The sequence below is a fragment of the Dendrobates tinctorius genome, unplaced genomic scaffold (assembly GCF_039654945.1).
Source record: "Dendrobates tinctorius isolate UK_male_01 unplaced genomic scaffold, ASM3965494v1 ptg000093l, whole genome shotgun sequence".
Taxonomy (NCBI): domain Eukaryota; kingdom Metazoa; phylum Chordata; class Amphibia; order Anura; family Dendrobatidae; genus Dendrobates; species Dendrobates tinctorius.
The window spans coordinates 8,605,175-8,893,532 of record NW_027361761.1 but is presented as its reverse complement, the minus strand read 5'-3'; the positions used below and the strand labels follow the sequence as shown (position 1 = coordinate 8,893,532).

The 288,358-nt window shown below is 43.6% G+C and overlaps 2 protein-coding genes across 5 annotated transcripts; one reads left to right on the top strand and one right to left on the bottom strand.

Annotated features, from left to right (window-relative positions):
* The first annotated feature begins 69,448 nt into the window (after positions 1 to 69,448).
* Positions 69,449 to 207,782, top strand: TFAP2B (transcription factor AP-2 beta). Of its 4 annotated transcripts, none has more exons than XM_073586416.1 (8): positions 69,449 to 69,703; positions 76,150 to 76,608; positions 186,321 to 186,378; positions 186,670 to 186,786; positions 194,183 to 194,402; positions 194,763 to 194,881; positions 199,431 to 199,572; positions 205,185 to 207,782. In XM_073586416.1, exons 1-8 carry the CDS (start codon positions 69,623 to 69,625, stop codon positions 205,483 to 205,485), a joined length of 1,497 nt encoding a protein of 498 aa, XP_073442517.1. In that variant the 5' UTR covers positions 69,449 to 69,622; the 3' UTR covers positions 205,486 to 207,782. The 4 variants fall into 4 exon arrangements, with proteins under 4 accessions (XP_073442517.1, XP_073442519.1, XP_073442518.1 ...); XM_073586417.1 differs by lacking the exon at positions 69,449 to 69,703 and adding an exon at positions 74,645 to 75,006; XM_073586418.1 differs by lacking the exon at positions 186,670 to 186,786 and having other exon boundaries at positions 69,458 to 69,703.
* On the bottom strand, positions 165,995 to 171,241 carry LOC141098540 (uncharacterized). The gene is made up of 2 exons (XM_073586414.1): positions 168,982 to 171,241; positions 165,995 to 166,693 (listed from the first exon to the last, which is right to left on the bottom strand). Exons 1-2 carry the CDS (start codon positions 170,725 to 170,727, stop codon positions 166,619 to 166,621), a joined length of 1,821 nt encoding a protein of 606 aa, XP_073442515.1. The 5' UTR covers positions 170,728 to 171,241; the 3' UTR covers positions 165,995 to 166,618.
* Positions 207,783 to 288,358: the final 80,576 nt, after the last annotated feature.

Here is a 288,358-nt window from a genome sequence, read left to right as displayed (position 1 = left end):
GCTCTTATCGTCAGTGGGGTCCTCTCTCTCCTGTGGAGTGTAAGTTCTTATGGTCAGCGGGGTCTTCTCTCTCACCTGTAGAGTGTAAGCTCTTATGGTCAGCGGGGTCCTCTCTCTCTCCTATAGAGTGTAAGCTCTTATGGTTAACGGGGTCATCTCTCTTTTTTGTAGAGTGTAAACTCTTATGGTCAGCTGGGTACTCTCTCTCTCCTTTAGAGTGTAAGCCCTTATGGTCAGCAGGGTCCTCTCTCTTGTAGAGTGTAAGCTCTTATAATCAGTGGGGTCTTCTCTCTCTCGCAGAGTGTAAGCTCTTATGGTCAGCAGGCTCCTTTCTCTCTCCTGTAGAGTGTAAGCTCTTATAGTCACCGCGGTCTTCTCTCTCTCCTGTAGTGTGTTAGCTCTTATGGTCAGTGCGGTCTTCTCTCTCTCCTGTAGAGTGTAAGTTCTTATGGTCAGCATAGTCCTCTGTCTCTCCTGTAGAGTGTAAGCTCTTATGGTCAGCGTAGTCCTCTGTCTCTCCTGTAGAGTGTAAGCTCTTATGGTCAGCGGTGTCTTTTCTCTTCCCTGTAGAGTGTAGGTTTTTATGGTCAGAGGTTTAATGTCTCTCGCTCTCCTGTAGAGTGTTAGCTCTTATTGTCAGTAGGGTACTCTATCTCTCTCTCCTCTTCATACATGTATTTTTCGGACAATTACAAATTTCTAGCATTGAGAGTTGTCCAAATTTATTCACCGTAAATTTAAATAATTGAGGAAATTTGGCAAGTCGGTGAATTTGAATATTACTATATAAGATCCACTCATCTCTATACACAATCAATTCCATCCAAAATTGCGACCCAAATATCAAATAGCCCTGCGGTATGCCTAAACAGCAATTAACAACCACTTATGGCGTATCCGGAGAAAATGATTTGCAATTTGTGTGGTCCATTTTTTTCTGTCACCCTTGTGGAAACAAAATATTTTCGGCTAGAGCAAAATTTTCATGGAAAAACTGAAAATCTCCATTTTCCTGTCCCAATTTTATAAACTTTTGTGACACACCTATTAGTCTAAAAAGGTCACTGAACTCATAGGTGGATTCATTGAAAAGTGCAATTTCAAAATTGGGCTCAATTATGGGGAAATTTATGCCAATGTTATAAACTTTCGTTAAGCACCTATGGGTCAAAAAAGTTAGTACAATCGTAAATTAATGCCTTGAGGGGTGTAGTTAAAGTAATAGCATCACATGTGGGTTGGGGCTTGCTGTTTCGGCAGCTCAAGGGTTCTACAAACAAAACAGGGCATCAATTCCAGCTAAATTTGTACTCAAAAGTGAAATAGTTCTTCTTCCCTTCTGACCAGACCATGTGCCCAAACTATGATCATTTATCGGACTTTCAGTGGAAATTGCTTACCAAAATTTTTAATTGCATTTTCCCTCATTTAAGTTTTTGAAAATTAAATATTTGAAGCTAATGCAAACTTTTAGCTGAAATAATGTACAGTAATTTTTCATTTTTTCATGACCCTTTGCATTTTATTCCTGTGAAGAACTTGAAAAGTTAACAATCTTTCTGAATGCGTTTTTGCATATTTCCAGGGGTGCAGTTTTTAAAATGGTATCAATTTTGGGGATTTTCTGACATATTGGCCCTCATAGTCACTTTAAAAATTAGAAAAATAATAAATTTTGTAAGTTCTGTTGAAAAAATGAAGATTGTTGCCAAACTTTGAATCCTGTTAACATCCTAACCAATTAAAAAGGCATTTATATAATGCTCAGGTAAACTAGACTTATTTGAAATGTTATTAGCTATTCTGTGATTTATGACTATCAGTTTATAAAAGCATAAAAATGAACAATTTGGAAATTGCACATTTGTCTAAATTTTTGTCAGCTTTCCGAAATGTCGTAAATAAACACAAATGTCATCGACTTATACTTACCACTATCATAAAGTGTAATGTGTCACAAAAAATGGTCTTAGAATCATTTGGATTGGAATAAGCATTGCAAAGTTATTAATACATAAAGTGAAACTTGTCAGACTTGAAAAATGGGGCTCTGTTAGGAAGGTGAAAACAGGCTTCAGCGCTAAACAATTAACAAAATTCATTCCCTTTCCCAAAAAAATGGCAAAATAAGAAACGCTAGATAGGTAAATGAGCAGGCATATCATCTCTTACTGACACTGATTTCAGATTTATTTAAAAAAAGAAAAATATTTTTAGAATTATGTAAATAAAATACTGCGGTGCCTTGCTTTTGCTTTCTAGTGCACTAAGCATGTAGAAAAAAATGTGTAATTGCAATTCAAATGCAGCAGGACAAATGTCAGCTCCACAATATCACGGACCACCACACTAAGTTTGGTGCTGCTGTTGGCACCTCTCGTACCTCTCTTTCACAATATGACTTGAATCTGTGTATTATATAGTTAAATACAATTGTGGTACACATGGTATATGTGGGAACTTGGTTACATAATAAAGTAGTTCAAAAAATCATGGAATGTAAACCACATAAAATTTGGTATATAGGACATATGAGGACAACTGCAATTCATACAGAGAACAACCAACACACAAGCAGTCAAAAAGTCCCATAAAAATAGAATTTTATTCAAAATTGCATGATAAAAACATGGACACTAAAGTACATGGAAACAGGGGGGGGGGAGTGTGTGCAAATGGCATATATAAGCCGGATACAACGCCCACACAGACCCAGATTTGCCCACCTTATAGAATATCATAGACCGTTGTAAAAAATCTAATATATAAAGCTCAAGTGTGTATGTATGTGTGTATGTCCGGGATAGGCATCCGCACCGTCGCAGCTACAGCCACAAAATTTGGCACAGTCACACGTTTGCACCCCGAGAGTGTCCTAAGCTATGTAGTGAGGTGAAATTTTACCCCCGCGCGTTCCAATTCACCAAACAACTTTGCCCCTATCTACATAATGGGGAAAAAGTGTGTGTGTGTGTGTGAAGCCCCGCCCCTCATTATGATGTCATAATGGTTGCCATGCCGACACTGATGTCATCATAGGTTGCAAGCCCTGCCGCTCATTATGATGTCATAATGGTTGACTATGGGATGGGTATATGGGCACTGGACTATGGGATGGAGGATAGGTATGACGGGTATATGGGCACGGGACTATGGGATGGCGGATGTGTGATGGGTATATGGGCACGGGACTATGGGATGGAGGATGTGTGATGGGTATATGGGCACGGGACTATGGGATGGAGGATGTGTGATGGGTATATGGGCACTCGACTATGGGATGGAGGATATGTATGATGGGTATATGGGCACGGGACTATGGGATCGTGGATATGTATGATGGGTGTGACGTCTGCCTGCGGTCTGGACTGCAGCCAGACAGCACCCCGAGAAACACTGATACCCTTTACCCCTATACAGGGATCTGGATTTATAGCAGAGCCCAGTAGGCACTGTCTGAATAGGAGCAATGACCAGAGCAGGACGGTCGCCAGAAAGGTGTTCCAATACAGGACACAGAGGCAATGATATCCGAGACTAAACCAGTCAGGCAGCAACGGTACAAAAACAGTAGACAGTAGCAGAGTCAGATTCCAGGCCGAAGCCAGAGTCATAAACCAGGAGAGTCGCAGAGGTACAGAATCGTTAGGCAGAAGCAGAGTCAGAATCCAGGCCGAAGTCAGAGTCATAAACCAGGAGAGTCGCAGAGGTACAGAATCGTTAGGCAGAAGCAGAGTCAGAATCCAGGCCGAAGTCAGAGTCATAAACCAGGAGAGTCGCAGAGGTACAGAATCGTTAGGCAGAAGCAGAGTCAGAATCCAGGCCAAAGTCAGAGTCATAAACCAGGAGAGTCGCAGAGGTACAGAATCGTTAGGCAGAAGCAGAGTCAGAAGTCCAGGCAAAAGTCAGAGTCAGTCAACAGCAATTCACACAGTAACACGCAGGGGAACCAAGAATATATCCGGCGGCTTGCAAGCCCAGTCCAAAGGTATTTGAGGGATCAGGTCATCCCTCACAGGCTCCCGGGCTGATGATGTCATCAGGACCGCCCCCAGGACCAGACCTGATGACGATGCACCAACCCCTTCATGACTGACAGAGGAGCGGAGTCTGAGTCCACTAGACGCCTGCGCAGAAGCCCTTTCACTGTTGCCGCCATTACTCGGGCGCGAGCCACGGCGCCTCACAGTGGCTGAGGGCGGAACAGCAGGCCCTGAATTCGACGATGACATGTCAGTCCGGCGCCTCCTGGTAGCCGAGGCCTGGACAGCAGGCCCCGAGCCCGAGAGCGGCGTGACAGTCCATCGCCTCCTAGTGGCTGAGGGCGGAACAGCAGGCCCCGAGTCTGACGGTGACGTGACAGTACCCCCCTCTCCAGGAGGGGCCTCCGGACCCTCAAAACCCGGTTTGTCAGGGTGAAGAAGATGAAATCTCCTAATTAATGCCTTGGCATGGACGTTCCCCGCAGGAACCCAGGACCTTTCTTCTGGGCCGTAGCCCTTCCAGTGTACCAGATACTGTACTGAGCCCCTCACAAGGCAGGAGTCAAGGATACCCTGGACTTCATACTCCAGAGCTCCCCCGACCGAAACAGGAGGAGGAGGGGACTGAACAGGGTGAATGGGAGAACGATAAGGTTTGAGGAGAGACCTGTGGAATACGTTAGGCAATTTGAATGACTGTGGAAGTTTTAAGCGGAAGGCTACTGGGTTAACCACCTCGATAATTTCGTATGGGCCGATGAACCTGGGACCTAGTTTGGCGGACGGTACCTTAAGCTTGATATTTTTTGTAGAGAGCCAAACCTTGTCGCCAACTCCCAGGTGCGGCCCCTTAGATCGTCGTCTATTTGCAGCCGAAGCCTGTCTAACCTGAGCCCCTTTCAAATTTGAATTAACCTCAGACCAAATCGTTTTTAGCCTATGTATATTTTGCTCCACCCCAGGGAGCTCCGACATCCTGGCCGAAAACGACCCAAAGCGCGGATGTAGTCCAAGGTTACAAAAGAAAGGGGTAGTTTTAATGGAGTCTTGATATCGATTATTGAGGGCGAACTCAGCCAATGGCAGATGTTCCACCCAATCGGTCTGATGTCCTGACACATAACAGCGGAGGTATTGTTCCAGAGCTTGGTTAGTACGCTCAGTTTGACCATTAGTTTCGGGATGGTATGCCGAAGAAAAGGACAACTCCACACCAATGCGTCTACAGAATGCCCTCCAGAACTTCGAGACAAACTGGGTACCCCTGTCGGACACAATATTTGCCGGAACGCCGTGCAGAAGTACAATGTGCAGGATAAACAACTTACTTAAAGTCTCAGAGTTAGGCAACCCAGACAGGGGAATAAAATGTCCCTGCTTGCTGAACCTGTCTACCACCACCCAGATACAAGTTTTCCCATCTTATGGCGGCAGGTCTGTAATGAAATCCATGGAGATGTGGGTCCATGGACTCTCAGGGGTGGGCAAGGACTGAAGCCAGCCGGCAGGGCGATTATGGAGGGACTTGGCGCGGGCACAGACTTCACACGCTGAAACATAGTCCTTACAGTCCTTGACCACCGTCGGCCACCAAAAGTTCCTAGTTACCAACCTGGTGGTATTATTGAGACCCGGATGGCCTGCCAGGACAGAGTCGTGTGATTCTTTTAGAACCTGCAGACGAAGGTTAGCCGGAACGAACAATTTTTTGGGGGGCGTAGTGTCAGGAACTTGCTCTGAAGACCTACGGATCTCCTCCAGAAGGTCCAAAGACACTGCCGGCACGACGATTCCATTAGCCAATATTGGGACTGGTTCACAGTCCTCGGTCTGTGTGGGGCAGAAACTGCGAGAGAGGGCATCTGCCCTCACATTTTTAGTCCCAGGGCGGAAGGTGATTATAAAATCAAACCTGGAGAAAAACAAGGCCCACCTAGCCTGCCTGGGATTTAGTCTTTTGGCTGACTCTAGGTAGGTTAGGTTTTTGTGGTCTGTAATAACAGTGACCTTGTGTTTGGCACCTTCGAGGAAGTGGCGCCATTCCTCGAAGGCCCATTTGATCGCCAGTAATTCCCGATTACCGACGTCATAGTTTCCCTCCGTGGCAGAGAATTTGCGGGAGAAAAATGCACATGGGCGAAGCTGAGTGAGGGATGCAGTGCCTTGCGAGAGCACTGCTCCCACTCCGACTTCGGAGGCATCTACTTCAACAATAAAGGGGTGGTCCAAGTTTGGTTGAATCAACATCGGGTTGGCCACGAAGCACTCCTTTAGTGTAGAAAAAGCTCGGGTTGCCTCAGGATTCCAATTAGTCACGTCCGCCCCTTTTCGGGTAAGGTCCGTGAGTGGCTTGGCAATCTCAGAGAAACCCCTGATAAACTTGCGGTAATAATTCGCAAATCCCAAAAACCGCTGCAGCGCTTTCAGCGATTTGGGTTGCACCCAATCCTTAATGGGTTGAATCTTGGCAGGGTCCATGCGAAACCCCTTGCCTGAGACCATGTATCCTAAGAACTGTACCTCTTCAGCAAAAAAAACACATTTTTCTAATTTCGCATACAAGGAGTTTTTTCGCAGTCTCTGCAATACCGAACGGACGTGTTGAGCATGTGTCACAGGGTCAGCCGAATAAATCAAAATGTCATCCAGATACACGACGACATACACCCCACAAATGTCCCTGAAAATGTCATTGACAAAATGTTGAAATACGGCAGGTGCGTTACTGAGTCCGAACGGCATTACAAGGTACTCAAAGTGACCAAGAGGTGTATTAAAGGCCGTTTTCCATTCGTCACCGCTTCTTATGCGGACCAGATTATATGCCCCCCGGAGGTCAAGTATAGTAAACCAGCGGGCTCCCAGTAGCTGATTAAACAGATCAGGAATGAGTGGGAGCGAGTACTGATTTTTTACAGTAATTGCGTTCAGCTCACGATAATCGATGCATGGTCTGAGTCCACCATCTTTTTTTTCTACAAAGAAAAACCCAGCTCCTACAGGTGAGGTGGAAGGTCTAATAAAGCCTTTACGTAGGCTGTCTGCTATGTAGTCATTCATGGCTACACGCTCCGGACCCGAGAGGTTGAATATTCTCCCTTTAGGGAGACGGGCACCAGGGACCAAGTCTATAGGACAGTCGTACTCTCTGTGAGGAGGTAGTTTCTCAGACTCCACTATGGAGAAGACATCTTCATAATCTCCGAATGCATATGGAATGGAGGGGTTTTTAATTTTAACTTGGTTCACTGACAGTGACATACAGTGATTCTGACACCGTGGACTCCAGCGCACGATATCACCTATGCGCCAGTCAATAACTGGATTATGCTGGTGCAACCATGGCATGCCTAACACAACTGGATCTGATAAATTGTGTATAACAAAAAATGACATTTGTTCGTTATGTAATGTCCCCACTGACATAGAAATTTCGTCAGTAATGAATTCCACGCCTCCCTGGTCTATAGATGTACCATTAATTGTAATAGTCTGAATAGGCACTTTAAGCTTTAGCAGAGGTACACCCAGACTCTTAGCAAATAAAAAATCCATAAGGTTGCCAGCAGCACCACAATCCACATAAGCCTTCACACACAGACGTTTCTTAGCAAAAGAAAGGGAAACTGGTAACAACAGTTTGGCCGCTTTTGCGGGCAATACCTGACCCCCAGCGCTGTCCAGGGGGCGATGCTCCAGGAATGTGGATTTCCAACAGCCAGCATTTTCTTTGAAGCTTCCAGGCTGCAGCATGCTTGAGCCTGAGAGTGACCTTCCAGGCTGTGCAATGTAACAGGTGTTTGGGCCAGGAATCAGCTCAGTCAGGAGGAAGAAAAAAAAAAGGTAAGGAAAACTGCTTTTATATGTGTTAAGTATAGACACAAGAGCAGTTTTATTTTTTTGGGCCGGATATAATGTGACGTCTGCCTGCGGTCTGGACTGCAGCCAGACAGCGCCCCGAGAAACACTGATACCCTTTACCCCTATACAGGGATCTGGATTTATAGCAGAGCCCAGGAGGCACTGTCTGAATAGGAGCAATGACCAGAGCAGGACGGTCGCCAGAAAGGTGTTCCAATACAGGACACAGAGGCAATGATATCCGAGACTAAACCAGTCAGGCAGCAACGGTACAAAAACAGTAGACAGTAGCAGAGTCAGATTCCAGGCCGAAGCCAGAGTCATAAACCAGGAGAGTCGCAGAGGTACAGAATCGTTAGGCAGAAGCAGAGTCAGATTCCAGGCCGAAGCCAGAGTCATAAACCAGGAGAGTCGCAGAGGTACAGAATCGTTAGGCAGAAGCAGAGTCAGAATCCAGGCCAAAGTCAGAGTCATAAACCAGGAGAGTCGCAGAGGTACAGAATCGTTAGGCAGAAGCAGAGTCAGAAGTCTAGGCAAAAGTCAGAGTCAGTCAACAGCAATTCACGCAGGGGAACCAAGAATATATCCGGCGGCTTGCAAGCCCAGTCCAAAGGTATTTGAGGGATCAGGTCATCCCTCACAGGCTCCCGGGCTGATGATGTCATCAGGACCGCCCCCAGGACCAGACCTGATGACGATGCACCAACCCCTTCATGACTGACAGAGGAGCGGAGTCTGAGTCCACTAGACGCCTGCGCAGAAGCCCTTTCACTGTTGCCGCCATTACTCGGGCGCGAGCCACGGTGCCTCACAGTGGCTGAGGGCGGAACAGCAGGCCCTGAATTCGACGATGACATGTCAGTCCGGCGCCTCCTGGTAGCCGAGGCCTGGACAGCAGGCCCCGAGCCCGAGAGCGGCGTGACAGTCCGTCGCCTCCTAGTGGCTGAGGGCGGAACAGCAGGCCCCGAGTCTGACGGTGACGTGACAATGGGTATATGGGCACAGGACTATGGGATGGAGGATAATTATAATTTGCTATAACTAACCACAATTAGTTACTATGCCCGGGCAGCTCCGGGCTCTTCAGCTAGTATATGAATAAAAAGTCAAGGGGCATATATAGCAGAAACCGGTAATTGTAAAGTTACATTGACATTTGTCATAAAGGCAAATGTAGAGCAAATGTTCATATCAACAACCGATTCAAAAGAACCTTCAATATGTAGCATAGAGCAATCATGAAGCAAGTGCTGATGTTGAATCAAACAAAAGGTCTAGTCGCATACAGCATTACCTGGGCACTGTGGGAGCGGAGTACTGCCTACCCCGACGCGCGTTTCGGAGCGCTAAGCTGCGCTGCTTAAGATCCGTGGCATTGACACCCTTAGTATAAATATTAGGGGTGGCAAATTGTCTAGCCATCTGGCCCAAGATGGATCTGGTTGTTGGGTACAATTCACCCAAATGCGTTAAATGAAAATATTTCATATGCTCCATTTCTGTAGTCCCTGCTTGCTGAGCATCTGCGTGATCACTAAGGTCTATTGTTTTATTTCCTTTATTAATTTTATTCAATTTCCTTCTAGCATCATTATCAGGTTTTGTCTATGTCCGCATTATCATGCGGTCTATGATATTGTATAAGGTGGGCAAATTGGGGTCTATGTGGGTGTGGTATCCGGCTAATATATGCCATTTGCACACGCTCTTTTTTTTTTTCTCTCCCCCCTGTTTCCATGTACTTTAGTGTCCATGTTTTTATCATGCAATTTTGAATAAAATTCTATTTTTATGGTATCATATAGTTAGCAGACTACTTCACTTATCGTCTTTATGGCTGCAGTTGTGGAAAACATTACTGTCTAGAGTATTTATCCAATGTTTTAGGGCTTTCTCTTCTTATCACTATTGCTTAGCTGCGAGCTCTGACATCTTCTCACTATGCTATAATCACCCTCAAATAGCTGTATCATTCCCTGCCTCAGCTTTCATACAGGCTACAATGGTCCCTTTTTATTGGGTGCGCTGTACATCATGTGATAACTGCAAGGCATGGAAACTCCACGCGGTCGCACCTGAGGTCATGTGAGCCGTCTGGATGACTCAGTCTTATGCAATATGTATAAAGGTAATGGGAATTGTTTTCCCAATTTACTGAAATCAAATCGAAAATTGTTAGGTTTGGCTTGGTTCCGCAAATTTCGTAAAGTGTAACTACTAGCATTCGATGTGCATACTACTTGGTCTAAATTATGTGTATCCCTGGCCATCACACATTTCAGTATAGTCTGCCATTCTATTCCCAAATGATGGGTGTTAGGAGTTGTGGCCCCTTTTGTATCAGCTTCCACTTTTCTGGGTAGGCTTTCCATTCTTCCATCTATCTATAACCATTTGGTATTTCATTTATTTTTTTTCCTTTATTTTGTCTACCTTTAGTATACCTTACCTTACATCAGTGGTCCCCAACCTTTCTAACCTTGAGAGCCACATCCAGCTCTGAGAGAGGGTTACGAGCCACATCCAGCTCTGAGAGAGGGTCGCGAGCCATGTTCAGCTTTGAGAGAGGGTCGCGAGCCACATCCAGCTCTGAGAGAGGGTCACGAGCCACCTCCAGCTCTGAGAGAGGGTCACAAGCCATGTTCAGCTTTGAGAGATGGTCACGAGCCACATCCAGCTCTGAGAGAGGGTTCCAAGCCACATCCAGCTCTGAGAGAGGGTTCAAAGCCACATCCAGCTCGAGAGAGGGTTGCGAGCCATGTTCGGCTTTGAGAGATGGTCACGAGCCACATCGAGCTCTGAGAGAGGGTCGCGAGTAGTGTTGAGCGACACCGTCCGATACTTAAAAGTATCGTATCGGATGGTATCGGCCGATATAAAAAAAATATCGGGTATCGCCGATTCCGATACCGGAAGTCCCATTCAAGTCTATGGGACTTCCGGTATCGGAATAAGAAAAACCCTATTTTTGCCTTGTACAGCCTCTCTGGGGTCTGTACGGGCCTTTCGGGGGGCTGTGCTGGCCTGCCGGGGGGTCTGTGCAGGCTCCGGTGGTCTGTGCAGGCCTGCCGGTGGTCTGTGCAGGCTCCGGTGGTCTGTGCAGGCCTGCCGGGGGGCTGTGCCGGCCTGCCGGTGGTCTGTGCAGGCTCCGGTGGTCTGTGCAGGCCTGCCGGGGGGCTGTGCCGGCCTGCCGGGGGGGCTGTGCAGGCTCCGGGGGTCTGTGCCAGCCTGCCGGGGGGGCTGTGCCGGCCTGCCGGTGGTCTGTGCAGGCTCCGGGGGTCTGTGCCGGCCTGCCGGGGAGCTGTGCCGGCCTACCGGGGAGCTGTGCAGGCTTCGGTGGTCTGTGCCGGCCTGCCGGGGGGGCTGTGCCGGCCTGCCGGTGGGCTGTGCAGGCTCCGGGGGTCTGTGCAGGCATTGTCCGATGGGACTACAAGTCCCATCGGGCGATGCCTGCTACCATGACAGTGATTGACACATTAGCCAATGATGGGACAGTAGTAGTCCCACCATCCGGCTAATGTTTTGAATGTAAAAAAAAAAAAAAAATTTACATGCTACATACATGCTACATACATGCTACATATATACTACATGTAACATACATACTACATGCAACATGCATACTACATGCATGCTACATACATGCTACATACTACATACATGCTACATACATGCTACATACATAATACATATATACTACATGCATGCAACATACATACAACATATATACTACATGCATGCAACATGCATACTACATATATACTATATATACTACATGTAACATACATACTACATATATACTACATGCTACATACATGCTACATACTACATACATGCTACATACTACATACATAATACATATATACTACATGCATGCAACATACATACAACATATATACTACATGCATACTACATATATACTATATATACTACATGTAACATACATACTACATATATACTACATGCTACATACATGCAACATACATACTACATACATGCTACATACATACTACATACATAATACATATATACTACATGCATGCAACATACATACAACATATGTACTACATGCATGCAACATGCATACTACATATATACTATATATACTACATGTAACATACATACTACATATATACTACATGCTACATACATGCAACATACATACTACATACATGCTACATACATACACACTACATGCTACATACATGCAACATACATACTACATACATACTACATACATGCTAAATACATACTACATATATACCACATGCATGCAACATGCATACTACATATATACTACATGCATGCAACATGCATGCAACATACATATATACTACATACAATACATACATATAGACATACAGTACATATAACATAGAGTACATACTCACCGTCACTTGTAACTTTGATCCCCGAAGCCATTGTCACCTTGAGAAATAAATATCAAAATAAAAAAACAACAATATACTTACCCCGATCCGCAGAAGTCCACGAGGGTCCCACGTCCATCTTGCGTGGAGAACAGCAGCATCAGCTGATGCTACCGTTCTCTACCAGCTCCAGTAATACAATGACGGAAGGTAGGTATCCTTCCACACTGTATTCCTCCACCACTTTAAAAAAAAAATGTCCCTAGTCTCACTTTATGCCATTGCTGCGTAGCATGTAGTGTGTATGTTGCATGTATGTAGCATGTAGTATATATGTAGTATGTATGTAGCATGTAGTATATATAGTATATATGTAGTATGCATGTTGCATGCATGTAGTATATATTTTGTATGTATGTTGCATGCATGTAGTATATATGTATTATGTATGTAGTATGTATGTAGCATGTATGTAGTATGTATGTTGCATGTATGTAGCATGTAGTATATATGTAGTATGTATGTTACATGTAGTATATATAGTATATATGTAGTATGCATGTAGTATATATGTTGTATGTATGTTGCATGCATGTAGTATATATGTATTATGTATGTAGTATGTAGCATGTATGTAGTATGTAGCATGTATGTAGCATGTAGTATATATGTAGTATGTATGTTACATATAGTATATATGTAGTATGCATGTTGCATGCATGTAGTATATATGTTGTATGTATGTTGCATGCATGTAGTATATATGTATTATGTATGTAGTATGTATGTAGCATGTATGTAGTATGTAGCATGTATGTAGCATGCATGTTGCATGTAGTATGTATGTTACATGTAGTATATATGTAGTATGCATGTAGCATGTATGTAGCATGTAATTTTTTATTTTTTTTTTTACATTCAACACATTAGCCGGATGATGGGACTACTACTGTCCCATCATTGGCTAATGTGTCAATCACTGTCATGGTAGCAGGCATCGCCCGATGGGACTTGTAGTCCCATCGGACGATGCCTGCACAGACCCCCGGAGCCTGCACAGACCACCGGCAGGCCGGCACAGCCCCCCGGAGCCTGCACAGACCACCGGCAGGCCGGCACAGCCCCCCGGCAGGCCGGCACAGACCACCGGAGCCTGCACAGACCACCGGCAGGCCGGCACAGCCCCCCGGCAGGCCGGCACAGCCCCCCGGAGCCTGCACAGACCACCGGCAGGCCGGCACAGACCCCCCGGCAGGCCGGCACAGACCCCCGGAGCCTGCACAGACCACCGGCAGGCCGGCACAGACCCCCGGACAGTCGGCACAGCCTCCCCGAAGGCCCGAACTGACGGCGCATCATGATGCGCACAGGCAGCGCATCATGATGACGTCATTTTGGCAGCCAATCAGAGCCACCTCATTGCATTTTGGACTTCCTATTCCGGTATCCGATACGAAAAAAGTATCGGTACTCGGTATCGGAATTCCGATACGGCAAATATCGGCCGATACCCGATACTTGCGGTATCGGAAAGCTCAACACTAGTCGCGAGCCACATCCAGCTCTGAGAGAGGGTCGCGAGCCATGTTCAGCTTTGATAGATGGTCACGAGCCACATCCAGCTCTGAGAGAGGATCCCGAGCCACATCCAGCTCTGAGAGAGGATCCCGAGCCACATCCAGCTCTGAGAGAGGGTCCCGAGCCACATCCAGCTCTGAGAGAGGGTCGCGAGCCACATCCAGCTCTGAGAGAGGGTCACGAGCCATGTTCAGCTTTGAGAGGTGGTCACGAGCCACATCCAGCTCCCACACTCCCTCACATTATTGGCAACCAAAGCTCCTATTATGGGTATAATAACAGCCAAAGCTTTCCCACAGAAGCAGTATACCAAGATCCAAGGGTTCCCACAATCCCCCCTTCAGTATTCTCCCATCAAGCACTCCCACCACAATGTCGTATCCAGCTTCTAACACCTCCTCTGACCGGTAGTATCATCCTGTCTCCAGCACACCATCGTTAAATGATCTCTAAACCCCTAAGACCAGTAATTGTGCCTCCACATCTGCACTTCTGTGTAGGGCTACTCACAAAGTTCACCATTTTGAGATGTGCTCTTCATAGTTCTTTGCTAGACTTGGCGCTAATGCACCAAGCTAGCAGACAGCCGCGAGCCACAATTCATGAGATCGCGAGCAACGTGTGGCTCCCGAGCTACAGGTTGGGGACCCCTGCCTTGCATTATGTGATGTTTCCTGATGATTTAGCATAGCTCTGCATACCACTAGCTATGTGATAGACTGCACTGGTCGGATTACTGTTCTGCAGACAAATCCATAAATTACCAGTACTTTAGTGCGGCTGACACCCATGTCCAGTGCACTATTGCCCTCTTGTGGTGCGGTTCAGGTCATGCAATATCAGAACTAGTCCTTTTTGTATTTTATAAAGTAGTCAACCACGTATATCCTATGCACCACATGTATATTTTTCCTCATTTTACCAACATGGTTTTGATGACTCCATTGTTTACACCTGAAAGAAAATAATAAATTGCAGTTCTTAGCTTTCATTAATTATAAAATATTTTTATTTTTCCTTTTTTCCCTCTTTTTACTTGTTATTTTTAGGCTTTAACGTGGATTCTTGATTCCGGTCTGTAGTGTTGTATACATCATTCTCACATGTAAGGGCGTGGAATGGATATATAAAATTGTAGTTCTTAGTTTTGATTAATTGCAAAATCTTTATACTTTTCCTTTTTTCCTTCTTTTCACTTTTTATTTTTAGGCTTTAATATGGATTCTTGATTCTGGTGTGCAGTGTTGTACACATCATTCTCACATGTGAGGGATATATATTTCCCATAGGTATAGAGACTGGTGCGGTGGATGGGGGCTATTAGCAGGAGAGGAGTTTTAGAGGTTCTTTGGGTTGCGTTGCCATTATTTGTCTGAAGTGTTGAGAGCTGTTTGATATATTAATAATGAACAATTTTAAGTGTAAGATTGTAAAAAGTTGCACTTTTTTTGCATAAAAATGGCATGCAACAAAAATAACAACATTTCGAAAGCAAAAAACTTATTTTTGAAAAATCTTTGCTAAATTCTCACGTTTATTATGTTGCTTTTTTATTGATTTGTGCCTCTACTGTGAAGGGGTTTTATATTCACTGTAGTGAAAAAAGTATTAGGACACACGTCTTCATCGCTGAACTCCAGCTTCTCTATCAGTCCTATTGCCCCTGGTATGTAACATCCAACCCCTCACCATGTAGCCTTTACTAACAGGTGACAGAAGGGCTCATGGATAGCAGCCGGTACAGAGAGACATGGTCTGTAGTGCGCAGATTGCTTGACATTGGAGTTGGCGATGCGCGGCTGGGTTACCTCTTCCAACCACCAACCCCCCAGGAAACTCCCCACCCACTTGAGCCCCAAATAACACCAGGACACCAAAATGGAATATAATGGCCACGGCAGCCTTTTATTTAAGTAACGTACAACATTTTGTAAATATATCGCAACCTTGGGGAGGCTCCTTGAAGCTCCAAATCTGGTGACCAAAACGTAAAGAATACTTTTTGTGGACCAACACATACCATAAATTACTCCCAGCCGTTACCCCACTGGCTCGGGAGCACCAAAACCCCATCGGGGTTACACTGTCCACTTAATCCCTGGGGATCCGACCAACCACTGCCGGAAGTCCCCCCAAATCACCTGACCCAAACCACGGATAAAAACATTGAGGAATCCATATAACCACAGATCCCCCAAAACCAATTTAGCACCAACTTCAAGGACCCCCTCCCCCCACACGCCAACCAGCCGCCATGACCCGTGACATTGAAATAACATACCTCTTGTAACCCATCCTGCATAAAAATTAGGGCGGGCGGGCAGGACAATCCCTCATGGCTCCAGAGCGGGAACTGAAGGTAACCGCCCCTAAAGCCCCTTAATATATCCCCTACTACCCCCCTCCTCCACCCTTTGGGATCATTAACCCCTTCCCTCCAACCCACCGTCATGAAGGGCCTCCACTTAGCCGCTGTGGGGTGGGGGGTTGCGCGGCTCGCTCCGGCCCATGTCTTTATGAACAGGGGCATGGAGGGGATGTCAGAGTCTCAGCACAAGGGTGTGATGATGTCTCACTCCACCTTTGCCGAGACATTGACTGTGCTCCAAGATCCGTGGCTAGATGAGTATATAGTCAGTGTCTGTAGGGAAATGTGTAGGCGTTATACTGTGTAGTAAGGACTTGTATTGAACGGTAAAGTTGTCTGTGGGGCTATAGGAACAACATATTGTCTGTGCGGAGCATCATATTCTCTGTGGAGCTATGAGGACATCATACTGTTTGTGGGGACTGTGGGGCATCATACTGTGTACAGGAGCTGAGGAGGAATCATACCATGTAGGACTTTGAGGGCCATCCTACTGTGTGTGGGGCAGTGGGAACCATTGCGAGGAGACTGCAGGCACGTAGGATGCAGTAACGGACGGTACACAGACCAAGGGTGAAAGGGGTTTATCATACAGTAGAAACTCCACGCAGGGAGAAAACGGAGGGATAATATTCCCTAACACAGCAGAAGGCTAATGGGGATAACATAAGGAACAGGGACAAGTAAAGCTGACAACACAATAAAATATAACTTATCACTCAGGCGCCAGTCACAGTTTAGCTTCTTTCTGTGGCTGGTGCTGACCAGATTGGGTCGCAGTGGGGTCTGTCACAATCCTGAGGTAAATGATGTAGTATCTTTTGACGTTGGCGGTGTTCTCCCGTGGTCCTGACGATGGCGGTGAATCCTCAGGATCCTGATGCGGGTCTTGTGTCCGGCAGATGAGGTGATGAAGAGGGACACGTCCTTATCCTCAGCGGTGAGTGTCCCAACACTACGGAGATTTGCAGCACTGCCCAAACACAGTTTACAATAGGCAGCCCGGTTCGCTGTGCCGAATCGACACACACCCTAAGTCCCGTTCACAGACCTTGTTTCTCACAGTCAGTACTGTCAGCGGGGGCGGCTGTGGCAGCGTTACCGGCTGTGTCAGCGGTTTCAACGGGGGCAGTGATGTCGGCTGGGACAGCGGTGTCTGAGCGGTACTCAGTCGATGGTCTCCTGTCAAAGCGCTCTGCCGTCCCAGGCTCTGCTCTGCCCAGACGCCTCTCAGCTGATTTTACCTCACAGGAGTCCCGTGCGCCTGAAGTTCCCGCCCAATCTGTCTGGTCACTCGCGTGATGCAGCGCTGTCCGCTTAGCCACGCCCCCATTCTCACAGAGTACAGTCTGGAGTCTCAAGCTTTCTATCCCGCAATATAGGTGACAGCCCCGACTGCTCCGGACCATTCACGCAGGAGACATGCCTGGTTAGTTCCTTCCCCGTACACCTTCATACTGTATGTAGCGATCTGTGGAGCCATTATATTTTCTGTGGGGAACGCTGGGGTCATCATACTGTGTGTGAGAAGCTGTGTGGGTGTCATACTGTTTGCTGGGCCATCACACTGTATTTGAAGGGGATGTGGGGGCATCGTTTTTTATGAGCATTATAAATTGCGAGGCGTTGTGTTGGCCTCATACTGTGGGGACATTATGCTGAGTGTAGGGAGCTATTGGATCATCATACATACATTTTTTGTGTTTTGCTACCTCACAACCAGGGATTTCCCTGCCTGTTTTTTTAAGGTTTGCACCAGTTCATGTAAAGAATATGCCTACAACTGTGAATATTTGGTTTTCATTTTATAGAAAACTTCAGTGTGCATAAGTATGCACACCCAATAAAGTCTCCTTTGGCTGAAATTACAGCTGCAAGTCACTTTGGATAAGTCTCTATGAGCTTTCTATAGCTTGCCATTGGGATTTTTGTCCATTCCTCAAGGCAAATCTGCTCCAGTTCCCTCAAGTTAGATGGTTTCCTCTGGTGAACAGCAGTCTTCCAGTCTGACCACAGATGCTCAATTCGATTAAGGTCTGGGCTTGACTACGCCACTCCAAAACATTTACACATTTCCCCTTAAACCACTCAAATGTTGTTTTGTTGTCTTGTTGGAAGGTGAACTTCTATCCCAGTCTCAAATCACTGACAGACTGAAGTAGGTTTTGCTCAAGAATATCCATGTATTTTGCAACAGCCATCTTCCCCTTGGCTCAGACGATTTTTGCCTGACCTTGCTGCCGAAAAACATCCCCATAGCATGATGCTGTCTCCACCATATTTCACTGTGGGGATGGTGTTCTTGGGGTGATGAGCTATGTTGGTTTGGACCCAGATATAACATTTACCTTGATGGCTAAAAAGTTAAATTTTTGTCTCATCTGACCACAGCACCTTCCTCCTTACATTTGGGGAGGCTCCTACATGTCTTCTTGCAAACTCAAAACAAGCCTTACAATTTTTCTGTTTAAGTAAAGGCTTTTTTTCTGTCCACTCTAAAGGTTACCGCTATGGAGTGTACGGCTTATTGTGGTCATATGGAGTGATGCTCCAGGCTCTGCTTGGGAACTCTGCAGCTTCTCAGGGTTACCCTTGGTCTCTGTGCTGCCTCTCTGATTAATGCCCTCCTTGCCCGGGATGACAGTTTTGGTGGGCGCCCTCTCTTGGCAGGTTTGTTGTGGTACCATATTCTTTCCATTTGATGATAATGGATTTAATGGTGCTCCGGGATATCATTAGAGACTGAGATATTTGTTTATAAACCAACCCTGTCTTCTCAACAACTTTGTCCCTGACTTGTGTGGAGCTCTCCTTGGTCTTTCTAGTGTGAAAGGGAAAATAGTGGAGAGCGGACAGTCATTATATATACTGTGGTTCATAAGGGCAGACAGTATGGCAGCTCAATAAAGTGGACAGTGGGGTGGTTATAGAGTTATAGACGAGACAGTGTGTAGGTCATATAGCAAAGGAGACCTATTTAGGTCATAGTATGGACATACATTTTTATGCAGAGGGCATGTGCTGCAGAAGAGAATAGGGAAGTTTGCAGAGACGTGGTCTCACTTATAAGGCATCTGGACGCCATTGTTTATTTGTGATACTATGTCTCATCAGTAACGTGGTTCCTGTATGGTTCGCAATCTGATAGCGACTGATAATAACCATTGTAAAGGACATACTGGGAGTTGTAAGTTCATGTGATACAATTATATATGGAGCTGATTTGCCATTAAAATTGAAGGCTGAATTGAGCGTGGTTCTTGTAATTCAAATACCTATGAGGGTTCTTTTGATGCATTCATGTACTGATGATGGTTCTAGTGATGCATTCATGTACTGATGATGGTTCTGGTGATGCATTCATGTACTGATGATGGTTCTGGTGACAGACATGTACTGATGATGGTTCTGGTGATGCATTCATGTACTGATGATGGTTCTGGTGACAGACATGTACTGATGATGGTTCTGGTGATGCATTCATGTACTGATGGTGGTTCTGGTGATGCATTCATGTACTGATGGTGGTTCTGGTGATGCATTCAAGTACTGATGGTGGTTCTGGTGATGCATTCATGTACTGATAATGGTTCTGGTGATGCATTCATGTACTGATGATGGTTCTGGTGACAGACATGTACTGATGATGGTTCTGGTGATGCATTCATGTACTGATGATGGTTCTGGTGACAGACATGTACTGATGATGGTTCTGGTGATGCATTCATGTACTGATGATGGTTCTGGTGACAGACATGTACTGATGATGGTTCTGGTGATGCATTCATGTACTGATGGTGGTTCTGGTGATGCATTCATGTACTGATGGTGGTTCTGGTGATGCATTCATGCACTGATGGTGGTTCTGGTGATGCATTCATGTACTGATGGTGGTTCTGGTGATGCATTCATGTACTGATAATGGTTCTGGTGATGCATTCATGTACTGATGATGGTTCTGGTGACAGACATGTACTGATAATGGTTCTGGTGATGCATTCATGTACTGATGATGGTTCTGGTGATGTATTCATGTACTGATGATGGTTCTGGTGACAGACATGTACTGATGGTGGTTCTGGTGATGCATTCATGTACTGATGATGGTTCTGGTGATGTATTCATGTACTGATGATGGTTCTGGTGACAGACATGTACTGATGGTGGTTCTGGTGATGCATTCATGTACTGATGATGGTTCTGGTGATGTATTCATGTACTGATGGTTTTGGTGACAGACATGTACTGATGGTGGTTCTGGTGATGCATTCATGTACTGATGATGGTTCTGGTGGTGCATTCATGTACTGATGATGGTTCTGGTGACAGACATGTACTGATGATGGTTCTGGTGATGCATTCATGTACTGATGATGTTCTGGTGACAGACATGTACTGATGATGGTTCTGGTGATGCATTCATGTACTGATGATGTTCTGGTGACAGACATGTACTGATGATGGTTCTGGTGATGCATTCATGTACTGATGATGGTTCTGGTGACAGACATGTACTGATGTCTTCACTAAATACATCTCTAGGTCCTCCATCAGTATATGAATACTTCTCCAGAATCACCATCAATTTTGTGCAGCTGTATTTGTCACATGATGGGCTCAAAAACCATCACAGGTATCCATTTATCTATTATGGGGTCTATTTAGTTTCTTTAGTCTATCAAACAAATGCTGGATATTTTAATTGAAAGCAAATGGCCCCCATTATAATTAAGCTATATTAGTTTCCATGACTAGCCTTAGTTATTACATATAAAATATAGGACATCAAGGATGAATATCACTATTTGTCCCTTGAATTTTGTAAATGGTCTACAAACAATAAATGAGCCTATATCTAACATTGCAATTACTCCCCTATTAAGTCTCATCCCTAAATTGCACCAAATTTTTCACTTTTTCTGGTATTTTTTGGTGAAAATGGTATTGATTCTAGTATAAATGGACATCGTAGCTTGTTACCTGACCAATCAGGAAGGTGAAGTGGTTTAGTCTGTAAAAGAAGTGTGTTAATGATTTAAAAAAATGAGTCCCTCTTGATTTTCCCCTTTTGTAACAACATCTTCAGTGAGGTGCATAAAATCCTAGCTATCTGACTTACACCTGAGCAGGTTTCATCTTCCTGCATCATCAGGGGCTAAGGTTTGGTTATGTCACATTTTTTCTTCCTCCATAACAAAATTGTAGACTGATATTTCTTGCAAATCTCAGCATATTTGCCTCTTGGAATGTCATGATTACTGCTGCCACCACCAAGACTTCTTCTCCATCTCAATTCTCCTTCTGCTTTGTTATCTATATTAGATTTCAGTCTAGAGAATGAAATTGACAATTTTGTTCTTTTTTTAATATCTAGTAACAATTTTTTTTATTTTTTTACCTACCGTACTTTGGTGCAGCCATATAAAAGACTTTCTCTAACTTCCTATTTTTTTTTCTATGAATTGTACAATCGGATGTGTGTCCTTTATGGCAGCTAAAAATAATAGAAGTCAATTGACAACTTAAGAGCTGTGCTAAATCAGGAGAGCTATGACAGTGTGGAGTTACTGTTGGTAATAAACAATTGTTTGCCCCCTTTCTGAATTCTTATTCTTTTCCATGCTTCTCACACTTGATGAGCAAACAGAGGCAACTATTATGCAAATAGCACAAGTAATCACAAAATGCAATTTTTTAAATGAAGGTCTTTATTATTAAGGGAGAAAGAAATCCAAACCTTCAGGTCCCTGTGTGGAAAATTCATTGCCCCGTAAACCTAATAATTGGTTGGGTCACCCTTAGCAGCAACAACGGCAATCAAGCGTTTGCGATAACTGAGTCTTTTACAACGCTCTGGAGGAATTTTAGCCCACTCATCCTTGCAGAATTGTTGTAATTCAGCCACAATGGAGGGTTTCCAAGCATGAACCGCCATTTTAAGATCATGCCACAACATCTCAATCGAATTAAGGACAGACCATGTATTCCGTCCTCAGCTAAATGCACAGGGTTCATATAGCTTATACGGGTAGCTAAACCGCTATACCGGGGGTCCAATAAGAAGACTGTAGGCTGAATCTGTGTTTATTGAACGCAATGGTATATAGATGCACGGTGAAACTACAAATAAGACATACAATATAATGAATCAGTATGGGTACATAAAAATACATATATACATTATACAGATTACCTGAGCTAATAGCTAACCAGGGGAGAGCTAACTAAGCGGGGTGATCTAGGACAGGAATTAGATGAAGGAAGAGTGATTATGTACCGACAATGCTGACACAAGGGGAGGTAGAGAAATGAGATGTCCACATGAAGCAGGCTTGGCAGAAAATGGCAAACTGGACAGAGAAAGGGGGCTGTAGTAGACCATGATGCCTTGTAACTTACCCAGGATACATTGGGAATTGGAGGGAATGAATCAGGAAGTACAATGCATAACATCATGCAGTTATATCTTTCGGCCACTAGATGGAGCTGGAAACAATAAACATTAACTAAGGAAAAAATTGAACATCCTGCAGCAATATGGTATGTTATCAAAACAGGTAATTAAGAGTCATTACTTATGTCGGAGACAGAACACCATGCAGCCCATTTTTCTTCAAGTGCCTCCTTATTGTGCATCTTGAAACAGCCACATCGCTAGTTTTCAGAGTCCAGTATTTCAGCTGATGTTATTTGTGGGTTTTTCTTGGCATCCCGAACAATTTTCCTGGCATTTGTCACAGGTCACAGGTGAGGATGTTACTTTAGTAAGGCTGAGTTCACACGTGGCGTTTTTTTTGCGTTTCCGTGGCGGTTTTAACCGCGCGATTTTGCCGCGAAAACGCGAAAAATAAGCATCCCATGCATTCCTATGGGATTCCGCAATGCTGTGCTAATGCTGCGGTTTTTACCGCGGCGGAATCGCTTCGCGGTAAAAACCGCAGCATGCTCATTAATTTGCGGAATCGCGGCGATCCCGCACCCATAGGAATGCATTGTTCAGCTTATTTCCCGCATGTGGCTGTGCACACCATGCAGAAAGTAAGCAGAACAATTGCGGATGGTACCCACGGTCCGGAGGAGAGGAGACTGTCCTCCGGGCTTTGGGTACCATATCCCTGTAAAAAATAGAATTTAAAATAAAAAATATTCTCGTTCCCAGTAGTCCTTTGCGAAAATGCTCGCGATGACGTCCGTTCTCGCGGGATCGCGAAGTCTCGCGGTCATTCGCGCGACGTCATCGCGAATTACCGCGAGACGTCGCGATCCCGCGAGAACTGACATCATCGCGGGCATTTTCGCAAAGGATTACTGGGAATGGATGCGCGGGACGTCGGAGGGTGAGAATAACACCGTTTTTTTTTTTTTTTTTTACATTCTATATTTTACTACTGATGCCGCATAGGCAGCCTCAGTAGTAAAAAGTTGGTCACACTGGTCAAACACTATGTTTGACCAGTGTGACCAACCTGTCAATCAGTTCTCCAAGCGATGCTACAGATCGCTTGGAAAACGCTAGCATTTTGCAAGCTAATTACGCTTGCAAAATGCTAGTTTTTCCGCGGGAAAATCGCGGGAATTTAAAATGCGATTTTCCCGCGGACTGGAATTCCGGAATTCTCGCGGTAATTTCCGCGAGAGTTCCGGTACGTGTGCACTGAGCCTAACTATTCAAACCCATTTGTCTCAACTTCTGTGCATGTTATCAGGCCCAAATCACCAGGGTATGTAAACTTTTGATCAGGGTCTTTTGAATGTTTTGAGTTGGCATTATGATTTAAAAAGAGAAAACACAGTAGTTTGACAATAAATGGCTTCACCCAACCACTAACCATGAGTGGAGAAAAAGGTTTGGTGGTATCATTCATATTCTCTGAAAGAAGGCCAAGAAAGCAAAAATTCTGCCGGGGTATGTAAACTTTTGAACACAACTATATATATATATATATATATATATATATATATATATATATAGTGGGGAAAATAAGTATTTGATACACTGCTGATTTTGCAAGTTTTCCCACCTACAAAGAATGGAGAGTGCTGTAATTTTTATCCTAGGTACACTTCAACTGCATGAGTTGGAATCTTAAAAATAATCCAAATAATTAATTTGCATTGATTGCATGAAATAAGTATTTGTTATATTAGAAAAAAAGAACTTATTATTTGGTACAGAAACCTTTGTTTGCAATTACAGAGGTCGGACGTTTCCTGTAGTTCTTGACCAAGTTTGCCCACACTGCAGCAGGGATTTTGACCCCCTCCTTCATACAGATCTTCTCCAGATCTTTCAGGTTTCGGGGCTGTCTCAGGGAAACATATTAAGTTTCAGCTCCCTCCAAAGAACGGGCAGCCATCAGTCAGGATCAGGAGTCCATCAGTCAGTATCAAGAGGCCAATCGACAGAAACGTGCGGCCGTCAGTCACGAATGGGTGGTCATCAGTCAGGATCTCGCCCAGATACTAATATTCAGCTGCCGAAGCGAAAGACCTAGGTCTGAAGAATTAAGGGGCCGCGCTGGAAATATCAATTCTTTACAGAAGCTTCATGGATTTGTGAATAAAAGTATAAAAACTTATGAAATGTTAATAATTCTACGTCAGTAACCAGAGAAACATCCGACCAAAAGATTGGAAAACACCAAAGTGGTAAACTGAAAAAAAAAACTTGTGTCAATCTCAAAACTTTTGACCACAGCTGGTATTGGTTGAGTGGAGATGAAGTATTTTACTAGCTGTTTAATGGGGCCTCTGGTTATCATTGAAGAGACACTGCAGTTTATGGAGACTCATTTTCAGACAATGATCCATGGGGAAAAATTATGCAAACTACTGTAGTTCTGCTGCAGAAAAAAAAGGTGCTTCATTCTAGCCAAATCAGAGATTTCTTCAAATGGATGATAGACCCATCCACAGACAGCTGTAACCATCACTCAGAGCTATCGCCACCACAAATCAAAACAGTTGCCGCTCGGATCCAGGCCACCGCTGCGATCACGAGGCTGTGAAAGGGGTGTAAAGAGGGAGTATAATGAGAGGGGTGTAATGAAGGGGGCATAATGAGAGGGTGTAATGAGAGGGATGCCGCTGCCGGACCCCTGCCAGGACCCACCGCTTGACTACACGCACCGGATCCCACCGTTGCCTGCCCACCCACCTCCGTGCAGTCACAGCCAGCAGGAAAGACCGCGGCTTGAGGCCTGTGCTGGAGATTGGGTGCGGCCACCCTCTGGTGGCGCCTTACACCATCTCCAGCACAGGCCGCAAAACACCGTTTTTCCTGCCGGCTGTGAGAGGGGTGTAATGAGGGGGGAGTAATGAGAGGGATGCCACCACTGGACCCCCGCCAGGACCCACCGCCTGACTACATGCGCCAGATCCCGCCGCTGCCTGCCCACCCACCTCCGTGTAGTCACAGCCGGCAGGAAAGACCGCGGCTTGAGGCCTGTGCTGGAGATTGGGTGCGGCCACCCTCTGGTGGCGCCGCACACCACCTTCAGCACAGGCCGCAAAACATTGTCTTTCCTGCCAGATGTGACTGCATGGAAGTGGGTGGGCCACCACCCCCAGTGCCACAAATCTGCCCCCATCGTGATGTTACTGCCCTCCCGATGCGATAGCATCGGGCACACATCTAGTTATTAATAATTTCCACTTATTCTCCGTCTCTGATATGTGATTATGATTTATTGGCTGCTCCAATGTGGAACTGGATAGCCAGCAGAGGACAGGATGTCAGCTCGGAAATGATCAGCTCTGTGCAGAGAACATATACGAGTGCTTTTTACTAAATTAGAATATCATCTACAAGTTAATTTATTTCAGTTCTTCACCACAAAAAATGAAACTGATATATTCTATAGAGTCATTACACACAGAGTGATCTATTTCACATGTTTATTTCTGGTAATGTTGATGATTATGGCTTACAGCCAATGAAAACCCAAAAGTCATTATCTCAGTAAATTAGAATACTTTATAACATCAGCTTTAAAAATAAATTTAAAATTCAAAATGGTGGCCTACTGAAATGTATGATCAGTAAATGCACTCAGTACTTGGTCGGGGCTCCTTTGGCATCAATTCCTGCATCAGTGCAGCGTGGCATGGAGGCGATCAGCCTGTGGCACTGCTGAGGGGTTATGGAAGCCCAGGTTGCTTTGATAGCAGCCTTCAGCTCATCTGCATTGTTGGGTCTGGTGTCTCTCATCTTCCTCTTGACAATACCTCATAGATTTTCTATGGGGCTAAGGTCAGGTGAGTTTGCTGCCGATCAAGCACAGTGATACTGTTGTTTGTAAACCAGGTATTGGTACTTTTGGCAGTGTGGACAGGGGCCAAGTCCTGCTGGAGAATGACATTTCCATCTCCAAAAAGCTTGTCGGCAGAGGGAAGCATGAAGTGCTCTAAAACTTCCTGGTAGACGGCTGCGCTGACTTTGGTCTTGATAAAACACAGTGGACCTACACCAGCAGATGACATGGCTCCCCAAACCATCACTGATTGTGGAGACTTCACACTAGACCTCAAGCAGCTTGGATTGTGGCCTCTCCACTCTTCCTCCAGACTCTGGGACCTTGATTTCCAAATGAAATGCAAAATTTACTTTAATCTGAAAACAACACCTTGGACCACTGACAACAGTCCAGTTCTTTTTCTCCTTGGCCCAGGTAAGACGCTTCTGGTGTTGTCTGTTGGTCATGAGTGGCTGACACAAGGAATGTGACACTTGTATCCGATGTCCTGGATACGTCTGTGTGTGGTGGCTCTTGAAGCAATGACTCCAGCAGCAGTCCACTCCTTGTGAATCTCCCCCAAATTTGTGAATGGCCTTTTCTTAACAATCCTTTCAAGGCTGCAGTCATCCCGGTTGCTTGTGCACCTTTTTCTACCACACTTTTTCCTTCCACTCAACTCTCCATTAATATGCTTGGATATGGATCACCCCCAGGGCAAGTGGGGGGTAGTTCTCTCACTTACTCGGTAATGGACCGGTCTCTTAAAAGGGATGTGTCGTGGTGGAAATAACCTGGTCTGTGGCCCTGGATGTCCATGTAAAATAGGTGGATTGAATAAAGTTTATGTATGGATAAGTTTGTGACGCCTCCTGTGGTATCTGGTCAGAAGGGGACCAGCACTGCAGTGCAGATCCTCTGGGACCGATGGTGTGGTGCAGCAAAGATGTAATAGCTCTCCATAGGCAGAGCTGTAGTCCCAGGCCAGCCGTAGTAGATGTTGAGGTAGATGGTGTAGTGTTAGGCACAGAGATGTAGCAGTGCTGAGTAGGTTGGCGCATGAAGAAGGGAATGACACAACTGAATGCCGTTCCAATGCTTTACTCACGTTTCTGGCATAGACAGGTGCCCACTTCAGTACCATGTCCTCCAGGTCAGGGGCTCAGCCAACTCCCAGGCAGATGGAATACACCCTGTCTTAGGTGGGAATAAAGTGGTCACAACTTCTATTCCTCCGGTTTCTGCTGTAGGACCATTAGCATTCACACTGCCTCTGATACCGGCGCCCAGCCTTTGGCGCATTAAACTTAGGCAAGGGCTCTGCTCTAGCCCTAGTCCCTAGTTCTCTCCTCCACACGTTTCGTACTTTTCTATCTTTCTTCTGAAGAACTGATCCTTCTTTCTTTCTGTTTCCTACGCCAGCAGCTCCAGCTCACAGAAGGCTGCTGCATATATGTCCTTTCACTCCATCCCTCTCTGGGGATCTTCTGCCTTCCTCCCCCTCTCTGGGGATCTGCCCTAACTTCCTGTCAGTTTTCCCCTCTAGTGTTTCTAAGCTCCACCCACCTCCCAGCACCCTTCATGAACCAAAGCAGCTGCCATAAAGGGTGCTCTGCTGTTCTAAGGTGTCTGTGCTGGCTACAGGTGCTGGAGTCTGGTCAGGTGTCACCATCTTACCTGATGAGTGGGATACTACACCTCAGGGGGAGGTGCAGTACCTCTGTGACGACTGAACCCTCAGGGGCGCCACATATAAAGCACTCTGTGAACAGCGAGCTTCTTTAGCAATGACCTTTTGAGTCTTATGAGTTTCACTTTTTGTATTGAAGAACTTAAATAAATTAACTTTTTGATGATATTCTAATTTAGTGAGGAGCACTTGTTTATCAATGATGTGCTGCAGAAAACCGAAGCTCTTGGGTGCAAAATTTGTACAAGGGCTTCCCTGAACTATGGTGAGACATAGGTACTTCAGAAGTATACCTCTCTCAATGTGACACTTGCACTGGCAATATATAAGGCTGGGACCATACCATCAGTTGCATCCAGCCAGTAGGTATAAGCCCAGCAAGACATATTGTGCTTGTTGTGTCCTATCCAGCCTCCATACCCGAGTCCGAAAACACTGATCCAGCACAGAAACTAGGATGCACTATTAATCATGCAGACATCCAGGCAAATCAGTCCAAGTACGGACCAGTGCTCGGACTGGACGCAGGTCTCCCCATCCCAACGTCACAGCTTCATATATTTCTATGAGGCTGTGCTGCTCTGGACGTGGGAGCTGTAAACAGTCTGTGCATTGTCGTCCATGCCCTTAGGGCCTCTTCAGACATCAGTTTTTTCTCAGATAGGCATACTACCCATTATAGTCAGTGAGACTGCCACACGTCTGTGTATTTTTGCCAACTGAGTGGTCCACAGCAAAACACAAAGGCATGTCCAATTGTTATCTGAGTTACGAATCAAACTTGCCAATTCAAATCCATGGGTCCATGTAAAAATCAGGCAGCACTAAACACCTTTCCTTGGAAACTGTACTGAATATGCAGAACTGGCATTATCAGTACCAATTCTGTTTTTCTAAGATTGGTGGCCCAGTGAGTAACCATCTTCACCACACCTGATGCTGTGTAGTATTTTGCAAAAGTTCCCTTTGGGGATAATTGTCCTTGGCAACTAAACAGTCCCCCACCCCCTAACCTATGCTTGTTGTGTTTGAGGTCATTGCCAAAGGTGTGATGGGGCCTGTTTGCGATTTGTGGTTTGCCTTTGTTTTATATCCTTCTTACTTCCAGGGGGCTCACAGCATCTATCAGGTTGCTCGCCCTCCTTTTTCTCCTTTGTGCCTTCCTACATCCATTTTCGCTGTTTTTTTTCCATTCTTCATGGTCCCTTTCCTTCCTATTGCCAAGCCCTTGTTCCTTCCTCTAGTTCCTGACAGACGGGAGCATTAATCTGTTTTTTTTGTTGGCAACGTATTACTCACGATACTCTCCAACGATGTGACAACAGAGCTTCTTTATTCACAAACAATCAGGGACAATATATGATAAGCTTAATAGATCAGGAATAAATCATTTGTGTGTCTCTACCTGTGCAGCATCTTCAGCAGGCTGCTTCTCTCGTACACAGACACAGGAAAACAGGAAATAAAGTCACATGCTCTCCTTGTGTGAGCTTCTGGGAGTTTTTTTTGTTCTAACTTTATGAATAGCATACAAATCTAGCAACTAAACACTCATAGACAGAAATGGAGTTGTTGCACCAAACATATTCCAACACCCCCATTCAACAACTACTTATCCTGTTAGTCCCATTGCAGTTCTGAAGTCCACAAACTTGGTTCTTGATTATGGCTTTGTCATGCCATCAGCTATCATCTTGTCAGACTCGCAGTAAACAAAATCAAGTACACCACGTTCCACTAAGTCACATGGTGATGTTTTACATCAATATGCTTAGTCCTTGCACTAAACATCTCACTGCTGGCAACTTTAATGCATCCTTGGTAGTCCTCATGGATAACTGTTGGTTGAGCTAATGGCTTGCCAAAATCTTCCAAAAGTTGTTTCAACCAAATTACTTCTTGGCTTCTATAAGCAGCAGACATATATTCTGCTTATGTAGACGATAATGCGACTGACACTTGTTTTATGCTGCACCAAGAAATTGAATTTTCTCCTAATTTGTACAAGTAATCACTTGTTGATTTCCAATCACTTGAATCTCCAGCCCAATCTGAATCCATATAACCTCTGAGAGTGAGATCTCCTGATGCGGATATCTTAAGATTTAGCTTTTGAGATTCTTTAAGATATTGAAGAATTCTCTTAATTGCATTCCAGTCTCTTTGGCGTGGCTTGCTTACATGTCGGCAGAGAATTCCAACTGTGGCTGTGATATCCCACTGCTTGTCTATAACTCTCATTGCTGGGTAGCAGATCTTCTTCTCCTTCCAACTTTAAGTAGGACAAATCCATTGGTGTTGACGCACCTTTGGCTTCTGACATTCCAAACTGGTTTAGGAAGTGTTTTTCCCATACAAGAAAGGAGTCTAGCTGGGATACCTTTGTTTGGCCTTTCTGATCTCCCAACTGGAGGTTGACTTGGTTCTTCTGTGTCATCCTTGGTGGCTGTAGAGCTTATCAACACTTCAGTGTTTTCCTTTTTGGTGTCTGGGTATGGTGACTGAGATTCTTGTTCTTCCTTCTTAGGTTGCATAACTGGTGTAATTTCATGGAATTTGAGTGATACAGAGCTTTCATCAATCACTACATCTCTGCCGATTGTTACTGTGTTGGTCTCTGAGTGCATGATTCTGTATCCTTTTTGAGTTTCGCTGTGGCCCACCAGGAGTCATTGCTTTGCATGTGATTCCCACTTGGAACATTTTTCTTTGGGAACATAATAAACATTTTGCTTCCAAATATCCTTGGGTGCTTCAAGTTAGGCTTATCGCAGTTCCATAGCTCATATGGAGTTTTATTTGTGGCTTTCCCTGGCACTCTGTTTAGAAGATAGCAAGCTGTAATGATGGCTTCTACCCAATATGTTGTAGGTTGATTCGCATCAAACAACATACTTCTTCCACTTTCACAGAGAGTATGGTTCTTTCTCTCTGCAATGCCATTTTGTTCTGGGTTGTATGGAATGGTAGTATGGAACACGATTTCATCCAACACTACAGCAAGATATTCTTCAAGTTTCTGTGGAACTTCATCCTTACTGTGAAGCAGGTAGGCGACTGAATATCTAGAGTAAAAAATGACAAAAATCTTGGCACTCAATATTGAGTGCCAAGATTTTTGTCATTTTTGATTGATGGGTTGGATACCCGACTTGAGCACCAACAACCAAACTATTCCTGAGTGCCGTGCTCTCTTTATAGGATTGAATATCTAGAGTAGTCATCAATAAATGTGAGAAAATATCTCATCTTGCTAGGAGTTTGAACACTCATTGGACCGCATACATCTGTATGTATCAGATCCAGTGGCTGTGCAGATCTTGTGGTGCTTATTTTAGGAAAGGATGTTTGGACATTTTCCCTATAAAACAGCTAGTGCACTTCATCATTAGACTACACTGGTTGATTTCAATACCATTTGCAAGCTGAGCTAGCTTCCTTACTGCTTCTGGGTCTCTATGCCCAAGACGTCTGTGCCATACAAGGATACAGTTCTTATGTAGATCTTGTCTAGCACTGTGCACTCTTTCTTTTCATTTTAGCTGATAATGTTCATCTTGGATTTTTCCTTCTGCAAGAGTGCGACCCTTCTTAATAATAATAATAATTTTTATTTCTATAGCGCCGACATATTCCGCAGCACTTTACATTTCAGAGGGGACTTGTACAGACGATAGACATTACAGCATAACAATAATCACATAGATCATAACAGATACCAAGAGGAAAGAGGGCCCTGCTCGCAAGCTTACAGTCTATGAGGAAAGAGGTAGACACGAAAGGTGGGTGGTAACAGTTGCCCTGATTGTATGGACCAGCCATAATGTTAAGTGTGTAACAGTACAGACACAGAGGGCTAATGGATGCATAAAGCATGTGGGAACATGATGCGGGGAACCTGGTTATGGTAAAAGTTTTGGCTGTGCCACACAGGGATAGATTAGGTTAATGTGTTGAGGCGATAGGCCAGTCTGAATAAATGCGTTTTCAGGGCACGCTTAAAATTGTGGAGATTGGGGACTAATCGTATTGACCTGGGAAGTGCATTCCAAAGAATTGGCACAGCATGTGTAAAGTCTTGGAGACGGGAGTGGGAGGTTCTGATTTTTGAGGATGCTAACCTCAGGTCATCAGCAGAACGGAGGGCGCGGGTAGGGTGATATACTGAAACAAGGGAGGAGATGTAGGGTGGTGCTGAGCCATAGAGGGCTTTGTGGGTGAGGGTAATAAGTTTATACTGAATTCTGGAGTGGATGGGTAGCCAGTGTAATGACTGGCACAAGGTAGAGTCATCGGTGTAACGATTGGTGAGGAATATGATCCTGGCTGCAGCATTCAAGACAGATTGGAGAAGGGAAAGTTTTGTAAGAGGGAGACCGATTAGAAGAGAGTTACAATAGTCGAGACGAGAATGAATAAGAGAAACAGTAAGAGTTTTTGCAGACTCAAAAGTAAGAAAAGGTCGAATTCTAGAGATGTTTTTGAGGTGCAGATGACAAGAGCGAGCCAGTGATCGAATGTGGGGGGCGAAGGAAATCTCAGAGTCAAGTATGACCCCAAGACAGTGGGCATGTTGCTGGGGAGTAATAGTGGAACCACACACAGAAATGGCAATGTCGGGTATAGGTACATTTGTAAAGGGAGGAAACACAAGGAGTTCAGTCTTTGACAGGTTCAGTTTCAGATATAGTGAGGACATAATGTTAGACACAGCGTTTAGACAATCACCGATGTTTTCTAGAAAGGCTGGTGTGATGTCAGGAGAAGAAGCGTATAATTGGGTGTCATCAGCATAGAGATGGTACCGGAAGCCAAATCTACTGATTGTTTGACCAATAGGGGCAGTGTACAAGGAGAAGAGGAGGGGGCCTAGATCCGATCCTTGAGGAACCCCAACAGTAAGGGGAAGGTGAGAGGATGAGGAGCCAGCAAAAGATACAGTAAAGGAGTGGTCAGAGACAGGGGAGGAGAACCAGGAGAGAACGGTGTCCTTGAGGCCAATGGAACGGAGCATAGTGAGGAGGAGCTGATGATCCACAGTGTTGAATGCTGCAGAGAGATCCAAGAGAATTAGCATGGAGTAATGACCATTTGATTTAGCTGTTAGTAGATCATTAGAGACTTTAGTGAGGGCAGTTTCAGTAGAGAGTAAGGAGCGGAAACCGGATTGGAGAGGGTCGAGAAGAGAGTTATCGAAGAGATAACGGATAAGACGGGAGTGGACCAGGCGCTCCAGGAGTTTAGAGATGAAGGGAAGATTAGAGACAGGTCTATAGTTAGCGGCACAGTTTTGGTCGAGGGATGGTTTTTTAAGTAGTGGATGTATGATGGCATGCTTAAATGAGGAGGGAAAGATACCAGAAGAGAGAGGTTAAATATTTTAGTTAGGTGAGGGGTGACAGCAGGGGAAAGGGACTGGAGGAGATGTGACGGAAATGGGTCACTGGTGCAAGTGGTTGGGTGAGAAGATGCAAGGAGCCTGCTTACTTCTTCTTCTGTGACTGGTTCAAAATCAGAGAGTGAGCTAGATGCAGTGGGGGAGGGAGGACAGTGAATGGTATGCGGTGATTAGGAGATAATTTTCTGTCGAATCTAGTCAATTTTTTCTTTGAAGTAATTGGCCAGATCGTCAGCTCGGAGCTCCGTGTTTGGGGCCTGTACTCTTGGATTGAGTAGAGAATGAAAAGTGTCAAAGAGACATTTCGGGTTATTGGACAGTGAGGACATGAGGGTGTTGAAATAGGTTTGTTTGGAGAGGTGAAGGGAAGTGTTGTATGTTCGAAGCATAAACTTATAATGGATGAAATCTTCGCGTAGATTGGATTTTCTCCACAGACGTTCGGCGCACCTGGAGCACCGCTGTAGGAAACATGTTTGCAGGGTGTGCCAGGGTTGTCACCGTCTGTGTTGTGGTGTTCTATTTATAGGGGGTGCAAATTCATCCAGGGCACTTTGAAGTGTTTCGTTGTAATGCTTCAGTGCAGAATCAGGACATGAGAGGGAGGAGATAGGGGCCAATGAAGACTACAAGTTCTTCAAAAGTTTCTGGGTGTTAATGGCTTGTATGTTTCTATAAATATGGACAGTGGGGGTGACTTGAGCAGCCTGGCAGTTCTTGATAGAGAATGAAAGAAGATTGTGGTCAGAGAGCGGGAGAGGGGAGTTTGCAAAATCATCCACTGTACAAAGCCGAGAGAAGACCAAGTCGAGGGAGTTTCCGTCTTCATGTGTTGGAGAATTAGTAAGCTGCGAATTCCAAATGAGGAGGTTAGAGATAAAAGGTGAGTAGCAGATAGGGAGAGGGGAAGAGCAATGGGGATGTTGAAATCTCCCATGATAAGGGTAGGGATGTCACAGGAGAGAAAATGTGGAAGCCAAGTGGCAAAATGATCCAGGAACTGATGCGAGGGGCCAGGAGGACGATACACCACGGCCACTCGCATGAAGAAGGGGGTGTAGAGTCTGACGGCATGGACCTCAAAATAAGGGAAGACTAGTGAGGGTAGTTGAGGGATAACCTGAAAGGTACATTTTGGTGATAGGAGCAGACCAACGCCTCCACCTGCTCTATTGTCTGATCTTGGGGTATGAGAGAAGTGTAGTCCACTGTATGAAAGAGCAGCAGCAGCGGTAGTGTCTGACTGCTGGATCCAGGTTTCAGTAAGAGCCAGGAGGTTAAGAGAATTAGAAAGGAAAAAGTCATGAGTGAAGGAGAGTTTGTTACACACTGAGCGAGAATTCCAAAGTGCACAATTAAGAGAGACAGATAGCATGCAGGGAATATTAATAAGATTAGAGGGGTTTCTGAGTGTAGCAGTTGGGGGGTTTGACTTTCTATAACATGGGGGACCAGGGTTGGGAGCAATGTCTCCGGCGACTAGGAGGAGGATAGAAAGAGTGAGCAGATGGTTAAGTGATTTGTGAAAGCGTCTCTTATGTTGAATGTTGGGACTGACAGGATCTGTGCAATTTAACAATGTGAAAAGAGCGTGAGTGCTATACATAGAAGAGGAAAGGAGCGATGGGCCGATATGGATGGAGTGTAGAGAGTTAATGCCAGGGCGGTGGATGTGTGTGAATGCAGCGGACAGGACATAAATTCCACAAATGCATATGGTATATATTTGTTGTACTCCTATTGTACAGGGAGTAGATATATGTAAAGGTCTTACCTGTCTCCTGCCCTGTCTAACTGCCAGTACTTTGATACATGTACTTAGATTACATGTGCATAAATGCCCCCTGCATAAATGCTTCCCCCAGCTATGTCTGAATATATAGGAGGCTAAGACTTAGAACTTTTTTTATTTTTTTTTGGCCTCTCTCTTCTCGTTAATCAATCAAACTAAATTGAGACAGCAGGATCCAATAAAATGTTGTGGTCAGATAAACAGATGTCAAGCACTACATGGATCATAAAGCACTTTGAAAAGTTTCTTGACCTCACAACATAAGGGGACAAGCAGAGTAAGTTGAAATAACTTTATACCAGATATAAGCTTGCATAGTTGAAAACACATATATAGTATTCAGGATTAACTGCTTGCTGACATTGAATGGAGTGGAGAAACACAGGTTGATTCAGAGCAGAGATTGAAAGAGCTGGTTACCAGATATAAGCTTGCACAGTTAAAAACACATATATAGCAGTCAGGATTAACTGCTTGCTGACATTGAATGGAGTGGAGAAACACAGGTTGATTCAGAGCAGAGATTTGAGATGATGCAGCTGTTATCTCGAAAAATAACTACATTACCCTTTTGTGTGGGCTTCTTTACGGACAGAAGATTGCTTTCAAGGCTTTGAACATAGAGGACATCCTTTATTGGGATCTTTCTGCTTTGTGATGAGGAAACTGGACAGTGGAGGTAGCAGTCTCCTACTCCTTCTGAAGTCATATAGTGACCATTAGTTAAAATGACCTTTTCTGACTTGCTTTCATTAAGGTCAGTGAAGAAATCCTTGTTATTTGTCATATGACTGCTTGCGCCAGAATCTATACACCATATATGCTTTGCAGATGGGCCTGTACTAGTACTACATGCAGCTTCAGCACATGCAGAATCTTCTTTTACAACTGTTTTAACCTTTGATGGCTGTTCTGCTTTTTAAGCTGACTCATTCTTGCTTTCCAAATTCTGCAGTCAGCTTTAACCCCTTTCCTACATTAGACGTACTAATCCGTCCATGTGAACTGGGACCTAAGTCCCAAGGACGGAATCACCCCGCGGGGGTGATTATCACAGCTGACACCCGGCACTATGTGTCAGGGGTGGTCACGGATCGCCCCCGGCACATTAACCCCCGGCACACTGCGATCAAACATGATCACAGTGTACCGGAGGATCAGGGAAGCATCAGCAGGGAGGGGGCTCCCTCCATGCTTCCCTAAGACTCCCGCAGCAGCGTGATGTGCAGCGCTGCTGCGGGAGCCTCCTTGCCTGCAGGTCCCCGGATCCAATATGGCGACCGGGACCTTCGGGGGCCTGCAGGGAGCCGGCTTCCTCACTGCCTGCAGAGTACAGGCATGAGGAAGCCTTGCGCAGCGCCTGTGTCAGATCGCTGATCTGTCACAGAGCTGTGCGATATGTCTATCAGCAATCTGACACATGACAGTGATGTGCCCCCTGGGACAGTGTAATAAAGTTTAAAAAAAAGAAAAGTGTAAAAGTAAAAATAATTTATAAAAAAATCGCTAAATAAATTTAAAAAATATTTATTTCCTAATAAATTTATTTTTTGATAATAATAAAAAAAACCAATAAAAGTACACATATTTGGTATCGCCGCGTCCGTAACGACCAACCCTATAAAACTGTCCCACTAGTTAACCCCTTTATTGAATCTCTTAAAAAATAAAAATAAAAAACTAAGCAAAAAATAATGCTTTGTGATTATACCGCCGAACAAAAAGTGCAATAACGCGTGATCAAAAAGACGGATATAAATATCCATGGTACCGCTGAAAATGTCATCTTGTTCCACAAAAAACGAGCCACAACACAGCATCATCAGCGAAAAAATAAAAAAGTTATAGTTCGCAGAATAAAGCGAGGCAAAAATAATTATTTTTTATATAAAATTGTTTTCATTGCATAAAAGCGCCAAAACATAAAAAAAAGTCATAAATGAGGTATCGCTGTAACCGTACTGACCCGAAGAATAAAACCGCTTTATCAATTTTACCTCACACGGAATGGTGTAAACGCACCCCCAAAAGAAATTCATGAATTACTGGTTTTTGTTTATTTTGCATCCCAAAAATCGAAATAAAAAGCGATCAAAAAATGTCACGTGCCCGAAAATGGTACCAATAAAAGCGTCAACTCGTCCTCCAAAAAATAAGACCTCACATGACTCAGTGGGTCAAAATATGGAAAAACTATAGCTCTCAAAATGTGGTGATGCAAAAACTATTTTTCCAATAAAAAGCATTTTTTAGCGTATGACAGATGCCAAACATAAAAACCGCCATAAATAGTAAATCAAACCCCCCGTTATCACCCCCTTATTTAGGGAAAAATAATAAAATTAGAAAAAAATGTATTTATTTCCATTTTCCAATTAGAGTTAGGGCTGAGATTAGGGTTAGGGGTGTGTTTGGGTTTAGGGTTGGAGTTAGAATTGGGGCTTTCCAAACGCGACATGGCATACGATCTCAATTCCAGCCAAAAAAGTCTAATGGCGCTGCTTCCCTTCCGAGCTCTGCCATGCACCCAAATAGTGGTTTACCTCCACATGTGGGGTATCAGCATACTCATGACAAATTGTACAATAACTTTTGGGGTCCTGTTACCCTTGGGAAGATAAAAATTGGGGGTGAAAAGATCATTTTTTGGAAAAAATATGATTTTTTAATTGTACGGCTGTACGTTATAAACTTCTGTGAAGCCCTTGGGGGTTCAAAGTGCTCACCACATATCTAGTTAAGTTCATTGGGGGTCTAGTTTCCAAAATGGGGTCACTTGTGGGGGTTTTCCACTGTTTAGGCACATCAGGAGCTCTCCAAACGTGACATGGCATCCGATCTGAATTCCAACCAATTTTGCAGTGAAATTTTGGTTCCCAAATTGTGCTGATGTAAAGAAAACATGTGGGAAATGTTACTTATTAAGTTTTTTGAGTACCATATCTCTGATTTATGAGCATAAAAATTCAAAGTTGGAAAATTGCGAAATTTTCAAAATTTTCGCCAAATTTCCATTTTTTTCACAAATAATCGCAAGTTATATGAATTAAATTTTACCACTAACATGAAGTACAATATGTCACGAGAAAACAATGTCAGAATCACCGGGATCCATGGAAGTGTTCCAGAGTTATTACCTCATAAAGGGACAGTGGTCAGAATTGTAAAAATTGGCCTGGGCATTAACATGCAAACCACCCTTGGGGGTAAAGGGGTTAAGGTTGCCAGGTTTTTTACAGACAAAACATTCACAAGTTTCTCTTAGTTTGCTCTTAGATTTAGGGAAATCATGTGTTTTTAATGCTGTTTCGGCTCTGGATTCATTGCTGCTGCTTACATGCTGCGTTTTTCTCTTGAATTCATCCACAAGTTTGCCTTTAACATACGCTAGTGTCAGCTCATCATCTGGCCGTGCATCTAGTGCAATCACAAGTGTGTCATAACTCTCTGGAAGACCACTTAATAGAAGTGCAGCAACATGGAAATCTTTAGTTTCTTCTCAAACACTCCTGAGACGCTCCACAATCTCTAGGGTGTTTCTTATACAGTCCTGCATATTCTGTCCATCACTTAGCTTAGACTGATACAGCTTTCTCATGAGATAAAGCTTATTGCTGAGATTTCATCTTTCATGCACTTTCTGTAACTCATCCCACATCTCCTTTGCAGTTGCACACTTGCAAATATACATAATCTGTTTATCATCTACACTGAGGGAGATCGTGCTTTGTGCTTTCTGATCCTTCTCTAGCCAATCATCTGGTAATGGATGAGGCACTTGTTCCTCAGTATATTTCCACATACCTTCTCTTATGAGCAGCAATCTTCACCTTAAATTTCCAGGACTGGTAGTTCTGGTTAGTGAGGCTTGGCACTGAGAATTTGACAGGAATGATGCTAGTGGACATCTTCTCTGTTGTTCTGTGCTGCTTTTGCTTTGGGCTTCTGTTGCTGTGTTACTCTGGGGTTCTGTGTCACTCTGGACCCATAACCTGTTGGCAGCGGATTATTCAGGACACTCTCCAAGCATGTAACAACAGAGCTTCTTTATTCAGGAATAAACAGGAACAATATATGATAAGCTTATTAGATCAGGAATAAATCATTTGTGTGTCTTTATCTGTGTGGCATCTACAGCAGGCTGCTTCTCTCATACACAGACACAGGAAAAACAGTATATAAAGGCACATGCTATCCCTGTGTGAGCCTCTGGGAGTTTTTTTTTGTTTTAACTTTATGAACAGCACACAAATCTATCAACTAAACACTCATAGACAGCAATGGAGTTGTTGCACCAAACATATTCCAACAGTTTTCCACATCTGCACTTGTGGCGCCCCTGAGGCTCAGTCGCCACAGAGGTACTACACCTTCTCCTAAGGTGTGGTGCCCCACCATCCAGGTAAGTTGGAGGCTCCTGACCACGCTCTAACACTCGTACCCCACACAATAGTGTAGTTCAGCAAAACCACATTGCGGCTCCTTGCTTAGAGAGAAGCAGAGCACCTTTGGTGGTTCCCTACTTGGAGCACTAAATGTGCTGGGAGGTGGGTGGAGTTGAGAAGACATATAAAAGAGCGGGAAGGTTTTAGAATTAGGAGTTAGTCAGTGGGTCAATCAGACGGAGAGTCTGAGAGAGGAAGCCACTCGGAGAGGAGTGGGGATCCCTGGAAGAGGGATGGAGGAAGGAGTGCTGCAGCTGCTTCAGTGATCTGAGCCAGCTGGCGCGGGAAAGGAAAGAAGGAGAAAGACATTGAACTGAAGCCTGAGCTTCCATGGGAGGGAAAGACAAGTACGGAACGTAGGAGTGAAAGGGAACACAGAGGACGTGGGTTAGAGGAAGAACCCTGCCTAGAAGTTCTAAGCGCAAGGCCGGGGCCGGGTCCCTGAGGTGGTATGGACACTAATGGTTCTGCAGCAGACACCGGTGGAGTAGTGGGCTGTAAATGCACTACTCCCATCTAAGGCTTTGGGGCACAACAGCAAGTAGAGTAGAGAGTCCCCGAAGCAGGCTACAGCTGTCTGCCGTACAAGTAGTGTTCTTGGGAACATCTGTCAGGAGGAACTCCAGTGTAACTCAGTACTAGGAGATGTTCACACTTAAAGGCGCTATAGAGGAGACGTTCAGGGAAGGCACATAAGTTGGCGGAGTGTTGGAAGGGAGCATCCATCTTGCCTGGAGGTTGACTGAGTCCCTGACCTGGAGGACACGGCACAGAAGTGGGCACTACAGACTGTGAGTAAATCTTTGGAACTACATGCCCTGGTGTCCTCCATTCCTTCCGACGTCCGTCTGCCTGGCACTGCTACATCCCCTGCGCCAAACACTACACCATCTAAGTGTCTCTTCACCTATCCTGCCCTGGGACAACAGCCCTGCCTGTGGAGGGCTATAACATCATTGCTGCACCACACCATCTGTCCCGGAGGATCTGCCTGCAGCGTCGGCTTAACACCTCCCTTGCCAAACACCACAGGTGGCGTCACAAACTATTCCATTAACTACATTCCACCATTTCCGTTCCCCGCCATTTGCTTGGGCGCCCGGGGCCACGGACCGGGTCACCGCTGCTGTGACACATCCCGCTGACACCAGCCCGGTACCGAGTACCCCACGGCCCTGGGAGTGCGACCCACACTCACTGCTGTGTAGGAGCTCCCGTCAGCTCTCGTGATTTCTTCCACCGTGGCCGCGCCATTGGGATTCAATTTGGGCTGGTAAAAAAGGGGAGTACTGGTCATGCAGGAAGTGGAGTCATTTAGACCGCCATGTCACCACACTGCGCTCTACAAGTAAAGCGGCGTGTACATGTTTGTATTGAGTGCAGTTGGACAGCGATGCTGAGCGTCACAGCTTTATATAAAATAAACTGTACTTAAAATTGTGACATGTGTAAGATTTGTGGCGCTGGAGTTATAATTTGGGTCTTTATCCCCAAATCAAAATGCCTAGCAACACCATTGCATAGCCATTTTGGATGCTGATATATGGCATGGTAGATGGACGATTATAATGAGAAGCGGAAATTAGTGCGGCGACAGCGAGATGTAGAAGTATTCTTGATAGTCAGATAATAAAGCTCACTGACTACTAAATAACAAACTCCTAATGTTTTGACTGTAAAATGTTATTGATAATAGAGACTATACTCATAGAGGACAAATTTGGCCAATTCATGAAAGCTCACCAGCCATGACAAAGTAACCTTTCTTTGATAGAAATCTAAACCTAAACTTTATGAAACTTGTGTCACCAAGGCTAAAAACTGACAAATATCAATTTTAAAATTGTGGCACTTAGGGCACAAATCAAATTAAAATTGGATATCGTGAGTGCATCTGTTGCACCGCCTTGTGGGATGCAGGGCCTAGTACCTCGGAGGGTGGTTCAGTCACGGTGACTCTGATGGCTCTAACAATCCCTAGATTAGGTGGCAATTAATAAAGGGGGAAGTTGACGGATATATGAGTCTGAGAGTTATGTTGATGCCGGCAAGGTATGAGGCCGCCGACGAAAGAAGCATACACCAGGGGTCCCGTGCAAACTTGAAAGATGAGCTGTACTGAATACTTGTAAAAATTAATATGTTTTTCAATTTAACAGTCATGGGTAGCAGATACAATTTTCCTTACACTTTGTCAGTCAAAGCCTTTTCTCGGTCCCAGCCTTGGGAGGATGGCAGTAACTTTTCATTTGATTAACTGTGCTGCGTGAAGGGGGAGGATTAGCTGACCTTAATCGGATCGGAGTATCAGGAAAATCTGCTGCCAAACTAAGGCAGAAGAGGGCAGCATAATAAATAATTTACCTCCTCCCAAAGCAACACGGGAAACCGGTGTCTCAAATGCAATTATGTAAAGGATAGAGAGCACACTTACCATATGACAAATAGCATACATTAGTAATGGTTTTTCTGGTCACTGCATATACTCCCTGGTTTAAACAGAGCCGTCCCCGGCGTTAGCCACCATATATATTTTATAAAATAATACAAGTCAACGTCTAGTTTGAACCAAAGTGCTTTTATCGTCACCATTCCCAAACAGCAGGGTGTGACACCAGCGTCTACACCTCCACGGTATGGGGTGTAGAGCAACATGTAAGTTGCAGTGGGGCACTAAGTGAGGGCAGACCCCAATGTCTATAGCAAATCTATGGGGTCCATACAATACTGCCCCCCATAGGTCACATCGCAACTCCAAGATAGAGTTCCGTCAAAAGGTTAATTGGCAGACCTGTAAATATATCGGTGGAAATCCGAATGACTGCAAAATATGCACCGAGGTATATGTTTAGGTACCAGAAATAGAGTACAATTCTACCTGCCCCCTGTACAAACTTGGGACACTAAATAATTTTGAAAGTATTGTAACATCCAATAAACATGCATTTTAGTGCAACAATAAACTTCATAACTCAAATCTTGGTTTCACTGTAAACGGAAGACTTAACATTTCTTCATAACTTGAAAAAAATAACACAAATACTAGAGTCTCTCCAGAGGTAGAATATCTTGTTCTTGTAGGAAATCTTCCTGTTCATAGACATAAGTAACAGGCTGAAAGTAATGCGTAAAATGTGTAAGTGTTTTTGGTCCCCGGGAGCAGTGTCGGGGTACACAGTCCATCCACGTGGCTGCACCGCTTTTTTTTTTTTTTTAAACGTAAGGTAGTCCCGGTGTTTCAAAAAGAAGGGTCATAAAATGTGTTAGAACCAACAAAAAATAACTAAAAATTCTCTAACAAACTGGGGAAAAGTCACAGAAATGTCTCTGTGCTTAACAGGGGAAGAATGTAATCTTTTCTAGAAGAAAACAGTGGGGAAAAAAACCTGCAGTTCATTCTACCAGTTTTAGTCCAGATATGTAGCTGGTAACTGACCTTTGTTGTTCCTTTGAGAGCGTCAAACCAGAGTGAATTCCTCCATAGGGTCAGGATATATCTCTGCAGGTTCTGTTCTGAGTTTAGTTCTTGCAAGGGGCAACTCTTCATTAGGAGTCGTCTGTCTTTGTCCAAAGGTAGGCATCACAGAACCAAAACACCAAGATAACGGATCATTGATATCGAATTCTGGAAAAGATGAACTGTGGGATCTTTGGACTCCAGAAAAGGTTCGCACTCAAATAACTCGTCCACAGTTGTTGAATCAGGATGGAGGTATTCTGACTTACAGAGTTTTAATTGATTCCTATGAACAACCTTGGGTTGTTGAGTATCTCGCTGAATACAATAAATGTCATTCCCCGGGTATGGGATACCTTGGATGGTGTAAGGCTCTCTCTCCCATTGTGTATCAAGCTTTCCTGTACGATGATTGTTTCTCAACCAGATCTTATCACCTACATGCAAAGGTGTAGCTTTTGCTTGTTTATCAAAATCATGTTGTCTTTTGCGAGCTGCTTCCATATGGGTATCCACAATTTCTAGGGCTTCCACTAGGCGTCTTTGATGATCGCTCACCCACTCAGTAGCAGGCAGAGGATTAATTTCATCGGAGACAGTCACTCCAAAAGCAAGGTCAGTGCGTAGTTTACCTTGGCGTCCAAACATCAGATAATAAGGGGTGTAACCCGTAGAACATTGCGGGGTATTATTATACACATAGATGAGTTCTGGGAGTAGCTTTGGCCAGTCAGCCATTCTGTGAACTGGAATAGTTTTTAGCAAGTTCAGGATGGTTTGATTCATCTTCTCGCAAAGCCCATTGCACTGCAGGTGGTATGCCATAGTTCTGAGCTTCTGATAGTTGTAGTACTTGCATAATTATTGGAAGAGTTGGGTTTCAAAGGTGGGACCTCGATCGGTCAAAATCTTCTCTGGGCATCCATAAGGTAGCCAGAAGGCTTTCCAAAGGATAGCAGCGGTAGTCTGGGCAGTTAAATCTTTCACAGGGACGGCCACTACAAATTTGGGGAAGTTATTGATGATGGTTAAGACATAGATATGGCCTGTCTTGCTAGGCTCTGCCTTCAGATGATCAATGGCTACCATTTCCAATGGATGTCGACTCACAATCGGATGCAGTGGTACTTTCTGATCAGCTTTCACAGCTTTCTTAGTCACACACGTGTGACATTCCTGGCATCATTTTTCAATGTCTCCCCTCATGCCAATCTAATAGAATCGTCTACGGACTGTGGCTTCTGTCTTTTGCACTCCAAAGTGACCAGACTGATCATGATAGGCGGTGAGAACCATGTCTACATCTCTCCTTGGGATCACAATTTGATGGAGACGACTACTTGTGATGGGATCCATGCTACTCCGATACAGCAACCCTTTCTTCACAAAGAACCGCTTTCGCTATCTCCACAGATGAATCAATTCAGGGTCAGCACCGCCTCTGCGAATTCTCCCAGGAGGTTTCCCAATGATTAGGAATTCCGAAATTTCTGCAATAACTCTACTTTCAGTCTGTACTTGTATCCATCTAGTTTCCTCTAGCAGAGGGTCTGAACTAGCTCCCTGGCATTGGGAGGTGGAAGTCTCCTGCCAAAGGGCACTGGCCACATTTTGTTAAGCAAATTTGGCATAAAAGTTCAGCATTTCCACTTCCTCCCAGTGATCTTCATCTGGCAGGGGATCTGAAGAGGTTGGTAATACTTTATCAGAAGTGCTGTTGCAAAGATGCTCATTTTCACTTTCGTCTGCCATTTTGATTGTCACTTTCAGAGTAGTGAGCTCTGTTAACACAGTCTTAGTAAACAGTTAGTGTACATATAGGCACAGAAGGTTCATCCTGTTCGTGACACCATTTTTAATTGTCGCACCGCCTTGTGGGATGCCGGGCCTAGTACCTCGGAGGGTGGTTCAGTCACGGTGACTCCGATGGCTCTAACGCTCTAAAGCGGGGCACTCCAAAAAAGGTGCTATTTGTATTACCCGCTTACCCGCTTGTCCCAGATGAGGAGCATCAATTTCCTACCTCCTCTCACCACCAAATCCGCACGTAACCAACCTTTTCAGTCTCCCTCACACCTCCAACTGCCACTTATTTTCCAATCAGATAAACAAGTTGCAATACCAAACTAAGGCAGAAGAGGGCAGCATAATAAATAATTTAGCTCCTCCCAAGGCAACACGGGAAACCGGTGTCTCAAACGCAATTGTGGCGCCCCCAGGAGTATGGTCGCCACAATGGCATTGCCTTCCTCCAGGGAGGGTGATGTCAGGCTTGGAAGCAATGAAGGGTCTCTCTAGCAGTTAACAATAACATGCAACATAGTTCCCACTCCGGGCCAGCAGAGGGAGCTCTGAACCAGAATTGGGGGAGGAGTCCTCTCTGAGGGCCAGGAAGGTAAATTAGTTAGTTCTGTGAGGAGGGCGAAGTGTGTAGACGTGGAGAGAGAAGCTGGGGGACTGAGCAGAGTTGAGAGCTCGTTCCCAGCTGGAGCACATGATCTGGAGCCTGGTCTCCAAGGTTGTATGGATACTGACGGTCCTGCAACAGAAACCAGAGGATTAGGAAGCTGTAAATGCTCTATTCCCTTCTAAGACTCGGAGGCAGAACAGCGACGTGTGAGCCAAAGGAGATAGAAGGCTACAGCTGTCTGCCATACGAGGTGGATCCAAAAGGGAAGAAGGAGGAACGTCAGTGTAACATAGTACTGCATGTACCTCAAGTCAGCACTAGGAAGGAGACTACACAATCTATCTGCATAGAGAGATTCCTGAGTTGCTTCCAGGCTAATCAGCTCCTGTGCCATCTGTAATCTGGACCCTGGACTGCACTTACAAAGTAAAGGTAAAGAAACTACATTCCGCTGTGTCCTTGCCTTCTTTCTGCAACTTCTCCAGCACTACTACATCTCTGTGCCAGACACTGCACCCTCTTCCCCAACACCGATCCACACTGCCCTGGGACTACAGCCCTGCCTGTGGAGGGCTACACCATCATTACTGCACCACACCGTTTGTCCCAGTGGATCTGTCTGCAGCGTCGGCTTAACATCTTCAATTCCGAATACCACAGGTGGCGTCACGAATCCCTCATAAACTTTATTCCACCACTCAATCCCCTTTTACATGGGTGCCCAGGGCCACGGACCGGGTCACCGCTGCTGTGACATTCCCCTCTGAAGGACCGGCCCGGTACCGAGTACCCCACAGCCCTGGGAAGGCGACCCACAATTTTGTAAAGCATACATTAGTAATGGTTTTTCTGGTCACTACACATCCAATGTTGGGCTGAGCTCCCCTCCCCCAACCAGTCCTAGGCTGGTTTTAGTTAGTGCTGGATCCTACCTACTTTTACATTTGCAGCTTTTAGCCCAGCAGAGGGAAGTCTGATTAAAAAGAGGGCAGGGTCCCATCAGGTACGCTTTGCCCACAAATAGGCCAGGTTGTTCCCTTGATACCTCAATTTATAATAATAATCTACAAGTATATGGCAGTAATTCTGATTAAAATTGACATATTAATGTTTCAGATATCCTGGTGCTTACAGGTAGATATATAAATAGATAGATAGATAATAGATATAGATAGATAGATATGTGTCGCCCCTGAGGGTTCAGTCGCCACAGAGGTACTGCACCTCCTCCTGAGGTGTGGTACCCCACCATCCAGGTAAGGTGGAGACACCTGACCACACTCCAACACCTGAATCCCACACAACATAGTAGTGTAGCAAAGCACCCTTTGGTGGCTCCCTGATTTGAACACGAAGCATGCTGGGAGGCGGGTGGAGTTTAGTTTGCACTAAAAGAGCGGGAAGAGGATAGGATTTAGTCAGTTAGTCACAGGAGTCTGACAAGGTCAGCCTGGGAAAGGAGATTCCCTGAGTGGGATGGAGGAAGGAAGTGCTGCAGCCGACCTCAGTGATCTGGGTCCGCTGGCACAAGAAAGGAACATTGATAGAAAGCCTGACTCTCCATAAGAAAGAAGGAATTAGTACGGAACGTGAGGAGAAGACGAGAACCAAGGACCAGGGTTAGAGGAGAACCCTTCCCAAGTTCTAAGCACAAGGCCGGGGTCCGGTCCCCGAGGTTGTATGGATACTAATGGTCCTGCAGCAGACACCGGAGGAATAGAAGTAGTGACCACTTTATTCCCACACAAGACTTGGGGGCACAACAGCAACGTGTGTGAGCCGGGACTAGGTAGAAGGAGTCCCCGAAGCAGGTTACAGCTGTCTGCCGTACAAGTAGAGTTCATAGGAACATCTGACAGGAGGAACTCCAGTGTAACTCAGTACTATGAGTACTTCACTCAAAGGCGCTAAGAGGGAGACGTTCAGAAAAGGCACATATGTTGGCGGAGTGTGGGAAAGGAGTATTTCATCTTGCCTGGAAGTTGGCTGAGCTCCTGACCCGGAGGACACGGCACGGATGCGGGCACCTGTACCACAACAGACTGTGAGTAAAGCTTTGGAACTACATGCCCTGGTGTCCTCCACTTATTCCTGCGCCAGCCTGCCCGACACCACTACATCCCTCCTGCGCCCAACACTACACTATCCAAGTGTCACTTCACCTACACTGCCCTGGGACTACAGCCCTGCCTGTGGAGGGCTATTACATCATTGCTGCACTACACCATCTATCCCAGAGGATTTGTCTGCAGCGTCGGCTTAACATTTGCCGAACACCACAGGTGGCGTCACGAATCACTTATAAACTTTCACCACCATAAGCACACTGAAACAACCCCTTTTGCAATGGAGCCCCAGGGCCACGGAGCGGGTCACTGCTGCCGTGACAACTCCCGTTGAGAAGATCAAACGACCCGGTACCGAGTACCCCACAGCCCTGGCGAGTGAGGGCGCTCCAGATAGATAGATAGATAGATAGATAGATAGATAGATAGATAGATAGATGGAAAATAGATAGTGATAAGCGAATAGTGAAATATTCCGATTTTGGAAAATCAGCAAAACTAATTTCTAATATCCGTGTATTCGTACCGAATAACAAATCCAATGCAAGTCAATGGGAAAGCCGAATATTTTTCTGCTGGACCCAACAAACAGGTCTGGGGGCATGAGGAAAAAAAACTGAAATGGATGGGAAAGAGCTAAAACTAAATGGGAACAGCATGGAGAAGATGTCTGCATGCCTTTCTGATAGATATATGGCATCTGGGAATAATGTTGTCAGATTATTGTGCCAGTTTTACAGATTTTTGAAAAGACCTACCAACCAACCCAGTTTTTTCTTAAAGCGAAAAATGCTGAGAAATAAGTTTTCTTCATAATTACATGTGTATAACGCAAAAAAAAAAATAAATAATATGATACCCCCCCTTTAACATATGTTCACATGGAACTTTTTGGCTTTATTTTTTCCTTTAACATTTGTGAGGGCTCTCACTCCTACATTTGGGAGGTCCCTCCCTCATGCCAAATAGTTTGTAAGATAGTGGAATGCACATTCCCCATCACTTTACAATGCCAGCTAAAATATGCATATTTGAATTTTGGGCTTTGCCCGCCGCCACCACTATGTCCACCGCTATGTCATTATGTGGCCCTTGCTTCACATTTTCAGATGGACAGCAGGTGCTGTGAAACCTGAGTTTTGTGAGCTCCATAGTTCATTTTGGCCACCGGAACCCAATGGAGCCACTGTCATGGCGGGTGAAGCGTCAGTAAGGTGAATATAATACAGGAGTTGGGGGAGCTGTATCATCAATGTCAGTAAATTGGATTCTACCAGACACCAAAAGCATTAGAATTACATTCTGAATACAGTGTAACAAGCGAGAGCCTGTATTGTGGTCAGCCCGTCAGGCCTGAAACCCATGTCAGGAACAATTTGTGAACAGACATATATGCTGACAAGGGGCAACTGAACGCTGCGCTGGGACGACGAACTGGACGTGGGTGCTGACTGTTGCATCTGTGCAACTGCAGGTTGTGGGCAGGAGGCCTCAGCGCCTGCTTCATGGACAGCAGATTCGGAATGACGTAACATAGGGGAAGGGCCAGTGGTTTCACCGTCTGACACAGATTTTGTACCCAGGCGTTCCACCCACCTACTGGGGTACTGTGCATATGAGGAGTATATGGCGTATGCTAACAGAGGTATTATGTCGAATTTCCCTTTATAAAGGGGATGTGTGGGTAAGATTTTCGAACCAGCAGCATATATATAGAGAGAGAGCATGTTACATCACTCATATTATTATTCTGTGTAACGTTCAAACCTGAAGAATTGTGTGGAGCATATTAATGCATTCATGTTCCATAATTTCCAAGTGCAGACCCAAGAAACAACATCAGGCTACCACACGCTTAAAGAGACTGTGAGAAGGGCAACAGAATAAAAAAAGATTATAAAAAAGAATAAATAGAGATTGAGATTGAGTAGAAACTTGAACATTGCACAATCTCCAAATGTTTTAAAAATTTAACCCAATAGGTCTGTATCATACACAAAGAGGCCGTGATGGGGACCTCACAATACATTTAGCAGTTATTACAAGAGGTAGAGATAGAGAGTACAAGTTTCATCCTTGCACAATGTGCAAAGGTTTGAAAAAATTAGCCAAGGGGTGTGTGCCATGTGTGGCCGACTACAATGTGTCAAACGTTCAGTGTCCTCACCAGAAAGAACACTAACCATCTTCTTCTCCTCACGAAGCATAGCCTCCTCCTACTCCTCTTCAGATCATCCATGCTGGATAGGCATGAAGCTGGGATAAGGAGTTCCCTCTGTAGCCCAAAGCAAAAACTCCTGTTCCTCCTCCTCCTTCTGTTTCTCGTCATCACTCAATGTGGCCTGAGAATACTGTGTGAGGCTGGGCTGTGTGGTATTAGCTACTGTACAATATTCCTCCATAGCCACCTCCTCGGCATTCAAAGCTTCTTCTTTGAGATTCTTCAGCAAATGTGTTAATAGACAGAGCAGGGGGATGGTTACACTCATAATAGCGTAATCAGCGCTCACCATCTTGGTGGAGTATTCAAGGTTTTGAAGAACCTCACATAGGTCAGCGATCCACACCCACTCTGCAGTTGTTAAATGTGGGAGATGAGTGTTACTCTGACCGGCACTGAGAAGCTGGAATTCAGAGACTGCCCTCTGCTGCTCACTAAGCTTTGCCAACAGGCAAAGTCGAAATCCAGCATGTGGGCAGGTCACAAATCAGTCGATGATGTGGCAAATTAAAGCGCTGCTGCAGCGATCCTAGACGGGCAAAAACCTGAGATGTCTTTAGGAAATGTTCGCTGACGTGGCGTACCTTTTCAAGTAGGTCAGGCAAGTCAGGGCATGTTTTTAAATACCACTGTACAACCAAGTTCAGCCATGCATGGAGCGTGTACCAGCTTGCCGAGCTTTAAAGCCGTCACCAAGTTACGCCCATTATCGCACACAACCAAACCTAGTTAGATGTTCAGTGAGGAGAGCCACTGATTTGTCTGGTCTTTTATTCCTTTCAACAGCTCGGCTGCGTTGTGAGCTTCATCACCTTAATAGATAAGCTTCAGCAGAGCGTGCTGCCGCTTCGACAGGGCAGCGCTGCAGATTTCCCAGCTGGGGAGTGCTGAGGAGGCTAGTTCCACTGAGGATGAGGAGAAGGAGAGACAGGAAGTGGAATACGAGGAAACAAACTCTGATGGAAGTTGGGCCCTCTATTCTTGGTGTGGGTAAGATGTGTGATGTCCCAGCCTCTGACTCTGTCTCAGATTCCACTAGGGAAATGTATTGTCCCTGTACACAAGATCTTGTCCATGTGTCTGGTTAGGTGGACCTTCCCTGTGACTTAATTGGCCAGAGCACGGCTGATATTGTGCAACACGTACTTATGTAACGCAGGGATGGCACACCAGGAAAAATATTGCCGGCTGGGAATCGAGTACCGTAAGGCTGCCAAGACCAAAAGGTTGCATAAAGACTCAGTTCCCACAAGTCGAAACTGCAACATTTCCAGGGTTAGCAATCTTGCAATGTGTGTGTTTAGCGTTTGGGCCTGTGGGTGGGTGGCTGAATATTTCTGCTTTCTGGTAAATGTCTGGGTCTGGGGCAGGGACAACTTAACGCTGCACTGGGACAATGAACTGGATGTGGTTGATGACTTATTTTGTTTGTGCAACCACTGGTTGTGGGCAGGAGGCATCAGTGCCTGGTTTATGGTCAGCAGATTGGTAAGGCCTTAACACGGTCTGTATGTAACAAACTTCCTTTCCTGCACAATTACTTTCTGAACAACTCTCTGAATCTGTTGCTCCTCATTGAAACCTGGATTTGGGATTCTGATACTGTCTCCCCTGCTGCCATTTCCCATGGTGGCTTACAATTCTTCCATTCCCCAAGACCCACAAACAGACTGGGTGGTGGAGTCGACATACTCCTGTCCCCACAATGCACTTTCCAGGTCATCCCCCCAGTTCCATCACTCTCACTCCCTTCTTTTGAAGTACACACCATCAGGCTCTTCCCCTCTCCCTCAGAGGAGCGGTCATATACCAGCCCCCAGGCTCTCCCACCCACTTCCTTAACCACTTCTCAGCCTGGCTGCCGCACTTCATGTCCTCAGAACAACCAACCCTTATCTTGGGAGACTTCAACATCCCTATTAACAGCCCCACTTCTACATCTGCATCCCAGCTTCTATCACTAACCACTTCTCTGGGCCTCTCACAGCTTTCAACCTCTGAAACACACAAAGACGGTAACACCCTTGACCTGGTCTTTGTCCAACTCTGTTCAGTCTCCTACCTAAATAACTCACCGCTTCCCCTCTCCGACCACAACATTCTAACATTCACGCTCACAATTCCTAGCCCACCCCAGCATACTCCTACCTACCACACATTCAGAAATCTACAAGCCATTAACCCTCAGACACTTTCAGACTCCCTACACTCATCCCTGTCCCTTATCTCCTCTTTATTCTGTCCTGATCTGGCTGTTAATCATTACAATGACACTCTTATAAGCACCCTTGACCAAGTAGCGCCCCTCACCGTCAGAACCTCCAAACACACAGTAAAACAGCCCTGGCTCACATCGCAAACTCAACTTCTCCACCGATGCTCTAGGAGTGCTGAACACCTATGGAGAAAAACCTGCACACCAGAAGACTTCATCCACTTGATATTTATGTTAAGAACCTATAGCTCTGCCCTTCACCTCGCCAAACAGACCTACTTCACCACCCTGTTCTCCTCACTAGCCAACAACCCCAAGAAACTTTTTGACACTCCCTCCTCAGGCCAAAAGCACAAGCCCCTATCACAGACATTTGTGCTGATGACCTGGCCTCCCACTTTATAGAGAAAATAGATAATATCCATCAGGAAATCCGCACCCAACCACCAAGTGCTGTGACTCCCATCCCTCCCTGCATTTCCCCTAGCTCATTCTCCACATTCGATCCCATCACAGAAGAATTCTCCAGGCTCCTCTCTTCTTCTCGTCTGACTACATGCACTACCGACCCCATTCCCCAACATCTCCTCCAGTCTCTCTCTCCTGTCATCACAACTCACTTAACTACAATCTTTAATCTCTCCTTCTCCTCGGGCATTTTTCCATCCTCCTTCAAACACTCTATCATTACTCCATTACTAAAGAAACCCATCCTGAACAACTACACACCAGTCTCCAATCTCCCCTTCATCTCTAAACTTTTGGAGCACCTAGTCTACTCCCACCTTACCCACTACGTCTCCACTCACTCCCTCCTAGACCCTTCACAGTTAGGCTTCCGCCCCCTACATTCAACTGAAACTGCTCTCATCAAAGTTACCAATGACCTTCTGACAGCAAAATGTAACGGTGACCACTTTCTGCTCATTCTTCTCGACCTTTCAGCATCTTTTAACACTGTTGACCACCGTCTCCTACTTTCTAGGCTCCAGTCACTAGGCATTAAGGACACTGCTCTCTCCTGGTTCTCTTCCTATCTCTCTGACCGCTCCTTTATTGTTTTGTTCACTGGCTCCACGTCATCTCCTCTTCCTCTCGCTGTCGGGGTACCTCAGGGCTCAGTCCTTGGCCCTCTTCTCTTCTCTCTCTACACAGCCCCAATTGGACAGACCATCAGCAGATTTGGCTTTCAGTACCATCTTTATGATGATGACACACAACTATACATGTCATCCCCCGACCTTACCCCCGCTGTACTACAGAACACCAGTAACTGTCTGTCTGCAGTCTCCAACATCATGTCCGCTCTCTATCTGAAACTCAACCTCTCAAAAACTGAACTCCTTCTGCTCCCGCCGTCTACTAACCTCCATAAATGTGACATTTCCCTCTCCGTGGGTGGCACCATAATAGCACCCCGGCAGCAGGTGCGCTGTCTGGGTGTTATGTTAGACACCAATCTTTCCTTCACATCCCATATACAATCTCTTGCCCGCTCTTGCAGCTTACACCTAAAGAACATCTCTAAAATCCGCCCTTTTCTCACCATGGAAACAACAAAACCCTCACTGTCACCTTGATCCACTCCCACCTGGACTACTGCAACGCTCTTTTAATTGGCCTCCCCATTACTTGTCTTTCCCCTCTCCAGTCAATACTTAATGCAGCAGCCAGGGTCATCCATCTGGCTAATCGGTACTCGGACGCAGTCCTTACATTGGCTGCCCATTCATTATAGAATCTAATTCAAAGTACTTGTTTTCACCCACAAAGCTCTCCACAGTGCAGCACCCCCCTACATCACCTCCCTGATTTCTGTCTATCGGCCTAACCGACCGCTGTGCTCTGCAAACGACTTTCGACTAACCTCGGCACTAATCCGTACCTCCGACTCCAAGACTTCTCCCACGCTGCGCCAATACTCTGGAATGTTCTACCCCAAGAAATTAGGACTATCCACAACTTGCATAGTTTTGGGCTTTCCCTCAAAATGCATTTGTTAAGAGAGGCCTATCACGTTCACTAATCTAAGTCATTTTATGTGTAAGTGTGTAGCCCATTCACTATCTCCATCTATCCCTCACTCCCTCAAGATGGCTGGACCTTCATTGTAAATACACCATTGTAAATACACACCTGTACTCTGTACCTCCCCCACCTCATTGTAGATTGCAAGCTTTCACAAGCAGAGTCGTCTTATTTTGCTTTAATTATTGCATTGTTAACGTTGTTACTTATGACTTGTGTTTTGAAACTGTTAAACTGTAAAGCGCTGCGGAATATGTTGGCTCTATATAAATAAAGATCATTATTATTATTATTATTATTATTAACACAGGGGAAGTGGCAGTGGTTTCAGCCTCAGACAGATTGTGTATGCAAGTGTTCTGCCACCTGGTTTGGCTGCCATGTGCTTTTCCATGCTGGTGATACTCAGGTTGGCAGTGTTCTTACCTCTTCTTAGCTTGGTTTGGCAGATGCTGCAAATTACAGTTGTATTATCTGAAGGACTTTCAGATAAAAACTGTCATACAAGGGAACAATGCACCCTTGGCCTGTTATCTAGTGAGTGGGGGGGGACTCTGTGGAACAGTTGACCGAGTTCTACGTCTGGTCAAACCACTACCTCTTCTTGCCTATTTTCTGGCTAGAGATCCATACCTCTCTGCACTGCTGTGCTTGCTAGGCGTGCCACCATGCCAGGTAGGATCAGTGGCCTCATCATCAACCATGTCGCCTTACAATTCTGATCCTCCTACTGAGTTGCGATTTGAGGCTGGCCTAATGGCAAAAGTGCATCATGATTATATTCCACCTCTTCAGACATGAATTGACCTTCCCCAACGTGGCTTTCTTCTGGCTGTGGGTGCTCAAATGTTTGAACATCACTGCACTCCACCTCCTCATGACCTCCTTTAATGGTGCACATTGAGAGGCCTGAATAATTACAAGGGAACGTAAACAGTTCCTCGGAGTGGCCAGAGTTGGGGTCATATGTCTCCTGGGACTATTGATGGTGGGAGAAAGGAGAAAGGAGGACCAGGTTGAGGATTCAGAGATCCAGCCTCTTGGCTACAGAGACTGGACCTCATGGTGCTGCTTGTTAACACACTGGAGCCTTTGTCTGCCAGAAAACCGACAACATCCTCGCACTTATATGGGTTTGTTAGTGATGTATCGAGCTCGCCAAATTTAGAATTTTGAAAATTTAGAATGAGAAACAGTCATCTTCTGTTCTGTCACACGGCATTTGAGGGCACCACATCCCTTAATGTTACCCTTTCTCATCTTGAATGTGTTATGGCTTTATTTTTCGCAAGTACCCTCACAAAGGTCTTATGTACAAATTCACTGTATCTAGAAATGTGTGGCTATTTTTTTGGAGATTGCAGCTTGATTATACATGGCAACAGCAGACTGACGTAAATTACATGTAAATAGTCATGTTTGTGTATCTTTGCAGACTTTGCGCCACTCGCACAACTGCTAGATAAAGAAACACTATTTTTTAAACCAATAGAAAATTGTGGGGTCTTTAAAAGCACATCTTGCTGAAACACTCCAAATGTGGAGTAATGAAGGTTATTGCCCCCGCTAAATTTCGATGTAAGACTATATTTACCCGGAATGCGACAGTTGCACAACCGCTAGATAAAGATCCGCTATTTTTTAAGCCAATGTATTTTTGGGGGGATTGTTTTACATCGCCTTTGTGAGACCCGCCAACAGCCGACTCAGGGAAATTAATGCGAAATAGTGACGTTTCCGTAGCTCCAGAGGTTTTGCGCCAGTCGCACAACTCCTAGAGAAATATTAGGTATTTAAGCAATAGACGAGGCATATTATTTAGCAATTTTAAATTTTAAAATGGATGTTACTATATGCTGCCACTGAGGAATATTATTTTGTGGTAAAAAAAAATTATAGGCTGCTACACAGGAATATTATGTAGCTCCCAAAAATTGTCTTGTTGTGCTGTTACTACCTAATGTTATTTCCCTCTACAAATAGCTGATTTTTATATTTTGGTAGAGGCTGAAACCCTCCCTATTTCACCCTAATCCCACAGTCTGTTCCTAATATTAACTACTATACAACACAGTGGAAAATAGAAGATCGGCAGCATGCACTTGCAATGATGAGAACACCCAGGTGCCTGCCTTTTACTCTCCCTCCTATTAAATCTCTCCCTACTAAATCCCCACCTAACAAACAACTAAGGGCTCATGCACACATACAGTATTTGGTGAGTTTTTTTTCCCAGTATTTGTAAGCCAAAACCAGGAGTGGGTGAAAAATCAGAAGTGGTGCAAATGTTTCTATGATGCTTTTCCTCTGACCGTTCCACTCCTGATTTTGGCTTACAAATACTGGGGTAAAAAACTCACCAAATACTCAATGTGCTCATGAGCCCTAATCTTCACAATCTTCAGCTCCTAATAGAGCTTTTTGGAATTATTAACGCTCACTATTTAGCTCCTATCACTCTCCCTACGCTCAAACTACGCTATTCTTAAGCAGTTTCCAGCTGCAATATGCGCAAGTTGGCACCGACAGCCTTTAAATTTCCCCTATGATGCTGGAAGGCCAGCCAATCACAGTAATGCCCCACCAAAGATGGCGCCAGCATTACTGTGATTGGCAAGCCAGCCCAACATGTTCATTGGCTGCAAATAAAGCGCCAAACATGCTGGACGGGTCACTCGAATAAACCAAGGCGAATACCTAATTACTCACCCAGTAACAAATAGCTTGAATACCGTACTATTTGTGCTAGTAACAAATAGTGCCCAATGTATTCACTCATCACTAATAATAGATAGACGACAGATATATGATAGATAGATAATAAATAGATAGACAGATAGATAGATAATAGATAGATAGATACACAGATAATAGATAGATAATAAATAGATAAATGCATAGATAGACAGATAATAGATAGATAGATAGATAGATAGATAGATAGATAGATAGATAGATAGATAGATTTAATAGATAGATATATAATAGAAACATAGATAGATATACAGATAATAGATAGAAAACTAGATAGATAGATAATAGATAGATAAATAGATAGTAGATAGATAGATAGATAGATAGATAGATAGATAGATAGATAGATAGATAGATAGAAAAAAATCAGACAGCACTCTAGTTCAAGGAAAAATTGTGGACTTTAATCCAGCACCAAGTGGTGCAACGTTTCGACCTCACAGCACGGTCTTTGTCAAGCACCAGGTAGACTCATCCCCCTATTAATGGTGGAGTGACCAGAGAGGCAGCAGAGCTGCGACGACCCGGGACTGACAGCGGCGGCGCCATCCTCACCTGAGCCCTCCAGTATATAGTGTATGGGGCAGAGATCACAGGGGCAGCTACACCAGTCACTGAGAAAGGAAAGAATGAAAGAAAAAGCAAAACCTACACTGTGATAGTGCAAATATTGTTGTTTTACTCCAGAGACATAGATAGATAATAGATAGATAGGTAGATAGATAGATAGATAGATAGATAGATAGATAATAGATAGATGGATAGATAATAGATAGATGGATAGATAGATAGATAGATAGATAGATACATAGATACATAGATAGATAGATATGAGACTATCTTAACCCCTTTACACCGAGTGAAGGTGGTTTGCACGTTCATGACCAGACCAATTTTTACAATTCTGACCATTGTCCCTTTATGAGGCCATAACTCTGGAACGCTTCCATGGATCCCGGGGATTCTGACATTGTTTTCTTGTGACATATTGTACTTCATGTTAGTGGTAAAATTTCATTGATGTATCTTGCGTTTCTTTGTGAAAAAAAAACAGAAATTTGGCGAAAATTTTAAAAATTTCGCAATTTCCCAACTTTGAATTTTTATGCCTTTAAATCACAGAGATACGGCACACAAAAAACGTAATAAGTAACATTTCCCACATGTTTACTTTACATCAGCACAATTGTGGAACCATTTTTTTTTTGTTAGGAAGTTATAAGGGTTAAAAGTTGACCAGCGATTTCTCATTTTTACAACACCATTTTATTTTTAGGGACCACATCACATTTGAAGTCACTTTGAGGGGTCTATATGATAGAAAATACCCAAAATTGACACCATTCTAAAAACTGCACCCCTTAAGGTGCTCAAAACCACATTAAAGAAGCTTATTAACCCATCAGGTGCTTCACAGGAATTTTTTGAATGTTTTAAAAAAAATGAACATTTAACTTTTTTTCACAAAAAAAATACTTCAGGTCCAATTTTTTTTATTTTACCAAGGGTAACAGGAGAAATTGGACTGCAAAAGTTATTGTGCAATTTGTCCTAAGTATGTTGATACCCCATATGTGGGGGTAAACCAGTGTTTGGGCACATGGCAGAGTTCAGAAGGGAAGGAGCGCTGTTTGACTTTTTCAACGCAGAATTGGCTGGAATTGACACCATGTTGCATTTGGAGAGCCCCTGATGTGCCTGAACAGTGGAAACCCCCCAATTCTAACTCCAACCCTAACCCCAACACACCCCTAACCCTAATCCCAAACCTAACCCTAGCACACCCCTAACCCTAATCCCAACCCTAACTGTAATCCAAACCCTAACCGTAACTCTAGCCCCAACCCTAACACTAACTGTAGCCAACTCACTTTAGCCCAACTCTAACCCTAGTTGGAAGATGGAAATAAATACATTATTTTTATTTTATTATTTTTCCCTAACTAAGGGGGTGATAAAGGGGGGTTTGATTTACTTTTTTTTTTATTTTGATCACGTGATAGGATCTATCACAGTGATCAAAATGAACCAATAGGAAAAACTCTCCTATTGTTGCCGGGTGCCAGCCGGCAGATCTCAGCAGGTGCGCTGTGCATGCGCCCGCCATTTTCAGAAGAAGAAGAAGCTGGCGGCCCAGGGGACTTCAAGGGTGCCTGCAGGGACAACCTAGGTACTGGGGGAGGTGATCGGGGAATCGGGGGACCCTTTTTCTCTCTCCTCTGATGTGCGATCACATCAGAGAAGAGAGAAATTAAATGGAAAATCTGACTTTTTTTTGCAGTCGCTGTTATACCGTTAATAACGGCAATCAACAACACTGGGGTCGGTAAAAAACGAACCCAATTCATGTTTTCTGGGGTCTCGGTTACCGCCGGCAGCCGAGACCCCAGAGAAATTCTGACGCTGGGAGGCACTTTAACCTTAAACCTCACCGCCATTAAAAAGTGGCGCTGTGGTTAAAATACCCTTAACTGCCGCCGTTAAAAGGTGTATTGGCGGTCGTTAAGGGATTAAATGTAACTCTCATCATTCTCTCCTGCTTGCTCCGGTCACCGGCAGAGCAGGGGAGAATGATGAGAACCGTGTTAAACACCCAGCGCCGGGGAACAGCGCTTACTGCAACGCTGCTTCCCTGGCACCCATCCATGTGGTATTGCACACACAGACACGGACATCTCCGGTATCAGAAATATCAGGACGTGTGAAAGAGGCCTTATAGTTGGTTTTTATAGCAGGTGGCGGGTTTTTATGTTTGGCTGCTGTCACACGCTAAAAGACGCTTTTTATTGTAAAAATAGTTTTTGCATCACCGCATTTTAAGAGCTATAATTTTTCTAGATTTTGGCCCACAGAGTCATGTAAGGGCTTGTTTTTTGCAGGACAAGTTGACGATTTTTATTGGTACTATTTTCAGGCACGTGACAATTTTTGTTCACTTTCTCTTCCAACTTTGGGAGGCAGAATGAGCAAAAAACAGCATTTCAGGAATTTCTTTTTTTGGGGGGGGCGTTTATGTGACACCCCAGAGTCCGGTTGTCACAGTGAAATTGCCTCCCTCTAAGAGGTGAAGTCATGCTTGGAGGCAGAAAGGGACCCCCATGCCAGGTAACAGAGATTAAAAATCACAATTCCTGCTGCACGTCAGAAAAGGGAGCTGCCTTATAAATCCTGGCCAGCAGAGGGGGTTGGTGAGTCAGCTAGAGGGGAGCTGAGGGGGTTGTCATGAAAACTAAACTGTCATGATCCAGGCTGGAGCTGACAGTTTAAATGGACAAAGTTGAACTTTTTTTCCTTTGGCTAGGTGCCAAAGTGATGTGATTGCCCCCGGTGGCCATTAGAATTATTACACATTGTGTTTCATTCTAAGTTGCCCGGTGGTGGTGAGTGGTATCGCACCTTAGTTTTAGGGTTAATGTGCACGCAATTACAAATCAGGTGTTAGGCTCTATAAAAGGGAGCCAGGTGTGTTCAATCACTGTTGGTGATATTGTGTGTTAGTCATTCACAAGGAAGCCTGGGTGAAAGAAGGAGCTGAACATGAGTCCTGCGCAGCCCAGCCAGAGGGAACGAGTGGCAGCTAGGTGGTCTGCAAGAAGGGCTGGCATGGCGTGGTGGAGTCACAGTTTATGGTGTCGGCAGGAAGTGCTTGCATAGCTTGGAGAGAGTTGCACTCAGCATGCGGGACTTGGTTGCTTAGAGCTGGACTCAAGCATGCTTGACTTTTTGGGCAGGAGCGGAACTCATCTTTGGGACTCTGTTACTGGACAGCTGCAACTGGTGGTGGACTCTGCTCCAAGGCTGCACTATGGTGAAGGATCCAGTTATGGTGATGGATCCGGGTGGAGGAGAAGATGCACACAGGTGGTGGGCTCTGTTGCTAGGAGCGTACGCAACAGAGCAAAGCTAAGTGGTGTTTCCCCTGTTTTGTCATCTTTCCTCATGTGTGTTTTAGTGCAGTGGTGGGATTAGTTTCCGCACCGACCAATTCCCTAGTGAGGGTTTAGGTCAGGACGAGCTAGGGTTTTTAGGTTCCTGTTGCGCGCCCGGTGCGGAACCGGCATAGGGAACGTTAGGAGTGCCGGGTCACTGGCTCAGTGGAGCTCAGGAGGTCTCCACTTCCCTATTCCCTATCACAGGGCCCACCATTGTTAATGTTTCCCAGGTTCCCCCTTTATTATTTAAATTCGCCTTACTGGAGGCGGGGTTTCCAGACTTGTATATACGTGTAATGTCTAAATTCGCCAGTTGGAGGTGGTGTATCCAGCTGCACGTGTTTATTATTTAAATTCGCCCCACTGGAGGCGGTGTATCCAGGGTCACGAGTGTCTTATGGGTTCGCCTTGCGGTACTCGCTGTGTCCAGACACACGTCACCGTGACAAAAACAGCTGTGAGCTGTGAGGAGAAATTACGACAGTTAAATGTGAGGACGTGAGGTAAAGAGATCTTTCTGGAAGATCCTGTCAGATGAAGACAGGGAGCTGATCTGAGAGGAGCTCGATAGGCAGAGCTGATCTGTGAAGAGGGAAAGGACAAGAGCAGAGACTGAGAGACTCTAGGGAAGATAAAATACTGCAGATAGCAGACCCCTGAGTGAAGCGCTAATAAAGAGAAAAGGGACATCAGAGTCCTAGGCGGACAGGAACTGTACGCCCTGATAGCCGAATCTGAAAGTACAGGGGATTGTAAATTCCTGTGCACATTAATCACCTGAGTGCACGGCAGCAGATAAGGAGCCCGGGGCCGACGGTGAAGAGAACGGTACCCGTGGAATAGGCTCATGCTGACAGCCATACAGGTTAGTGAAACCATAATGAATAGAGGGTCGCAGCGTAATTATATACAGCGGAGACCCACACACATAGCGCAGAAAGGAAGGTCCTAAATCCCCACCGGGCAAGGTGGATCCCCTGAATGCCTCCAGGCGAGCCAGACTCATTACATCACCTGTATGTGGTACTCCGGACTGCAACCTATTACCAGTAAAAGGTAAAGAAACTGCACCTCTCTGTGTCTTTCTCTCATTTATCTGCACCCCAATGTTTACAGCCACTTTTACTATTTATTTAACATCTTTGCCTTGGGACTGCAGCCCTACCTGTGGAGGGCTACAACATCTTAGCTGCGCCCAACATCCATCCCAGAGAGGCAACACTGCAGCGCTGGTCACCCCTGACTAGAATACCACAGGTGGCGTCACGTATTTCACCATCTGGGCAGCACGGTGGCTCAGTGGTTAGCGCTGCAGCGCTGGGGTCCTGGGTTCGAATCCCACCAAGGACAACATCTGCAAGGAGTTTGTATGTTCTCCCCGTGTTTGCGTGGGTTTCCTCCGGGTACTCCGGTTTCCTCCCACACTCCAAAGACATACTGATAGGGAATTTAGATTGTGAGCCCCATCGGGGACAGTGATGATGATGTGTGCAAACTGTAAAGCGCTGCGGAATATGTTAGCGCTATATAAAAATAAAGATTATTATTATTTATTTATTATCTATAAACATTATCTTTATTTTTCCCACATAAATACCACACAACTTTCCCATATTTTATTACTGGATGCATCTGGGCCACGGACTGGGTCACCGCTGCCGTGCCACCATCCCCCATTGAAGTCAACGGTCCCAGTACCGAGTACCCCCAGGCCCCGCGGGGCACTCCATTTACACCGTTCCGAGTGTGGTAAAATTGATAAAGCAGTTTTATTCTTCGGGTCAGTACGATTACAGCGATACCTCATTTATATCATTTTTTTATGTTTTAACACTTTTATCTATTCTATTATTTCTAAACACTGTTTTTCGTGATTCCTTTGTATCCCCGTTCATACTGCACCCACACACACAAATGATACACCATTTGAAAGGTAAACTTGCTCCGTTCAGCAAGAAAACAGCCAAACAAACCACACATTCACGATTTGATCACAAAATGCGGTTTAAACATTAATTTTCATAAACCTGCAGTAAGGAAAAATGACCTGCAGGTGGCACAACAGTACCCCAAAGCACACTATCCACACATTTGTATACATGCACTGCTTTTTCACTGATTACTTCGCCCCACACACACACGATACACCATTTGAAAGGTAAACTTGCTCCCTTCAGCAAGAAAACAGCCAAACAAACCACACATCCACAATTTTATCACTAAATACAGTTTAAACATTCAATTTCATAAACCTGCAGAAAGACGCAATGACCTGCAGGTGGCACCTCAACCGGAAGACATTTTTTGGCCTCTACTTATCAAACCAATTTATTGTATTACCAATCTAAATGTATAAATACCTGTCTGTGTTCATCAGCTCATGAAATACATTTACATTTGACCAGCTTGCTTTTTCGGAAAATGCCTGCGCCCCCGATGACCAATGTGCGAAAATTTTGCATGGGCCAAGCTAGTGTAATGAAAACTATTTTACAGAAAAAAATAGTTGTTTTTGCATCACTTTATTCTGCGAGCTATAACTTTTTTATTATTCCGCTGACGATGCTGTGTGGCGGCTCGTTTTTTGTGGGACAAGATGACGTTTTCAGCGGTACCATGGTTATTTATATGCGTCTTTTTGATCGCGTGTTATTCCACTTTTTTTTCGGCGGTATGATGATACAGCATTGTTTTTTGCCTTGGTTTTTTTTTTATGGTGTTCACTAAAGGATTTAACTAGTGGGACAGTTTTATAGGTCGGGTCGTTATGGACGCGGCGATATCAAATATTTGTACTTTTATTGTTTAGATATTTTTTCATTCAAGTGTGAAGTCTCCACCATCAGTGATGGTTTTGGGAGCAATATCATCTGCTGGTGTAGGTCCACTGTGTTATATCAAGACCAAACTCAGCGCAGTCGTCTACCAGGACATTTTAGAGCTCTTCATGCTTCCCTCTGCTGACAAGCTTTTTGGAGATGGAAATGTCATTCTCCAGCAGGACTTGGCCCCTGTCCACACTGCCAAAAGCACCGATACCTGGTGTACACACAACAGTATCACTGTGCTTGACTGGGAGCAAACTCTCCTGACCTTAACCCCATAGAGAATCTATGGAGTATTATCAAGAGGAAGATGAGAAACACCAGACCCAACAATGCAGACGAGCTGAAGGCTGCGATCAAAGCAACCTGGGCTTCCATAACCCCTCAGCAGTGCCACAGGCTGATCTCATCCATGCCACGCCGCATTGATGCAGGAATTGATGCCAATGGAGCCCCGACCAAGTATTGAGTGCATTTACTGATCATACATTTCAGGAGGCCAACATTTCAGATTTTACAATCATTTTTCAAGCTGGTGTTATAAAGTATTCTAATTTACTGAGATAATGACTTTTGGGTTGTCATTGGCTGTAAGCCATAATCATCAACATTAACAGAAATAAACACGTGAAATAGATCCCTCTGGGTGTAATGACTCTATAGAGTATAGGTGTCAGGACCCTGTCAGCGTCGGCAAACTGCCACGCCGAGCAGGGTGACACCTCCACTATGGGAGAGTGCGGGGTGCAATACAGTAGTGACGGTTCAAGCAGACAGGACATGCGGCACTGAAAATAGAAAGGAGTCCCAGGACCTAGATCATGTGACTGCAGGGGGCGGGGCTTAGCATCCTACTGCTGCAGATGATATAATGTACCTACTGCAGGGAAACTATAGAAGAGGAGAGGAAAACGCAGGTCAGACAAGCGAGGGTTCGTACACGTAGAGGGCTGTGCAGTACCAGAGGGACGAGCAAAGAATAGTCAAGCCACAGGCAGAGGGTGATACACAGAGAGATAGCTCAGTACAAGAGGGACAGGCAGAACTCGTAACAGGGACAGAACCGGATCAAAACCAAACAAGCAAGCAAGTTATCAGGCACAAGGCACACGTACGCACGAGGTCAACTAACTCAGCCGAGGGCAGGAATATAACTGACACCGGACCTAGGTCAAGTGAGCATTAAATAGCCGCCCTCTGCCAGAGAGAGGCAGCAACAATTAACCCCTGTCTGACCAGGACAGGCCAAAGACAAAGCCCATCCTGGATCATGACAATAGGAGAGTCACTTTTTGTATTGAAGAACTGAAATAATTTAACTTTTTGCCGATATTCTAATTTTGTGAGACGCTCCTGCAGGTAGTCTCATATCAATCTATCTATCTTAAAATACAAAATATTTGAAGTTTTAAAGTAATCGTATAAAGCAGAAATATAAATTGATCGATAAATAGTCATGAGAATAAGCAAAGAAGCAGAAAAAGATCTGGCAACTATTTACAAAACATAAGAAATAATTTATATGATATGAAATTCTAAACTCTTAACATTTTTTACTGCAATTTTCTATAATGTTGCAGCCTTTACCACTGGGGGGCGCTGTGGCTGAGCTCATCTGCTCCGCAGAGCACCGACACTACATGATCACAACCTCATAAGGACAAATAACGATGATCGGAAGTGTGGGGTATTATTATTATTATTAGACATAAAGTCATAAATCTCCATGACTTGGACCGACGTGTTAGTAGACATTGTCAGATCTGAGAGATTGGCTATAGGGGCTCGCTGGCCTCACATGGGCTTCATATGGAAGGAATGAGGGGAAGCTGATGGGATTCTGGGAGTTGGGAATAATACATAAAATGTTTCTTTTTTTCCTTTTAGGACTTGGTGAAGGCCAGGGATCCACAATAAATTGATCACAGGCAGAAAACTGATCCTTAGTAAAGAGGACTTTGCCTTGTACAGCCACTGTCCATGTGGAGCACCTTTATGGCTCCCTCCCTTGTACCTTTCATGGGGAACCTCTTTATTGAATTGTCCGATCTGTAAGACCCTCCAGGAGGCAGATGTAGCCTGCACTCCCTGCCTGCACTGCCTAGTAGTGCTCTAGAGAAGAAGCTGCCATCCGGTGCTGCACCAGCCCTATATTTGCGACAGGCGCTAATAGGCACAAAGCGGATTCATCACAATTATGGCCAATCCGACCATTCATCGGTCTCCAGAGATCATACCTGTCATCGACACAGACCGACAGCCCCTCACTATAGGAGGCATTATCTCAGGGACCCCTGTGGAATGGGACCCTAAAACAACAACAACAACAATAAGCATCTCCATATGATGAGGGCAGAAGACAAACGAAGAAAGAGGATTGACCTCTCCTGGACTGCAATGTAGTGTTCTCAGTGACGCCGACAGAGGGCGCTCCAGGCCAAGTTACCTGCTGGTTTGTGTTACATGCACAGAAGAAACAGATGGAAGGAAGAGTCCTGAGCTACAGAGACAGGGGGACATGGACCCTCACTGCAGCTCACCGCATAAATATCTGCTATCATCTATTATCTATCTATCTGTCTATCTCTCTATTATCTATCTATTATCTATCTATCTGTTATCTATCTCTATTATCTATCTCTTTTTCCATCTCTCCAGCCCTCATTGCTCTTCCCCAGCACATACTCCCCACTGTGGTAGTGGGATCATTCAGTGCTCTCACAGGACCCCACATGTATAAACCACATTTTGCTTCGCCCCCTGATGAAAAGCTGGGATTTCTTATTTCTGGTTTATTTTCTCTGCACATATCTCACACATCTTCTGCAGGATGTCCCCTGGACTTTATCTGTTCTTCACCAGTGTGCTGCTTTTCTTTCTGAAATATCTATTTATCAGTTTATATCTGTCTATACCACTCTCCCTAATTCTACATCCATCCGCTGCTGTATCTGAACATGTCTCACTTTCTCCTATCTCACTTCTAATACATCCCATCATCTATACCCAGCATTCTTTCTTTCTTTTTTTCCCTCTCTTTCATTCCTTCTTATTTTTTCAAAATTTCTTTATTTTGTAATCTCTTCTAGCTATGTATGTTTATTTCTTTTTTGACGTTTTCTTTCTCTTTCTATTTATGTTGCCTTTTTTCAAAACTATTTTTCCACCATTTTATTTCCAATTCTATCTATTTACCTATATATATATATGTGTGTCTCTCAGTTTGTTTCTTATATATTTATTTATCAATACATCTATCTATCATTATCTATCTATCTATTATCTATTATGTATGTATCTATCTATCTATTATCTATCTGTCTATTAGGTATGGTTGGATATAATTTTTTGCACTCTAACATGCACCTTATATATGTATATATATGTACAGTGCTGCAGAATATGTGGGTGCTATAGAAATAAAATTTATTATATGTATTATTATTATATGTAAACACTATGATGGTTCTGATATTTACTGCAAAGTAATTTTCATACACTTTGATTATGATTTATATTTAATATATGCTAATTTTTGTATATTGGTAAATTGAAGAGACATGTATAAAAAGTGCACTATTCTATGGTAACACCGTGCTTGACAAAGACCGTGCTGTGAGGTCGAAACGTTGCACCACTTGGCCCTGGATTAAAGTCCACAATTTTCCCGTTATCTGGAGCGCTGCCTGTTTTTCTATTTACTTATCTATCTATCTATCTATCTATCTATCTATGTATCTATGTATCTATCTATCTATCTATTATCTATCTATTATCTATCTATCTATCTATTATCTATCTATCTATTATATATCTATCTATTATCTATCTATCATCTATCTATTATCTATCTATTATCTATCTATTATCTATCTATCTATTATCTATCTATCTATCTATTATATATCTATCTATTATCTATCCAGCTACCATCTATCTATTATCTATCTATCTATTATCTATCTATTATCTATCTATCTATTATCTATCTATCTGTTATCTATCTATTATCTATCTATCTATTATCTATCTGTTATCTATCTATCATCTATCTATTATCTATCTATTATCTATCTATCGATTATATATCTATCTATCTATTATCTGTCTATTATCTATTTATTATCTCTGTTATCTATCTGCCTATCTTTTCTGTCTCTTTTCCTCATATATTTTCTTTTTCTTCCCTTTTCTTATGTAAAGCTGCATTACTATTCGCTCTGTGTTATTTTTCCCTTCTCTGTTATTAGTTCTTGTGTTATTATTTCTTGCCCCCTCTGCTCTAGGACATCACAGTTTCTTGTTCACTCACTTGGAGGAATATAGAGAAGAGATGCTGTGATCCCCCGATAGTAATAGCGCTGTGCTGGGTGTTATACTGGGGTGGTGTCACACAGTGATGATGAGCGGGGAGGGTCTGGGACAGGTGGACTCATCATCCTCCTATTAATGGTGGAGTGACCAGAGAGGCAGCAGAGCTGCGACCACCCGGGACTGACAGCGGCGGCGCCATCCTCACCTGAGCCCTCCAGTATATAGTGTATGGGGCAGAGATCACAGGGGCAGCTACCGCAAATACTGAGCAAGGAACAGAAAAAGCATCATCTGTACTGTGACAGTGCAAATATTGTTATTTTACTCCAGAAACATAGATAGATAGATAGATAGATAGATAGATAGATAGATAGATAGATAATAGATGACAGATAGATAGAAAGATAAATAGATAATAGATGACAGATAGATAGATAGATAGATAGATAGATAGATAGATAATAGATGACAGATAAATAGATAGATAGATAGATAATAGATGACAGATAGATAGATAGATAATAGATGACAGATAGATAAAAAGATAAATGATAATAGATGGCAGATAGATAGATAGATAGATAGATAGATAGATAGATAGATAATAGATGACAGATAGATGGAAAGATAAATAGATAGATAGATAGATAATAGATGACAGATAGATAGATAGATAATAGATGACAGATAGATAGAAAGATAAATAGATAATAGATAGATAGATAGATAGATAGATAGATAGATAGATAGATAATAGAGAGATAGCAGATAGATAATAGATAGCTAGACAGACAGACAGATCGATAGATAGATTGATAGAAAGATAGATAGATAGATAGATAACAGATAAATAGATAGATAAATAATAGATAGATAGATAGATAGATAGATAGATAGATAGATAGATAGATAGAATGAATGTAAGCCAAAAGGGCAGGGTCCTCTCCCCTCTGTATCAGTCTGTCATTGTTAGTTTGTTTACTGTAAGTGATATCTGTAATTTGTATGTAACCTCTTCTCATGTACAGCACCATGGAACCAATGATGCTATATAAGTAAATAATAATAAATAGATAGATAGATAATAGATAGATAATAGATAGATAGATAGAAAATAGATAGATAATAGATAGATAACAGATACATATATAGATAGATAATAGATAGATAGATAGATAATAGATAGATAGATAGATAGATAGATAGATAGATAGATTGATAATGAGGGAAGGACAGATAGGAGTTAGCTGTGGATGGATGGATGTGACTGGTGCAGATCAGGATGGCCTCTTGGACTCTGGCTGTTAGTTTGGGATGTTGTATGATGTGTCTATAGGAGATATATATATATATATATAGTCGCCCCCTACATTTCTCCACTTTCCCTCCACACACAGAGCTGGTGTAGACCCCTACCCCAGCCCCTGATGCCCCCGTCCCAGGCTCAGACCCCTGTGTCTGGCTCCCCTCTCCCCCCCATACGCACAGTGAGGTCCATGCCTGTGATGGATGAGGGCAGGGGCAGGGGCAGAGGGTGCTGCTAGCTCAGCCTTTTGTTCCCAGCCCCACATACAGAGGGGCTGCTGCTGCTCCGTGGAGTGGGTCCCCCCCACTCTCAGCTGTGTGTGGATCATTACAGACAGGCAGTGAGGAGACTGCAGACATCTGCTCCTCACATGAATGCGCTCACCACACGCTGAACCCTCCGCCACAATGCTCTGGAAACTGGTGGAAAATGTCAAGTACGAAGATATCTACGAGGTAAAGGCGACATTGTCTCCCTGCTCCTTCCCCATCCTGCCCTGCGTGTGGTGTCCGTATACTCCACGCGGGACAGATCCCCGCACTGACCGTCCATCCACCCCGCAGCCTGTCCCCTGACCACAGCTCCTGCACTTTATATCCCCTCCTATAGACACTTTCCCTGCATTCTACACACTTCTTATGCTTTGTGCGGATCTTACACGAGTTTTCCAAAAAGTTTCCAAATTTCGCCTAAAACGAAGGAAAACTTCCCTGTGACCCTGAGTGTTTCCAGTTCTAATCCTTGTGCTCCACATCACCCCTGTGTCACTGTCGCCACTGTCCAGACATTGGATTCCTAGTCCCCAGCTCCTCTCTGCAGCTCGCCTTCTCTTCAGGATCGAATTTAGAACGTTTCTGTTTATTTTCCATGCAATGAACACGTCTATACATTGTCCAAATATATATATATACATTACCAGATCCGCGCAATATCTGCTCCACACATCACAGACTCTCTCTCTATTTTCTATAGTTTTCCATTATTTTTTTGTTATGCAGCAGTTATACATCTCTATACAAAGTCTGTATATTATACACTGTGTCCCTTATGTAACATATATATATATATACACACACACATTTACAAATATATCTATACATATATATTTTTATTTATTTATTATATATATTTATAAATATATATTACACACAGTCTATCCACTATACTCTTTCTAAACCTTGTGTAAACCTTATCCATTGTACTCACATTTTATAAATTTTATTATACATAATCTATATCTTTATAAATACTATCTATCTATATTATATATATTTTGTATAGATGCATATTATATATATATATATTGAAAAGCAGTCTAATCACTATTTTTAAGCTATCATCATTGTGTTTTACACTTTGTGCGCTGTGCATTATTGTATACACTTTTCCTACAAGGTCTGTACATTACAACTTACATAGAATTGATACTTTCTATACATTGTTCCATGTACTTTAGCCGATTGCTCTTTATGGTGGACATTTTATTTTATTTTCTTGTCTTCTTTGCATTTTTTTGTACATTTTCCCATGTGCATCTTGTGTTGCCCGATATATTCTATGATTGAGTGATATTATTCTACATCTGATTGTTACATTTCGGGGTTTTTTTGTTTTTGTTTTTGCTTTTTTCAAACTGATTTCCCCTTCTTGATATTTCAGCATTTTCTTATGCTAACAAACTTTAAAATAAATTATATCTTTCGTTCTATATAGAATATATATATTAAACATTATGTATATTTATATATACATTTGCAGTTTATATATACATATATATATATATATATATATATATATATACTGCTCAAAAAATAAATGGAACACAAACAGCCTGTTGCAAATGGATTAGTGCTCCCTTTATTTATTTTTTTGAGCAGGGGCCACTACTTTCTGGGGACTGCTGACTTTGGAGGGGGTCTCTCCCTTGAGGTGTTTCTCCCGATAACCATGGCTGAGTGTGACTGTGGGACGGGGGTGCCGGGTGATTTGGGTGCTGGTCCCCCCTGGCTGAGTGAGCGGTCGCTGCTGCAGCCGCCGTCAGTCCTGGCTCCAGGTGATGGTGGCAGTGGATGGGGATCCTCAGTAGTGACAGCAGGAGGTGGAGGAGACTTTCTGCCTCGCAGGTTGATGCCGGAGTTTGGGGCATAGATCTCATACCGTGCGGCCAGATAGGGATGGAGGCTGTAAATTGGGGGTTGGAGGGGGTGGCTGACCCCCATTCCCTGCAGGCAGCCGGCTCCCTCTCTATAGCGCCGGTCACGCTAATTATCAGCGGAACGCGGCCCATAATCCGGCATATGCTGAATTAGTTACGCGCAATGCAAAGCGGTGCTGCTCTCTCTGTGTGCCCTGTCTGTCTGTCTCTCTGTGCCCCTATCTCTGTGTCTCTCTGTGCCCCCTGTCTGTGTGTCTCTCTGTGCCCCCTGTCTGTCTCTCTGTGCCCCCTGTCTGTGTGTCTCTCTGTGCCCCCTGTCTGTGTGTCTCTCTGTGCCCCCTGTCTGTGTGTCTCTCTGTGCCCCCTGTCTGTCTCTCTGCGCCCCCTGTCTGTGTGTCTCTCTGTGCCCCCTATCTGTGTGTCTCTCTGTGTGCCCTGTCTGCTTCTCTGTGCCCCCTGTCTGTCTGTCTCTCTGTGCCCCTATCTCTGTGTCTCTCTGTGCCCCCTGTCTGTGTGTCTCTCTGTGCCCCCTGTCTGTCTCTCTGTGCCCCCTGTCTGTGTGTCTCTCTGTGCCCCCTGTCTGTGTGTCTCTCTGTGCCCCCTGTCTGTCTCTCTGTGCCCCCTATCTGTGTGTCTCTCTGTGTGCCCTGTCTGCTTCTCTGTGCCCCCTGTCTGTCTGTCTCTCTGTGCCCCTATCTCTGTGTCTCTCTGTGCCCCCTGTCTGTGTGTCTCTCTGTGCCCCCTGTCTGTCTCTCTGTGCCCCCTGTCTGTGTGTCTCTCTGTGCCCCCTGTCTGTCTCTCTGTGCCCCCTGTCTGTGTGTCTCTCTGTGCCCCCTGTCTGTGAGTCTCTCTGTGCCCCCTCTCACTGTGTCTCTGTGCCCCCTGTCTGTCTCTCTGTGCCTCCTGTCTGTGTGTCTCTCTGTACCCCCTGTCTGTGTGTCTCTCTGTACCCCCTGTCTGTGTGTCTCTCTGTGGCCCCTGTCTGTGTGTCTCTCTGTGGCCCCTGTCTGTCTCTCTGTGCCTCCTGTCTGTCTCTCTGTGCCTCCTGTCTGTCTCTCTCTGTGCCTCCTGTCTGCCTCTCTGTGCCCCCTGTCTTTCTCTCTATGCCCCCTGTCTGTCTCTCTGTGCCCTCTATCTGTACCCCCTTTATTTCGGCGTGTCCCCTCTTTGTGCCATACTTTAGCTCCATCCCCTTCTGTGCCCCCTCTCCACCTAGCTGAACCCCAATTTTTCTCGACCTTCTCCTTCCCTTTGTGCCCAGTCTCAGTTTCTCCCCTTCCTTCCTTTTTGCATGTTCCCCTCTTTCTGTCCCCTCGCCCTTCCCTCCTTACTTCAGGCTTCTCTGTCTGCCTTTCTTTCCCATCTCCTATTGTCTTTGCCCCATTTTCTCCACTCTGTACCTCTTCTTTCTGTCCTGTGTTACCTGTGCACCCCTACTTTTCCCTCTATTTCAGGGTCCTCTCTACTTTAGCTTGTGCTCCCTATTTCTCTTCCATCTCCTGTTGGCTTTGCCCTATTTTTGGTCTGTGTCCCCTCTATCTGTCATGTCCCCCTCTATTCCAGGGTGCTCTCTCCTCTGTGAGCCCCTTCTGCCACCTTTCTCCATTTTCTCTCTGCGCCTTCGCTTTTCCATCACTGCCAGTCTTTGCATATATTTCAGCCTCTTCCTCTCCTTCTTGCAAAAGTTAATTAATTCTATCATTTCTATACATCACAATCATTTATTAAAATTGTCCTCTACCCCTGTGATACCCCCACACTGTCTACTGCCCTGGAAAATCCGAGCAGTGCTGTGCGACAATTGGGAACCTGGCGCACATAGGCAGCTGGCTTCTGAAAGTAATATTGGAGCGGAAAATCGGTTTAAAATTTATATCTATACTGCAAAAAATAAAAAAATACCCAACTAAAAAAGCGCATCATAAACAGCCTGGGCTATTCCCAAACTTAAAGGAACTAGAAATGGGTTAAAATGCAGAAATAGGTTCCAAAAAACAAGCAGATAATAATGACAGGCAGACTGGTTTTGCTAGTTCGCAAGACAACAAAAAAGACAGTAAAAAAATGAAAAATAATTGCCCGTGGCCATCCATGAAACTAGAAATTCACTTTCAGTAAGAAAAGGAGAGAAAAAAAATTATAAAGAAATAATAAAAAAATAAAATAAATTCTTTTTTTTTATTAATTCACTTTCAGTAAGAAAAGAAGAGAGAGAAAAAAGAAAATCATTAAAAAATAAAAAAAATAAAAAAATGTTTTATTAATTCACTTTCAGTAAGAAAAGGAGAGAGAGAAAAAAAGAAAATCGTTAAAAAAAATAAAATAGAATTTATTTTTTATTAATTCACTTTCAGTAAGAAAAGGAGAGAGAAAAAAAGAAAATCATAAAAAATAAAAAAAAATTTTATTAATTCACTTTCAGTAAGAAAAGGAGAGAGAAAAAAAATCATAAAAAAATTAAAATAAAAAAAATATTTTTGTTTTTTATTTATTCACTTTCAGTAAGAAAAGGAGAGAGAGAAAAAATAAAATCATAAAAAAATAGAATTTGTTTTTCATTAATTCACTATCAGTAAGAAAAGGAGAGAGAAAAAAAAGAAAATCATAAAAAAATTAAAATACATAAAATATTTTTGTTTTTTTATTAGTTCACTTTCAGTAAGAAAAGGAGAGAGAAAAAAAAGAAAATCATAAAAAAAATTAAAATACATAAAATATTTTTGTTTTTTTATTAGTTCACTTTCAGTAAGAAAAGGAGAGAAAGAAAAAGAAAATCATAAAAAAATTAAAATAAATAGAATTTTTTTTATTAATTCACTTTCAGTAAGAAAAGGAGAGAGAGCAAAAAAAAAAGGGAAAATTATAAAAAAATAAATAAATAAATAAAATAATTTTTTTTTTTATTCCCCATGCACAAAAATCTGCCCAGCACCCTCGTATCTGCCGTGTAAAAGCCCTTTGTTTATTTGCTTAAAGGAGAACTGTTAATCACTGAGGGCTATTAGCAAGGTATAATTAAGTGAAAGAGAAGGAAATCTTTTTTTTTCTTTAGCCTCTAGCCCTACAACCTAGCACCTAACTCATTCCATATTCCAGTAGGGGCTGTGCAAGGAAAAAAAAATCTCCATCTCCTATAATTGACAGTTGTTCATCCTTCCACTGGTAAACTTTTAGCCAAGACTTCCTGTGGCCAGCCCCCTTGTCTGATTCCATTTCTAGTCATTCTCCACTGAATGGAGGTGGTTTCCACTAGTAGGGGAGGCAGGGAGCTGGATGGATGGAGGAGCCTCATGCTGCTGCCTGGGTGCATTATTAATAGTCATGAATATCAATGATGATGAGGCGGTGTAGAGCATTGGTGGGAAGGGGCGTCCTGGCAGTCTCAGCCTAGCCTTGGGTGGAAGAGGAGCTTGGAGGAGGACACACACAGAGGACAATCCATACCCCCTATTTTTTGGCCATTATTTGATGGATAGACTCGGATATAAGTCAAGCAGTGTTCTTGTAGGGGTTTCCATCCCATAGTAAAGCATTTTACTTGATTTAACCCTTGAAGGCTCCAAGCATTGTGTCCAGATGTTAGTCCACACCTATTCAGCTATGGTGAGTTCATTGCTTCCATTCTTTCTTTTTTTTTTCCCCTCTCATCTCCCTTTAGTCATTTAGGGCAATCATTGTAGCTACAGCTGCTGGGCTTTCTCTGGATTCTTATTATTAGGAGTGGACCATAAAAAAAACAAACATTCTCCAGTTATTGCTGTTGGCGATTTGGACTGATTTTTTTTTTCATGAAATACCTTCTTTTTCCTAAACTTCTGCATTGTTCTGGTTTTGTAAGCAAGTTCATATTTCTTTAGGATATTTTTTTTTAAATTCTATTTTGTTTATTTATTTATTTTTTTACTTTATTCTATTTTGTTTTATTTTTAATGATTTTGTTGCTTTCCTGTTGGAGATTTTTTTTTTTTTGAACCTTTCCTCTTATAATATACTGCTCCTAAAAATAAAGGGAACACTAAACAATACAATGTATTTTTTTGAGCACTATATAATCCGAATTCCTTTTTTTTTTATTTTAAGATCATTTTTTATTGTTTTATTTAATTTTCCTTATTTATGATTTCTTTATTTTTACATTTGCATTTCTTATCCTATTAGGATGAATTTTGTTTTTTGTTTTTGTTACTGTTGTAGAAAAATAGGATCAGTGCTAACTATTTCATTGCTTTTCTGGTGGTATACTAAACTAAGAGTTAAATCTAATATTTTGGTCACTTTTTTAGATTGTTTTTCTTGCTTACTTGGCCGGATAAGGATTTGTTGTTGGTTAATATAATTTCCAACAGTTTTTTTTCCTGTTTCTATCTGATGGCCTTTCATTTGTGAGTTTCTTTATCATTTAATTCTACGATTCTAGAAGCTGGAATCCCAGGAAGTATTCATACACCGATTATGTTTCTTTAATTGTCAATATTTACATTAATAATAAGTGCATTTCTATTGCCGCATTATTATGTCTCAGATGTCCCTCTGTGATTGCACAGGCCACATGCAGTCTGGATGTAAATGGACGGTGCAGGTTGGATATAACTTAGTTTATCATTATTTATTTTCTTTTTTCTTAGCTTTACCATTTATAGACCATGCAGCATTTTTTTGTTTTATTGTTCATTTTCTCAAACGGTTTCTCATCCTCAGCAATTCTTTGCTAAGCGTTACCTGACTATTCCTGCACTTCCCTTCCAGGACCGCCATGACGGTGTGCCCAGCCACAGCTCCCGCCTGTCCCAGCTGGGCTCCGTCTCCCAGGGACCCTACTCCAGCGCCCCTCCGCTGTCACACACGCCTTCTTCGGACTTCCAGCCACCTTACTTTCCGCCCCCTTACCAGCCGCTGCCCTACCACCAGAGCCAGGACCCTTACTCACACGTCAACGACCCTTACTCCTTAAATCCTCTGCATCAGCCTCAGCAGCACCCGTGGGGGCAGCGCCAGAGGCAGGAGGTCAGCGCGGACACTGGATCTCTCTTACCGCAGCCCAGAGCCTCCCTGCCTCAGCTGTCAGGACTGGACCCCAGGAGGGACTACCACTCAGTCCGGCGGCCCGACGTCCTGCTCCACTCGGCCCACCATGGCCTGGACTCCGGCATGGCGGACAGCCTGTCCCTGCATGGCATCGGGCACCCTGGCATGGACGACTTACAGGTGTGTATGGATCGTGTCATATCTCTGTTAGATAGATTAGGGGAAGTGATGGAAAGAAAGAAAAGAGAAAGAAAGAAAGGAAGGAAAGAAAGAAAGGAAGGAAGGAAGGAAATAAGAAAGAAAGGAGGAAAGAAAGAAAGGAAGGAAGGAAGGAAGGAAGGAAGGAAGGAAGGAAGGAAAAAAGAAAGGAAGAAAAGGAGAAAGAAAGGAAGGAAGGAAGGAACGAAGGAAGAAAGAAAGAAAGGCAGGAAGAAAGAAAGGAAAAGAAAGGAAGGAAGGAAGAAAGGAAAAGAAAGGAAAGAAGGAAGGAAGGAAGGAAGGAAGGAAGGAAGGAAGGAAGGAAGAAAGAAAAAGAAAGGAAAAATTCATTTTTCCATCTTAGTGTTGAAATTTCAATGTTGAAGAATTTAAGATACAGAGATGGAAAGAAAAAGAAAGAAAGAAAAAGGGAATGGATACATTTTTCCTATCTTAATGTTGCAATTTCAGTGTTGAACAGTGTAGATACAGAGAATAGAAGAAAGAAAACAAGAAAGGCAAAAAGCACTTCAATCTTAGCTTTGTAATTTGATATTGCAGATAATGTTGAATAGTGTGAGCAGATAGATAAAAGGGAAAAAATAAATGAATAGATATAAGATAGATCGATAGATAATAGATAGATGATAGATAGATAGATAGATAGATAATATGTCATGTTGTGGATTGGAAATAGTGATAGTATTGAATAGCATGAGAGATATCCAATAATGCTCATTATATATATGAATCCATTCTAAAGAAACCATCTGATACTCTCATAAACCTCTCTCTCTACTGTATGTATCATGACTTTATTGGATACTCTATAGAATGGATCCGCACTACACCCTGACAATCTTCATCCACAATCATTCCACTTTCAAAGTTGTGTGTTTGCCTGGCACAGTCTGGATCTCACTCCTGGGCAGCTTCCTTCCATAAGTAAATCTGATCCATGTTCCACCCGTTTTCTTGAACTTTATGACATTCTGCTCTTCTCTATTTACTTCAATTTCTTATTATCTAACATTATAATTACTAAACCCCAGGGGGACAGATCTGTGAGATGTCAGCCCTCTCTTATCACAGAACACAGAGGTAGAGAGGAAAGCTCCACGTGACACATTGTGACTTCCCCAAACTATAAACTCACCATTACTACAAGGCATCAAATGGAGCATATACAGACTGGTGGGACCAGTGTCAGAGAGGGGGGCCAGGAGACCACCAGTAACATTGACTTTGAGCGGCCTCTTCTCACCTGCATACAATTATTACACTCCCCTCATACACAAATGTTCCTATATCTCTAAAGAATGAGCTATGTAGTTAGGAGAATGAATGATGAGATGCTGCATTTTCCTGTACAGAGTAAGTCAAGTGAATTATGCCAAGTACTGCCCATACAGGGGGCTTGGGGGCCATGATCTGCACAGGGGCCCACCGGGGGATTCCCTTGCTCCCCTGTGGGCCAGTCCGATTCTTGTGGCTACAATGTGTCACTCACAGTATACAGTATATACAGGCTGGTGACTACAATGTATCACTCACAGTATACAGTATATACAGGCTGGTGACTACAATGTATCACTCACAGTATACAGTATATACAGGCTGGTGACTGCAATGTATCACTCACAGTATACAGTATATACAGGCTGGTGACTGCAATGTATCACTCACAGTATACAGTATATACAGGCTGGTGGCTACAATGTATCACTCACAGTATACAGTATATACAGGCTGGTGACTGCAATGTATCACTCACAGTATACAGTATATACAGGCTGGTGACTACAATGTATCACTCACAGTATACAGAATATATAGGCTGGTGACTACAATGTATCACTCACAGTATACAGTATATACAGTCTGGTGACTACAATGTATCACTCACAGTATACAGTATATACAGGCTGGTGACTGCAATGTATCACTCACAGTATACAGTATATATAGGCTGGTGACTACAATGTATCACTCACAGTATACAGTATATACAGGCTGGTGACTACAATGTATCACTCACAGTATACAGTATATACAGGCTGGTGACTGCAATGTATCACTCACAGTATACAGTATATACAGGCTGGTGACTGCAATGTATCACTCACAGTATACAGTATATACAGGCTGGTGGCTACAATGTATCACTCACAGTATACAGTATATACAGGCTGGTGACTGCAATGTATCACTCACAGTATACAGTATATATAGGCTGGTGACTACAATGTATCACTCACAGTATACAGTATATACAGTCTGGTGACTACAATGTATCACTCACAGTATACAGTATATACAGGCTGGTGACTACAATGTATCACTCACAGTATACAGTATATACAGGCTGGTGACTACAATGTATCACACACAGTATACAGTATATACAGGCTGGTGACTACAATGTATCACTCACAGTATACAGTATATACAGGCTGGTGACTACAATGTATCACTCACAGTATACAGTATATACAGGCTGGTGGCTAAAATGTATCACTCACAGTATACAGTATATACAGGCTGGTGGCTACAATGTATCACTCACAGTATACAGTATATAGAGGCTGGTGGCTGCAATGTATCACTCACAGTATACAGTATATATAGGCTGGTGGCTACAATGTATCACTCACAGTATACAGTATATACAGGCTGGTGACTGCAATGTATCACTCACAGTATACAGTATATACAGGCTGGTGACTGCAATGTATCACTCACAGTATACAGTATATACAGGCTGGTGACTGCAATGTATCACTCACAGTATACAGTATATACAGGCTGGTGACTACAATGTATCACACACAGTATACAGTATATACAGGCTGGTGGCTACAATGTATCACTCACAGTATACAGTATATACAGGCTGGTGACTACAATGTATCACTCACAGTATACAGTATATACAGGCTGGTGGCTAAAATGTATCACTCACAGTATACAGTATATACAGGCTGGTGGCTACAATGTATCACTCACAGTATACAGTATATAGAGGCTGGTGGCTGCAATGTATCACTCACAGTATACAGTATATATAGGCTGGTGGCTACAATGTATCACTCACAGTATACAGTATATACAGGCTGGTGACTGCAATGTATCACTCACAGTATACAGTATATACAGGCTGGTGACTGCAATGTATCACTCACAGTATACAGTATATACAGGCTGGTGGCTACAATGTATCACTCACAGTATACAGTATATACAGGCTGGTGACTGCAATGTATCACTCACAGTATACAGTATATACAGGCTGGTGACTACAATGTATCACTCACAGTATACAGTATATACAGTCTGGTGACTACAATGTATCACTCACAGTATACAGTATATACAGGCTGGTGACTACAATGTATCACTCACAGTATACAGTATATACAGGCTGGTGACTACAATGTATCACTCACAGTATACAGTATATACAGGCTGGTGACTACAATGTATCACTCACAGTATACAGTATATACAGGCTGGTGACTACAATGTATCACTCACAGTATACAGTATATACAGGCTGGTGACTACAATGTGTCACTCACAGTATACAGTATATACAGGCTGGTGGCTACAATGTATCACTCACAGTATACAGTATATACAGGCTGGTGACTACAATGTATCACTCACAGTATACAGTATATACAGTCTGGTGACTACAATGTATCACTCACAGTGTACAGTATATACAGGCTGGTGACTACAATGTATCACTCACAGTGTACAGTATATACAGGCTGGTGGCTACAATGTATCACTCACAGTATACAGTATATACAGTCTGGTGACTACAATGTATCACTCACAGTGTACAGTATATACAGGCTGGTGACTACAATGTATCACTCACAGTATACAGTATATACAGGCTGGTGGCTACAATGTATCACTCACAGTATACAGTATATACAGTCTGGTGACTACAATGTATCACTCACAGTGTACAGTATATACAGGCTGGTGGCTACAATGTATCACTCACAGTATACAGTATATACAGTCTGGTGACTACAATGTATCACTCACAGTGTACAGTATATACAGGCTGGTGACTACAATGTATCACTCACAGTGTACAGTATATACAGGCTGGTGGCTACAATGTATCACTCACAGTATACAGTATATACAGTCTGGTGACTACAATGTATCACTCACAGTATACAGTATATACAGGCTGGTGACTACAATGTATCACTCACAGTGTACAGTATATACAGGCTGGTAACTGCAATGTATCACTCACAGTATACAGTATATACAGGCTGGAGACTACAATGTATCACTCACAGTATACAGTATATACAGGCTGGTGACTACAATGTATCACTCACAGTGTACAGTATATACAGGCTGGTAACTGCAATGTATCACTCACAGTATACAGTATATACAGGCTGGAGACTACAATGTGTCACTCACAGTATACAGTATATACAGGCTGGTGACTACAATGTATCAGTCACAGTATTCAGTATATACAGGCTGGTGACTACAATGTATCACTCACAGTATACAGTATATACAGGCTGGTGGCTACAATGTATCACTCACAGTATTCAGTATATACAGGCTGGTGACTACAATGTATCACTCACAGTATACAGTATATACAGGCTGGTGACTACAATGTATCACTCACAGTGTACAGTATATACAGGCTGGTAACTGCAATGTATCACTCACAGTATACAGTATATACAGTCTGGTGACTACAATGTATCACTCACAGTATACAGTATATACAGGCTGGTGACTACAATGTATCACTCACAGTATACAGTATATACAGGCTGGTCACTACAATGTATCACTCACAGTATACAGTATATACAGGCTGAAGACTACAATGTATCACTCACAGTATACAGTATATACAGGCTGGTGGCTACAATGTATCACTCACAGTATACAGTATATACAGGCTGGTGGCTACAATGTATCACTCACAGTATACAGTATAAACAGGCTGGTGACTACAATGTATCACTCACAGTATACAGTATATACAGGCTGGTGGCTACAATGTATCACTCACAGTATTCAGTATATACAGGCTGGTGACTACAATGTATCACTCACAGTATACAGTATATACAGGCTGGTGACTACAATGTATCACTCACAGTATACAGTATATACAGGCTGGTGGCTGCAATGTATCACTCACAGTATACAGTATATACAGGCTGGTGACTACAATGTATCACTCACAGTATACAGTATATACAGGCTGGTCACTACAATGTATCACTCACAGTATACAGTATATACAGGCTGGTGGCTACAATGTATCACTCACAGTATTCAGTATATACAGGCTGGTGACTACAATGTATCACTCACAGTATACAGTATATACAGGCTGGTGACTACAATGTATCACTCACAGTATACAGTATATACAGTCTGGTGACTACAATGTATCACTCACAGTATACAGTATATAGAGGCTGGTGACTACAATGTATCACTCACAGTATACAGTATATACAGGCTGGTCACTACAATGTATCACTCACAGTATACAGTATATACAGGCTGGTCACTACAATGTATCACTCACAGTATACAGTATATACAGGCTGGTGGCTACAATGTATCACTCACAGTATTCAGTATATACAGGCTGGTGACTACAATGTATCACTCACAGTATACAGTATATACAGGCTGGTGACTACAATGTATCACTCACAGTATACAGTATATACAGTCTGGTGACTACAATGTATCACTCACAGTATACAGTATATAAAGGCTGGTGACTACAATGTATCACTCACAGTATACAGTATATACAGGCTGGTCACTACAATGTATCACTCACAGTATACAGTATATACAGGCTGAAGACTACAATGTATCACTCACAGTATACAGTATATACAGGCTGGTGGCTACAATGTATCACTCACAGTATACAGTATATACAGGCTGGTGACTACAATGTATCACTCACAGTGTACAGTATATACAGGCTGGTAACTGCAATGTATCACTCACAGTATACAGTATATACAGGCTGGTGACTACAATGTATCACTCACAGTGTACAGTATATACAGGCTGGTGACTACAATGTATCACTCACAGTATACAGTATATACAGGCTGGTGGCTGCAATGTATCACTCACAGTATACAGTATATACAGGCTGGTGGCTGCAATGTATCACTCACAGTATACAGTATATACAGGCAGGTCACTACAATGTATCACTCACAGTATACAGTATATACAGGCTGAAGACTACAATGTATCACTCACAGTATACAGTATATACAGGCTGGTGGCTACAATGTATCACTCACAGTATACAGTATATACAGGCTGGTGGCTACAATGTATCACTCACAGTATACAGTATATACAGGCTGGTGGTTACAATGTATCACTCACAGTATACAGTATATACAGGCTGGTGACTACAATGTATCACTCACAGTATACAGTATATACAGGCAGGTCACTACAATGTATCACTCACAGTATACAGTATATACAGGCTGAAGACTACAATGTATCACTCACAGTATACAGTATATACAGGCTGGTGGCTACAATGTATCACTCACAGTATACAGTATATACAGGCTGGTGGCTACAATGTATCACTCACAGTATACAGTATATACAGGCTGGTGGTTACAATGTATCACTCACAGTATACAGTATATACAGGCTGGTCACTACAATGTATCACTCACAGTATACAGTATATACAGGCTGAAGACTACAATGTATCACTCACAGTATACAGTATATACAGGCTGGTGACTACAATGTATCACTCACAGTATACAGTATATACAGGCTGGTGACTACAATGTATCACTCACAGTATACAGTATATACAGGCTGGTGACTACAATGTATCACTCACAGTATACAGTATATACAGGCTGGTGACTACAATGTATCACTCACAGTATACAGTATATACAGGCTGGTGACTACAATGTATCACTCACAGTATACAGTATATACAGGCTGGTGACTACAATGTATCACTCACAGTATACAGTATATACAGGCTGGTGACTACAATGTATCACTCACAGTATACAGTATATACAGGCTGGTGACTACAATGTATCACTCACAGTATACAGCATATACAGGCTGGTGCCTACAATGAATCACTCACAGTATACAGTATATACAGGCTGGTGGCTGCAATGTATCACTCACAGTATACAGTATATACAGGCTGGTGACTACAATGTATCACTCACAGTATACAGTATATACAGGCTGGTGGCTACAATGTATCACTCACAGTATACAGTATATACAGGCTGGTGGTTACAATGTATCACTCACAGTATACAGTATATACAGGCTGGTGACTACAATGTAATCGTTCACAGTATACAGTATATACAGGCTGGTGACTACAATGTATCAGTCACAGTATACAGTATATACAGGCTGGTGCCTACAATGAATCACTCACAGTATACAGTATATACAGGCTGGTGGCTGCAATGTATCACTCACAGTATACAGTATATACAGGCTGGTGACTACAATGTATCACTCACAGTATACAGTATATACAGGCTGGTGGCTACAATGTATCACTCACAGTATACAGTATATACAGGCTGGTGACTACAATGTATCACTCACAGTATACAGTATATACAGGCTGGTGGTTACAATGTATCACTCACAGTATACAGTATATACAGGCTGCTGACTACAATGTATCACTCACAGTATACAGTATATACAGGCTGGTGACTACAATGTATCACTCACAGTATACAGTATATACAGGCTGGTGGTTACAATGTATCACTCACAGTATACAGTATATACAGGCTGGTGGTTACAATGTATCACTCACAGTATACAGTATATACAGGCTGGTGGTTACAATGTATCACTCACAGTATATAGTATATACAGGCTGGTGGCTACAATGTATCACTCACAGTATACAGTATATACAGGCTGGTGACTAAAATGTATCACTCACAGTATACAGTATATACAGGCTGGTGGTTACAATGTATCACTCACAGTATACAGTATATACAGGCTGGTGACTACAATGTATCACTCACAGTATACAGTATATACAGGCTGGTGACTACAATGTATCACTCACAGTATACAGTATATACAGGCTGGTGGCTACAATGTATCACTCACAGTATACAGTATATACAGGCTGGTGACTACAATGTATCACTCACAGTATACAGTATATACAGGCTGGTGGTTACAATGTATCACTCACAGTATATAGTATATACAGGCTGGTGGCTACAATGTATCACTCACAGTATACAGTATATACAGGCTGGTGACTACAATGTATCACTCACAGTATACAGTATATACAGGCTGGTGGTTACAATGTATCACTCACAGTATACAGTATATACAGGCTGGTGACTACAATGTATCACTCACAGTATACAGTATATACAGTCTGGTGACTACAATGTATCACTCACAGTGTACAGTATATACAGGCTGGTAACTACAATGTATCACTCACAGTATACAGTATATACAGGCTGGTGACTACAATGTATCACTCACAGTATACAGTATATACAGGCTGGTGACTACAATGTATCACTCACAGTGTACAGTATATACAGGCTGGTAACTACAATGTATCACTCACAGTATACAGTATATACAGGCTGGTGACTACAATGTATCACTCACAGTATACAGTATATACAGGCTGGTGGCTACAATGTATCACTCACAGTATACAGTATATACAGGCTGGTGACTACAATGTATCACTCACAGTATACAGTATATACAGGCTGGTGGTTACAATGTATCACTCACAGTATACAGTATATACAGGCTGGTGACTACAATGTATCACTCACAGTATACAGTATATACAGGCTGGTGACTACAATGTATCACTCACAGTATACAGTATATACAGGCTGGTGGTTACAATGTATCACTCACAGTATACAGTATATACAGGCTGGTGACTACAATGTATCACTCACAGTATACAGTATATACAGGCTGGTGACTACAATGTATCACTCACAGTATACAGTATATACAGGCTGGCGACTGCAATATATCACTCACAGTATACAGTATATACAGGCTGGTGGCTACAATGTATCATTCACAGTATACAGTATATACAGGCTGGTGGCTACAATGTATCATTCACAGTATACAGTATATACAGGCTGGTGACTACAATGTATCACTCACAGTATACAGTATATAAAGGCTGGTGGCTGCAATGTATCACTCACAGTATACAGTATATACAGGCTGGTGGTTACAATGTATCACTCACAGTATACAGTATATACAGGCTGGTGGTTACAATGTATCACTCACAGTATACAGTATATACAGGCTGGTGACTACAATGTATCACTCACAGTATACAGTATATACAGGCTGGTGACTACAATGTATCGCTCACAGTATACAGTATATACAGGCTGGTGGTTACAATGTATCACTCACAGTATACAGTATATACAGGCTGGTGACTGCAATGTATCAGTCACAGTATACAGTATATACAGGCTGGTGACTACAATGTATCACTCACAGTATACAGTATATACAGGCTGGTGACTACAATGTATCACTCACAGTGTACAGTATATACAGGCTGGTGACTACAATGTATCACTCACAGTATACAGTATATACAGGCTGGCGACTGCAATATATCACTCACAGTATACAGTATATACAGGCTGGTGGCTACAATGTATCACTCACAGTATACAGTATATACAGGCTGGTGGCTACAATGTATCATTCACAGTATACAGTATATACAGGCTGGTGACTACAATGTATCACTCACAGTATACAGTATATAAAGGCTGGTGGCTACAATGTATCACTCACAGTATACAGTATATACAGGCTGGTGGTTACAATGTATCACTCACAATATACAGTATATACAGGCTGGTGGCTACAATGTATCACTCACAGTATACAGTATATACAGGCTGGTGGTTACAATGTATCACTCACAATATACAGTATATACAGGCTGGTGGCTACAATGTATCACTCACAGTATACAGTATATACAGGCTGGTGGCTACAATGTATCACTCACAGTATACAGTATATACAGGCTGGTGGTTACAATGTATCACTCACAATATACAGTATATACAGGCTGGTGGCTACAATGTATCACTCACAGAATACAGTATATACAGGCTGGTGGCTACAATGTATCACTCACATTATACAGTATATACAGGCTGGTGGTTACAATGTATCACTCACAATATACAGTATATACAGGCTGGTGGCTACAATGTATCAGTCACAGTGTACAGTATATACAGGCTGGTGGTTACAATGTATCACTCACAATATACAGTATATACAGGCTGGTGGCTACAATGTATCAGTCACAGTGTACAGTATATACAGGCTGGTGACTACAATGTATCACTCACAGTATACAGTATATACAGGCTGGTGGTTACAATGTATCACTCACAATATACAGTATATACAGGCTGGTGGCTACAATGTATCACTCACAGTATACAGTATATACAGGCTGGTGGCTACAATGTATCACTCACAGTATACAGTATATACAGGCTGGTGGTTACAATGTATCACTCACAGTATACAGTATATACAGGCTGGTGGCTACAATGTATCACTCACAGTATACAGTATATACAGGCTGGTGGTTACAATGTATCACTCACAATATACAGTATATACAGGCTGGTGGCTACAATGTATCAGTCACAGTGTACAGTATATACAGGCTGGTGACTACAATGTATCACTCACAGTATACAGTATATACAGGCTGGTGGTTACAATGTATCACTCACAATATACAGTATATACAGGCTGGTGGCTACAATGTATCAGTCACAGTGTACAGTATATACAGGCTGGTGACTACAATGTATCACTCACAGTATACAGTATATACAGGCTGGTGACTACAATGTATCAGTCACAGTATACAGTATATACAGGCTGGTGGTTACAATGTATCACTCACAATATACAGTATATACAGGCTGGTGGCTACAATGTATCACTCACAGTATACAGTATATACAGGCTGGTGGTTACAATGTATCACTCACAGTATACAGTATATACAGGCTGGTGGCTACAATGTATCACTCACAGTATACAGTATATACAGGCTGGTGACTACAATGTATCACTCACAGTATACAGTATATACAGGCTGGTGACTACAATGTATCAGTCACAGTATACAGTATATACAGGCTGGTGACTACAATGTATCACTCACAGTATACAGTATATACAGGCTGGTGACTACAATGTATCACTCACAGTATACAGTATATACAGGCTGGTGACTACAATGTATCACTCACAGTATACAGTATATACAGGCTGGTGACTACAATGTATCACTCACAGTATACAGTATATACAGGCTGGTGACTACAATGTATCAGTCACAGTATACAGTATATACAGGCTGGTGACTACAATGTATCACTCACAGTATACAGTATATACAGGCTGGTGACTACAATGTATCACTCACAGTATACAGTATATACAGGCTGGTGACTACAATGTATCACTCACAGTATACAGTATATACAGGCTGGTGACTACAATGTATCACTCACAGTATACAGTATATACAGGCTGGTGGCTACAATGTATCACTCACAGTATACAGTATATACAGGCTGGTGACTACAATGTATCAGTCACAGTATACAGTATATACAGGCTGGTGACTACAATGTATCACTCACAGTATACAGTATATACAGGCTGGTGACTACAATGTATCACTCACAGTATACAGTATATACAGACTGGTGACTACAATGTATCTCTCACAGTATACAGTATATACAGGCTGGTGACTACAATGTATCACTCACAGTATACAGCATATACAGGCTGGTGACTACAATGTATCAGTCACAGTATACAGTATATACAGGCTGGTGACTACAATGTATCACTCACAGTATACAGTATATACAGGCTGGTGACTACAATGTATCAGTCACAGTATACAGTATATACAGGCTGGTGGTTACAATGTATCACTCACAGTATACAGTATATACAGGCTGGTGGCTACAATGTATCACTCACAGTATACAGTATATACAGGCTGGTGACTACAATGTATCACTCACAGTATACAGTATATACAGGCTGGTGACTACAATTTATCAGTCACAGTATACAGTATATACAGGCTGGTGACTACAATGTATCACTCACAGTATACAGTATATACAGGCTGGTGACTACAATGTATCACTCACAGTATACAGTATATACAGGCTGGTGACTACAATGTATCACTCACAGTATACAGTATATACAGGCTGGTGACTACAATGTATCAGTCACAGTATACAGTATATACAGGCTGGTGACTACAATGTATCACTCACAGTATACAGTATATACAGGCTGGTGACTACAATGTATCACTCACAGTATACAGTATATACAGGCTGGTGACTACAATGTATCACTCACAGTATACAGTATATACAGGCTGGTGACTACAATGTATCACTCACAGTATACAGTATATACAGGCTGGTGGCTACAATGTATCACTCACAGTATACAGTATATACAGGCTGGTGACTACAATGTATCAGTCACAGTATACAGTATATACAGGCTGGTGACTACAATGTATCACTCACAGTATACAGTATATACAGGCTGGTGACTACAATGTATCTCTCACAGTATACAGTATATACAGGCTGGTGACTACAATGTATCACTCACAGTATACAGTATATACAGGCTGGTGACTACAATGTATCTCTCACAGTATACAGTATATACAGGCTGGTGACTACAATGTATCACTCACAGTATACAGTATATACAGGCTGGTGACTACAATGTATCTCTCACAGTATACAGTATATACAGGCTGGTGACTACAATGTATCACTCACAGTATACAGTATATACAGGCTGGTGACTGCAATGTATCACTCACAGTATACAGTATATACAGGCTGGTGGTTACAATGTATCACTCACAGTATACAGTATATACAGGCTGGTGGCTACAATGTATCACTCACAGTATACAGTATATACAGGCTGGTGACTACAATGTATCACTCACAGTATACAGTATATACAGGCTGGTGACTACAATGTATCAGTCACAGTATACAGTATATACAGGCTGGTGACTACAATGTATCACTCACAGTATACAGTATATACAGGCTGGTGACTACAATGTATCACTCACAGTATACAGTATATACAGGCTGGTGACTACAATGTATCACTCACAGTATACAGTATATACAGGCTGGTGACTACAATGTATCACTCACAGTATACAGTATATACAGGCTGGTGACTACAATGTATCAGTCACAGTATACAGTATATACAGGCTGGTGACTACAATGTATCACTCACAGTATACAGTATATACAGGCTGGTGACTACAATGTATCACTCACAGTATACAGTATATACAGACTGGTGACTACAATGTATCTCTCACAGTATACAGTATATACAGGCTGGTGACTACAATGTATCACTCACAGTATACAGTATATACAGGCTGGTGACTACAATGTATCAGTCACAGTATACAGTATATACAGGCTGGTGACTACAATGTATCACTCACAGTATACAGTATATACAGGCTGGTGACTACAATGTATCAGTCACAGTATACAGTATATACAGGCTGGTGGCTACAATGTATCACTCACAGTATACAGTATATACAGGCTGGTGACTACAATGTATCACTCACAGTATACAGTATATACAGGCTGGTGACTACAATGTATCAGTCACAGTATACAGTATATACAGGCTGGTGACTACAATGTATCACTCACAGTATACAGTATATACAGGCTGGTGACTACAATGTATCACTCACAGTATACAGTATATACAGGCTGGTGACTACAATGTATCACTCACAGTATACAGTATATACAGGCTGGTGACTACAATGTATCAGTCACAGTATACAGTATATACAGGCTGGTGACTACAATGTATCACTCACAGTATACAGTATATACAGGCTGGTGACTACAATGTATCACTCACAGTATACAGTATATACAGGCTGGTGACTACAATGTATCACTCACAGTATACAGTATATACAGGCTGGTGACTACAATGTATCACTCACAGTATACAGTATATACAGGCTGGTGGCTACAATGTATCACTCACAGTATACAGTATATACAGGCTGGTGACTACAATGTATCAGTCACAGTATACAGTATATACAGTCTGGTGACTACAATGTATCTCTCACAGTATACAGTATATACAGGCTGGTGACTACAATGTATCACTCACAGTATACAGTATATACAGGCTGGTGACTACAATGTATCTCTCACAGTATACAGTATATACAGGCTGGTGACTACAATGTATCACTCACAGTATACAGTATATACAGGCTGGTGACTACAATGTATCTCTCACAGTATACAGTATATACAGGCTGGTGACTACAATGTATCACTCACAGTATACAGTATATACAGGCTGGTGACTGCAATGTATCACTCACAGTATACAGTATATACAGGCTGGTGACTACAATGTATCACTCACAGTATACAGTATATACAGGCTGGTGGCTGCAATGTATCACTGAGGTTAGTATCCTCAATAGTCAGAACCTCCCACTCCCGTCTCCAAGACTTTACACGTGCCGCGCCAATTCTTTGGAATGCACTTCCCAGGTCAATACGATTAGTCCCTAGTCCCCATTCCCCACAATTTTAAGCGTGTCCTGAAAACGCATTTATTCAGACTGGCCTATCGCCTCAACACATTAACCTAACCTATCCCTGTGTGGCAGAGCCAAAAATTTTACCATAACCAGGTTCCCAGCATCATGTTCCCACATGCTTTATGCATCCATTAGCCCTCTGTGTCTGTACTGTTACACACTTAACATTATGGCTGGTCCATACAATCAGGGCAACTGTTACCACCCACCTTTCGTGTCTCCCTCTTTCCTCATAGACTGTAAGCTTGCGAGCAGGGCCCTCATTCCTCTTGTTATTTGTTATAATCTACTGTATGTGATTATTGTTATGCTGTAATGTCTATTGTCTGTACAAATCCCCTTGAAATGTAAAGTGCTGCGGAATATGTCGGCGCTATAAAAATAAAATTTATTATTATTATTATTATTATTATTATTATTATCACTCACAGTATACAGTATATACAGGCTGGTGACTACAATGTATCACTCACAGTATACAGTATATACAGGCTGGTAACTGCAATGTATCACTCACAGTATACAGTATATACAGGCTGGTGACTACAATGTATCACTCACAGTATACAGTATATACAGGCTGGTGGCTGCAATGTATCACTCACAGTATACAGTATATACAGGCTGGTGACTACAATGTATCACTCACAGTATACAGTATATATAGGCTGGTGGCTGCAATGTATCACTCACAGTATACAGTATATACAGGCTGGTGACTACAATGTATCACTCACAGTATACAGTATATACAGGCTGGTGGCTACAATGTATCACTCACAGTATACAGTATATACAGGCTGGTGACTACAATGTATCACTCACAGTATACAGTATATACAGGCTGGTGGCTGCAATGTATCACTCACAGTATACAGTATATACAGGCTGGTGACTACAATGTATCACTCACAGTATACAGTATATACAGGCTGGTGACTACAATGTATCACTCACAGTATACAGTATATACAGGCTGGTGGCTACAATGTATCACTCACAGTATACAGTATATACAGGCTGGTGACTACAATGTATCACTCACAGTATACAGTATATACAGGCTGGTGGCTGCAATGTATCACTCACAGTATACAGTATATACAGGCTGGTGGCTGCAATGTATCACTCACAGTATTCAGTATATACAGGCTGGTCGCTACAATGTATCACTCACAGTATACAGTATATACAGGCTGGTGACTACAATGTATCACTCACAGTATACAGTATATACAGGCTGGTGGCTGCAATGTATCACTCACAGTATTCAGTATATACAGGCTGGTGGCTGCAATGTATCACTCACAGTATACAGTATATACAGGCTGGTGGTTACAATGTATCAGTCACAGTATACAGTATATACAGGCTGGTGACTACAATGTATCACTCACAGTATACAGTATATACAGGCTGGTGACTACAATGTATCACTCACAGTATACAGTATATACAGGCTGGTGGCTGCAATGTATCACTCACAGTATACAGTATATACAGGCTGGTGGTTACAATGTATCAGTCACAGTATACAGTATATACAGGCTGGTGGCTACAATGTATCACTCACAGTATACAGTATATACAGGCTGGTGGCTGCAATGTATCACTCACAGTATTCAGTATATACAGGCTGGTGACTACAATGTATCACTCACAGTATACAGTATATACAGGCTGGTGGCTGCAATGTATCACTCACAGTATTCAGTATATACAGGCTGGTGGCTGCAATGTATCACTCACAGTATACAGTATATACAGGCTGGTCGCTACAATGTATCACTCACAGTATACAGTATATACAGGCTGGTGACTACAATGTATCACTCACAGTATACAGTATATACAGGCTGGTGGCTGCAATGTATCACTCACAGTATTCAGTATATACAGGCTGGTGGCTGCAATGTATCACTCACAGTATACAGTATATACAGGCTGGTGGTTACAATGTATCAGTCACAGTATACAGTATATACAGGCTGGTGACTACAATGTATCACTCACAGTATACAGTATATACAGGCTGGTGACTACAATGTATCACTCACAGTATACAGTATATACAGGCTGGTGGCTGCAATGTATCACTCACAGTATACAGTATATACAGGCTGGTGGTTACAATGTATCAGTCACAGTATACAGTATATACAGGCTGGTGGCTGCAATGTATCACTCACAGTATTCAGTATATACAGGCTGGTGACTACAATGTATCACTCACAGTATACAGTATATACAGGCTGGTGGCTGCAATGTATCACTCACAGTATTCAGTATATACAGGCTGGTGACTACAATGTATCACTCACAGTATACAGTATATACAGGCTGGTGGCTGCAATGTATCACTCACAGTATTCAGTATATACAGGCTGGTGGCTGCAATGTATCACTCACAGTATACAGTATATACAGGCTGGTGGTTACAATGTATCAGTCACAGTATACAGTATATACAGGCTGGTGACTACAATGTATCACTCACAGTATACAGTATATACAGGCTGGTGACTACAATGTATCACTCACAGTATACAGTATATACAGGCTGGTGGCTGCAATGTATCACTCACAGTATACAGTATATACAGGCTGGTGGCTACAATGTATCACTCACAGTATACAGTATATACAGGCTGGTGGCTGCAATGTATCACTCACAGTATTCAGTATATACAGGCTGGTGACTACAATGTATCACTCACAGTATACAGTATATACAGGCTGGTGACTACAATGTATCAGTCACAGTATACAGTATATACAGGCTGGTGACTGCAATATATCACTCACAGTATACAGTATATACAGGCTGGTGGCTACAATGTATCACTCACAGTATAAAGTATATACAGGCTGGTGGCTGCAATGTATCACTCACAGTATACAGTATATACAGGCTGGTGGTTACAATGTATCAGTCACAGTATACAGTATATACAGGCTGGTGGCTGCAATGTATCACTCACAGTATACAGTATATACAGGCTGGTGGTTACAATGTATCACTCACAGTATTCAGTATATACAGGCTGGTGACTACAATGTATCACTCACAGTATACAGTATATACAGGCTGGTGACTACAATGTATCAGTCACAGTATACAGTATATACAGGCTGGTGACTGCAATATATCACTCACAGTATACAGTATATACAGGCTGGTGGCTACAATGTATCACTCACAGTATAAAGTATATACAGGCTGGTGGCTGCAATGTATCACTCACAGTATACAGTATATACAGGCTGGTGGCTACAATGTATCACTCACAGTATAAAGTATATACAGGCTGGTGGCTGCAATGTATCACTCACAGTATACAGTATATACAGGCTGATGACTACAATGTATCACTCACAGTATACAGTATATACAGGCTGGTGACTACAATGTATCAGTCACAGTATACAGTATATACAGGCTGGTGGCTGCAATGTATCACTCACAGTATACAGTATACACAGGCTGGTGGTTACAATGTATCACTCACAGTATTCAGTATATACAGGCTGGTGACTACAATGTATCACTCACAGTATACAGTATATACAGGCTGGTGACTACAATGTATCAGTCACAGTATACAGTATATACAGGCTGGTGACTGCAATATATCACTCACAGTATACAGTATATACAGGCTGGTGGCTACAATGTATCACTCACAGTATAAAGTATATACAGGCTGGTGGCTGCAATGTATCACTCACAGTATACAGTATATACAGGCTGATGACTACAATGTATCACTCACAGTATACAGTATATACAGGCTGGTGACTGCAATGTATCACTCACAGTATACAGTATATACAGGCTGATGACTACAATGTATCACTCACAGTATACAGTATATACAGGCTGGTGACTACAATGTATCAGTCACAGTATACAGTATATACAGGCTGGTGGCTGCAATGTATCACTCACAGTATACAGTATATACAGGCTGGTGGCTGCAATGTATCACTCACAGTATACAGTATATACAGGCTGGTGACTACAATGTATCACTCACAGTATTCAGTATATACAGGCTGGTGGTTACAATGTATCACTCACAGTATACAGTATATACAGGCTGGTCACTACAATGTATCACTCACAGTATACAGTATATACAGGCTGGTGGCTACAATGTATCACTCACAGCATACAGTATATACAGGCTGGTGACTACAATGTATCACTCACAGTATACAGTATATACAGGCTGGTGACTACAATGTATCAGTCACAGTATACAGTATATACAGGCTGATGACTACAATGTATCACTCACAGTATACAGTATATACAGGCTGGTGACTACAATGTATCACTCACAGTATACAGTATATACAGGCTGGTGGCTGCAATGTATCACTCACAGTATACAGTATATACAGGCTGGTGGCTGCAATGTATCACTCACAGTATACAGTATATACAGGCTGGTGACTACAATGTATCACTCACAGTATACAGTATATACAGGCTGGTCACTACAATGTATCAGTCACAGTATACAGTATATACAGGCTGGTGGCTACAATGTATCGTTCACAGTATACAGTATATACAGGCTGGTGACTACAATGTATCACTCACAGTATACAGTATATACAGGCTGGTGGCTACAATGTATCGTTCACAGTATACAGTATATACAGGCTGGTGACTACAATGTATCACTCACAGTATACAGTATATACAGGCTGGTGACTACAATGAATCACTCACAGTATACAGTATATACAGGCTGGTGGCTGCAATGTATCACTCACAGTATATAGTATATAAAGGCTGGTGACTACAATGTATCACTCACAGTATACAGTATATACAGGCTGGTGGCTACAATGTATCACTCACAGTATACAGTATATACAGGCTGGTGACTACAATGTATTACTCACAGTATTCAGTATATACAGGCTGGTGACTACAATGTATCACTCACAGTATACAGTATATACAGGCTGGTGACTACAATGTATCAGTCACAGTATACAGTATATACAGGCTGAAGACTACAATGTATCACTCACAGTATACAGTATATACAGGCTGGTGACTACAATGTATCACTCACAGTATACAGTATATACAGGCTGGTGGCTGCAATGTATCACTCACAGTATACAGTATATACAGGCTGGTGGCTGCAATGTATCACTCACAGTATACAGTATATACAGGCTGGTGACTACAATGTATCACTCACAGTATACAGTATATACAGGCTGGTCACTACAATGTATCAGTCACAGTATACAGTATATACAGGCTGGTGGCTACAATGTATCGTTCACAGTATACAGTATATACAGGCTGGTGACTACAATGTATCACTCACAGTATACAGTATATACAGGCTGGTGGCTGCAATGTATCACTCACAGTATATAGTATATACAGGCTGGTGACTACAATGTATCACTCACAGTATACAGTATATACAGGCTGGTGGCTGCAATGTATCACTCACAGTATACAGTATATACAGGCTGGTGACTACAATGAATCACTCACAGTATACAGTATATACAGGCTGGTGGCTGCAATGTATCACTCACAGTATACAGTATATACAGGCTGGTGACTACAATGTATCACTCACAGTATACAGTATATACAGGCTGGTGGCTACAATGTATCGTTCACAGTATACAGTATATACAGGCTGGTGACTACAATGTATCACTCACAGTATACAGTATATACAGGCTGGTGGCTACAATGTATCACTCACAGTATACAGTATATACAGGCTGGTGACTGCAATGTATCACTCACAGTATACAGTATATACAGGCTGGTGGCTACAATGTATCGTTCACAGTATACAGTATATACAGGCTGGTGACTACAATGTATCACTCACAGTATACAGTATATACAGGCTGGTGGCTACAATGTATCACTCACAGTATACAGTATATACAGGCTGGTGACTGCAATGTATCACTCACAGTATACAGTATATACAGGCTGGTGGCTACAATGTATCGTTCACAGTATACAGTATATACAGGCTGGTGGCTACAATGTATCACTCACAGTATACAGTATATACAGGCTGGTGGCTGCAATGTATCACTCACAGTATACAGTATATACAGGCTGGTGACTACAATGTATCACTCACAGTATACAGTATATACAGGCTGGTGGCTACAATGTATCACTCACAGTATACAGTATATACAGGCTGGTGACTACAATGTATCACTCACAGTATACAGTATATACAGGCTGGTGGCTACAATGTATCACTCACAGTATACAGTATATACAGGCTGGTGGCTACAATGTATCACTCACAGTATACAGTATATACAGGCTGGTGACTACAATGTATCACTCACAGTATACAGTATATACAGGCTGGTGGCTACAATGTATCACTCACAGTATACAGTATATACAGGCTGGTGGTTACAATGTATCACTCACAGTGTACAGTATATACAGGCTGGTGGCTACAATGTATCACTCACAGTATACAGTATATACAGGCTAGTGACTACAATGTATCACTCACAGTATACAGTATATACAGGCTGGTGACTACAATGTATCACTCACAGTATACAGTATATACAGGCTGGTAACTACAATGTATCACTCACAGTATACAGTATATACAGGCTGGTGGCTACAATGTATCACTCACAGTATACAGTATATACAGGCTGGTGACTACAATGTATCACTCACAGTATACAGTATATACAGGCTGGTGGCTACAATGTATCACTCACAGTATACAGTATATACAGGCTGGTGGCTGCAATGTATCACTCACAGTATACAGTATATACAGGCTGGTGACTACAATGTATCACTCACAGTATACAGTATATACAGGCTGGTGGTTACAATGTATCACTCACAGTATACAGTATATACAGGCTGGTAACTACAATGTATCACTCACAGTATACAGTATATACAGGCTGGTGGCTACAATGTATCACTCACAGTATACAGTATATACAGGCTGGTGACTACAATGTATCACTCACAGTATACAGTATATACAGGCTGGTGGCTACAATGTATCACTCACAGTATACAGTATATACAGGCTGGTGGCTACAATGTATCACTCACAGTATACAGTATATACAGGCTGGTGACTACAATGTATCACTCACAGTATACAGTATATACAGGCTGGTGACTACAATGTATCACTCACAGTATACAGTATATACAGGCTGGTGACTACAATGTATCACTCACAGTATACAGTATATACAGGCTGGTGGCTACAATGTATCACTCACAGTATACAGTATATACAGGCTGGTGGCTACAATGTATCACTCACAGTATACAGTATATACAGGCTGGTGACTACAATGTATCACTCACAGTATACAGTATATACAGGCTGGTGGCTACAATGTATCACTCACAGTATACAGTATATACAGGCTGGTGACTACAATGTATCACTCACAGTATACAGTATATACAGGCTGGTGGTTACAATGTATCACTCACAGTGTACAGTATATACAGGCTGGTGGTTACAATGTATCACTCACAGTATACAGTATATACAGGCTGGTGACTACAATGTATCACTCACAGTATACAGTATATACAGGCTGGTGACTACAATGTATCACTCACAGTATACAGTATATACAGGCTGGTGGCTACAATGTATCACTCACAGTATACAGTATATACAGGCTGGTGGCTACAATGTATCACTCACAGTATACAGTATATACAGGCTGGTGACTACAATGTATCACTCACAGTATACAGTATATACAGGCTGGTGACTACAATGTATCACTCACAGTATACAGTATATACAGGCTGGTGGCTACAATGTATCACTCACAGTATACAGTATATACAGGCTGGTGGTTACAATGTATCACTCACAGTGTACAGTATATACAGGCTGGTGGTTACAATGTATCACTCACAGTATACAGTATATACAGGCTGGTGGCTACAATGTATCACTCACAGTATACAGTATATACAGGCTGGTGGTTACAATGTATCACTCACAGTGTACAGTATATACAGGCTGGTGGTTACAATGTATCACTCACAGTATACAGTATATACAGGCTGGTGACTACAATGTATCACTCACAGTATACAGTATATACAGGCTGGTGGCTACAATGTATCACTCACAGTATACAGTATATACAGGCTGGTGACTACAATGTATCACTCACAGTATACAGTATATACAGGCTGGTGGCTACAATGTATCACTCACAGTATACAGTATATACAGGCTGGTAACTGCAATGTATCACTCACAGTATACAGTATATACAGGCTGGTGGTTACAATGTATCACTCACAGTATACAGTATATACAGGCTGGTGGCTACAATGTATCACTCACAGTATACAGTATATACAGGCTGGTGACTACAATGTATCACTCACAGTATACAGTATATACAGGCTGGTGGCTACAATGTATCACTCACAGTATACAGTATATACAGGCTGGTGGCTACAATGTATCACTCACAGTATACAGTATATACAGGCTGGTAACTGCAATGTATCACTCACAGTATACAGTATAAACAGGCTGGTGGTTACAATGTATCACTCACAGTATACAGTATATACAGGCTGGTGGTTACAATGTATCACTCACAGTATACAGTATATACAGGCTGGTGGTTACAATGTATCACTCACAGTATACAGTATATACAGGCTGGTGGTTACAATGTATCACTCACAGTATACAGTATATACAGGCTGGTGGCTACAATGTATCACTCACAGTATACAGTATATACAGGCTGGTGACTACAATGTATCACTCACAGTATACAGTATATACAGGCTGGTGGCTACAATGTATCACTCACAGTATACAGTATATACAGGCTGGTGGCTACAATGTATCACTCACAGTATACAGTATATACAGGCTGGTGACTACAATGTATCACTCACAGTATACAGTATATACAGGCTGGTGGCTACAATGTATCACTCACAGTATACAGTATATACAGGCTGGTAACTGCAATGTATCACTCACAGTATACAGTATATACAGGCTGGTGGCTACAATGTATCACTCACAGTATACAGTATATACAGGCTGGTGACTACAATGTATCACTCACAGTATACAGTATATACAGGCTGGTGACTACAATGTATCACTCACAGTATACAGTATATACAGGCTGGTGGCTACAATGTATCACTCACAGTATACAGTATATACAGGCTGGTGACTACAATGTATCACTCACAGTATACAGTATATACAGGCTGGTGACTACAATGTATCACTCACAGTATACAGTATATACAGGCTGGTGGCTACAATGTATCACTCACAGTATACAGTATATACAGGCTGGTGGCTACAATGTATCACTCACAGTATACAGTATATACAGGCTGGTGGCTACAATGTATCACTCACAGTATACAGTATATACAGGCTGGTGGCTACAATGTATCACTCACAGTATACAGTATATACAGTCTGGTGACTACAATGTATCGCTCACAGTATACAGTATATACAGCCTGGTGACTATAATGTATCACTCACAGTATACAGTATATACAGGCTGGTGACTACAATGTATCACTCACAGTATACAGTATATACAGTCTGGTGACTACAATGTATCGCTCACAGTATACAGTATATACAGGCTGGTGACTATAATGTATCACTCACAGTATACAGTATATACAGGCTGGTGACTACAATGTATCACTCACAGTATACAGTATATACAGTCTGGTGACTACAATGTATCACTCACAGTATACAGTATATAAAGGCTGGTGGCTACAATGTATCACTCACAGTATACAGTATATACAGTCTGGTGACTACAATGTATCGCTCACAGTATACAGTATATACAGGCTGGTGACTATAATGTATCACTCACAGTATACAGTATATACAGGCTGGTGACTACAATGTATCACTCACAGTATACAGTATATACAGGCTGGTGACTATAATGTATCACTCACAGTATACAATATACAGTCTGGTGACTACAATGTATCACTCACAGTATACAGTATATACAGGCTGGTGGCTACAATGTATCACTCACAGTATACAGTATATACAGGCTGGTGACTATAATGTATCACTCACAGTATACAGTATATACAGTCTGGTGACTACAATGTATCACTCACAGTATACAGTATATACAGGCTGGTGGCTACAATGTATCACTCACAGTATACAGTATATACAGGCTGGTGGCTGCAATGTATAACTCACAGTATACAGTATATACAGGCTGGTGACTACAATGTATCACTCACAGTATACAGTATATACAGGCTGGTGACTACAATGTATCACTCACAGTATACAGTATATACAGGCTGGTGACTACAATGTATCACTCACAGTATACAGTATATACAGGCTGGTGGCTACAATGTATCACTCACAGTATACAGTATATACAGGCTGGTGACTACAATGTATCACTCACAGTATACAGTATATACAGGCTGGTGACTACAATGTATCACTCACAGTATACAGTATATACAGGCAGGTGGCTACAATGTATCACTCACAGTATACAGTATATACAAGCTGGTGACTATAATGTATCACTCACAGTATACAGTATATACAGTCTGGTGACTACAATGTATCACTCACAGTATACAGTATATACAGGCTGGTGGCTACAATGTATCACTCACAGTATACAGTATATACAGGCTGGTGACTACAATGTATCACTCACAGTATACAGTATATACAAGCTGGTGACTACAATGTATCACTCACAGTATACAGTATATACAGGCTGGTGACTATAATGTATCACTCACAGTATACAGTATATACAGGCTGGTGACTACAATGTATCACTCACAGTATACAGTATATACAGTCTGGTGACTACAATGTATCACTCACAGTATACAGTATATACAGGCTGGTGACTACAATGTATCACTCACAGTATACAGTATATACAGGCTGGTGGCTACAATGTATCACTCACAGTATACAGTATATACAGGCTGGTGGCTACAATGTATCACTCACAGTATACAGTATATACAGGCTGGTGACTACAATGTATCACTAACAGTATACAGTATATACAGTCTGGTGACTACAATGTATCACTCACAGTATACAGTATATACAGGCTGGTGACTATAATGTATCACTCACAGTATACAGTATATACAGGCTGGTGACTACAATGTATCACTCACAGTATACAGTATATACAGTCTGGTGACTACAATGTATCACTCACAGTATACAGTATATACAGGCTGGTGACTACAATGTATCACTCACAGTATACAGTATATACAGGCTGGTGACTACAATGTATAACTCACAGTATTCAGTATATACAGGCTGGTGACTACAATGTATCACTAACAGTATACAGTATATACAGGCTGGTGACTATAATGTATCACTCACAGTATACAGTATATACAGGCTGGTGACTACAATGTATCACTCACAGTATACAGTATATACAGTCTGGTGACTACAATGTATCACTCACAGTATACAGTATATACAGGCTGGTGACTATAATGTATCACTCACAGTATACAGTATATACAGGCTGGTGACTACAATGTATCACTCACAGTATACAGTATATACAGTCTGGTGACTACAATGTATCACTCACAGTATACAGTATATACAGGCTGGTGACTACAATGTATCACTCACAGTATACAGTATATACAGGCTGGTGACTACAATGTATCACTCACAGTATACAGTATATACAGGCTGGTGGCTACAATGTATCACTCACAGTATACAGTATATACAGGCTGGTGGCTACAATGTATCACTCACAGTATACAGTATATACAGGCTGGTGGCTGCAATGTATAACTCACAGTATTCAGTATATACAGGCTGGTGACTATAATGTATCACTCACAGTATACAGTATATACAGGCTGGTGACTACAATGTATCACTCACAGTATACAGTATATACAGTCTGGTGACTACAATGTATCACTCACAGTATACAGTATATACAGGCTGGTGACTGCAATGTATCACTCACAGTATACAGTATATACAGGCTGGTGGCTACAATGTATCGTTCACAGTATACAGTATATACAGGCTGGTGACTACAATGTATCACTCACAGTATACAGTATATACAGGCTGGTGACTACAATGTATCACTCACAGTATTCAGTATATACAGGCTGGTGACTGCAATGTATCACTCACAGTATACAGTATATACAGGCTGGTGACTACAATGTATCACTCACAGTATACAGTATATACAGGCTGGTGGCTGCAATGTATCGTTCACAGTATACAGTATATACAGGCTGGTGACTACAATGTATCACTCACAGTATACAGTATATACAGGCTGTTGACTACAATGTATCAGTCACAGTATACAGTATATACAGGCTGGTGACTACAATGAATCACTCACAGTATACAGTATATACAGGCTGGTGGCTGCAATGTATCGTTCACAGTATACAGTATATACAGGCTGGTGACTACAATGTATCACTCACAGCATACAGTATATACAGGCTGGTGACTACAATGTATCACTCACAGTATACAGTATATACAGGCTGGTGGCTACAATGTATCGTTCACAGTATACAGTATATACAGGCTGGTGACTACAATGTATCACTCACAGTATACAGTATATACAGGCTGGTGACTACAATGAATCACTCACAGTATACAGTATATACAGGCTGGTGGCTGCAATGTATCACTCACAGTATACAGTATATACAGGCTGGTGACTACAATGTATCACTCACAGTATACAGTATATACAGGCTGGTGGCTACAATGTATCACTCACAGTATACAGTATATACAGGCTGGTGGCTACAATGTATCACTCACAGTATACAGTATATACAGGCTGGTGACTACAATGTATCAGTCACAGTATACAGTATATACAGGCTGGTGGCTACAATGTATCACTCACAGTATACAGTATATACAGGCTGGTGACTACAATGTATCACTCACAGTATACAGTATATACAGGCTGGTGGCTGCAATGTATCACTCACAGTATACAGTATATACAGGCTGGTGACTACAATGTATCACTCACAGTATACAGTATATACAGGCTGGTGGCTACAATGTATCACTCACAGTATACAGTATATACAGGCTGGTGGCTACAATGTATCACTCACAGTATACAGTATATACAGGCTGGTGGCTACAATGTATCACTCACAGTATACAGTATATACAGGCTGTTGACTACAATGTATCAGTCACAGTATACAGTATATACAGGCTGGTGACTACAATGTATCACTCACAGCATACAGTATATACAGGCTGGTGACTACAATGTATCACTCACAGTATACAGTATATACAGGCTGGTGGCTACAATGTATCAGTCACAGTATACAGTATATACAGGCTGGTGACTACAATGTATCACTCACAGTATACAGTATATACAGGCTGGTGACTACAATGTATCACTCACAGTATACAGTATATACAGGCTGGTGACTACAATGTATCACTCACAGTATACAGTATATACAGGCTGGTGACTACAATGTATCAGTCACAGTATACAGTATATACAGGCTGGTGACTACAATGTATCAGTCACAGTATACAGTATATACAGGCTGGTGACTACAATGAATCACTCACAGTATACAGTATATACAGGCTGGTGACTACAATGTATCACTCACAGTATACAGTATATACAGGCTGGTGACTACAATGTATCACTCACAGTATACAGTATATACAGGCTGGTGACTACAATGTATCAGTCACAGTATACAGTATATACAGGCTGGTGACTACAATGAATCACTCACAGTATACAGTATATACAGGCTGGTGGCTGCAATGTATCACTCTCAGTATACAGTATATACAGGCTGGTGGCTACAATGTATCACTCACAGTATACAGTATATACAGGCTGGTGACTACAATGTATCACTCACAGTATACAGTATATACAGGCTGGTGACTACAATGTATCACTCACAGTATACAGTATATACAGGCTGGTGACTGCAATGTATCACTCACAGTATACAGTATATACAGGCTGGTGGCTACAATGTATCACTCACAGTATACAGTATATACAGGCTGGTGGCTACAATGTATCACTCACAGTATACAGTATATACAGGCTGGTGACTACAATGTATCAGTCACAGTATACAGTATATACAGGCTGGTGACTACAATGTATCAGTCACAGTATACAGTATATACAGGCTGGTGACTACAATGTATCACTCACAGCATACAGTATATACAGGCTGGTGACTACAATGTATCACTCACAGTATACAGTATATACAGGCTGGTGGCTACAATGTATCGTTCACAGTATACAGTATATACAGGCTGGTGACTACAATGTATCAGTCACAGTATACAGTATATACAGGCTGGTGACTACAATGAATCACTCACAGTATACAGTATATACAGGCTGGTGACTACAATGTATCAGTCACAGTATACAGTATATACAGGCTGGTGGCTACAATGTATCACTCACAGTATACAGTATATACAGGCTGGTGACTACAATGTATCACTCACAGTATACAGTATATACAGGCTGGTGGCTACAATGTATCACTCACAGTATACAGTATATACAGGCTGGTGGCTACAATGTATCACTCACTGTATACAGTATATACAGGCTGGTGGTTACAATGTATCACTCACAGTATACAGTATATACAGGCTGGTGACTACAATGTATCACTCACAGTATACAGTATATACAGGCTGGTGACTACAATGTATCACTCACAGTATACAGTATATACAGGCTGGTGACTACAATGTATCACTCACAGTATACAGTATATACAGGCTGGTGGCTGCAATGTATCACTCACAGTATACAGTATATACAGGCTGGTGGTTACAATGTATCACTCACAGTATACAGTATATACAGGCTGGTGGCTACAATGTATCACTCACAGTATACAGTATATACAGGCTGGTGGTTACAATGTATCACTCACAGTATACAGTATATACAGGCTGGTGACTACAATGTATCACTCACAGTATACAGTATATACAGGCTGGTGGCTGCAATGTATCACTCACAGTATACAGTATATACAGGCTGGTGGCTACAATGTATCACTCACAGTATACAGTATATACAGGCTGGTGACTACAATGTATCACTCACAGTATACAGTATATACAGGCTGGTGACTACAATGTATCACTCACAGTATACAGTATATACAGGCTGGTGGCTGCAATGTATCACTCACAGTATACAGTATATACAGGCTGGTGACTGCAATATATCACTCACAGTATACAGTATATACAGGCTGGTGGCTACAATGTATCACTCACAGTATACAGTATATACAGGCTGGTGACTACAATGTATCACTCACAGTAAACAGTATATACAGGCTGGTGACTACAATGTATCACTCACAGTATACAGTATATACAGGCTGGTGGTTACAATGTATCACTCACAATATACAGTATATACAGGCTGGTGGCTACAATGTATCACTCACAGTATACAGTATATACAGGCTGGTGACTACAATGTATCACTCACAGTATACAGTATATACAGGCTGGTGGCTACAATGTATCACTCACAGTATACAGTATATACAGGCTGGTGACTACAATGTATCACTCACAGTATACAGTATATACAGGCTGGTGGTTACAATGTATCACTCACAGTATACAGTATATACAGGCTGGTGGTTACAATGTATCACTCACAGTATACAGTATATACAGGCTGGTGACTACAATGTATCACTCACAGTATACAGTATATACAGGCTGGTGACTACAATGTATCACTCACATTATAAAGTATATACAGGCTGGTGGTTACAATGTATCACTCACATTATAAAGTATATACAGGCTGGTGACTACAATGTATCACTCACAGTATACAGTGTATACAGGCTGGTGACTACAATGTATCACTCACATTATAAAGTATATACAGGCTGGTGGTTACAATGTATCACTCACATTATAAAGTATATACAGGCTGGTGACTACAATGTATCACTCACAGTATACAGTATATACAGGCTGGTGACTACAATGTATCACTCACAGTATACAGTATATACAGGCTGGTGACTACAATGTATCACTCACATTATAAAGTATATACAGGCTGGTGACTACAATGTATCACTCACATTATAAAGTATATACAGGCTGGTGGTTACAATGTATCACTCACAATATACAGTATATACAGGCTGGTGACTACAATGTATCACTCACAATATACAGTATATACAGGCTGGTGACTACAATGTATCACTCACAGTATACAGTATATACAGGCTGGTGACTACAATGTATCACTCACATTATAAAGTATATACAGGCTGGTGACTACAATGTATCACTCACATTATAAAGTATATACAGGCTGGTGGTTACAATGTATCACTCACAATATACAGTATATACAGGCTGGTGACTACAATGTATCACTCACAGTATACAGTATATACAGGCTGGTGGCTACAATGTATCACTCACATTATAAAGTATATACAGGCTGGTGGTTACAATGTATCACTCACAATATACAGTATATACAGGCTGGTGACTACAATGTATCACTCACAGTATACAGTATATACAGGCTGGTGGCTACAATGTATCACTCACAGTATACAGTATATACAGGCTGGTGACTACAATGTATCACTCACAGTATACAGTATATACAGGCTGGTGGCTACAATGTATCACTCACATTATAAAGTATATACAGGCTGGTGACTACAATGTATCACTCACAGTATACAGTATATACAGGCTGGTGGCTACAATGTATCACTCACAGTATACAGTATATACAGGCTGGTGACTACAATGTATCACTCACAGTATACAGTATATACAGGCTGGTGGTTACAATGTATCACTCACAGTATACAGTATATACAGGCTGGTGGTTACAATGTATCACTCACAGTATACAGTATATACAGGCTGGTGACTACAATGTATCACTCACAGTATACAGTATATACAGGCTGGTGACTACAATGTATAACTCATAGTATACAGTATATACAGGCTGGTGGCTACAATGTATCACTCACATTATAAAGTATATACAGGCTGGTGACTACAATGTATCACTCACAGTATACAGTATATACAGGCTGGTGACTACAATGTATCACTCACAGTATACAGTATATACAGGCTGGTGGTTACAATGTATCACTCACAATATACAGTATATACAGGCTGGTGGCTACAATGTATCACTCACAGTATACAGTATATACAGGCTGGTGACTACAATGTATCACTCACAGTATACAGTATATACAGGCTGGTGGCTACAATGTATCACTCACAGTATACAGTATATACAGGCTGGTGACTACAATGTATCACTCACAGTATACAGTATATACAGGCTGGTGGTTACAATGTATCACTCACAGTATACAGTATATACAGGCTGGTGACTACAATGTATCACTCACAGTATACAGTATATACAGGCTGGTGACTACAATGTATAACTCATAGTATACAGTATATACAGGCTGGTGGCTACAATGTATCACTCACATTATAAAGTATATACAGGCTGGTGACTACAATGTAACACTCACAGTATACAGTATATACAGGCTGGGGACTACAATGTATCACTCACAGTATACAGTATATACAGGCTGGTGACTACAATGTATCACTCACAGTATATAGTATATACAGGCTGGTGACTACAATGTATCACTCACAGTATACAGTATATACAGGCTGGTGACTACAATGTATCACTCACAGTATACAGTATATACAGGCTGGGGACTACAATGTATCACTCACAGTATACAGTATATACAGGCTGGTGGCTACAATGTATCACTCACAGTATACAGTATATACAGGCTGGTGACTACAATGTATCACTCACATTATAAAGTATATACAGGCTGGGGACTACAATGTATCACTCACAGTATACAGTATATACAGGCTGGTGACTACAATGTATCACTCACAGTATACAGTATATACAGGCTGGTGACTACAATGTATCACTCACAGTATACAGTATATACAGGCTGGTGGCTACAATGTATCACTCACAGTATACAGTATATACAGGCTGGTGACTACAGTGTATCACTCACAGTGTACAGTATATACAGGCTGGTCACTACAATGTATCACTCACAGTATACAGTATATACAGGCTGGTCACTACAATTTATCACTCACAGTATACAGTATATACAGGCTGGTGACTACAATGTATCACTCACAGTATACAGTATATACAGGCTGGTGGCTACAATGTATCACTCACAGTATACAGTATATACAGGCTGGTGACTACAATGTATCACTCACAGTATACAGTATATACAGGCTGGTGGCTACAATGTATCACTCACAGTATACAGTATATACAGGCTGGTGACTACAATGTATCACTCACAGTATACAGTATATACCGGCTGGTGGCTGCAATGTATCACTCACAGTATACAGTATATACAGGCTGGTGACTACAATGTATCACTCACAGTATACAGTATATACAGGCTGGTGGCTGCAATGTATCACTCACAGTATACAGTATATACAGGCTGGTGACTACAATGTATCACTCACAGTATACAGTATATACAGGCTGGTGGCTACAATGTATCACTCACAGTATACAGTATATACATGCTGGTGGCTACAATGTATCACTCACAGTATACAGTATATACAGGCTGGTGACTACAATGTATCACTCACAGTATACAGTATATACAGGCTGGTAACTGCAATGTATCACTCACAGTATACAGTATATACAGGCTGGTGACTACAATGTATCACTCACAGTATACAGTATATACAGGCTGGTGGCTGCAATGTATCACTCACAGTATACAGTATATACAGGCTGGTGACTACAATGTATCACTCACAGTATACAGTATATATAGGCTGGTGGCTGCAATGTATCACTCACAGTATACAGTATATACAGGCTGGTGACTACAATGTATCACTCACAGTATACAGTATATACAGGCTGGTGGCTACAATGTATCACTCACAGTATACAGTATATACAGGCTGGTGACTACAATGTATCACTCACAGTATACAGTATATACAGGCTGGTGGCTGCAATGTATCACTCACAGTATACAGTATATACAGGCTGGTGACTACAATGTATCACTCACAGTATACAGTATATACAGGCTGGTGACTACAATGTATCACTCACAGTATACAGTATATACAGGCTGGTGGCTACAATGTATCACTCACAGTATACAGTATATACAGGCTGGTGACTACAATGTATCACTCACAGTATACAGTATATACAGGCTGGTGGCTGCAATGTATCACTCACAGTATACAGTATATACAGGCTGGTGGCTGCAATGTATCACTCACAGTATTCAGTATATACAGGCTGGTGACTACAATGTATCACTCACAGTATACAGTATATACAGGCTGGTGGCTGCAATGTATCACTCACAGTATTCAGTATATACAGGCTGGTGGCTGCAATGTATCACTCACAGTATACAGTATATACAGGCTGGTGGTTACAATGTATCAGTCACAGTATACAGTATATACAGGCTGGTGACTACAATGTATCACTCACAGTATACAGTATATACAGGCTGGTGGCTGCAATGTATCACTCACAGTATACAGTATATACAGGCTGGTGGTTACAATGTATCAGTCACAGTATACAGTATATACAGGCTGGTGGCTACAATGTATCACTCACAGTATACAGTATATACAGGCTGGTGGCTGCAATGTATCACTCACAGTATTCAGTATATACAGGCTGGTGACTACAATGTATCACTCACAGTATACAGTATATACAGGCTGGTGGTTACAATGTATCAGTCACAGTATACAGTATATACAGGCTGGTGGCTGCAATGTATCACTCACAGTATACAGTATATACAGGCTGGTGGTTACAATGTATCACTCACAGTATTCAGTATATACAGGCTGGTGACTACAATGTATCACTCACAGTATACAGTATATACAGGCTGGTGACTACAATGTATCAGTCACAGTATACAGTATATACAGGCTGGTGACTGCAATATATCACTCACAGTATACAGTATATACAGGCTGGTGGCTACAATGTATCACTCACAGTATAAAGTATATACAGGCTGGTGACTACAATGTATCACTCACAGTATACAGTATATACAGGCTGGTGACTACAATGAATCACTCACAGTATACAGTATATACAGGCTGGTGGCTGCAATGTATCACTCACAGTATATAGTATATAAAGGCTGGTGACTACAATGTATCACTCACAGTATACAGTATATACAGGCTGGTGGCTACAATGTATCACTCACAGTATACAGTATATACAGGCTGGTGACTACAATGTATTACTCACAGTATTCAGTATATACAGGCTGGTGACTACAATGTATCACTCACAGTATACAGTATATACAGGCTGGTGACTACAATGTATCAGTCACAGTATACAGTATATACAGGCTGAAGACTACAATGTATCACTCACAGTATACAGTATATACAGGCTGGTGACTACAATGTATCACTCACAGTATACAGTATATACAGGCTGGTGGCTGCAATGTATCACTCACAGTATACAGTATATACAGGCTGGTGGCTGCAATGTATCACTCACAGTATACAGTATATACAGGCTGGTGACTACAATGTATCACTCACAGTATACAGTATATACAGGCTGGTCACTACAATGTATCAGTCACAGTATACAGTATATACAGGCTGGTGGCTACAATGTATCGTTCACAGTATACAGTATATACAGGCTGGTGACTACAATGTATCACTCACAGTATACAGTATATACAGGCTGGTGACTACAATGAATCACTCACAGTATACAGTATATACAGGCTGGTGGCTGCAATGTATCACTCACAGTATATAGTATATACAGGCTGGTGACTACAATGTATCACTCACAGTATACAGTATATACAGGCTGGTGGCTGCAATGTATCACTCACAGTATACAGTATATACAGGCTGGTGACTACAATGTATCACTCACAGTATACAGTATATACAGGCTGGTGGCTACAATGTATCGTTCACAGTATACAGTATATACAGGCTGGTGACTACAATGTATCACTCACAGTATACAGTATATACAGGCTGGTGGCTACAATGTATCACTCACAGTATACAGTATATACAGGCTGGTGACTGCAATGTATCACTCACAGTATACAGTATATACAGGCTGGTGGCTACAATGTATCGTTCACAGTATACAGTATATACAGGCTGGTGACTACAATGTATCACTCACAGTATACAGTATATACAGGCTGGTGGCTACAATGTATCACTCACAGTATACAGTATATACAGGCTGGTGACTGCAATGTATCACTCACAGTATACAGTATATACAGGCTGGTGGCTACAATGTATCGTTCACAGTATACAGTATATACAGGCTGGTGGCTACAATGTATCACTCACAGTATACAGTATATACAGGCTGGTGACTACAATGTATCACTCACAGTATACAGTATATACAGGCTGGTGGCTACAATGTATCACTCACAGTATACAGTATATACAGGCTGGTGACTACAATGTATCACTCACAGTATACAGTATATACAGGCTGGTGGCTACAATGTATCACTCACAGTATACAGTATATACAGGCTGGTGGCTACAATGTATCACTCACAGTATACAGTATATACAGGCTGGTGACTACAATGTATCACTCACAGTATACAGTATATACAGGCTGGTGGCTACAATGTATCACTCACAGTATACAGTATATACAGGCTGGTGGTTACAATGTATCACTCACAGTATACAGTATATACAGGCTGGTGGCTACAATGTATCACTCACAGTATACAGTATATACAGGCTGGTGACTACAATGTATCACTCACAGTATACAGTATATACAGGCTGGTGGCTACAATGTATCACTCACAGTATACAGTATATACAGGCTGGTGGCTACAATGTATCACTCACAGTATACAGTATATACAGGCTGGTGACTACAATGTATCACTCACAGTATACAGTATATACAGGCTGGTGGCTACAATGTATCACTCACAGTATACAGTATATACAGGCTGGTGGTTACAATGTATCACTCACAGTGTACAGTATATACAGGCTGGTGGCTACAATGTATCACTCACAGTATACAGTATATACAGGCTGGTGACTACAATGTATCACTCACAGTATACAGTATATACAGGCTGGTGGCTACAATGTATCACTCACAGTATACAGTATATACAGGCTGGTGGCTGCAATGTATCACTCACAGTATACAGTATATACAGGCTGGTGACTACAATGTATCACTCACAGTATACAGTATATACAGGCTGGTGGTTACAATGTATCACTCACAGTATACAGTATATACAGGCTGGTAACTACAATGTATCACTCACAGTATACAGTATATACAGGCTGGTGGCTACAATGTATCACTCACAGTATACAGTATATACAGGCTGGTGACTACAATGTATCACTCACAGTATACAGTATATACAGGCTGGTGGCTACAATGTATCACTCACAGTATACAGTATATACAGGCTGGTGGCTACAATGTATCACTCACAGTATACAGTATATACAGGCTGGTGACTACAATGTATCACTCACAGTATACAGTATATACAGGCTGGTGACTACAATGTATCACTCACAGTATACAGTATATACAGGCTGGTGACTACAATGTATCACTCACAGTATACAGTATATACAGGCTGGTGGCTACAATGTATCACTCACAGTATACAGTATATACAGGCTGGTGGCTACAATGTATCACTCACAGTATACAGTATATACAGGCTGGTGACTACAATGTATCACTCACAGTATACAGTATATACAGGCTGGTGGCTACAATGTATCACTCACAGTATACAGTATATACAGGCTGGTGACTACAATGTATCACTCACAGTATACAGTATATACAGGCTGGTGGTTACAATGTATCACTCACAGTGTACAGTATATACAGGCTGGTGGTTACAATGTATCACTCACAGTATACAGTATATACAGGCTGGTGACTACAATGTATCACTCACAGTATACAGTATATACAGGCTGGTGACTACAATGTATCACTCACAGTATACAGTATATACAGGCTGGTGGCTACAATGTATCACTCACAGTATACAGTATATACAGGCTGGTGGCTACAATGTATCACTCACAGTATACAGTATATACAGGCTGGTGACTACAATGTATCACTCACAGTATACAGTATATACAGGCTGGTGACTACAATGTATCACTCACAGTATACAGTATATACAGGCTGGTGGCTACAATGTATCACTCACAGTATACAGTATATACAGGCTGGTGGTTACAATGTATCACTCACAGTGTACAGTATATACAGGCTGGTGGTTACAATGTATCACTCACAGTATACAGTATATACAGGCTGGTGGCTACAATGTATCACTCACAGTATACAGTATATACAGGCTGGTGGTTACAATGTATCACTCACAGTGTACAGTATATACAGGCTGGTGGTTACAATGTATCACTCACAGTATACAGTATATACAGGCTGGTGACTACAATGTATCACTCACAGTATACAGTATATACAGGCTGGTGGCTACAATGTATCACTCACAGTATACAGTATATACAGGCTGGTGACTACAATGTATCACTCACAGTATACAGTATATACAGGCTGGTGGCTACAATGTATCACTCACAGTATACAGTATATACAGGCTGGTAACTGCAATGTATCACTCACAGTATACAGTATATACAGGCTGGTGGTTACAATGTATCACTCACAGTATACAGTATATACAGGCTGGTGGCTACAATGTATCACTCACAGTATACAGTATATACAGGCTGGTGACTACAATGTATCACTCACAGTATACAGTATATACAGGCTGGTGGCTACAATGTATCACTCACAGTATACAGTATATACAGGCTGGTGGCTACAATGTATCACTCACAGTATACAGTATATACAGGCTGGTAACTGCAATGTATCACTCACAGTATACAGTATAAACAGGCTGGTGGTTACAATGTATCACTCACAGTATACAGTATATACAGGCTGGTGGTTACAATGTATCACTCACAGTATACAGTATATACAGGCTGGTGGTTACAATGTATCACTCACAGTATACAGTATATACAGGCTGGTGACTACAATGTATCACTCACAGTATACAGTATATACAGTCTGGTGACTACAATGTATCACTCACAGTATACAGTATATACAGGCTGGTGGCTACAATGTATCACTCACAGTATACAGTATATACAGTCTGGTGACTACAATGTATCACTCACAGTATACAGTATATACAGGCTGGTGACTATAATGTATCACTCACAGTATACAATATACAGTCTGGTGACTACAATGTATCACTCACAGTATACAGTATATACAGGCTGGTGGCTACAATGTATCACTCACAGTATACAGTATATACAGGCTGGTGACTACAATGTATCACTCACAGTATACAGTATATACAGGCTGGTGGCTACAATGTATCACTCACAGTATACAGTATATACAGGCTGGTGGCTACAATGTATCACTCACAGTATACAGTATATACAGGCTGGTGACTACAATGTATCACTCACAGTATACAGTATATACAGGCTGGTGGCTACAATGTATCACTCACAGTATACAGTATATACAGGCTGGTAACTGCAATGTATCACTCACAGTATACAGTATATACAGGCTGGTGGCTACAATGTATCACTCACAGTATACAGTATATACAGGCTGGTGACTACAATGTATCACTCACAGTATACAGTATATACAGGCTGGTGACTACAATGTATCACTCACAGTATACAGTATATACAGGCTGGTGGCTACAATGTATCACTCACAGTATACAGTATATACAGGTTGGTGACTACAATGTATCACTCACAGTATACAGTATATACAGGCTGGTGACTACAATGTATCACTCACAGTATACAGTATATACAGGCTGGTGGCTACAATGTATCACTCACAGTATACAGTATATACAGGCTGGTGGCTACAATGTATCACTCACAGTATACAGTATATACAGGCTGGTGGCTACAATGTATCACTCACAGTATACAGTATATACAGGCTGGTGGCTACAATGTATCACTCACAGTATACAGTATATACAGTCTGGTGACTACAATGTATCGCTCACAGTATACAGTATATACAGCCTGGTGACTATAATGTATCACTCACAGTATACAGTATATACAGGCTGGTGACTACAATGTATCACTCACAGTATACAGTATATACAGTCTGGTGACTACAATGTATCGCTCACAGTATACAGTATATACAGGCTGGTGACTATAATGTATCACTCACAGTATACAGTATATACAGGCTGGTGACTACAATGTATCACTCACAGTATACAGTATATACAGTCTGGTGACTACAATGTATCACTCACAGTATACAGTATATAAAGGCTGGTGGCTACAATGTATCACTCACAGTATACAGTATATACAGTCTGGTGACTACAATGTATCGCTCACAGTATACAGTATATACAGGCTGGTGACTATAATGTATCACTCACAGTATACAGTATATACAGGCTGGTGACTACAATGTATCACTCACAGTATACAGTATATACAGGCTGGTGACTATAATGTATCACTCACAGTATACAATATACAGTCTGGTGACTACAATGTATCACTCACAGTATACAGTATATACAGGCTGGTGGCTACAATGTATCACTCACAGTATACAGTATATACAGGCTGGTGACTATAATGTATCACTCACAGTATACAGTATATACAGTCTGGTGACTACAATGTATCACTCACAGTATACAGTATATACAGGCTGGTGGCTACAATGTATCACTCACAGTATACAGTATATACAGGCTGGTGGCTGCAATGTATAACTCACAGTATACAGTATATACAGGCTGGTGACTACAATGTATCACTCACAGTATACAGTATATACAGGCTGGTGACTACAATGTATCACTCACAGTATACAGTATATACAGGCTGGTGACTACAATGTATCACTCACAGTATACAGTATATACAGGCTGGTGACTACAATGTATCACTCACAGTATACAGTATATACAGGCTGGTGACTACAATGTATCACTCACAGTATACAGTATATACAGGCAGGTGGCTACAATGTATCACTCACAGTATACAGTATATACAAGCTGGTGACTATAATGTATCACTCACAGTATACAGTATATACAGTCTGGTGACTACAATGTATCACTCACAGTATACAGTATATACAGGCTGGTGGCTACAATGTATCACTCACAGTATACAGTATATACAGGCTGGTGACTACAATGTATCACTCACAGTATACAGTATATACAAGCTGGTGACTACAATGTATCACTCACAGTATACAGTATATACAGGCTGGTGACTATAATGTATCACTCACAGTATACAGTATATACAGGCTGGTGACTACAATGTATCACTCACAGTATACAGTATATACAGTCTGGTGACTACAATGTATCACTCACAGTATACAGTATATACAGGCTGGTGACTACAATGTATCACTCACAGTATACAGTATATACAGGCTGGTGGCTACAATGTATCACTCACAGTATACAGTATATACAGGCTGGTGGCTACAATGTATCACTCACAGTATACAGTATATACAGGCTGGTGACTACAATGTATCACTAACAGTATACAGTATATACAGTCTGGTGACTACAATGTATCACTCACAGTATACAGTATATACAGGCTGGTGACTATAATGTATCACTCACAGTATACAGTATATACAGGCTGGTGACTACAATGTATCACTCACAGTATACAGTATATACAGTCTGGTGACTACAATGTATCACTCACAGTATACAGTATATACAGGCTGGTGACTACAATGTATCACTCACAGTATACAGTATATACAGGCTGGTGACTACAATGTATAACTCACAGTATTCAGTATATACAGGCTGGTGACTACAATGTATCACTAACAGTATACAGTATATACAGGCTGGTGACTATAATGTATCACTCACAGTATACAGTATATACAGGCTGGTGACTACAATGTATCACTCACAGTATACAGTATATACAGTCTGGTGACTACAATGTATCACTCACAGTATACAGTATATACAGGCTGGTGACTATAATGTATCACTCACAGTATACAGTATATACAGGCTGGTGACTACAATGTATCACTCACAGTATACAGTATATACAGTCTGGTGACTACAATGTATCACTCACAGTATACAGTATATACAGGCTGGTGACTACAATGTATCACTCACAGTATACAGTATATACAGGCTGGTGACTACAATGTATCACTCACAGTATACAGTATATACAGGCTGGTGGCTACAATGTATCACTCACAGTATACAGTATATACAGGCTGGTGGCTACAATGTATCACTCACAGTATACAGTATATACAGGCTGGTGGCTGCAATGTATAACTCACAGTATTCAGTATATACAGGCTGGTGACTATAATGTATCACTCACAGTATACAGTATATACAGGCTGGTGACTACAATGTATCACTCACAGTATACAGTATATACAGTCTGGTGACTACAATGTATCACTCACAGTATACAGTATATACAGGCTGGTGACTGCAATGTATCACTCACAGTATACAGTATATACAGGCTGGTGGCTACAATGTATCGTTCACAGTATACAGTATATACAGGCTGGTGACTACAATGTATCACTCACAGTATACAGTATATACAGGCTGGTGACTACAATGTATCACTCACAGTATTCAGTATATACAGGCTGGTGACTGCAATGTATCACTCACAGTATACAGTATATACAGGCTGGTGACTACAATGTATCACTCACAGTATACAGTATATACAGGCTGGTGGCTGCAATGTATCGTTCACAGTATACAGTATATACAGGCTGGTGACTACAATGTATCACTCACAGTATACAGTATATACAGGCTGTTGACTACAATGTATCAGTCACAGTATACAGTATATACAGGCTGGTGACTACAATGAATCACTCACAGTATACAGTATATACAGGCTGGTGGCTGCAATGTATCGTTCACAGTATACAGTATATACAGGCTGGTGACTACAATGTATCACTCACAGCATACAGTATATACAGGCTGGTGACTACAATGTATCACTCACAGTATACAGTATATACAGGCTGGTGGCTACAATGTATCGTTCACAGTATACAGTATATACAGGCTGGTGACTACAATGTATCACTCACAGTATACAGTATATACAGGCTGGTGACTACAATGAATCACTCACAGTATACAGTATATACAGGCTGGTGGCTGCAATGTATCACTCACAGTATACAGTATATACAGGCTGGTGACTACAATGTATCACTCACAGTATACAGTATATACAGGCTGGTGGCTACAATGTATCACTCACAGTATACAGTATATACAGGCTGGTGGCTACAATGTATCACTCACAGTATACAGTATATACAGGCTGGTGACTACAATGTATCAGTCACAGTATACAGTATATACAGGCTGGTGGCTACAATGTATCACTCACAGTATACAGTATATACAGGCTGGTGACTACAATGTATCACTCACAGTATACAGTATATACAGGCTGGTGGCTGCAATGTATCACTCACAGTATACAGTATATACAGGCTGGTGACTACAATGTATCACTCACAGTATACAGTATATACAGGCTGGTGGCTACAATGTATCACTCACAGTATACAGTATATACAGGCTGGTGGCTACAATGTATCACTCACAGTATACAGTATATACAGGCTGGTGGCTACAATGTATCACTCACAGTATACAGTATATACAGGCTGTTGACTACAATGTATCAGTCACAGTATACAGTATATACAGGCTGGTGACTACAATGTATCACTCACAGCATACAGTATATACAGGCTGGTGACTACAATGTATCACTCACAGTATACAGTATATACAGGCTGGTGGCTACAATGTATCAGTCACAGTATACAGTATATACAGGCTGGTGACTACAATGTATCACTCACAGTATACAGTATATACAGGCTGGTGACTACAATGTATCACTCACAGTATACAGTATATACAGGCTGGTGACTACAATGTATCACTCACAGTATACAGTATATACAGGCTGGTGACTACAATGTATCAGTCACAGTATACAGTATATACAGGCTGGTGACTACAATGTATCAGTCACAGTATACAGTATATACAGGCTGGTGACTACAATGAATCACTCACAGTATACAGTATATACAGGCTGGTGACTACAATGTATCACTCACAGTATACAGTATATACAGGCTGGTGACTACAATGTATCACTCACAGTATACAGTATATACAGGCTGGTGACTACAATGTATCAGTCACAGTATACAGTATATACAGGCTGGTGACTACAATGAATCACTCACAGTATACAGTATATACAGGCTGGTGGCTGCAATGTATCACTCTCAGTATACAGTATATACAGGCTGGTGGCTACAATGTATCACTCACAGTATACAGTATATACAGGCTGGTGGCTACAATGTATCACTCACAGTATACAGTATATACAGGCTGGTGACTACAATGTATCAGTCACAGTATACAGTATATACAGGCTGGTGACTACAATGTATCAGTCACAGTATACAGTATATACAGGCTGGTGACTACAATGTATCACTCACAGCATACAGTATATACAGGCTGGTGACTACAATGTATCACTCACAGTATACAGTATATACAGGCTGGTGGCTACAATGTATCGTTCACAGTATACAGTATATACAGGCTGGTGACTACAATGTATCAGTCACAGTATACAGTATATACAGGCTGGTGACTACAATGAATCACTCACAGTATACAGTATATACAGGCTGGTGACTACAATGTATCAGTCACAGTATACAGTATATACAGGCTGGTGGCTACAATGTATCACTCACAGTATACAGTATATACAGGCTGGTGACTACAATGTATCACTCACAGTATACAGTATATACAGGCTGGTGGCTACAATGTATCACTCACAGTATACAGTATATACAGGCTGGTGGCTACAATGTATCACTCACTGTATACAGTATATACAGGCTGGTGGTTACAATGTATCACTCACAGTATACAGTATATACAGGCTGGTGACTACAATGTATCACTCACAGTATACAGTATATACAGGCTGGTGACTACAATGTATCACTCACAGTGTACAGTATATACAGGCTGGTGACTACAATGTATCACTCACAGTATACAGTATATACAGGCTGGTGGCTGCAATGTATCACTCACAGTATACAGTATATACAGGCTGGTGGTTACAATGTATCACTCACAGTATACAGTATATACAGGCTGGTGGCTACAATGTATCACTCACAGTATACAGTATATACAGGCTGGTGGTTACAATGTATCACTCACAGTATACAGTATATACAGGCTGGTGACTACAATGTATCACTCACAGTATACAGTATATACAGGCTGGTGGCTGCAATGTATCACTCACAGTATACAGTATATACAGGCTGGTGGCTACAATGTATCACTCACAGTATACAGTATATACAGGCTGGTGACTACAATGTATCACTCACAGTATACAGTATATACAGGCTGGTGACTACAATGTATCACTCACAGTATACAGTATATACAGGCTGGTGGCTGCAATGTATCACTCACAGTATACAGTATATACAGGCTGGTGACTGCAATATATCACTCACAGTATACAGTATATACAGGCTGGTGGCTACAATGTATCACTCACAGTATACAGTATATACAGGCTGGTGACTACAATGTATCACTCACAGTAAACAGTATATACAGGCTGGTGACTACAATGTATCACTCACAGTATACAGTATATACAGGCTGGTGGTTACAATGTATCACTCACAATATACAGTATATACAGGCTGGTGGCTACAATGTATCACTCACAGTATACAGTATATACAGGCTGGTGACTACAATGTATCACTCACAGTATACAGTATATACAGGCTGGTGGCTACAATGTATCACTCACAGTATACAGTATATACAGGCTGGTGACTACAATGTATCACTCACAGTATACAGTATATACAGGCTGGTGGTTACAATGTATCACTCACAGTATACAGTATATACAGGCTGGTGGTTACAATGTATCACTCACAGTATACAGTATATACAGGCTGGTGACTACAATGTATCACTCACAGTATACAGTATATACAGGCTGGTGACTACAATGTATCACTCACATTATAAAGTATATACAGGCTGGTGGTTACAATGTATCACTCACATTATAAAGTATATACAGGCTGGTGACTACAATGTATCACTCACAGTATACAGTGTATACAGGCTGGTGACTACAATGTATCACTCACATTATAAAGTATATACAGGCTGGTGGTTACAATGTATCATTCACAATATACAGTATATACAGGCTGGTGACTACAATGTATCACTCACAGTATACAGTATATACAGGCTGGTGACTACAATGTATCACTCACATTATAAAGTATATACAGGCTGGTGACTACAATGTATCACTCACATTATAAAGTATATACAGGCTGGTGGTTACAATGTATCACTCACAATATACAGTATATACAGGCTGGTGACTACAATGTATCACTCACAATATACAGTATATACAGGCTGGTGACTACAATGTATCACTCACAGTATACAGTATATACAGGCTGGTGACTACAATGTATCACTCACATTATAAAGTATATACAGGCTGGTGACTACAATGTATCACTCACATTATAAAGTATATACAGGCTGGTGGTTACAATGTATCACTCACAATATACAGTATATACAGGCTGGTGACTACAATGTATCACTCACAGTATACAGTATATACAGGCTGGTGGCTACAATGTATCACTCACATTATAAAGTATATACAGGCTGGTGGTTACAATGTATCACTCACAATATACAGTATATACAGGCTGGTGACTACAATGTATCACTCACAGTATACAGTATATACAGGCTGGTGACTACAGTGTATCACTCACAGTATACAGTATATACAGGCTGGTGGCTACAATGTATCACTCACATTATAAAGTATATACAGGCTGGTGACTACAATGTATCACTCACAGTATACAGTATATACAGGCTGGTGGCTACAATGTATCACTCACAGTATACAGTATATACAGGCTGGTGACTACAATGTATCACTCACAGTATACAGTATATACAGGCTGGTGGTTACAATGTATCACTCACAGTATACAGTATATACAGGCTGGTGGTTACAATGTATCACTCACAGTATACAGTATATACAGGCTGGTGACTACAATGTATCACTCACAGTATACAGTATATACAGGCTGGTGACTACAATGTATAACTCATAGTAAACAGTATATACAGGCTGGTGGCTACAATGTATCACTCACATTATAAAGTATATACAGGCTGGTGACTACAATGTATCACTCACAGTATACAGTATATACAGGCTGGTGACTACAATGTATCACTCACAGTATACAGTATATACAGGCTGGTGGTTACAATGTATCACTCACAATATACAGTATATACAGGCTGGTGGCTACAATGTATCACTCACAGTATACAGTATAAACAGGCTGGTGACTACAATGTATCACTCACAGTATACAGTATATACAGGCTGGTGGCTACAATGTATCACTCACAGTATACAGTATATACAGGCTGGTGACTACAATGTATCACTCACAGTATACAGTATATACAGGCTGGTGGTTACAATGTATCACTCACAGTATACAGTATATACAGGCTGGTGACTACAATGTATCACTCACAGTATACAGTATATACAGGCTGGTGACTACAATGTATAACTCATAGTATACAGTATATACAGGCTGGTGGCTACAATGTATCACTCACATTATAAAGTATATACAGGCTGGTGACTACAATGTAACACTCACAGTATACAGTATATACAGGCTGGGGACTACAATGTATCACTCACAGTATACAGTATATACAGGCTGGTGACTACAATGTATCACTCACAGTATATAGTATATACAGGCTGGTGACTACAATGTATCACTCACAGTATACAGTATATACAGGCTGGTGACTACAATGTATCACTCACAGTATACAGTATATACAGGCTGGGGACTACAATGTATCACTCACAGTATACAGTATATACAGGCTGGTGGCTACAATGTATCACTCACAGTATACAGTATATACAGGCTGGTGACTACAATGTATCACTCACATTATAAAGTATATACAGGCTGGGGACTACAATGTATCACTCACAGTATACAGTATATACAGGCTGGTGACTACAATGTATCACTCACAGTATACAGTATATACAGGCTGGTGACTACAATGTATCACTCACAGTATACAGTATATACAGGCTGGTGGCTACAATGTATCACTCACAGTATACAGTATATACAGGCTGGTGACTACAGTGTATCACTCACAGTGTACAGTATATACAGGCTGGTCACTACAATGTATCACTCACAGTATACAGTATATACAGGCTGGTCACTACAATTTATCACTCACAGTATACAGTATATACAGGCTGGTGACTACAATGTATCACTCACAGTATACAGTATATACAGGCTGGTGGCTACAATGTATCACTCACAGTATACAGTATATACAGGCTGGTGACTACAATGTATCACTCACAGTATACAGTATATACAGGCTGGTGGCTACAATGTATCACTCACAGTATACAGTATATACAGGCTGGTGACTACAATGTATCACTCACAGTATACAGTATATACCGGCTGGTGGCTGCAATGTATCACTCACAGTATACAGTATATACAGGCTGGTGACTACAATGTATCACTCACAGTATACAGTATATACAGGCTGGTGGCTGCAATGTATCACTCACAGTATACAGTATATACAGGCTGGTGACTACAATGTATCACTCACAGTATACAGTATATACAGGCTGGTGGCTACAATGTATCACTCACAGTATACAGTATATACATGCTGGTGGCTACAATGTATCACTCACAGTATACAGTATATACAGGCTGGTGACTACAATGTATCACTCACAGTATACAGTATATACAGGCTGGTGGCTACAATGTATCACTCACAGTATACAGTATATACATGCTGGTGGTTACAATGTATCACTCACAGTATACAGTATATACAGGCTGGTGACTACAATGTATCACTCACAGTATACAGTATATACAGGCTGGTGGCTACAATGTATCACTCACAGTATACAGTATATACAGGCTGGTGACTACAATGTATCACTCACAGTATACAGTATATACAGGCTGGTGACTACAATGTATCAGTCACAGTATACAGTATATACAGGCTGGTGACTACAATGTATCACTCACAGTATACAGTATATACAGGCTGGTGGCTGCAATGTATCACTCACAGTATACAGTATATACAGGCTGGTGACTACAATGTATCACTCACAGTATACAGTATATACAGGCTGGTGGCTACAATGTATCACTCACAGTATACAGTATATACAGGCTGGTGGCTACAATGTATCACTCACAGTATACAGTATATACAGGCTGGTGGCTACAATGTATCACTCACAGTATACAGTATATACAGGCTGGTGGCTATAATGTATCACTCACAGTATACAGTATATACAGGCTGGTCGCTACAATGTATCACTCACAGTATACAGTATATACAGGCTGGTGGCTGCAATGTATCACTCACAGTATACAGTATATACAGGCTGGTGACTTCAATGTATCACTCACAGTATACAGTATATACAGGCTGGTGACTACAATGTATCACTCACAGTATACAGTATATACAGGCTGGTCGCTACAATGTATCACTCACAGTATACAGTATATACAGGCTGGTGGCTGCAATGTATCACTCACAGTATACAGTATATACAGGCTGGTGACTACAATGTATCACTCACAGTATACAGTATATACAGGCTGGTCGCTACAATGTATCACTCACAGTATACAGTATATACAGGCTGGTGACTTCAATGTATCACTCACAGTATACAGTATATACAGGCTGGTGACTACAATGTATCACTCACAGTATACAGTATATACAGGCTGGTCGCTACAATGTATCACTCACAGTATACAGTATATACAGGCTGGTGGCTACAATGTATCACTCACAGTATACAGTATATAGAGGCTGGTGACTTCAATGTATCACTCACAGTATACAGTATATACAGGCTGGTGACTACAATGTATCACTCACAGTATACAGTATATACAGGCTGGTCGCTACAATGTATCACTCACAGTATACAGTATATACAGGCTGGTGGCTGCAATGTATCACTCACAGTATACAGTATATACAGGCTGGTGGCTGCAATGTATCACTCACAGTATACAGTATATAGAGGCTGGTGACTTCAATGTATCACTCACAGTATACAGTATATACAGGCTGGTGACTACAATGTATCACTCACAGTATACAGTATATACAGGCTGGTGACTACAATGTATCACTCACAGTATACAGTATATACAGGCTGGTGGCTGCAATGTATCACTCACAGTATACAGTATATACAGGCTGGTGACTACAATGTATCACTCACAGTATACAGTATATACAGGCTGGTGGCTACAATGTATCACTCACAGTATACAGTATATACAGGCTGGTGACTACAATGTATCACTCACAGTATACAGTATATACAGGCTGGTGGCTGCAATGTGTCACTCACAGTATACAGTATATACAGGCTGGTGACTACAATGTATCACTCACAGTATACAGTATATACTGGCTGGTGACTACAATGTATCACTCACAGTATACAGTATATACAGGCTGGTGGCTACAATGTATCACTCACAGTATACAGCATATACAGGCTGGTGACTACAATGTATCACTCACAGTATACAGTATATACAGGCTGGTGACTACAATATATCACTCACAGTATACAGTATATACAGGCTGGTGGCTACAATGTATCACTCACAGTATATAGTATATACAGGCTGGTGGCTGCAATGTGTCACTCACAGTATACAGTATATACAGGCTGGCGGCTACAATGTATCACTCACAGTATACAGTATATACAGGCTGGTGACTACAATGTATCACTCACAGTATACAGTATATACAGGCTGGTGGCTACAATGTATCACTCACAGTATACAGTATATACAGGCTGGTGACTACAATGTATCACTCACAGTATACAGTATATACCGGCTGGTGGCTACAATGTATCACTCACAGTATACAGTATATACAGGCTGGTGACTACAATGTATCACTCACAGTATACAGTATATACAGGCTGGTGACTACAATATATCACTCAAAGTGTACAGTATATACAGGCTGGTGGCTACAATGTATCACTCACAGTATATAGTATATACAGGCTGGTGGCTGCAATGTGTCACTCACAGTATACAGTATATACAGGCTGGCGGCTACAATGTATCAGTCACAGTATACAGTATATACAGGCTGGTGGCTGCAATGTGTCACTCACAGTATACAGTATATACAGGCTGGTGACTACAATGTATCACTCACAGTATACAGTATATACAGGCTGGTGACTACAATGTATCACTCACAGTATACAGTATATACAGGCTGGTGACTACAATATATCACTCACAGTATACAGTATATACAGGCTGGTGGCTACAATGTATCACTCACAGTATATAGTATATACAGGCTGGTGGCTGCAATGTGTCACTCACAGTATACAGTATATACAGGCTGGCGGCTACAATGTATCACTCACAGTATACAGTATATACAGGCTGGTGACTACAATGTATCACTCACAGTATACAGTATATACAGGCTGGTGGCTACAATGTATCACTCACAGTATACAGTATATACAGGCTGGTGACTACAATGTATCACTCACAGTATACAGTATATACAGGCTGGTGGCTACAATGTATCACTCACAGTATACAGTATATACAGGCTGGCGGCTACAATGTATCACTCACAGTATACAGTATATACAGGCTGGTGACTACAATGTATCACTCACAGTATACAGTATATACAGGTTGGTGACTACAATGTATCACTCACTGTATACAGTATATACAGGCTGGTGGCTACAATGTATCACTCACAGTATACAGTATATACAGGCTGGTGACTACAATGTATCACTCACAGTATACAGTATACACAGGTTGGTGACTACAATGTATCACTCACTGTATACAGTATATACAGGCTGGTGGCTACAATGCATCACTCACAGTATACAGTGTGAGGAATGGCAGGACCGCTGCCACCCTGTGCGACCAGTAGGTCACGATCCCACCACCGATACGGGGTTGTCAGCGGACGGAGGGACGTGACGCACTGCCGGCACACGGCTATCACAGGCACAGTGGGGGCTTATCTTAGTTATCCCACCACTTGCACCATGTGGCAGAAACACAGCAAGCTAATCTTGCTCTAACAATTTATTGCAGGGGGGTATTTTGGTTGCCCCACCACTGCTAATAACCTTCCAAGAACTGCGGGGATTTATGTATATACCACTTTTTCAGTTCCACTTTGGAACTCGCAGCTCTCCAGCACGCCCCTTACACTCAGGTCAGTCAGGGAACTGCACCTAGGATAATTAGTCGCCGGACGGGCTGCTTGTTGTGCACGGGCAATTACACTACTGCAGCAAGGGAATTATCAATGCTGTGGCCTCAACCACACATTCAGCAATATAAGACCCTTCTGTACTGCCAGCTAGCCTCGACAGCCGTGCACACCACGCTGCCACCAGCCTCGCTTTTGTTAATCAAAGAGTTAATTAAGAGGGTCCGCGGAAAACCTCTGAAATTAGTAGCGATTATCTAAAAACGGCGCATAGTTCATTTCTTAGAGCATGGAGACAGAGCTAATAGATTTTATCATTTATTCCCAAAAGAATGCAGGCATTGATTACATAGATAAAAGTTGCTATAAAGTTGAGACATTACATATGTACAAATACAAATATAAAACAAAGTGGATGAAAGAACAGAAAGTAACACTCACATGTGTGTAGTTGGTATTAGGCAGACCATGTGGCTGGGGGAGGGGCGCTTAACCAAACGTCTGCACTCATCGGCATGTCTCTCTGGCAGGAGGACTCCAGCTGAACTAATTAACATTCCTTTCTGTGGAGATGGGCCAAATGCTATAGGGGAAGTGTCCTATTACCAGTGCGGACACAGGCTGTTAAGGAGGGGGAAGGAGGGAAGCTGTAGGATCTGACAGGCTGAATTTCTCATCAGAGTGAAGTGGGAGATTTCTAGAAGGTTCTAGAAACATCATACTTTATAGACATTTTACACCTCCCCTTTTAGAGGGCACTACGGAGGCATTACCTCTCGGTAATCGGCCATGCGCACCTCAGCGGGTTCGCCCCAGCGGGACAACCCATCGGCATTTCCATGTTTGCTGCCCTTTTTGTGTTGTACTGTAAAGTCATACTGTTGAAGGGCAAGGCTCCAGCGGAGCAACCTTCCATTGGTTCTGGACACTGTGTGCATCCAGCTCAGAGGGTTGTGATCGGTAACCACCGTGAAGGTGCGCCCGTACAGGTAGGGCTGCAAACGTTGCAGTGCCCACACCATGGCCAGACACTCCTTCTCGATGGTTGAGTATGCCACTTCCCTCGGCAAAAGTTTCCGGCTCAGGTACAACACGGGGTGCTCCTGGTTCCCTGAGTCGACCTGGGTGAGCACCGCACCGAGGCCAAACTCGCTGGTGTCAGTCTGTACCAGAAATGGGCGACTGCTGTCGACTGCTCTCAACACTGGAGAGGTGCACAGGGCTGCTTTCAAAGCTTGGAAGGCCGCCTCACAGTCATCTGTCCAGTTTACTGTTTGGGGTAGCCTCTGCTTGATGAGGTCAGTCAAGTGTTTTGCAACGGCCCTATTGTCTTGAACAAACCGCCTATAGTACCCTGCAGTGCCCAAGAAGGACTTCACCTGTTTCTTGGTCCTGGGGGAGGTCCAGGGCACGATTGCGTCCACCTTTTCTGGCTCCGGACTCATGGAAACCCCGCCTACCCAGTGCCCCAGGTAGTGGACCTCGCTCATGCCCATCTGGCACTTTCCCGGCTTGATAGTCAGGCCTGCCTGGTGAAGACGCTTGAGCACCTCTGGAGATTCTGAAGGTGTTCCTCCCAGGTGGAACTGAAGATGGCGATGTCGTCTAAGTACGCCACTGCGAACTCCTCCAGTCCCCGAAGCAGGTGGTTGACTATCCGCTGGAAAGTGGCAGGGGCATTTTTCATGCCATAGGGCATGACTGTGGACTCGTACAGTCCAAAGGGGGTGATAAAGGCGGATTTCTCCTGCGCCTCAGACCTCATGGGGATCTGCCAGTATGCCCGACTCAAATCCATGATGGATATGTACCTTGCTTTCACCAACCGCTCAAGCAGATCCTCGATGCGCGGCATCGGGTGGGCATCAGAGGTTGTGATGGCGTTGAGCCCCCTGTAGTCCATGCAGAACCGGGTGGTTCGATCCTTTTTAGGCACGAGGACTACAGGTGAAGCCCACGCGCTTTTTGACCATCGAATCACCCCCAGCCTTAATATCTCATCGATCTCTTGGCGCATGACCTGTTGCACCTCCTCAGAGATCCGATAAGGTGTTCGCCGTAGTGGGGCGTGATTCCCGGTGTCCACCTCATGAACCGCTAACTCTGTCTTCCCAGGGTGGCTACCAACTGCGACCGCTGGGATACGGTTAACAAACCACTTATCTCCATGTCCTCAATAGACCCATTGGCCTTGGCTTGGGCCAGCATGTCCAGGAGGGGATCTTCCTCCCCATCCTCGGGCAGGTTGCAGACCAGTAGGACGCAAGCTTCATGTTCGTGGTGCGCCTTCAGCATATTGACGTGAAAGGTCTTGCGCCTACCCCGAGCATGGTAAATCGTGACCACGTAGGTGACCGAGTTGAGCTGTTGGTGGACGACGTATGGACCTTCCCAGGCTGCCTGAAGCTTATCCGTTGGTACGGGGACCAGCACACACACCTTTTGACCCACCTGGTAGGTCCGCTCCCGGGTGTTCTGGTCGTCAGCCTGAGCCTGCATCATGTTGTCATGCACCAACTGCGTCAAGGTCTGCATCTTGTCATGGAAGCGCATGACATAATCCACGATGGACACTTCTGTGGGGTTTGGCTCATCTTCCCAGGATTCTCTTAACCCAAGGGGTCCCCGGACTCGCCTGCCATACAGGAGCTCGAAGGGGGAGAATCCGGTCGAGGCCTGCGGAACTTCTCTGTAAGTGAACAGCAGGTGTGGGAGGTGCCGCTCCCAGTCGCGCCCTTGGGTCTCAACCAGTATGCGGAGCATCTGTTTGAGGGTACCGTTGAAGCGTTCACACAAACCATTAGTCTGTGGGTGATACGTGCTCGATACCAGGTGCTTCACCTGAATTCTCTTACAGAGAGCCTCCATTAGGCGAGACATGAATTGGGTCCCTTGATCGGTAAGCATCTCCCTGGGAAATCCTACACTTGAAAAGATGGTCACCAGTGCGTCAGCCACCTTATATGCCCTGGTTGAAGACAGAGCTACTGCCTCTAGGTACCGGGTAGCGTAGTCTACCACGGTGAGAATATATCGCTTTCCAGAGCTGCTGGGGACGGCCAGCGGGCCTACAATGTTCACCGCGATTCTCTGGAAAGGCTCCTCTATCACCGGCAAAGGAATAAGGGGAGCAGGTGTTACAGGAGCGGCAGTAGGTCGTGACATCTGTCCCCATCTTGGGCCAATAGAAGTGTTGAGACAGCCGTGCCTTTGTTTTGCTGATCCCCAAGTGTCCAGCGAGTGGAATCTCATGAGCAATCCGCAACAACTCAGTTCTGAACTGTAGGGGAACGACTAGCTGTCTTTCCCTCAACCACTCCTTTTGGGAATCTCTGGGTACTGTCTCCCGGTACAACCTTCCTCGTCCCCAGAACACCCTCTCCTTATCAGACTCGGTGGGCGTCTCGGCGAGGTGTCTCAATTTCTCCATGCTTGCATCTGAGTGCAGAGCAGCCTAGAACTCCTTGCTGGAGGCTGCCAGAAGTGACGTCAGGGACCCTTCCTTACTGTGACCCTCTGGAACCGGCTCTGGGTTCACCTCTGGTTCAGTCTCTCCTGTAGCAGAAGAGGGTCCAGAAGATAGGGCGCTACCTGCGATTTGGGCACTCTGACTGCGTGTGACAGCTGCTATGTATGCTGTCTCCCTGGGGATTTCTACAGACCCACCAATCGGTGCTGCTATGGGCCCTACCTCCCCATCCACCCCCAACACTCCAGGAGCAGTGCTACTTATGGGCCAGTTACGTTCCTCGGTGGCACTGCTCAGTTGCATGGCATTACCTTCCTCATGGTCCCCATGCACCTCCCCATTTCCTTGAGCACCGTTGCTTGCTCCTGCCAGGGGTTCCTCAGCCGTCTCACTCCGCAGAGTGACGGGGCTGAGCACTTCGGTACCTGTGGACACATCTACCGTTTCAAAGAAAGGGTTAACAGGTTCAGTCGGCACAGATACATCATCATTGTGATATACAATGTCTGTGAAGTATGAGGTTTTGTCTGTAAAAGATGTTTCTAGAAATCATCTAGTAATGATGCAACTAACAACCCTTCTTTCCCCAGGTATGATGCCGATGGTGATGTGAATGTACCCAAGCAATCTGATAACCATTCTGTTCCTAGGAATGATGATGATGATGATGTATCTGTGCCGACTGAACCTGTTAACCCTTTCTTTGAAACGGTAGATGTGTCCACAGGTACCGAAGTGCTCAGCCCCGTCACTCTGCGGAGTGAAACGGCTGAGGAACCCCTGACAGGAGCAAGCAACGGTACTCAAGGAAATGGGGAGGTGCATGGGGACCATGAGGAAGGTAATGCCATGCAGTTGACCAGTGCCACCGAGGAAGGTAACTGACCCATAAGTAGCACTGCTCCTGAATTGTTGGGGGTGGATGGGGAGGTAGAGCCCAGGGCAGCGCCGATTGGTGGGTCTGTAGAAATCCCCAGGGAGACAGCATACATAGCAGCTGTCACACGCAGTCAGAGTGCCCAGATTGCAGGTAGCGCACTGTCTTCTGGACCCTCGTCTGCTACAGGAGAGACTGAACCAGAGGTGAACCCAGAGCCGGTTCCAGAGGGTCACAGTAAGGAAGGGTCCCTGACGTCACTTCTGGCAGCCTCCAGCAAGGAGTTCCAGGCTGCTCTGCACTCAGATGCGAGTCTGGAGAAATTGAGAGGTCTCGCCAAGGCGCCTACCTCCGAGTCTGATAAGGAGAGGGTGTTCTGGGAACGAGGAAGGTTGTACCGGGAGACAGTACCCGGAGATCCTCAAAAGGAGTGGTTGAGGGAAAGACAGCTAGTCATTCCCCTACAGTTCAGAATTGAGTTGTTGCGGATTGCCCATGAGATTCCACTCGCTGGACACTTGGGGATCAGCAAAACAAAGGCACGGCTGTCTCAACACTTCTATTGGCCCAAGATGGGGACAGATGTGACGACCTACTGCCGCTCCTGTAACACCTGTCAAAAAGTGGGTAAGGCGGGGCCTGCTCTTAAGGCTCCCCTTATTCCTTTGCTGGTAATAGAGGAGCCTTTCCAGAGAATCGCGGTGGACATCGTAGGCCCGCTGGCCATCCCCAGCAGCTCTGGAAAGCAATACATCCTCACCATGGTAGACTACGCTACCCGGTACCCAGAGGCAGTAGCTCTGTCTTCAACCAGGGCAGATAAGGTGGCTGACGCACTGGTGACCATCTTTTCAAGGGTAGGATTTCCCAGGGAGATGCTTACCGATCAAGGGACCAAATTCATGTCTTGCCTAATGGAGGCTCTCTGTGAGAAAATGCAGGTGATGCACCTGGCATTGAGTGCGTATCACCCACAGACTAATGGTTTGTGTGAGCGCTTCAACGGTACCCTCAAACAGATGCTCCGCATGCTGGTTGAGACCCAAGGGCGCGACTGGAAGCGGTACCTCCCACACCTGCTGTTTGCTTACAGAGAAGTTCCGCAGGCATCGACCGGGTTCTCCCCCTTCGAGCTCCTGTATGGCAGGTGAGTCTGGGGACCCCTTGGGTTGATAAGAGAATCCTGGGAAGGTGAGCCAAACCCCACAGAAGTGTTCATCGTGGATTATGTCATGCGCTTCCGTGACAAGATGCAGACCTTGACGCAGTTGGTGCATGACAACATGACGCAGGCTCAGGCTGACCAGAAACACTGGTATGACCAGAACGCCCGGGAGCAGACCTACCAGGTGGGTCAAAAGGTGTGGGCACTGGTCCCCGTACCAACGGATAAGCTTCAGGCAGCCTGGGAAGGCCAATACGTCATCCACCAACAGCTCAACCCGGTCACCTACGTGGTCACGCGTGACCATGCTTGGGGTAGGCGCAAGGCCTTTCACGTCAATATGCTGAAGGCGCACCACGAACGTGAAGCGTCCTACCGGCCTGCAACCTGCCCGAGGATGGGGAGGAAGATCCCCTCCTGGACATTCTGGCCCAAGCCAAGGCCGATGGGTCCATGGAGATAAGTGGTTTGCTAACCGTATCCCAGCGGTCGCAGTTGGTGGAAGCCCTGGAACCCTTCCGGGCCGTGTTCACCAACCGACCTGGAAGGAAGGAGTTAGTGGTTCATGAGGTGGACACCGGGAATCACGCCCCATTACGGCGAACACCTTATCGGATTTCTGAGGCGGTGCAACAAGTCATGCGCCAAGAGATCGATGAGATGTTTAGGCTGGGGGTGATTCGACGGTCAAAATGCGCGTGGGCTTCACCTGTAGTCCTCGTGCCTAAAAAGGATCGAACCACTTGGTTCTGCGTGGACTACAGGGTGCTCAACGCCATCACAACCTCTGATGCCCACCCGATGCCGCCATTGAGGATCTGCTTGAGCGGTTGGCAAAAGCAAGGTACATATCCATCATGGATTTGAGTCGGGGATACTGGCAGATTCCCCTGAGCCCTGAGGCGCAGGAGAAATCCGCCTTTATCACCCCCTTTGGACTGTACGAGTCCACAGTCATGCCCTTCGGCATGAAAAATGCCCCTGCCACTTTCCAGCGGATGGTCAACCACCTGCTTCGGGGACTGGAGGAGTACGCGGTGGCGTACTTAGACGACATTGCCATCTTCAGTTCCACCTGGGAGGAAAACCTTCAGCATCTACAGGAGGTGCTCAAGCGTCTTCACCAGGCAGGCCTGACTATCAAGCCGGGAAGTGCCAGATGGGCATGCGCGAGGTCCACTACCTGGGGCACCGGGTAGGCGGGGGTTTCATGAGTCCGGAGCCAGGAAAGGAGGACGCAATCGTGTCCTGGCCCACCCCCAGCACCAAGAAACAGGTGAAGTCCTTCTTGGGCACTGCAGGGTGCTATAGGCGGTTCGTGCAGGAATGTAGCGCCCTTGCAAAACCCTTGACTGACCTCACCAAGCAGGGCTACCCCAAACAGTCAACTGGACAGATGACTGTTGTGAGTTCATTTTCCCCTTCACCATTGAGGTTTGATGAACTCCCTCTTCTGGTGAAGGAAGGTAGTGAGGCTGATTACCAAGCACCTGGGCAGGATGATGATGACTGGGTGACGGGAATTACTGACTGGATATAAGGCAGCCGACGCCCTTCTGCCTTGCTGGTGATCTCTCTGAGGGATTCTAGGAGACCAGTCTGATTCCTGCTCCTCAAAAGCTGTTTTCTGCTCTACTTTTTGCATTTGTGTTTTGGTTTTGTTTTGCTTTGTTTTCCTTGATTTCTGCCATTCCCTGATGGGGTGAGCTAAATTCCTTTTTGCTCTGTCTTCAGAAAATACCTGAGTACTGATATAGTCTTTTTGAAGCCTAGCGTCTTCCGGGCTTTTTTCCCTATCAGCTGTTGGCTCTTGTTTTGATAGGGTTTTGGCGGATTACAGACAGCAGCTTTTCTATCCTGTCCTATCTAGTTAGCTTGGGCCCCATCATTTGCTCAGCCTATCTTTCTATCTGTGTGAGTGTTTTTTCATCTTGCTTCACCGTCATTATATGTTGGGGGCTGCCTATTGCTTTGGGGTCTGCTCTGGGGCAGTTTAGATTTCCCTTTCTGTCTTTAGGCTATGTAGTTCTCCGGCTATGATCGAGGGGTCTAGGGCACCGTAGGAACCCCCCACGGCTACTGCTAGTTGTTGTTGATAGGTTCAGGAGTCTGAAATCCGATAGCTGCCAAATTCTCTGGTTTTCTGGACTTAGCTAGTATTTCTGTTTTTGCCTCCTATGGTGACTCATTCATAACAGAATCACCAGCCATACCGCAGATCCTAGGGTACTCAATAGCAGGAAAGAATTGTAAAAAAAAAAAAAAAAAAAAAGTGTGCATATTTTTTCCTCTATATCGCTGAGGCCGTAGGGGGAATTTTTTTTTCTCTCAATGGAGTTAAAGCAATTGTCTGATCGTGTGGAGCAGCTCGCTGCGGAAGTGCGGGGAATTTCCACCTACCTTGCTCATTCACATGCATGCTGCTGAACCAAAGATCCCTACTCCTGATGTGTTTTTTGGGGATCGGTCTAAATTTTTGAATTTCAAAAATAATTGTAAATTATTTTTTGCCTTGAAGCCTAACTAGTCAGGGAGCTCCACGCAGCAGGTTAAAATTGTCATCTCTTTGCTGCGTGGTGATCCCCAGGATTGGTCGTTTTCTTTGAAACCAGATGATCCTATTCTGACTAATGTGAACGCATTTTTTCAAGCCTTGGGGTTGTTGTATGATGAACCTAATGCTATTGATCAGGCTGAAAAGACCCTGTTGGCATTGAGCCAGGGTCGAGATTCTGCAGAATTGTACTGTCAAAAATTCCGAAAGTGGGCGGTCCTTACTACCTGGAATGATAATGCCTTGGCAGCTCTCTTTCGGAAGGGTTTGTCAGAAGCCGTAAAAGATGCTATGGTGGGATTTCCTGTTCCCTCTGGTCTTGACGATTCTATGTCATTAGCCATTCAGGTTGATCAGCGTTTACGTGAACGCAGGACTGCACGAGAGGTGTTGCCACCTGTTGAACAAATGTCTGAACCTATGCAATGTGATAGAGTTTTGTCCAGGGAGCAACGTCAGGAGTTCAGAAGACGCAATAAGCTGTGCTTTTTTGCGGAGATGCCTCGCATATTATTTCTGTCTGTCCTAAACGAGAGAAACGTTTTGCACACACGTTTTCTGTGGGTGGTGTTCAACCTAAGTTTCTTCTGGCAATTACTCTGATCTGCTCCCTGTCCACATTTTCCGCCAAGGCTTTTGTGGATTCGGGAGCAGCCCTGAACCTAATGGACTTGGATTTTGCTAAACGTTGTGGATTTCCTATGACACCTCTGCGGACGCCTATCCCTTTGAGAGGGATTGATGCTACTCCTTTGGCAAAAAATAAACCTCAGTTTTTGACCCAGGTGGTAATGCGGGTTGCCCCAGACCATCAAGAAAATTGCAGATTTTTGGTGTTGCATAATTTGCATGATACCATTGTTCTGGGGTTTCCCTGGTTGCAAATTCATAATCCAGTTTTGGATTGGAAATCTGTGTCTGTGGTGAGTTGGGGTTGTCGGTGTGCCCTTAGTGAGGCTCCGGTTTTTTCCACCTCTCCTCAGTCGCATGATGTTCCTGACTATTTGGCGGATTTTTATGATGTATTTAGTGAGAATGAGTCTGCGTCTTTGCCTCCTCATGGGAGTTATGACTGTGCAATTGAACTGAGCCCGGGGTGTAAATTTCCCAAGGGTCGGCTCTTCAATTTATCTGTACCCGAGCATGAGGCTATGCGATCCTATATTAAGGAGGCGTTGGAGAAGGGTCATATTAGACCATCCTCTTCACTCTTAGATGCTGGGGGTTTTTTTTCGTGGCCAAAAAGGATGGTTCATTAAGGCCTTGTATTGATTATCGTGCCCTCAACAAAATTACTATTAAATATCAGTATCCGTTACCCCTAATTTCGGATCTATTCTCCAGAGTTAAAGGTGCTTGCTGGTTTACCAAGCTTGACCTCAGGGGGGCGTATAATCTTATCCGCATTAAACATGGGGATGAATGGAAGACGGCATTTAATACTCCGGAGGGACATTTTGAGTACCTGGTGATGCCTTTTGGGCTCACTAATGCCCCTTCTGTCTTCCAGTGCTTCATGAACGATATTTTCCGAGACTTTGTGGATAAATTTTTGATTATCTATCTGGATGATATTTTGATCTTCTCCAAGGATTGGGATTCTCATGTGGAACATGTTCGGACTGTGTTCCAGATCTTGAGGTAGATTTCCCTGTATGTCAAAGGATCGAAATGCCTTTTTGGGGTACAGAGGATTTCTTTTTTGGGATTTATTTTGTCTCCGTCAACTATTGAAATGGACCGGGCCAAGGTACAGGCCATTTATGATTGGGTTCAGCCCACTTCTTTGAAGGCCCTCCAGAAGTTTTTGGGTTTTGCTAATTTTTATCGGAAACTTATAGCAAAATGTTCTAGTATTGCCAAGCCATTGACTGATCTGACTAAGAAGGGTGCTGATGTGTTGAATTGGTCTCCGGAGGCTGTTTCTTCCTTTCAGGAGCTGAAGCGAAGATTCACTTCTGCCCCAGTTTTGCGGCAACCTGATGTCTCACTCCCATTCCAGGTAGAGGTGGACGCTTCTGAGATTGGTGCAGGAGCTGTTTTGTCCCAAAAGGATCCTGTAACATCTAAAATGAATCCCTGTGCTTTCTTTTCCCAAAAGTTCTCTCCATCTGAACGTAACTATGATGTGGGGAATCGGGAACTGTTAGCCATGAAATGGGCATTTGAGGAGTGGAGACATTGGTTGGAGGGAGCTAAATATCAAGTCGTGGTCCTCACTGACCACAAGAATTTGATTTACCTGGAGTCGGCCAAACGCTTGAACCCTAGACAGGCTAGGTGGGCCTTGTTTTTTACACGTTTTGATTTTGTGGTCTCTTTTCTTCCTGGCACTAAGAATGTCAAGGCTGACGCTCTCTCTAGGAGCTTCTTTGCTGATTCTCCTGTGGTGACCAAGCCTGCTACCATCTTAGGCGAAGGGGTAGTTCTTTCTGCCATCTCTCCCGATTTGAGACGTGCTCTGGAAGAGTTCCAGGAGGACAAACCTAAGCGTTGTCCCAGTGGAAAGTTGTATGTTCCTGACCAGTGGAAGAAGAGAGTGATGTCTGAAGTTCATTGCTCTGCATTGGCTGGTCATCCAGGTATTTTTGGTACTAGAGATCTGGTGAGTCGGTCTTTTTGGTGGCCCGCCTTGTCTCGTGATGTCAGGAATTTTGTGCAGTCCTGTGGGACTTGCTCCCGGTCTAAACCTTGTTCTCGCTCTAGTGGGTTGTTGATGCCTTTGCCGATTCCCAGGAAACCATGGACCCATATTTCAATGGATTTCATCTCTGATATGCCTGTCTCTCAGAGAATGACTGTTATTTGGGTGATTTGTGATAGGTTCTCTAAGATGGTTCATCTTGTACCACTCACTAAGTTGCCATCTTCCTCTGAGTTGGTGCCCCTGTTATTGCAACAGGTGGTTCGCTTGCACGGGATTCCTGAGAACATTGTATCTGACAGAGGAGTTCAGTTTGTGTCTAGATTTTGGAGGACTTTCTGTTCCAAGCTGGGAATTCAGTTGTCCTTCTCCTCTGCTTTTCACCCTCAGACCAATGGGCAGACGGAGAGAACAAACCAGACCTTGGAGTCGTATTTGAGATGTTTTATTTCCGCTGATCAGGATGATTGGGTTTCATTTTTGCCCTTGGCCGAATTTGCTTTAAATAATAGAGCTAGTTCTGCCACTTTGATGTCACCTTTTTTTTGTAACTTTGGGTTTCATCCTCGATTTTCTTCAGGGCAGGTGGAGCCTTCTGCCTGCCCAGGTGTTGACACTGTGGTGGAGAGAATGCACCAGATCTGGGACCAAGTGGTGGATAAGTTATCTCTCTCCCAAGAAAAGGCCCAGCAGTTTTCCAACCGACATAGGACCATTGGTCCCCAGTTTAAGGTTGGTGATATGGTTTGGTTATCATCAAAAAATATTGCTATGAAGGTGGCTTCTCCTAAGTTTAAGCCTAGATTTATTGGACCTTACAAGATTTTGGAGATTATTAATCCGGACTCTTTTCATTTGGCTCTTCCTGTTACATTTAAAATCCATAATGTGTTTCATAAGTCCTTGTTGAAGAGGTTTGTTGAACCAGTAGTTCCTGGGGTGGCACCTCCGGACCCTGTACTGGTTGAAGGTAACATGGAACATGAGGTAGAGAAGATACTGGATTCCCGCCTGGCTAGACTGAGACTCCAGTATTTGGGGCACCAGGTAGGCGGGGGTTTCATGAGTCCGGAGCCAGGAAAAGTGGACGCAATCGTGTCCTGGCCCACCCCCAGCACCAAGAAACAGGTGAAGTCCTTCTTGGGCACTGCAGGGTACTATAGGCGGTTCGTGCAGGACTGTAGTGCCCTTGCAAAATCCTAGACTGACCTCACCATGCAGGGCTACCCCAAACAGTCAACTGGACAGATGACTGTTGTGAGTTCATTTTCCCCTTCACCATTGAGGTCTGATGAACTCCCTCTTCTGGTGAAGGAAGGTAGTGAGTGTGATATACAATGTCTGCAAAATATGTTTTCTGTTGGACTGTGCTAGAAATCCTCCATCCTAGGCCATTGTAAACTGTCAGTAGTAGGAATTCCTTCCCCCCCAAGTGTTATCAACCCTGCCACTTCCTCTGGCAGAGCAGGAATGTTGATAAGCTAGGACACTTCCTGTCACACCATTTGGCTCCTCTTCTCCCAGCTGAAGGAGAAAAAAAGTGCGGGAAAAAACTCTTTGTTTGAAATCAGGAGTTAGAAGTAAACCTTTAAGAGCTTGCCCTGCGAAAACCGTACCAAGTAGAGATATGAAAATCATATTTTTGTAACCTGAGCGGTCCCAGCTTCGATACCGCGTATCTTTCGAAGTTCTAACCTGTCCAGAACCTGAGATATGATTTGCGCCCAAATGGACGGTCATATCGCATAGATGTTTGATGTTTTCTTGATGGGCTCATTACGCTGGGAAACATGATACCACTGATGAGCCCATACCAGCTTCTCCCATGAAGTTATAGCTAATGTAAGTTTTGTAGCCAAATTATAACTGGGATGAAAGAGGTGGGATTAACCCAGAATGCATCTCTCCGTGATGTCACATAGAAAAGTCTATAAGGCATTCCCTGGGCAAAACCAGCTCAGAAGAGCTCCAATCCTCGTGCTGACAAGAACTCCAGATGAGTGGAGATGTGTGGCTCCGCCTTCTTTCTCAGCCGCATGGGTTTGCCTAGAGAGTCATGATCAACCGTGAGTGTACCTCTGTTTTTAATCCCTTTATTTTATATCTGTACTGTACATAATTAATGTCTCAACTTTATAGCAACGTTTATCTGTAATCACTGTCCTCTTTCGGAAAATAAATGATTTAATATTTAGCCTGTCTCCATGCTCTAAGAATCGAACTATACGCCTTTGATAGATAATCGCTACTAATTCAAGGGGTTTGCCACGGAGCCTCTTAATTTAACACTGTGAATTAAGTAACCGTGACTGATGGCAGCACGTTGTGTATGGCTATTGCGGCTTGCTGGCAGTCTAGAAGGGTCTTATATTGCTGAATGAGGGGCTGCGGCCACAGCATTGATAATTCCCTTACTGCAGAAGCCTAATTGCCGGTTCACAACAGGCAGCCCGTCCGGCGACTAATTATCCTAGGTGCAGTTCACTGACTGACCTGAGGGTAAGGGGGGCGCCGGAGAGCTGCGAGTTCCAAAGTGGAACTGAGAACGTGGGATATACATAAATCCCCGCAGTACTTGGAAGATTGATAGCAGTGGTGGGGCATCCAAATTAACCTCCCCCTGCGGCAAATTGTAGAGCGAGATTAGCTTGCTGGATATTTTTGGTCACATGGTGCCAGTGGTGGGATAACTAAGATAAGCCCCCACTGCGCCTGTGATAGCCGTGTGCCGGCATTGTGTCACGTCCCTCCGTCCGCTGATACACCGGTGTCAGTGGTGGGATTGTGACATAGTGGTGACACAGGGTCTGCAGTCCATCGCATTTTGGTGGCAGCGGGACCCCCGTCAGTCCTCCGTATTTGGACGAACGGCGGTGGGCTGTTCGTCACATATTGGTGGCAGCGCGGTGGGATAATCCTAGAGCATTAGTGATTTGGATTGAGCAATCATTCCTCTCACTAAAAACCTGCACGGTTCCTGCGCGAATCCTGCATCATAGGTTTTGGAGAACAGACTCAGTGGTTATTAGTCCTGAGACATTTTTGTGTACGTGCAAGTATTCCCTCCCGTTTCTTCGTTTTTCTTTCCTATCTTTTATTTGGCAACCATGGCTACGCGGGGAGAATCTTATTATAAGCAGCTTAATAAGGACACCCTGAGGTCTCTGTGCACGTCAAGGCAGATTGATGTCACCGACAAGACCAAAGCCCAGTTGGTCACGGCTCTAGTGCAATGGGAAGAGAGCCAGGGCGCAGAAGGCAGCACCAGTGCCGATGGTGCAGCCGCAGGGGACCAGCTGGCGCAGTCTGGAAGCCAGGAAGTCCTGGACCCCTATCTTCAATTGGCCCTGCAGCAACTCCCTGCCGAAGACCATGTGGGACGTCTGCAGATGATCCAGCTATACCGGCAGGAGGCCCAAGCCGAGCGCCAAGCTCAGAGAGCCCATGAGCTGGAGATGCTCCAGCGGGGGTGGAATGCCCCCACAGCCCGAAGCAGGGAGCCCAGCAGCGTCCAGACTCCTAAACCCCGGCCAGAGCATTTTCCCGTGATGGAAAAGGACGGGGACTTGGACACGTTTCTGCGAGCCTTTGAGAAAGCCTGCAGACAGTACCGACTGCCCGAAGACCAATGGGCCAGGTACTTGACCCCAGGGCTAAAAGGCAAAGCTCTGGAGGAGTTTGCTTCTCTTCCGCAAGCGCATGATGATGACTATTGCGCCATAAAGGAGGCGCTGATCGCCAAATATCGGCTGACACCTGAGGTATACCGAAAGAAGTTCCGACACCTCCAACGTGGCCCACATGATAGCTACAGTGATGTGGTGCAAGGACTCAGGACCCACTTTGACCAGTGGATCCATGGACTGTCCGTTGAATCCTTTGAGCAGCTACGGGACCTGATGATCAAAGACCAGTTCCTGCATCTCTGCACAGCTGAGGTCCGACAGTTCATCCTGGACCGCGAACCAACGAATGCGGACAAAGCAGCGCAGATCGCCAACAACTACGAGGCCAACCGGAAGCCCGAGACGCGGAGGCCAGTCGCCACCAGCTGGAAAGGGGGTAAGCCTGCAACCAACCCCAGTGCCCTAGCTAGCCGTCCCTCCGGAGGCCCTGTCCCTGTTGCCAACAACAGGCCGGCTACTGACAGTCGCCTGTGTCACCTCTGCAAGCGGCCTGGTCACTTCTCGTACACCTGTCCGGAAAAGCCGAAGAACCCCCCAGCCAAGGCCTCTGGGCCCAACGCCTCTGTTCTTTTGGTGGGAGGTGTGGTTGGGAGGGCTAACGACAACGTTCAACCTGTTCAGGTGGGGGCCTGTCTTGCTACAGGCCTCAAGGACACCGGGGCTGAACGAACCCTCATCCGTCCTGGACTGGCGGCCCCTGAAGAGTTTGTTGAGGGGAAAACCCTGACTGTCACCGGGATTGGAGGCAACCGTTGTCCCTTGCCAGTGGCCCGGGTATTTCTTGATTGGGGTGCTGGGAGCGGGTTGAGGGAGGTGGGAGTGTCTGAAAATTTTCCCACTGATGTTTTATTGGGGACTGACTTGGGGAGGATGATTGCATACTATGTCCCTGACACCCTTCCCTAAACTGATAATAAGGGTAACGTTAACCCTGATGATGTTGATGATGGGAAACTGAATGTGTTACCTACTAACAACCATTCTTTTCCCAGGTATGATGCTGATGTGAATGTACCAAAGCAAACTGATAACCATTCTTTTCCTAGGAAGGATGATGATGATGTTGATGTATCTGTGCCGACTGAACCCGTTAACGCTTTCTTTGAAGCGGTAGATGTGTCCACAGGTACCGAAGTGCTCAGCCCGGTCACTCTGCGGAGTGAGACGGCTGAGGAACCCCTGGCAGGAGCAAGCAATGGTGCTCAAGGAAATGGGGAGGTGCATGGGGACCATGAGGAAGGTAATGCCATGCAGCTGACCAGTGCCACCGAGGAAGGTAACTGGCCCATAAGTAGCACTGCTCCTGAAGTGTTGGGGGTGGATGGGGAGGTAGAGCCCAGGGCAGCACCGGCTGGTGGGTCTGTAGAAATCCCCAGGGAGACAGCATACATAGCAGCTGTCACACGCAGTCAGAGTGCCCAGAACGCAGGTAACGCACTGTCTTCTGGACCCTCTGCTGCTACAGGAGAGACTGAACCAGAGGTGAACCCAGAGCCGGTTCCAGAGGGTCCCAGTAAAGAGGGGACCCTGACGTCACTTCTGGCAGCCTCCAGCATGGAGTTCCAGGCTGCTCTGCACTCAGATGCCAGCCTGGAGAAATTGAGAGGTCTCGCCAAGACGCCCACCTCCAAGTCTGATAAGGAGAGGGTGTTCTGGGAACGAGGAAGGTTGTACCGGGAGACAGTACCCGGAGATCCTAAAAAGGAGTGGTTGAGGGAAAGACAGTTGGTCGTCCCCTATCAGTTCAGAACTGAGTTGTTGCGGATTGCCCATGAGATTCCACTTGCTGGACACTTGGGGATCAGCAAAACAAAGGCCCGGCTGTCTCAACACTTCTATTGGCCCAAGATGGGACAGATGTAACACACTACTGCCGCTCCTGTGCCAGCTGTCAAAAAGTGGGTAAGGCGGGGCCTTCCCTTAAGGCACCCCTTATTCCTTTGCCGGTGATAGAGGAGCCTTTCCAGAGAATCGCGGTGGACATTGTAGGACCGCTGTCCGTCCCCAGCAGCTCCGGAAAGCGATACATTCTCACCGTGGTAGACTACGCTACCCGGTACCCAGAGGCAGTAGCTCTGTCTTCAACCAGGGCAGATAAGGTGGCTGACGCACTGGTGACCATCTTTTCAAGAGTAGGATTTCCCAGGGAGATGCTTACCGATCAAGGGCCCCAATTCATGTCTCGTCTAATGGAGGCTCTCTGTGAGAAAATGCAGGTGACGCACCTGGTATCGAGTGCGTATCACCCACAGACTAATGGTTTGTGTGAACGCTTCAATGGTACCCTCAAACAGATGCTCCGCATACTGGTTGAGACCCAAGGGCGCGACTGGGAGCGGTACCTCCCACACCTGCTGTTCGCTTACAGAGAAGTTCCGCAGGTCTCGACCGGGTTCTCCCCCTTCGAGCTCCTGTATGGCAGGCGAGTCCGGGGACCCCTTGGGTTAATAAGAGAATCCTGGGAAGATGAGCCAAACCCCACAGAAGTGTCCATCGTGGATTATGTCATGCGCTTCCGTGACAAGATGCAGACCTTGACACAGTTGGTGCATGACAACATGACGCAGGCTCAGGCTGACCAGAAGCGCTGGTACGACCAGAACGCCCGGGAGCGGACCTACCAGGTCGGTCAAAGGGTGTGGGTGCTGGTCCCTGTACCAACGGATAAGCTTCAGGCAGCCTGGGAAGGCCCGTACGTCGTCCACCAACAGCTCAACCCGGTCACCTACGTGGTCACGCTTGACCATGCTCGGGGTAGGCGCAAGGCCTTTCACGTCAACATGCTGAAGGCGCACCATGAACGTGAAGCTTGCGTCCTACCCGTCTGCAATCTGCCAGAGGATGGGGAGGAAGATCCCCTCCAGGACATGCTGGCCCAGGCCAAGGCCAATGGGTCCATTGAGGACATGGAGATAAGTGGTTCGCTCACCGTGTCCCAGCGGTTGCAGTTGATGGCCACCCTGGAACTCTTCCGGCCCGTGTTCACCAACCAACCGGGGAGGACGGAGTTAGCGGTTCATGAGGTGGACACCGGGAATCACGTCCCATTACGGCGAACACCTTATCGGATCTCTGAAACAGTGCAACAAGTCATGCGCCAAGAGATCGATGAGATGTTAAGGCTGGGGGTGATTCGACGGTCAAAAAGCGCGTGGGCTTCACCTGTAGTCCTCGTGCCTAATAAGGATCGGACCACTCTGTTCTGCGTGGACTACAGGGGGCTCAATGCCATCACAACCTCTGATACTCACCCGATGCCTCACATCGAGGATCTGCTTGAGCGGTTGGCAGACGCCAACTACATATCCATCATGGATTTGAGTCGGGGATACTGGCAGATTCCCCTGAGCCCTGAGGCGCAGGAGAAATCCACCTTTATCACCCCCTTTGGACTGTACGAGTCCACGGTCATGCCCTTCGGCATGAAGAATGCCCCTGCCACTTTCCAGCGGATGGTCAACCACCTGCTTCGGGGACTGGAGGAGTACGCGGTGGCGTACTTAGACGATATTGCCGTCTTCAGTTCCACCTGGGAGGAACACCTTCAGCACCTCCAGGAGGTGCTCAAGCGTCTTCACCAGGGAGGCCTGACCATCAAGCAGGGGAAGTGCCAGATAGGCATGCACGAGGTCCACTACCTGGGGCAGCGGGTAGGCAGGGGTTTCATGAGTCCGGAGCCAGAAAAGGTGGACGCAATCGTGTCCTGGCCCATCCCCAGGACCAAGAAACAGGTGAAGTCCTTCTTGGGCACCGCAGGGTACTATAGGCGGTTCGTACAGGACTATAGCGCCCTTGCCAAACCCTTGACTGACCTCACCAAGCAGAGGCTACCCCAAACAGTCAACTGGACAGATGACTGTGAGGCGGCTTTCCAAGCTTTGAAAGCAGCCCTGTGCAACTCTCCAGTGTTGAGAGCAGTCGATAGCAGTCGCCCGTTTCTGGTACAGACCGACGCCAGCGAGTTTGGCCTCGGTGCTGTGCTTAGCCAGGTCGACTCGGGGGACCAAGAGCACCCCGTGTTGTACCTGAGCCGGAAACTTTTGCCGAGGGAAGTGGCATACTCGACCATCGAGAAGGAGTGTCTGGCCATGGTGTGGGCACTGCAACTTTTGCAGCCCTACCTGTACGGGCGCGCCTTCATGGTGGTAACCGACCACAACCCTCTGAGCTGGTTGCACACAGTGTCGGGAACCAATAGAAGATTGCTCCGCTGGAGCCTTGCCCTTCAGCAGTACGACTTTACTGTAAAACACAGGAAGGGCAGTGAAAACGGCAATGCCGATGGGTTGTCCCGCCGGGGCGAACCCGCTGAGGTGCGCATGGCCGAATACCGAGAGGTAATGCCTCCTTAGCGCCCTCTTAAGGGGGGAGGTGTGATATACAATGTCTGCAAAATATGTTTTCTGTTGGACTGTGCTAGAAATCCTCCATCCTAGGCCATTGTAAACTGTCAGTAGTAGGAATTCCTTCCCCCCCAAGTGTTATCAACCCTGCCACTTCCTCTGGCAGAGCAGGAATGTTAATTAGCTAGGACACTTCCTGTCACACCATTTGGCTCCTCTTCTCCCAGCTGAAAGAGAAAAAAAGTGCGGGAAAAACTCTTTGTTTGAAATCAGGAGTTAGAAGTAAACCTTTAAGAGCCTGCCCTGCGAAAACCGTACCAAGTAGAGATATGAAAATCATATTTTTGTAACCTGAGCGGTCCCAGCTTCGATACCGCGTATCTTTCAAAGTTCTAACCTTTCCAGAACCTGAGATATGATTTGCGCCCAAATGGACGGTCATATCGCATAGATGTTTGATGTTTTCTTGATGGGCTCATTACGCTGGGAAACATGATACCACTGATGAGCCCATACCAGCTTCTCCCATAAAGTTATAGCTAATGTAAGTTTTGTAGCCAAATTATAACTGGGATGAAAGAGGTGGGATTAACCCAGAATGCATCTCTCCGTGATGTCACATAGAAAAGTCTATAAGGCATTCCCTGGGCAAAACCAGCTCAGAAGAGCTCCAATCCTCATGCTGACAAGAACTCCAGATGAGTGGAGATATGTGGCTCCGCCTTCTTTCTCAGCCGCATGGGTTTGCCTAGAGAGTCATGATCAACCGTGAGTGTACCTCTGTTTTTAATCCCTTTATTTTATATCTGTACTGTACATAATTAATGTCTCAACTTTATAGCAACGTTTATCTGTAATCACTGCCCTATTTCTTCGGGGAATAAATGATTTAATATTTAGCCTGTCTCCATGCTCTAAGAATCGAACTATACGCCTTTGATAGATAATCGCTACTAATTCAAGGGGTTTGCCACGGACGCTCTTAATTTAACACTGTGAATTAAGTAACCGTGACTGGTGGCAGCACGTTGTGTACGGCTATTGCGGCTTGCTGGCAGTCTAGAAGGGTCTTATATTGCTGAATGAGGGGCTGCGGCCACAGCATTGATAATTCCCTTACTGCAGAAGCCTAATTGCTGGTTCACAACAGGCAGCCAGTCCGGCGACTAATTATCCTAGGTGCAGTTCTCTGACTGACCTGAGGGTAAGGGGGGCGCCGGAGAGCTGCGAGTTCCAAAGTGGAACTGAGAACGTGGGATATACATAAATGCCCGCAGTACTTGGAAGATTGATAGCAGTGGTGGGGCATCCAAATTAAACTCCCCCTGCGGCAAATTGTAGAGCGAGATTAGCTTGCTGGATATTTTTGGTCACATGGTGCCAGTGGTGGGATAACTAAGATAAGCCCCCACTGCGCCTGTGATAGCCATGTGCCGGCATTGTGTCACGTCCCTCCGTCCGCTGATACACCGGTGTCAGTGGTGGGATTGTGACATAGTGGTGACACAGGGTCCGCTGTCCATCGCGTTTTGGTGGCAGCGGGACCCCCGTCAGTCCTCCGTATTTGGATGAACGGCGGTGGGCTGTTCGTCACAGTGAGGCTGATTACCAAGCACCTGGGCAGGATGATGAAGACTGGGTGATGGGAATTATTGACTGGATAAAAGGCAGCTGACGCCCTTCTGCCTTGCTGGTGATCTCTCTGAGGGATTCTAGAAGAACAGTCTGATTCCTGCTCCTCAAAAGCTAAGTTTTCTGCTCTACTTTTTGCATTTGTGTTTTGGTTTTGTTTTGCTTTGTTTTCCTTGATTTCTGCCATTCCCTGCTGGGGTGAGCTGAATTCCTTTTTGCTCTGTCTTCAGAAAATACCTGAGTACTGATATAGTCTTTTTGAAGCCTAGCTTCTTCAGGGCTTTTTTCCCTATCAGCTGTTGGCTCTTGTTTTGATAGGGTTTTGGCGGATTACAGACAGCAGCTTTTATATCCTGTCCTATCTAGTTAGCTTGGGCCCCATCATTTGCTCAGCCTATCTTTCTATCTGTGTGAGTGTTTTTTCATCTTGCTTCACTGTCATTATATGTTGGGGACTGCCTATTGCTTTGGGGTCTGCTCTGGGGCAGTTTAGATTTCCCTTTCTGTCTTTAGGCTATGTAGTTCTCCGGCTGTGATCGAGGGGTTTGGGCACCGTAGGAACCCCCCACGGCTACTGCTAGTTGTTGATAGGTTCAGGGGTCTGCAATACGATAGCTGCCAACTTCTCTGGTTTTCTGGACTTAGCTAGTATTTCTGTTTTTGCCTCCTACGGTGACTCATTCATAACAGATGACTGTGAGGCGGCTTTCCAAGCTTTGAAAGCAGCTCTGTGCAGCTCTCCAGTGTTGAGAGCAGTCGACAGCAGTCTCCCGTTTCTGGTACAGACCGACGCCAGCGAGTTCGGCCTCAGTGCTGTGCTCAGCCAGGTCGACTTGGGGAACCAGGAGCACCCCATGTTGTACCTGAGCCAGAAACTTTTGCCGAGGGAAGTGGCATACTCGACCATCGAGAAGGAGTGTCTGGCCATGGTGTGGGCACTGCAACGTTTTCAGCCCTAACCTGTACGGGCGCGCCTTCATGGTGGTAACCGACCACAACCCTCTGAGCTGGTTGCACACAGTGTCCGGAACCAATGGAAGGTTGCTCCGCTGGAGCCTTGCCCTTCAACAGTACGACTTTACTGTAAAACACAGGAAGGGCAGTGAAAACGGCAATGCCGATGGGTTGTCCCTCCAGGGCGAAGCCGCTGAGGTGCGCATGGCCGATTACCGACATTAATTCCTCTATAGCGCCCTCTTAAGGGGGGAGGTGTGATATACAATGTCTGTGAAGTATGAGGTTTTGTCTGTAAAAGATTTTTCTAGAAATCCTCCACTCTATGACAATGTAGGCTGCCAGCTTTGCAGCACCACCCGCAAACCCCCCTTCTCTTCACACACACCAGTGTCTTCATGTGCAGAGAACTGTGAAACTTGAAACCTGAAGCCTCAGTGTAGAATTCTTCTCCTCCCCCCCTGCACAGCTACAGGAAATCCTTTGTCTAAGCCCATGCGGTGGAGTAGAACTTTAAGAGACCGCATTGCAAAAACCATACATAGCAGAGACAGATTATATTTTTGCGATTTGAGCGGTCCCAGCATCGCTGCAGTGGCTTTTGCGAAGTCCTCGGATGTCCAGAGACTGAGATATGGGTTGCGCCCAAATGCAGGGTCCTATCTCGTGCATTCTTGATGTTTTCTTGATGTGCTCATTACGCTGGGAAACATGATACCACTGGTGAGTTCATACTAGCTTCCCGCATAGAGCTATGATCTTCATAAGTTTTGTAGCCAAATCATAACTTGGAGGAGGGAGGTGGGACTTCCCCAGACTGCCCCTTTCGGTGATGTCACACACCCGGGGCTATAAGGTACCCCTCCCGTACAGGGAGCTCAGAAGACCTCCAGTCCTCGTGCCAGAGATGCAGATGAACGGGGACGTTTGGTTAAGCAGCCCATCCCCCACTCAGCCACATGGTTTTGCCTAAAGAATCATGAACAACCGTGAGTGTACTTTCCGCTTTCATCCATTCTTTTGTTTCATATTTGTAACTGTACATATGTAACGTCTCAACTTTATAGCAACTTTTATCTGTAATCACTGCCCTCATTTTGGGAAATAAATGATAAAATTATTCAGTTTGTCTCCATGCTCTAAGAAACGAACTAAGCGCCTTTGTTAGATAATTACGCTACTGCTCGGGTTGGCTTCAAGCCCCTCCCTTGAGTCTATAACTTAAGCGAGAAACCAGGAGCTGGTGGCAGCGCGTTGTGTACGGTTGTTGCGGCTAGTTGGCAGTCCAGAAGGGTCTTATATTGCTGAATGAGGGGCTGCGGCCACAGCATTGATAATTCCCTCGCTGCAGTAGCCTAACTGCCGGTTCACAACAAGCAGCCCGTCCGGCGACTAATTATCCTAGGTGCAGTTCCCTGACTGACCTGAGGGTAAGGGGGTGCCGGAGAGCTGCGAGTTCCAGAGTGGAACTGAGAAAGTGGGATATACATAAATCCCCGCAGTTTGTTGAAGGTTATAGCAGTGGCGAGGCATCCAAAATAACCCCCCCTGCGGCAAATTGTTAGAGCGAGATTAGCTTGCTGGATATTTTTGTCACACGGTGCCAGTGGTGGGGTAACTAAGATAAGTCCCCACTGTGCCTGTGATAGCCGTGTGCCGGCAGTGTGTCGCGTCCCTCCGTCCGCTGATACACCCGTATCAGTGGTGGGATTGTGACATATTGGTGACACAGGGTCCGCTGTCCGTCACGTTGTGGTGGCATCGGGACCCCCGTTCGTTCACATATTGGCGAACAGCGGTGGGCTGTTCGTCACAATCATCATTATCATCATTCCTAGGAAAAGAATGGTTATCAGATTGCTTTGGTACATTCACATCAACATCAGCATCATTCCTGGGGAAAGAATGGTTGTTAGTTGCATCAATACTCATCAAGGCATTAGCAGGTAACACATTCAGTTTCTCGTCATCATCATCATCATCAGGGTTAACATTACCCTTTTTATCAGACTTGGGAGGGGTGTCAGGGACATAGTATGCAACCATCCTCCCCAAGTCAGTCCCCAATAAAACATCAGTGGGCAGGTTTTCAGACACTCCCACTTCCCTCCACCCGCTCCCAGCACCCCAATCAAGAAAAACCCGGGCCACTGGCAAGGGACAACGGGTGCCTCTAATCCCGGTGACAGTCAGGGTTTTCCCCTCTGTAAACTCATCAGGGGCCGCCAGTCCAGGACGGATGAGGGTTTGTTCAGCCCCGGTGTCCTTGAGGCCTGTAGCAAGACGGGCCCCCACCTGGACGGGTTGAACGTTGTCGTCAGTCCTCCCAACCACACCTCCCACCAAAAGAACAGAGGCGTTGGGCCCAGAGGCCTTGACTGAGGGGTTCTTCGGCTTTTCCACACAGGTGTAACTGAGGTGACCAGGCCGCTTGCAGTGGAAACACAGGGGACTATCAGTAGTAGGCCTGGTGTTGGCAACAGGGACAGGGCCTCCGGAGAGACGGCTAGCTGGGGCACTGGGGTTGGTTGCAGGCTTACCCCCTCTCCAGCTGGTGGTGACTGGCCTCCGCATCTCTGGCTTCCAGTTGGCATCGTAGTTGTCGGTAGAGTTGAGCGACTTTTGTTTTTTTAGGGTCGCGTTTCGTTTCGTGAAACCCGACTTTTCCAAAAGTCGGGTCGAGCAAGATCGTCCGATTATAGGGAAAAGTCGGGGTCGTCCCGAAACACGAAACCCAATGTAAGTCAATGGGGAATAAAAGTCGGCAGTGAGAGGAGGACAGGAAACACACCTACAGTGCTCATTTGAATGCCAAAAGCATCAATTTTTCTTACTTAAGCTTGTCAACCTTAATTAACTTCATAATACAAGTTACGCACAGAAAAATGGGGGTTATTTGGCTACAAACTGTGGGGGGGAGGGCTGGCTCCAGGTTTTCATGTGCCCTGGGCGAAAGAGCGCCCCTTTAACACATACCACAACTCATCATGCTCCGATACGGCAGAGAAATAGCGGTATAGTACAATGAAAAATACCTCACTTTTTACATCTCATGACGAGGCCCATCTATTTCTCCATACAGAATCATTGGTCCCATATAATGTTTGAAACAGTATATGATGAGCTCCACATAATGCTACAGTATACAGTGGGGAAAAAAAGTATTTAGTCAGTCAGCAATAGTGCAAGTTCCACCACTTAAAAAGATGAGAGGCGTCTGTAATTTACATCATAGGTAGACCTCAACTATGGGAGACAAACTGAGAAAAAAAAATCCAGAAAATCACATTGTCTGTTTTTTTTTTCATTTTATTTGCATATTATGGTGGAAAATAAGTATTTGGTCAGAAACAAAATTTCATCTCAATACTTTGTGATATATCCTTTGTTGGCAATGACAGAGGTCAAACGTTTTCTGTAAGTCTTCACAAGGTTGCCACACACTGTTGTTGGTATGTTGGCCCATTCCTCCATGCAGATCTCCTCTAGATCAGTGATGTTTTTGGCTTTACGCTTGGCAACACGGACTTTCAACTCCCTCCAAAGGTTTTCTATAGGGTTGAGATCTGGAGACTGGCTAGGCCACTCCAGGACCTTGAAATGCTTCTTACGAAGCCACTCCTTCGTTTCCCTGGCGGTGTGCTTTGGATCATTGTCATGTTGAAAGACCCAGCCACGTTTCATCTTCAATGCCCTTGCTGATGGAAGGAGGTTTGCACTCAAAATCTCACGATACATGGCCCCATTCATTCTTTCATGTACCCGGTTCAGTCGTCCTGGCCCCTTTGCAGAGAAACAGCCCCAAATCATGATGTTTCCACCACCATGCTTTACAGTAGGTATGGTGTTTGATGGATGCAACTCAGTATTCTTTTTCCTCCAAACATGACAAGTTGTGTTTCTACCAAACATTTCCAGTTTGGTTTCATCAGACCATAGGACATTCTCCCAATACTCCTCTGGATCATCCAAATGCTCTCTAGCAAACTTCAGACGGGCCCGGACATGTACAGGCTTAAGCAGTGGGACACGTCTGGCACTGCAGGATCTAAGTCCATGGTGGCGTAGTGTGTTACTTATGGTAGGCCTTGTTACATTGGTCCCAGCTCTCTGCAGTTCATTCACTAGTTCCCCCCGCGTGGTTCTGGGATTTTTGCTCACCGTTCTTGTGATCATTCTGACCCCACGGGGTGGGATTTTGCGTGGAGCACCAGATCGAGGGAGATTATCAGTGGTCTTGTATGTCTTCCAATTTCTAATTATTGCTCCCACAGTTGATTTCTTCACTCCAAGCTGGTTGGCTATTGCAGATTCAGTCTTCCCAGCCTGGTGCAGGGCTACAATTTTGTTTCTGGTGTCCTTTGACAGCTCTTTGGTCTTCACCATAGTGGAGTTTGGAGTCAGACTGTTTGAGGGTGTGCACAGGTGTCTTTTTATACTGATAACAAGTTTAAACAGGTGCCATTACTACAGGTAATGAGTGGAGGAAAGAGGAGACTCTTAAAGAAGAAGTTACAGGTCAGTGAGAGCCAGAAATCTTGATTGCTTGTTTCTGACCAAATACTTATTTTCCACCATAATATGCAAATAAAATGAAAACAAAACAGACAATGTGATTTTCTGGATTTTTTTTTTCTCAGTTTGTCTCCCATAGTTGAGGTCTACCTATGATGTAAATTACAGACGCCTCTCATCTTTTTAAGTGGTGGAACTTGCACTATTGCTGACTGACTAAATACTTTTTTTCCCCACTGTATGTTGGTCCCCATGGATGAAGCTCCACTGTCTTATGGGCCCAAATAATGCTCCAAACATAATGGGCCCCATTTCTAATGCTCTAGTGTATAATGGGCCCTGTAAATGCTGCTCCAGTGTCTGATGTCCACCTTTGGAATGTTCCAGTGTATGGTGGGCCCCATCTATCATTCTCCAGAGTATAGTGCTCCCCAAAAATTGCTGTCCCAACATTGAAAACAATCAAATAAGTCTCCTCGCTAGGGAATCCCTGTACTTGTCTGGACAGGTGCTGTAGCTTGCTTAACAGCTCGCCAGCCGTTCTCACGCCCTGTATGGATTACAAGTGATTGCACAAAGGTGAGAAAGGGTACCGTATCCCCAGATAACATGTATGGATAGCGTACACATTCAAAATATATTTCTCAGGAGGCAGGCTCAGACGGTGTTAGGCCCAGTATGGATTGCACGTGATTGCACAAAGGTTAGAAAGGGTACCGTATCCCCGGATAACATGTATGGATAGCGTACACATTCAAAATATATGTCTATACAGCATGAGGCAGGCTCAGACGGTGTTAGGCCCAGTATGGATTGCACGTGATTGCACAAAGGTTAGAAAGGGTACCGTATCCCTGGATAACATGTATGGATAGCGTACACATTCAAAATATATGTGTATGCAGCATGAGGCAGGCTCAGACTGTGTTAGGCCCAGTATGGATTGCACGTGATTGCACAAAGGTTAGAAAGGGTACCGTATCCCTGGATAAGATGTATGGATAGCGTACACATTCAAAATATATGTCTATACAGCATGAGGCAGGCTCAGACGGTGTTAGGCCCAGTATGGATTGCTCGTGATTGCACAAAGGTTAGAAAGGGTACCGTATCCCTGGATAACATGTATGGATAGCGTACACATTCAAAATATATGTCTATACAGCATGAGGCAGGCTCAGACGGTGTTAGGCCCAGTATGGATTGCACGTGATTGCACAAAGGTTAGAAAGGGTACCGTATCCCTGGATAACATGTATGGATAGCGTACACATTCAAAATATATGTCTCAGGAGGCAGGCTCAGACGGTGTTAGGCCCAGTATGGATTGCACGTGATTGCACAAAGGTTAGAAAGGGTACCGTATCCCCGGATAACATGTATGGATAGCGTACACATTCAAAATATATGTCTCAGGAGGCAGGCTCAGACGGTGTCAGGCCCAGTATGGATTGCACGTGATTGCACAAAGGTTAGAAAGGGTACCGTATCCCTGGATAACATGTATGGATAGCGTACACATTCAAAATATATGTCTATACAGCATGAGGCAGGCTCAGACGGTGTTAGGCCCAGTATGGATTGCACGTGATTGCACAAAGGTTAGAAAGGGTACCGTATCCCTGGATAACATGTATGGATAGCGTACACATTCAAAATATATGTCTATACAGCATGAGGCAGGCTCAGACGGTGTTAGGCCCAGTTTGGATTGCACGTGATTGCACAAAGGTTAGAAAGGGTACCGTATCCCTGGATAACATGTATGGATAGCGTACACATTCAAAATATATGTCTCAGGAGGCAGGCTCAGACGGTGTTAGGCCCAGTATGGATTGCACGTGATTGCACAAAGGTTAGAAAGGGTACCGTATCCCTGGATAGCGTGTATGGATAGCGTACACATTCAAAATATATGTCTCAGGAGGCAGGCTCAGACGGTGTCAGGCACAGTATGGATTTGACGGCCCAGATTACACAGCGGAGGAGCAGGGAGAGGTAAAGATTGCAAATGCTGGGGCCCTGCCCAAGCAAGGGGGGCCCACTCGTGGGCGTCGGTACTGGCACTGGGCCCCTCATAGTACAGCGGTGTGTCTGACGGCGGGTGTGCACCACCACCGTCAGAGACACTTGATTGCACTATGAGGGACCCTGTGCCAATGCCCGCGCCCAAGAGTCGGCCTACCCACCTGTCCAGGGCAACGGCACTCGCACGGTGTCGTGCGGTAGGTGGTGACCCCGGCCATGGGGGGGAGGCAGCACAGTTAGGGAGTTTTAGAAAGTGGCATATGTTGATGTTGGACATTCAGCTGATGCAAAAGGCGAAATAGGTGAAGTACCAGGAAGAGGTGGACCAAAGCAAGCCATTTTTCTGTCACCCTATGTGTCATCAGGGGAAGGTGGGACAAAATCCTTGGAAACCCATGCGTGGTTCATTTTAATGAAGGTTAGATCATCCACATTTTGGGTTGACAGACGGGTCCTTTTTTCTGTCAGGATTGATCCAGCTGCACTGAAGACTCTTTCCGATAGCACACTTGCAGCTGGGCAAGCGAGCTCCTGTAAGGCATATTGGGCCAATTCAGGCCAGGTGTCCAGTTTAGCGGCCCAATAGTCAAAGGGGAATGACCTGTGTGGGAGAACATCGATATGGGAGGAAAAGTAGTTTGTAACCATAGTTGACAACTGCTGTCTCCTGTCACTTTCCATCGATGCAGTATTACCAGTTGTGTGAGCGGTATTTGAAAAATCAGTCCACAACATTGTCATGAAACCCCTGTCTCCAACGCCACTTCTGCTGTGTGCACCACGAACACCTCTGCCAAGCTGCCCCCGGCCCGTACGGCTCGTGTGAGAACCATCACCGCTGCTGTGTGCTGGGAATGCCTCAAGCAACCGATTTACCAGAGTTGCTTGTTTATTAGCCAATATTAGGTCAAGGTTCTCCTGTGGCATGATGTTTTGTAATTTGCCTTTATAGCGTGGATCCAGGATGCTGGCCAACCAGTAGTCGTCATCGTTCATCATTTTGGCAATGCGGGGGTCCCTTTTTAGGATCCGCAAGGCATAATCTGACATGTGGGCCAATGTTCCCGGTGTCAATGATGCACTGCGAGTGCTGGGTGGAGGAGCACTTTCTGGCAAATCCACATCCCTCCAGTCACGCACAAACCCTGTACCAGACCTTGCCACGCCAACATTTTCACTTGCCCCACGAGATGCATCCTCCTCCCCTAAGTAATCATCCCCATCATCCTCCTCCTCCTCTTCTTCCTCCACCTCGTCCAGGAGAGGTCCCTGAGCAGACAATGGCTGAATGTCATCAAGGATTCCCTCCTCCTCTTCCTCCTCATCAACATTGGCTGCAGACGCCTGCTCCTTAAGGTGCGTCAAAGTTTGCATGAGCAGACGCATAAGTGGGATGCTCATGCTTAGGATGGCGTCGTCTGCGCTTACCAGCCGTGTGCATTCCTCAAAACACTGAAGGACTTTACAAAGGTCTTTCAGCTTCGACCACTGCACACCTGTCAACTCCATGTCTGCTCTCAAAGTGCCTGGCCGTGTATCCTCCCACAAATGCATTATGGCCTGCCTCTGCTCGCACAGCCGCTCCACCATGTGCAGGGTGGAGTTCCACCTTGTTGCAATGTCGATAATGAGGCGGTGGTTGGGAAGGTGGAGCAATCGCTGCAGCTTCTGCATACGAATGGAGTGTACAGGCAACCAGCGGATGTGCGCGCACAGTCTTCGCACCTTCTGGAGCAGGGCTGTTAACTCCAGATAATTTTTGAGGAAGCACTGCACCACCAGGTTCAAGGTGTGAGCCAAGCAAGGTATGTGGCTGAGTTTTGAAAGGGCTATGGCTGCCACAAAATTACGGCCGTTATCACTAACTACCTTGCCTGCCTCAAGATGTACACTGCCCAGCCATGACTCAGTTTGTCGCTTCAAGTACTCGGCCAGCACCTCGGCGGTGTGTCTGTCGCCCAAACACATCATCTGCAACACAGCCTGCTGACGCTTTCCACTAGCTGCTCGATAGGGGGACACATCGTGTGCAACAGTGGCGGCTGCAGATGGAGTGCTCGTACGACTGCGCTCTGTGGACGAGCTTTCGCTTCTGGAGGAGGTGGAGGAGGAGGATGGTCGAACGCCTACAGCCAACTGTTTCCTATACCGTGGGCTAGGCAGCACTGTCCCACCACCGCTGTCCCCTGTGGACCCTGCATCCACCACATTAACCCAGTGTGCAGTGATGGACACGTAACGGCCCTGGCCATGCCGACTGGACCATGCATCAGTTGTGAGGTGCACCTTTCCGCTCACTGACTGCTTGAGTGCATGGACAATGCGGTCTTTCACATGATGGTGGAGGGCTGGGATGGCTTTGCGAGAGAAGAAGTGTCGACTGGGTAGGTCATAGCGTGGTACTGCATAGGCCATGAGTTCGCGGAAAGCTGTGCTTTCCACCAACCGAAAGGGCATCATCTCAAACGAGATTAGTTTGGCAATGTGGGCGTTCAAACCCAGTGTACGCGGATGAGAGACTGAGTACTTTCTTGACCTACTCATAGTGTCTGGGAGGGTGAGCTGGACTTGAGAGCTGCATATGGTGGAAGTAGCGGTGGACAGGGTGGACTGAGAGAGGGTTGATGATGGTGATGGAGTTGGTGTTCTTTCTGATGGCCTAGAATCAGTATTTCGTTGATATAACAGTGGGATTCCCTGACTGCTGTGGTCTTGCAATGACACCTCAACATTTGCTGCTGTGCTAACCGGTGGGCTTACAGTGGGGGAAACAATGTAGCGTTGCTGACTACCTTCGTTGTGATCAGTTGCACATGTGGCACTTGAGGTTTGGTGTTGTGTCCACGCTTGCAAGTGCATGCTGGTTAAATGTCTAAGCATGCAACTGGTATTCAAATTTTTCAGATTTTTCCCTCGGCTAAAGGTCTTTGCGCACTTCTTACAGATAACCTTGGCCTGATCATGAGGATTTTGTTCAAAAAAGTGCCACACTGCACTCTTCCTACTTTGGCAGACATTTTGCGGCCTAGCACGCTGTGATCTTTTGACCCTCTGGACAAGCTGTCCAGCAACTCTTTTGATGTTTGGAACCTGTCTTTGGAGTGCTCCGGGCCTGCCAGATAACAGCTGTTGCGATGTCGATGTCTGCTGTGGATGCTCCTCATCTGAGCTATTGGAAGCAGCACCCTCTTCCCCCAATGGATGCCAATCTGGGTCAACAACTGGGTCATCCATCACCTCCTCTTCTATGTCATGTGCACCTTCCTCTGTGTCACCGTGTATGGTGGTATAGTGTGCGGGAAGGGGCACCTGAGTCTCATCAGGGTCAGAATCTGGCTCTGTACACTGCGAGGACAATGTAGTGCTCTGAGTGAATGTACCAGCAGAATCATCCATCAGCGGCTGTGCATCAGTGCACTCCATGTCAGATTCATCTTGGCCTGGGTAATTCACCATTTGACTTGATAATCCAGGCATGGTATGTGAAAACAGCTCCATGGAGTAATCAGTAGTATGGCCTGCGTCATCCTTCAATCTTGGTTGGGGTGAAGGACACAAGGAAAGGTGTGGTTCATGAACATGAGCCTCCAATGACGACTCAGTGCTTTTACTTTTTACAACTGAAGAAGAGGAGGCGATAGAGCTGGAGGCTGAGTCAGCAATGTAAGACAAAACTTTTTCCTGATGCTCTGGCTTTAAAAGCGGTTTGCCAACTCCTAAAAATCTAAGCGTTTGAGGCCTTATGTAGCCAGACGATGACGCAGGGTCAGCACCTCCTGCATTCGGTCCTATTTTGCTCTTGCCACTACCATCAGATCCACCACCAACACCATCATTACCAGCTGCCAACCCCCGCCCAATTCCACGGCCTCTTCCACCAGCCTTCCTCATTTTTGGTAGAAATGTAGACAAAATCCAACAAACTATATAGTAATGTAAAACAAGGTACAAGGTGTCTATAGGACAGGGGAGATTTTGAATATCTGCACACACTTGTGGACAGTGGACACTTTTGGATTGTGTGAGGCCCACTGATATCTGAGCGCTATGTGACAGGCTCGATGGCACTGCTGTGACAAAAGTGACTAGAGGATAAGGGAGATTTTGAATATCTGCACACACTTTTGGACACTGGACACTTTTGGATTGTGTGAGGCCCACTGATATCTGAGCGCTATGTGACAGGCTCAATGGCACTGCTGTGACAAAAGTGACTAGAGGATAAGGGAGATTTTGAATATCTGCACACACTTTTGGACACTGGACACTTTTGGATTGTGTGAGGCCCACTGATATCTGAGCGCTATGTGACAGGCTCGATGGCACTGCTGTGACAAAAGTGACTAGAGGATAAGGGAGATTTTGAATATCTGCACACACTTTTGGACACTGGACACTTTTGGATTGTGTGAGGCCCACTGATATCTGAGCGCTATGTGACAGGCTCGATGGCACAGCTGTGACAAAAGTGACTAGAGGATAAGGGAGATTTTGAATTTCTGCACACACTTGTAGACAGTGGACACTTTTGGATTGTGTGAGGCCCACTGATATCTGAGCGCTATGTGACAGGCTCGATGGCACTGCTGTGACAAACGTGACTAGAGGATAAGGGAGATTTTGAATATCTGCACACACTTTTGGACACTGGACACTTTTGGATTGTGTGAGGCCCACTGATATCTGAGCGCTATGTGACAGGCTCGATGGCACTGCTGTGACAAAAGTGACTAGAGGATAAGGGAGATTTTGAATATCTGCACACACTTTTGGACACTGGACACTTTTGGATTGTGTGAGGCCCACTGATATCTGAGCGCTATGTGACAGGCTCGATGGCACTGCTGTGACAAAAGTGACTAGAGGATAAGGGAGATTTTGAATATCTGCACACACTTTTGGACACTGGACACTTTTGGATTGTGTGAGGCCCACTGATATCTGAGCGCTATGTGACAGGCTCGATGGCACAGCTGTGACAAAAGTGACTAGAGGATAAGGGAGATTTTGAATTTCTGCACACACTTGTGGACAGTGGACACTTTTGGATTGTGTGAGGCCCACTGATATCTGAGCGCTATGTGACAGGCTCGATGGCACTGCTGTGACAAAAGTGACTAGAGGATAAGGGAGATTTTGAATATCTGCACACACTTTTGGACACTGGACACTTTTGGATTGTGTGAGGCCCACTAATATCTGAGCGCTATGTGACAGGCTCGATGGCACTGCTGTGACAAAAGTGACTAGAGGATAAGGGAGATTTTGAATATCTGCACACACTTTTGGACACTGGACACTTTTGGATTGTGTGAGGCCCACTGATATCTGAGCGCTATGTGACAGGCTCGATGGCACTGCTGTGACAAAAGTGACTAGAGGATAAGGGAGATTTTGAATCTCTGCACACACTTTTGGACACTGGACACTTTTGGATTGTGTGAGGCCCACTGATATCTGAGCACTATGTGACAGGCTCGATGGCACTGCTGTGACAAAAGTGACTAGAGGATAAGGGAGATTTTGAATTTCTGCACACACTTGTGGACAGTGGACACTTTTGGATTGTGTGAGGCCCACTGATATCTGAGCGCTATGTGACAGGCTCGATGGCACAGCTGTGACAAAAGTGACTAGAGGATAAGGGAGATTTTGAATTTCTGCACACACTTGTGGACAGTGGACACTTTTGGATTGTGTGAGGCCCACTGATATCTGAGCGCTATGTGACAGGCTCGATGGCACTGCTGTGACAAAAGTGACTAGAGGATAAGGGAGATTTTGAATTTCTGCACACACTTGTGGACAGTGGACACTTTTGGATTGTGTGAGGCCCACTGATATCTGAGCGCTATGTGACAGGCTCGATGGCACAGCTGTGACAAAAGTGACTAGAGGATAAGGGAGATTTTGAATTTCTGCACACACTTGTGGACAGTGGACACTTTTGGATTGTGTGAGGCCCACTGATATCTGAGCGCTATGTGACAGGCTCGATGGCACTGCTGTGACAAAAGTGACTAGAGGATAAGGGAGATTTTGAATATCTGCACACACTTTTGGACACTGGACACTTTTGGATTGTGTGAGGCCCACTGATATCTGAGCGCTATGTGACAGGCTCGATGGCACAGCTGTGACAAAAGTGACTAGAGGATAAGGGAGATTTTGAATTTCTGCACACACTTGTGGACAGTGGACACTTTTGGATTGTGTGAGGCCCACTGATATCTGAGCGCTATGTGACAGGCTCGATGGCACTGCTGTGACAAAAGTGACTAGAGGATAAGGGAGATTTTGAATTTCTGCACACACTTGTGGACAGTGGACACTTTTGGATTGTGTGAGGCCCACTGATATCTGAGCGCTATGTGACAGGCTCGATGGCACAGCTGTGACAAAAGTGACTAGAGGATAAGGGAGATTTTGAATTTCTGCACACACTTGTGGACAGTGGACACTTTTGGATTGTGTGAGGCCCACTGATATCTGAGCGCTATGTGACAGGCTCGATGGCACTGCTGTGACAAAAGTGACTAGAGGATAAGGGAGATTTTGAATATCTGCACACACTTGTGGACAGTGGACACTTTTGGATTGTGTGAGGCCCACTGATATCTGAGCGCTATGTGACAGGCTCGATGGCACAGCTGTGACAAAAGTGACTAGAGGATAAGGGAGATTTTGAATTTCTGCACACACTTGTGGACAGTGGACACTTTTGGATTGTGTGAGGCCCACTGATATCTGAGCGCTATGTGACAGGCTCGATGGCACTGCTGTGACAAAAGTGACTAGAGGATAAGGGAGATTTTGAATATCTGCACACACTTTTGGACACTGGACACTTTTGGATTGTGTGAGGCCCACTGATATCTGAGCACTATGTGACAGGCTCGATGGCACAGCTGTGACAAAAGTGACTAGAGGATAAGGGAGATTTTGAATTTCTGCACACACTTGTGGACAGTGGACACTTTTGGATTGTGTGAGGCCCACTGATATCTGAGCGCTATGTGACAGGCTCGATGGCACTGCTGTGACAAAAGTGACTAAAGGATAAGGGAGATTTTGAATTTCTGCACACACTTGTGGACAGTGGACACTTTTGGATTGTGTGAGGCCCACTGATATCTGAGCGCTATGTGACAGGCTCGATGGCACAGCTGTGACAAAAGTGACTAAAGGATAAGGGAGATTTTGAATTTCTGCACACACTTGTGGACAGTGGACACTTTTGGATTGTGTGAGGCCCACTGATATCTGAGCGCTATGTGACAGGCTCGATGGCACAGCTGTGACAAAAGTGACTAGAGGATAAGGGAGATTTTGAATTTCTGCACACACTTGTGGACAGTGGACACTTTTGGATTGTGTGAGGCCCACTGATATCTGAGCGCTATGTGACAGGCTCGATGGCACTGCTGTGACAAAAGTGACTAGAGGATAAGGGAGATTTTGAATTTCTGCACACACTTGTGGACAGTGGACACTTTTGGATTGTGTGAGGCCCACTGATATCTGAGCGCTATGTGACAGGCTCGATGGCACAGCTGTGACAAAAGTGACTAGAGGATAAGGGAGATTTTGAATTTCTGCACACACTTGTGGACAGTGGACACTTTTGGATTGTGTGAGGCCCACTGATATCTGAGCGCTATGTGACAGGCTCGATGGCACAGCTGTGACAAAAGTGACTAGAGGATAAGGGAGATTTTGAATTTCTGCACACACTTGTGGACAGTGGACACTTTTGGATTGTGTGAGGCCCACTGATATCTGAGCGCTATGTGAGAGGCTCGATGGCACAGCTGTGACAAAAGTGACTAGAGGATAAGGGAGATTTTGAATTTCTGCACACACTTGTGGACAGTGGACACTTTTGGATTGTGTGAGGCCCACTGATATCTGAGCGCTATGTGACAGGCTCGATGGCACAGCTGTGACCAAAGTGACTAGAGGATAAGGGAGATTTTGAATCTCTGCACACACTTTTGGACACTGGACACTTTTGGATTGTGTGAGGCCCAATGAATATCTGAGCGCTATGTGACAGGCTCGATGGCACAGCTGTGACAAAAGTGACTAGAGGATAAGGGAGATTGGATTGCTTTTAAAAAAGCAGTTTGTGGATGTGACGGGAGTATTCTCCAGAGCAAGGAGGGACAACAGGCCTGGGAATAATCCAACAGATTTATTGACCAAAAAACAGGAACAACACGAAGGTAATTTGCAGAGTCCCAAAATAAGTCCACAGGAAACTGATTCGGGGCACCTCCCGACAATCCTTGTGCCAGATCACAAAACCATAGTCCTTTAAGAGTCCCAGAAATCCACCACGATCACACAGAGGCCGAAGCTTCCTCAGACAGCCTCGTCCTTCTCTTTTAGCATCCAACTCACATCTGATCTTAAAGCAAGAATGTATTGTCAGGGCTCCTGGGATCAGTCCATTTGAAGGGGGGTAGGGGTCACACCTACTATTCAATGGTTTGGTCCATCAGAAGATTCTAGAAATGTAAGGGCTCCACTTAGTCTACAGGATGTGTATTGTAGGTTATCTTCTGCTTAGGAAAACAATAGCCAAAGTTCCACTAGCTGTTGACACAAGCCTAAATTAGATTATGGTCCAGGTACATCACAAGACATTGCAAGTATTGGGGAAGGAGACATGGTTAATTTACAGCAAATGAACCAGAGGAAAGTTAAATGACATATTATACAAAATACAGGACAGGGCAAGACTGCAAATCATGACAATCCCTTCCCCTCCCAATTTGTGTACGTACTAGGGACCTCTACAGGTCACTGGTTAAGTACACACAGGCATGGCTGACAGGACTCAGGGCTCCTCTTGCCTGGACAGTCCATCTGCATTTTGGTGTTGGCTGCCTCTTCTATACTGTATGGTAAAGTTATAGGGCTGCAGTGCCAGGCTCCATCGTAGTAAGCGTCCATTGTCCCCAGAGACTCTGTTCAGCCAGGTGAGGGGATTGTGATCAGTAATGACAGTGAATTCTCGTCCATACAGATACGGCCTTAGTTTCCTAAGGGCCCACACTACAGCCAGAAATTCTTTTTCAACAGTTGCATAGGCCACTTCTCGGTCCAGCAGTTTCCGGCTGAGGTAGGCAATGGGGTGCTCCTCCCCAGCTGCATTCACCTGGCTGAGGACAGCTCCCAGTCCATAAGCAGAGGCGTCCGTCTGCACAATGAATCTCCTCTTGTAGTCTGGAGCAGCCAGAACAGGGTCACAGACCAGAGCGTCCTTCAGCTGGTTAAAAGCCTCATCACAGGCTGGAGTCCAGATCACCAGCCGGGGCATCGTTTTCTTGGTCAGGTCGGTAAGAGGCTTGGCCACAGTGCTGAAATGAGAAACAAATTTTCGGTAATAACTGGCAGTGCCCAAAAAAGCCATAACTTGTTTCTTAGTTTGGGGTACAGGCCAGTCTCTAATAGCCTGGATTTTGGCAGGTTCGGGACGGAGCTTCCCTCCTCCTACTCTATGCCCTAGGTACTGGACTTCACCCATCCCCAATTGGCATTTATCTGGTCGAATGGTTAGGCCTGCTGCAAGAAGCAGGTCAAGAATAACGGCTACTTGGTTCAGATGTTCCTCCCACGTCTGGCTGAAGATAGCGATATCATCCAAGTAGGCACAAGCAAAGTCACCACATCCCCGGAGGATCTGGTCCACCATTCTCTGGAAGGTGGCCGGGGCATTCTTCATTCCAAAGGGCATATTTAGGAATTCATACAGACCAAAGGGGGTTATAAAAGCGGACCGTTCTCTCCCCTCCTCCGTCAGAGGGATTTGCCAGTATCCCTTACTGAGATCAAAGATAGTGACATATCGGGATCCAGCCAGTCGGTCTAGAAGTTCGTCAATACGAGGCATTGGGTAAGGATCACTGACGGTATGGTCGTTTAGTCGTCGATAGTCCACACAAAATCGAGTACTCCCATCCTTCTTGGGTACTAACACCACAGGAGAGGCCCAAGGGCTATGGGAGGCCTGGATTACCCCAAGCTGTAGCATCTCCTCCAGTTCGTGCTGCATGGTGTTTCGAACTGATTCAGGTACCCGGTAAGGAGCCTGTTGTATGGGACGGATGCCCTGAGTGTCCACATGATGTTGGGTGACGGTGGTTCGACCTGGTTGGGATGAGAAAGCAGCACGTCTCTGTTGAAGCACTCCCAGCATCTGGTTTTTCTGTAAGGAATCCAGGTGATCTCCCAGAGGAACCTGTTCCACAGTGGATGGGGCTCTCGCTGCTTCCACAAGATCAGGTAGGGAGTCCTCATCCTCTTGACCGTCCTCTGAAGCTAGCCGACAGCTTGCTATCATTGGAAGGGTCCGGTCATGGTACTCCTTAATCATATTCACATGGACAGTCTTTTGTCTTAGCCCCTGATCATCTAAAGCAAGAAGGTAATTGGTGTCATTCAGTTTTCTGAGAACCCGGAAGGGACCCTCCCATGTTGTCTGCAGTTTATTCTGCCGATGGGGAACAATCATTAAGACCTGTTGTCCTTCTACAAACTCCCGGTAGCGTGCTTTACGGTCATACCATGTCTTCTGTCTGGTTTGAGCCATCCGCACATGACTCTGGGCAAAACTAGCAAGTTGGGCCAGGGTTTCTCGCAGCTTTAGGACATAAGGGACAACAGGGGCCCCTGTGTCTTCAACTTGCCCCTCCCAGTATTCCTTGAGCAGGGTTAAGGGTCCTCGGACCTTTCTTCCAAAGAGTAGTTCAAAGGGGGAGAACCCAGTGGACTCCTGGGGAACTTCCCGATAGGCAAACAAGAGATGGGGTAGGTACTTCTCCCAGTTTGAATCTCTGTCAGTGAAGGCCCTCAGCATATTCTTCAGAGTGCCATTAAATCGTTCACAAAGTCCATTTGTTTGGGGATGATACGGGGTCGTGCGGATCGCTCGTACTCCACAGGTGCGCCACAGACACTGGACCAGCTCTGACATGAACTGGGAGCCTTGGTCCGACAAGATCTCACTGGGAAATCCTACTCTGGTGAAAATGGTAACCAGGGCCTCGGCCACCTTGGCTGCAGAAATACTTGACAAGGCCACCGCTTCTGGATATCGGGTGGCATAGTCCACAACAGTGAGAATGTACTGCTTTCCAGATTTACTTGGTTTAGCCAGAGGTCCAATGATATCAACAGCTACTCTTTGAAAGGGTTCTTCTATTATAGGGAGCGGTTGCAGGGGTGCCTTTGGGTGATCTCCGGGTCGCCCTCTACGCTGACATATGTCGCAAGTTCGGCAGAAATGCGCCACTGCTTGGGAAATCCCAGGCCAATAGAAAGATTGAGTCAATCGCCTCTCGGTGCGGGTTTTGCCTTGATGGCCAGCAGTAGGAATATCATGAGCAAGGTGTAATAGGGGAATTCTGTATTTCTGAGGAACAATCAGCTGTTTGCTATAAGTCCAGGGCTTATCTAGGGAGTCGGCATTGGTAACCCGATACAGAAGTCCATTTTCTCTGATAATTCTTTCTCCATTCTCCCCTAGCTGCCCTATTTCAGCTCGAGCTCTAAAACTAGCTAGGGTGGGGTCAGTCTCCACTTCTTGTCTAAACTGAACTTTATCCCAGGTAACATTCATATTATCCCCACAAGAAGAATCACTCACCGGCTGTGACGGCAGTTCTGGTGGCCTCATTTCCATGGATGGGTTGTACACGTCCACATTTGCTGCTCTCTTGGCTTGACTTCGGGTTACCGCACCGACAAAGTGGCAATGAAGATTCCCCACATCATTTCCTAGAAGAACGTCTGCAGGGAGGCCGCTCATCACACCGACCATGCATTGTTTGGCCCCAAAGCCATAATCCAGGGTCACACTCGCTCTTGGAATATATCTCTGGGTACCTCCAGCCAATTCAATGGCAATTCCTGGTCCCTTTTGAATTGCTTCTGGTTGAATTACTCGGGGATCGGCTATGGTGAGAAAAGCCCCAGTGTCACGGAAGCCAACAACTTTTTGACCATCCAGCACGACCTCCTGTAGATGTTTGTGCTGAAGATCAGAAGAACAGGTGGCTGGGGCTCGCACCCCATAGACTCCTGGTAGGGAAGCCAGGATATCAGAGTCACTTGGCAAGTCCTCAGGCACTGAATCCATCTCTTCTCCAGGTGAGGGGGTCTGTAGATAATGAACAGGCAAAGGCGGTCTGTAGGTGTTCTGCCTCCGTACACCTGGACATTGGAATTGCATATGCCCGGGCTGCCCACATCCATAGCATCTGCGCTCTGGGATTCTTCCTCCACGTCGTAGTCCCAAAGGTGGAGCAGGAGTAATGCGAGGCACAGTCACACGAAGGTCACCATGAGTTGATGGTCTAGTGGGATGGTGAATATTGGAGGCAGAAGGACCAGGGGCCGCCAGCGTTGGGGGGCTGGTAGTGTTTTTCTCCCTGAGTAGTAATTTTTTCCACTGAGGCTTGATGGTGAGAGCCTCATCAGCTAGAGCTGCAGCTTCCTCCACTGTTGCTGGTCTCCTTTCACGCACCCATTCCCGGATCTCAGCGGGGCACTTAAAATAAAACTGCTCTTTTAGGATGACCTGCAGGAACGTTTCCCAGGTTATTGCCTCCTCTGCCTCCAGCCAGCGATGACATATATGTTTGAGTTTGTGAGCATACATCTTGAAGGACACTTCCTCATCACAGGCTAAAGTACGGAACTGAGTCCTGTAAGTGTCTGGGGTCACAGCATAATGTTCTAGAATAGTCTGTTTAATCTCCGTATACTCACAGTTCAACCGAGGGTCCATAGCTCTATAGGCTGCGGCAGCTCCACCCTCTAAGAGCCCCACAAGATGTCGGACGCGCTCCCTTTCCGGGACTTCCATTAATCGACACTGATGCTCAAAGTCCAGGAAGAAGCCCTCAATGTCACCGGAAGCCTCATTAAACGGCTTGAAGTCTTTGCGGGACACTCTGGGGAGTTCCCTCATGGGGGATGCTGTGGGTACAGTCTGTCTGGAGCTTCTCGCTGCCTCCAAAGTGATCTCCCTCTCCAGCATTGCCCTCTCCTCCATCCTGCGCTGCCTCTCCTTGGCTGTGCGCATGACCTCCCTCTTATCTTCTATGGTAGCCTCTTCTCCCAGCAAGGCCATCTCCTCCTCGTACCACACAACCCACTGACTTTTTTGGGTATTTACCTCCGACTGCCGCCTTTCCTCTCTTTGCTGTGAGGATCCTTCCTCAGCATCATCTTGCAGGTGAACTGCTTCCAAAGCCTCAATCAGCTGCTCCTTGGAGAGTCCCTTGTAGCTGACTCCCAGTTCACGGGCCTTTGTTTGTAGGTTCACCGCAGTCCAGTTCTTGTACTCTGCGGTGCTGGTTCCAGATGTCGATGGGCCGTTGTCCTCCATTCCTTCTGCTCTGATCCCACCGCTGCCACCAGTTTGTGACGGGAGTATTCTCCAGAGCAAGGAGGGACAACAGGCCTGGGAATAATCCAACAGATTTATTGACCAAAAAACAGGAACAACACGAAGGTAATTTGCAGAGTCCCAAAATAAGTCCACAGGAAACTGATTCGGGGCACCTCACGACAATCCTTGTGCCAGATCACAAAACCATAGTCCTTTAAGAGTCCCAGAAATCCACCACGATCACACAGAGGCCGAAGCTTCCTCAGACAGCCTCGTCCTTCTCTTTTAGCATCCAACTCACATCTGATCTTAAAGCAAGAATGTATTGTCAGGGCTCCTGGGATCAGTCCATCTGAAGGGGGGTAGGGGTCACACCTACTATTCAATGGTTTGGTCCATCAGAAGATTCTAGAAATGTAAGGGCTCCACTTAGTCTACAGGATGTGTATTGTAGGTTATCTTCTGCTTAGGAAAACAATAGCCAAAGTTCCACTAGCTGTTGACACAAGCCTAAATTAGATTATGGTCCAGGTACATCACAAGACATTGCAAGTATTGGGGAAGGAGACATGGTTAATTTACAGCAAATGAACCAGAGGAAAGTTAAATGACATATTATACAAAATACAGGACAGGGCAAAACTGCAAATCATGACAGTGGAGCAGTGGGTAAACAGCAATGCCAGCCTGTCAGGAAGCCTTAGAAGGCAGCCCAACAACCAACACCACTGATACACCACTATATAGCCTCCCCTTGCACTGCACACACAGTGACTGGTGTGTTGTGCAGGCCAAATTGCTAGCAGCAGAAGCAGTTTTTTTTTCTTCTCAGCAGGACAAAAAAAAAAATTGGGATTGCTTTTAAAAAAGCAGTTTGCGGAGCAGTGGGTAAACAGCAATGCCAGCCTGTCAGGAAGCCTTAAAAGGCAGCCCAACAACCAACACCACTGATACACCACTATATAGCCTCCCCTTGCACTGCACACACAGTGACTGGTGTGTTGTGCAGGCCAAATCGCTAGCAGCAGAAGCAGTTTTTTTGTCTTCTTCCCTGCCTAACGCTCTCCCTACAGAATCAGCAGCAACCTCTCCCTATACTAAGATCGGCAGAAGTAAGATGGCGGTCGGCGTGCACGCCCTTTTATACCCCCTGTGACGCCCACCAAAGCAAGCCAATCACTTGCATGCCCTTCTGAAAGATGGTGGTGACCCGTGCCTATGTCATCACATTGCCCACAGTGTCCGTGGATCCTGATTGGCTGAAAAAGAGCGCAAAACAAACTTTTGAAACGCGACTTTGGCGCGTAAGTCGCCGACCTCGTGGCCGACCTCATCCTAGGGTCAGGTTTCGTTTCATGAAACCCGACTTTGCCAAAAGTCGGCGACTTTTGAATTTTTTCGACCCGTTTCGCTCAACTCTAGTTGTCGGCGATCTGCGCCGCTTTGTCCGCGTTCGTTGGTTCACGGTCCAGGATGAACAGTCGGACCTCAGCTGGACAAAGATGCAGGAACTGGTCTTTGATCATCAGGTCCCATAGCTGCTCAAAGGAATCAACGGACAGTCCATGGATCCACTGGTCAAAGTGGGTCCTGAGTCCTTGCACCACATCACTATAGCTATCGTGTGGGCCACGTTGGAGGTTCCGGAACTTCTTTCGATATACCTCAGGTGTCAGCCGGTATTTGGCGATCAGAGCCTGCTTGATGGCATCATAGTCGTCGTCGTCTTCTGACAGCAGAGAAGCAAACGCCTCCAGAGCTTTGCCTTTTAGCCCTGGGGTCAAGTACCTGGCCCATTGGACCTTATCCAGCCGGTACTGTCGGCAGGCTTTCTCAAAGGCTCGCAGAAACGTGTCCAAGTCCCCGTCCTTTTCCATCATGGGAAAATCCTCTGGCCGGGGTTTAGGAGTCTGGACGCTGCTGGGCTCACTGCTTCGGGCTGTGGGGGCATTCCACCCCCAGCTGGAGTATCTCCAGTTCATGGGCCCTCTGCATTTGGTGCTCGGCTTGGGCCTCCTGCCGATAATGCTGGATCAGACTCAGCCGCCCCTCACGGTCTTCGGCGGGGAGTTTGTCCAAGGCCACTTGCAGGTAGGGGTCCAATCTGTCCGGATTGTATGTGGAGCCAGCGCTCAGGAGTGGAGCCTCTGCTGCAGCCCCATTATTACTTGGGCCCGCTTCTGCGATCGCTGGGCTATGGTCGTTTTCCCGTTGCACCAGAGCCGCGATCAGTTGGGCTTTGTTTATGTTCGTGGTGTCGATCCGCCACACCCCGCAGAGGGCAATAAGAGATGCCTTGTTATGCTGCTTATACCATTCTGCTCCCATTGTAGCCATGGTTGCCAAATAAAAAATAGAAAAGAAAAATGGAGAGAAAGGGAGGGAATACTTGCAAGTACACAAAAATGTCTCAGGACTAGTAACCACTGAGTCTGTTCTGCAAAACCTATGACGCAGGATTCCTGCAGGAACCATGCAGGTCTTTAGTGAGAGGAATGATTGCTCAAACCAAATCACTAATGCTCTAGGATTATCCCACCGCTCTGCCACCAATATGTGAGGAACGGCAGGACCACTGCCACCAACTGGCGACGGACAGCGGACCCTGTGCCACCAATAGGTCACGATCCCACCACCAACTCAGGTTTGTCAGCGGACAGAGGGACGTGACGCACTGCCGGCACACGGCTATCACAGGCACAGTGGGGGCTTATCTTAGTTATCCCACCACTGGCACCATGTGGCAAAAACACAGCAAGCTAATCTTGCTCTGACAATTTATTGCAGGGGGGTATTTTGGTTGTCCCACCACTGCTAACAACCTTCCAAGAACTGTGGGGATTTATGTATATGTTATGTTATGTATATGTTATGTATATGTATATGTTATGTTATGTATATGTTCTTGCCCCTTTTCTCTTCACACTGTACACTGCGGATTTTAAGTGCAACTCATCTAGCTGCTACTTGCAGAAGTATTCTGATGACTCTGAAATAGTAGGCCTCATCACAGCAGGAGATGAAAGAGAGTACAGAGATACTAACCAAGCTTTTGTGGAGTGGTGTCAGAGGAACCACCTTAGGATTAATTCCGGGAAGACCAAGGAATTGGTGGTGGACTTTCGCAAGGGAAAAAATCCACCAGTAGTGGTGAACATTCAGGGAAATGACATTGAGATAGTCGACACCTATAAGTACCTTGGTGTGATCCTCAATAATAAGCTTGACTGGGCCCATCACTTGGATGCAGTGTACAGGAAGGGCCAAAGTAGGCTTTATCTGCTCAGAAGGCTGAGAGCCTTCGGAGTTAGGGGGGCACTCCTTGCATCCTTCAACTCTGTTGTGGCATCAGTCATCTTCTTTGGTGTGGCGTGCTGGGGTAGTGGCATATCAACCAGGGACAGGAATAGGCTGGACAAACTGATTAGAAGGGCCAGCTCTGTCCTGGGATGCCCCCTTGATCCAGTTCAGGAAGTAGGCGCCAGGAGGATACTGGCCAAGGTGAGCTACATGGTGCAGAATGATTCCCATCCCATGCATGAGACCGTGACAAAGATGTGCAGTACTGTCAGTGACCGGCTACTTCATCCTAAATGTGAGAGGGAGCGCTATCGAAAGTCCTTCCTTCCTGCTGTAGTTAGGCTGTATAACCAGCACTGTCCAAAACGGAGAACGACCCAAACAGTGAACTGATAGATCCAAAGTTGTGATAGTCCGGTTATATCTTTTTTTTTTCGTATATGTACCTACCTACTGTCAATGTAATGCCTTTATGCATCTGTATCTGTACTTGTTCCTGCCTTGCTGCTGTAATGCTCTGAATTTCCCCATGGTGGGACTATTAAAGGATTATCTTATCTTATCTTATCTTATATCCCGCTTTCTCAGTTCCACTTTGGATCTCGCAACTCTCCGGCGCCCCCCTAACTATCAGGTCAGTCAGGGAACTGCAGCTAGGATAATTAGTCGCCGGACCGGCTGCTTGTTGTGCACGGGCAACTAGACTACTGCAGTAAGGGAATTATCAATGCTGTGGCCTCAACCACACATTCAGCAATATAAGACCCTTCTGTACTGCCAGCTAGCCTCGCCAGCCGCGCTGACCACGCTGCCACCAGCCACGCTTTACTTAATCAAAGAGTTAATTAAGAGGGTCCGCGGCAAACCCCTGAAATTAGTAGCAATTATCTAAAAAAAGGCGCATAGTTCGTTTCTTAGAGCATGGAGACAGAGCTAATAGATTTTATCATTTATTCCCAAAAGAATGCGGGCAGTGATTACATAGATAAAAGTTGCTATAAAGTTGAGACATTACATATGTACAAATACAAATATAAAACAAAGTGGATGAAAGAACAGAAAGTAACACTCACATGTGCGTAGTTGGTATTAGGCAGACCATGTGGCTGGGGGAGGGGCGTATAACCAAACGTCTGCAGTCATCGGCACGTCTCTCTGGCAGGAGGACTCCAGCTTAACTAACTAACATTCCTTTCTGTGGAGATGGGCCAAATGCTATAGGGGAAGTGTCCCAGTGGATACACGGGCTGTTAAGGAGGGGGAAGGAGGGAAGCTGTAGGATCTGACTGGCTGAATTTCCAATCAGAGTGAAGTGGGAGATTTCTAGAAGGTTCTAGAAACATCATACTTTATAGACATTTTACATTACATACAGTATATACCGGCTGGTGGCTACAATGTATCACTCACAGTATACAGTATATACAGGCTGGTGACTACAATGTATCACTCACAGTATACAGTATATACAGGCTGGTGGCTACAATGTATCACTCACAGTATACAGTATATAGAGGCTGGTGACTACAATGTATCACTCACAGTATACTGTATATACAGGCTGGTGACTACAATGTATCACTCACAGTATACAGTATAAACAGGCTGGTGGCTACAATGTATCACTCACAGTATACAGTATATACAGGCTGGTTACTACAATGTATCACTCACAGTATACAGTATATACAGGCTGGTGACTACAATGTATCTCTCACAGTATTCAGTAAATACAGGCTGGGGACTACAATGTATCACTCACAGTATACAGTATATACAGGCTGCTGACTACAATGTATCACTCACAGTATACAGTATATACAGGCTGGTGACTACAATGTATCACTCACAGTATACAGTATATACAGGCTGGTGACTACAATGTATCTCTCACAGTATTCAGTAAATACAGGCTGATGACTACAATGTATCACACACAGTATACAGTATATACAGGCTGGTGACTACAATGTATCACTCACAGTATACAGTATATACAGGCTGGTGACTACAATGTATCACACACAGTATACAGTATATACAGGCTGGTGACTACAATGTATCACTCACAGTATACAGTATATACAGGCTGGTGACTACAATGTATCTCTCACAGTATTCTGTAAATACAGGCTGGTGACTACAATGTATCACTCACAGTATACAGTATATACAGGCTGGTGACTACAATGTATCACTCACAGTATACAGTATATACAGGCTGGTGACTACAATGTATCCCTCACAGTATACAGTATATACAGGCTGGTGACTACAATGTATCACTCACAGTATACAGTATATACAGGCTGGTGACTACAATGTATCACTCACAGTATACAGTATATACAGGCTGGTGACTACAATGTATCACTCACAGTATACAGTATATACAGGCTGGTAACTACAATGTATCACTCACAGTATACAGTATATACAGGCTGGTGACTACAATGTATCACTCACAGTATACAGTATATACAGGCTGGTGACTACAATGTATCACTCACAGTATACAGTATATACAGGCTGGTGACTACAATGTATCACTCACAGTATTCAGTATTCACAGATCATGTACAGACCTCCTATTGATGACACTGATAGTACATATAGTTAGGCATTTTATCTGTCCCTCACCTGAGCAAAACTTTGGTCTTGGAGCCTTCTATCTAAAGGCCCCGTCACACTTAGCGATGCACCAGCGATCCCGACAATGATATGACGTGGTCAGGATCGCTGGTGCATCGCTAAGTGGTCGCTAGTGAGCTGCCAAACAGGCAGATCTCACCAGTGACATAGCAGAGGTTGGCGGTCGTTACTTACCTGTCAGACGAGGCGATGAAGAAGTCCTCCCGCCCGCGTCCACGTTTTGCTCGTCGCCACAGCAGGAAGCTGACGACGAGAAACGGCCCAGGCCGTTCTCACACGATCAGCGATAATCAGCGGGGAGCCGGTCGGAGGGATCAGACATAGCAATATCGCTGCTGCGTCACAAAACCAGTGACATTACAGTGATATTGCTAGCTCTATCGCTTAGTGTGATGGGGCCTTGAGTATCTTAACCGAATCAAAGAGGCACCCAAGACCAGGGTTCACAAGTATGATCAGCCTACCAATCCCAACTCCACACTAATACACTGCTCAAAAAAATAAAGGGAACACTTAAACAACAGAATATAACTCCAAGCAAATCAAACTTCTGTGAAATCAAACTGTCCACTTAGGAAGCAACACTGATTGACAATCAATTTCACATGCTGCTGTACAAATGGAATAGATATCAGATGGAAATTATTGGCAATTATCAATACACCCTCAATAAAGGAATGGGTCTGGAGGTGAGGACCACAGACCACATCTCAGCACCAATGCTTTCTGGCTGATGTTTTGGTCTCTTTTGAATGTTGGTTGCGCTTTCACACTCATGGTAGCATGAGACGGACTCTACAACCCTCACAAGTGGCTCAGGTAGTGCAGCTCATCCAGGGTGGCACATTAACCCTAGTATGCATTTTGAGGGCCTTTTAGGCCCCCATGCTTACTTTTTTGCTATTATCTGCAAAATTACTTAAGTTAGAATTTTAAAACTCCAGGTAATCCTCAAGTATGTCGTTGTTGGTAATATCCAGTTGTTCATATAATTGTTTTCATAGGCATGTCGGTGTAAGGCTACTTTCACACCTGCGTTTTTGTGCGCTGCGTGCGCATAAAAAACTCATCATGCGCTTTTATGCGTTGTCTTGTTTTTTTGCGCATGGTTTTTTAAAAAAAACTCATGTGTTTTTTTGCGCTGACTTGCGCATGACCATGCGCACGTCAGTGCTCCCATAGACTATAATGTGTTTTGGGTGAATTTTGTGCGCATTGCGTGCGCATGCGTTTTTTTGAGACAGGCCGGACGCACAAAAAATGCAACAGGATGCATTTTGTGCGCCCGAGCGCACACTACAAAAAAACGCATGCGCATACAAACGCGTACAAACGCATGACTATGCGCACCCATGTATAGGAAAAAAACGGATGCGCATGTATGCGCAAAAACGCAGCGCAAAAAAATCCAAGTGTGAAAGCACCTAACAATGCTTTTTTGGTGAAAACCCCATGTAAACTGTGTTCCAAATTATTATGCAAAAAGAGTTTAGGAGTGATAAGGTTAGAATTTTTTTGTTTGTCATTTAAACTCATTGATGGTGATGTGTGTCAGGGCTCTTTATATCACTGAAAGCAATTGCAGATACCTATGCAAATTAGTTTAGCAGGTGTGTCCAAATAAAGGCAAGACTACTTAAGAAGGCTGTTCCACATTATTAAGCAGCCGACATTTTTTGCCAAACCGGGAAAGAAAAAGGATGTGTCGGCTGCTGAGAAGCAACAAATTGTGGAGTATTTAGGTCAAGGCGTGACTACAATCAACATTGCCAAGACACTTCATCGTGATCATCGCACCATCAAGAAGTAAATAGCTGATTCCCAGCACACACGTGTGCGTGCTGATAAGGAAAAATTGAGGACTCTTTCCAACAGGCAATTGCGTCAGGTTAAAAGAGCAGCTGCAAAAATGCCTTGTCATAGCAGCAGACAAGTTTTTGAAGCTGCTGGTGCCTCCAACGTCCCCCGAACAACAAGATGCAGGGTCCTTCAGAGGTTTGCAGCTGTGCGTAAGTCATCCTGTCGACCACCTCTGTCCACTGCACACAAGCAGAAACGGCTCCAGTGGGCCAAACGAGACATGAAGACTGATGAGTGCCGTGCAACGCTCGATGGTCCAGATGGATGGAGTGGAGAATGGCTGGTTGATGGACACCCCATGAAAACACGGCTAAGACGCCAACAAGGAGGAGGTGGAGTAATGTTTTGGGCTGGAATCATGGGGAGAGAGATTGTTGGCCCCTTTAGGATCACTGAAGGGGTAAAGATGAACTCCATAATCTATGTGGAGTTTCTAAAACAGCACTTCCTGCCATGGTTCAAGAGGAAGAACCGTGCTTTCCGCAGCAAGATCATTTTCATGCATGATAATGCACCGTCTCATGCTGCAAATAACACATCTGCATCTCTGGCTGCTATGGGCATAAAAGAGGACAAACTTATGGTGTGGCCACCATCTTCCCCGGACCTCCACCCCATTGAGAACCTCTGGAGCATCATCAAAAGGAGTGTCTATGATGGCGGGAGGCAGTTCACATCTCAGCAACAGCTCTGGGAGGGGTTTCTGTCCACATGCAAAACAATTGAAGCACAAACCATCCAAAAACTGACATTCAATGGACGAGAGAGTTCAGAAGCTTCTTTCCAACAAGGGGTCCTATGTGCAAATGTAACATCACCGAGAATAAAGTTCTGACTTGAAAACTGTTTGATTTCATTTTGTAATAAGCTGATAATGCTTATCATTTCACAACTGACCATTTTTTTGTTCAAAATAAAAAATAAAAAGGTTGAAAACTCTGCTGTGCATAATAATTTGGAACATGCATTTTGAGTGTTTCTTATTTTTAAAAATATACTGTTTTCATAGACAGTTTGTTCAAAAACATTGTGATTATACTAGAATAGTAGATGACTGGAAAATAACAATGACTGCAATTCATAGAGGAAATTTAGAGAAAATAGGAGGAAATATTTTTTGCACAATAATTTGGAACACAGTGTATTTTTTATCATGTTCTCAGTAGTGTTTGTGTCTCAAGTTACTTTATTTGTACTCAGCAATGCTGGTGGAGGGGCCAAGGTGTGGATAATGCCATATGAGGATGTCATGTGATTTTTGGAGGGAGAGAGAAGGCCATGACATCATCTCAGGTCCTTCTTTCTGAACACAGTAATGAGCTGTGTAGAGAGTAATGAGGACAGTATACACTGTGAGCTAATTGTGAAGGACCTGAGATAAGATAAGATTGTCCAATTTGTAAGGAACATATCTGTAAAGAAAATTCTTCCAAAAAAATAACTTGTCAAAATTGTTTGGAAGACTAATATAATAGAAAAGAAACATAATAGAAATGTAGCTGCAGCTAGTTTGGTATAGATTTATATGTGTTTTTGTGCGTTTTTTCATATGTTTGTGTGAAATTTGGAAAAAAAAAATTTTTGGTGTTTTCGGTGAAAAATTTTAATTAAAATGTTGGTTACTAATCATATTTTATTTAGCAGTTTTAAAATAAACTTGTAAAAGTTATATAAGTGTGTTTTCCATATGATTTGCCTAAAAGGCCCCCAATACGTTAATATGAAGATTTCTGATGTCACACATGCTAGGGTTAATGCGAGCAGTGGAAAGAAGGTTTGCTGTGTCTGTCAGTGTAGTGTCCAGAGGCTGGAAGCGCAACCAGGAGACAGGCAAGTACACCAAGAGTCGTGGAGAGGGCCATAGGATGGCAACAACCCAGCTGCAGGACCACTACCTCTGATAGTAAGGAGGAACAGGAGGAGCACTGCCAGAGCCCTGCAAAATGACCTCCAGCAGGCCACAAATGTGCATGTGTCTGCACAAATGGTTAGAAACTGACTCCATGAGGATGGTCTGAGGGCTTGACGTCCACAGATGGGGGTTCTGCTCACATCCCAACACCGTGCAGGATGCTTGGCATTTGCCACAGAACACCAGGATTGGCAAATTCGCCACTGGCGCACTGTGCTCTTCACAGACGTGACAGAGTCTGGAGACGCCGTGGAGAGCGATCTGCTGCCTGCAACATCTTTCAGAATGACTGGTTTGGCAGTGGGTCAGTAATGGTGTGGGGTGGCATTTCTTTGGAGGGCCGCACAGTCCTCCATGTGCTCACTAGAGGTAGTCTGATGGCCATTAGGTACCGAGAGGAGATCCTCAGACCTCTTGTGAGACCATTTGCTGATGCGGTTGGCCCTGGGTTACTCCTAATGCAGGACAATACCAGACTTCATGTGGCTGCAATGTGTCAGCAGTTCCTGCAAGATGAAGGCATTGAAGCTATGGACTGGCTCGCCTGTTCCCCAGACCTGAATCCGATTGAGCACATCTGGGACATCATGTCTCTCCATCCACCAACGTCATGTTGCATCACAGACTGTGCAGGAGTTGGCGGATGCTTTAGTCCAGGTTTGGGAGGAGTTCCCTCAGGAGACCATCCGCCTCCTCATCAGGAGCATGCCCAGGCATTGTACAGTGGGGAGGTCATACAGGCACGTGGAGGCCACACACAATACTGAGCATCTTTTCCTTGTCTTGAGGCATTTCCACTGAAGTTGGATTAGCCTGTAATTTGATTTTCCACTTTGATTTTGAGTATCATTCCAAATCCAGGCCTCCATGGGATATTCATTTTGATTTACATTGATAATTGTTATGTTTTATTGTTCTGAACACATTCCACTATGCAATGAATACAAATTTGCATCTGGAATATTTCACTCAGAGATATCTAGGATGTGGTATCTTAGTGTTCCCTTTATTTTTTGGAGCAGTGTAATAAGATCTCAACTATAGATCAGGTAAAGGTGACATATAGATGCTGTATAGATTACCAGTAGGTCCTTTATGGGCACCACAGGGTTAATCTCTACCTCTGACTTCTTTGGCTTCCATCAATCTGCATCATGCTGATTAACCCTTTCCTGACATGATTGCTGCTTGCCCCTTTACATAAAGCCCCTACATACAATCTAATGTCACAAGTCAAAAGCTCAGACGATATATGACATTCATAGCCAACATTTTTGGAAAAGAAGAGTTCCTGACAAGCAGCATTGCTGCTCCAGATCAGGGGCTGTCACCTCCCTCTGCCCATACACCAGCAGATCCCCTCTGCTCCTATAGTCGGGCTCTCCAGCAGTAATTACACCTCTCTGCAGTCTGTGGCATCTTCTTTCCTAATTAAATCTTTACGATGCTCTGAGTGACTATGAAGAGCCACCATGCTGGGCCCGTCTCCTCCATCAGGAGGCTGCGATCACCAGCAGACAGGACTCCTCTCATTAACTACAGCCCCTGCTCCGGGAGGTGGGGTGCAGGAGGAGGGTGGGGGTCGTGTACCTGGCCTCCCCCCTCCACAGCTCAATACACTGAGCTCATATCATGACAAGAGCTCGGGGTAGATATTAACTCTTTCCTGTTAACCATTCCGAGGCCAGCCCTGGAGCCATGACCCTGTGACCACTGACCACATTTTGGGTGACCCTGCTTCCAGGTCGCCTCTGATGCCGCCTGGTTCCCACATATTAGCGCTAACTGTAGAGAAGCAGAGCTACAGGGAATGACACTAGAGGGTTAACGACTTAGGGTCAGCGCTGCCAGGATGTCACAAGTGTGACCAGTGCCATAGAAAGCTGCGGTGTAGCATGCGGTACAGGCAGTGCTCTGCAAGCATGGGGCTGCTGGAGGACTACAATTCCCAGCATGGGAATTATCCATCTATTTTTTATTATCTATGTACTATCCATCTATTATCTATCTATCTATCTCTCTATCTCTCTCTATATCTATCTATCTATCTACTGTATATATCTATCTACTGTATCTATCTATCTACTGTATCTATCTATCGGTCTTCATTTTTTGGAATTATTTGGAGGATTGTTGGTTCATGCCTGGAAGGTTTTGGCACACCTATTACTGCATTGTTTGCTAGTGCTGCTTTCAATTCTCTTTTTTTTATCTATCGATTATCTATCGGTTCTCTATCTATGCATCATACTTTTTTTTATCTAGCCAATTTGTTACTCTGTCTACCGATTTCTATTTTTATTCTATTACTAGCTGAAGAGTCCGGCGTTGCCCAGGCTTAGTAACCATCTGTGGTTAGTTATAACAAATTATAATGATTATATTGCACATAAAAACCGTGTATCTAATCCTATCCTGTGTGATACTGACTGCTGAGCCGTGTATCTAATCCTATCCTGTGTGATACTGTCTGCTGAGTTGTGTGTCTAATCCTATCCTGTGTGACACTGACTGCTGAGCTGTGTATCTAATCCTATCCTGTGTGATACTGACTGCTGAGCCGTGAATCTAATCCTATCCTGTGTGATACTGACTGCTGAGCTGTGTATCTAATCCTATCCTGTGTGATACTGACTGCTGAGCCGTGTATCTAATCCTATCCTGTGTGATACTGACTGCTGAGCTGTGTATCTAATCCTATCCTGTGTGATACTGACTGCTGAGCCGTGAATCTAATCCTATCCTGTGTGATACTGACTGCTGAGCTGTGTATCTAATCCTATCCTGTGTGATACTGACTGCTGAGCCGTGTATCTAATCCTATCCTGTGTGATACTGACTGCTGAGCTGTGTATCTAATCCTATCCTGTGTGATACTGTCTGCTGAGCCGTGTATCTAATCCTATCCTGTGTGATACTGACTGCTGAGCTGTGTATCTAATCCTATCCTGTGTGATACTGACTGCTGAGCCGTGAATCTAATCCTATCCTGTGTGATACTGGGCTCCCCATGCAGTCTGTGTCAGAGGGTGGTCTGTGTTGGCACGGTAATAAATTGGTAATAAATTGTTATTTCCAGCTTTACAGAAGGACGATAACACCATAGAAATGATAAGAATAATAGGCCTCAGTTACCTCAACTGTCTACAAAGAAAACTGTTGCTGATAGCGACCAATCACAGCTCTGGGACAGTGTGGCGAGTTTTGAGTGGCGAGTTTTGCGTGGTTCGACTTTTATGTGGCGAGGTTGGTGTATGTGTGGTGAAATGTGTGCTGAGGGTGGTATATGTGGTGAAGTACGTGGTAGTGTGTGGCGCATTTTCTGTGTTCATATCCCCGTGTGTGGTGAGTATCCCATGTCAGGGCCCCACCTTAGAAACTGTACGGTATATACTCTTTGGCGCCATCGCTCTCATTCTTTCAGTCCCCCTTGTTCACATCTGGCAGCTGTCAATTTACCTCCAACACTTTCCCTTTCACTTTTTCCCCATTATGTAGATAGGGGCAAAATTGTTTGGTGAATTGGAACGCGCGGAATTAAAATTTCGCCTCACAACATAGCTTAGGACGCTCTCGGGGTCCAGACGTGTGACTGTGCCAAATTTTGTGGCTGTAGCTGCAACGGTGCGGATGCCAATCCCGGACATGCGCACACATACACTTGAGCTTTATATATTAGATTCTAGCTCCATTTTTTCCTTCTATCTATTATCTATCATCTGTCTGTTATCTATCTACCTATCTTCCATGTGAATATATATAAAGCATATAATTGTATGAAGACAGATATATAGTTAGATAATAGATAGATATTTAGAAAGATAGCTATTTAAAATAGTAGGAGACTGATGGAATAGTGCTTATAGTCAAAGAAAGATAATAGATAGTAGATAGATTTGTATATGATGCAGTCGTCCCTTTAATTTTGCCCTATAAGTGATATTATTTACTTTGTTAATGTGTCTTGTTTCATTAATTTCTGAAGCTTGTTCTGTCTTTTGTATCTAATACTATAGTGCAAGAGTTACTAATGTTTACCACTTGTTTGTCATCATCATTCTTCTCCTTTTTCGTCTTCTTTCTTTTCTTCTTCTTCTTCTTCTTCTTCTTCATAATAATAATAATAATAATAATAATAACTAATAGTAGGGCCTGAAGATGCTATTTAATTTAAATATTATAAAGCTTAGCTACTAATAATAACAATAATAATAATAGTAATAATAACACTTTCCTGATCTCATTTGATTCCCCATTTCTCCAGCTCCTCTTCTCTCCCTCCTCTCCTCCTCCTCCTCACACATTTCATTATATATAATTCATTAAACAACCAACATTTATTTTACAGCCCAACCTAAAATCGAAAAGAATCAAACCGAATTGATAAAAGCCAAGCACCCTCCTTCCTTCCTTCACTCCTTCATTCCATCTTTCCCTCCTTCCTTCCTTCTTTCCCTCCCTCTCTCCCTCCTTTCCTTCCTTCCCTCTTTACTTACTTCCTTCCCTCTTTCCTTCTCTCCTTCCTTCCCTCCTTCCTTCTTTCCTTCCGTCTTTCCTTTCTTCCTTTCTTCCTTCCTTCCCTCCTTCCTTCCTTCTTTCCCTCCTTCCTTCTCTCCTTCCTTCCTTCCCTCCTTCCTTTTTTCCTTCCCTCTTTCCTTTCTTCCTTCCTTCCCTCCTTCCTTCCTTCCTTCCTTCCTACCTTCTTTCCCTCCTTCCTTCTCTCCTTCCTTCCTTCCTTCTTTCCCTCCTTCCTTCCTTCCTTCCCTCTTCCCTCTTTACTTCCTTCCTTCCTTTTTTCCTTCCTTCCTTCCTTCCTTCCTTCCTTCCTTCCTTCCTTCTTTCCTTCCCTCTTTCCTTTCTTCCTTCCTTCCTCCCTTCCTTCCTTGCCTCCTTCCTTCCTTCCCTCCTTCCTTCTCTCCTTCCTTCTCTCCTTCCTTCCTTCCTTCCCTCCTTCCTTACTTCTTTCCTTCCTTCCTTTCCTGCCTTCTTTCTTTCTTTCTTTCTTCCTTCCTTTCCTGCCTCCTTCCTTCTTTCCCTCCTTCCTTCTCTCCTTCCTTCCTTCCTTCCTTCTTTCCTTCCCTCTTTCCTTTCTTCCTTTCTTCCTTCCTTCCTTTCTCCCTTCCTTCCCTCTTTCCTTCCTTCCCTCCTTCCTTCCTTCCCTCTTTACTTCCTTCCTTTTTTCCTTCCTTCCTTTCTTCCCTCCTTCCTTCTTTCCTTCCCTCTTTCCTTTCTTCCTTCCTCCCTTCCTTCCTTCCCTCCTTCCTTCTTTCCTTCCCTCCTTCCTTCCTTCCCTTCTTCCTTCCTTCCTTCTTTCCCTCTTTCCTTACTTCTTTCCTTCCCTCCTTCCTTCCTTCCCTTCTTCCTTCCTTCCTTCTTTCCCTCTTTCCTTACTTCTTTCCTTCCTTCCTTCCTTTCCTGCCTTCTTTCTTTCTTTCTTTCTTTCTTCCCTCCTTCTTTCTTTCTTTCTTTCTTTCTTCCTTCCTTCCCTCCTTCCTTTCTTATTTCCTTTCTTCCTTCCTTCCAATACTGGGAGATTTATTCATATTTCTATGGGCATTTCTTGGCACGGAGCCTGCGCGTTATATGCGGAGAGGAGCACACGGAGCGCATTGATTCCGCATAGATTGCAGAATCCTCGGTGTAATTCAATGTTTAACACGATACGAGGAGGCTCCGCACCTCCTGACTCTTCATCTTTCATTATTATCATCTGGAGATATTTCATCTCCACTCAGTGTCCATATGTCCTGGCGGGCTAATATAAATGGAAATGTGCGCAGCGCCTCATGATTTATATATTCTCCTATATATTATGGTTTAATATCCCTCCTCGTGCCGCTGTTAATCTCTCGGTTTATATTCACAGGCAGTGGAAGATGCTAATAATGCCATGAATCTGCTGGACCAGTCAGTCATCAAGAAAGGTAGGTGTTATTGTAATATCAATTATTATAATATCAATGATGAAATAGAAAGAGGCCGTGCATAAATATTAATTCTCCCAATTCTGCCTTTAAGTCGATTCTGAAAAATGCCCCTTTAAGAAACCAAAATGGCGGCTCTCCTGTAAGGAGGAATATTCGGCTTAATAATTATACATTATCAAAGTTAAGTGCAGGATGCGTTTTGTTGCTTGGAAATAAAGTATTTTTTTCAATGTAATTGATATCTTTAAATTTTTTATTTTTGTCCCTTTAAAAAAATATGTCCGACAGTTAAATTGAATTTCCCTGATAACACGGCGGCCATTAATGACTGGAGACACATGGAGATTCTGATTGATGTCCCCTCCGAGTGTGAGCTCGGCACCAATGTTTGCGGTCTCTACAGCTGTAAGCAAAAGAATTAACTAATGAAATGGAATCACAGTCCCGCACTTCGGGCTGATCGCCGTCTACTCATTGTTCTCCTGTGTGACAAACACTGAGGATGAGGAGGATTGGGGGATAAGCGGAGCCGGGTGGGATTGTCAGGAGAAGCCATGAAATGGATCACAGAGAATCACACAGATCATCTCCAGAGTATGATGGGAGGGGCGGAAGACGCAGGAGAGCCTAGGAGCCTGTGCACACAGGCGGTAATGGGGCCGACAATCCACCCATGGAACCTGCTAATAGGCCAGGGCAGATATATATATATATACAGTATTCCTATCTATCTATTATCTATCATCTATGTATTATCTATCGATCATCTATCTATTATCTATCATCTATTATCTATTATATATCTATCTATTATCTATCTATTACCTATCTATCTATTATCTATCGATCTATCTATGTATTATATATTTATCTGTCATCTATTATCTATATATCTATCTATCTATCTGTCATCTATTATCTATCTATCTATCATCTATCTATGTATTATCTATCGATCTATGTATTATATATTTATCTGTCATCTATTATCTATATATCTATCTATCTATCTATCTGTCATCTATTATCTATCTATCTATCTATCATCTATCTATGTATTATCTATCTATCATCTATTATCTATCTATTATCTATCATCTATTATCTATTATATATCTATCTATTATCTATCTATCTATCTATCTATTATCTATCGACCTATTATCTATCGATCTATCTATCTATGTATTATATATTTATCTGTCATCTATTATCTATCTATCTATCTATCTGTCATCTATTATCTATCTATCTATATCTATGTATTATCTATCTGTCATCTATTATCTATCTATCTATCGATCTATCTATGTATTACATATTTATCTGTCATCTATTATCTATCTATCTATCTGTCATCTATTATCTATCTATCTGTCATCTATTATCTATCTATGTATTATCTGTCTATCCTCTCTCTCTCTATAGATGTGGTACATGATACATACACTGTGTTATTATGAGGCATACAGCGGATCCCTCTTTGGTTTGGGGTAAACCTGTTGAGTCTTCGCAGTTCTTTTCCCATGGTTGGCAGGACAGGAGGCATGCTGGGACTTCTGGTACCTGGAGATGTGGAGGGTCATGTGACTCATGTTCTGATGACTCTGTCAGAATGGAGCTTTATAAAGTGGATAAAATAAATCTCTACAAACGTTCTATGTATTATCTATCTATTATCTATCATCTATTATCTATTATCTATCTATTATCTATCTATCTATCTATCTATCTATCTATCTATTATCTATCGACCTATTATCTATCGATCTATCTATCTGTGTATTATATATTTATCTGTCATCTATTATCTATCTATCTATCTGTCATCTATTATCTATCTATCATCTATCTATCTGTCATCTATTATCTATCTATCTATCTATATCTATGTATTATCTATCTGTCATCTATTATCTATCTATCTATCGATCTATCTATGTATTACATATTTATCTGTCATCTATTATCTATCTATCTGTCATCTATTATCTATCTATCATCTATCTATCTATCTATCTATCTATCTGTCATCTATTATCTATCTATCTGTCTATCTATTATCTATTATCTATCTATGTATTATCTATGTATTATCTGTCTATCCTCTCTCTCTCTATAGATGTGGTACATGATACATACACTGTGTTATTATGAGGCATACAGCGGATCCCTCTTTGGTTTGGGGTAAACCTGTTGAGTCTTCGCAGTTCTTTTCCCATGGTTGGCAGGACAGGAGGCATGCTGGGACTTCTGGTACCTGGAGATGTGGAGGGTCATGTGACTCATGTTCTGATGACTCTGTCAGAATGGAGCTTTATAAAGTGGATAAAATAAATCTCTACAAACGTTCTATAGTTATCTCTGACCCCTCTATAGGTCACACGCCTCCATACACACCTATGCACAGCACACAGACATGCAGGCGCAGGCAGATAGGCGCATGCGCACTCAGAAACCCGTGTGCACACATATACGTGCGTGTGGGAATTTACATGCGAGTGAACACATTAATGCGTGTGTGTATATATATATATTCTGGCTGGTAATGTGTAATTGTGTGTATATATACACTTTGTTGGCGGGAACCATTCGTTTCGTTTCTTTTTAGGCTTCTCTCCTTTATTTCTATGATTTATAGTCAGGTGTCGTTAATGCTGAAAGAAGTAAAGTCGGGTCAGGTTCACACTGCGCGTCTCCGACATCTAGGAAGACTTATTTTTCTATGTAATTAAGCTTCGGCAAAAAAAACGTATAAAAACCTTCCAACAGAGCTTTTATTTCCCTTTTTTACACAAGGGTTTGAATCAATTTTTTTCAAATCTTCAGGACTCAGGTTTTATTTTAAGCTGAGAAAAAAAAAAAAATCACAGCCTAGTGTGAACTGAGCCCTATTCCTGCACTGTGTGGGGAGGAACCGCGGAGAAGTCTGCGATTCTGGGCTCAAAAGTGGAGAAAAACAACAACATAATATGCATAAAACAAGAAAGAAAGAAAATAAAAGTGGAGAAAAACAAACAACAAAGTGGAGAAAACAACAACATAATATGCATAAAACAAGAAAGAAAGAAAATAAAAGTGGAGAAAAACAAACAACAAAGTGGAGAAAACAACAACATAATATGCATAAAACAAGAAAGAAAGAAAATAAAAGTGGAGAAAAACAAACAACAAAGTGGAGAAAACAACAACATAATATGCATAAAACAAGAAAGAAAGAAAATAAAAGTGGAGAAAAACAAACAACAAAGTGGAGAAAACAACAACATAATATGCATAAAACAAGAAAGAAAGAACATAAAACAAACCCTGCAAAATCTCCTATATTTTTACAAGATGGAAAATAAAACGCAGCGTTATTGATCCCCGCTGGATCTGTAGACTGAACGAAAACCAAGGAGCAACCTGACAGGGAGGACACATTATTTTCTCTGGATTTATTTTAATTATTTTAGTACCAAAAATAAAGTCAGCAAACCCCATATTCTACCTGATCCAATCTGTGCAGCACTGACCCCAGAGGCTGCAGACATGAGCCCCCTGCCAGAGAACAAGGGGGCAAGAAGGATTCTCCTGGAAAACGAGAGCTGCCAGCTGGACAGTCATGTTAACCCCTCATTTCCCAATCATTCAGGTCAGAGTCAGGCTCTGTGCACACCGAGGATTATTATTTTTTTTCGAAAAAGAATATGAGAGTCAAGAGTTTTCAGATTTGAAGAAGTTCCTCTTAATTTCCGCTCAGGTTCTAAAAAAAAACAAAAACCTCTCTGTGCATATAAATTTATATAGAAAGCAAAAAAAAAATAATAAAAGAGAAAAAAAAATATAGTAGATGATCAACAAAAACTATTTATTTTTGCATCCGACAATATATAAAATGGTAAATTAGAAAACGAACAAGGAGTAAAAAAAAAATACACAAATTATATATATATATAGTATTTTCATGGTCCTGGAAATAGGAGCAGATATAATCAAAGATTAAAAAATAAGCATCAACAGACAGAAATCAATCCATCAATTGTTCAATTAGCTTTACAAGAAATAATAATAATAATGATAATAATGTAATAATGATAATGCTGCTACAATTAATGATATTAATGCTAATAGCAATCATTCTAATAATAATTATTATTGTATTATTATTAATATATTTTTTAATTATTATAACTATTATTATTTTATTACTATTTTTTATCATTATTTTATTATTATTTTTATCATTATTTCATTATTATATTATTATTCATGTTATATTATTAAAACTATTCATATTATTATTATGATTATTATGATTATTATTACTACTGTGTGACTCTGCCCTTCACCTCCATGTCCCAGGCTGGTTCCTCAGCTCCACCTCAAGTTTTCGATGTTTTTTGCTGCTGCTATAAAATATGTCGCGATATCCCGGCTTCTTCTTCCTCCTCCTAGCAAAACTTTCCTCCAGCCCTCCTTTCTCGGATGCGGCAATACATTTGTGACACTTATTATTCCACCTGCAGGAAGGGGTTAACGAGGAATGAATGCGACTCATCTGCTGTGCAATGCTGCGACATTCATGCGGCACAGTACAGCGCAGGGCTCCGCCATGAGGACGATGATGATGATGATGATGATGATGATGAGCAGGATGATGGCTTCTTCTCCCCCTCATCCTCCTCACTCCTCAGGAGTCAGAGATGAAGGGCGAGGCCAGGAGAACCCTTCTCAGACCGGGGCTGGTGCTGGGGGTGCAGAGCAGGGGGGGTGAAGTCCGGCTGTCACTGTGCGCTGCTGAGCGCCGCTCTTCCATGTGAGGGCTGTGGGAGCATTTCTGGTGTTGTCAGGGTCTTGCTGAGACTTGTAGTTCCACTCTCTGCACAGTCCGCGTTGGTCGCTCCTCGAGGAGGGGTCTCCTATTCCCACTGATACCGAGAGGTTGTGGTGGGAGAACAGCACCAACATGTGTCAGGAAATGTCGCACCTGCCTCTGACACCAGAAATATATCGCGACAGGGTCATCCACCTCTTCTTGTCGGTCTGCAGTAAATGTCGCACATCGTGGAATGCTGAGACTTGTAGTTCTTGCCATCGCTTATAGGTAAAATGAAGTTTCTTTTCCAGTGTCCGGGGTCACAGCATCCTGCGACTTGTAGTTCCTCCTCTGCGGAGGGGCTCCTGTGTCCGCGCCTGTTCCTCCCCCCTCGTTATACCGCGGCTTCTGAGCTGTTCCCAGAAGAGAGGAGCAGCCTGAGAAACGAGCGCTCCCGAGCTCGGTCAAGGCGAATTTTCGGTAGGAGCCATTAATGCCACATAGTCAGGGGCCCTGGGGTGCATGAGCGCCCCCATCAGGAGGCCGAGACCGGGGGATAATGGAAGGGGCAATCAACAGCTACGGATTGGCAGAGGGGGGGTTAATACGATTTGGAGGGGCCATCAATAAAAGCAATAATGAGGAACCGATCCACAGTCCACGCAGGAAGAAGCCGTGGAAATGTCCCTGTCATCACTGCAGGGGACAGCACCGCGTAATAACGGGGGACACACACCAGAAGAGGGAGGAATAACTACTACAATATTCATGATTACTATACTAATTCTCATCATTGTTACTACAATTATTAATAGTATAATAATAATAATCTTTATTTTTATTTATAATAATAATAATAATAATAATAATAATAATAATAATAATAATAATAATAATGATAATAATAATAAAATAGTAATAATAATGATAATAATAATAATGATAATAATAAAGATAATAATAAAATTGTAATAATAATAATAATGATGATAATAATAATAATAATGATAATAAAAATGATAATAATAATAATAATGATAACAATAATAATAATAATAATAATAATAATAATGATAATAATAATAAAAATAATAATAATTATTATTATTTTTATTGTTTTCAACATCATCGAATATGATAATATAATCTTTTGTTAATTGTTTTTTCATCATTTTAATATATTAAAAATAATGAACACATCTATTGCAATATGGGATAATAATAATAATAGCAACAACATCTCTTTTATTATGTTGTTGTGTTTCTTACCAATATTCACAGAACATAATAATATAATTGATCTTTATTTTCTCGTTTTATCATTTACTAATAAATAACTCAACATGAACTAAATATAGCAATAGTAATAATCGTGCGTTATATTTTTATAACTGTAATTTATCATCTATAGTAATACAAGATTGTGTTAACCCTTGATTCTAGTGGGATTGTTTACTAGTAAATAACACATGTATGGCAATATGAAATAATATTGGGAACAATAGAAATGATATCTATATACTAAATAATAACTGCTGTGATTGGTAACTATAGAGTCATTATTATAGATTATTACTACAAATATACAAATATAATATCTGTAGCATACTTTGTATCATGACTATAATTTATTTGATTATTTTCTTAATTTAATATTATTTATTTGTTTCATACATCACTGTTATGTTTTGGATATTATTATTATTATTATATTTTTCATTGTTTAGTCTCTTTCTTGTCAGTACTCTCTCCTCCATGCCTGTTTATCACACCCCGGCTCTGGCTGACAGCACTTATTGCGGTGTCATTATTACACCTCTTCTGCTTACAGTTCATACATTTCCCTTCTGGATCTTTCATTAACTGTAATTCTGAATAATTAAACATAAGAGTCGCCCATGTTGTCAGAGACAGGAGTCCCAGCAAGCCCCCCTCCAGGTCTGTGTACTGGGGTCCCCACTGCAGGCTGAGCGGGTAACATCTCCCCTGCCCTGGTGGGTGGAGGCAGTGTGTGCAGGAAGGGGTTAATGGGTGCGGAGCGCCCGCGGGCCCCGGCGGCAGCTCTGCCCCTGCGGGGGTCTCCGGGCTCCATCTCCCCCCAGAGCGGAGAACACTGCGCTCATAATTACTGACAAACCAAGCGACCCCCCAAATTACCGCATGTGTCACCCTGCACACACCGTGCGCCGAGCTGCGGCTTCTGCTGGGAACACTCAGCTCACTGTCCATGCGACTTTTATCTCTTGTGTTTCATATGATGTATTGCTTTTTAATTATTTAATTGTATTTATTAAATGGTACTGTCATTTATTATCTATCTATTATCTATCTATCTATCTATCTATCTACCTACCTACCGTATCTATCTATTATCTATCTATGTATTATCTGTTATCTATCTATCTATATATTATCTATCTATCTATATATAATCTATCTATCTATCTGTTATCTATCTATCTATTATCTATCTATTATCTATCTATCTATCATCTATCTATCTATCTACTGTATCTATCTATTATCTATCTATCTGTTATCTATCTATTATCTATCTATCTATCATCTATCTATTTATTATCTATCTATCTATCTATTATCTATCTATTATCTATCTATGTATTATCTGTTATCTATCTATCTATATATATTATCTATCTATCTATATATAATCTATCTATCTATCTGTTATCTATCTATTATCTATCTATTATCTATCTATCTATCATCTATCTATCTATCTACTGTATCTATCTATTATCTATCTATCTGTTATCTATCTATTATCTATCTATCTATTATCTATCTATCATCTATCTATTTATTATCTATCTATCTATCTATCTATCTATCTATCTATCTATCTATCTATTATCTATCTATCTATCTATCTATTATCTATCTATCTATCTATCTATCTATCTCTCTATCTATCTATCTATCTCTCTATCCCTCTCTCTCTCCCGGTGTTGGGCTCTAACCCTCTGCTTTGTGTCTCCGCAGTCCCCGTGCCCCCCAAGTCTGTGACCTCCCTGATGATGAGTAAGGATGGCTTCCTGGGGGGGATGTCGGTGAACGCCGGGGAGGTCTTCTGCTCGGTTCCCGGCCGCCTGTCCTTACTCAGCTCCACATCCAAATACAAAGTGACGGTGGGAGAAGTGCAGCGCCGCCTGTCCCCCCCCGAGTGTCTGAACGCCTCCCTGCTGGGGGGGGTGCTGAGGAGGTGAGGCCGGCAGCGCAGGGGTTACACTGCCACATACCATGTGACACACACACCGGGGTGGACTACAACTCCCAGCAGGACAGGCTGTGTGGCAGGTTTCAGAGGCGCTGACTCGTTTCCAGAATTTCCCTACAAGCTGCAAAAGAAACATCAGCTGCGGCGGAACTACAAGTCGCAGCTCGCCATGCCTCGTGCTCTCGTGCTGAGACTTGTAGTTCTTTGCGGCTCTTTGATATTAGTAAATGTGCGGCTCATTGCGTCATCAACAACAACAACAACAACAACAACAACAACAACAACAACAACAACAACAACAACAACAACAACAACAACAACAACAACTGTATTTTATGTCCTCAGGGCAAAGTCAAAAAATGGTGGAAGATCCTTAAGGGAAAGACTGGAGAAAATCGGGTTGAATTTGCCAGCGGGAAGACGCAAGGCTGCAAACGTCACCCTGCTGACGTCACTGGTGGAAGGTGAGAAGAAGTAATAGTCTGACGTCACAGCGCAGGGAGGAGCCCCCCAATAACCAGCGCTATACACCATGTGCAATGATGGCGCAACCCTGCCACCTGTTATCATAAGAGAAATACCTTCTGTCTATCTATCTATCTATGTATCTATCTATCTATCTATCTATCTATCTATCTATCTATATATATCCATCTATCTATCTATTATCTATCTATCATCTATCTATCTATCTATCTATTATCTCTCTATCTATCTATCTATCTATTATCCATCTATCATCTATCTATCTATCTATCTATCTATATATCTATTATCTATCTATCTTTCTATCTATCTATTATCTATCTATTATCTGTTATCTATCTATCTATTATCTATCTATCTATCTATCTATCTATCTATCTATCATGTATCTATCTATTATCTATCTATCTATCTATTATCTATCTATCTATTTATCTATCTATTATCTATCTATCTATTATCTATCTATCTATCTATTATCTATCTATCTATTATCTATCTATCTATCTATCTATCTATCTATCTATCTATCTATTATCTATCTATCTCTCTCTCTCTCTGTCTCTCTCTGTCTTTCCATCACTTCTGCTGGTTCTCACCCCTCACTTTCCCTCTCGTCCTCCTGCACACAGTCTGTGTGGATAGTCCTTGTGGTTGTCTTCTGCAGTGTCCCCACTTTCCTTAGGTTATGTAACACTTTGATTCCGGAGGTTTCTCTCCCAGTCTCCGGTCAGCGCCGTCTTCTGAGGCCATCGCTGGCTGCACTTTCTTTCTGTGGTGCATTAGGAATAGTGACAGCGAGAAACCTGAGAGCAGAAAGAGCGAATCATCTTTTTTTTTTATATAGCGCTAACATATTCCGCAGCGCTTCACAGTTTGCACACATTATCATCACTGTCCCCGATGGGGCTCACAATCTAAATTCCCTATCAGTATGTCTTTGGAGTGTGGGAGGAAACCGGAGAACCCGGAGGAAACCCACGCAAACACGGGGAGAACATACAAACTCCTCGCAGATGTTGTCCTTGGTGGGATTTGGACTCAGGACTCCAGCGCTTCATACAGTGCTAACCACTGAGCCACCCCTAGCAAACGAGCGGTGTTAGGCCTCAATAATGCTACAATTATTATTATTTTACTAATATAATGATATTATAGATGGATATTATTATAATTATTTTCACTGCTATTTTGTTTTTTTACTATTACATTTATTACTATTATTACACTTTATTAATATATTTTTTTCCTGTTTTTTTATTTGGATTACTTTTATTACATTTACTATTATTAATACTATTTACTTTATATTATTATTTTTATTATTATTATCATTACTATTATTAAGACTGGCATCTATTATTTTTTTTTCTTGTCATCAATATTACTGTCATTATAGTTTTCGGTATTATTCCTTTAATCACTATTAACGTATTCTCATCAGTTCTTGTAGGGCGGAGCTGTGCTTTTTGCACTCTAATAATAATAATAATAATAATAATAATAATAATAATATCATTCTTTGCTCACGCCTCAGTCTGCCAGGTCATTGAAAGATCACAGAAAAGTCTATCAGATGGAGTTTCTATTTATCAGTTTATGATGAAAGTTCCCCCATTTGTGCAGCTCTCACGTGACGCTCGGGGGTGCTGCTCAGTCTTTGTTTTTGCAGCACCCCCAGTGGTGATGGGCGCAGGTTCTACCTCTGAAGCATGTGGATTGTGCATTATGATGAGTTATCGGACTGCGCAGAGCCCTGATACTGTCCTCGCACAGGGGCCGCTCGTGTCTGTCTCCGCTCCTGTGGTGAGGTATACTATTGCAGGTAGTCGCTGCCTCCAGATCTGATCTCCTCCTATTGGTCTAAGGCCATGTGCACACGCTGCAGTTTTTGCTGCGGATCCGCTGCGGTTTTGGCCGCAGCAGTTCTGCAGACAGTGTACAGTAGCATGTTATCCTATGTGATTTACATTCCTCTGTGCACACGCTGCGGATTTTTAACTGCGGAAAAGCTGCGGTTTTGAATCCGCAGAAAGAAATGACATGTGACTTCTTTTCTGCGGATTCTGCTGTGGTTTACCATCTCCTCCATTGTAGAGGTGATAAACCGCAGGGAAAACCGCAGGCCAATCCGCAGCAGAATCCGCTGCGTGTGCACATAGCCTAAGGATCCTACCTGTGGTTTACATTTGTCAGCTTTTGGCCACTAAGAGTTTCATTTTATAAATATTAGGTCTACGGTCCCATCATAGAAAGGTAGGCCTTGCCATGGCTGGTGGGCTCTCATGAATTGGCTAATTTTTACACTAAGTACCTTAATTTTATGAGTATATTAATGTAAAATAATTCATAAGTTCAATATTTGCAAATATCTGAAGGCGCATAGTGCCTATCTATCTATCTATCTATCTATCTATCTATCTATCTATCTATCTATCTATCTATCCATCTATCTATCTATCTATCTATCTATCTATCTATCTATCTATCTATCTATCTATCTATCCAGGCTCGGACTGGCCCATAGGGTAACAGGAGAAACCCCCGGTGGGCCCCTGTGCAGATCTGGGCCACCAACACCACTGTATGGCACTACTTGGCATAATTCACTTGGTTCACTTTGCACAGAAAACTACAGCATCTCATCATTGATTAACTAAAGTACCCAGTTTATTATTACATAGAGATATAGGTAAATTTGTGAACGAGGGTCATGTAATATTTATATACAGGTGTATATACAGGTGAAAAGTGGGCCCCCAAAGTCAATGTTACTGGTGGGCCCTATCTATCTATCTATCTATCTACAGTTGTGCTCAAAAGTTTACATACTCCGGCAGAATTTTTGCTTTCTTGGCCCTTTTTCAGAGAATATGAATGAGCAGCCTTGCAGCGCTGGGGTCCTGGGTTCAAATCCCACCAAGGACAACATCTGCAAGGAGTTTGTATGTTCTCCCCGTGTTTGTGTGAGTTTCTTCCCACATTCCAAAGAGATACTGATAGGGAATTTAGATTAAGAGCCCCATTGGGGACAGTGCCAAAAATGTCTGTAAAGCACTATGGAATTAATGGCGTTATATAAATGAGTAAAATAAATAAAAATAACACCAGACCTTTTTTTCCACTCATGGTTAGTGGTTGGGTGAAGTCATTTATTGACAGACTACTGTGTTTTCTCTTTTTGAATCATAATGACAACCTAAAAACATCCAAATGACCCTGATCAAAAGCTCACATACCCCATTTTTTAATACCATGTATTTCCCCCTATAACATCAATGACAACTTGAAGTCTTTTGAGGAAGTTGTGGATGAGGTTCTTTATTTTCTCAGATGGTAAAGCTGCCCACTCTTCTTGAAAAAAGCCGTCAGTTCCTGTAAATTCCTGGGCTGTCTAGCATGAGCTGCATGCTTGAGATCTCCACAGACTGGCTCAATGATATTGAGGTCAGGAGACTGAGATGGCCACTCCAGAACCTTCACTTCGTTCTGCTGTGGCCAATGACAGGCCGACTTGACCTTGTGTTTTGTCATGTCAAAACGTCTCAGCACGTCCCATGCGCAGCTTCCAGGCTGATGATTGCAAATTTACCTCCAGTATTTGCTGATAACGTGCTGCATTCATCTTTCCTTTAACTTTGACCAAGTTTCCTGTGCCTTTGTAGCTCACACATCCCTAAAACATCAGCGATCCACCTCCATGCTTTACAGTAGGAACTGTGTTCCTTTCATCATAGGCCTTGTTGACCTCACTCCAAACGTAACGTTTATGGTTGTGGCCAAAAAGTTCAATTTTGGTCTCATCACTCCAAATTACCTTGTTCCAGGAGTTTTGAGGCTTGTCTCTATGCTGTTTTGCGTATTGTAGGCGAGATACTTTGTGGCATTTGCGCAGTAATGGCTTTTTTTTCTGGCGACTACACCATGCAGCCCATTTTTCTTCAAGTGCCTCCTTATTGTGCATCTTGAAACAGCCACACTGTCTGTCTGTCTGTCTGTCTGTATGTCTGTCTGTCTGTCTGTCTGTCTGTCTGTCTATCTATCTATCTATCTATCTATCTATCTATCTCATATCTATGCATGTCTTTATTTGTATGGAAACCTATGATGTGCAGGATGAATGTGAACATACTATGGGATCCGGTCTCTCATCAGTTTCTTTCTGGTGTTTTGTCGTCACGCTGGAGGGCAAAGATAGACAAATGGCCAAACAGGTGGAAATTAGGTCTGAGTTGTATCAGGATCAGTATTCTTTTGCCTCAACTGATGCAGACATGTTCTTTGTTATCCACATTTTACACCAGCTTAATCTGCTGGATCGAAAAACTCAACGTGCAGTTTTTTATTTTTAATGAGCTTCCTTGAAGGGTCCGACACAGCACGGGTGAGATCAGTTCTTACACCCGCAGTGATACACCAAAGGGGATAAATACTGGACAGCCGTAGGGTGTTGTGTTCTACAGTCCATACACCGGTTCTATACGTGGACGTGCCACCTCTGACCACACAATTATACGTTCCCCACAGGTGAAGCTGTCCATCTCGCTCGGGATTTTGGCTACATCTGTGAAACTGAATTTCCAGCCAAGGCGGTGTCGGAATACTTGAATAGACAGCACACGGACCCTACTGATCTGCACTCCAGAAAGAATATGCTGCTGGCTACAAAGTAAGTGCCAAGTTCTGTGCTATGACAGGGACCTGAACATCTGCCTGTCCCTGCTCTGAGGTCTCTCCAAATTCCTCCTAGTTCCAGCTACACCCCTCCATGTTCTGCTTCCTCACTGTCTTCTTTTACTTTGCAAATATCCAGCTTGTTGATCCTGTGGTTCCTTCCTGGGGGTCTCAGTCCTGCACCTCTACTAGTTTAGGGACTGGATTACAGTTCTGGAGCTTTTGGTTCTGCAGCCCCCAATGTTTTGAGATCAGGTCTCAATGATGCAGTCTATTATTTTTGGAATAAGGGTCTTTCTTCTGCAGTAGTGATGAGTGAGTATACTTGTTGCTCAGGTTTTCCCAAGCATGCTCTGGTGTCCTCCGAGTATTTTGGCGTGCTCGGAGATTTAGTTTGTGTTGACGCAGCTGCATGATTTGTGGCTGCTAGACAGCCTGAATACATGTGGGGATTCCCTAACAAACAGGCATTCCTCACATGTATTCAGGCTGTCAAGCAGCCACAAATCATGCAGCTGCGTCAACACAAACTAAATCTCCGAGCACGCCAAAATACTCGGAGGACACCAGAGCATGCTCGGGAAAACCCAAGCAATGAGTATAATCGCTCATCACTACTCTGCCGCCTTTTATTTTTGGATCAAGGTCGCAGTACTCCAGATCTATTGCAACCGAATCAGGGTCGTAAAACTACAGCACCACTGTTGTAGGAAAGGGGACTAATTAGTGCAGTCCTATCATTTGGGGTTAACGTTTCAGTCCTGCAACTCCATGGTTGTATGATCGGGGCACCAGATTGGGACAATCACCCTGTTTTGGGATCAGAGTCTCAATGCTGTGGCTCCAAAATTTTGGGATCAGGATCTCACTACAGTAAACCCATGTTTTGGGGTTGATTTTGTCATACTGTGGCTTTATAATTTTATGATCAAGATGCAACTCTTGTGGCTCCAAAATGTTGAGATCAGGATCTGCAGCCCACTTGTTTCAGGATCAGGTTCTTCTTACTGAAGCTCCACATTTTAGGGATCGGGGGTCCATATATTCTTTGCTTTGTTTTTAGATCAGGCTCTTCTTATTGAAGGAAGCCCTATTGTTTTGAGCTCAGGATCTTCATACTTCAACCTCAAAATTTTTGTTTTGGTGTCAGAATCCTTGTCCCGGAGCCCAACATTTGAGATGAGGGGTTTCAGAATTGCAGCCCCGTAGCTTTGATATCATGGTTCCAGTCCTGTAAATGTATTATTTTATATTGGTATCCCAGTACTGCAAACTTATAGCTTTGGGATCAAGGTCCCTAATTTTATGACCAACCTGCCCGGTTGTTCATAATATATGCTGAGATGTTCCAGAAGAAGATAAAGTAACCTAGAATAGACCAATTTTTGGGAACATACATGGCACGATAGACCTTATGATGCATTTTGACAGCTGACAGAAGCTTGTGGAAGTGTCCATCTAGCCTATTGCCGGTCTCACCAAGGACTTACACTTTGATTGAGAGTTTTGTCCATGGCTACATTTGTTGGGTCTAATATCATCAGGAAAATTCTCCTTTATTGGAAACTGGATGATTTCATAGAGAATTTCATTAAGTATTGGAAAGTAAAGGTTTATTGTTGGAGCTGCTGGTTATTAGATTTTCATGGCGTCTTCATTATGTCTCTCACCGTTTAATGTATCTGCTTGGGCGTCGTTAGGTCTGATGTGCACGATACATCTGTAGACCCTCCAGGATTCGTGGAGGTGGTGACAAGATGGCTACTGGAGGCTCAAACATGATATTTGGAATTATTTTGGACAGGAATTAGAAGTTGATATCAGACTTGTGTCATTGAGGAATGAATGAATGAATGAATGAATTAGTAGTCATCATGTAATACGTATTAGAATAATCATGGTGCCGGTGCCATTCTGTTATATATCCAAGAATGATGAGTTTGTTTAGCATCAGACGGCTGCCATCCTACAAAACAGACTATATGAATAACGAATGAATGAGTGAATTATCGCTTTGGTAGCATTCTGCAGCGACTAAATGAACGATCCCCCCCCACAGTATAAAAATGCATGATTGTCATGAGTGGATGGATGAACACCAGTCTTGTGTTTTCCTACAGTAAACAACTGGATGGATTTCAGACTGATATCATATTGTGCCAGGTGAATGATGGGATGATTGAATGAATAGATGAATGAATTAATGAATGAACCTAAGTATTTTGTTACCCTACAGTAGAATCATAGAATCATAGAATGTTTGAGTTGGAAGGGATCTATGACAGCATGGATGCTGGTCTGGTATCAATATGTGGATTAATATATGAATGAATGAATGAATGAACACGAGTCTGGTGTTTTCCTACAGAATACAAAGGCACGGATTTTAGAATGGTATTATCTTGTATATGAATGAATGTATGAATGAACATTTTTTTTTTATGTTGCAGTATATGACAGAATAGATCTTAGAAAGGTGTCACCCTGTATATGTCTCAATGAATAAATGAATGAATGAATGAACATCAGTCTTATATTTTCCGGCAATAAATTATACTGTATCACAGATCTTAGACTGGTGTCACCCTGCCTATGAATATTCGATTGAACAAATGAAATATTGAATGAATGACTGAATGAATAAACATCAGTCTTGTGCCAATAAAAGGCAGCTTGGATCTTAGACTGGCACCTTCCCATATATGAATAAATGATTGAATGAATGAACATCATTCTTATGTTACCCTAAAGTTTATGACATAGGAAATTTTAGACTGGTATCATTATGAAAACGAATAAATGAATGAATGAATGAATGAACATCAGTAAATGACATTGCGGATCTTAGACTAATGTCACCCTATATGCGAATAATTGAATAAGTGAAATATTGAAGTAATGAGTGAATGAATGAATGAACATCAGTCTTGTGTTTCCTGCAATGGAGCTTACACTGGCACCTTCCTGTATATGAATAAATGCTAGAATGAATGAATGAACATCAGTCTTCTGTTTTCTTACAGTATATAAGAACATGGATTCTAGACTGGTATCAATCTGTATATATGAATGATTGAATTCATATATATGAATGAATATATGAATGAATGAATGAGGCTCAGTATAATGTTGTCCTACAGTATACAGGCACCTTGATCTTAGATTGGCATTGTCTAGTATATGATTGAGCTGCTATGAATGAAGTTATAAATAAAAATCATACTTTTGTGCGGTTGAATGAATGATGCCATTTTACTACTTTTCAGAGAATGAATGCATGAATGAATGAATGGGCATGTATTACATTATATAGAAGAGAAAAGGTGAAAATAATGTAATAACTCAGAATCTTCTCTCATCAAATACACAAACACGACCATTCATTCATTCATTTATTAAAAGTAGTAAAATGGCATCATTCATTCATTCATCTGCACAAAACTATGATTTTGGATTTGTATTGTTTATTTTCATTCCTCATATCATTTCAGTTGGAGAAAATCCGCTATTTACAAGGCTGTGCGTGACATTAAGACAGACCCATGTACCTACTATGTGGCCCGTAGGGAGTTGGGGCTGATGCCTATATGATCCCATACGATCTACTGGAATCTGGAATCTGTGATGGCTCCACAAGGTTTGGAATCAGCCCAAGGGTCATAGAGAGGATGTGAATGGTTCCTCGGGAGAAAATCCCAGTGCCATCTTGACCTTTGATCTCTGTTGTGAACACCATTGGTTGGTTACCAGATCACAGGGTATATGAGCAGAAATAGAGGCCTATGGTGACCGTGTGTTTTGGGTACTTAGCCTTTCATGGTTTTGGATATTTGGGTCCATCTGCGTTAATGTAGCCTCAGGTCAAAATTACCGATATGGTCATTCCAGGTTACCTTCTCTTGGAAGCGCGAGGAAGAGGAAGTTTTTGTCAAATTGATCTAAATGCATTGAATTAATAGAAAGAAAACCATGGAGGCAGCTTCCCACATATGTTTTGCTTAACGTAATTTGAATTTCATTGCCTCCTTCTCCGAGGTCAAGAGATATCGGTTGCCCAGACCTTTAATTACTTTCAGATCCCTTTGAAGATGTATAATTCCCGACATCTTGCCATTTACTTTCTAAATTCAAACTTTCCTTTCACATTTTGGGATTGTGATTGACAGGTCAGGAAAAGCCACAATTATCCCATAATACCTTTAACCCTGTGGGCTAATTAGATAACACTTAGATATAATCATTTAGCATGGAATTGAGATTATTCAAGGGTGATTTGCTACAGAAGTAAATGTTTGCAGTAAAGTTATGAGCCTAGTATGCTGCCGAATGCAAGGAAATGTAGATTTTTTTTAAATTTTTGACTAAATGGCAATTTGCTATTATATATATATATATATATATATTATATATTTATACTTACATATTATATTTGATATTATTTTATATTTTGATATTTATTTGATTTTTTTTTATAAATTACAATATATTTTATATTTTTTTCTGCGATTTACATATACAAAATATTTTATTTGTTTGTTATTATTTACAATTGTACATTATATTTTATATTACTTTTATTATTATTTATATATTATATTTTATATTTAATATTTTTGGTATTTTTATATATATATATTTTATATTATTTAATTTTTTTATATTTTTGTTTATTTGTATATATATTTAGTTTTTCTGCTATTTGTTATATTTACATATTTTATATTATATTATTTTTTTATATTTATATTATATTTTGCTTTATTTTTACATTTTTGTTTATTTTTTCTAGATTTTTTTCATCTCTTTTGTTTTTGTATCATGTCACATTAATTTAACTTTGTCTTGTTGCGATGGTGATAGCGGTCTTCCCATGCCCAAATATATTGTGAATGACAAGTTTGGGCAAAGCAACAAAAAAAACATTTTCCATCATTTACAAGAAACTCAAAACTGTGACAAAAAGTTGTATAAAACTTTTTCATATTGTTACTGTGGCATGGCATAGACCGTTAGATAACTGTCGGAATGGTCATTCGTTCAGCCAACGGTGCTCTTATCTCAATCCCCTATATAGATGGATGCTCAGGTTTGGTAAGAATTCATGTGTTCTCAATGAGAAGAGCAGATTAAGGCTTATCTAGTTGGAGAAAAAATAGATAGGGCATTTTGATTCAAATTGCCTGATCTTTCATCCTTATCCAGGGGAGAGTCGGTAGACCCATGTACATATTAGATGATTGGAAAGTTCCGCCAAAATTTGAGAGTTTATCCAACTTTATCTAATATGTACGGGAACTTTAGACTAACGGGTTTGACACTTTTACCCTTTCATTTGCCCAAACTTTGAAACCAAACTCCTTGACCTTCAAGTAGTTTCTTCCATCCAATGAGTTCAAATACTGTAAAGCATGTTTAGAGAAAAGTTCTGTACCTCTTGTGGAATTGTGGTGGGTAAACTCATCTAGAACCCATGCATGATGGCTCCTATAGGATCAAAATATGTTGCCTCGATGATACATCCTTCATTGGTTTTGGACTGTTCTTGGCATACTTAATAACTTAGCCCCTTTCTGAAACTTATGTCTTGTGTTTTGTCATTTTTCACAGGCAACTTTGTAAAGAATTCACAGACCTGCTGGCCCAAGACAGGACGCCCATAGGCAACAGCCGGCCATCTCCTATCTTGGAACCTGGAATCCAGAGCTGCTTGACTCACTTTAGTCTTATCACCCATGGTTTTGGCTCACCAGCCATCTGTGCAGCTCTCACAGCTCTCCAAAACTACCTAACCGAGGCCCTGAAGGGCATGGACAAGATGTTTTTAAACAATAACAACTCTAACAGGCACACAACCGGAGAGGGACCTGTTAGTAAAAACGGTGACAAGGAAGAAAAACACCGAAAATGAAAAGGGGACATCATTTATTTAACATCTTTCATTTTAGCTTTAAAAAAAATAAATAAAAAAAAAAAAAAAAAAAATTACTGGACTGGCTTTGGAAAATTACAAATTCTATATATAAATATATCAGATCGAGCCCTATAGACGAATATCCAGCACACAAACAGAAAACACAGGCTCGTTGTTTGCCAACAACTTTGTATTTATCTCCATTTTTAAGGACACTTTCTAGAACTCCCCAACACCTTTAAGAAATGGACAAGGGACCATTTTACTGGAGATTTTATGGAATGCATTCTTTTTACTTATCTCCTTTATAACTGACTTGCAAGCCCCATTGCTGCTTCCTTCAGAACCATTGGGAGATGATCTTTGAAAATTGGAAGGAATTTTGGGAAGCTGCATTTTTCGAGGGATCACAGTTATGGAAATTTCCTGTCTCATTGGGACATGACAATGCCATGAAGTACCCTACTTGGATGGTCATCCCCTTCCATTCAACAGTCTTATACCCAGGAGTTGCCTGTCTCCTGGTCCTATAAAGTCTTCACTTTGCTGTAGAATATGTGTTTTATACAACCCGCAGTTGATTATATGACCGATCCCTCGCCATCCATCCCTCCCCGTACTGGTAATTTCCTATGTTTGACCTCTCACAATTAATGTTTTCACTTTAAATGTTGATTTCCAAAAGGCATTTCAACGCAATATGTTAAAAAAGTAAATAAAAAATTGAACATTTTGACGATTCTACCAATGTCGGAAGTCACCCTTTTTTCTTCTCCCAAACTCTCCAGAAATCTGAAAAAGAATTGATATTAAATAATATCACAATATAAAAAATATAGCATTTTTTAAAAAAAAATAAGCAAATAATGTCTTCTCGTTGATAGGGCAATCGGTGCAAATTAGAAGCTATGTACAATCACATAATAGTTTGCCCAGTAGTTAGATATCTTAGTTATGCCATAAGTGGTTTTATAATCTGTGGTATTTGACTTGAGAAACTCCCCGTAGGGCAATGAAGATTCCTAATGAGTTAGGAAAATTGATCCAATATCGTCAGTCTAGAAAATTGGGCTTTCCCAACTTTTCAGTTTTCAAACTTTTCTATGAGTCCATTAATGCACAAAAAAACCCAACCTTGTAAGTCCAGCTTGGACACTAAGTCTTACAATTTATATGCCGATAGTCATCTGAAATAGTATTCGCCATTCTTCGGTGATTTGCATTGGTGTTTTAAATTTTTGGGGACATTTTTTTTTTTTTACCAGATTTGTTACAGATACAAGTGTAACAAAATTGCTATAAGTATATAAAAAAAAGAAAATTATTTCTAAAACTAATTGCAAACCCCCCTAACAAAACACCATATAAAATACAACAATATTGCCAATATTGCCATAAAGAAAATAAGAAAATTGAAATGGATAGCAGAGGTGATTCACTGCCCGACTAGAATAATAATGTTTTTTTTTCATGTAAAATATATTTGTATTAGATTTTTATATTCTGTGATGCTGTAAAGAATTTTTTTTTTCTTTTTCTTCCATTTGTTATCATTGTACCTTGTCATTTTATTCAGAAGGCTGTGCCGTGTATTTTCATGTCAACCTCCATAAAATTATATTGATATTATCTGCTCTTTTATTTCAATCAATCTTTTATTACGTTGTTAAAAATAGTTTTGATTTAGTAAAATTAAATTTTATTTTTTTTTTATTTTCATCGCTTAAAAATATCCAAACTTTCCAAGTAAAATATGCCAAAATTTAAAGGAGAGATTTTGTTTTCTTTTTTTTTTTCCGAGAAACGAAAATAACATTTTATAAATTATCCCTAAACAACAGTACACTTCATTTTTTTTTAAAATAATTTTTAATTTCATTTCATTTTTAATTTCAAATGAATATTTTTTTTTCAAGTTAATTTCAGACAAAATCATCTTTTTTTTTAGTAAAAAAAAAACAACAACGAATCAATTAAATTTGTTCTGAAATGTTTATAAATTACAAAAGTAAAAACGAAACAAACCTACAAATCCGGACGGGAGATAATGTTAAGTTTGTATATATTTATTTATGCTTAATTTAACAGGAATTTGTATATATGGTGAGTAAGTACTTATTTATATGTGAGTCTGTACCTCTGTGAATGGGTGGAAACGCTTGAAATTAAGTAGTCTCTGACATTTTTATTTTTTGTTCTCTAAACAAAACATTATAGCAATGAATAGATAAACTGATAATTGTCCAGTGATGATCTGATTTCCATTAATAAAACATTGTTGTGTTTTTGTTGTATTTTAAGCTTCTGATTTTGTTCATTCGTTGCAGAATGAAATGTATACCAGGATTTTGTTATAATTTTACCCATTTATTTTACTCTTAAAAAAAAAATATTTTGGTTTTTGTAAAATTATTTTTCTAAAATGGCAGCTAAACCATATTTGTAGAATTGTCTATCCAGTTACTAGCTAAGCATGCCAAAATTTTGGTGGGACTGATCGACCATCAAATGGCAGCTAAACCATATTTGTAGAATTGCCTATCCAGTTATTATCTAAGCATGTCAAAATTTTTGGCAGACCTGACCGACCATCAAATGGCAACTAAACCATATTTGTAGAATTGCCTATCCAGTTATTATCTAAACATGTCAAAATTTTGGCGGACCAGACTGACCATCAAATGGCAGCTAAACCATATTTGTAGAATTGCCTATCCAGTTATTATCTAAGCATGTCAAAATTTTGGCGGATCTGACCGACAATCAAATGGCAGCTAAATCAATTTTGTAGAATTGCCTATCCAGTTATTAGCTAAGCATGTCAAAATTTTTGGCAGACCTGACCGACCATCAAATGGCAACTAAACCATATTTGTAGAATTGCCTATCCAGTTATCTAAGCATGTCAAAATTTTGGTGGACCTGACCGACAATCAAATAGCAGCTAAACCATTTTTGTAGAATTGCCTATTATCTAAGCATGTCAAAATTTTGGTGGAACTGACCGACCATCAAATGGCAGCAAAACCATATTTGTAGAATTGCCTATCCAGTTATTATCTAAGCATGTCAAAATTTTGGCGGATTTGACCGACAATCAAATGGCAGCTAAACCATTTTTGTAGAATTGCCTATCCAGTTATTAGCTAAGCATGTCAAACTTTTGGCGGACCTGACCGACAATCAAATGGCAGCTAAACCATTTTTGTAGAAATGCCTATCCAGTTATTATCTAAGCATGTCAAAATTTTGGCGGACCTGAACGACAATCAAATGGCAGCTAAACCATTTTTGTAGAATTGATTATGTACAAAAGAGAAAAAAAATGATGGCACTCACCGTTCTGTTGTGAAAATTCTTTATTGATTAAAAGGCATTGGCACAGGAGGAACGTACAGAGAGTGGACGACGGCCGTTTCACGCACTTGCGCTTCAACGGGTCCGTCGTCCACTCTGTGTACGTTCCTCCCGTGCCAATGCCTTTTAATCAATAAAGAATTTTCACGACAGAACGGTGAGTGCCATCACGTATTTTTTTCTATTTTGTACATAATCAGATTACATGTTTGCTTTTCTGGATTGAGCACCCGTTCGGACGGTAGTTTGGCGGTCGGTCCAGGTGTGTGATTTTGGACTTGAATAGCAGTCATGGAACTGCTTAGGGGTTAAGTAGCAGTGCGAAATCTTCTGGCTCTTCTATTTATTTCATTTTTGTAGAATTGCCTATCCAGTTATTATCTAGGCATGTCAACATTTTGGCGGACCTAACCGACAATCAAATGGCAGTTAAACCATATTTGTAGAATTGCTTATCCAGTTATTTTCAAAGCATGTCAAAATTTTGGCAGACCTGACAGACCATCAAATGGCAGCTAAATCATATTTGTAGAATTGCCTATCCAGTTATTATCTAAGCATGTCAAAATTTTGGCTGAACTGACCGACCATCTAATGTGTATGGAGGTCTCTCAACTTTCCCCCAACAAATAATGTCATGATAGATAAGGATGGGGCAGTTTGAATCCTAGTGCCTGATATTTTTTTTCTTCCTTTGGAAATTACCTCCCTCCAGAGACTTCCGGCAGCGGAGTTCTCCCATCTTCCCATTGACAACAAATTAAAGTTTAACTGAACTGAGCATTGACGTGTATGGAGGAGTCAGGAGAGATAACTGTCAGCCAAACGCTCTCCAAGGTGTATGGACACCTTAAAAATGGCACTAAGGAATGAATAGAAGTAGGATGATGGTAAAATAACCATTGAATAAATGATCGTTGTGAGAATGATCATTTCATTAATGCACATTTTAGTGCATATTGGTCTTTAAAGTCCTTAAACTTAACCATACATTTTCCATAACATCAGGTGAAGGATAAAAGATCTTTTTAGGAAAATTCTTTCGAAAACCTTTCATCCGAACTTCAGTTAAAAAAAGTAACTTTTTTCCACTTCTTTCCATACAATGATGGCTTGTCATTGGATATCTAAAAAGTTAAATTTCACCAAATGAGCATTCGTTATGGTTAATTTTAATCAACTTTATCCTAATGTGTATGGAAACCTTAACAATAAATATATTTAGGTAAGCTGGAAGTTTAGTATGCTAAGGGTAAAGGGAAAAAACACGAGAGGTTATACACATAGAAATGAATTAGGTCTTAAAGTATCAGTTTTAAAATGATTTTTATTTGAAAGGGAATCTGTTAGCACAAAATGACTTTTCAAATCAAACCCAAGGCGCTTGGAGCACTCTTAGTGTGGCCGAACAGTACAGTGGATCCTCCCATCTACTTGTCTTTATACCTATCCCTGCCTCCTCTTCCTTGATTGACACTAGTTAAAGAATGGCAGCAATAATTAGAAAGCTAATTGGTAGGAAATTGTGCAGCGCTTGGTTTGAATAGTAATTTTGTGCTGACGGACCCCAGTTAAAAAGCAATATTCGTGATAAAATTTGTACTTTAGAATCTAATAAACTCCTATAGAGATAATTAATTTTATTTAAAAACTATACGTGTATATATATTTTACATATTTTGATATATATATTTTTTGGTTGCCTCAGTATATGGGTGCATTCTATTAAATGGGAACAAGGTATAGAGGTGCGTCTCACAAAATTAGAATATCATCAAAAAGTTAATTTATTTCAGTTCTTCAATACAAAAAGTGAAACTCATATATTACCATATTTTTCAGACTATAAAATGCACAGGACCATAACACGCACCCCAAATTTTCAGAAGGAAAAAAAATTAATGTGTCAAATGGGGGTCCGTCTTACAGTCCAAATTCAGCTTACCAAGGAAGGGATTGGCACAGATGGAGGAGTGGTCAGATGGGGGAGCGGTCACAGGGGTCATTAGTAGGTCCAGGCAGGTGCGGTTGTCTCTGAGAAATCCCATCCCAGGCTGGTGCAGTGGCGGTGCTCTGTGTTGCGGCAGTGCTTTGTGCAGTGGCGGTGCTCTGTGGGGCAGCAGAGCTCTGTGGGGCAACGGGGCTCTGTGGGGTGGCTGGGTTCTGTGGGGTGGCTTGGGTTCTGTGGGGCAGCAGCGATTTGTCCTGGGGCGGTAGCACTCTGTCCTGGGGCGGCAGCAGCTCTCTGTGCTGCACGGGAGGCTCCGCTGGCATTTTATCAAAGCCCAGAAGCCCCTGTAGCTCTGTTGCTGTGACGCGGAGGCCTCTGGAAAGATGGCCGCCAGGGCGGCGCATGCTCAGATTCAGATCTCGGTAGAGAGATCTCGTCCCGATATCTCAGGACGAGATCTCATTGCCAATATCTGAATCTGAGCATGCACCGCCCCCGGCGGCCAACTTTCCGGAGTCCCCCACATCGGAGCAACGGAGCAGTGGAGGCTTCCGGGCTTTGATGAAATACCGGCTGAGTCCCCACATAGCACAGAACCCAGCTGCCGCCACACCACAGAGCCCTGATACCACCGCATCACAGCACAGCCACCGCTGTACCACAGCTGCACCAGTCTGGGAAGGGAGGCTGCATCGGGACCGCCACCGCCAACACCGCCGCCACATTTGTAAGTATATGGCGACATAAGACACACTCCTATTTTCTCCCAAAATTTTTTGGGAAAAAGTGCATCTTATGGTCCAAAAAATATGGTATATAGTCATTACAAGCAGAGTGATCTATTTCACATGTTTATTTATGTTTATGTTGAGGATTTTGGCTTACAGCCAATGAAAACCCAAAAGTCAATATCTCAGTAAATTAGAATAATTAACAAACAACACCTGCAAAGGCTTCCTAAGTGGTTAAAACGGTCCCTTAGTCTGTTTCAGTAGGCTCCACAATCATGGGGAAGACTGCTGACTTGACAGATGTCCAGAAGGCAGTCATTGACACACTCCACAAGGAGGGTAAGCCACAAAACGGCATTGCTAAAGAAGTTGGCTGTTCACAGAGTGCTGTATCCAAGCACATTAATGTAAAGTTGAGTGGAAGGAAAACGTGTGGGAAAAAAAGGTGCAAAAGCAACTGTGATAACCACAGCCTTGAAAGTATTATTAAGAAAAGATCATTAAAAAATTTGGGGGAGATTCACAAGGAGTGGACTGCTGCTGGAGTCATTGCTTCAAGAGCCTCCACACACAGACGTATCCAGGACATGGGATACAATGTCGCATTCCTTGTGTCAAGCCACTCAAGACCAACAGACAACGCCAGAAGCGTCTTACCTGGGCCAAAGAGAAAAAGAACTGGACTGTTGCTCAGTGGTCCAAGGTGTTATTTTTAGAAGAAAGTAAATTTTGCATTTCATTTGGAAATCAAGGTCCCAGAGTCTGGAGGAAGAGTGGAGAGGCCACAATCCAAGCTGCTTGAGGTCTAGTGTGAAGTTTCCACAATCAGTGATGATTTGGGGAGCCATGTCATCTGCTGGTGTAGGTCCACTGTATTTTATCAAGACCAAAGTCAGCGCAGCCGTCTACCAGGAAGTTTTAGAGCACTTCATGGTTCCCTCTGCCGACAAGCTTTTTTGGAGATGGAAATTTCACTCTCCAGCAGGACTTGGCACCTGTCCACAATGCCAAAAGTACCAATACCTGGTTTACACACAACAGTATCACTGTGCAAACTTGCCTGACCTTAACCTCATAGAGAATTTATGGGGTATTGTCAAGAGGAAGATGAGAGATACCAGACCCAGCAAAGCAGACAAGCTGAAGGCTGCTATCAAAGCGACCTGGGCTTCCATAACACCTCAGCAGTGCCACAGGCTGATAGTCTTCATGCCACGCCACTTTGATGCAGTAATTGATGCAAAAGGAGCCCCAACCAAGTATTGAGTGCATTTGCTGAATATGCATGTCAGTAGGCCAAATTTCAGATATTAAAATCATTTTTAAGCTGGTGTTATAAAGTATTCTAATTTACTGAGATAATGACTTTTGAGTTTCCATTGGCTGTATGCCATATTCATCAACATTAACAGGAATAATCACTTGAAATAGATCACTCTGTGTGTAATAACTCTGTATAATGTATGAGTTTCACTTTTGTATAGAAGAACTGAAATAAGTTAACTTTTTGATGATATTCTAATTTTGTGAGATGCACCTGTAGATCACTCCATGTGATTGGGTGCCACTCCATAAGCCCAAGGTAAAGAAAAAGAATCTGATACTCTAAAAAAGAATATAGCACTTTATTTGAACTTCCATCCAAATAATAGTGAAGAAAGTCAGTCCTTCATCAGACTGATTTCTATCAGAGGGGAAAAGCGAAACCTAGCGTTGAGTTGGAAGCGGGTATCAACCCAAAATGATCGGCGCTATTGGCCTGCCAGATTCTTTTTCTTTACCTTGAATTATATTATATAAAAGCCCTTATACATTATGTTTTTAACTTACTATCAAAAATATCAATAGGCTTTTCGGATCACTAAAATAAAAAGTGGTAAATTTATGGCAAACTACCAAAAGTGTTGAGTAGATTAAATATGTAAAATAATGTTTTTAATTGCCTTTATGTTTGTTTCGCTTTCAGCCCGTAAAGTTAAAAACTTTATGGCCTCCTCGATTGACTTGACTAAGCTTCTTACCCAACCTACATATTTACTCTACCTCTTCATTGTCTTGATCAAAATCACTATCCACATTAATGTCCACATATACACACGCACAACAGTCGTCATAAATCCAGTTAGAGAGTAAACAATTGTGTAAATATCAACTTTTTGTTCAAGTGAAGAGGTAGCAAGGCTTTAGCTGCTTTCTAGCAGTCCAAAGCTGCTACTAAAATCAACGAAGATCACTTAAAGAAAATAATTAATCTAATTAACGACTTATAAAAAATAAGCAAATTTAACTTAATGCTGAAAAAAATTGAATCACTGGTCACCTACAAACTATAATTTGGTTCTGTAGCTTTGGCAGGACAATTTTGGTGGCTTCATTACATTTCATGAAACTGTCCTTGTGATTTAGATATGAAAAAACCCTCTGGTGGAGGTTCTGCTGGTCATTTGGCAAATTGATGAGTTAAGAAAATGTAGAATCAAAATTCAACTTCAAAAACATTCTTGTTCACTTCTGGATGGCAGAAGAGTTGTGACAATACCTAAGGAAAACCTAAGAAATTGGCAGCCTGAGTTTTTGTCACTTTAGGTCATCTGACAGGCAAGAGGTGGTCCCGATTGTCAGTAAAGAGCTACTTTGGAATTTACAACTAGTAGGCTAGACCAGGGGTCCCCAACCACCGGTCCGCGGCCCAGGACCGGGCCGTTGCAGTTCTGTTGCCGGTCCTCGGAGCCACGGCTCAGAATGCTGGACACAAGGGGAGCTGGCGGTTATAGCACTGTAGTGACAGCTGCAACCACCGGCTTCCAGAAGACATCGATATTCACCCTCAGTTCCTGCATCCCTGTCAGGCATGGCAGCTTCATTCAGTGCTGAGCGGTCACGTAGTACCACTCATTAAGGTCATGAATATGGACGCGACTCATCTCCCATAGGCGTGACATCCATATTCATGACCTTAATGAGCGGTACTACGTGACCGCTCTGCACAGGAAGAAGCTGACGCACCAGGATAGAGAGGCAGGGAAGTTCAGCGATGGTGTGAGGGTATGTGTCACGGGGCAGATGGGAAAAAAGCAGATGTGGAACCTGGGCTCCTGAACTGTCCCTCAGGCTAAGGGGGTGCCCTGACTCTTCTTAACTTGGGGGTACACTTGAAGGTAGTGAGGCACAAGTCCCCAACCTGTCCCTATCTCCTGTTTAGCCCTGAGCTAAACCACCAACCCCCTCCCCAGGAGGTGAGACAGGGAATAAAGTGAACTGCACCCAATAACTCACAAAGGAAAATAAAACAGACACCATGGGGTTAAAGCAACTAAAACCCAAAACTTAGCTTTGCTCTGCTGCAAAAGCTCCAAGCAACAGAGAAAGGATCCGAACAGCATCCAGCAGCAGCTCCACTGCTCAAGACAAACTGAACCCCCTCTCCACCAGGCAGGTCCAGTCTTCACCAAGGTTGGTTAGAAAATGCACAATTTTACCAACAGTGATTTACTGCACATGATGACCTTTTATAGGAAGGAGGGGGGAGTAGTCATCACCTGTTTGTTAATTCACACGTGTAGTAATCCCAGCAGCCACCGGGGGCAAAACCAGCACCAAAACAACTACAGTTGTAGTAAACCCCAGCGGCCACCGGGGGAAAAAGGTTTCTATATGAATCCACATTCTGTCACGGCTCCAAAAATGGACCGTGACAGTATGATGGGGGAGGACGGGGGAGCCCAGCCATGCATACATGGGTGGGAACAGAGCCATGTATACAAGGGTGGGAGCGGAGCCATGCATACAAGGGTGGAAGCGGAGCCATGTATACAAAAGTGGGAGCGGAGCCATGGATACAAGGGTGGGAGCAGAGCCATGTATACAAGGGTGGGAGCAGAGCCATGTATACAAGGATGGGAGTGTGGGAGCGGAGCCATGTATACAAAGGTGGGAGCGGAGCCATGGATACAAGGGTGGGACAGAGCCATGTATACAAGGGTGGGAGCAGAGCCATGTATTCAAGGATGGGAGTGTGGGAGCGGAGCCATGTATACAGGATGGGAGAGTGGGAGCAGAGCCATGTATACAAGGATGGGAGTGTGGGAGCGGAGCCATGTATACAGGCTATATGTATACATGTATATCCTGAGATCGCCACAAAATCACTGAAAACTCTGCTTCCATTTCCAACATCCTATCTGTGTGAAATTGGATTTTCTGCAATGACAGCAGCAAAAACGAGATTACGGAGTAGACTGGACATAAGGAACACACTTCGAGTGCTGCTGTCTCCCATCACCCCTAGATGGGACCACCTTGTTGCAGGAAAACAAGCCCAGTGTTCAAAACCTATGGTGAGTTGAGTCACAATCATATTATAAATGTTATAATTAAATGATAAGTTTGCACTACGAAACTACAACCCCGCCCATAGCCCCACCCCTTATGACCAAAGCCCCGCCCCTGCTGTAGGGAAGGTGACCTGACGGACGGACTAGTCTGAGTGAAGAAGGAAAGGTTTGCACAGTGTAGGTAGACGTCAGTTATTACAGGGGGAAACAACTAGGAAAGTGTAGTGGACGTGCAGTACCTTGGGTGGACATTAGATGGCAGGGAGGAGTGTGAGCAAAGGACTTGACAGCAGCTTAGGGCTTTAGAAACCGTTGGTCATGGGGGGCGTGGTGACAGTTGGAGTGACAGTTTCAAGGAACCGGGTGAGCAATAAATTCTGAGGGAGGGTTCCAGAAAGTTCCAGTCCCCAGGGGGAGCTCAGGTGACAGGAAGACTGCGACAGTCTGTGCGCTCTGAGGAGAATCCGACCAGGGGGACTGAGGAGAGAGAACGTCAGGGGGGTGGTCCTGACAGGAAGGTACCGCAGAAGAGACGTGGCAGTGGGTGCAGGATACCGTATTTAACACGACGACTGACCAGTGGAAGCGCTGTTGGTTTATGGGCCTAGGGCGGCCACAGTGACGGGCCTGTCAGGAACGTCAAATACTGGAGGAGGGACGGTACGTACTAATACGTCCCTGGTGACAGTGTGGAAACGGCTCTGAAAACGAAGAGCCGACAAGTGAAGAGAAGTGCGGTGTGTTGCGGAGGCCGTTAGTTGGACGGCAAGAAAAGAAATAAACTTGGACCTGTTGTACCCAGTAACTGCCTCCATCTTGTCTCTGTGTCATCTCTGCGCGGTAAGAAGAGGGACCACCCCCCACCCCCCAGCTCGGCCCACGAACCTCTACATTGCCACACCTCCATCCCTGCCCTGCCGGGCCATGGAAGAATGGTCTTGCTTGAAGCCGGTCCCTGGTGCAAAAAAGGTTGGGGAACACTGGGCTAGACAATAAATCGGGGGAACAGGGAACCTATAAAAATAAGAAGGAACACAATGAAACAAGCACAAAGACAGTTGACACAATGAAGCCTTCCATTTAGAGTACAAATGGGAAGACTGAAGTTTTTCTTCCTATTTTGGACACAATGAATTGTGATTCAGCCTACTGGAAAATAGTAAAGACTAAATAAGAAGAAAATACCGACTAATGATGGACATGTTTGCCTAATATTCACTCAGGTGACATTATTAAAGAGGTTTTGTAGAATCACAGTATTAATGGGCCAACTTTAGGACAGACCAATATCAGATCGGTAGGGTGGGGTCCAACTTTTATCTCCACCACTAATCATATGACTGAGAAGGACAATTTATTTTTTTCTTTTGGTAAGTTTCTTTTTTTTGTCAGGAAAAGGTACGTCAACACCTTGCAGGCAACGTTTCCCAACTAGGCTTCTTTAGGACCCGGTGAATGATCCCCAGGACCTATAAAAATAAAGTCTCTTTTACATTAAAGTCTGGAAACTGATTTCAACTTGCTTAAAAGTACTTGGAAAAATAGTCAAAAGCAAACATAGAGCAGGGCAAGAATTACACAATGCTTTACCTACTCTACAAGAAGCTTCCATTAGGCAAAAATGCAAAATTTTGGTCCAAAAGACTCAAACCAATTTTAGATGTTTAGATGTTTAGATTGGAACTATATCTACAAAATCACCAAGGATAAAGCTAAAAGACAAGGAGAGGTAACAGTTTCATTTGGGTCCTGGTGCCTAAACGTGTCCAAAGGTTCCGCTACCATTTTCGAAGATATTAGTATTAAAAATGTCTGAATTTGAGGCCTGGTCTAGAATTTTCTTATCTTATTTTTATAAATGATATACAGTAGGTTCAAATAATTCTATAGATATATCCTATCTCAATGGACAGTATGAATAGAAATAGGTGATTTGCTCCATAAATGCAATAAATGAAGTCAAAGTCTTGGTGTCAAGATATTGGCCATTGATTTGCCCAAAATTCTTTCCGAATTAGTCATGCAAATTATGCAGTGTAAATAATTATGTATTTTTGGTCTTTATTTTCCAAAAACTTCATTTTTTTTCGAAGTCAAAAGCATCAACTAAGATGTTTTACTGTGCTAGTGGCCTGGGAGATGTAGATTCCGTATGGTTCGACTCCATTTTTCTCCCTGGTTATTATTACAACATTGAGCTGTTATACCCTCCATCCCAAGATCTTTGTGTTTAGTGCCCTGGGCCCTTCCAAACAAGGGTCTCTATAAATCTCACAGCAAGGTGAATTATGACAGTAGCAATAAATTCAAAGGTCATGTTTTCAATAAAAATGAACAATGTGAAGCTGAATAAGGAAGCCTACAAGAATGTCACATGTAAACGGGAGAAACGGCCACTACGATAATGCCAAGACGTTTGCAACCCATTATACTTACAGTATGTGGACTGATCGGATATTATGTTAAACATACAGACAAATAAAGTGAACAACATTAGTTATCTAACGACAAGGATTCCTGTCTCGGGGTACAGTATATTATGCATCATGTCATGAAGTTGATGTGTTGGAAGCCAGAAAAAGGAAAAGCATAAGTTTCTGAGCAAATTTGACTGGAGAAAAATTGTAATGGGTAGACAACTTGGTTAGATAATCTTCAAAATGGCAGATTTATAAGGTGTTCCTTGGCTGGAGTGGTTAGTATCTATCTAAAGAGGTCTAAGGAAGTACAACAGAGTCGTGGGCACCTAAGGCTTGTTTCCACAAGAAGAGAAGCCTGCTTGTGTAATGTGATGGGACAATGTTCTGCATGGTCCCATCATATACAGTAGTAGTTATATTCTTGTACATAGGAGCAGTATTATAGAGGTTACAGTGGGTACGGAAAGTATTAAGACCCCTTTAAATTTTTCACTCTTTGTTTCATTGCAGCCATTTGGTAAATTCAAAAAAGTTCATTTTTTTCTTATGAATGTCAACCCTGCACCTCATCTTTACTGAAAAAAACAGAAATGTAGAAATTTTTGCAAATGTATTAAAAAAGAAAAACTGAAATCTCACATGGTCATAAGTATTCAGACCCTTTGCTGAGTATTGAGTGGAAGCACCCTTTTGAGCTAGTACAGCCATGAGTCTTCTTGGGAATGATGCAACAAGTTTTTCACACCTGGATTTGGGGATCCTCTGCCATTCTTCCTTGCAGATCCTCTCCAGTTCCGTCAGGTTGGATGGTGAACATTGGTGGACAGGTCTCTCCAGAGATGCTCAATTGGGTTTAGGTCAGGGCTCTGGCTGGGCCAGTCAGGAATGGTCACAGAGTTGTTCTGAAGACACTCCTTTGTTATTTTAGCTGTGTGCTTAGGGTCATTGTCTTGTTGGAAGGTGAACCTTCGGCCAAGTCTGAGGTCCAGAGCATTCTGGAAGAGGTTTTCATCCAGGATATCTCTGTACTGGGCCGCATTCATGTTTCCTTCAATTGCAACCAGTCGTCCTGTCCCTGCAGCTAAAAAACACCCCCATAGCATGATGCTGCCACCACCATGTTTCACTGTTGGGATTGTATTGGGTTGGTGATGAGCAGTGCCTGGTTTTCTCCACACATACTGCTTAGAATTATCACCAAAAAGTTCTAACTTCTTCTCATCAGACCAGAGAATCTTATTTCTCTTAGTCTGGGAGTCCTTCATGTGTTTTTTTTTAGCAAACTCTATGTGGGATTTCATATATCTGGTACTGAGGAGAGGCTTCCATCGAGCCACTCTGCCATAAAGGCCTGACTGGTGGAGGGCTGCATTGACTTTGTGGAACTTCCTCCCATCTCCCTACTGGATCTGTGGAGCTCAGCCACATTGATCTTGGGGTTCTTCTTTACCTCTCTCAGCAAGGCTCTTCTCCCACAATTGCTCAGTTTAGCTGGACGGCCAGGTCCAGGAAGACATCTGGTGGTCCCATACTTCTTCCATTTAAGGATTATGGAGGCCACTGTGCTCTTAGGAACCTTGAGTACTGCAGAAATTATTTTGTAACCTTGGCCAGATCTGTGCCTTACCACATTTCTGTCTCTGAGCTCCTTGGCCAGTTCGTTTGACCTCATGATTCTCATTTGGTCTGATATGCAATGTGAGCTGTGAGGTCTTATATAGACAGGTGTGAGCCTTTACAAATCAAGTCCTAGCAGTTTAATGAAACACAGCTGGACTCCAATGAACAAGTAGAACCATCTCAAGGAGGATCACAAGGAAATGGGCAGCACGTAACTTAAATATGAGGGTCTGAGCAAAGGGTCTGAATACTTATGACCGTGTGATATTTCAGTTTTTCCTTTTTAATAAATTTGCAAAAATTCCTACATTTCGTTTTTTTCAGTCAAGATGGGGTGCAGAGTGTACATTAATGGGAAAAGAAAATAACTTTTTTGAATTTACCAAATGGCTGCAATGAAACAAAAAGTGAAAAATTTAAAGGGGTCTGAATTCTTTCCATACCCACTGTATATTCTTGTACATAGGGGCAATATTATAGTAGTTATATTCTTGTACATAGGGGGCAGTATTATAGTAGTTATATTCTTGAACATAGGGGCAGTATTATAGTAGTTATATTCTTGTACATAGGGTGAAGTATTATAGTACTTATATTCTTGTATATAGGGGGCAGTATTATAGTAGTTATATTCCTGTACATAGGGGCAGTATTATAGTAGTTATATTCTTGAACATAGGGGCAGTATTATAGTAGTTATATTCTTGTACATAGGGGCAGTATTATAGTAGTTATATTCTTGTACATAGGGTGAAGTATTATAGTACTTATATTCTTGTATATAGGGGGCAGTATTATAGTAGTTATATTCCTGTACATAGGGTCAGTATTATAGTAGTTATATTCTTGAACATAGGGGCAGTATTATAGCAGTTATTTTCTTGTACATAGGAGCAGTATTATAGTAGTTATATTCTTGTATATAGGGAGCAGTGTTATAGTAGTTATATTCTTGTACATAGGGGGCAGTATTATAGTAGTCATATTCTTGTACATAGGGGCAGTATTATAGTAGTTATATTCTTGTACATAGGGGCAGTATTATAGTAGTTATATTCTTGTACATAGGGTGAAGTATTATAGTACTTATATTCTTGTATATAGGGGGCAGTATTATAGTAGTTATATTCCTGTACATAGGGTCAGTATTATAGTAGTTATATTCTTGAACATAGGGGCAGTATTATAGTAGCTATATTCTTGTACATAGGAGCAGTATTATAGTAGTTATATTCTTGTATATAGGGAGCAGTGTTATAGTAGTTATATTCTTGTACATAGGGGGCAGTATTATAGTAGTCATATTCTTGTACATAGTAGCAGTATTATAGTAGTTACATTCTTGTACATAGTGGCAGTATTATAGTAGTTATATTCTTGTACATAGGGGCAGTATTACTGTAGTTATATTCTTGTAAATAGGGAGCAGTATTATAGTAGCTATATTGTTGTACATAGGGGCAGTATTATAGCAGTTATATTCTTGTACATAGGGGGCAGTATTATAGCAGTTATTTTCTTATACATAGGAGCAGTATTATAGTACTTATATTCTTGTACATAGGAGCAGTATTATAGTAGTTATATTCTTGTACTTAGGGGCAGTATTATAGTAGTTATATTCTTGTACATAGGGGCAGTATTATAGTAGGTATATTCTTGTACATAGAGGCAGTATTATAGTAGTTATATTCTTGTACATAGGAGCAGTATTATAGTAGTTATATTTTTGTACATAGGGAGCAGTATTATAGTAGTTATATTCTTGTACATAGGGGCAGTATTATAGTAGTGTTTGTGACGGGAGTATTCTCCAGAGCAAGGAGGGACAACAGGCCTGGGAATAATCCAACAGATTTATTGACCAAAAAACAGGAACAACACGAAGGTAATTTGCAGAGTCCCAAAATAAGTCCACAGGAAACTGATTCGGGGGCACCTCCCGACAATCCTTGTGCCAGATCACAAAACCATAGTCCTTTAAGAGTCCCAGAAATCCACCACGATCACACAGAGGCCGAAGCTTCCTCAGACAGCCTCGTCCTTCTCTTTTAGCATCCAACTCACATCTGATCTTAAAGCAAGAATGTATTGTCAGGGCTCCTGGGATCAGTCCATCTGAAGGGGGGTAGGGGTCACACCTACTATTCAATGGTTTGGTCCATCAGAAGATTCTAGAAATGTAAGGGCTCCACTTAGTCTACAGGATGTGTATTGTAGGTTATCTTCTGCTTAGGAAAACAATAGCCAAAGTTCCACTAGCTGTTGACACAAGCCTAAATTAGATTATGGTCCAGGTACATCACAAGACATTGCAAAGTATTGGGGGAAGGAGACATGGTTAATTTACAGCAAATGAACCAGAGAAAAGTTAAATGACATATTATACAAAATACAGGACAGGGCAAAACTACAAATCATGACAATCATATTCTTGTACATAGAGGCAGTATTATAGTAGTTATATTCTTGTACATAGGAGCAGTATTATAGCAATTATATTCTTGTACATAGGGGCAGTATTATAGTAGTTATATTCTTGTACATAGAGGCAGTATTATAGTATTTATATTCTTGTACATAGGAGCAGTATTATAGTAATTATATTCTTGCACATAGGAGCAGCATTATGGTAGTTATATTCTTGTACATAGGAGCAGCATTATAGTAATTATATTCTTGTATATAGGGGCAGTATTATAGTAGTTATATTCTTCTACATAGGAGCAGTATTATGGTAGTTATATTCTTGTACATAGGAGCAGCATTATAGTAATTATATTCTTGTATATAGGGGCAGTATTATAGTAGTTATATTCTTCTACATAGGAGCAGTATTATAGTAGTTATATTCTTGCACATAGGGGCAGTATTATAGTAGTTATGTTCTTGTACATAGGAGCAGTATTATAGTAATTATATTCTTGTACATAGGGGCAGTATTATAGTAGTTATATTCTTGTACATAGGAGCAGTATTATAGTAGTTATATTCTTGTACATAGGAGCAGTATTATAGTAGTTATATTATTGTACATAGGAGCAGTATTATAGTAGTTATATTCTTGTACATAGGGACAGTATTATAGTAGTTATATTCTTGAACATAGGAGCAGTATTATAGTAGTTATCTTCTTGTACATATGAGCAGTATTATAGTAGTTATATTCTTGTACATAGGGGGCAGTATTATAGTAGTTATATTCTTGTACATAGGGGCAGTATTATAGTAGTTATAGTCTTGTACATAGGAGCAGTATTATAGTAGTTATATTCTTGTACATAGGGGCAGTATTATAGTAGTTATATTCTTGTACATAGGAGCAGTATTATAGTAGTTATATTCTTGTACATATGAGCAGTATTATAGTAGTTATATTCTTGTACATAGGAGCAGTATTATAGTAGTTATATTCTTGTACATATGAGCAGTATTATAGTAGTTATATTCTTGTACATAGGAGCAGTATTATAGTACTTATATTCTTGTACATAGGGGCAGTATTATAGTAGTTATATTCTTGTACATAGGGGCAATTTTTATTGTATAAAACCAACAAATACAATTAAAATAAACAGAATTCTTCCTTAATACAAAACATAAATTCTCATGAATGCATCAGACAATAATTATAGAACTAAATTAATACATTAGGAATAAAGGTAACTTAGAGTTCACTCCTGTGGAAGGAAGAATATGAAATAAACACTTTTAGTAACACGATCATGTTATTATCCCACAGACACATTCCTCCATAGTTTCTCATTACTCTGACTTTTCTTTATCTCTAACACTCTTATCCATCTGAGCTCGGACAGTATCTTTGTGGCTGCAGTGACGGGATGGAAGGGCTCGCTGTGGAGGGACACTCGGGTTCTCATGTGCCAGTGGTAATACTTAATGGTGGTAATGATCAGGTACATTGTCCCCCTGTCGATGTTACCATCAGTGGATGGGACTCCATAGATAATGTCAGGGTATTTCAGGGACAGCAGTCTGGGGATTTTCAGCTTGGTCGATACTTCCGTCCATATTTCCCTACCTCCCCAGCAATCACAAATAAAATGCTCCATGATTTCCTCCTGATGACAACCAAGGGGACAGTTCCGATCTGAAACACTTAAATATTTTAAGTTCCCCCTCACAAAGAGTTTCCCATGTAGCGACAGCCAAGCAATGTCAAAAAACTTTGCTGGAAGTCGCCTCCCGTTGAGGAATCGGAGACTTTCCCGAAGGGTCCTGGTGGCACAATCTCTTAGGGCCAGTGGAGAGTAGAAGAAAGTCCTACATATATGAGCACACAGATCTTTCCTCGTATTAAGGGCATGTCACACTAAGCGATATCGCTAGCAATATCGCTATAACTAGTGACGTTATAGTGATATTGCTAGCGATATCGCTGTGTGTGATACTTACCTACAACCCGCTCCCCCGCTGGTTATCGCTGATCACGCGAGAACGTCCTGGACCATTCCTCGTCGTCAGCTTCCTGCGGCGCTTCCTGCTGTGACGACGAGCGACGCGTGGAGCCGGGCGGAGGACGTCAGGATCGCCTCGTCTGACAGGTAAGTAGCGACCCCCGTCCCCAGCGATGTCACTGGTGAGATCTGCCTGTGTGGCAGCTCACTAGCAACCACTTAGCGATGTACCAGCGATCCTGACCGCGTCATATCGCTGGTCGGGATCGCTGGTACATCGCTAACTGTGACAGTACCCTTACTCTCAATGTAAGACTTCTCCAGTCCCCACCTCCTAACACACTTCAGACCATATTCCAGATACTGGGGGAGGTGGTCACCTGTCCATCTCCTCCTCTTGAGACTGCCGCCTCGCACCCAAGATTCCGCAAAAGGCAATATCCAATACCTGATACTATTCGCCCACAGGGAGCTACTGTTTGAATCCATGCTCCCAAAATTTACTTTCAGAAACAAGGAGTCAAAGAAAACCCTTGGATTTAACATATCCAGCCCACCCTCTCTCCGCCGTAGGTACGTTATTCCCCTCTTTATCAGGTTCATCCTGTTCCCCCACAAGAGCTGGAAGAACAGGCTGAGGAGCCTCGCCGAGAAGGATTCTGGCAAAGGAAAAACGACAGAGACATACAAGAAGACGGGGACCAGGTACGTCTTCAACATAGCAACCCTTTCTCTGTAAGTCAGCCTCCAGTTCTTCCATCGCTGAACCTTTGCATTTCCGGTCTCCAATTTTTCCTCCCAATTTAGGCTGGCATTATCTTCCCTCCCAAATTTCACCCCTAAGATCTTAATATGGGTGGAGGCCTTAACAAACTGCGGCAGATCAAAGTCTGGGTCAGATTGCAATGTCCACAGAGCTTGACTCTTCTCAAGGTTGACCAGAGACCCGGAGGCCTCTGAGTAACTTCTGATGGCCGCAGACAACATCTGCACCTCATGAGGATTAGATATCACCAGCGTCACATCATCCGCGTAGGCAACCACCTTCAGAGGCAAGCAGTGGGGGACCGGCACCCCCCAAAAGTTACACTCCTGCAGTGACCTCAGAAACGGGTCTATGGCAAAAACATACAGGAGTGGACTAAGCGGGCAGCCCTGTCTCACCCCCGCCTCAACTCCAAAAGTGCCACCCTGCCAACCATTAATCAGAGGAAAGCTCACCACCTCTCTGTACAAAGTCTTCAGCCAATCCACAAATTGTCCTGGAATACCGTACTTTGACAAAGTGGCCCACAGATAATCATGATCAACTCTGTCAAAGGCTTTAGCCTGGTCCAGACTGACAACATATCTCCCACACCGCAGAGCTTTACATCTCTCAAACATCTCCCGTATCGAGATGACTGCTCCAGAGATGTTCCGCCCTTTTACCGTGCCAAACTGAGAGCCTACCAACAGTCCCGGGGACAAACAGACTAACCTAGAAAACAGGATCTTCGCCAGAATCTTCCTGTCAACATTCAGGAGGGCAATTGGCCTCCAGTTCTTGATGTCGCTCGGCTCCTTACCTTTAGACAGCAGAATTAATGAGGACACTCTCATGGATGGAGGCATCAGGTGATTTTCTAGACAATTTTTGTAAACATCCACAAGAATTGGAGCCAGGAGGTCTCTGAATTTCTTATAAAATTCTGCTGTTATACCATCCGGACCTGGTGCCTTCTTCAGATGTAACTTATCAATGGCCTCCTTAACCTTCTCCACCGTTAATTCTGCTGTCAAAGGAGAAAAGTCCAGATCATTAGTATCAGGCGTTGGAGTTGCCTCCAAGAATTGAGTCATTTATGTTTATCCAAAGCCTTCCTCTGAAACAAGTCAGTATAATAAGATTTCACAACCCCCAGGATACCCTCCCGAGATTCCTGCAATACACCCTGGGAGTCAATGAGACCTGTGACCAATTTATTGGCCACCCGCTCCCGGCAATTCTCAAAGGGATCAGGTGCCCCTAAGACCCCATAATCCCGTTCAAGAACCAAGGAGGTATACCTGCTGTACTGATACTGCCTTATCTCAGATTTCAACCGGTCGATCTTCTCTTTGTTACCCCCGCCCTCCGAATAGAGTGACTCCAATTCTTTGCGCAGCCTTAGGTACTGGCTATACTTAAGGCCCCGTCACACTAAGTGACTTACCAGTGATCCCGACACCGATATCAAGGTGTCAGGATCGCTGGTAAGTCGCTATGTGATCGCTGGTGAGCTGTCACACAGACACCTTCACCAGCGATCAGCACAGCGATGCCGAGCGTGCGGCATCGCTGGCCATCGCTGTAAAAAATAATAAAAAAAATAAAAAATATAGTTATTCTCACCTTCCGACGTCCTGTTCAGTCTTCTTGCCTCTCTCCACGCTCCGGCCCCAGTGATCCTTTGCATGAATGACCGCGAGACTTTGTTATCCCTCGAGACCGTGACATCTCGCGGTCATTCATGCAAAGGATCACTGGGGCCGGAGCGTGGAGAGAGGCAAGATGACTGAACAGGACGTCGGAAGGTGAGAATAACTATATTTTTATTATTATTTTTTACAGCTGATCGCTGGTCTCCCGCCTGTCACACACAGCGATGCGTGCTGGCCAGCGGGAGACCAGCGACCAAAGAAATGTCCAGAGGTTTCTTCCAGCGATCAGCGATACCGGCAGGGGGGCCGCTCGCTGATCGCTGTCACACACAGCGATCTCGCTGGTGAGATCGCTGTTACGTCACAAAAGTTGTGACTCAGCAGCGATCTCGCTACCGAGATCGCTTATTGAGACGGGGCCTTTACTCCTGCCCTTTTTAACTGACAGTCTCTTCAAGAGGCATCTGATATCATCCTTGACGTCCTCCCACCAGTCGGCCATGTTGTCATAGAAGTCCACTCTCTGTAGATGACCCTGCAAAAGGGAGTGGACACAACTCTGGACAGAGACATCATGGAGGAGGCTGGAATTGAGTCTCCATAACCCCCTACCAACATCAGCTCGCTTAGTGGCCCCCAGGCAGAAATATAGGGCAAGATGGTCTGAGTATGGGACGACTCTCTCACTCATGGCACCAATGACTTCCATGGGACTTACAAAAGCCAGATCTATTCTACTGCCTCTATTGGAGCCGGGGCTCCAAACATTACTGGGAGGGACCTGTGGGGCCACACTGGGCTGACTGACAGGGCGAGGGTCTGCAGCGGAGGGGCCTGTTGCACCTTGTGTGCTGGAAACCAAAGGGGGGAAATCACAGACATTTTGCACATTATTATCATCATCATCATCATCATCATCATCATCAATCCCAATAGCATCATCAGGATGCGCAATGTCCACCACAGTCTCTGTACCCCCTTCAGCCCCCAACCCCACATGAACAGTATCAATATCCCCAGAATTAGTGCTCTCCTGGACTCCAACAGTAGATGCAGTCTCATGTCCACTGTCTTGCTGTTGTGCTGGGCATGCTGGAACTTGTGGTACTGCTGGGATCTGAGCCTCCTGCTCCTGCTTGGGGTCTGCCGCAGGTAGTTGCGGCTGCTGGTTCAGTATCTGACCCTCCTTAAAACAGAAGCTAGCGGGCTGCAGCACCGGCCGTACCTGCTGCTGGGTCCCACCTGGGACAATGTCTGTGCGGGAACCAGCAGAGTCCTGCGTGCAGGACCTAAACCGCTCCTGGTTCCTATATGTCTCTGCCAGGGGCCCCATCCTCGCCAGCACACAGTCTATGTCCCGCACCACAGTCGCCAGCTCTACCCCCAGTGCATTCAGTCTCTGGTCATATGCAGAGTGATCCCCAGGATTAGCAGCCTTCAACTTGTAAATACACTCAATTTCCATTTGCAGAAGATTCCTCTGCTGCTGCAACTCACTCATCCTCCTGACCAGTCCTGGTATCTTCTCTGCCAGCTGTAGCTCCGGGGCACGCGGCGGCTCCTTCTGGGGTCTTGCTTTAGGGGTTGACACATTGGTTTTTAATGTCGCTGGTTTTGTGACTCCAGCCTCCGCAACACTTTTACCACTGCCACCAGCCTGCAACCTCGTGCGTCCAGAGCTCGCCATGCTGGTCACCACATGTCCCAGCTGAAGGTTCTCCTGGAGTGTTTGCTTCTCCAGAGATGTCCGTCTCTGTCTGCCTGGAGTGAGCTGCACACCTGAAGCTGGTGATGGACTCTGCCTCACCTTCTGTGCAGCCACCTGCCCTCCAGCACTCAGGCTCTCAGCAAAAGATGCCTTCTGGGATTTCCTTCCAGGCTCTGGACACTGTTTGCCTTGACTGGCCGACTGTTTAACTGCACGATCCTTGCACACAGACAAAACTTTCTCTTGTTTCTTTCCTGTACTGAGCTTCAATGCATGATCTTTCTCCATGCTGCTGGGACTTCCATTCTGAGGTTTATTTTCCCCAGAGGCAACTCTGGGATTTCCATCCACATGAGAAGGATGGGAGTTTCCTCCCAGTGTAGGCCTGGAAGCCAGGGCCTTGCTTGGGGAGCTTCCCCGCCCAGGGTGGCCCCTCCCTGGGCTTGTTCCAGACATAAGGAGAACCACAGACACACAACCTCACAGCTAGGAGGCAGTATTATAGTAGTTACATTCTTGTACATAGGGGGCAGTATTATAGTAGTTATATTCTTGTACATAGGGGGCAGTATTATAGTAGTTATATTCTTGTACATAGGGGGCAGTATTATAGTAGTTATATTCTTGTACATAGGAGCAGTATTATAGTAGTTATATTCTTGTACATAGGGGCAGTATTATAATAGTTATGTTCTTGTATATGGGAGAAGTAGAGTAACAGTAGAGTAACAGTTATATTCTTTATGAAAAGGGGCAGTAGTATCTGTCCATTAGATGGAAAGGGCTGTAATGTTATAATTTTCTGTAACATTTTTGAAACTCATTAGTTATATGATATATTCACTGTAAACTTATATAATATTCAACTGAATTAGATTTAAGAAGCATTTAATATAATTAATTTTCTGTTTAGAGACTGTAACCTAAGTTCCAGTAGCTGAAGTAGTGAATGAACAGCAAGAAACAATGATGTGATTACAATATTATTATTTGCAATGGTGCTGAAAATAGACTTGGTGAAAGGACATGACAAGGGCAAGAAAGGGGTCCAAAGTGCTTCGTCTATGCTGGTATATAAAAGGACTTTAAATTAAGAGAGATAAAGTGATTTGCCCAGGGCCAAGGGAGTCATCCACTTCACAGTTCAGTGTTTTAACTACAAGGTCACTCCTCCATGGTGCTTAAAATGCGATTCTATTTTTATGTCTTTGACTTCAGTCCTTCTGATTGTGAACAATTCACTACAGAAAAAATAACAATGGCACAATGAGTTTAATAGATAAACAGACATTCTGTGCAATGAAAAAGAAATGATGCAGAAGTGATTCTAGGGATCGTAACATTAGATCCACAATTTTAATACTTATTCTTAACAAAAAATTGGTAGTGTTGAAATTCCTAATCATCTTTTCAGTAAAGTTTTATGAGACTGAATTTATCTCAAGCTTTTTTTCAACATAAAATCTTTAAGGAGCGAAAGCACACTGTCACACTTAGCAATGCACCAGCGATCCCGACCAGCGATATGGCACGGTCAGGATCGCTGGTACATCGCTAAGTGGTCGCTAGTGAGCTGCCACACAGGCAGATCTCACCAGCGACATCGCAGGGGTCGGCGGTCGCTACTTACCTGTCAGACGAGGCGATCCTGACGTCCTCCCGCCCGGCTCCACGCTTGTCACTCGTCTCTCCACAGGAAGCGCCGCAGGAAGCTGATGACGAGAAATGGTCCAGGCCGCTCTCGCGCGATCAGCGATAATCAGCGGGGGAGGCGGTCGGAGGTAAGTATCAGACATAGCGATATCGCTAGCAATATCGCTATAACGTCACAAAACCAGTGACATTATAGCGATATGGCTAGCGATATCGCTTAGTGTGACAGGCCCTTTAGTCTGCTAGGGACAGTGAAAGACCCATGAATTCCATTAACAGTTACAGACCCTAGTGTCATTCGCAGCCCCCCCAATAAAAGTCACATGCCTCTCTATAATAGAGTTCCAGTGAGAGTGCAGCCACAGAGCCCCAGTAACAGTGCAACCACAGAGCCCCAGTAACAGTGTAACCACAGAGCTCCAGTAACAGTGCAGTCACAGAGTCCAAGTAACAGTGCAACCACAGAGCCCCAGTAACAGTGCAACCACAGAGCCCCAGTAACAGTGCAGTCACATAATCCCAGTAACAGTGCAGCCACAGAGTCCCAGTAACAGTGCAGCCACAGAGCTCCAGTAACAGTGCAACCACAGAGCCCCAGTGACAGTGCAACCACAGAGCCCCAGTAACAGTGCAACCACAGAGCCCTAGTAACAGTGGAACCACAGAGTCCCAGTAACAGTGCAGTCACAGAGCCCCAGTAACAGTGCAACCACAGAGTCCCAGTAACAGTGCAGTCACATAAACCCAGTAACAGTGCAGCCACAAAGTCCCAGTAACAGTGCAGTCACAGAGCTCCAGTAACAGTGCAACCACAGAGCCCCAGTAACAGTGCAGTCACATAATCCCAGTAACAGTGCAACCACAGAGTCCCAGTAACAGTGCAGTCACATAAACCCAGTAACAGTGCAGCCACAGAGTCCCAGTAACAGTGCAGTCACAGAGCTCCAGTAACAGTGCAACCACAGAGCCCCAGTAACAGTGCAGTCACATAATCCCAGTAACAGTGCAGCCACAGAGTCCCAGTAACAGTGCAGTCACAGAGCTCCAGTAACAGTGAAACCACAGAGCCCCAGTGACAGTGCAGCCACAGAGCCCCAGTAACAGTGGAACCACAGAGTCCCAGTAACAGTGCAGCCACAGAGCCCCAGTAACAGTGCAACCACAGAGCCCCAGTAACAGTGTAACCACAGAGCTCCAGTAACAGTGCAGTCACAGAGTCCAAGTAACAGTGCAACCACAGAGCCCCAGTAACAGTGCAACCACAGAGCCCCAGTAACAGTGCAGTCACATAATCCCAGTAACAGTGCAGCCACAGAGTCCCAGTAACAGTGCAGCCACAGAGCTCCAGTAACAGTGCAACCACAGAGCCCCAGTGACAGTGCAACCACAGAGCCCCAGTAACAGTGCAACCACAGAGCCCTAGTAACAGTGGAACCACAGAGTCCCAGTAACAGTGCAGTCACAGAGCCCCAGTAACAGTGCAACCACAGAGTCCCAGTAACAGTGCAGTCACATAAACCCAGTAACAGTGCAGCCACAGAGTCCCAGTAACAGTGCAGTCACAGAGCTCCAGTAACAGTGCAACCACAGAGCCCCAGTAACAGTGCAGTCACATAATCCCAGTAACAGTGCAACCACAGAGTCCCAGTAACAGTGCAGTCACATAAACCCAGTAACAGTGCAGCCACAGAGTCCCAGTAACAGTGCAGTCACAGAGCTCCAGTAACAGTGCAACCACAGAGCCCCAGTAACAGTGCAGTCACATAATCCCAGTAACAGTGCAGCCACAGAGTCCCAGTAACAGTGCAGTCACAGAGCTCCAGTAACAGTGAAACCACAGAGCCCCAGTGACAGTGCAGCCACAGAGCCCCAGTAACAGTGGAACCACAGAGTCCCAGTAACAGTGCAGCCACAGAGCCCCAGTAACAGTGCAACCACAGAGCCCCAGTAACAGTGTAACCACAGAGCCCCAGTAACAGTGCAGTCACAGAGTCCGAGTAACAGTGCAACCACAGAGCTCCAGTAACAGTGCAGTCACAGAGTCCGAGTAACAGTGCAACCACAGAGCCCCAGTAACAGTGCAACCACAGAGCCCTAGTAACAGTGCAACCACAGAGCCCCAGTAACAGTGCAACCACAGAGCCCCAGTAACAGTGCAACCACAGAGCCCTAGTAACAGTGCAGCCACAGAGTCCCAGTAACAGTGCAACCACAGAGCCCTAGTAACAGTGCAACCACAGAGTCCCAGTAACAGTGCAGTCACATAATCCCAGTAACAGTGCAGCCATAGAGTCCCAGTAACAGTGCAGCCACAGAGCTCCAGTAACAGTGCAACCACAGAGCCCCATTGACAGTGCAGCCACAGAGCCCCAGTAACAGTGCAACCACAGAGCCCAAGTGACAGTGCAGCCACAGAGTCCCAGTAACAGTGCAGCCACAGAGCCCCAGTAACAGTGCAACCACAGAGTCCCAGTAACAGTGCAGTCACATAATCCCAGTAACAGTGCAGCCACAGAGTCCCAGTAACAGTGCAGCCACAGAGCTCCAGTAACAGTGCAACCACAGAGCCCTAGTAACAGTGCAACCACAGAGCCCCAGTAACAGTGCAACCACAGAGCCCTAGTAACAGTGCAACCACAGAGTCCCAGTAACAGTGCAGTCACATAATCCCAGTAACAGTGCAGCCATAGAGTCCCAGTAACAGTGCAGCCACAGAGCTCCAGTAACAGTGCAACCACAGAGCCCCATTAACAGTGCAGCCACAGAGCCCCATTGACAGTGCAGCCACAGAGCCCCAGTAACAGTGCAACCACAGAGCCCAAGTGACAGTGCAGCCACAGAGTCCCAGTAACAGTGCAGCCACAGAGCCCCAGTAACAGTGCAACCACAGAGTCCCAGTAACAGTGCAGTCACATAATCCCAGTAACAGTGCAGCCACAGAGTCCCAGTAACAGTGCAGCCACAGAGCTCCAGTAACAGTGCAACCACAGAGCCCCAGTGACAGTGCAGCCACAGAGCCCCAGTAACAGTGCAACCACAGAGCCCCAGTAACAGTGGAACCACAGAGTCCCAGTAACAGTGCAGTCACAGAGCCCCAGTAACAGTGCAACCACAGAGTCCCAGTAACAGTGCAACCACAGAGCCCCAGTAACAGTGGAACCACAGAGTCCCAGTAACAGTGCAGTCACAGAGCCCCAGTAACAGTGCAACCACAGAGTCCCAGTAACAGTGCAGTCACATAAACCCAGTAACAGTGCAGCCACAGAGTCCCAGTAACAGTGCAGTCACAGAGCTCCAGTAACAGTGCAACCACAGAGCCCCAGTAACAGTGCAGTCACATAATCCCAGTAACAGTGCAACCACAGAGTCCCAGTAACAGTGCAGTCACATAATCCCAGTAACAGTGCAGCCACAGAGTCCCAGTAACAGTGCAGTCACAGAGCTCCAGTAACAGTGCAACCACAGAGCCCCAGTGACAGTGCAGCCACAGAGCCCCAGTAACAGTGGAACCACAGAGTCCCAGTAACAGTGCAGCCACAGAGCCCCAGTAACAGTGCAACCACAGAGTCCCAGTAACAGTGCAGTCACATAAACCCAGTAACAGTGCAGCCACAGAGTCCCAGTAACAGTGCAGTCACAGAGCTCCAGTAACAGTGCAACCACAGAGCCCCAGTAACAGTGCAGTCACATAATCCCAGTAACAGTGCAACCACAGAGTCCCAGTAACAGTGCAGTCACATAATCCCAGTAACAGTGCAGCCACAGAGTCCCAGTAACAGTGCAGTCACAGAGCTCCAGTAACAGTGCAACCACAGAGCCCCAGTGACAGTGCAGCCACAGAGCCCCAGTAACAGTGCAACCACAGAGTCCCAGTAACAGTGCAGCCACAGAGCCCCAGTAACAGTGCAACCACAGAGCCCCAGTAACAGTGTAACCACAGAGCTCCAGTAACAGTGCAGTCACAGAGTCCGAGTAACAGTGCAACCACAGAGCCCCAGTAACAGTGCAACCACAGAGCCCTAGTAACAGTGCAACCACAGAGCCCCAGTAACAGTGCAACCACAGAGCCCCAGTAACAGTGCAACCACAGAGCCCTAGTAACAGTGCAACCACAGAGCCCTAGTAACAGTGCAACCACAGAGCCCTAGTAACAGTGCAACCACAGAGCCCCAGTAACAGTGCAACCACAGAGCCCTAGTAACAGTGCAACCACAGAGTCCCAGTAACAGTGCAGTCACATAATCCCAGTAACAGTGCAGCCATAGAGTCCCAGTAACAGTGCAGCCACAGAGCTCCAGTAACAGTGCAACCACAGAGCCCCATTGACAGTGCAGCCACAGAGCCCCAGTAACAGTGCAACCACAGAGCCCAAGTGACAGTGCAGCCACAGAGTCCCAGTAACAGTGCAGCCACAGAGCCCCAGTAACAGTGCAACCACAGAGTCCCAGTAACAGTGCAGTCACATAATCCCAGTAACAGTGCAGCCACAGAGTCCCAGTAACAGTGCAGCCACAGAGCTCCAGTAACAGTGCAACCACAGAGCCCCAGTGACAGTGCAGCCACAGAGCCCCAGTAACAGTGCAACCACAGAGCCCCAGTAACAGTGGAACCACAGAGTCCCAGTAACAGTGCAGTCACAGAGCCCCAGTAACAGTGCAACCACAGAGTCCCAGTAACAGTGCAGTCACATAAACCCAGTAACAGTGCAGCCACAGAGTCCCAGTAACAGTGCAGTCACAGAGCTCCAGTAACAGTGCAACCACAGAGCCCCAGTAACAGTGCAGTCACATAATCCCAGTAACAGTGCAACCACAGAGTCCCAGTAACAGTGCAGTCACATAATCCCAGTAACAGTGCAGCCACAGAGTCCCAGTAACAGTGCAGTCACAGAGCTCCAGTAACAGTGCAACCACAGAGCCCCAGTGACAGTGCAGCCACAGAGCCCCAGTAACAGTGGAACCACAGAGTCCCAGTAACAGTGCAGCCACAGAGCCCCAGTAACAGTGCAACCACAGAGTCCCAGTAACAGTGCAGTCACATAAACCCAGTAACAGTGCAGCCACAGAGTCCCAGTAACAGTGCAGTCACAGAGCTCCAGTAACAGTGCAACCACAGAGCCCCAGTAACAGTGCAGTCACATAATCCCAGTAACAGTGCAACCACAGAGTCCCAGTAACAGTGCAGTCACATAATCCCAGTAACAGTGCAGCCACAGAGTCCCAGTAACAGTGCAGTCACAGAGCTCCAGTAACAGTGCAACCACAGAGCCCCAGTGACAGTGCAGCCACAGAGCCCCAGTAATAGTGGAACCACAGAGTCCCAGTAACAGTGCAGCCACAGAGCCCCAGTAACAGTGCAACCACAGAGTCCCAGTAACAGTGCAGTCACATAAACCCAGTAACAGTGCAGCCACAGAGTCCCAGTAACAGTGCAGTCACAGAGCTCCAGTAACAGTGCAACCACAGAGCCCCAGTGACAGTGCAGCCACAGAGCCCCAGTAACAGTGCAGCCACAGAGCCCCAGTAACAGTGGAACCACAGAGTCCCAGTAACAGTGCAGTCACAGAGCTCCAGTAACAGTGCAACCACAGAGCCCCAGTGACAGTGCAGCCACAGAGCCCCAGTAACAGTGCAGCCACAGAGCCCCAGTAACAGTGCAACCACAGAGCCCTAGTAACAGTGCAGCCACAGAGTCCCAGTAACAGTGCAACCACAGAGCCCCAGTAACAGTGCAACCACAGAGTCCCAGTAACAGTGCAGTCACATAAACCCAGTAACAGTGCAGCCACAGAGTCCCAGTAACAGTGCAGTCACAGAGCTCCAGTAACAGTGCAACCACAGAGCCCCAGTAACAGTGCAGTCACATAATCCCAGTAACAGTGCAACCACAGAGTCCCAGTAACAGGGCAATCACAGAGCTCCAGTAACAGTGCAACCACAGAGCCCCAGTGACAGTGCAGCCACAGAGCCCCAGTAACAGTGGAACCACAGAGTCCCAGTAACAGTGCAACCACAGAGTCCCAGTAACAGTGCAGTCACATAAACCCAGTAACAGTGCAGCCACAGAGTCCCAGTAACAGTGCAGTCACAGAGCTCCAGTAACAGTGCAACCACAGAGCCCCAGTGACAGTGCAGCCACAGAGCCCCAGTAACAGTGGAACCACAGAGTCCCAGTAACAGTGCAGCCACAGAGCCCCAGTAACAGTGCAACCACAGAGTCCCAGTAACAGTGCAGTCACATAAACCCAGTAACAGTGCAGCCACAGAGTCCCAGTAACAGTGCAGTCACAGAGCTCCAATAACAGTGCAACCACAGAGCCCCAGTGACAGTGCAGCCACAGAGCCCCAGTAACAGTGCAGCCACAGAGCCCCAGTAACAGTGGAACCACAGAGTCCCAGTAACAGTGCAGTCACAGAGCTGCAGTAACAGTGCAACCACAGAGCCCCAGTGACAGTGCAGCCACAGAGCCCCAGTGACAGTGCAGCCACAGAGCCCCAGTAACAGTGCAACCACAGAGCCCTAGTAACAGTGCAACCACAGAGTCCCAGTAACAGTGCAGCCACAGAGTCCCAGTAACAGTGCAGCCACAGAGTCCCAGTAACAGTGCAGCCACAGAGCCCCAGTAACAGTGCAACCACAGAGTCCCAGTAACAGTGCAACCACAGAGCCCCAGTAACAGTGTAACCACAGAGCCCCAGTAACAGTGCAGCCACAGAGCCCCAGTGACAGTGCAGTCATAGAGTCCCAGTAACAGTGCAGTCACATAATCCCAGTAACAGTGCAGCCACAGAGCCCCAGTAACAGTGTAACCACAGAGCCCCAAGAACAGTGCAGTCACAGAGCCCCATTAACAGTGCAACCGCAGAGCCCCAGTAACAGTGCAGCCACAGAGCCCCAGTAACAGTGCAGCCACAGAACCCCAGTAACAGTGCAGCCAGAGCCCCAGTAACAGTGCAGCCACAGAGCCCCAGTAACAGTGCAGCCAGAGCCCCAGTAACAGTGCAGCCACAGAGCCCCAGTAACAGTGCAACCACATAGCCCCAGTAACAGTGCAGCCACAGAGCCCCAGTAACAGTGCAGCCAGAGCCCTAGTAACAGTGCAGTCACAGTCCCCGGCACAACTGTAATTTTCCCTCTTCCTGAAATATCCTACAGATTGGCGACTAGATCACTAATAAAAAATTGGAAACCTGGTGGAGCTGTGGGGCGAAGTGAGAAACCCCCCTAGATAAAATTAGATGTAAATATTAAAAAATTTGCACAAATGTGAATATTTTTAAGCTTTGTGCACACTTGTGTTTTTTCAGGTCCCCATTTAGTTTTCGTAATTTGAATAGTAATAACTAGAGTTGAGCGACTTTTGGTTTTTTAGGGTCGAGTTTCGTTTCGTGAAACCCGACTTTTCCAAAAGTCGGGTCGAGCAAGATCGTCCGATTATAGGGAAAAGTCGGGGTCGTCCCGAAACACGAAACCCAATGTAAGTCAATGGGGAATAAAAGTCGGCAGTGAGAGGAGGACAGGAAACACACCTACAGTGCCCATTTGAATGCCAAAAGCATCAATTCTTCTTACTTAAGCTTGTCAACCTTAATTAACTTCATAATACAAGTTACGCACTGAAAAATGGGGGTTATTTGGCTAAAGTTGTGGGGGGGGAGGGCTGGCTCCAGGTTTTCATGTGCCCTGGGCGAAAGAGCGCCCCTTTAACACATACCACAACTCATCATGCTCCGATACGGCAGAGAAATAGCGGTATTGTACAATGAAAAATACTTCACTTTTTACATCTCATGACGAGGCCCATCTATTTCTCCATACAGAATCATTGGTCCTATATAATGTTTGAAACAGTATATGATGAGCTCCACATAATGCTACAGTATATGTTGGTCCCCATGGATGAAGCTCCACTATCTTATGGGCCCAAATAATGCTCCAAACATAATGGGCCCCATTTCTAATGCTCTAGTGTATAATGGGCCCTGTAAATGCTGCTCCAGTGTCTGATGTCCACCTTTGGAATGTTCCAGTGTATGGTGGGCCCCATCTATCATTCTCCAGAGTATAGTGCTCCCCAAAAATTGCTGTCCCAACATTGAAAACAATGAAATAAGTCTCCTCGCTAGGGAATCCCTGTACTAGTCTGGAGTCTGGACTCCTCGTCGTCCCCATCTTCCATCTCACTGCACAGTATTTCAACCTTGCAAGTGCTGTGATCCTGAGCAAGCAGGGGGGGCCCACTCGTTGGCGACGGCACTGGCACAGGGCCCCTGATAGTACGGTGGTGTGTCTGATGGCGGGTGGGCCGAACCTGCACTTTCATCTGCAGCTTCCTCTTTGTCACCGTGTAAGATGGAACTGTATATGGGAAGGGTAACCTGAGTTTCATCAGGGTCAGATTCAGGCCGTGTAGCGTGCGAGGGGAATGTAGTGGTCTGGGTCAATGTACCAGCAGATTCATCGAGCAGTGGCTGGGCATCAGTGCACTTGTGTCGCCCCCAGGAGTACGGTCGCCACAGTGGCATTACCTTCCTCCTAGGGAGTGTGATGTCATGCTTGGGAGCAACGAAGGATCTCTCTAGCAGGTTAACTGATTGGGCGGCGTTATTCCCACGAGTCATGACCCTCCAAACAGCGTTCATGAAGGCAAAGTGTTTGCTTTACGTGGGCAGTATGGTTGCAAAGCTGAACCTTAACGGAATGTCCAGAAGGGCACCACCAGGAGTGGAGCCTACTGCGTAATTTGGCTCAACACGGGCAACCTCAACCATGCCAGCTACAGAACAGATGCACACATTGCAAGCTTAATTCCGTTAACGAACGAGACTCCGTCATGCCCCGCGGTCCGAGTCCGGCTTACTAGAGGGACACGTGAGGCTCTGGCACATGAGATTGGCCAATAACTGGTGTGTCATGCCCTTACATGTCCGTGGCTGCATGTGCGCTACACTGAAAAGGCCAGCGTTTGTCACTTACAGGTGCAGATAACCCGCTGAACAACGTTAGTGATGGGGATCTGTGATTACAATTATTACCCGCGAACGATGATTTCCCAGTAAGTGCAGGTCAACCGCAGTTCCGGAATTAGGCCTAACCGTCATTCCTGAAAAAATTAAAAACTTACGTGTGCAAACCACAGGTGCTGTAGCTTGCTTAACAGCTCGCCAGCCGTTCTCACGCCCAGTATGGATTACACGTGATTGCACAAAGGTGAGAAAGGGTACCGTATCCCCAGATAACATGTATGGATAGCGTACACATTCAAAATATATGTCTATACATCAGGAGGCAGGCTCAGACGGTGTTAGGCCCAGTATGGATTGCACGTGATTGCACAAAGGTTAGAAAGGGTACCATATCCCCGGATAACATGTATGGATAGCGTACACATTCAAAATATATGTCTATACATCAGGAGGCAGGCTCATACGGTGTTAGGCCCAGTATGGATTGCACGTGATTGCACAAAGGTTAGAAAGGGTACCGTATCCCCGGATAACATGTATGGATAGCGTACACATTCAAAATATATGCCTATACATCAGGAGGCAGGCTCAGACGGTGTTAGGCCCAGTATGGATTGCACGTGATTGCACAAAGGTTAGAAAGGGTACCGTATCCCCGGATAACATGTATGGATAGCGTACACATTCAAAATATATGTCTATACATCAGGAAGCAGGCTCAGACGGTGTTAGGCCCAGTATGGATTGCACGTGATTGCACAAAGGTTAGAAAGGGTACCGTATCCCCGGATAACATGTATGGATAGCGTACACATTCAAAATATATGTCTATACATCAGGAGGCAGGCTCAGACGGTGTTAGGCCCAGTATGGATTGCACGTGATTGCACAAAGGTAAGAAAGGGTACCGTATCCCCGGATAACATGTATGGATAGCGTACACATTCAAAATATATGTCTATACATCAGGAGGCAGGCTCAGACGGTGTTAGGCCCAGTATGGATTGCACGTGATTGCACAAAGGTTAGAAAGGGTACCATATCCCCGGATAACATGTATGGATAGCGTACACATTCAAAATATATGTCTATACATCAGGAGGCAGGCTCAGACGGTGTTAGGCCCAGTATGGATTGCACGTGATTGCACAAAGGTTAGAAAGGGTACCGTATCCCCGGATAACATGTATGGATAGCGTACACATTCAAAATATATGTCTATACATCAGGAGGCAGGCTCAGATGGTGTTAGGCCCAGTATGGATTGCACGTGATTGCACAAAGGTTAGAAAGGGTACGGTATCCCCGGATAACATGTATGGATAGCATACACATTCAAAATATATGTCTATACATCAGGAGGCAGGCTCAGATGGTGTCAGGCACAGTATGGATTTGACGGCCCAGATTACACAGTGGAGGAGCAGGGAGAGGTAAAGATTGCAAATGCTGGGGCCCTGCCCAAGCAAGGGGGGCCCACTCGTGACCGTCGGTACTGGCACTGGGCCCCTCATAGTACAGCGGTGTGTCTGACGGCGGGTGTGCACCACCACCGTCATAGACACTTGATTGCACTATGAGGGACCCTGTGCCAGTGCCCGTGCCCAAGAGTCGGCCTACCCACTTGTCCAGGGCAACGGCACTCGCACGGTGTCATGCGCTAGGTGGTGACCCCGGCCATGGGGGGGGGAGGCAGCACAGTTAGGGAGTTTTAGAAAGTGGCATATGTTGATGTTGGACATTCAGCTGATGCAAAAGGCGAAATAGGTGAAGTCCCAGGAAGAGGTGGACCAAAGCAAGCCATTTTTCTGTCACCCTATGTGTCATCAGGGGAAGGTGGGACAAAATCCTTGGAAACCCATGCATGGTTCATTTTAATGAAGGTTAGATCATCCACATTTTGGGTTGACAGACGGGTCCTTTTTTCTGTCAGGATTGATCCAGCTGCACTGAAGACTCTTTCCGATAGCACACTTGCAGCTGGGCAAGCGAGCTCCTGTAAGGCATATTGGGCCAATTCAGGCCAGGTGTCCAGTTTAGCGGCCCAATAGTCAAAGGGGAATGACCTGTGTGGGAGAACATCGATATGGGAGGAAAAGTAGTTTGTAACCATAGTTGACAACTGCTGTCTCCTGTCACTTTCCATCGATGCAGTATTACCAGTTGTGTGAGCGGTATTTGAAAAATCAGTCCACAACATTGTCATGAAACCCCTGTCTCCAACGCCACTTCTGCTGTGTGCACCACGAACACCTCTGCCAAGCTGCCCCCGGCCCGTACGGCTCGTGTGAGAACCATCACCGCTGCTGTGTGCTGGGAATGCCTCAAGCAACCGATGTACCAGAGTTGCTTGTTTATTAGCCAATATTAGGTCAAGGTTCTCCTGTGGCATGATGTTTTGTAATTTGCCTTTATAGCGTGGATCCAGGATGCTGGCCAACCAGTAGTCGTCATCGTTCATCATTTTGGCAATGCGGGGGTCCCTTTTTAGGATCTGCAAGGCATAATCTGACATGTGGGCCAATGTTCCCGGTGTCAATGATGCACTGCGAGTGCTGGGTGGAGGAGCACTTTCTGGCAAATCCACATCCCTCCAGTCACGCACAAACCCTGTACCAGACCTTGCCACGCCAACATTTTCACTTGCCCCACAAGATGCATCCTCCTCCCCTAAGTAATCATCCCCATCATCATCCTCCTCCTCCTCTTCTTCCTCCACCTCGTCCAGGAGAGGTCCCTGAGCAGACAATGGCTGAATGTCATCAAGGATTCCCTCCTCCTCTTCCTCCTCATCAACATTGGCTGCAGACGCCTGCTCCTTAAGGTGCGTCAAAGTTTGCATGAGCAGACGCATAAGTGGGATGCTCATGCTTAGGATGGCGTCGTCTGCGCTTACCAGCCGTGTGCATTCCTCAAAACACTGAAGGACTTTACAGAGGTCTTTCAGCTTCGACCACTGCACACCTGTCAACTCCATGTCTGCTCTCAAAGTGCCTGGCCGTGTATCCTCCCACAAATGCATTATGGCCTGCCTCTGCTCGCACAGCCGCTCCACCATGTGCAGGGTGGAGTTCCACCTTGTTGCAATGTCGATAATGAGGCGGTGGTTGGGAAGGTGGAGCAATCGCTGCAGCTTCTGCATACGAACGGGGTGTACAGGCGACCGGCGGATGTGCACGCACAGTCTTCGCACCTTCTGAAGCAGGGCTGTTAACTCCGGATAATTTTTGAGGAAGCACTGCACCACCAGGTTCAAGGTGTGAGCCAAGCAAGGTATGTGGCTGAGTTTTGAAAGGGCTATGGCTGCCACAAAATTACGGCCGTTATCACTAACTACCTTGCCTGCCTCAAGATGTACACTGCCCAGCCATGACTCAGTTTGTCGCTTCAAGTACTCGGCTAGCACCTCGGCGGTGTGTCTGTTGCCCAAACACATCATCTGCAACACAGCCTGCTGACGCTTTCCACTAGCTGCTCGATAGGGGGACACATCGTGTGCAACAGTGGCAGCTGCAGATGGAGTGCTCGTACGACTGCGCTCTGTGGACAAGCTTTCGCTTCTGGAGGAGGAGGAGGAGGAGGATGGTCGAACGCCTACAGCCAACTGTTTCCTATACCGTGGGCTAGGCAGCACTGTCCCACCACCGCTGTCCCCTGTGGACCCTGCATCCACCACATTAACCCAGTGCGCAGTGATGGACACGTAACGGCCCTGGCCATGCCGACTGGACCATGCATCAGTTGTGAGGTGCACCTTTCCGCTCACTGACTGCTTGAGTGCATGGACAATGCGGTCTTTCACATGATGGTGGAGGGCTGGGATGGCTTTGCGAGAGAAGAAGTGGCGACTGGGTAGGTCATAGCGTGGTACTGCATAGGCCATGAGTTCGCGGAAAGCTGTGCTTTCCACCAACCGAAAGGGCATCATCTCAAACGAGATTAGTTTGGCAATGTGGGCGTTCAAACCCAGTGTACGCGGATGAGAGACTGAGTACTTTCTTGACCTACTCATAGTGTCTGGGAGGGTGAGCTGGACTTGAGAGCTGCATATGGTGGAAGTAGCGGTGGACAGGGCGGACTGAGAGAGGGTTGATGATGGTGATGGAGTTGTTGTTCTTTCTGATGGCCTAGAATCAGTCTTTCGTTGATATGACAGTGGGATTCCCTGACTGCTGTGGCCTTGCAACGACACCTCAACATTTGCTGCTGTGCTAACCGGTGGGCTTACAGTGGGGGAAACAATGTAGCGTTGCTGACTACTTTCGTTGTGATCAGTTGCACATGTGGCACTTGAGGTTTGGTGTTGTGTCCACACTTGCAAGTGCATGCTGGTTAAATGTCTAAGCATGCAACTGGTATTCAAATTTTTCAGATTTTTCCCTCGGCTAAAGGTCTTTGCGCACTTCTTACAGATAACCTTGGCCTGATCATGAGGATTTTGTTCAAAAAAGTGCCACACTGCACTCTTCCTACTTTGGCAGACATTTTGCGGCCTAGCACGCTGTGATCTTTTGACCCTCTGGACAAGCTGTCCAGCAACTATTTTGATGTTTGGAACCTGTCTTTGGAGTGCTCCGGGCCTGCCAGATAACAGCTGTTGCGATGTCGATGTCTGCTGTGGATGCTCCTCATCTCAGCTATTGGAAGCAGCACCCTCTTCCCCCAATGGATGCCAATCTGGGTCAACAACTGGGTCATCCATCACCTCCTCTTCTATGTCATGTGCACCTTCCTCTGTGTCACCGTGTATGGTGGTATAGTGTGCGGGAAGGGGCACCTGAGTCTCATCAGGGTCAGAATCTGGCTCTGTACACTGCGAGGACAATGTAGTGCTCTGAGTGAATGTACCAGCAGAATCATCCATCAGCGGCTGTGCATCAGTGCACTCCATGTCAGATTCATCTTGGCCTGGGTAATTCACCATTTCACTTGATAATCCAGGCATGGTATGTGAAAACAGCTCCATGGAGTAATCAGTACTATGGCCTGCGTCATCCTTCAATCTTGGTTGGGGTGAAGGACACAAGGAAAGGTGTGGTTCATGAACATGAGCCTCCAATGACGACTCAGTGCTTTTACTTTTTACAACTGAAGAAGAGGAGGCGATAGAGCTGGAGGCTGAGTCAGCAATGAAAGACAAAACTTTTTCCTGATGCTCTGGCTTTAAAAGCGGTTTGCCAACTCCTAGAAAACTAAGCGTTCGAGGCCTTATGTAGCCAGACGATGACGCAGGCTCAACACCTCCTGCATTCGGTCCTATTTTGCTCTTGCCACTACCATCAGATCCACCACCAACACCATCATTACCGGCTGCCAACCCCCGCCCAATTCCACGGCCTCTTCCACCAGCCTTCCTCATTTTTGGTAGAAATGTAGACAAAATCCAACAAACTATATAGTAATGTAAAACAAGGTACAAGGTGTCTATAGGACAGGGGAGATTTTTAATTTCTGCACACACTTGTGGACACTGGACACTTATGGATTGTGTGAGGCCCACTGAGTATCTGAGCGCTCTGTCACAGGCTTGATGGCAGAGCTGTGACCAAAGTGACTAGAGGATAAGGGAGATTTTTAATTTCTGCACACACTTGTGGACACTGGACACTTATGGATTGTGTGAGGCCCACTGAGTATCTGAGCGCTCTGTCACAGGCTCGATGGCAGAGCTGTGACCAAAGTGACTAGAGGATAAGGGAGATTTTTAATTTCTGCACACACTTGTGGACACTGGACACTTATGGATTGTGTGAGGCCCACTGAGTATCTGAGCGCTCTGTCACAGGCTCGATGGCAGAGCTGTGACCAAAGTGACTAGAGGATAAGGGAGATTTTTAATTTCTGCACACACTTGTGGACACTGGACACTTATGGATTGTGTGAGGCCCACTGAGTATCTGAGCGCTCTGTCACAGGCTCGATGGCAGAGCTGTGACCAAAGTGACTAGAGGATAAGGGAGATTTTTAATTTCTGCACACACTTGTGGACACTGGACACTTATGGATTGTGTGAGGCCCACTGAGTATCTGAGCGCTCTGTCACAGGCTCGATGGCAGAGCTGTGACCAAAGTGACTAGAGGATAAGGGAGATTTTTAATTTCTGCACACACTTGTGGACACTGGACACTTATGGATTGTGTGAGGCCCACTGAGTATCTGAGCGCTCTGTCACAGGCTCGATGGCAGAGCTGTGACCAAAGTGACTAGAGGATAAGGGAGATTTTTAATTTCTGCACACACTTGTGGACACTGGACACTTATGGATTGTGTGAGGCCCACTGAGTATCTGAGCGCTCTGTCACAGGCTCGATGGCAGAGCTGTGACCAAAGTGACTAGAGGATAAGGGAGATTTTTAATTTCTGCACACACTTGTGGACACTGGACACTTATGGATTGTGTGAGGCCCACTGAGTATCTGAGCGCTCTGTCACAGGCTCGATGGCAGAGCTGTGACCAAAGTGACTAGAGGATAAGGGAGATTTTTAATTTCTGCACACACTTGTGGACACTGGACACTTATGGATTGTGTGAGGCCCACTGAGTATCTGAGCGCTCTGTCACAGGCTCGATGGCAGAGCTGTGACCAAAGTGACTAGAGGATAAGGGAGATTTTTAATTTCTGCACACACTTGTGGACACTGGACACTTATGGATTGTGTGAGGCCCACTGAGTATCTGAGCGCTCTGTCACAGGCTCGATGGCAGAGCTGTGACCAAAGTGACTAGAGGATAAGGGAGATTTTTAATTTCTGCACACACTTGTGGACACTGGACACTTATGGATTGTGTGAGGCCCACTGAGTATCTGAGCGCTCTGTCACAGGCTCGATGGCAGAGCTGTGACCAAAGTGAGTAGAGGATAAGGGAGATTTTTAATTTCTGCACACACTTGTGGACACTGGACACTTATGGATTGTGTGAGGCCCACTGAGTATCTGAGCGCTCTGTCACAGGCTCGATGGCAGAGCTGTGACCAAAGTGACTAGAGGATAAGGGAGATTTTTAATTTCTGCACACACTTGTGGACACTGGACACTTATGGATTGTGTGAGGCCCACTGAGTATCTGAGCGCTCTGTCACAGGCTCGATGGCAGAGCTGTGACCAAAGTGACTAGAGGATAAGGGAGATTTTTAATTTCTGCACACACTTGTGGACACTGGACACTTATGGATTGTGTGAGGCCCACTGAGTATCTGAGCGCTCTGTCACAGGCTCGATGGCAGAGCTGTGACCAAAGTGACTAGAGGATAAGGGAGATTTTTAATTTCTGCACACACTTGTGGACACTGGACACTTATGGATTGTGTGAGGCCCACTGAGTATCTGAGCGCTATGTCACAGGCAGAAATTGGCTAGTGTATCACAAACTACAAGGTGTATGTAGAATTGGGCAGAATTGGAATATCCCTAGAGTGCAGGTCTGTAAGAACGGAACATGTCCTCGTTTTATTCTCACAGAGTGACTCACTGATAGCTTCACTGTGGCTGTGATAACAGCCATTACACGGTACTGTGTGAGGAGCGTACACCGCTGTATGGTGTGAAAAAATGCACGCTCAGTACCTCAGCAGGACAAAAAAAAAAAAAATTGTGATTGCTTTTAAAAAAGCAGTTTGCGGAGCAGTGGGTAAACAGCAATGCAGGAATGTCAGGAAGCCTTAGAAGGCAGCCCAACAACCAACACCACTGATACACCACTATATAGCCTCCCCTTGCACTGCACAGTGACTGGTGTGTTGTACAGGCAAAATCGCTAGCAGCAGAAGCAGTTTTTTTTTCTTCTTCTCAGCAGGACAAAAAAAAAAATTGGGATTGCTTTTAAAAAAGCAGTTTGCGGAGCAGTGGGTAAACAGCAATGCAGGAATGTCAGGAAGCCTTAGAAGGCAGCCCAACAACCATCACCACTGATACACCACTATATAGCCTCCCCTTGCACTGCACAGTGACTGGTGTGTTGTACAGGCAAAATCGCTAGCAGCAGAAGCAGTTTTTGGTGTCTTCTTCCCTGCCTAAAGCTCTCCCTACAAAATCAGCATCAGCAGCAGCTCTCCCTATTCTGAGATCAGCATGAGTAACATGGCGGTCGGCGTGCACGCCCTTTTATACCCCCTGTGACGCCCCCCAAAGCAAGCCAATCACTTGCATGCCCTTCTGAAAGATGGTGGTGACCCGTGCCTATGTCATCACGTTGCCCACAGTGTCCGTGGATCCTGATTGGCTTAAAAAGAGCGCAAAACAAACTTTTGAAACGCGACTTTGGCGCGTAAGTCGCCGACCTCGTGGCCGACCTCATCCTAGGGTTGGGTTTCGTTTCATGAAACCCGACTTTGCCAAAAGTCGGCGACTTTTGAATTTTTTCGACCCGTTTCGCTCAACTCTAGTAATAACCTATAAATCATAAAGTGTACACAATCCAACATAAATATGTCACACTCTCACTTAATACAATATAATATTTTTGTGAAATCTTTATTTAAATGCCAGCGCGTGGGCATCCCTTTGGTTTTTGGTTAAGTGTACAACATTTTTTTCTTATTTATGATCATGTGTTTGCTACTATAAATCTATACAAAAGTCTATATATACATCTTTGGAGGTTTAATCTGCCACATGTCTCATATGCACACACTGAATATCTCACTGACATAGATCTTTATGATTATACTAGATGGTGGTCCGATTCTAACGCATCGGGTATTCTAGATAAAAAAAAAAATAAAAAAAGGTTATTCTCACCTTCTGACGGCCCCCGATCTCCTCTCCACGCTCCCGGCATCTTCCGGTCCCAGTAATGCTTAGCGCGAAGGACTGGAGATGACGTCACTCTCGCGAGCATTACTGGGACCGGAAGATTCTGGGCGACTGGTGAGAGGAGGGAAAGAGTCCGGGGTCCGAAGGAAGGTGAGTATATCACTATTTTTTATTTTAATTCTATTTTTTACAGGTTTATGGTACCCAGGGCCTGGAGGAGAGTCTCCTCTCCTCCGGACCCTGGGTACCATCTGCACATTGAGCGCTGAGCCGGTCATCTCCCGGCTGCGTCGCTGCTGACCTCCGTGCGGCAGGAGATGACCCGCGGCAACCGTCGGGAGATCAGTGGCTAGCGCCACAGATCTCCTGATGGTAGCGGTGGCGTGCGTCGTTTGAATGCCGCGCCAATTCGCAACTGGACTGCACCTGTCGCTGATTGGTCACGACCGGCCGAGCGCGACCAATCAGCGATGCTGGATTTCTGTTACAGACAGACAGAATTAGATGATTATATATTAGATTTATATACCCCCATCTATGTTTGTCCAATTTTATGTCTTGTATTCCCCCGGTTATTATTATATAATATTATATGACATTTTTTAAAGAAATGATAATAATATGTTTTATGAACTGAAACTTGACAGGCTATATTTGTAGTGTTATAATACAATAATAATGATTAGAATCGAGTAACAAGCTACTCCTTTCTGGGGCGTAAAGAGACAAGAAATTCAGAAAGTCAGACAAATCAATGGGAAAGAAAAAGTATCAAGACAGATCATAAGAGATCAGATATGATATATCATATCCGTTATGTTCAGTTCCTCTGAATAGGGGGAATAAACGATTAAACAAATCTCATTTACATCAATAGGTTACCCGCGTCTAATAGATGGGGAGCCTGAAAGAGGGGGACCTTCTTTGCTAACGTCATCATTTCCTAAAAGCAGTATCTGGAATCCAATTTTCAAAACCGGGCAATCCTTTAAAAGACGAAGAGGGAATGATATTAAAATCACAAAATAGACATTTATGACCCCAACTGCACAATTAGTATATATTCTAGTAGGATTCAACCTTCTGTGGAGATTCATCTAAACACCTACGTGCAAGATGTAATGTAAGGCCGATGCACATCAAGCAGTTGTACTCTGAACCCAGCGAAGCACGAGCCTTCAGACAGGATCCATATGTTATCAATTTCTCTTCGCTTTCAATGGTGTGTGAGAGAAAGAATACAGATATCTGGACATTTACTAACATGTCTAGACCGTTCTGTCAGCTAAACCGGGAGCTGACTATACTAAGCCATAACGAGCTACTCTTCCCAAATTTCCTACTGGGTAATTAGTCTACGCAGGAAAAATACTGTGTACCTTACTCTGTTGGGGTAGCCTCAGAAGAAAGCTATGAAAACCTTGCTAGCCAATGGAATAAACACCCTATTAACTGGTCCCCGTCATATAATATTCATTTGCTGAAACTAAAATACCCTTTTCTCAGTTGATAACAGTCCCGAATTTGTCAGAATTGTCTTGACTTTTCAGATGCCATCCAATTAAATTCAGAGCTGCAATGGGCCAAAAAGGGATGGATGGCTAACAAATGTGCTTAAATATCTGTGGTCCTGCCCAAATTAAGGGAATTCCAGTTGACTTTCCCAGGGATGAAGACTTACCATTAATGCCTTCTCCTGCTATCATCACTTTGATCCATGGTTGCCACATATGGCATAGCTGTGACAAGTGTTCCTTCACCTCGGGCAAAATTTTAGACTCTTGCCACAATCCTGTTTCTTAAAAAGCTTGACCAATATAAGAGGCTTTTTGGCACCACCTTTGGTGCCAAAGACATAAGTCCAGAAAGTATCCCCACCCAAAAGCAGGTAGATAGTGTACAAATGTGTGCAGGACACTACACCAGTGCCATAATATTTTCAATATATTATGTCAACATGAATCAATTTCAGGTAATCAAGGAAATCAGATTTTCCAAAATCCAAAATTTTGAGATTTCCTTCGAAAAAATCTTGCAAAATGGCGTAAGAGGTAAAAAAAATTATACCTTTCCTCACCCCTCCCCATATCTGTTGTTTTGTCATCGGTCCTCTGATCCTCTCTTCTGTCTTCTATTTTGTTTTTTCCAGACAGATCCCTTCACTAGGCCTTATACTGACTTACATCATGGCCCAATCAACCACATGGGGCCCAGTGAAAGAAAAACCAGGCCAGAAGGAAAATAAAGAAAAGGGGATAGAAGGTAGAGGACTGAAGATAGAAAGGCCGATTGGAGAAGAGGAATGAGGAAGGCCAACTAGAGGTGAGCATAAGATTTCCTTTATCCCTTTCCCTACCGATTCACTTGGCATTTAATATATTCCAAGCAAATCAAATGATTCCTCCTATTCCTGGAATTAAACCATGGAGCCCAAATCAAATTTTGGGAGATTTGCTCAACTCTGGTCAACGCCAATGGCCAAATCTATCTCATCGCCTTTACAGTAAATTGTGATGTCAGCACCAGCAATTCCCGTTAGAACTGTAGGGTTTAAAGGGTTTTGTCCCATGAGAAAAACCTTTCTTCATATGTCCTATTAAGTCATATGGATGTCATAGATCGAGGGCTCATCTCAAAACACCCCCACTATGAGCTCCCATTCCGGCAGACTCAACCTGCTCTTGTAGTACAAGGATGCCTCAATTGCGTGGACCCCATAAAATATTACATTTTACCTAAAGAAAATGGCTACCTATGGTTTATCTTGGAAGAAAAAAAAAGGATCGAGGACAAACTAGTGATCATCTTGGTGGGTACATTCCTCTGCTGGGACCACCCTTTTAGCCTCTTACTGTAAGATAAGAGACAATTTTTGTTTTACGTTTGCACTTGTCTCCCCCCTTCTTATAAAAGCCATACAATTTTTATGTTCATGTCAGCATACGTGTATGGGGGCTTCTATTTTAAATGACATCATTCATTTTTACCGCATAGCATATTAGAAAGCAGGGAAAAAAATCCAAGTGAGATGAAATCGTGAAAAAAAATACATTTTTGTTTTTCTGGCATTCATTTGGTGGTAAAAAATGATCTGACAGTATGATTTTTCAGGTTAGTTCTGATTTGGGAAAACCAGCCGTGGAAAGATTTTTTTTTTAATCACGTGGTATAATTTTTTTCAGAAGTTTGTAAAAAAATTAGTGGGTGTTTGTGTCAACATTTTCCAAGTCTCTCACTGTTTTTTTTTTATTGATGAGCAGTGTAAGGGCTTTTTTTTGCATGGTAAGCTAATGGTTTTCTTGACTCCTTTTCAATTTGGGGTACATACAACATTTTGATCACTTTTTGTTGCATTTTTTCTAGGCAGGAGTGACGACCAAAAAAACCCTGCAAATTCATTTTTTTTCTCTCTTATTACAGCTTTTACTTTAAGGGCTAATTCATTTTATTTATTTATTTAGCAAATTGTCTTTTCATTCATTCATTCATTCATTCAAATTGTCTTTATTTTGAAACTTTTATGGATGTGACAATGCAATTTTTTTTATTGTTAATGAGTGAAAAGCAATGGGGGAGTGATTAGTGAATTTTAGTAATTTAAAAAAATATATTTTTAACACATTTTATTTTTCATTTTATTTTTTAGTCTTATAAAAAAACTTGAATGTGCGATCACATGATTGGTTAATGCGATATACTAAAAAATACAGTATCGCAGTATATAGTGAATATTTTGATGTCCTTTGAAGCTTGTTGTGTGGCTGACCTTCACAGAAGTCCAGAGTACCAAGATGGCAACAATGGGGCCCCTCAAAAGGCCTCAAGCTCCCACGGTAACCCATAAGTGCCCCATGAATGCATTCTAGGAGAGAATGGGAGCCGGCGCATGCGAGTTCTGGTGTGCATTCAATTTAAACACCTCTGTTAGAGATTAACAGCAGCATCTAAATGGTTGACAGCAGCATCTAAATGATTAACAGCAACAATCAGACCTAATTTTCATCCACTGCTGTTAGACACAGGTTTGAGCTATTTAATATAGCCAGAATCTTCAGCAAGTGGAGAGAGTTCAGCTCCTGAGCCCTGTCCACATGTGATCACCCTCGCAATCATGTACATGTATGTGATATTGCATTAAAGACTTAATGAATGACACAAAATTCTAAATCTGTAACAGGGTATCAAGCATCATTCAAAATACTGGAGAGGCTTTTGAGCAGTCACAAACCTTTGCACTATCTCCTGCTCCTGGGTCAGAAAATTACTGGATTCTAATTTTAGTTTTACCATTTTTTTCTCCCATAAATCAACAGTACAAATGAAAATAAGAAACTTTGAAACATATTACTGTATATCAGAGAAATCTGATTCTTTCTTCTCCTGGACTGAAGATTTATTCTCAAAATTCTCGTCACAGGTAAAATCTGTGTTCGATGAAGACGGATTTTCCCCATGAATTGAGAATGAAAAGTAAATCCAGGAATTGAAAGAAGTAGATTTCTCTAATAAGATATATTGCAAATAGAGATGAGCAAACTTAAACTGTAAAGTTTCTGGTGCTGAACTCCGAACATGGATTTCTTCCGGTAGTCCGTTTTAGTGTTCGAAGTTCCGGGAGAAAAGAGAGAGAAAGAGAGAGACTCATCTTCCTTTGGCAGCCCCTCCAGTGCTTACTACAACCATTTTACAACACTAAAGTTTGGTTCCCCATTGACTTCTATTGTGTTCTGGTTCAGGTTCGGGTAGCCATCTGGTACCAGAACCGAACAGTTCAGTCAAACCCGACCAACCAAACATCCACGGGTTGGCTCAACCCTAATTACAAAGTCTCTTATTTTTATGTGTACTATTCATTTTATGGTTATACATTGATTGGAACATTTCATTTTATATTTATTACTATTGACAATGGTACAAATATTATTAACCATGACAATAGTTATAATATACTAGTTTTTTTTTAATATATGTGATTTATATATTTTTGAGGCTAAATATACAGTAGGGTACGTATTTCTTGGCCGTAATAACACAATTATTTTCCATATTTTTTGTACACAATACTTCGATCATCCACAGTCCAGCTCATTTCCTATTCCCAATATCTACCCTTGCCCCCCCACCTCCTTCTCCGCACCCTCCCTGTCTTAACATTCTGTCAAGCAATGGTCTGTAAAATAGTTATCCAGCCCAGCAGACAGGCAAGTGCCGTTTGAGAGTAATTTCAGCCCCCAGCGTTTAGCCCGGGGCAAAGCAAGCGTGCTCGCTAACTGATCAACCTGGATATTTCATTATTCATTAATTTACTGTTTAACCAAATCCCACTCATTATCAGAGGCAACGCTTGGCAGAGCCCAGAGAACAGTAGCAGTTGGTGTCAGGCGTGGAGAATTGGCCCATTTGATCCTGGGCTGTTTTATTATTCAACACTACTGACTGAAGAAGAAAGAAAAAAGCCTATGAATAATAAAGAAGCAAAAGCATGTTTGAGCTGAGATGCATGACACAGCCTAACAAAACAGTAGCATTTAGAAAATTAAAGGGTACTTGGCCCTGTCCTAGCGTCTTTCTTTTTTTTCTTCTTTTTTTCTTGTGTTGTCGTCTCCATTACGTCTGGCCATCGGCAAGTCAGATATATTTTATTGTTTTGCCTAAATGTGCCTGAATAATGAGACGAAATATCCATGTCTTAACACAAAAACAAAACAAAACAAACACAAAACAGCAAAAAAATAAAATAAAACCACAAAGAAAAAAGGTAAAATAAAAAAAAAAACGACGAAGAGAAAAGTAAAATGAAAAAAATAAAACAACAAAGAGAAAGGTAAAATAAAAAACATAAAATAACAAAAATGAATAATAAAAATAATTAGACGTCAATAAAAATAAAATACTAGATGCAAATAAAATCATAATATAAAAAAGTTAAATAAAATGCAACGATCAAAATAATTAAATATCATTAAAGATAAAATGCAAGATCAAACTAAAATAAAACTTAATAACAAATAACAAGTAAGCAAAACGGAAAAGAGAAAGCTTCAATAAAAGTAAGATAGAACAGGAAAAATGAAATGTTAACGTAAATGAAATCGATAAAACTCTTTGTAAAAATGAAAAACGTTTCATTATTTTTGTCTTTAAATGCAGTAGATTTAAATTTTAGCATCAATAAAGGGAGAAAAAAAACTGTTTCATATTTGACTCACTTTGTATTAATTACTGTAAGAGTAGGAGAAAAGTTCAGGACAGAGGAAAAAGAACAAAAGAAAAACAAAAGAAAAAGATAATACAAAAGTAAATAAAAAAATGATACAGTTCTTCAAAATATATATTTTGTGAAATCTATTTGATTTTAATTTTTTACATAAAAAAGATTATATTTGATAGACATTGTTGAAATTATTAGAAGAATAGTAAAATGTTGTAGAAAGAATGCAGAGGAAATCAATATCTACAAGTCTTGGAAATCCACAGTGACCTCCAATATTCTTGATAGATTATTCTTTACACAACACGTTTCCAACTGCTGCAGAACCTCTTTGTGAACAGAGTTTTCACACCATAACTTTTTGAATCATCAATGATCGTTCGTTTATAATCCCTTCTCGCATTATCACATACATGTAATTTCTGGTTATGATTGCTTTTATGCATTTCTAATATACAAGTAGGTGATGATGATTGCGCAGGGCACAAAAAGCTGTGTCACAACAACCAACCAATGACGGATAGCTATGAATGACAGTCCCTCTATAGCACTTATGTCCAGAATCCTGGCCATTTAATAGTTTTTGCACCATTTGCAGATTATGCTGCTGTCATTGTTAGGGGGCCACAAACTGGGGCAATTGGCAGGGATGTCCATTTTATGATGTGGAAAACAGTCCCCTGAGCTCTCTTGTGTAAGCACTTCTTAGGCATACTTTTACGATGCCTATTTATTTGCCTTCTCCCAGGGCTCTTGACAATCTTGCCAACAGTGGCGATTCTACCAGAACAGTTACTAGGCACAAAAGTGGTTGCACTACCAAAACCACTGCCAAAAATGGGCATTTGGGGGGAGTGAGGGTTCCTTGGGGTTGTACCCAGTTGGGAATAACATTTCCAATAGTTATGGTGTAACTGTTTGTAAGTATGACATGTTTGCTTTTGGGTGGCAAGAACCTATACATGACTCTGGAACTGACTCAGTCCAACAGTAGATACATATGCATCATTGACCAAACTTGTGCTTAGCTTGGCATGGCCTCACACAAGGGCCAAAAACAATATCGAACTTCAGAGAAGCCAAGGCACCAATTCAGCAGGTTCTTGATAAAAACTTGATCTTCCATATTAGTAGAGATGAGCGAACCTGAACTGTAAAATTTGTGGGTTCGTACCAAACACCTAGTCTTGAATCCGCTGCTGAACTCTGAACAAGGACTTCTCCTAGAAGTCCGTTTAAGAGTTTGTGAGTCAAGGGAGGAAAGAGAGAGAAGGGGACAGGGAGAGTAAGAGGGATGGAGAGATGGAGAGAGAGAGAGAGAAAGAGAATTTTCTGGCTCCAAAGTTTGGATCCTCATTGATTTAAATGGTGTCTGGGTTCAGGTTCAAGTTTGGGTACAGTTCTGGTACCAAAATCAAATTTTGAACCAGAACTTCTACGGATCCACTCATCGCTACATATTAGTAAAAATCATAACAGGAAGACAAAACAGTCAATGTTTCAGCCAAAATTAGTTTTTCTCAAGCCTTAAAAAATACATTTTTTTTTTAGGCTGGAGAAAGGCCAATTGTGGAGGAAACGTTGACTGCTTTGTCTTCATGTTATGATTTTATCTAATATGGAATAAAGATTATTATTTACTATAGTCTCCTTTATTCCATGGCGCTTTGCATGTGAAAATGGTTATACATAATAAAAACGAGTACAGTAATCTTAAAAGATAGAAGTCACCAACTGGTACAGGAAGAGAGAGGACCCTGCTCGTGAAGACTCACTGTCCATAAGGGATGGCTGAGGATACAGCAAGTGAGGGTAGAGCTGGTCATGCAGCGGTTTGGTGGAACGAGGGTTACTGCAGGTTTTAGGCTTGTCAGAAGAGGTAGGTTTAAGATCAAGTTTTTATCAAGAACCTGCTGCCTTGGTGCTTCAGCTTTTCTAAATGTCTCTTTATTGACTCTGGAACTGGCCAATGGGTCACGGAAAGGGGAAAAAGAAGGAAAAGATGTCAGGCTCTGTACTTTTGGCCTATTCTAAGCTTTGCTATAGGGCCTCTGTCTTATGCCAATGCCAATGTAATCTCATTTTCTGAAAAAAAAAAAGGATGGCACATCATATGAACGAAGTGTGAGCCTTGTGTTATGTCATCGAATTGGAAACCTCTCCCTGCCCCAATGCGTTAAACATTAAACCGCTATATACCTTTACATTGACGCCGCGGTGAACGACCTTTCACTGTTTGTTTGGTCTATAATGTATTTTAGTAAAATCTAATGGTTCAAAAATATTTACTTAATTGCTTGCTTTTACCTGAGCAGTGATCCGTGCCCACTCCAGGAACAACAGGAATAACTTTATGTTTAGAAAAGCAAGAGCAATTTTCTTATAGTTGGTGCCTGGTGGAGGCACAGAGAGTAATGAAAAGTGGATTAAAGGGGTTATACAGGGTTCACTTTCCAAAACTAGCTCCACTCTTGTGTCTGGTACTGAAATTTAACTCTATGTAAGTAAAATAGATTGAACTGCAATACCAGACACAACCAATGGCCCAGAATGGCGCTGTTTTAGGAATAAAAATTGTAGAAAAATTAGATAAATTTTTCTAATCTAGAGTAACCCCTATTTTTAATAATCTAATGTTACTCCAGCAAAACATTTCCATAAAAAACCCCCTTCAGAAGTAGCTTATTTTTGGCTTTCAGGACCAAACTTTAATCCCCATTTTTTATTATTATCACCTGTAATTTTTTCTTTTTTTTTTAGTTTGGTGGGACCAGTTGTACTTTTTATTGCACCATTTTGTCATTTATTGGATACTTTTCTTCGTTTTCTTAAGAAAGGAATTGGAAAAAGCAACTACTATCTTTCTATTCCCTCATAACAATTATTTAACCCATTTAGCCCAAAAGTTTTTCTACTCATGTATTAATATAGGAGAAGGTACCAAAACTTTTTTTGCAACTTTTTGCATAACCGTTTGAATTTCTATGACTGAGTCATGAAAAAATGATGGAAAGCGAAAACCCACTTGCCGTGTTTTTTTGTGGCCCGTTTTTGCGGGCCGTATTGCCGTGATTTTTGCGGTCTCCCGCAAAAACGGGCCGCAAAAAACCTTCTTGGATTGCCGTTTTTCCCTGTTGTAACAAATTATGCGGGAAAAAACGGTGATCCGCAAATACGGTGTACCACAAAAACAAGCTAGCGTTGTTTTTGTGGTACCATTGTTTTAAACGGAGGCCGTGTCCGTGAGCCGTGAAAAATATCGAGCAAGCACGATATTTTTTCATGGCCGTATATACGGCCCTCACGGCCATATGGTACACGGCACTCCAATGTATTTTTACGGGCCATTTTTGCGGCCCCAAAGAAATCTATTGGGGCTGCAAAAACGGACCGCAAAAACACGGCAAGTGTAAAAGCAGTCTTAGTGGCAATGGCAAAACATTTACCCAAAGGGAATGTTACTATTTGATCTCTTCTGTGTACACCACTAAATATGTCCACAGCCATCTACATTAAAGAATTATAGTCTTTTGTTATATCTTATGGGTTTGATATGGCTTTTTACAATTGTGGTTTCACATAGTAGAAGCTTTTGTAGACTAAAGGAATAAATGTTCTATCCATTAGTTTGGAAATTCTGATACTTTCATGTTTGTTGCTGTCACAGTCCAGTTTTTGTAGGGCTTTCTTTAGGGAGGCCACTAAGGATGATAAGGCTCCTGTTATGTGACTCCACCTTGGGTGTCAGCTGCACACAGACAATGTAGTATTGCTTGGTTAGGTCATCTGCTACAGTCACAATGGTCATAAATTTTGACCAGAGGTCAAGACACGGTTTTAAGACTCTAACCCCATCCTTCTGTACAGCACTTTTCGCAGAAGGACAAAGAGAGATAGCATAGATTACACATGCCCTGCAGCAAACACGGACAAATCCAGGTTCTAGTAAAGGGACAATATAGACTTTTTAGTGAAGAGGTTCTTATAATTAGGTGACCACAGTTAAAAGTTTCATCTTTAATAGACATTGTAGGGATTCACGCTCAGCAGTAGCGTTCACAGAGGCACTGGATTCTTCTGTCAAAACAATGTGACGTTTATTTCCACAGGCTTCACAGCACTGAAAAACAAAACCATAAGCACAAAAGCCTAGCTTTGTCCAGGCGCTAACTAAAAAACATAAACCCTGGCTACTCACACACGGCTGAGCTAATCCCAGTCGAGTCACACAAAATGGCTATTATCCATAGCTACCACTGATACTTACAGTTTGGTGCACACAACCTTGTATATACTCCTTTCAAAGAGACTCTGGTTTGTCTCTGTAAAGCTCCAACACAACCCACACTGCTCAGCTTCCCCCAGTTGACTAAAAATGAGCCTACAGCCTAGCCCTAGACATAGATAGCGAGGTGTGCATAATTAGGACCTTCAGTTCTAGGTTTTATCCCTATCCTTCCTGTATTTCTTACATACCCTCCCCCTCTGCACAAAGCTGGTGTCTGGGCATCATCTGCCAACACACAGAACCTACAGGGCTACCAGAGCAGGAGGCTCATGCTTGATGACATGAGGGTGACCTTGTAAATCCAAGAACCTGCCCCTATTTTGGGGATCAATTTTCGCCCATGCTGATTTTAAAAAAGTGGCAAAGTTTCTGCCACTTTGACACACTCAATGTTGGCTTCTGACCGGGCCAACAAGAAAGGGGTTTTGAGCCGGTCCCTATCCTTCTAGTACAGCATCTACTGTATTTGTTATTAATTTGTCTTGATATTTGTTGGTATGTGAGAGAAAGAATACAGATGCTGTAGCTGTACATTAACTAATTTGTCTAGACCGTTCTGCGTTCTGTCAGCTAAACCAAAGAGCTGCCTGTGCAATACAGAGCTACTCATCCCATATTCCCATATTAACTACTGATTGCACTGGGTAATTATTCTACACAGGGAAAATACTGGACAGGATGGGCCATTTATATGGATACACCTAAATAAAATGGGAATGGTTGGTGATATCAACTTCCTGTTTGTGGCACATTGGGAGGGGGGGAAACTTTTCAAGATGGGTGGTGACCATGGTGGCCATTTTGGATCCAAATGTCCAAATGTATTTTTTACAATGAGAAGAGGGTCATGTGACATGTCAGACTTATTGAGAATTTCACAAGAGAAACAATGGTGTGCTTGGTTTTAACGTAACTTTATTCTTTCATGAGATATTTGCAAGTCTATGACCACTTATAAAATGTGTTCAAAGTGCTGCCCACTGTGTTGGATTGTCAATGAAACCCTCTTCTCCCACTCTTGACACACTGATAGCAACACCATAGAAGAAATGCTAGTCTAAGGGGGTCAGATTCCTTGTAGGAATGCTCAGACCTGACATGCATAATGTGGTGGTGCACCACCTTGCTGGAAAAACTCAGGGATCGTGCCTTTGTCTATGCCTAAAGAGGGCAACACATCATCATATAGCAATTTCAGATATCCCATGGTATTGAGGTTTCCATTGATGAAGAATGGCCCCACTATCTTTGTATCCCATATACCATATCATCAATTATGGGTGTAAGGTCCGAGCATTCCTACATGAACAGTTTCCTGGAAAGTGGATTGGTCATCGTGGGCCAGTTAAATGGCCACCAAGGTCTCCTGATCTGATTCCCTTAGACTTTAATCTTTGGGGTCATCTGAAGGCAATTGTCTATGCTGTGAAGATACGAGATGTGCAGCATCTGAAACAACGGACACTGGAAGCCTGTGCTAGCATTTCTTCTGCGGTGTTGCTATCAGTATGTCAGGAGTGGGAGAAGAGGGCTGCATTGACAATCCAACACAATGGGCAGCACTTTGAACACATTTTATAAGTGCTCATAAACTTGTACATAATTCATGAAAGAATAAAGTTACATTAAAACCAAGCACACCATTGTTTTTCTTGTGAAATTCTCAATAAGTTTGATGTGTCACATGACCCTTTTAACATTGAAAAAAATAAAGTTGGATCCGATCCAAAAATGGCTGACTTCAAAAAGACCGCCATGGTCACCACCCATCTTGAAAAGTTTCCCCCTCCCATATACTAATGTGCCACAAACAGGAAGCTGATATCACCAACCATTCCCATTTTATTTAGGTGTATCCATGTACATGGCCCACCCTGTATATCATACTTTATAGGGGTGGCCTCATTCAAGTCAATGGGAAAAACACATTAAAAACACATTAAAAATTCATGAATGGGTCAGTTGTGCTTTGTACCATGTCCCCTTTACATAATATTAATTTGCTGAAACTAAATACCCTTTTCTTATTTGACAACAGCCACAAATTTGGCAGAATTGTCTTGACTTTTTCCAAGCAAATTCAGAGCTAAATTGGGCCAAAAAGGGGTAAACGTTATGTAAAGCTTGTGCAAATATTGGCGCTTCTGCCAAATTTAAGAGCCTTCCTAGTTGCATTTGCAGCAATGGAGACTTAACATTAACGCCTCTACTGCTATCATCACTCTGATTCACGATATCTCTTATGGCAGAACTGTGGCTTGTGTTCCTTCACCTGAGGCAATATTTTTGTCACAACCTTGTATCTTAAATAGCTTTCCCAATTAAATAGCTTTCCCAATACAGTATACGGTGGCTTGTTGGCACCCTCACTGGTGCCAAGGACACAAACCCTGCATTACCCCATCCCAAAGCAGGTAGATACTGTACAAAAGTGTCAAGAACCCTACACCAGTACTATGATTTAGTTAATAAAGCAATTCGAGCAGATGAGCAAATCAGTTTTTCCAAAATCCAAAATTTTGAGATTTTCTTCGAGCAAATCTAGCAAATTGGTTGAAGAGGTAAAAAAAAGTTATACCTCTCTTCACCCCTCCCCATATCTATTATTTTGCCATGGGTCTCCTAGTCCAATTTTCTGTCTTCTGCCTTCTAGCACATTTTTTATATATTTTTCAGATTTTTACAGTCATACAGATGCAAAACGTTTATATTATTGCTTTCCATGTGACTTACATGTAATATACTTTATTATTATTATAGCACCATTTATTCCATGGCGCTTTACATGTGAAATGTGGCATACATAATTAAACAAATACAATAATCTTGAACAAAACGAGTCACCGACTGGTCCAGGAGGAGAGAGGACCCTGCCCGCGAGGGCTCACAATCTGCAAGGGATGGGTGGCGATACAGGTGAGGGTAGAACTGGTTGTGCAGCGATATGGTGGATCAGGGGTTATGGTAGTTTGTAGGCTTGTCAGAAAAGGTAGGTCTTCAGGTTCCTTTTGAAGGTTTCAGAGGTAGGCAACAGTCTGATCTGTTGGGGCAGAGAGTTCCAGAATATGGGTGAAGCACGGGAGAAAGCTTGTATGCGATTATGGGAAGAGGAGATAACAGGGGAGTAGAGAAGGAGATCTTGTGAGAAACAGAGGTTGCATGCAGGTAAGTAAGGGGAGACTAGGTCATAGATATATGGAGGAGACAGGTTGTGGAAGCTTTGTATGGCATGGTTAGGGTTTTGAACTAGAGTCTCTGGACAATGGGGAGCCAGTGAAGGGATTGACAAGGAGGAGAGGCCAGGGAATTGCAGGGGAACAGGTGAATTAATCAGGCAGCAGAGATTATGATAGATTGGAGGGAGGCAAGAGTGTTAGAGGGAAGGCCACAAAGCAGGAGGTTGCAGTAGTCAAGGAGGGAGATGATGAGGGCAAGCAGTAGTGTTTTTTAAGAGTCTTGGTTGAGGAATGTACGGATTCAGGAGATATATTTGAGTTGTAGTCGGCAGAAAGTGGAGAGGGCTTGGATGTGTGGTTTGAAGGAGAGATCAGAGTCAAGGATTACCCCAGCGTACACTTACCCCAACTACACTTTTTTTTACAATTCTTGCAACTTTTTCAATTTTTAAATACTTTTTTATGTCTTTAGATAATGATTTCAGCTAATAATGTGTATAGTCCAATTAATTATATACCAGGCAGTTATTGGGGCAGAACAAAAACATAAATCATTACCTTGTGTTTGAAAAGACGAAAAAAAAAAGTTTTCCTGATGTTCAAAATATATGTTCCCTATTACCATAGCTAAAACACAGCTGCAATAACTCATTTCTGCAGAAAGAAACTGAAAACTTGTACACCATAAAATCAATTTGCATGAATTAGCTGGAAAATAAATTCTACTCAAGCAGGGCACAAAACCGAGAGAGAAGTAAGCATTTCCTGAAATCGGCCCCTTCCACCTAAAGCTAGCCAATATTAGTCATCAATGGTCCTTCCGAAATCTAATTTGAACCACTTTTACATGACTGCAAACAATACAATGGCTTGTTCTTCTAGGGTAACTCAATTCAGGGCCAATCTGAATCCCCACCCTATATAACACAGCTCGTAAAAGATGCAAATATTCAATTGAAACTGTTGGGTTTGGTTTTCAATCACAACTGTAGAATTCTTGCCCGGGGTTGTATGTCGGATCTTCTAAAACGCCAAAGATTCCATGGTTTGATCCACATATTTTAAGACATTAGAAGCAGGAAGGTTGTATCGGTTTTTCATTTCCTGTTCGGATGTTTGAACCCAAATAGTAATGGAGTCTGGAATGACTCTGCGGACAGAGAGAGACAGAATGAGTGTGTTGAATTATCTAGAAGGCCAGATAGGAAATACTCGCGAGATGTTAGATAGAAAAATAATTTAGTAATTTCAAAGTGGTTTAATTCTTAAGAAAGCATGTAAAGTCGAGTCATTAGATTTCTAGATAGACCGCACTCTCTCCAAATACCTAAATCATGGATAATTAGTTTGTTTTTCAGTCTTGTGTAGAATTTGTATTGAGTTTCAAAAAGTTGGAAAAATGTATTTATGCCAGTTCTATAAAATATATGCAGTTATGAAAGGCTGAGACAATGTAAAATTATCTTTTCTTTCCTTTTAGCCTGTTATTTCAACAAATGTATACTCAAGAATATCTATCTATCTATCTATCATATAAAGTTGTGCTCAAAAGTTTACATACCCTGGCAGAATTTTTGCTTTCTTGGCCTTTTTTCAGAGAATATGAATGATAACTCCAAAACTTTTTGTCCACTCATGGTTAGTGGTTGGGTGAAGCAAGTTATTGTCAAACTACTGTGTTTTCTCTTTTTAAGTCATAATGACAGCCCAAAACAGCCAAATGACCCTGATCAAAAGTTTACATACCCTGGTGATCTTGGCTTAATGCGCAGAAGTTCACATAAATGGGTTTGAATGGCTACTAAAGGTAATATCCTCACTTATGATCTGTTTGCTTGTAATCAGTGTGTGTGTTTGTGCATAAAAGCTGAGTAAGTTTCTGGGATCCAGACAGTCTCTTGCATCTTTCATCCAGCCACTGATGCTTCTTGATTCTGAGTCATGGGGAAAGCAAAAGAATTGTCAAGAGATCTACGGGAAAAGGTAGTTGAACTGTATAAAACAGGAAAGGGATACAAAAAGATATCCAAGGAATTGATAATGCCACTCAGCAGCGTTCAAACTGTGATTACTAACGGAAAATCAGGGGCTCTGTATAAACAAAACCATGGTCAGATAGACCAACAAAAATTTTGTCCACAACTGCCAGGAAAATTATTCAGGATGCAAAGAAAAACCCACAAATAACATCAGCTGAAATTCAGAACTCTCTGAAAACTAGCGGTGTGGCTGTTTCAAGATGAACAATAAAGAGGCAGTTGAAGAAAAATGGGCTGCATGGTCTGGTCACCAGAAGAAAGCCATTACTGCACAAATGCCACCAACTATCTCACCTACAATACACAAAACAGAACAGAGACAAGCCTCAAAACTTCTGGAACAAGTTAATTTGGAGTGATGAGACCAAAATTGAACTTTTTGGCCACAATCGTAAACATTACATTTGGAGAGAGGTCAACAAGGCCTATGATGAAAGGATCACTATTCCTACTGTATAGCACAGAGGTGAATAGCTGATGTTTTGGGGATGTGTGAGCTACAAAAGGCACAGGAAACTTGGTAAAAGTTGAAAGAAATATGAATGCAGCACGTTATCAGCAAATACTGGAGGTAAATTTGCAATCATCAGCCCGGATGCCGCGCATGGGACGTACTTGGACATTCCAACATGACAACGATACAAAACACAAGGCCAAGTCGACCTGTCACTGGCTACAGCAGAACAAAGTGAAGGTTCTGGAGTGGCCATCTCAGCCTCCTGACCTCAATATCATTGAGTCACTCTGGGGAGATCCCAAGAATGCAGTTCATGCTAGACAGCCCAGGAATTTACAGGAACTGGAGGCTTTTTGCCAAGAAGAGTGGGCAGCTTTACCATCTGAGAAAATAAAGAACCTCATTCACAACTACCACAAAAGACTTCAAGCTGTCACTGATGTTAGAGAGGGCAATTCATGGTATTAAGAAATGGAGTATGTAAACTTTTGATCAGGGTAATTTGGATGTTTTGAGAAGAGAATACACGGTAGTTTGACGATAAATGGCTTCACCCAACCACTAATTATGAGTGGAGAAAAAGTTTTATCATTCATATTTGCTGAAAAAAGGCCAAGAAAGCAAAAATTCTGCCGGGGTACAGTATATAAACTTTTGAGCACAACTCTATCTATCTATCTATCTATCTATCTATCTATCTATCTATCTATCTATCTATCTCCTATCTCAGGAAAGTAATAATCTATGTTCACTGAATACAGATTTTACCCGGGAACTGATAATCCTCTGGCAAAAAGAAAAGAAAAAAGTGGATATCTCCGATTAGACATTTTAAAAAAATTGCTTATTTACTTGTGTGCTATTAATTTATGAAATAACAATGAAAACTATAATTACTGTTTAACTAAAAGAGTATCTTTTTAACAGAAACTTGTGGGGCGGGCACACATTTCCACAAGGTGGACGACATATTTTCTAAAATTGTGGCTAATGGACATCTTATGTCAATGTAGTGTGGCAGATTTTGGAACTTTCCTTTGGAGATAACCCTTGGGAAATCTTCCTTATGTATATCTTTGATAGAAAGCTTGACCGAATTGTACACAGAGCCAACAGGAATAGACCAGACTGTTTTACCATCATACTAACTGGATCAAAGCTTTTAAGTTGTTACTCAAATAAATAGCAAATCCTTTAGAAGAAAAACTCCCTATGCCAACTGGTTCTCCCCACAAGGAGAACAATGTCCCCAAGAGCTTGTAGGACTTGTCTATCCCTTTATCTTCAGTAGTTGACTCATCTCTTCCATTAGAACTGAATGATTGTAGCAAAGGAAGCTTTGTGTGGCCTGACCTTTGCCAAGTCTCAAACCATTCGGGAGAGGAGCATATTTGCATATCAAGTCGAAATTTCGTCAAAATGGACAAGGGTGTGATGAACGAAAGTGCAAACATCTTCACTTTTTCATTACCTCTTATAGCTAAGGTCAAGACAAAAGAAACTCAGAAATCTCAAGAAAACTAATGGTGATGAGAACACTCCCCTAAAACTCCCTACTCTAGATGGCTGAAAGAAAAATGGTAGAAGAAGCAAATTCGCTCTTCATTAGTAGAGTTGAGCAAATATGTTCGGAAACTATTTCCAAATATGAATTTGCCATATTCGTGCCATAGTGGTACCCTATTCATGCCGAATTTATGTTTGATGATCACTTCCAAACATATTCGATTATTTCTACTCCCATTGACTCCAATGGCCTTCGGCTTTGTCCAGCGAATAATGCAAATTCAATATTAGCCGACAATCGTAATCTGAACCAAATATTGAAAAATTCGCTCAACTCTACTCATTAGCCTCACGGCAGAGCATGGAACCAAAATGTTGCTTGTACTTGACTATACATCGACCAACCAAGTGAAAAATATAATACATAATAACATGCATCAGACTATCAACCATGGCAGAATTTCAATGTGCCAACCCAATGTCTCTTACTGGATGACATAGCAGATATCCTTCTATTTGATCCATTTCCTGTAGACTACAATGTAATGAAAAAAAATCTGTTCAAAAGTAGACACTTCGATTTCTGTTTTGCATCTGCTTTTCCTCCATTTGTAACAGATCCAATTTTTTTTTCTTAATACTGGATCTGATAGAAGCCTAAGTAGTAGTAGATATCAATATTTTCATAGATTGGGTTCCTTGGATGGAGAACTCTTTAATATCTCCGTATGCCATAGTTATATCATGTGTTTTTAGCTGTTAATCTTCTGACATAATAAACAACAAATCAAAATTTCCTCTCATCTGAATAAAACAAAAAAAATTGATGCATTTGCCTAAACGGCAGCATAACCAATTTGCATTGTTCGTGAATGTATAAGAAGTTCCAGATGTTGTTATATCACAAAAGATTTGTTTAAAATACATTTGCTATGTTAATTGTGTGACACATCGGAATTCCTTGGTGGGCTTCAGAAGACAAATGCTTGAACTGTAAACGCTTGAAATCTGTCGATGAAAGATATCCATTTGTAGCCTGACAATGTTTGCATTTTTTTTTGCTAGATTTCTCGGTGTGCATAGTTTATAGTTTTGCTTAGATTTAATTTCACATTTCCATTAGTACCTTAAGGCTGTGTGCCCACGTTGCGTTTTTTAAGCGTTTCCGCGGCGGCAAGGCCGCCACTGAAAATGCTTAAAAACACTATTTAAAATGCATCCCATGCAATCCCATGGGATTCCGCAGTTGCTGTGCCAATGCTGCGGATTTTTCCGCTGCGGAATCGCATTGCGGAAAAATCAGCAGCATGTCCATTAATTTTGCGGAATCACGGTGATTCCCTCGCCAGAAGATTGCATTGAAACACTCAGTTTACGCATGTGACTATGCCCACCATGCGTAAAGTGAGAGTTTCAAGTAAGGATGGTACTAAGGGTCTGGAGGAGAGGAGACTCTCCTCCATGCCCTGGGTACCATATTCCTGTAAAAAATAGAATTAAAGTAAAAAATAGGGATATACTCACCCTCTGTCGGCCCCCGGAGCCCTCCCGGTCCTCAGCGGTGCTTCCCAGGTGTGCTTTGCGACAAAATGACCTTTGCGATGTCTCATTCGCGTGATGTCACAAAGGTCATTCTCACAAGCCACGCCTGGGAACGGAACGGACCAGGAGCGCCGCTGAGGACTGGGAGCTGAGGAGATCGGGGGCCGACAGAAGGTGAGTATATCCAGATTTTTTTTTAAATTATTTTTAACTTCCTATCTTTTACTACTGATGCCGCATAGGCAGCATCAATAGTAAAAAGTTGGTCACACTTGTCAAGCACTATGCTTGACAAGTGTGACCAACCTGTCAATCACTTTTCCAAGCGATGCTTCAAATTGCTTGGAAAAGCGCTAGCATTCAGCTAAAAACGCTTGCAAAACGCTTGTGTTTTGCTGGAAAATGCATGCGAATTCCGCATGTGTTTTACCCACGGCGGGGAGTTGCGGAAATATATTTCTGCAATGTGGGCACATAGACTTTTTTTTACATTTTAAATTTGCAAACTCTCCTAAAATTTTTTTAAAGTTCTGTGTATGACAATTATTTTACACATGATACAAAATTCTAAAATTTGATTTTTTACTCTTTGCAGCATCCATGCGAGCAGGTGCGTGTCCAGGCAGTGAGTAAAGCAGCATCTTCTGCCTCTTTTCAAGTCTCAACTGGAATTAAATCATGTATACTTGAAAAATCTATTTGCATTCTTAAAATGTTTACTGCGTGGCGTGGAGGCGCCTGCTGGGCCGCGTCTGCGACTGCAGTCGTGACAGAAGCTCAGGCCCCGCCCATAGGGCAGGTAAGTTTATAAAGGAGCTGCCCCTCAGCAATTGGCTGGGGACAGCATTTCAAGTACACACACTAACCCTGATAAAAGCAGGGACGGTGTGGCTGCACCCGCCCTAAGCACACACAGAAACCATTGCAGCACAATCAGTGCAAGAGCTGCAGCCTAGAGCACCTGGCATTGTCTGCAAGCCTAGACACACGTGGAAAGTCATGCACCAGCTGCAAATGACCTCACAACCCGCGGACAGCTTCCACAGTGGCAACCAGGGACCGCACATGTGAATGGTCAAGCAGCAGAGCAAAGTGCTAACACCACATGTGCAGCTACGCAGCAGAGCAGGGAAGTGAGCAGGCTCCACACAGGTAAAAGCCAGCAGTATCTCAGCTCAATTAGGGGGAAAGGAGTAAGGGGTTAAAGCAAAAAACATGCATTGTCACGCCGACAATCAAATACAAACAGAACGGCGTGACACAAGTTATCATTAATCTCACAGATAGGTGATAACTTGTTTACATGGGACAACCCCTTTAATGGGAAACACCATAGAATATGGCACTTGTGACGACATGGGATGAGCGAATTTGTTCGGAAAACGATTGCCAAACATAAATTCGGCACAAATATGGTACATTCGGATTCATGATCGTCAACATGAGCATTTTTCTTAAAGTCATAAAAAGTCGGTAACATTTGGTAAAAGACAGAATAAAAGCCAGCAATACATGTGTTGCATTCAGTAAAATAACAGCGTGACAGGTTAGAATAGAATAGATAGCATAGATATATACACATAGAATACATAGATATATATGTAGATGTCAGTGACACACACACATCTATATATGTATTTATATTGCATAGACAGCTAAAACAAAGAAAAGCCGGTAATTCAGCAGCTATTGTAAAATCACAGCAGGAGCCGACAACATAAAAACAGATGGATTACATACAGTAAATACAAATAGAATAGGTAGATATATAGATGTCAGTGACAAATACAATTAGTGCAGTGTGTGTGCAGCTTACTATACATGTATTTAATGAATAAAAGATTATTTTACTAAAAAAAATGGCGTGGGCTCCCACGTAATTTTCGTAACCAGCAGAAGGAAAGCTGATGGCTGGAGGCTGATGTTTATAGTCTGGGAAAGGGGTAATACCCATGGAGCTTCCCAGGCAATTAATATCAGCACACAGCTGAATACTTAGCCTTTACTGGGTATTAAAATGGGGCACCCTAAAAGAAATGATGTAGGATCCCCCAATAATTAACAACCAGCAAAGGCTATGTAGACAGCCGCGGGCTGATATTAATAGCCAAAGAAGGTGCCATGGATACTGCCCTCCAGGCTAAAAACATCAGCTCTCAGCCGCCCCAGAAAAAGCGCATCTCTAAGATGCGCCAATTCTGGCACTTAGCCTTGCTCTTCCCACTTGCCCTGTAGTGGTGGCAAGTGGGGTGTTAGTTGGGAGGTTGATGTCACCTTTGTATTGTCAGGTGACATCAAGCTCCAAGGTTAGTAATGGAGAGGCATCAATAAGACGCTCCCATTACTAACCTCATAGTCACATTGTATAAAAACACACACACCAAGAATAAAGTCTTTTAATTGAAAAAATGACTCAGACTCCTTTAATAATCTTAACTAAACCATACTTGTGACCTCACCTATTTCCACCGAAACCCTCGTTCTCCTGTAATAAATCAAAAATAATGAAGCAACAGTATCCCTCACCTCTCCGTCATTCTCTCCCAATCCATGTCTGAGGGAGAAATTGTTTTCAGCATGGACGGTGCCAAGATGTGACTGTCCAGGCTGAGAACCACTGGTGACTAAGCTGCTGCAAGTGCAGCCTCAGAGACCGGTGGTGACGTCATCGAAGTTACTTCCGGTCACTAAGGCTGCGTTCCTAGCCGGGCTGAACTGCGGTGACCTCGGTGAGATCCCCGCTAGCACCGTGAGGAAATCACACAGTGCAGATGCAAGTTCACCGGGAGAATTTCACTGTGGATGCGTATGGATGAAGATGTTTCAGGAACTCTGCCCACTCGTTACAGGGCATATGCTGGCTGTATTACATAGCTGGCATCTGGCGGTAATATCAGCAATGGGTGCTAGTTGCGATAGCTCATGTTTAACTATTTAAATGTCTCTGTTAATTATTGGCAGTGGCATTTAAACAGTGCGATGTTTGATACGCGAACTCACCGGTGCCTACTGCTCCAGCACTGGGGTGATCATGGTAAAAAATGGGATACACTGGCAGTCGGGTGCAGCTGTCACCATCTTGGTCTCCTTTGATGCTCAATTATAGACTGATCTTCAAAGGTAAATCATATGATGAAAAAAATATACAAAGGTCAAATTACTCCCATTTCCCTGTTTTAAAATAAATAAATAATTAATAATAATAAAAAAAAACATTATTAGTTTTGCCTCCTCTATAAAAGTTTGGTCCATCAAAATATAAAATTATTTAGTCATATGTTTTTTTTGCAATTTTTCAGTCACCATTACCCTCCCCCCCCAAATGCAATAAAAAGTGATCAATATGTCACTTGTACCCCAAAGTGGCAACAATGAAAACTACAGCTTGACATCCAAAAACAATCTATCACACAGCTCCATTACTGGAAATATAAAAAAGGTACAAGTCTGAAACAATCTAAACAAAAACAACATTTTTTCTTCTTTAAGAATTCCAGATTTTTTTTCACTACTTAAATCTCTCTATATAAAACTGAATGTGTGTGTGTATCACCAACCAATCACGAAACATCTTTCATTTCACCAGAGCTGGTTAAAAGAAGCTGAGCTGTGATTGGTTGCTATGAGCAAGTTTTCTCACTTGACAACACCTCAGCAGACACTGACTTGGTGGGAGAAATCTAGCATCCCCGGGAACATAAGCTCCCAGCTACTGTCTGCCCCCCAGAAAGGAGCAGTGAGTACATGACAGAAATGAATCCCCCCCTCCCTGCCCATATCCCCATCACACATCCTCCATCCATTGGCACATCTTCCCTCTTAAAGGGATCTCCAGTATGGAAGCAAGGGCAAATCCATCCAGTGCTCTGATACTGACCCCAGGTCTCTCTTAAAGGGATCATTGGTATGGAAGTCAGGGCAAATCCATCCAGCGCTTTGGTTTTGACCCCAGATCTCTCTTAAAGGGATCCCCGGTATGGAATTAGGACCGTTCCACTCTGCTCTGTGGTTCTGACCCCAGGGTCTCTTAAAGGGATCATTGGTATGGAGTTAGGGCAAATCCACTCTGCGCTTTGGTACTGATCCCAGGCCTCTCTTAAAACGATCCCCGGTATGGCAGTCAGGGCAATTGCCTTTAAATGCTCTGGTTCAGACCCCAGGCTTTCTTAAAGGGATCTCCTGTTTGGAAGTTAGGGCAAATCCCTCAGCGCTCTGATTCTGACCTCAGGGTTCTATTAAAGGGATCATTGCTATGCAAGTCAGGGCAAATCCAGTCAGCACTCTGGTACTGATCCCAGGCCTCTCTTAAAGGGATCTCCGGTATGGAATTTAGGGTAAATCCTTCAGCACTCTGATTCTCACCCCAGGCTTCTATCAAAGGGATCATTGGTATGGAAGTCAGGACAAATCCACTCAGCACTCTGGTTCTGACGCCAGGCCTCTCTTAAAGGGATCTCCTGTATGGAAGTTAGGGCAAATCCATCGACACTCTGATTCTGACCCCAGCGTTCTATTAAGGGATCATTGGTATGTAAGTCAGGGCAAACTGACTCAGCACTCTGGTTCTGATCCCAGGCTCTCTTAAAGGGATCATCGGTACAGAAGTGAGGGAAAATCCACTCTGCGCTTTGGTACTGACCCCAGGCCTCTCTTAAAGGGATCTCCAGTATGGAAGTTAGGACCGTTCCACTCAGCGCTCTGGTTCTGACCCCAGACTGACGGGATGATGTGGGATATTAGGGGTAGTAGTCCGGTGGCTCTGGCTGACGGGATGATGTGGGATATTAGGGGTAGTAGTCCGGTGGCTCTGGCTGACGGGATGATGTGGGATATTAGGGGTAGTAGTCCGGTAGCTCTGGCTGAGGGGATGATGTGGGATATTAGGGGTAGTAGTCTGGTGGCTCTGGCTGACGGGATGATGTGGGATATTAGGGGTAGTAGTCTGGTGGCTCTGGCTGACGGGATGATGTGGGATATTAGGGGTAGTAGTCCGGTAGCTCTGGCTGACGGGATGATGTGGGATATTAGGGGTAGTAGTCTGGTGACTCTGGCTGACGGATGATGTGGGATATTAGGGGTAGTAGTCCGGTGGCTCTGGCTGACGGGATGATGTGGGATATTAGGGGTAGTAGTCCGGTAGCTCTGGCTGACAGGATGATGTGGGATATTAGTGGTAGTAGTCTGGTGGCTCTGGCTGATGTGGGATATTAGTGGTAGTAGTCCGGTAGCTCTGGCTGACGGGATGATGTGGGATATTAGTGGTAGTAGTACGGTGGCTCTGGCTGATGGGACGATGTGGGATATTAGTGGTAGTAGTCCGGTGGCTCTGGCTGACGGGATGATGTGGGATATTAGTGGTAGTAGTCCGGTAGCTCTGGCTGACGGGACGATGTGGGATATTAGTGGTAGTAGTACGGTGGCTCTGGCTGATGGGACGATGTGGGATATTAGTGGTAGTAGTCCGGTGGCTCTGGCTGATTGGATGATGTGGGATATTAGGAGTAGTAGTCCGGTAGCTCTGGCTGATGGGACGATGACCTATATATTATAGTGAAGGTCGCTATGCGGAGTGGGCGGGGCTCTACACTCAGATTTATATATATAGATATAATCATTATAATTTGTTATAACTAACCGTAATTAGTTACTATGCCCGGGCAGCACCGGGCTCTTCAGCTGGTGTATAATAAAAACAATACAATTTGGAATAGTACTGACATGAACAATCATGCTGTCAGGTCATTTTTGCTGCATAAAGAAATCCGTATAAACCTGCAAACAAAAGCAAAAAAAACAACAAATGTCGTATTTTCATTTTTTTTTTTTTACACAATTTCACCTTGACTTGGATTTTTTTTAAAAACATTTTTCAGTACACGATACAGTAAAATGAATAGTGTAGGTTAACAATACAACTCTTTCCGGTAAAAAAAACAAAAACAAAAAATAAACAAGTCATCATTTAGGGCTGTGTCGATGGAAAAATAAAAAAAAAAGTTATAGCTCTTGGAAGAACGGGAGGAAAAAAAAGACGAAACTGGAAAAATCGTCCGGTCCAAAAGGGGGTAACACCAATAAAGATTGCTGGTTTGTCCTAGAAGTTAGGAAGTTAGAAAAAGGTGAAAATGATATAATGTGTCCGCTACAGGGAGCGTTTAATAATTTTCTGTTCCTGACTTAGAGGTGCCAACAGAGGGGAGGAGAAGAACGCTCGCGCCAGGTTAAATAAAATAGCGAGTGATCATTTCCCTTTTTTTGACATCTCGGCGTCTTACAATGTATATTAGAAGCCTGACTATTGAGGGTGGGATTGCAGCCCCCTTCCCCCCTGCCGAGTTCATTCAGGATAAATCTCGGGCTGTCCTGTATTGGAGTGTGAGCCTCGGCGCAGTGGGGGGTGATTGGACTTTTACCGCCCTAGGCACAACATATGCTACTTCCCATCCCTTTAATAGGCATTAGTTCCGCAGAAAACACTGGTCAAACGTACATTATTCACAATCACTTTAATGCAAATGTGAAAGAGCGAGGGAAGAAAAATCACATAGAAATAAACCCCGGCACATTTCATTTTCATATATTTTTTTCCCTTTTCTCTTTAATCTTATTATTTCTAATTATATCTGCTTTATTGGATCACTTTTGATCCAGGGGTTCTCTTTTGTAGTGACATCTTTAATTTTCATCTCCAAGAATCCCGGTCTCTTTTTTTCCACATTTGATGCTAAAATATGGAAATAACTGTTGTATTTTATATATATATATATATATATATATATATATATATATATATATATATATATATAGTATATACTGTCTATATAGAGCAATGGTTACTTTGAACCAGGATTAATTCTGTTTTTTTTTTCTTTAAATATCTCCCCTTTTTCTATATCCTTCGCTCTCCTGTATCGAGAGTTGTGTTTACGATCTCACAATACGGTTAAAATTTGGTCATTTTAATATTTTTTATAATAATTTTATTTTGTATTTTCCCATAATAAAATCAGTATTTTAAAATATTCTTGTCTAATATTTCTTTTGTTATACAGAAATAATATATTATTTAGCATAATATTGATAGCAATCGGATTATTAGCCCCTTTCTGCTTTTCCGCAGAAGAGGTTAATATTCTAACTACTATCAATATTATTCTAAAAAATATATCCATCAATGTTTTTTTTTTTCCTGTCGACAAAGACGTACCCCCAGTTTGTTTAATGAGCAATGAGTTGTAGTTTGGAAAAACACCATCCACTTTATCAGATAATAATCAAAAGAAACAAAAAGTAGAAAATAAATATTTACGTGCGGTGAAAATGGTGAAAGAACTGTTGGTTGGGTCATGTGTTTTTTGCCTTCAATGTGCGGTAAAAATGACCTGGTAACTTTATTCCGCAAGTGAGTATGATTCCAGCAATTCTACACTTATATAGTGGCTTTCAAAATTATTTACCCTCTTGGCATTTTTCATATTTTGTTACCTCACAACCTAGAATTTCACTGTTTTTCTTTTAGGGTTCGCATCAGTTCCTATAAAGAACAATCTTACTACTGCGAACATATGGTTTTCTTATTTTTGTATAGTAAAAAACAAAGAGGGCAAAATAAGTGAAAACTTCAGTGTGCATAACTATTCACCTCCCTAAAGTCAGCACTTTGTATGTCACGGCGCTAGTCCCTGCTCCTGCTTACCTTGCTGCGCGCTCGGTCCGGCGCGCTCCTGCTCTTCAGCGCGTCCCCGCGCCTGGCCTCCGGCTCCCTCGGCGACGGGTACCAGCACACAGCGCGCGGCCTCCTGAATCATGTGACGCGCTAGCTCCGCCCCCAAGATGGCGGCGCCCACCGCTACATATGCCCGGCGCTGGCTCAGGTAAGACGCCTGATTATCATATACGGTGACGCTGTCTGCTGCGGTGCTCACTGTCTCTGGCCCCCTCTCGTTCTCTGTCTGTGTATGTTAGTGCTGTTCGCTGCCTGCCTTCCCCGGTCTTTCTTTCCAGTGCTCTGCCCTCCCAGTCTCCCTGAGGCTTTCTTCCCTCTGTCCGGCTCCCTGCGTTTCTCCTTCCCGTTTTGGTTACCTGCCGTCCTTCTCCTTATTCATCTGTGCTCCTTACCTTTCAGCCTCCGGTCCTGTGCTCCCTTGGCTCTCCAGTCCTGTACCCCACTGGGTCCCTGCATTACCCGGTGCCTCGCTTATTGGCCACATCAGTACCTTCCTTCTATTTGCCTCAGTCGTCCCTTTGGTTCCGGCTGTTGCGGCTCTATCCCCTGGTGGCCTGTCCCTAACACTCCCTGTATAGGGGGTGGTCCTCACCTGGGCACTCGCCCCCGGGGGCTCTGGAGCCGTGACCCAGAGGGTCCACTTTCAGGTACATCTTTATTTTCCTCTAACCGTAACAGCATAATCAGGCCATGGACCCCGCTGGAGCCACGGCCGCTCAGAAGGAGTTAGTCTTCCTTCGGGAGAATCAGACGCGCATGATGTCCTTCATGAAAACTATGGACTCACGTCTGTCCGCCCTCCAGTCCTCTGACCCCGGCAACGCCGCCCAGTTAGTTGGCTTGCAACAGGAATTGGCGCAGCAGCGAGACACGCAGTCGCATATCCTCAGCTACATGGCTTCGGTGGAAGGTCGGTTGCTCGCTTTGCACTCGGCCGCATCTGCTTCCCCAGCCGTGGGTTCCCATCCTGGTCCCCGGTTGGCCAAACCACCTCGATATAGCGGAGACGCCAAGTTATGCCGGGGGTTTTTAAATCACTGCCACCTCCATTTTGAATTACTGCCCCAGCAGTATCCCACCGACCGAGCCAAAGTGGCCTTCATCATTTCTCATCTGGAGGGGGACGCTTTGGCTTGGGTCAATCCGCTCTGGGAACGTGATGATCCACTAGTTACGCAGCTTTCCGTTTTTCTGGATATGTTTCGCCGAGTTTTTGACGAACCGGGCCGTTTAGCCTCCACCACTGAGGCTCTATTTAACCTATGTCAAGGTTCTTTAACTGTAGGCCAGTATGCGATCCAGTTTAGGACTCTTTTTTCAGACTTAGGTTGGAATAATGAGGCCCTGGTGGGTGCTTTCTGGCGAGGTCTCTCTAGTCGTATAAAGGACGAGCTCGCAGGTCGTGACACCCCAACAGCTCTGGAGGATTTGATCTCCTTAGCTACGCGAATTGACCTCTGCTTTCAAGAACGCGCTAGGGAGAGAAGGGTTTCTCGTCCTTTTTCTTCTGCCCGCAGGCCACCCAGTCCTCGACCCAGGAGTCTCCCTTCACCCCCGACGCCCAAACCGATGCAGGTGGATCGCCTGAAGCTCTCAGACCAGCGTCGTAGGGAGAGGAGCCTCCACGGTCAGTGTTTCTACTGTGGTAGCAGTTCTCATCTCATCCGAACTTGTCCAGAACATCCGGAAAACTTCTCCGCCTAGGCCAGGTAAGAGAGGCCTCCCTAGGTGTAGATGATACCTCTCTTCCCCTCACTCTGTCTGTCCTCTTGCATGTTGGTGGGAAGCGGGCTTCTCTGGTGGCCTATGTGGACTCGGGTGCCGCTGGGAATTTTATTAGGCTAGAGGAGGTTAATAAGCTTTCTGTCCCCGTGAGGGCCTTGGAAATACCGCAAGTTCTCGCCTCTGTAGACGGTCGGCCCCTGCTGGAGACGGTTACTCTAGTTACTCATGAAGTAGAGTTGCAGGTAGGGGAGCTGCACAAAGAGAGGATTACATTTTACGTTCTAGCAGGTATTTCTCACCCTATTCTGCTTGGTCTTCCTTGGCTGCGGCTCCATGAGCCCACCTTAGATTGGCATCATGGCAACGTTCTGCGCTGGGGGGAGTCTTGTCGGGCTCGGTGTCTGCTGTCGGTGCGTCCCATTGGTGATCCCCGTCCTTCCCTTGTTCCCCATGGATTGCCGCTGGTGTACCATGATTTTTTGGATGTTTTTGACAAGAAAGAGGCTGAGACTCTTCCTCCACACCGTCCCTACGACTGTCCCATCGAGCTCGTTCCCGGTACCATTCCACCTCGTGGTAGGATTTACCCCCTCTCTCCGGCAGAGACCCAAGCCATGTCTGAATACATCCAGGACAACTTGGCTAGAGGCTTTATTCGGAAGTCTTCGTCCCCTGCAGGAGCAGGCTTCTTTTTTGCAAAGAAGAAAGATGGGTCCCTGCGCCCGTGCATCGATTATCGTGGCTTGAATCGGATCACGGTGAAGAATAAGTATCCATTGCCACTTATCTCTGAACTTTTTGATCGCTTGAAGGGGGCAAAGGTATTCATCAAGCTTGATCTTCGAGGGGCCTATAACTTGGTTCGCATACGTTCCGGGGACGAGTGGAAGACTGCATTTAACACGCATGATGGACACTACGAGTATTTGGTTATGCCCTTTGGGCTTTGCAACGCACCAGCCGTATTCCAAGAACTCGTCAATGATGTCTTTCGGGATCTCCTCTACTCCTGTGTCGTCGTCTACCTAGACGACATCCTGGTGTTCTCTCCTGATCTGGCCACATATCGCCGAGATGTTCGCCAAGTCCTTCTATGGCTCAGAGAGAACCACCTCTTTGCCAAATTGGAGAAATGTCTCTTTGAGCAAACGTCATTACCTTTTCTCGGTTTCATCGTTTCGAACTCGGGACTAGAGATGGATCCGGAGAAAGTCTCGGCAGTCCTCAATTGGCCACGTCCCTCCGGAGTCAAGGCAATCCAGCGGTTTTTGGGCTTTGCCAATTATTATAGGCAATTTATCCCTCATTTCTTGTCTTTGTCGAAACCCATCTCAGCTCTGGTCCGCAAAGGGGCCGACCCCCATCATTGGCCCTCTGAAGCAGAGGCTGCTTTCGCTGCCCTGAAACAAGAATTCGCTTAGTCTAAAGTACTTAATCGCCTGGATGCAAGCAGGCCATTTATCCTCGAGGTGGACACATCCTCGGTGGGAGCTGGGGCAGTTCTCCTGCAAAAGTCCTCCTCGGGCCGCACTCTTACCTGCGGATTCATTTCTAAGGCGTTCTCCGCTCCCGAACGCAACTATGCTGTGGGAGATAGGGAACTCTTGGCCATAAAGATGGCCCTTGAAGAATGGTGCCATCTCCTCGAGGGAGCTCTCCATCCGTTCATCATTTTTACGGATCACAAAAATTTGGCCTATCTTCAGTCCGCCCAGAGGCTCAACCCTCGACAGGCCAGATGGTCACTGTTTTTTGAAAGATTTGACTTTGAACTCCACTTCCGACCCGGGGAGAAGAACGTCAAGGCGGATGCCCTTTCACGGTCCTTCATGTCTGTGGACAAGGAGGAGGGTCCAAATCATCTCATTGACCCTGCCAAGATCCTTACCGTGGCTCCAGTAGGCCTGGCTTCCCCACCAGCTGGTAAGACCTTTGTTCGGAGTGAGGATAGATTAAAGGTTCTGCGTTGGAGTCACTCTTCAAGATTCTCTGGACATGCCGGAATTAACAAGACTCTCTCGCTTGTCTCCCGCCATTACTGGTGGCCTTCGCAAGGATGTTCAAGACTTCATTGCTTCCTGTCCTTCTTGCGCCCGAAACAAGGTTCCCCGGCATGCTCCTGCGGGCCTCTTGCATCCATTACCAGTACCTGCAAACCCATGGACTCATATTGCCATGGATTTCGTCACTGACTTGCCTCCTTCGTCTAGATGTACGGTGATTTTGGTGGTCGTAGATCGTTTTTCCAAAATGGCCCACTTCATCGCCCTGCCTGGTCTACCTACTGCTCCCGAGTTGGCAAAGATCTTTTTGCTTCACATTTTTCGCCTTCATGGTTTTCCTCAACATATTGTCTCGGATCGAGGAGTCCAGTTTACCTCCCGTTTTTGGCGAGCTCTCTGCGGATTGCTGAAGATAACATTGGATTTCTCCTCAGCCTACCACCCTCAGTCGAATGGTCAAGTGGAGCGAGTCAATCAAGCCTTAACATCTTACCTTCAACATTTTTCCAATGCTCATCAGGACGACTGGGTCTCTCTCCTTCCTTGGGCGGAATTTGCCTGCAACAATCATCCTAATGAAGCCTCCTCCAAATCTCCCTTTTTTGTGGTTTTTGGTCAACATCCCGGCATTCCTCTTCCTGTGTCCCCCACCTCGGGTGTGCCGGCAGCGGATTCCTTGTCCTTAGACTTCTCTCAGATTTGGAGGGAGACCAAAGCGGCTCTTGAAAGTGCCAGCCTCAGAATGAAACGGTATACCGACAAGAGACGGCTAGACGTTTCCCCATATCGCCCTGGAGATAAGGTTTGGTTAGCTTCCCGATATATCAGGTTGAAGATCCCTTCCTACAAGCTGGGTGCACGTTTCATTGGTCCCTTTGAGGTCTTAAGTCGGGTCAACAACGTAGCTTACAAGTTGAGGCTAGCCGCCTTGTTAAAGATTCCCAACACCTTCCATGTGTCTCTCCTTAAACCAGCCGTATTTAACCATTCTGCACCTTCTCAAACTTCCCAACCTTGTAGTTCGGATAACACCTTTGAGGTGCGAGATATTCTGGCTAGGAAGACTGTGAGAGGAAAGACTCTGTTTTTGGTTGATTGGAAGGGCTTCGGTCCCGAGGAGAGATCATGGGAACCTCAAGAGAGTACTGATGCTCCCCGCATCATGAAACGGTTCCTCTCCAACATTAGGAGGAGGGGGCGTAAAGAGGGGGGTACTGTCACGGTGCTAGTCCCTGCTCCTTCTTACCTTGCTGCGTGCTCGGTCCGGCGCGCTCCTGCTCTTCAGCGCATCCCCGCGCCTGGCCTCCGGCTCCCTCGGCGACAGGTACCAGCACACAGCGCGCGGCCTCCTGAATCATGTGACGCGCTAGCTCCGCCCCCAAGATGGCGGCGCCCACCGCTACATATGCCCGGCGCCGGCTCAGGTAAGACGCCTGATTATCATATACGGTGACGCTGTCTGCTGCGGTGCTCACTGTCTCTGGCCCCCTCTCGTTCTCTGTCTGTGTATGTTAGTGCTGTTCGCTGCCTGCCTTCCCCGGTCTTTCTTTCCAGTGCTCTGCCCTCCCAGTCTCCCTGAGGCTTTCTGCCCTCTGTCTGGCTCCCTGCGTTTCTCCTTCCCGTTTTGGTTACCTGCCGTCCTTCTCCTTATTCATCTGTGCTCCTTACCTTTCAGCCTCCGGTCCTGTGCTCCCCTGGCTCTCCAGTCCTGTAACCCACTGGGTCCCTGCATTACCCGGTGCCTCGCTTATTGTCCACGTCAGTACCTTCCTTCTATTTGCCTCAGTCGTCCCTTTGGTTCCGGCTGTTGCGGCTCTATCCCCTGGTGGCCTGTCCCTAACACTCCCTGTATAGGGGGTGGTCCTCACCTGGGCACTCGCCCCCGGGGGCTCTGGAGCCGTGACCCAGAGGGTCCACTTTCAGGTACATCTTTATTTTCCTCTAACCGTAACATTGTAGAGCCTCCTTTTGTGGCAATTACAGCTGTAGGTTGCTTTGGATAACTCACTATGAGCTTTCCACATTTGGCCACTGGGATATTTGCCCATTCCTCAAGGCAAAACTGCTCCAGCTCCTTCAAGTTAGATGGATTCCTCTGGTGAACATCAATCTTGTAGTCTGATCATAGATTCTCCATTGGATTAAGGTCTGGACATTGACTAGGCCACTCCAAAATATTTACATGTTTCCTCTTGAACCACTCGAGTGTTGCTTTAGCACTATACTTGGGATCATTGTTTTGCTTGAAGGTGAACCTACGTCCCAGTCTCAAATCACTGACAGACTGTATTAGGTTTTGCCCAAGAATATCCCTGTATTTCACACTATCCATCTTTACCTTGACTCAGACCATCTTCCCTGTTCCTGCTGCCGAAAAATATCCCCACAGCATGTTGCTGCTACCACCATGTTTCACTGTGGGGATGGTGTTCTTGGGGGTGATGAGCTGTGTTGGTTTGACGCCAGACCTAGCGTTTACTTTGGTGGCCGAAAAGTTCAATATTATTCTCATCTGACCACAGCACCTTCCTCCATACATTTGGGGAGTCTCCCACATGTCCTTTGTCAAATTCAAAACCAGCCTTACAATGTTTGTATGTAAAGTAAAGGCTTTTTTCTGCCCACTCTTCCATAAAGACCACCTCTATGAAATGTACAGCATATTGTGCCAAAAGGACAGATACTCCAGTCTCTGCTTGGGAACTCTGCAGCTCCTTCAGGGTTACCTTTGTTCTCTCTGCTGTCTCTCTGAATAATGCCCTCCTTGCCCGGGCTGAGAGTTTTGGTGGAACCCTCTCTTGGCAGGTTTGTTGTGGCACCATTTTCTTTACATTTGATGATAATGGATTTGATGATGGGAGATCATCAGAGATTGGGATTTTTTTTACAGCCCAACCCTGACTTGTACTCCTCAGCAACATATTTGGAGATCTCCTTGGTCTTCATGGTTGTGTTTGATTAGTGGTGCTTCTTGCTTAGGTGTTGCAGCCTCTGTGGCCTTTGAGGAAAGGTAAAGTGTACTGTATATACTGACAGACTATGTGATACTTAGATGGCACACTGGTGGACTTCCTTTCACTATGCATGTCTTGTGCACAAGAAATGTTTAGGAGCTTCATTGAAAAAGGGTGAATACATATGCACATGCACATTTTAGTTATTTGATCCCATAAACTTAATTTATGCCTAAAATTTTGTCACTTCACTTCACTAACTTAGACGATTTAATGCTGATGCATAATGCACAAATCGGTTTCCAAAAATATTTAAACACAAGTTGTAATGTAAGAAAATAGGTAAAAAGCCAAGGGGGTGAATACTTTTGCAAGCCAGTGTAAACGATGGTTGCACTGAAAGAAATGCTGCCACCTTTATTGTGTTGACCAACAACTGGATGTTGGTGGGGTTGGTGGTGTTTATAATCTGTTTATTTTGTCTTTGTTCAAAGGATAGCATCTCTAGGGCAGTTTACGAAAATAGCATCCAATGTAGATGTCTGCTCCCATTGACATCCATTGATACCTGCTGAAGCTTTATGGAAACGATACAGTGGATATGAGCACAGCGACACGGTGGGTGGTAAATTTCAACAGTGGTGAAAATGTTGTGAAAGATGAGCCTGGTACCGAGAATCGCTGCACAGCTGTCAACTCTCAAAATTGAGAGTGCATCAATCTGCTCATCTGTCCAAAGTGGAGGATTACAACTAGGGAACTGTGTGCAGATCTCAATGTCAACTTTAATGCAATGGAAAGATGGTGGCAATGTTGGGTTATCGCAAAGTTTGTGCCGTTGGGTCCCGTGGATGCTTGCAGAAAAGAGCATCGAATGGACCAATGAGAGCATTGCAAAATTTGGCTGGACCATTCTACCACATCCTTCATACAATCTGAATTTGGCTTCTTCAGATTTTCATCTCTTTGTTCCAATGAAAGATGGACAACGTGGGCAATATTTTTCAGGCAACGACAACTTATTGATTTTACTAACACAAGGAAGGGGGAAAGCAGCACATCCATCCGGTAAGTATAAAAGACTATTAAAATCCATTAAAACAATGTCCAGGAAAAACATTAAAATTGACGCATTACTGTCAAAAAATGCATAGTTTATTTTATTTATTCATTCATTCATTTATTTTGCTGTTGAACTGTTTGAGGATTCAATGTTTTAAATCATGTATATTTTTATTAATTTTATAACAATTAGGCTAGTTTCACACTAGCGTTTCCTGGAGCTGCGGAGGGATGCGCACGGCCGCTGTGAAGCTCCGCCCACGGCCGCACCTCCTCGGGTCAGCTCCGCCTATGGGCGCATGGCGCTGCATGCGACCTGCATACCCTATCTTTAGCATTGGGTACGCAGGCTGTGTGCAGGTATGCGTTTTCCGGCGCATGCGTCCTTTTGATGGTGCGCCGACCTGCGCCAAATGCACCGCGTTGCATTTAGGTGCACTTGGCACACCGTCAAAAGGACGCATGCGCCGGCAAATGCATACCTGTGCACGGCCTGCGTACCCAATGCTAAAGATAGGGTGAGGGGATTACTAGTCACCACACGCACCCATGGGTTGACTCTAAATGGCCCAAAACTGCTCCTCAATGTGAGTGCAGATGCGGGCATGGCCATAGCATGTGCAATATTCCTGTTTCCTGTTGGGTGCACCTCGGGCATCCATAATCATTTCTAAGACCCAATTTAAACATGATTTCAGGTGATCTGTATACTCTGTGAAGGGCATAGAGCTGCGAAAGTCATTTGGGCTCACTGAGCAAAAGTCTGGGTATGTATTCCAGTACTGAAGCCCACTCATCATCTGTGATTGCACCAATGCCCATCTCCCATTTCTGTCTAACCAACAGAGGGAATTTCTTATGGAAGACAAAGAGAAGCTCACCATAGACACTAGATATTACCCCCTTTATGGTTCCCTCTGAACAAATAGTATCCAATACCACATCTCTCTGCGTTTTAACATCCTTCACTTTACATTGGGCTTTATAGGCGTGTTTCAGTTGAAAGTATTGAAAGAAGCAACGATCAGGTAGATCGAACTCTTTTTGCAGTCAGTCAAAGTATTTATGCCCCTCATTGCCGTCCACCTGGTGAACGTACTGTATAACCATATTGTTCCACTTCCTGAACTCTGATAGTTTGGCAAATTCTGAGAGTAAGTCATTACTCCAAATAGGTGTGTACATTGATGAGTGACCTCTCTTATTTGTTTGAGTTTAAGCCAAACCTTGGAAATTATGTCCAATGTAGGGTATCCTGAGAGACCCCCAAACCTGCTTGCCTCTAAACTTTCCACAAGGGGCCCCTGTCCCACAATATTTTGAATAAGTTTACAGACTGAACTGCCCGTGTCACTTTCTTTGCATCCCTTCATATGTTGGCATTGAGCCGCCAGAAAATATAACCATGCATTGGGTAGTCCTAGGCCACCGTCGTCTTTTGGTGTCTGCAAAGTCTCTAGTCTTATTCTGGCCTGCCCTTTAGGCCAGATTGAATCTCTGAAAAGACTGTTTATCTTATGGAATCTAGAGCGTGGGAACCAAATGCGAGCATTATGTAGAATACATAAAATCTGAGGCATCAACACCATCTTAATAAGATTTAACCTGCCCACCACAGAAAGTTGGAGATTACACCATGCATAACGATTTTGCACTTAATTTTGTCTACATCTGCAGTAGATTCTGTATTTCATAACGATATTACCAACCCCAAGTATTTGAACTGGGAAACCACCTCTATTTGGGTATACTGAATGTCTGAATTGTCTACCGGGCCATCTAAGGGGAATAATTCAAAATCATTTTTACTGCAACCAATTGGAGTCCATTGATTCTTGTACAAAGTGCCCATTGTTGAATTTTTCACAATAATTATTGATTTTTTTATAACTTTTTTATGATGAAAGTGACCCAAATATTTCAATCCTAGTTGTTTTTAGTGATATCTAACATACAGATTTGATAATTTTATTTTTCAAAAGATCAGGAGACTTGTACAGACACAATGATACCAAATATGCTTTTGTGTTTACTTTTTTTTTTTTTACTTAAATGGAACCTTTCATTATTTTAATGTTGACTGAACTGAAACTGAACCTGTCAAAAACTGAACTCCTCGTGTTTCCTCCCTCTACTAACCTTTCTTTGCCCGACACTGCCATTTCGTGTGTGGTTCCACTATTACTCCCCAGCAACATGCCCGCTGTCTTGGGGTCATACTTGATTCCGAGCTTCATTCACCCCCCACATCCGATCATTGGCTCGCTCTTATAAACTGCACCTTAAAAAACATTTCTAGAATTCGACCTTTTCTTACTTTCGACTTTGCAAAAACCCTTACTGTTTCTCTTATTCATTCTCGTCTGGACTATTGTAACTCTCTACTAATCGGTCTCCCTCTTACCAAACTCTCCCCCCTCCAATCTGTCCTGAATGCTGCAGCCAGGATCATATACCTCGCCAATCGTTACACCGATGCCTCTACCTTATGCCAGTCATTACACTGGCTACCCATCCACTCCAGAATTCAGTATAAACTTATTGCCCTCACCCACAAAGCCCTCCATAGCTCAGCACCACCCTACATCTCCTCCCTCATCTCAGTCTACCACCCTTCCTGTGTCCTCCATTCTGCTGATGACCTGAGGTTAACATCCTCATTAATCAGAACCTCCCACTCCCGTCTCCAAGACTTTTCACATGCTGCGCCATTTCTTTCCAATGCACTACCCAGGTTAATATGGTTAATCCCCAATCCCAACAGTGTTAAGCGTGCCCTAAAAACGCATTTGTTCAGACTGGCCTATTGCCTCAACTCATAACCTAAATATCCCTGTGTGGCTCATTAATTTTTTTTTACCATAACCAGGTTCCTCGCATCATGTTCTCACATACTTTATGCATTTAATAGCACTCTGTGTCTGTACTGTTACATATTTAGACTGTTAACTGGTTCATGCAGCAACAGGAACACCTCGATTCTTACACTATGGCTGGTCCAAACAATAAAAACAATAAAAGCAAATGTTACAGGGGCGGACACTGACAGCTTGGGGCACCTGTGCAAGAAATGTGTCTGGGCCCCCCTCCTTTTATGGCGTCAAAGCTACATGTGTATATATATATATATATATATATTGATATTATATAGCCACACACACATACATGTATATATATTAGATAGTCTCCTTTAATATGTATATTGCTGTCCCTTACACAGTGCCCTCTCTTATGTACAGTACCGTCCCTTACATATTGAATTATATAGAGCCCTGTTTTTTATTACATACCATCCTGTCTTGATAGCTGCATAATGCAATGATGGCTGATGGAGCATAGGAAAGCTTCCTTTCTAATGGAGGTGCAGATGGACTGGTATTCTGGTCACCGGCTCCTCGATCAGCAGTCATTTTATATCTAACAAGAGAGGGGACTATGTAATAAAAGAGGGCACTGTAAATAACAAAATTAACAAGAATACACTATGTAAGAGACAGCACTATACATAACAGCAGAGGAAGCTATATAATAAGGGATGGCACCATATATAACTAGAGAGGATAGTACGTAATAAGGGACGTGTTATACATATTAAAAGAGGAAACTATGTAACTAAGGGTGGTGTTATACAGAATTAGTGAGTCCATTATATACTAAGGGACTGTGTTAGACATAATAAGCAATAACGTCTTCCTCCACCTCCCCCTGTTCCTAAGGCCATTATAAGTCCCCCTTCCTAACATCCCAATCCCCCACACCCCTCCTTGTCCTCCTCCCCTCGCATCCCATTATTGTCTTCTCCCCCACCCCATCATTGCCCTCTTCACCACCTCCATCATTTTCTTCTCCCCCACCACTCCGATCATTGCCCATTCCACCACCTCCATCATTTCCTCCTCCTTCTCCACCACCCCCATTATTGCCCTTTCCACCACCACCAGTGCATTCTCCCCCACCACCCCATCATCATTTCTTTTTCCCCCACCAACCCATCATTGCCCTCTCCATCACCCCCATCATTGCCTTCTCCCCATCACTCCCATCACTGCCTTCTCCCCATCACTCCCATCATTGCCTGCGCCATCACCCCATCACTGCCTTCTCCCCATCACTCCCATCATTGCCTACTCCCATCATTGCCTGCTCTATCACCCCATCACTCCCATCATTGCCTTCTCTCCATCACTTCCATCATTGCCTGCTCCATCACCCCATCACTCCCATCATTGCCTTCTCCCCATCATTGCCTGCTCCATCACCCTATCACTCCCTTCTCCGCATCACTCACATCATTGCCTTCTCCCCATCACTCCCATGATCCCATCAAAGCCTTCTTTCCATCACCTGTTATGAGTTCATTTTCCCCTTCACCTTTGAGGTCTGATGAACTCCCTCTTCTGGTGAAGGAAGGTAGTGAGGCTGATTACCAAGCAACTGAGCCGGGAGAGGATGACTGGGTGACGGGGATCTCTGACTTTGATATAAGGCAGCCGACACCCTTCCTCCTCGCTGGTGATTTCTCTGTGGAATTCTAGGAGACCAATCTGATTCCTGCTCCTCAAAAGCTAAGTTTTCTGCTTTGCCTTTTTGCATTTGTGTTTTGGTTTTAGCTTGCCTTGCTTTTCTGGATTCTGCCATTCCCTGCTGGGGTGAGCTGAATTCCTTTTTTGCCGGTTGCTCAGTCTTCAGAAAATACCTGAGTACTGACATAGTCTTTTTGAAGCCTAGCGTCTTCAGGGCCTTTTTCCCTGTCAGTCTGTTGGCTCTTATTTTCATAGGGTTTTTCGTGGATTTCAGACAGCAGCTTTCCTATCCTGTCCTGTCTAGTTAGCTTGGGCCCCATCATTTGCTCAGTCTATCTTTCTATCTGTGTTAGTGTTTTTTCTTCTTGCTTCACCGTCATTATATGTTGGGGGCTGCCTATTGCTTTGGGGTCTGCTCTGGGGCAGTTTAGATTTCCCTTTCTGTCTTTGGGCTAGGCAGTTCTCTGGCTGTGATCGAGGGGTCTAGGGCATCTTAGGAACCCCCCACGGCTACTGCTAGTTGTTGTTGATAGGTTCAGGGGTCTGCAATCCAATAGCTGCCAACTTCTCTGGTTTTCTGGACTTAGCTAGCATTTCTGTTTTTGCCTCCTACGGTGACTCATTCATAACAGAATCACCAGCCATAGCGCAGATCCTAGGGTACTCAATAGCAGGAAAGAATTAAAAAAAAAAAAAAAAAAAAAAAAAAGTGTGTATATTTTTTCCTCTATATCTCTGAGGCCGTAGGGGGAATTTTTTTTTCTCTCAATGGAGATAACGCAATTGTCTGATCGTGTGGAGCAGCTCGCTGCGGAAGTGCGGGGAATTTCCGCCTACCATGCTCATTCACATGCTGCTGAACCAAAGATCCCTACTCCTGATGTGTTTTTTGGGGATCGTTCTAAATTTTTGAATTTCAAAAATAATTGTAAATTATTTTTTGCCTTGAGGCCTAACTCGTCGGGGAGCTCCGCGCAGCAGGTTAAAATTGTCATCTCTTTGCTGCGTGGCGATCCCCAGGATTGGGCATTTTCTTTGAAACCAGATGATCCTATTCTGACTAATGTGAATGCATTTTTTCAAGCCTTGGGGTTGTTGTATGACGAACCTAATGCTATTGATCAGGCCGAAAAGACCCTGTTGGCATTGAGCCAGGGTCGAGATTCTGCAGAATTGTACTGTCAAAAATTCCGAAAGTGGGCGGTCCTTACTGCCTGGAATGATAATGACTTGGCAGCTCTCTTTCGGAAGGGTTTGTCAGAAGCCGTAAAAGATACTATGGTGGGATTTCCTGTTCCCTCTGGTCTGGACGATTCTATGTCATTAGCCATTCAGGTTGATC

Excerpts from the sequence above, each read along its gene's own strand:
- TFAP2B (XM_073586416.1), top strand. The coding sequence starts at position 69,623 with ATGCGCTCACCACACGCTGAACCCTCCGCCACAATGCTCTGGAAACTG. Across the intron at positions 76,609-186,320 it reads CTGGCATGGACGACTTACAG|GCAGTGGAAGATGCTAATAA; the intron begins GTGTGTATGGAT and ends TTATATTCACAG. Across the intron at positions 186,379-186,669 it reads CCAGTCAGTCATCAAGAAAG|TTAAATTGAATTTCCCTGAT; the intron begins GTAGGTGTTATT and ends TATGTCCGACAG.
- LOC141098540 (XM_073586414.1), bottom strand. The coding sequence starts at position 170,727 with ATGGAGGACAACGGCCCATCGACATCTGGAACCAGCACCGCAGAGTAC. Across the intron at positions 166,694-168,981 it reads CAGAACTGCCGTCACAGCCG|CACTGTGGCCAAGCCTCTTA; the intron begins GTGAGTGATTCT and ends TTCTCATTTCAG.